Source organism: Elephas maximus, chromosome 19, assembly GCF_024166365.1.
Source record: "Elephas maximus indicus isolate mEleMax1 chromosome 19, mEleMax1 primary haplotype, whole genome shotgun sequence".
Classification (NCBI taxonomy): domain Eukaryota; kingdom Metazoa; phylum Chordata; class Mammalia; order Proboscidea; family Elephantidae; genus Elephas; species Elephas maximus.
The window spans coordinates 23,700,254-23,988,611 of record NC_064837.1 but is presented as its reverse complement, the minus strand read 5'-3'; the positions used below and the strand labels follow the sequence as shown (position 1 = coordinate 23,988,611).

At 39.4% G+C, this 288,358-nt stretch overlaps 1 protein-coding gene across 2 annotated transcripts; it reads left to right on the top strand.

The window, feature by feature from the left end:
- Positions 1–93,608: 93,608 nt before the first annotated feature.
- On the top strand, positions 93,609–278,304 carry NLK (nemo like kinase). 2 transcript variants are annotated; one of them, XM_049861463.1, is made up of 11 exons: positions 93,617–95,310; positions 197,230–197,359; positions 208,092–208,147; positions 241,095–241,201; positions 242,736–242,821; positions 247,443–247,652; positions 252,069–252,170; positions 266,003–266,089; positions 272,379–272,577; positions 273,478–273,571; positions 276,483–278,304. In XM_049861463.1, the coding sequence occupies exons 1-11, from the start codon at positions 94,853–94,855 to the stop codon at positions 276,535–276,537; spliced, it is 1,584 nt and encodes a 527-aa protein (XP_049717420.1). In that variant the 5' UTR covers positions 93,617–94,852; the 3' UTR covers positions 276,538–278,304. The 2 variants fall into 2 exon arrangements, with proteins under 2 accessions (XP_049717421.1, XP_049717420.1); XM_049861464.1 differs by lacking the exons at positions 273,478–273,571; positions 276,483–278,304 and having other exon boundaries at positions 93,609–95,310; positions 269,421–272,472.
- Positions 278,305–288,358: the final 10,054 nt, after the last annotated feature.

The window sequence follows — 288,358 nt, the reverse complement described above, 5'->3', positions numbered from 1 at the left end:
AATTGGTTTTTCGTTCCTTACAGACACTACCAAGAAGCCCATCCCAACCCTAGGGTCAAACTTCAGTTTGTGGGAAAGAAGGAGGCATGGGGCCTGGGCGGGCATGAGCCCTGCTGCTCCCCACTCAAAGGTCAGCTACTCACAGCCACACTGGCAGTGCATTGCTCGTTTCTGACATGTGTCCTCCCCCACGTCCAGCTTACAGGACCTTGCACCCTGCAGTCCCTCGCTGAATGTCTCCCACACATCAGGCACCACGTGAGGCTGCCACAGCCCTCAAAGCCCTGCTTCAGGGAGGAGGATAACACACCAACACTTACGTGTCTGAGGGACCTGGAGGGAGTCTGCAGCCTGCATTTGTAGGGTGGGTGCAAGGGGAGGGTAATTTCCTCCTGGGGTGGGAGAGAGCAATGCCTCACAGAAGAACCTTACAGAAACCCTCTGTAATAGGGAGGGATTGTTGGTTGTTGTTAGATGCTGTCGAGTAGGCCCTGCCTAATAGCAGCCCTGTGTACAACAGAACGAGACACTGCCCGGTCCTGCACCATCTTCACAATCGTTGCTATGTTTGAACTCATTGTTGCAGCCACTGTGTCAATCCATCTCATTCAGGGTTTTTCTCTTTTTCGCTCTACCTTACCAAGCATGATGTCCTTCTCCAAGAACTGGTCCCTCCTGATAACATGTCCAAAGTATGTGAGATAAAGCCTCACCATTCTCATTTCTAAGGAGCATTCTGGCTGTACTGCTTCTGAGGCAGACTTGTCCCTTCTCCTGGCAGTCCATGGTATATCCAATATTCTTCGCCAACACCATCGTTCAAAGGCATCAATTCTTCTTTGGTCTTCCTTATTCATTATCTAGCTTTCAAATGCATATGAGACCATTGAAAATACCATGGCCTGGGTCAGGCACACCTTAGTTTTCAAAGTGACGTATTTGTGTTTTTGGCACTTTAAAGAGGTCTTTTGCAACAGATTGGCTCAGTGAAGATGCTGCCATGGGCAGGGAGGAATTAATGTCCCTGTTTTATAAATGAAGTATTTTAGTCATCAGGGAGAAGGGGTAGGTTAAAGAGTTTGAGAGCCTTGATGATGCTCCAGGCAGGGTGCTGGGCTCTCTACACACACTAGCAGCTGCCATACATTGTGTACCTTCTGGGAGCCGGGAAGCTTCTAAGTCCTCATTTAATCCTCACAACATTCCTATGAGGTAGATATTATTATTATTCCCCTTTCACAAATGAGGAAACTGAGGCTTAGAGAGGTGTAGTGACTTGCCTAAGGTCACACAGCTAATAAGTGGTGGAGCCAGGATTGCAACCCAGGCAGTTGGGCTGCCGAGCCTCCTCCCTTAATTTATCATCACACTGATCCTCCCATCACCTCCTTTATCCTACAGTCCAGTGGATGAGGTATTATTGTCTTGCTCTTCATGATCAAAGACAATAAAGATCAGAGAAGTCACAGTCACACAGTGGGGAAGGGCTGGGCTTTGAGTCCAGTCCTGGCCTGCCTGATTCTAGAACTCCTCCTTGGTACTTTGCCCCAACCTGCTTTCTATGGCCCAGCACTCCTTCTGCGGCCCCACCCTGTTTGGGCAGGTCCTGGTCCTCTTTAGCATTCCCACACAAATACTGAAGACCAGGCCCCAAAAAGCAGACCCTCACTGGGTCTCGGCAAAAGCTGGGGCCTCCATTTCCACAGGCCCCTGTAGGGACTCCCACGGTCATCAAGTGTGAGCCCACTTGGTGCAGAACCGACATGTCTAGCCCCACAAGGGTGGCTGTTATTGTCAGGTCCCAAGGGTGGCCTGATGTGCCTGCTGGGATGTCTCACCATGTCCGCATTTCCATCATATTTTTAACTAAGACAATGGGAGTGCCAGGAAGTGTGTGCTTTGCAGGGTGAGCACAGCCCCACCTGTCTTGAGTACCTACTAGCGCCTTGGTACCCAGCTGGTCAGATACAGCAGGGCTCTGCCATCTCTCACCTTTCAGACTCAGAGCCCCGTCGCTTTGAGAAAGCCCAGGAAGGCTGCTGTGCTTGCTGAAAAAACACGGTCGCCAACCTAAGGGCTTGTAATGAACCAAATTATACTGAATTAATTGGATGTCGTTAGCAGTGTCAGGAAGGGGGTTGGGGAGCAGCAGCATCCACCAAGCCTGGGAAAGGGAAAGGCGGGGGCAGGACAGCCCACAATACAGAAGACTCAGCACAGCTTGTGCGGGAGAAGAATTCCTCACTGTCAGCTCTCACCAAAATAGCCAAGGCACCCACTCTCGCCTCTGACAGCACCTCTGTGCTGAAACTGGCCTCCCAGTCTGCAGCTTTGAACATTGTGCCTCCAGGTGCATGTGTCCTTGTTCACAGGAGCCTTGATGGTAAGAATGGGCCTGTACCAGGCCCTACTGCCCCACTGAGCTTCAGGATCAAATGACAAGGGAATCAGAAGGCCCTGTCTCTTGGGTGTCTGTCCTACTTTCTGCCTTGATGGGACAGGTGAATGAGGAGTCCCCAACTTGGTAATCACGTCTGGTTAAGTGTTTGCAGAAAGCAGGAGACAGAGGCTCAGAAGAGCACTCGTCATCAGCTGATTACGAACAGAGATGGTCAAGAGACAAGAGAAACTACTAGCAGGACAGGAGGTCTTAACCTGGTTCTGCCACAGATGGACTGTGCAACCCTGGATGAGTCACTCCTCTCTCTGAGGGCAGTTTCTTCAACTGAACGATAACTGTTAAAATGAACTGTTCATCTCAATCTGTGGATCTCAGACACTGGTAGGAGGCAAGAGTCTTGTAGGTATTGCTAAGGCCTAGGAGTTCCCGCATGGCTCAAATGGTTAAGTGCTCGACTACTAACTGAAAGGTTGGCAGTTCAAACCCACCGAGAGGTGCCTTAGAAGAAAGGTCTGGTAATCTGCTCCTGAAAAATCAGCCATCGACCCCTATAGAGCATGGTTCTACTCTGATACACACAGGGTTGCCATGAGTTAGAATCAACTCAACAGCAGCTGCTGGTTAGAAACCTATACACGCACCTAGGCTGTCTGTAGGTGGGGGAAAACATAGCACTCACACGCACCCATCCTTTTTTTTTATTTTTAAACGAACATGGATTCAATATCTATTAACAAAAGAAAAATTCACTTGAAAGCAGACATGGAATTCATAGACATTTTGGTCATTGTTTTCTTAAGCAAATTACACGAAAAGTGCAATAATTTTTCATGTGGGGTCTGTGGAATCATTTGAGGTCGAGGAGTCCTACTTCCTGAAGAGGTGAGCGCCCTTGATCTAGCTGTGCAAAGCCCCTTCCTGTGCCTACATTTAGTGATTCTATGGTTGCTAACATCAGGAGGGAGAAAAAAAATTAACCTGTTACTACTTTTTTTCCTGGAATGGAGGTGAATTTACCTTTAAATTTGTTTTCTTTTTCATACAAGATGGGAATATGAAGGTGGAGTCTATAAAAAGAACTGGCAGAGAAGTCAGAGTGCTGGTTTCCTCTCAGAGGCTGGAAAGGGCATGAAGGAATCTTGTGGGGTTCTGGAGATGTTCTCTCTCCTGGTCTGGTGGTGGTTACATGGTTGTGTATATACGTAAAAATTCATCGAGTTGATCACCTAAGATTTAGGCACTTTACAGTATATGTATTATATTCTTTATTGTGCATTTTTAAATTTAATTTTTTCATTTTGTTAATTGCGCTTTGGGTGAAAGTTTACGGCTCAGATTAGTTTCTCATACAAAAATTTGTACGCATAATGTTACGTGACCCTATAATGTGACAGCATACTTCCCCATTCCACTACAGATTTCTCGTGTCTATTCAACCAGCTGGAAACCCTGGTGGCGTAGTGGTTAAGTGCTATGGCTGCAAACCAAAGGGTCGGTGGTTCGAATCTGCCAGGCACTCCTTGGAAACTCTATGGGGCAGTTCTACTCTGTCCTATAGGGTCACTATGAGTTGGAATCGACTCTGCGGCACTGGGTTTGATTTTTTTTTTTTTTTTAATTCAACCAGCTCCTATCCCTTTCTGCCTTCCCATCTCACCTCCAGACAGGAGCTGCCCATTTACACTCTTGTATCAACTTGAGCTAAGAGCCATACTCTTCACATGTATCATTTTATGTCTTATAGTCTAGTCTAATCTTTGTCTGCAGAGTTGGCTTTGGGAATGGTTTTAGTTTTGGGTTAACAGAGAGTCTGGGGGTATATTATTATTTTTAGTAGATTTTTTTTGGAGCAGTTTCAGGTTTACAGAAAAATTGTGCAGAAGTAGAGAGTTCCCATATACCCCCTCCCCCTGCACAGTGTGTCTCCTCTTAGTAACATCTTACATTTGCTGGTATATTTGTTACAATTGATGAATGAATGTTGATACATTATTATTAACTGAAGTTCATAGTTTACATTAGGGTTTTCAATTTGTATTATATAGTCCCTATTGGTTTTGCCAAATGCATAATGTCATGTGTCCACCATTACAGTATCATTACAGTATTATTTTATAAGTCCCAGATGGCATTCGACTACTAACCTGAAGATTGGAGTTTCAAACCCACCCAGTAGCACCATGAAAGATGCTGGAGGTCTGCTTCCATAAAGATCACAGCCAAGAAATCCCTTTGGAGCAGTTCTACTCTTTGACACATGGAGTTGCCATGAGTCAGAATTGACTCAATGGCAATGAGTATAGTCTTGCCTTTTCCAGAATGTCATATAGTTGGAATCATACCAAAACCCATTGCTGTCAAGTCAATTCCAACTTGTAGTGACCCTGTAGAACACAGCAGAACATAGTTTCCAAAGCTATAAGTCTTAATGGACACAGACAGCTACATCTTTCTCCCATGGAGTGGCTGGTAGATTCGAACAGCCGATCTTTTAGTTAGCAGCTAAGCAGCTAACCACCTACCACTATGGTTCCTCTTTCTTTTACTTAACAGCATCCACTTAAGGTTCCTTCATTTCTTTTCACGGTTCACTTCTTTTTATCAGTCCATCGTATGGATGTACCACAGTTTGTTTATCCATTTGCCTATTAAGGGTTGTTTCCAATTTGGGGCTATTATAAATAAAGCTGCTATAAACATTCATGTGCAGGTTTTTATGTGGGTAATCTTCATCTCATGTGGGTAATAACCTAGGAGTGCGATTGCTGGGTCGTACGGTAAGCATATGTTTAGCTTTGTAAGAAACTGCCAGACTGTCTTCCATAGTGGCTGTGCCATTTGACAGTCCCACCAGCAATGAATGACAGTTTCTGTTGCTGTACATCTTCACCAGCATTTGGTGTTGTCAGTGTTTTGGCCATTCTAACGGCTTTAGTTTTTGGTTTTTAATAGAAAGGGCTGGCAATCTGCTTCTAAAAATCATCTGATGAAAACCCTATGGGTCACAACAGTCTGATCCACAACGAATCATGGGAATGGTGCAGGACCAGACAAGTGTTTCATTCTGTGGTGCGTGGGGCTGCCATGCGTAGGGAGCAATGGCAGGTGTGGTATCTCATTGTTGTTTTGATTTGCAATTCCCTAATGACATATAATGTTGAGCATTTTTCATAAGCTTATTTTCCATCTGTATATTTCCTTTGGTGATGTTTCTGTTCAGATCTTTCAATCACTTTGTAATTGGGTTGATTGTTTTCTTATTGTTGAGTTTTAAGAATTCTTTGTATATTTTGGATGCAAGCCCTTTATCCTATATGTGTTTTGCAAAGACAAGCTAGTGTGTGGCTTGTCTTTTCATTCTCTAAACGATGTCTTTCTCAGAGCAGAATTTTTAATTTTAATGAAGTCCAAATAATGCATTTTTTAAAAAGGGAGTGAGCCATCAGTTCAAATAGGTGCAAATAACAGCACCTGCAGAGAAGGGCCACATCTTTCCCCTGCCAGGTCATCAGGTAAGCGGCATACCTTGGTTTTACAAGCAGAGCCCGTTGCCATTTTCATCAAGTCAATTCGGACTCGTAGAGATGCTATAGGACAGAATAGAACTGCCCCACAGGGCTTCCAAGGCTGTAACCTTTACAGAAGAAGCCTGGTGGTGCAGTTGTTAAGCACCGGGCTGCTAAACAAAAGGTTGACAGCTTGAACCTACCAGCCACTCTGTGGAAGAAAGATGTGGCCGTCTGCTTTCGTAAACATTATAGCCTTGGAAACCCTATGGAGCAGTTCTACTCTGTCCTAATGGGTTTGGGTTTTGGCTTAATCTTTATGGAAACAGACTGCTACATCTTTCTCCCAAGAAGCAGCTGGTGGGTTCGAACTACTAACCTTTCAGTTAGCAGCCTAGAGCTTAACCACTATTCCACCAGGGCTCCTTATAAACAGAGTGGGGTCTCTTACATCCTGAAATAAGACCAGGTAATGGACCATTTCTTTATTCATTTATTAAAGAAAAACCTGGGGAGCACCTTCCATGAGCCAGGCCTCATGCAAGACCCTGGGGATACACAGAAGGTCCTTGACCTCATGCAGCCACCATTCACTACCTCTTCACTACCTCATTTGTCCACTTAACGATACGCATGGTCAAGTTCTTTTAACCTTGTCTAAATAGCTCCTGCTGCAGCCTAAGCTCATTTCCTCTTGCTACTTTCTTGCAGACGTCATCTTAAAGACTCTCTGAGGGCACACTGTGAAGCTGTAGCCAGGTGATCATTAGGGAGTAATCCTCTTCATCAGGCAAAACAATCTCCGTTCCTTTATAAACCTGCTCATTTTTCAAATCCTTGAATCAGTGTACTTTGGTTTAATGCTCACAAGGTAGTATTGCAGTTTATCTGTTCGTGTTTCTCTGACCTTGAGCTTCTTGAGAACAGGGACTTGATATATTCATCTTTGGGTTGATTGTATTTATTGAGCCCCCAAATAGGTGGGTAGCACAGTGCCTGTCACATAGTAGGTGCTCACAAAGTTTTTGCTAATTGGATGGATAAATGAGTTTATAAACCAATAGATGAGTGGAGCAATAAGTCCAGAGTGGTTAAATGACAGCCTGAGGATCACACAGCAAATAACAAGCAGGGATGGAAGTGACAGTTGCCCCCCGACTTAAGCCCACCCCTCTTCCCTTGGCAGGCAATAGTCAAACCATAAAACTTCCCATCTCTCTCTTTAAAGGGGTGGGTTTGATTTACGTCTGGTTTCAGGTAGCAAAAAGATGGGCCTTCAAATTTTTATTACCTTTTTATTATTCCTGGTGACTTGCACACAAATATCACTCAACATTAGCAATTACTTTGAAGGTGTCTGTACAAAGGTTTGGGGATGAGGTGTTTTCTAATTTGATAAGTTAGAGTGTTTTCTGCCAGGCAGGCCCAGGGGTATCATCAAGACTGGGGCTGATTCAAAAGCAAAATTGATCTTTCAAGTCTCGTTTTCATTTCCATCAGCACCCTACCAGACATCTCATCCCTGAGCCAGTAACCATCCATGTATAATTTATACATTTGATTTCAATAGATTAATCTCTGCCTCATTCGCAGGGGGGTGGAGCAGGGACAGCTCCCTCTCTTGTTTTCCACGGGGAGAGTGATCATGTATATATCTAAAGATTTCATTCTGTTTCCTCCTAAAGAATTAATTTTTTTAAACACTTTTTCCTAACTCACTCTCATAGTCACTCAGTTTTTAGGAATGGGTGCGATGGTGGGCACTTGTAAGGATTTCTGTTTAAGCAGGAGGTGGACTTGTCCCAGGCATACCAGAGAGGTGACCAATCTACCACATCCTGATGTTTAGGGATGGCCATTTGCTTTGGAGTAGAATAGGATGCAGAGAGAAGGCTGAAGCTGCCCTCACCTGGTGCCAGGGTCAGTGCCCCCTGACCTCTGACCCGAGTGTAGTTCCCTATCGCCTGAGCTCCTAAAGCCCTCTTCAAGTATCTTAAGTAGGTGTTCTGGAAGAATACCAGAAAATCACAGAGAAAGATTAGATGCTTTTTCCTAAACCCAACAAATCCCCATAATGCCAGGCTACACTCCCTGCCTCTCTTTCTCCATTTTTCTTTCTCATTGCCATCTAGGAGAATCTAATCCAATTCTGGAATCCCAAAGTTCAAGAACCACCTTGGCTGTCACTGAATCCTCTTCCCTCACCTTATACCTCAAGCCTTTTCTCAAGAGACCTGTGCTTCTCTGTGCGCTAGCAACTTCATCCCTGGAGTCAAACCAGAAGACTTTCTTAAGGAAGTTCTTCCTGGTTGGTTAGTGAGGCAGATTGGATTTTCGAAGATGGCTGCAAGAAGATCTCCCATTCTAGAGTGGGGTCTGGGGTCTTAAAAGTTAGCAAGCGGCCAGCTAAGATGCATCAATTGGTCTGAATCTGCCTGGATCAAAGGAGAATGAAGAATGCCAAGGACACAAGGTAATTATGAGCCTGAGAGACAGAAAGGGCCACATAAACCAGAGACTACATCAGCCTGAGACCAGAAGAGCTAGATGGTGCCCAGCTACAACCAATGACTGCCTAGACAGGGAACACAACACAGAACCCCTGAGGGAGCAGGAGAGCAGTGGGATGCAGACCCCAAATTCTCATAAAAAGACCAGACTTAATGGTCTGCCCAAGGCTGGAAGGACCCCAGTGGTCATGGCTCCTAGACCTTCTGTTGGCCCAGGACAGGAACCATTCCCGAAGCCAACTCTTCAGACATGGATTGGACTGAACAATGGGTTTGAGAGGGATGCTGATGAGGAGTGAGCTTCTTGGACCAGGTGGACTCATGAGACTATGTTGGCATCTCCTCCCTGGAAGGGAGATGAGAGGGTAGAGGAGGTTAGAAGCTGACAAAATGGACATGAAAAGAGAGAGTGGAGGGAGGGAGCGGGCTGTCTCATTGGGGGAGAGCAATTGGGAGTATGTAGCAAGGCGTATATGGGTTTTTGTGTGAGAGACTCACTTGATTTGTAGAATTTCACTTAAAGCACAATAAAAATTAAAAAAAAGATCTCCTATTCTACATGCTCTTCTTAAAATGTGACATTGACAATTCTCCTATCAAGAGATGTGGTCTATGTTTCCTCTACTTGAATCGAGGTGGACTTGTGATCATGGCACAAGTAATGTTATTGCTTCCTTCTGGTTCTCTTGGAATTCTCACGCTTGCAGCCCAGCGGCCATACTGTGAGGAAGCCCAGACCACACGGAGAGGCTGAGTGTAGGTGTGACAGCCACAGTCCTAGCCAAGCCCAGTTAAATAACAGAACCACAAGAGATAATAATAAAATAATTGTTGTTTTAAGCCACTAATTTTTGGGATGGTCCATTTTACTGCAATAGATAACTGGGATAGACGGAGTTGGCAGAGAAGGTGGCGACAAAAGTGAGGCTTCCTGCAGCTTTCCCACCTCCCCTGTTTAAAAGGTACTCACATTTATACAAAAATCACACTGAAATGAGTGCTTCAGTGTGCAAGACAATTGGACTTCAGATATTTGGTTCTGGCCTGAACTCATTCCTGAGCCTAGCACCTGCCACAACCATGCCTCCTAAAGCTTAGACACAGCCAAAGGAGGAACTCATCCTCCTTCCTCACATATGTGACCTAGCCCGTCACTGAATTCCATGTCTGCTGAGTCCCATGATACCACAATGTAGTTCAGCACCCCAGCTCTGGAGCTATATTGCCTGGGTTCATTCCACTCCCGGTTCTTCTACTTCTTACTTATGTAACCTCTAGCAAGTTACTCAATCTCTCCTTGGCTCAGTTTCCACATTTGCAAAATGGAGCTAATGAGAGAACCCACCACTTAGGGATGCTGTGAGGACTCAGTGAGTTAGCATGTGGAAAGGTTCATAATTTGCCTGATACAGTAGTTGGCTACTGATGCCGTTTCTGGTTTGTATATCTAAACACTGCCTGAGCCACATCCTACACATCCACAAAGAACCCCTCTCAGGGCTGTGGTGACCCCTCCTGGCAAGCGTATTCACCAGCCCTCCCAGCCCACTCCCCTCACACATCATCCCTGAGAGAACCAGGTAGGATTGTTCTGGAAGTCCCTCTACATCAAGGAGGATGGTCTTTGACAACTGGCCAGATGTGGCCCTAATAACTCATGAGCCAACTGTCTTTCCTGTTTCCCTTCATGTGGCACAAACTGCTTCACACATTAGGCCTCACCTTGAACCCTTAGATTATTTCCTCCAGTTGCGTATGTCTGGCCTGAAAGCAGCCCCATACAAGGACAGTGAGGAGAAGCAGCTGCTCATTATCTTGCCACCTCCTCTCTGTCAGGATGTGAATCACTTCTTGAGATGGGACTCTACAGCCAGCGGGTGAATTGGTGACCTCATTGTTTGGTTCACTAGGTTCCAGGCATCCCAAAATGTCAATGACCTTTTCTTTCCCTCTGATGTGTTGATGCCAGACTTCCACTGGCAGGGATCCCTCCCCCTAACCCCCAGGCCAGTTACAGAACCATTCTGGCATGTCCAAGGATTCTAAATTTTAAATGGCACTGGTTAGAGTTTACTACATGTATCTGTGGTTCTCTCTCATCAGCACACTGACCATTGATAGCAAGGCCAAATTGGCCCAAGTTGCAGAAGCAGAAAACTGGTTCTATATCACTGCCTCTTTCCTTTCTTCAACTCACCCATCCTGGGTGCACCAAGGTAGCTCTGTCATCCACATCCACCCTTTCCCTGTCCATTCCTCTTGGTGCATACTCAGTCCCTGTCCCCTTCTCTCAACTGACAGATCATTGCTCTTGTATTAGAACTTAAAAAAAAAAAAAGACATTCATTGAGTTCCTATGATGTAGTAGATCATGTGCGAAGTGGTTGGCATGTATGGCCTCATTAAATCCTCACAAAAACCCTGGGAGGTAAATGCTATTATTAACCTCATTTTATAGATGTGGAAACTGCAGCTTAGAATGGTTAGGAAATGGCCTGAATTCCACATTTGATGAATAATCGAACTAGGATTTGAATGAAGTCTGTCCAACTCCACAGCCCAATTCTTTACTACTGCACCATATTGCTACCTGTCATTCAGCCCTGCAATGCTGCCTTATTCCCTCTGCAGAGTCATCTTCACACAAGTTCTGCCCTCTCTATTGTTCCACGTTGAGGTTATTCACCACTGGCATCTACCACCACTCCAGGTAGGCACGCCTTAGCTTCTCCTACTTCATTATCTGAAGTCACTTGTGCAATCCTGACCAAGGCAGGTTATGATCTGAGGTCTTGCTTTAATATGAAGATGTCTGGGCCCCTTAGAGGACTCTCTGAAATAGTCATTGACTAGTGTTGCCAGAAACACCAAAGTTAAAGGCGTAGAGTAGCTCTACTAGTGACTGAATCCAAAACCTGACATCTTGGCACCAGGGTCTAAGCACTCAGCTTGGTCACATAAACTCAGTATGCAAGGGGTAAAAAAAAACATAAGATACTGTTTCTCAAAGTGTGTTCTGTGGAACCATTCCCTCAACAGATGCTACACCAAAAAAGAGTTCCATAGTCAAAATGTCTGAGTAACATTATATACTCCAAAATCCCTACCTAAAGATTTACAAAATTCTTTAGCAAATTGTAAGTGTGAGAAGTTTTTCAGCAAAGAGATCTTTTCCAATTATTTAACCCCGTGTTTCTCTAGTTATTTAATCCCAGAGCCCTTTTTTCCTTTTTAGGTTCCATGGAATCAATATTCTGCAGAATAGACTTTGGGAAACTCTGTTCTCATGTCTCTATCAATGCCTGAATTGGACCAGGTTCATCTGTAAATTACCAGTCTGCCAGCTATACCTACCCACTCCACAGGTAGTGCCAACAAGGCCAGCACCACGTGGCCTGGGGCTGTGAATCAGAGCTCACACTCTTGCTGGAGGGGTTCTCTGACTCTTGAGCCAGCTGCCAACCCAGCCCAGAGTTGATCTCCCTTGACTTGACCCCTTGCCTTCAGGCCCTTTCTGCCTCACGGACTCCTGGTGTCAGCCCTGTCAGAACCATCTGGGCAAACTAGATGCACGCTGCTGCCAGAGAAAGGGTGTGCCTGAGAGAGAAGAGGACAGGATTCCTAAGGCAGCACTTGAGTAGGGCCGTGTGCTGGGGGGATCGGCCTCTGTTTGAGCAGAGGCGTCCAACAGCTTGCAAGGCGAAGAAACAAACAGCTCCCAAGCACAAAACGCCTTCACAAATGTACAGTGTGTGAAAGAACCCACCTGTCTCTCTACCACCCCACCCACCCTGGTAACACCCAAAGCAGCAGCAGCAGCAGCCACCATCACCTCCGCCCCCAACAGCCAAAGTCATGTGAATGCTACCAGCCTTTGCCTGTCAGCTCCTAAGGACAAGGCCAGCATAACTGGTATGTTTTGCCTAGGACAGGAGATCAAGGAATAGTAAAGGACTGCAAGGGGCCCAGGACAGAGCCCGGTGGGGTACATGGCAAGTGAAATCAATACGACCTTCTGCTTCCTCAGGAAATCTGTTTTCTCAAGCCAAGCATCCTCTCTTTAATGGACCTGGATAAATTGCGTCTATGACTAAGGACCCTGTATCTGTAAACCAGAGCCCTGGTGGTGCAATGGCTAAAGTACTCAGATGCGAACCAAAAGGTTAGTGGTTCCAACCCACCAGGCACTCCACAGGAGAAAGATGTGGCAGTCCGCTTCTGTAAAGATTTAAAACCAAAAAACCAAGCCCACTGCCGTCGAGTCGATTCCGACTCATAGCGACCCTATAGGACAGAGTAGAACTGCCGCATAGAGTTTCCAAGGACTGCCTGGCAGATTCAAACTGCCAACCCTTTGGTTAGCAGCCATAGCACTTAACCACTATGCCACCAGGGTTTCCTGTAAAGATTTAGAGCCTTGGAAATCCTATGGTGGCAGTTCTACACTGTCCTATAGGGTCGCTATGAGTTGGAATCAACTTGACAGTTAATGGGTGATTTTTTTTTTCTTTTTGGTACATAAACCAAAACCAAGCCTACTGCTGTCGAGTTGATTCCAACTCATGGTGACTATGGGGTTTTCAATGTTGTGACCTTGCAGAAGCAGACCGCAGGGCCTTATTTCCGAGGTGCCTCTGGGTGGGTTCGAACCGCCAACCTTAACGGTGGTTTGTAGTTGAACACTTAACCACTTGCACCACCCAGGGACTCCTGTGTACATACACGCACCTAAAACAATGGTTGGCCCAAGGCTTTACTGAACGAGTTTACATGTACATGTACATGTATGGATGGGCACACACATGTATGCATATGTGTGGTGGGGTGGGGGGAGTTGAGAACACAGGAAGAAGCCACATTCAAAGTGTTCTGTTAGACAGCACTGCCTGGAAAAAATACATATTTCCCATGATCGATAGTTAACCTTGGCATTGATAATTGCTTGCCTTTCCTACCTCCACCCCACCTCCAAATAGGTCCACCCACCATGAAATTTATAGCTCCTCACTTGGAATGGTACACTTCACAGTAAGCATAGGACCAAAACATTAACTAGAGGGCAAAGCAATTAACCATTTCCCCAGGCTAAAGTTCCAGCCTCTTACTGTCTTGATAATTTACTCTGTAAAGTGGTAGGCACCTTGGCTCCAGGTTACTTTCCAAATCTATTTAAAAGTCCCTAAATTCTGTTAAGTCTCATTTCATTCTATGAACAAGACAAAAAACAAAAAAGGTCTTCAACACCTCATTATTTGGTGCTAAATGTCACCATGATACTCATTTAAAAGCCTATAATTATAATACAACTTGGTTCTTCTGCAAAGCTTCCATTTCCTGGTGTACTAGGAGACAGAATGAACATTTTTATTGTTTTAGACTGAGTCCTTGGAGCAGTGAACCAAAAATTATATCACTGGTTGCCATCACTTCTCCACTGCACCTTCCTATTTCCACAGAAATCTCAGACCTAGCCTCATGGTTCTTGTGGAAAAGTTGTGGAAAGACTGAGCTTTCAGAGAAAATAGAAGAAATGGAAATTCCAAGACTGAAAGAAGCCAAAATTATATCACAATCTGTACAGTTCTAAATCTATGACCTCATCATTTGCTCTGACCTTCCCTCCCCCAACTGCATCTCCTCCTATGTCCTATTCAGTGAATGGTTCCACCATTCACCATAGGCTCAAGTCACACACTGGGGCCATCTGAGACTTATCCATTTCCCTCACCACCACCCCCATGATCAGCCACCTAAGCTCTGTCAGTATTGTCTTTTCTTCTACAGCCCCATAGCTACTACTGTGGTTCAGACCACTGTCTTCTCTTCCCTGATTTACAACAAGCTCCGAAGTGGTGTGCTTGCTTTTGGTCTTGTTCTCTTCAATCTGTTCTTCACACTGCATCCAGAATGATCTTCCCAAAAAGCAAACAGGATCGTGTCACTGCTCTGCTTATATCCTTCAGAAATTATGTTCACAAGGATAAAATTCTAACCCCAACCTTGGTACCCAAGGCTCCTCATGTTGGCACCCAAGCACTTTCTATCTTTTCTTGACCTTCTCTCTCTCTTACCCCGTACCAAATTCCTTATGCTTCCATAACACACCATGTTCTTTCATGCCTCTGACCTTTGCACATGCTATTTCCACATTCTGGAATGATTTGCATCTTCTTTCTGCCCATAAGGCCTCTTCATTTTCCGTGTCTCAACTCATGTGTAGCCTCTTCTGGAAAACTTCCTGGGGAGGTAAGAAGTTCTCTCTGCTCCCCTAATCTCCATGATGTGCTCACACAAAAACGTGTGGTTCCTTCTATCCTAGTCTTATCCTTCTAATATGTGGCAGAAATCGATGCAGATTGCTGAGCCATAGCACCTGAGGGACTACCTACCCAGTATCTATCCATTCTCCCTTTCATCTTTTCTAGCAGAATTCCAGTTTGTTTTAATACCAACCTCCCCACACAGCACCAAGTCTCAGGGAAAGCTGACCACACCCTCCTACTCCTGGGGTGGGCCCAACTGGTCCAAGGGAAATTCCATTTCCCTCTACAGTGGTTGGCTCAAGAATGTCATGTGGTCTAATTCTGGCCAATGAGGTATGAGATTTTTTGTCTCTTAAGAAAGAGCCACAGCTGGGGTCTTAAAAGCTTGTAAGCAGCCATCTAAGATACTCCACTGGCCCCAACTCATCTGGAGCAAGGGAGAATGAAGAAAACCAAAGACACAAAGGGAAACAATAGTCCAAAGGACTAATGGATCACAACTACCAGAGCCTCCACCAGACTGAGTCTAGTACAACTAGATGGTGCCTGGCTACCACCACTGACTGCTCTGACAGGGATCACAATAAAGGGTCCTGGACAGAGGTGAAGAAAAATGTAGAACAAAATTCTAACTCACAAAAAAAGACCAGACTTACTGTTCTTATAGAGACTGGAGAAACCCCGAGAGCCCCTGGACACCCTTGTAACTCAGTATTGAAGTCACTCCTGAGGTTCAGGCTTCAGCCAAAGATTAGACAGGCCCACAAAACAAAACAAGACTAAATGGGCACACCAGCTCAGGGGCAGGGATGAGAAGGCAGGAGGGGACAGGAAAGCTGGTAACAGGGAACCCAAGATCAAGAGGGGGAGAGAGTTGACATGTTGTAGGGTTGGCAACCAATATCACAAAACAATATGAGTATTAATTGTTTAATGAGAAACTAATTTGCTCCTTACACTTTCATCTAAAGTACCATTTAAAAAAAAGAAAGAGCCACGGGAAGAGATGGCCTCTCTTCTTCCTCTACATCAGGGGTTCTTAACTTTTTTGTGTGTGTGTGCCAGGGTTCTTTCAGCAGGCAGGTGAGTTCTATAGGCCTCTTCTCATAATAATATTTTTAAATTCATAAAATAAATTGCTTTCAAATAATGTTACATAGTTATTAAAATATTAAAAACAAGTTTATGATATAATAATATATGTGATTCTTTGTCAACACGTTCAATATCACGATGTAGAGTTGGGTCTAATAACTACTGTAATTTTAAAGTAGGGTTGGGCATAAATGATATTTTACCATATCTTCACAACTGTAATGTTATATGAAAATCCATGTGATTTCTATTGGTGTCAAAGCCACAATACACTAACACTAACTGCGGTTTGTTGCCTACATTCATCATTGAAGGAAATGACAAATTTTAGCTAGAGGTTAGTGATACAATCCTTTTTCCCATTCAGGTTCGTGGACCCCACAATTTCATCCACGGACTCCAAGTAAGAACCACTGCCCTGCACTTTGTACTCTCTGGCCATGATGACTAGAACCATAGCAGCCTTCTTGCTAACAGCCTGAGGATGAACCAGTATGGAGGTTGGTAGAGCAGGGAGATGAGAAGAATCTGGGCCCTTGATGCTATTTCCAAGCCTCTAAACCAACCAACTCCAAAACCCATGGACTTTGGTTATGGAAAATAACAAAATTCTTTATTGTTTAAGCCCATTTGACCCAGGATTTCCGATACTTCAACTAGTTTTCAGGGGAAAGAGGATGTTTAACTTTGCATCATAAGCATGTTGCCAGATTGAACAAATGAGTCATCTACACTGAACTTCCAATCCAAGCAGAAACCCTGTTACAGGTTGAATTGTACCCCCAAAAATGTGTGCCAACTTGGCTAGGCCATGATTCCCAGTATTACGTGGTTGTCCACCATTTTGTGATCTGATGTGATTATCCTACGTGTTGTAAATCCTACCTCTATGATGTTAATAAGGCAGGATTAGAGGCAGTTATGTTAATGAGGAAGGACTCAATCTATGGAATTTGGTTGTATCTTGAGTCAATATCTTTTGAGATATAAAAGAGAGAATCGAGCAGAGAGGAGAGGGATTTCGTACCACCAAGCAACAAGAGCCAGGAGAATAGCACTTTCTTTGGACCTGAGGTCCCTGAGCTGAGAAGCTCCTAGACCCAGGGGAAGATTGATGATGAGGACCTTCCCCTAGACCCAACAGAGAGAGAAAGTCTTCCCCTGGAGCTGGCACCCTGAATTCAGACTTCTAGCCTCCTAAACTGTGAGAGAATAAACTTTCTGTTTTTAAAGCCATCCATTTGTGGTATTTCTGTGATAAGACAAAGCCCCTCTCCTGACTAAAAGTGATTTAAACCACCCCTGCAATATTGACAGTACAGGAGAAAGCCGATCAATCCCACAGAGAGAACATAAGCACTGATCTCTGGGGTCAGAAAGACTGAGAGACACAGCCCTACCATAGCACTGTTTTGCAAAGTATATCGGATGAGAGTGAAGACTTGCATCCAGACCCCTTCATAAAGACACTTTTCCTAACCACTGTACTTTGAGCACATCTGGGTGCAGTAACAAGAGTCCTGAATTAAAAAGCTTTCGCCCACCACTCACAGCCTGGGACTAGAACAATGTGGGACACACCAGAACAGTACTATTCAAACTATAGTTCTCAGAAAGGAACATCAAACTCGAGCATGCATCAGATACTGACTGCTGGGACCCATCCTCAGAGGTTTTGATTCAGTGGGTTGGCAATGGGCCCTAAAATATGCGTTTCCAGCCAAGGTCAGGGTTATGCTGATGCTGCTGGTCCAGGGACCACACTTTGAGAAGCACTGGTCCAGAGAATCCACAGTTGCCCAGGATTAGTCCCTCAGTCACAACCCCCTGCTGCAATCAGATACAGGTATATACGCCAATCACGCCTCTGCGCCTCTAAGACTGTAGGACTGAGCCTGTACCACACATTTGATATCAGCTACCTGAGCTGAATTCATACAAGAAAACTGAATGGACTCCTAGACTGATATACCTGATAACAGCTCTAGCCATCTGGGGACAGGACACCAGAGCTCCAAAGGCAAAAATAATCAAGCTAGCTCACTCAAGCAACCCATAGGGGTATACCAAAACAAAACAAAGCAAGCAGCTACGACACAGTAAGCAAGCATAAACTAATACAATAACTTATAGATGGCTCAGAGACAACAGTCAATATCAAGTCACATAAAGAAACGGGCCATGATCACCTCAAGAGGCTCTCAAAACAAAGAATCCAGGGATCTTTTAGATGAAAGTGCATTCCTGGAATTACCAGATGCAGAACACAGAAGTTTAATATACCAAACCCTTCAAGGCATCAGGAAGGAAATGAGGCAATACGCAGAACAAGCCAAGGAACACACAGATAAAGCAATTGAAGAAATCAGAAAGACTATTCAGGAACATAACAAAAAGTTTAATAAGCTGGAAAAATCCATAGACAGACAGCATTCAGAAATTCAGACGATTAACAATAAAATTATAGAATTAGACAACTCAATAGAAAGTCAGAGGAGCAGAATTGAGCAAGCAGAAGCTAGAATTTCTGAACTCGAAGATAAATCACTTGGCACTAATATATTTGAAGAAAAATCAGAAACCTTAAGAATCATGTAGGACTCTATCTAGAGAAATAACCTACGAGCGATTGGAGTACCAGAACAGGGAGGGATAACAGAAAATACAGAGAAAATTGTTGAGGATTTGTTGGCAGAAAACTTCCCTGATATTGCGAAAGATGAGAAGATATCTATCCAAGATGCTCATCGAACTCCACATAAGGTAGATCTTAAAAGAAAGTCACCAAGACATATTATAATCAAGCTTGCCAAAACCAAAGATAAAGAGACAATTATAAGAGCAGCAAGGGATAAAAGAAAAGTCACCTACAAGGGAGAGCCAATAAGAATAAGCTTGGACTACTCAGCAGAAACCGTGCAGGCAAGAAGGCAATGGGATGACATATTTAAAAAAAATTGAAGGAAAAAAATTGCCTGCCAAGAATCATATATCCATCAAAACTGTCTCTTAAATATGAAGGTGAAATTTCCAGATAAACACAAGTTGAGGAAATTCGTAAAAACCAAACGAAAACTACAAGAAATACTAAAGGGAGTTCTTTGGTTAGAAAATCAATAATATCAGGTATCGACCCAAGACTAGAACACTGGGCAGAGCAACCAGAAGTCAACCCAGACAGGGAAATCCAAAAAACAAAACAAAGCAAGATTAAAAGAAAAAAAAAAAGCCCAACACAGGGTAACGGCAATGTTATTATATAGAAGAAGACAGCATTAAAATAATAAAGAGGGACTAAGAAATGTAATCATACACCTTCCATATGGAGAGGAAGATACGGCGATACAAAGAAATAAAAGTTAGTTATAAATTTAGAAAAATAGGGGTAAATAATAAGGTGACCACAAAGGAGACAAACTATCCTACTCATCAAAATAAAATACAAGGGAAAAATACAGACTCAGCAGAAACAAAATCAACAACACCAAATATGAGGAAAGGACAATATATAAAGAAAATCTACTCAGCACATAAAATCAAGTGGGAAAAAGAAGCTGTCAACACACAAAAAAAGACATCAAAATGATAGCACTAAATTCATACCTGTCCATAATTACCCTGAATGTAAATGGACTAAATGCACCAATAAAGAGACAGAGAGTGGCAGAATGGATTGAAAAAAAAGATCCGTCTCTATGCTGTCTACAAGAGACACATCTCAGACTTAGAGACACAAACAAACTAAAACTCAAAGGATGGAAAAAAAGATATCAAGCAAACAACAATCAAAGAGCAGGAGTGGCAATATTAATTTCTGACAACATAGACTTTGAAGTTAAATCCATCAGAAAGGATAAGGAAGGACACTATATAATGATCAAAGGGACAATACACCAAGAAGCCACAACCATATTAAATATTTATGCACCCAATGACAGGGCTGCAAGATACACAAAACAAACTCTATCAGCATTGAAAAGTGAGCTAGACAGCTCCACAATAATAGAAGGATACTTCAACATACTTCTTTCGGTGAAGGACAAGACATCCAGAAAGAAGCTCAATAAAGACACGGAAGATCTAAATCCCACAATCAACCTACTTGACCTCATAGACATATACAGGACACTCAACCCAACAGCAACCAACTATACTTTCTTTTCTAGTACACATGGAACATTCTTTAGAATAGGCCACATATTAGGTCATAAAGCAAGCCTCTGCAGAATCCAAAACATTGAAATATTACAAAGCATCTTCTCTGACCATAAGGCCATAAAAGTGAAAATCAATAACGGCAAAAGCAGGGAAAAGAAATCAAACACTTGGAAACTGAACAATACCCTGCTCAGAAAAGACTGGATTATAGAAGACATTAAGGATGGAATAAAGAAATTCATAGAAGCCAATGCGAACGAAAACACGTCCTATCAGAACCTTTGGGACACAGCAAAAGCAGTGCTCAGAAGCCAATTTATATCAATAAATGCACACATCCAAAAGGAAGAAAGGGCCAAAATCAAAGAACTATCCCTACAACTTGAACAAATAGAAAGAGAGCAACAAAAGAAACCCACGGGCACCAGAAGAAAACAAATAATAAAAATTAGAGCTGAACTAAATGAAATAGAAAACAGAAAAACAATTAAAAGAATTAACAAGGCCAAAAGCTGGTTTTTTTGAAAACTCAACAAAATTGATAAACCATTGGCCAAACTGACAAAAGAAAAACGGGAGAGGAAGCAAATAACCCAAATAAGAAATGAGATGGGCGATATTACAACAGACCCAACTGAAATTAAAAGAATCATATCAGATTACTATGAAAAACTATATTCAAACAAATTTGAAAACCTAGAAGAAATGGATGAATTCCTAGAAACACACTACCTACCTAAACTAACACAAACAGAGGTAGAACAACTAAATAGACCCATAACAAAAGAAGAGATTGAAAAGGTAATCAAAAAACTCCCAACAAAAAAAAAGCCCTGATCCGGACGGCTTCACTGCAGAGCTCTACCAAACTCTCAGAGAAGAGTTAACACCACTACTACTAAAGGTATTTCAGAGCATAGAAAAGGATGGAATACTACCAAACTCATTCTATGAAGCCAGCATAACCCTGACACCAAAACCAGGTAAAGACACCACAAGAAAAGAAAATCATAGACCTATATCCCTCATGAATGTAGATGCAAAAATCCTCAGCAAAATTCTAGCCAATAGAATTCAACAACATATCAAAAAAATAATTCACCATGACCAAGTGGGATTCATACCAGGTATGCAGGGGTGGTTCAACATTAGAAAAACAATTAATGTAATCCACCACATAAATAAAACAAAAGACGAGAATCACATGATTTTATCAATTGATGCAGAAAAGGCATTCGACAAAGTTCAACACTCATTCATGATAAAAACTCTCAGCAAAATAGGAACAGAAGGAAAATTTCTCAACATAATAAAGGGCATTTATACAAAGCCAACAGCTAACATCACCCTACATGGAGAGAGCCTGAAAACATTCCCATTGAGATCGGGAACTAGACAAGGATGCCCTTTATCACCACTCTTATTCAACATTGTGCTGGAAGTCCTAGCCAGAGCAATTAGGCTAGATAAAGAAATAAACGGCATCCAGATTGGCAAGGAAGACGTAAAAGTATCTCTATTTGCAGATGACATGATCTTATACACAGAAAACCCTAAGGAATCCTCCAGAAAACTACTGAAACTAATAGAAGAGTTCAGCAGAGTATCAGGATACAAGATAAACATACAAAAATCAATTGGATTCCTCTACACCAACAAAAAGAACATCGAAGAGGAAATCACCAAATCAATGCCATTTACGGTAGCCCCCAAGAAGATCAAATACTTAGGAATAAATCTTACCAGAGATGTAAAAGACTTATACAAAGAAAACTACAGTACACTTCTGCAAGAAACCAAAAGAGACTTACATAAGTGGAAGAACATACCTTGCTCATGGATAGGAAGACTTAACATTATAAAAATGTCTATTCTACCAAAAGCAATCCATATGTTTAATGCAATTCCGATCCAAATCCCAAGGACATTCTTTAATGAGATGGAGAAACAAATCACCAATTTCATATGGAAGGGAAAGAGGCCCTGGATAAATAAGGCAATACTGGAAAAGAAGAACAAAGTGGGAGGCCTTACTTTACCTGATTTTAGAACCTATTATACCGCCACAGTAGTCAAAACAGCCTGGTACTGGTACAACAACAGATACATGGACCAATGAAACAGAATTGAGAATCCAGACATAAATCCATCCACATATGAGCAGCTGATATTTGACAAAGGCCCCAAAACAGTTACGTGGGGAAAAGACAGTCTTTTTAACAAATGGTGCTGGCATAACTGGATAACCATCTGCAAAAAAATGAAACAAGACCCATACCTCATTCCATGCACAAAAACTAACTCAAAATGGATCAAAGACCTAAATGTAAAATCTAAAACGATAAAGATCATGGAAGAAAAAATAGGGAAAACATTAGGAGCCCTAATACATGGCATAAACAGTGTAGAAAACATTATAAAGAACTTAGAAGAAAAACTAGATAACTGGGAGCTCCTAAAAATCAAACACTTATGCTCATCCAAAGACTTCACCAAGAGTAAAAAGACTACCTACAGACTGGGAAAAAGTTTTTAGCTATGACATTTCTGATCAGCGCCTGATCTCTAAAATCTACATGATACTGCAAAAAGACAAATAACCAATTAAAAATGGGCAAAAGATATGAATAGACACTTCACTAAAGAAGACATTCAGGTAGCTAACAGATATATGTGGAAATGTTCATGATTGTTAGCCATTAGAGAAATGCAGATCAAAACTACAATGAGATTTCATCTCGTTCCAACAAGGCTGGCATTAATCCAAAAAACACAAAATAATAAATGTTGGAGAGGCTGTGGAGAGTGGAACACTTCTACACTGCTGGTGGGAATGTCAAATGGTAGAACCACTTTGGAGATCAATTTGGCACTTTCTTAAAAAGTTAGGAATGAAACTACCATACGATCCTGCAATCTCACTCCTTGAAATATATCCTAGAGAAATAAGAGCCTTTACAGGAACAGATATATGCACACCCATGTTTATTGTAGCACTGTTTACAATAGCAAAAACATGGAAGCAACCAAGGTGCCCATCAACGGATGAATGGATAAATAAATTATGGTATATTCACACAACGGAATACTACGCATCGATAAAGAACAGTGAGGAATCTGTGAAACATTTCATAACATGGAGGAACCTGGAAGGCATTATGCTGAGTGAAATTAGTCAGTTGCAAAAGGACAAATATTATATAAGGCCACCATTATAAGAACTTGAGAAATAGTTTTAACTGAGAAGAAAACATTCTTTTGTGGTTACGAGATGGTGGAGGGAGGGAGGTGGGAGGGGGTATTCACTAATTAGATGGTAGATAGAGCTACTTTAGGTGAAGGGAAAGACAGCATACGATACAGGGGAAGTCAGCACAGTTGGACTAAACCAAAAACAGAAGCTTCCTAAATAAACTGAATGCTTCGAAGGCCAGCGTAACAGGGGCAGGGGTCTGGGGACCATGGTTTCAGGGGACATCTAAGTCAATTGGCATAATAAAATCTATTAAGAAAACTTTCTGCATCCCACTTTGAAGAGTGGCGTCTGGGCTCTTAAATGCTAGCAAGCAGCCATCGAAGATGCATCAATTGTTCTCAACCCACCTAGATCAAAGGAGAATGCAGAACACCAAGGACACAAGGTAATTATGAGCCCAAGAGACAGAAAGGGCCACATGAACCAGAGACTACATCATCCTGAGACCAGAAGAACTAGATGGTGCCCGGCTACAGCCGATGACTGCCCTGACAGGGAACACAACACAGAACCCCTGAGGGAGCAAGAGAGCAGTGGGATGCAGACCCCAAATTCTCATAAAAAGACCAGACTTAATAGTCTCTGACTGAGACTAGAAGGACCCTGGTGGTCATGGCCCCCAGACCGTCTGTTGCCCCAGGACAGGAACCATTCCCAAAGCCAACTCTTCAGACATGGATTGGACTGGACAATGGGATGGAGAGGGATGTTGGTGAGGGGTGAGCTTCTTGGATCAGGTGGACACTTGAGACTATGTTGGCATCTCCCGCCTGGAGGAGAGATGAGAGGGTAGAGGGGGTTAGAAGCTGGCGAAATGGACACGAAAAGAGAGAGTGGAGGGAGAGAGCGGGCTGTCTCATTAGGGGGAGAGTAATTGGGAGTGTGTAGCAAGGTGTATATGTGTTTTTGTGTGAGAGACTGACTTGATTTGTAAACTTTCACTTAAAGCACAATAAAAATTATTTTAAAAAAATTACAACCAAGAAAACCCTATGGAGCATTTCTGCTTTGTAACACATAATTTCACTGTGAGTCAGAATCAGCAACAACAGGTTTGGTTTTCAGTTTTTATATGTCAATAAATATTCTAAGAATGAAAAAAAAACCTTATGAGCATCCATCCAACACACAACAATTGGTCTTTCTTCACCTGGAGCAACAGAAGAAGAAGAAGAATCAGAAATAGGAGGAGCATATGGCATTTAGTTAATTTCCTCCCTGAACAACTTGCCTCCTTCTCCACGAGATCAGAACTGAATGGTGCCCAGCTACCATTACTGAACATTTTGATCAAAGATTTTACAGAAGAATCCTGATCAATGGGGAAAAGTGCAGAACAGAACTTCATATTCTCATGGGCACTAGGCTTTCTGGAGCCATGGGGGCTAGATGAACCCCTGAAACTATTGCCCTGAGATAATCTTTAAACCTTAAACCAAAAATACTCCTTTAAGTCATCTTAAAACCAAATAATAATTTAACTTAGCTAGTAAAAAAGGCCTGCCTTGAGCATTATGTTCTTTTAAGAACTATCTGTATGGGGTCAGAGTAGACAACAGCAACTCAAAAGATTAGATAAGAAGCTTAGGGGGGCATGAGTTTATATTAATAGGGGAGGAACAACTCAGAAAAGGAAGATGAGAATGGGTGTACAACTCAAAGAATGTAATCAATGTCACTAAATTGTACATGTAGAAACTATTGAATTGGTCTATGTTTGGAAACCCTTCTGGCACAGTGGTTAAGTGCTATGGCCACTAACCAAAGGGTCGGCAGTTTGAATCTGCCAGGCACTCCTTGGAAACTCTATGTGGCAGTTCTACTATGTCCTATAGGGTCTCTATGAGTCAGAATCAATATGATGGCAATGGGTTTTTTTTTGTTTGTTTTGGTGTATGTTTTTCTGTGTATATTCCCAACAACAAGGAAACAAATAAAATTTAGAAAAAAGTAGGCAACTCACAGTAGAGTCTCTCCACAAGAATAGGACCAGGGCAGGAATATCCCCTTCCTCATCAGAAGTCCAGGGCAGTGATGGGACTCTCTAAGGGGCAGCCCAGAGGCAGGTAGTGCTACAGATAGAGGGGACACTTTGGGCAATGGTGACTCTATGGGCAACAGGAGGCCTTGAGCTGGGGGAAAGGAGGGTCTTTCTAGAGTGGTGGCGATGGTGGTATGCTGGATATTCTTGATACCCTTGAGAACTCCTAGGTATGCCAGAGAGGAGAGGCCCAGACCCGCAGCTACTCAGATGGAGTTATCCAGCAGCAAGCTTCTGATCTAATGACTGATGAGACCTCATTTGTACCTCATTTGTCAAGCTTCACTGTCATTTTGCAGATGAGAAAACCCATCTCATGAGGGGAGATGACTCAGCTCAAGAGGTCTCATGATGAAGCAGAGTCAGGTACCCTGGATATGTCTCCTACTGTTTCATTCAGCCTCTGCTCGAGGCAAGTTTCTCCTTTAAATGAGCAAGGAAGCAGCAGCTCCTTGCAGAGAAACACACAGAGCCAGCTGGCGTGTCTGTAAGCCAGCATTTGTGCTTCTCCCAGACCTTTTATAGACTCTGGGGAGGAGGAGGTGTGGGGAGAAGGAAAAAGCCACATTATAGGAGAATCCAGGGTATGGGTGCTCAGGAAGCACTGTGCCCACAGCTTTTATACTGGCCAGGGTGTCTCCACCTTGGCTTATCATTCACCTGTTTTATTTGCCTCTGTCTGGCACTCTAACTAGAGTACAAATCCCTATAGGTAAGGATCATGATATACAAGAATTTTAGAGCAGAACTGGGTTCAAATATTGGTGCTACAACTTACTGGCTGTGGGCAAGTCCATTAAATGAAAAAATAAAAGGGACGCTTTTTTTATTGAATACCTTGTATCAGTTAAGATCTTTTTTGTTGTAAATGACTGAAAACCCAACTAAAACAGTCTAAGCAAAGAAGGGAATTTATTGGCTCAGCAACTGAACTATCCTGCAACAGATCTTGACTTCAGGTGTGGCTTGACCCAAAGGATCGAATGATGTCCACTAGACCCATTTTTTTTTCCTCTCTCTACACTCCACTTTCTCTGTGTTGGCTCCATTGTCACATGGGCTCCCTACTCGGGGTGGGAAGATGGCTGCACCAATTTCAGCCGTACATATGCTCAGAAGTAAAGAGAACAAATCTCTCCCCAGTAATGCCTACACAAATTCCGTGATTCACCTTGATTGGACCAATCTGGGTCACATGCTGTACCCTGAACCAATTACTGTGGTTAGGTGAATTTAGAGCACTGATTGGTCATGCTTGAGTCACGTGCTCCTTCCCCAGAGCCAGGGATGAAGCCTTGCTGGAAGCATCTGGATTGCAAAGGAAGTAACAGGTAGTTTCCCAAAGAGAAATAAATGGACAGTTACTGAAAGATGGGACAATGAATTCTGGATAGCCAAAAAGATAATAAATGTCTGCCAAGCCCTTTGTTCATTTTTTTTTTCCATTAAACTCTCACAACAATGTACCGACCTTCAGAACCTCAGTTTCTTTTTAAAACAAGAATGATGATTCCTAACAATAAGATAACATAAAACCAAAAACCAAATCCAGTGCCGTCAAGCCTATTCCGACTCATAGCGACCATATAGGACAGAGTAGAACTGCCCCATAGAGTTCCCAGGGAGTGCCTGGTGGATTCGAATCGCCAGTCCTTTGGTTAGCAGCCGTAGCACTTAACCACTACACCACCAGGGTTTCCCATAGCTACTACTTATTTAGTACTTACCATGTGCCAGGCAATGAAGCCCTGGCGGCACAATAGTTAAACACTTGGCTACTAACCAAAATGTTGGCAGATCAAACCCACCAGCCACTCTGCAGGAGAAAAGATCTGTTGATCTACTCCCGTTAAGATTTCAGCCTGGGGAACCCTATGGGACAGTTCTACTCTGCCATGTATAGTCACTATGGGTCAGAATAGACTCAGTGGCACATAACAACAACATGTACCAGTCAAGGAGCCCTGGTGGAGCGATGCTTAAGTGCTCAGCTACTAATCAGATAGTTGGCAGTTCAAACCCACCCAGCGGCTCTGGGGGACAAAGACATGGAGATGTGTTCCCATAAGATTACAGCCTAGAAGACTCTATGGGGGCAGTTCTACTCTGTCACATGGGGTCACTATGAGTTGAAATTGACTCAACTGCACCTAACAACAACACGTACTGGGCCAAGTGCTTTATTTATTCTAAATTCATTTTTTATCTATGTCATAAGGTTGTTATTGGACATAAATAAAATAAAAATTAAAAAACCATTGCCATCGAATCGATTCTGACTCATCGCAACTATATAGGACACAGTAGAACTGCCCCATGGGGTTTCCAAGGCTGTAATCTTTACAGAAGCAGATTGCTACATCTTTCTCCCTCTGAGCTGCTAGTGGGTTCAAACCACTGACCTTTTGGTCAGCAGCCAAGGTTTAACCACTGTGCCACCAGGGCTCCTGGACTTAAAATAGACGACACAAATTAAGGTCCAAGGCAGGGACCTTGTATATAATAGTTATGCATATTTAAAAGGATTTTATTTATATCAGTAACTCATCTAATACAATGTTAAGCACTTGTTGTCATTGTTGAAAACCCTGGTGGTGTAGTGGTTAAGAGCAATGGCTGTTAACCAAAAGGTCAGCAGTTAAAATCTACCAGGTGCTCCTTGGAAACTCTGTGGGGCAGTTCTACTCTGTCCTATAGGGTTGCTACGAGTTGGAATCGACTTGATGGCAACGAGTTTGTTTGTTTGTTTGTTTTTTGGTTGTTGTTGTTATCATGTGCTTTTGAGTTGATTCCAACTCATAGAGACCTTATAGGACGAGTAGAACTGCCACATAGGGGTTCCTAGGCTGTAGTCTTTGCAAAAGCAGATCACCACTAGGTCTTTTTTCCCATGGAGCCGCTGGTAGGTTCAAACTATCAAACTTTCGATTCGTAGCTGAGCGCTTAACCGTTGTACCACCAGCACTTATTTTAAAAATTGAACAAATAAATTAATGTGTGAATTATTTTTGCATTTACTTATTTATACTCTACCTAGTTGAGACAGTAATGAAGCTGGAGATGGCATGATAGAATTTTGTAAGACCAATCACTTATTCATTGCAAATATCTTTTTTCAGCAACATAAACAGTGACTGTACAGATGGACCTCACCAGATGGAATACACAGGAGTCAAATCAGCTACGTCTGTGGAAAGAGATAATGGAAAAGCTCAATATCATCAGTCAGAACAAGACTAGGGGCCAGCTATGGAACAGACTATGAATTGATCAAGTACAAGTTCAAGTTGAATTTGAAGAAAATTAAAACAAGCCCACAAAAGCCAAAGTACAACCCTGAGCATATCCCACCTGAATTTAGAGACCATCTGAAGAGTAGATTTGGTGCATTGAACACTAATGACCAAAGACCAGAAGTGTCATGGGATGACATGAAGGATATCATGCGTGAAGAAAGTAAAAGGTCATGAAAAAGACAGAAAAGGAAAAAAAAAAAACCCAAAATAATGTCAGAAGAGACTCTGAAATTTGCTCTTAAATGTACGGTAACTAAAGTGAAAGGAAGAAATGATGAATTAAAGAGCTGAAAAGAGAATTTCGAAGGGCAACTAGAGAAGACAAAGTAAAGCACTATAACGAAATGTGCAAAGCCCTGGAGTTAGAAAACCAAAAGGAAAGAACACACCCAGCATTTCTCAAGCTGAGAGAACTAAAGGAAAAAATCTAAACTTCGAGTTACAATAGTGAAGGATTCTATGGGCAAAAAATTGAATTATGCAGGAAGCATCAAAATTTGGAAGGAATACACATAGTCACTGTACCAAAAAAGAATTGGCCAACATTCAACCATTTCAGGAGGTAGCGTATGATCAAGAACAGATGGCATAGAAGGAAGAAGTCCAAGCTGCACTGAAGGCATTGGCAAAAAACAAAGCTCCAGGAATTCACAGAATACCAATTGAGATGTTTCAACAAGCAGGTGCAGCGCTGGAAGCGCTCACTCACCTGTGCCAAGAAATTTGGAAGACAGCTCCCTGGCCAACCTAGTAGGAGAGATCCATATTTGTACCCATTCCAAAGAAAGGTGATCCAACTGAATGCATACATTATCAAACAATATCATTAATATCCATGCAAGTAAAATTAGGTTGAAGATAATTCAAAAACAGTAGCAGCAGTACATGGACAGGGAACTGCCAGAATTCAAGCTGGATTCAAAAGGGGACATGGAATAAGGAATATCGTTGGTGATGTCAAATGGATTTTGGCTGAAAGCAGAGAATACCAGAAAGATGCTTACCTGTGTTTTAATGACTATGCAAAGGCATTCGAATGTGTGGATCACAATAAATTATGGATTGTATTGCAAAAAATTGGGAAATTCAGAACACTTAATTGTTCTCATGAGGAACCTGTACATAGACAAAGAGGCAGTCATTCAAACAGAATAAGGGGATGCTGCATGGTTTAAAGCCAGGAAAGGTGTGTGTCCAAGTTGTATCCTTTCACTATATTTACTCATTTTATATGCTGAGCAAATAATCTGAGAAGCTGGACTATATGAGGAAGAATGTGGCATCAGGATTGGAGGAAGGCTTATTTACAACCTGCAATATGCAGATGATACAACCTTGCTTGCTGGAAGTGAACACAACTTGAAGCACTTACTGATGAAAATCAAAGACTACAATCTTCTGTATGGATTATGCCTTAACACAAAATAAAAATCCTCACAACTGAACCAATAAGCAATACCATGATAGACAGAGAAAAGACGAAGTTGTCAAGGATTTCATTTTACTTGTATACACAACCAACACCCATGGAAGCAGCAGTCAAGAAATCAGATGACATGTTGCACTGGGCAAATCTGCTGCAAAAGTCCTCTTTAAAGTGTTCAGAACCAAAGATGTCAACTTGAGGACTAAGGTGAGTTTGACCCAAGCCATGGTATTCTCAATTGCCTCATATGCATGAGAAAGCTGGACAATGAATAAGAAAGACTGAAGAATTGGTGCCTTAATGGTGTTAAAAAAACAAAAACTGTGCCGTCGAGTCGATGATGTTAGCAAAGAATATTGAATATACCATGGACTGCCAGAAGAATGAACAAATCTGTCTTGGAGGAAGTACAGCCAGAATTCTCCTCAGAAGCAAGGATGGCAAGACTTTGTCTCACTTACTTTGGACATGTTATCAGAAGGAACCAGTCCCTGGAGAAGGACATCACGTTTGATAAAGCAAAGAGTCAGCGAAACAGAGGAAGGCCCTCAACAAAACAGATTGACACAGTGGCTGCAACAAAGGGCTCAAACATAGCAACAGTTGTGAGGATGGTGCAGGACTGAGCAGTGCTTTCTGTTGTGCATGGGGTCACTATGTGTTGAAAGGGGCCTGACTGCACCTAACAACTACAACCTAGTTCCAGAAAGGATTTGATATAACATACAGGATATACAAGCAGCAATTAAAAAAAAAAAAAATCCAAACCAACTGCCACCGAGTCAATTCTGACTCATAGTGACCCTACAGGACAGAGTGGAATGGTACCATATGGTTTTCAAGGCTGTAAATCTTTACAGAAGCAGACTGCTTCATCTTTCCCCCTCAGAGATGCTGGTAGATTTAAACTGCTGACATTTCAGTTAGCAGCCGAGTGCTTAACCACTGAGCCACCAGGATTCCTTCAACAATATAAAAACCCATTGCCATCAAGAGTTGATTCCAACTCATATTCACCCTATAGGACAGAGTAGAACCAGCCCATAGGGTTTCCAAGGAGCAGCTGGTGGATTCGAACTGCCAACCCGTTGGTTAACAGCCAAACTCTTAACCACTATGCTGCCAGGGCTCCTTCAACAATATATGGCAATATAAATAGAAAAATGGAATCAGGACCAAGGGGAAATGTAAATTAGAATAGAATAACAAGACAGGCAGAAAAATAAAATGCATTAATGGAGATCATGGAGTTAGTTTGTGGATTTGGCTTCCAGCTTCCTTGCAACCAAAGAGAAAAGGGAAACCCTATCAGTTGCATTCCCACAGTTCAAGAGTGCAAGGGAACAACTGGACTAAACCAAAGGCAAAGAAGTTTCCCGAATAAACTGAATGCTTCGAAGGCCAGTGTAGCAGGGGCAGAGGTTTGGGGACCATGGTTTCAGGGGACATCTAAGTCAATTGGCATAATAAAATCTATTAAGAAAACATTCTGCATCTCACTTTGAAGAGTGGCGTCTGGGCTCTTAAACGCTCGCAAGCGGCCATCTAAGATGCATCAATTGGTCTCAACCCACCTGAATCAAAGGAGAATGCAGAACACTAGGGAAACAAGGTAATTATGAGCCCAAGAGACAGAAAGGGCCACATGAACCAGAGACTACATCATCCTGAAACCAGAAGAACTAGATGGTGCCCGGCTACAACTGATGGCTGCCCTGACAGGGAACACAACACAGAACCCCTGAGGGAGCAGGAGAGCAGTGGGATGCAGACCCCAAATTCTCATAAAAAGACCAGACTTAATAGTCTCTGACTGAGACTAGAAGGACCCTGGTGGTCATGGCCCCCAGACCGTCTGTTGCCCCAGGACAGGAACCATTCCCAAAGCCAACTCTTCAGACATGGATTGGACTGGACAATGGGATGGAGAGGGATGCTGGTGGGGAGTGAGCTTCTTGGATCAGGTGGACACAAGAGACTATGTTGGCATTTCCTGCCTGGAGGGGAGATGAGAGGGTAGAGGGGGTTAGAAGCTGGCGAAATGGACACGAAAAGAGAGAGTGGAGGGAGAGAGCGGGCTGTCTCATTAGGGGGAGAGTAATTGGGAGTATGTAGCTAAAAAAAAAAAAAAAAGACTTTTTTTTTTTTTTTAGCAGGGTGTACATAGGTTTTTGTGTGGGAGACTGACTTAATTTGTGAACTTTCACTTAAAGCACAATAAAAATTATTTAAAAAAAAAAAAGAGTGCAAGGGAAAAATACCATTCCTCAGGGGAAAGAATTGCACTGAATTTTGAAATAAAGGAATTTTGGTTGTGGGGCAAATAGCTGAGATACTTTTGATAACGGACAATGTGCCACTCTCTGCCTTTGGTAAGAACACAGTCCCTGTGTCTCAATGCTTCCCACGGCCTAGGAAAGCACTTCCTCTTATAGAGTTCACGGTCAGAGCACAGGACAGAAGGTAAGTGGAGGCCTCGTCTCCAGGAAGAGGCTGACCCTGACAGTGACAGTCTTAGCTCTCTCCTTGAGAAGAGACCCAGGAGATGCTCTTCATGAGACCTAGAGAGGGGAAGCCAAGGGGTTCTCACCTGACATCTCCCCTGGGCAGGCTACTTCCTCTCAGTTCCAAGGCTCTGGCCTGCACCAGGAAAGTGTTAAAAGTGGTGACCCAAATCTGCAGTCCCATTTTCAGCCTGCTGAAAATTACTTTTTAATCCTGGCTTTTGAGGCTTGCCTGGGGAGCCATCTGCTGCGCCCTCCCCCACCTCGGGCACACAGGATTACTCCCACCTGCCCCGCCTAAATCACTTTTGTGGGGCCTGGTTCTGTCTCTGCCCAGCCAGATAATAATACTTGGGAGGATGACAGATTCATTTATGGGGTGGGAAAAGAGCATAGATTTTAAAACAACAAAAAAGCCAAGTCTTCCAGCCCAGATTAAGTAGAAAACAATTTGAAAGTCAGAATCCACGAAAGGGGCAGGTCTGGGATAACCAGACCTCTGGGCCTGGGTGAAGCAGTGCCATCTGTTGCAGACATCTGGGGCTGAGTAGTGTGGGTTTTTTTCCTGGGCTCCAATACTTGAGAATCAGAAGGTTTCAAAAGTGGGGTAATGCACTCATGAGTCTGGGTTGGCTCCACCCATGGAAACTGAGCAGAAATCCCTGAACTCCCACTGAAACAAGACTCCAAGATTATGCCCTAACCTCACAGTCCTCACCAGTTTATGTAGGCCACCTACTGTGTGCCTCAGTCTACACCCTCAAGGGCCTCACTAACCGGTGGAGCAGACAGATGAGTCACCAAAGAGGACCCAGAGTGATGTGTGCTGTGACGGGGCTCTGGAAAGGGGCCTGTGGGAACATCAGAGAGAAAGCACCAACCGTAAACACTGGTTGGGTAGGGAGTCGGAAAGTTGAGCAGAGTCTTAAAGAATAAGAGTTTCCTAGATAGACAAGGTGGGACAGGACAGTGGACGTGGACAAAGACCTGAGACCAGATGGTGCTTCTGAGAAAGGGTAGAGGGAATCAGGTTTCCACCTACCCCACTGGTGGGAGTATCAATTGGTTGGGTACAACCCGTAAGAAAGGCAAGCCAGCAATAATTTTTTGAAATTACAAATGTACACTACCCTTTCACCCAGCAATTCCACTTCCAAGAATTTATCCTGCATATAATTTTTTTTTTTATATACCCCCACGTGTGTAAAATGACATACTTACAAGGTTATTCAACGTAGCATTGTCTATAATAGCAAAAGATTGGGAATGACCTAAATGTTCACCAACAGGAGACTGGTAAATGATTCTAGTACATCCATCCAAAGAATACTTGGCAACTGAAAAAAGAATGAAAGAGTTCTCTATGTTCTGATATGAAATGATCTCCAAGAGGATTGTTTAGTGATAAAAAGCAAATGGATCAACCAAATGCAATGTGTGGACCTTGATTGAATTCTGATTTGAACAAAGCAGCATCTGTCTTAAAAAAAATGTTATGAGACAACCAGGGAAATCTGAATGCCGACTGGATAGTTCATGGCATCAAAGACTTAATTGTTAATTTTTTTTTAACATGATAGGTATCGTGGTTTTTGAAAGTCATTTTCTTTTCAAGATATGTGCTGAGATATTCATAGATAAGATTATATGTCTGAGATTGACTTTAAAATAATCACGGGGAGGGTCACGTGGAGTAGGGAGTGTAGATAAAACAAGGTTGGCCGTGTGTGAGCAGGTAACTGTTGAAGTGAGCTGATGGTTATGTGGGGATCACGCTATTTTCTCTACTTTTGATATGTTTGAAAACTTTTAAAAAGCAAGGCACAGGACAGTGTATTTAGTATGCTATCATTTCGATTTTTTTTTAAGTGGAAACAATATGCTTGTCTGTTTGCTTCTGGGTGTATAACAACAGATGAAAACACATGCAGCTGGTAAAATCGTTTGCTTCGAGGAAGGTGGCCTTCTTGCCGGCTGGAGAGAGGGATAGGAAGGAGGCTTTTCACTGTTTTCTTTTTTTGTACCTTTTGGATTTTGAGCCAAATAATGTATTACTTATTTTTAAAAAAACAAGTTAAAAAAAATTTTTTTTTAATGAGATTTAGAGTCCTAGGGAACACAGCTGTCTAGCTTGGATAAGTTATTTAGCTTCTACTTCTATGCATGTGTTTTCCTATCCACAGAATGAAGACAATAATATTAGTATCTGCCTCCTGGGAGTGTTGTGAGGATTAAATGAAATAATGTATTAAACGCCCTGCATGGAGGAAGCCCTCAGTGAACAACAGCTGATATCAATGGCAGGGCCAAGACTCAACCCATGGCTAGTTGATTCCACAGTCTGTGTTCTTTCTACTCCAAAGGCTAACTGCCAAATCAAGTTGGAGAGGGGCTGGTCATAGAGGAGACTGACCGTCAGGTCTGAGACCTAGGGCTAGGGGCAGAGGGGTCTTGAACATTATTGATGATGTATATGACCTAAATCATTGTCTTGGTTTCCTAGTGCTGTTATAACAGAAATACCACAAGTGGGTGGCTTTAAAGAACAGAAATTTGTTTTCTCATGGTTCAGGATGCTAGAAGTCTGAATTCAGGGGACCAGGTCTAGGGGAAGTGTCTCTTTCTGTCAGCTCTGGGGGGAGATTCTTATTCTCTTACAGCTTCTGTGGTCCCAGCCTTGCTCAGTTCCTTGGCGATTTTCACCTGGGAGAAAGGTGGCGTCTATCTTCCCCCGTTTGTACCACCTTGCCTCTGTGTCTGTACTGTTCTAATTTAACTCAGGAGTGATTAGGTTTAGAATACACGCTACACTGATATGACCTTGTTAACATAACAAAGAAAACCCTATTTCCAAACAGAATTGCAGCCACAGGCATAAACAAAACCAAACCAGTTGTCCTAGAGTCAATTCTGACTCATGGTGACCCTGTGAGTTTCAGAGTAGAACTGTGCTCCACAGGGCTTTTCAAGGCTGTGACCCCTCAGAAGCAGATCACTAGGACTGTCTTCTGAGGTGCCTCTGGATGGGTTCCAACTGCCAAGCTTTCAGTTAGTAGTCAAGTGCTTAACTGATTTCAGCACTCAGGAACCACATTCACAGATACAGGGGTTAAGATTGTACTGTGTATTTTGGGGGAACACAATTCAATCCATAACAATTATATATCCCAACCTCGCTGGCGTCAGTTTCCTCACCTGTACAATGGGAAAAATAATGCCTGCCCTAGCTATCCCTGCACCCCTGGTGGCACAGTGGTTAAGCACTTAACTGCTAACCAAACAGTCAGCAGTTCGAACCCACCAGCTGCTTCACGGGAGAAAGCTGTGGCAGTCTGCTTCCACAAAGATTACAGCCTTGGAAGCCCAATGGGGCTGTTCTACTCCGTCCTATAGGGACAGTGTGAGTTGGCATTGACTCAGTGGCAGCAGGTTTTTTGTCTAGCTACCTCTCAGGCTTGATTTGAATAGTTAATGAAAAGAGATATGTGAAATTACATCTCCTCACTCAGGCCCCAGACTATCAGGACTTCATCCAGTCTGCTTTACCCAGGCATATTCCTCGGCCCCATAGGTACATGTTTCTTGTATAAGTTTATAAATATGATCACAGGGTGTTGCAAAAGCTGACCCTGCATTAGCAAGCCAGAGCTGTCACCTTGAAGTTCCCTACACTGTCCTCCTCTCCTCTATCAAAGAAGATTACAGCACACACAGGTGGATGGGGAGTATCCCATGCCCCATAAATACATGTAGTCAATATCCATATATTTCAAGTGTTTGTCCTTGGGTGAGAGCTGCAGCTGTCTTAATGTGGCTAAATGAAGTAAGGGAAAATCAGAAAAATGTAAATGAGAGTCTTATTTTAGGCAAATCAGTCTCAGCAATGCTCATATCTGATCAAGTTTATCCTTAGGTCGATCATTAGACTAATGGATTAATGCAAAAGTTTATTTTTACCCTGTCTGCTTGCTCCTTAAGACTCCTTGAACTGCATCTTGCCTCTGTCAGACACCCCTGAAAGAAGGAGACCTCTCACAAGTCAGTGTGGGGACAGTATCCGTAACATTGGTGATGGAGCCGACCCCCACAATCACAGGGTGCAGCTTACCACAAGGTTGCCCAGCACCACACAGCCCCCACCTCTCGTCAAGTGACATGAGCCAGCCAGAGCCACATCAGACTGCAAGGGCTTTCCTTAAGGAGCCCCAGAAGGGAATGTAGAGGACATTTCTTCATGAGGAGGTCTTTGATAGTGCAGTGAGGTGGTTAAGAGCATGAGCTTTGAAGTCAAGACAGTCCTGGTTGAATCCTTGTGTTTTCACTTACTTGCTGTGCAACCCTAACTTCCATGAACCTTGGTTTCCTCATCTGTAAAGTGGTGACAATCATGATATCTACTTCACAGGGTTGTTGTGAGATCTAAATGGGAGTCCTGTATACAAAGCACTTAGTGAAGTATCTGACACAGGGTGAAAATGAGAACTACTGAAACAAACAAAAAAACAAACAAAACCAAACCCGTTGCTGTCAAGTCAGTTCTGACTCATATTGACCCTATAGGACAGAGGAGCAGTGCCCCATAGTGTTCTCAAGAAGCAGCTGGTGGATTCGAACTGCTGACCCTTTGGTTAGCAGCCTGAGCTCTTAACCACTGCACCACCGGAACCACTGAGCCCTTAATATATATACTCACCACTGTCCTAAGCTGTTTATATGTGTTAATTAATATCAGCAACAACCTCACAACATAAGTGCTATTAGCTCCATCTCTTTTTTACCAGAGTTGGAAATCACAGGCCTGAGAGGTTGAGTGAGCCTAATTGACAGAGCCAAGCTTTGAACCCATGGCTCTAGAGCCCATGTTCTTAACCCTACCCTGTATCTATTGCCAGCACACTTTTTGAACTGGCAAGGAGGGAGAATGGGGTCTCCCTGCCTGGCACACAAGCTAGATTTCTAGTGGACTCTTCTAGACTTCTGTTTCTCCAGAAGATGCAGTAATACAATGAGAAAAAGAGGGCTCCAGGGTCAGAAGGAAAGAGACAGGTAAAGGAGAAGCCTTAAGGGGCCCATTGCTTTTGCATTGCAGTATGACAAAAGAGAAGCAGCGGCATCCCATATGGGGACAGCCACCTGGGAGTCACCTTCTGATTTGGACAGGTGACCACCAAGTCAGACAGAGCCCCCAGCCCTGACATCCTGAGCCTTAAGCCTTGGCTAAGGCTCTCTCTACCCTGAATATGGGGTGAGGGTGGTGGTGGTGTAGGAGACACCCCTGGGGGTCTGCAGAGGTAGGTCATAGCACATTCCCAGAGCCTTTTCCCTTTCAAGAGTTCAGGTCACTTTGAACCAGAGCCACAATGAGACTGGAAGTGGGTGTCATCCTGGGGGAAACGGTATTTGGAAATATCCTCCTTCAGGTCCAAAAATGTCTGCTTATGGATGTAAATAAAAGTCCATATCCTTAGAAAAAGCATAATGGTAAAGACTGAAGGCTCAGAAGTCAGGCCTGTTTCAAGTTCCAGCTTCAATATTTACTAGGATCATGAACTTGGTGATCATCTTAACTTGGGGTCTCCATTTTGTCATCTGTGAAATGGTACTAATAATATCCCATAGGGTTTTGAGGATTGAATAAGAGAATATATGTACAGGGCCTAGACAGGGTCTGGCATAGAGTAAGTGGTTAATAAATTGTAACTACTTACCATCACATGCGATGGTTTTACATTTCTAAAAGACGAAAGAATACATATATTCAGTTGATTATTGTCAGTAGTGCACATACATACATGTAAACATGCATTTATACATGATATACTCAACACATACTCAGAAATTCCCTTGAATTAAAATGGGAATTTTATCCCACCCACTCTTCAGTCCAGCGAGGTGTGCAAGACAGAGATGATTATCCCCATTTTAAGAGATAGGGAATCTAGGGGACTTCACAGTATTTAAATAGCCTGCTTTAGGATTCAAGACTATTCCAGGGTCCTCCCTACACTTTTCTTAGCCTCCTAGACAATTTGTGTCCTCCTCTCCCCTTTGACAGGAAGCCCTGGTGGCGTAGTGGTTAAGTGCTACGGCTGCTAACCAAAGGGATGGCAGTTCACATCCACCAGGCACTCCTTGGAAACTCTATGGGGCAGTTCTACTCTGTCTTATAGGGTCGCTATGAGTCAGAATCGACTCAATGGCACTGGGTTCTCCTCTTTGACACACGCATACACACACACCGCACATTCTCCAATCAAGCTAGACAACTATGTATGTATTCCCCCAAGCACAGCCTGGTTATGGGAAGGAGATGCCTCAGAATAAGTGAGAGAAAAAAAGAAAGGAGAGGAGGAAAGTGGAGGAGGTACCATAGAGGGACCTGTGTTGTCTTTGTTCACCAAGTTCCTCCTCAAGGCCATGAGCCTGCAGCCCCTCTCCCTCGGAGCCTTACCTCTGCCTGAGTGGCTCTGTCCTCCCAACGGCTGAGGGGGCATCCAAAATGCCCCCACCTCTGCAGCTGGCTTTCTGTACAGGCGCCTGGCCTCCTGAGCTTCAGGAACCCTGAAGGGCCTGCCGGGGCCTCTGCCCTACCCCATTCTGGCTCCTTGGGATCCTGCCTACACTCAAGGCTGTGGTCCAGGTGAAATTCCACGAAAGAAGGAGGCCTGCGGGTCAAGCCTCAGGAAAGCTAGCCTTGGCTAGCTCCTTAAAGCACCAGCAGAGTCTTCAGTACATAATGTCATGTGCTCATCAAGGCGCCACTGATGGACTCGATTGCCTGCCTGAGAGAGTGTGTAGAAGCTGGACCCTGATATTGAAAGCAGAGGTGCAGAGGCTGGGGAGGCAGGATTGGTGTGAGGATTCTCTGAAATGGTGCATGCAAAGCGTCCAGCACCGTGCCTGGCACACGATAGGACTCCACAAACCAGAGACTGTCCTCCCTGCCCCCACGGAGATCTCCGAAGTCCCGGCTGCCGAAGCTGCATTGCAATTCGTCTCATACACTCAGGCTTCACTCCATTACACAAGGAAATTTGGCTTCATTGATAGGAAGGGGCTAATTACTACATGAGACATAATTACAAGACAGGAAATGGATTTATAGACGCTGTCAGTGGCAAAGGAAGTGGGGGAGACTGCTCTGGCTGCTGCTCTGAGCTCCTCCAGGGGGCTAAAGGCCATCCCTGGGTAAACCCGGCTTCAGGCCCTGGACTTCTAACTTTGCAGAGAAATGTGCTCCTGGAAAGACTGGCAGTACCACAGATTCTGGAAATTGAATTCCATTTTTCCTCTGAATTTGTTCTACAATTGGCGAACGGCTCCCACAGGATCCCTCAACATAATAAAAATTATACTTAAGAATGTAGTTAGTCTTAAAGAAAACATTTAAAGAGGAAAATGACAGTCTTATGATAGATCTTAAAACTAGCAAAAAGGAGGGATGCTGTGTAGGGACTATCTACTTAGTACCTAGTAGGGCACTAGTACCTGCTTCTCTTTGGGGCTAGATGAACCCTGAGAAAGAGCTGTATACCCAGATCTCCGTTTTTTCTCAATAAACCATATAGTGAAATAAAGTATCTTAATTCTTACACACAGAGAGAAATATAAAACATAAAACGTAAGTGAAATGTTCATCCTCATTGATAATTGAAGATAAATCAGTTAACTGCAGCATGTGGGAGACCCGGTTTTTCTTCCCAGCCAGTGCACCTCATGCGTAGCCACCAACCCATCTGCCTGCGGGGGTTTGCACGTTGCCATGATGCTGAACACGTTTCAGTGGAGCTTCCAGACTAAGACAGACTAGAAAGAAAGCCTGATGGTCTACTTCGGAAGACAGGCCAGTCACAATGGTCCAATTCTGTTGTACCTGGGACCACCACGAGTTGGGGACCAAAGGTCAGCAAACAACAACAATATTTTTGGAACACTTACTCTATATCAGGCCTTAAGTTTTGCCTATATTATTTGTTCACATTCACAACAATCCCATGAGAAAGGTATTGTCATCATCCCCAATTTACAGCTAAAGAAACTGAGACTTAGAAAGGTCAACCAACATGCCCAAGTTCACACAGGTAAATGCCAGAGCAAGGATTTGCCCTCAATCTGAATCCAGAGTCTCCCAAATTAGCAATGGTTTATTCTCAGAATCTAGAGAATATCCTTCCTTGGGATCCAGCATTTGACTCCTGATTGCTTATGCTGTTGTTGTTGTTAGGTGCCATCAAGTTGGTTCCAATTCATAGTGACCCTCTGTACAACAGAACGGAACAATGCCCTGTCCTGCACCATCCTCACGACCATTGTTATGCTTGAGCCCATTGTTGCAGCCACCGTGTCAATCCATCTCATTGAGGGTCTTCCTCTTTTTCGATGACCCTCTACTTTACCAAGCATGATATCCTTCTCCAGGGATTGGTCCCTCTTGATGACATGTCCAAAGTATACGAGATGAAGTCTTGCCATCCTTGCTTCAAATGAGCATTCTGGCTGTCCTTCTTCCCAGACATATTTGTTTATCTATGTTTAGGAAATCATCTAAAATATGGAGTAAGTTTAATGCACAAAGGTGTTCTTTGCAACTTAAGAGACGAAAGTGTATTAGTGCTTACCAGGTGCTATGGACGGGGGCTAGGGAGAGTTATCACTTCAGGGGTATTGAGCTTCTGTTTGGGATGATGAAAAACTTTTAGCAATAGATAGTGGTAATGGTTGCGCAACATGGTAAACGTAACTGATGTCACTGAATCGTACACTTAAAAATGGTTCAAATGGCAATTTTTTGTTATATATATCTTACTGCAGTAAAAAAAAAAATTAAAAGATTTTGGCAGAGTTGCTTATTTATAGTAGGAAAAGAATTGGAAACTCAATGATCACAAATAAGGGCATGGCTAAATAAATTATGGTACATCCATAAAATGGAATATTATTCAACCCTAAAACTAATGTTTATAGAGAGTTTATAACAACAGGAGGAAATGTTTATGGTATGTGGAGTAAAAAATAGCGGAATGCAAAATCTATAGGCGTTACAATCTCTATAGAGAAGAAATACACAAAGAAAGACAACCAGGAGGAAACATCAAAATGTTAGTTGTTTTTTGAAAGTATGATTATGACAGTAAGAAACAATTTTCTGTCTTTTGTGACAGTTCTTCATTGTTTGTATTCTTAACAGTCTTTCCCAGGCCCTGCCCATGATTGTAAGGCCTTTATGGTCAGGCCTTGCTTATCTTTCCTCACAGATGTCTGTTTCAAAGAACTACCATCATCAAAATTTATTATTCCCATAACCATAAGTTTTCACACAATGGACTTCCCTTAAGCAGAGGACAGCTGTGCCAAAGTTGCCTCCTTTGTCCGTGCTGGTGACATCATATGTAGAGTAAGGGGCGTTTTTAAGGCCAGGGAAGGGTGTGCCTAAGGGGCCAGGGCTGCCGGTGCCTAAGGGTCTCCTCCACACCTGGATTGTCACTCATTCATTTAACAAACTTTCAGCCATGCCTACTGTGAGTCAGGCATCATGCTAGGTTCTGGGAATATGCAAATAAAAAACACGCCAAAAAAGTTTCACTTGTGTTGGCCCCAGGAGCATCCCTGCTGATCTCATAAGAAATAGGAAGAAGCGGAAGCCAGAACAAATAACCGAGGCTCTGTGGCAAGTCATTGGCAGGAGAAAGAACTAGAAATAAAGACTTCCAGCACCTTGCCTTGACTTCTTTCTGGACAGAAGGAGAAGGCGAGCTGGGGGATATGAATTCTTCTCGCTAGTCTGGAATGGCATGTCTCTCGGTAATAATGATGTCATAATGATCATTTCAGCCTGTAGTTTCTGGTGCCTGCCTGTAGCAGGATGGGAAACCCTGGTCGAGTAGTGGTTAAGTGCTACGGCTGCTAACCAAAGGGTTGGCAGTTTGAATCCACCAGGCACTCCTTGGAAACTCTATGGGGCAGTTCTACTCTGTCCTATAGGGTCACTATGAGTCAGAATTGACTCAACAGCACTGGGTTTTTTTTTTTTTTTGCAGCAGGATGAGGAGGACATGATCATAAATGTCATTGGCCAGGCCTAGAGCCTAGGTACTCACAGACTGGGACAATTTATGCCCTGGTCTTCGTAACACGAATGCCCCTATGCACCCAGCATGGTTGGTCTCTCTAGAAGTGTTATGCTCCCCCTGGACTTTTAATCTGGTAGGACACTCCTCACCCCTGTGACACAGGGGCATTCATGCCAGGGTAGAGTGAGGATCAGACAGACCTGGGTTTCATCCCCTACTCCACCACTTTTCTAAGATTCAGGGAGACAGGAATGCTGTGAGGAAGAAATGGGATAATGAAGAAAAAACTTGAAGCCACTTCATCATTTGAAGAAAGCTCAGTCTGCCCTTGGAGCATAAACAGTGTGTTCCCTCATACCCCTCAGGCCAGGTTGGAGGCCTCCACGCTGCTGTCTCCAAGACTCCCTCTCAGACAAACTGACCCAAGGCTACTCAGGTGGACTGCTCACCTAAGCAGCCCACGAGAGACATTTCACCTTTTTAGCCTTTCACACCCCTTATTAAGACCTGCATTAGTGGGGAGAGGGCTACAGGCCTGGCAATGCAGTTGAGACCCCAGAGTCAGGCTGCCTGGGGTCTTTGGCCTCAGAAGGGCACTGGGTAGAGACAGGGGCAAGAGCTCAAAGACTCCCATTGATGCTGCCATGGCCCAGAATAAGATTTCCCTGTAGAGAACTGCTGGGATGCCTTCGAGAGGCTGAAGGGAGGGGAAGCAAGGCTGATGAGGAAGGAGTGGAGAGAAAAGGAAAAGTAGAAGGGCCTTCGTTGCCACTCCCATGTAAGGGCAACATTTCCTTCACAAGGTGGAGGCCCATGTAAGGGCAACGTTTCCTTCACAAGGTGGAGGTGAGGATTAAATGAGGTGGCATATGTATGAGTTTTTAAGCCGGTACCTTACATACCACTCAATTGCTCAATAAGTCATTATCCCATCTCCACATATGATATGAGAGGAGCAAAAGCCAGGGCCTACGGATCATGGAACAGACAGAAAGCTGGTTGTGGAATAGAAAGGAAAGGGAAACCGAGGAACAGTCAATGAAAGAGAAGACCTCAGACTTTTCTTTGTTCAGTACAAAAGATCTTTATTGAGTCTCTGTTACTGGGTTAGGTGCTGTGTTTACAGGGACAAGTAAAACACGGCATCTGTCCATAAGAAGTATAGTGAGGTCTAGACACATTAAAAAATCCAGTTACGTAATCTAAAAGTCACGGTCTCACCAGTTTGTGAGTATAAAATGGAGGTCCCATTAACTTAAAAAATTCTTTTTTGTGGTAAAATATATATTACAAAAAATTGCCATTGTAACCATTTTTAAGTGTATGATTCAGTGACATTAATTACATTCACTACGAAACTCTGGTGGCGTAGTGGTTAAGAGCTACAGCTTCTAACCAAAAGGTCAGCAGTTTGAATCCACCAGGCGCTCCTTGGAAACCCTATAGGGCAGTTCTACTCAGTTCTATAGGGTTGCTATGAGTCAGAATTGACTCGACCGCAATGGGGTATTTTTGTTTTTTGGTATGTTATGCAACTATCACCACTATTTCTACAAGTTTTTCATCACCGCCAACAGAAACTCAGTACCCCTTAAGCAATAACTCCCCACTCCATTCCACCACCCCCAGCATTGTTATTAGTCATCATATAATGAATTCTGATTTATGGTAACCCCATGAGTGCAGTGTAGAACTGCTCCATAGGGTTTTCAAGGCTGTGACATTTTGGAAGCAAATCTCCAGACCTGTCTTCTGAGGTGCCTCTAGGTGAGTTTGAACCATCAGCCTTCCAGCTAGTAGTTGAGGGCTTAACCTTTTGCACGATCACTAATAAACTTTTGTCTCTATGCATTTGCCTATTCTGGATATTTACATATTTATTTATATGTTATATGTTTATATATTTCATAAACCATACAAGTATTAAAAAAAAAAAACCCAAAAACCAAACCCATTGCCGTTGAGTTGATTCCGACTTATAGCGGCCCTACAGGGCAGGGTAGAACTGAGACATACAGTTTCCAAGGAGTGCCTGGTGGATTCGAACTGCCAACCTCTTGGTTAGCAGCCGTAGTACTTAACTACTATGCTTACAATATTTTTCCTTTAGGGTCTGATTTATTTCACTTAACATAATGTTTTCAAGGTTCATCTATGTCATAGCATGTATCAGAAATTGATTTCATTTTAAGGCTGAATAATATCCCATTGTAGGATATACTACATTTTGTTTATCTATTCATCTGCTGATGGGCACCTGTGTTATTTCCACCTTTTGGCTATTGTGAATAATGCTGCAATGAACATTGGTGTAAGTCTCATTAACTTTTATTGCTCACATGATAACAGCTTGGGCCCCTTCCTGATCTTAACCCCCATTACGGAAGGTATTCCTCAGTTATTATCTGGTGGAGTTCCCAAGGGAATGCTTTATATGCTCATAAAGCAATCCACGTACTTACAATCACCACACAACACCCATCATGTCCTTCCTCTCCCATCACAGGCATTCCATTCCATGCCATGTCTCTGGTAGCCCTCTGAAGGAGACTCGTAAGGGCCCCTCCTAAGATCACCAGTGTAGCTGCTGAGGGTACTATCCCCTGATGCTCTCAACATCACCACTATCCAGGACCTAGAGCCCTAGCTCTGCTTTGGGTTTTGTTCCCTGGATCCAAAAGCCATACTGCGTGAACTCAGAGTCTCATCAAGTCTCTCACTAAAAAGACCCCCAGACCTTCCATCCTTCCCCTCTGAGCCCCAGCTCCTGCAAGCAACTGCCCATCACCTAAACCGGTATGGGTATATATGGAAATAGCCAGCCAGCTAAGAGCTGCGGTTCTGGCTCAACCATATCCAACAGACAGAGCAGTATAGTGGGTGTGTGGCTGGCTTTGGGGACAGGGAGAGCTGGGTGCTAGTGCCAGCAGCCTCTCTATCTGTTAGCTGTTTGACTTGAGTATACCAAATCTTACACTATGAGCTGGTTTCCTGGTCTGTAAAATAGAGATTATAATGGTAGTTACCTCAAAGGGCAATTATAACAATTGACATAAATCATATAAACCACTATATCCCACGTTTGTCCCATCATAGGAACCAGCATGGATTCCTGTTAAACCTAGGGATTCCAGGGTTTTATCCCAGACCTAGTGAACCAGAATCTCCAGGGAGGGGCTCAGAATTTGTATGTTTAATGAGCATCCCAAGTGCTTCTTATGACCTCATGGTAAGTGCTCAATAAATGGTAGCTTTACAGGGTCATAACTTACATTATCAATATCTACAGTCAATTTAACAATGATGTCACCATTTCCTTCAAGAACAATGAGTGAGCACATGTTTTACATCAGATAATTAAAGGGCCATTCTGAGATTTTTCTTAAAGCTGCAGTCTTCCTGCAAGGTGAATTGAGGTCTCTAAATCTAGATAGAGAAAATTATCTGAAAAATTTAAATGAGAACTCTTTCTTGCTTCTACCCACCAAGGTTTCAAAAACTTTAGGGCCTGATCATATACAGGCAACCCCATCATGTCATGTACTCTGTAGCGCCTTGTATGCAGTGCTTCATCTTCAGAATTACGCTAGATTTACTTCAACACGTGTAATTTTCAAAATGTGGCAGACTCAGAAACATAACCCTTGCAAGCCTTGGGAAGTGGTCGTATATGTTCTCATTACTCAACTTATTCATCGTTTTTAAATCTTTACATCCAAATGTGACCATCATGTCTATCCTTTATAATCATGGATTTTCTGTAATCTTTTCTACAAAAACTTTAACCTCATTTCTAGAGCATTACTTCTCTTCTCATATTATCTGGTTTTCCAACTCATTAGACTAATACTTTCTCCTCAGGGTGAAGTCGCTGACATCAATGAGGTATGAACTCATCCTCATTGCCCCATACGAATTCTCTGGAGAACCATGAGTCATGACTTCTGGCTGAGAACCTTTGGTCGTTGACTTCTTGGAATGAGCTGTCTGTACGAGTTTCTTTTTGTCAAGCTAGGGTTGAGCTATAGCTGAAGGTTTTCCCTATATTCGGTAGACTGCAGGGCTTTTCCACATGAATTCTCTGATGTTCCAATTCCTTTCTGAGGTGGTCTCTGGTAGGTCTGTTGGTTTTTTATTCATGCATTTATTTTTGAGGGAAGGGATCACCAAACTACCCTACCCAACTCTGCTTTGGAGGACACTACTGGCCAAACCCCAGCAGACACAACCAAGGCAGAGCCCCCAACTTTGGCCCTTTCCCTACCAGGAATACTAGCAACATCAACTACTAACCTGTATTCTTTTAAAAGCCTTACCTACATTATCCCACTTAATCCTCAAATTAACCCTTCAAAGAGAATATTATTATAATCCCCATTTTAAATGTTTAGTTTGGAGAGGGTAAACTTGTTCAAGGTTACACAGCTAGTAAGTCGCAGACCCTGCTCTTTTGGACTGTAATGACAGTGCTTCCAATCTCTGTACTGCTGCCCCGATTCCCTCTGACTTTTCATTCAGTTCCCTGTGACCTGTGGGAGCCCCAATCTTGCCAAGGGGAAGTTGGCATCCATTAACACTTTCAGCCCAAGCTTGTCACTAAGGCCTTGCCCAGCCCAGCTGAACTTGCACCACGGAGAGGTTTTATTCTCCAGCCCCTGTATTCCTCCACAGCCATTATCTGAGGGATGAGGTCTAGTGGCGTCACTAGGGTTGGTGTCACCCAGTGCAGTAGCTCATGATATTACTCGCCCTCCACCATGGACCTCCTCCCATACCAAGTCACACAGAGTCCTTAGTACCGTTTTTTGTACTAATGTTACTTGTAAATCATAATTTCTGTATATCACACCTTCTTTTCCTTTAATTACTAGTTCATTCTCAGAAACGCTTATTGATATAGGTTCACAAACACTAATTACCACAATATTGTAGCTAAAACACCAGAAAATGTGACAAAATCAGTGGCTATAAAAAGACCAGCAGTAGCGAAATTAACAGCAGTGTGCTTGTAGCACATGGAGACGAAACCTCGTGATTCGAAGCATCGTTATAATTGGTTAATAATGACAGCCCTGACCAGAGTGCGTTAGAAGGTTCAAAAAGTAAATTAGCATAGCGTTTTAGTCTTGTAGGAATATTGATACATGTGAGCTAGGTTGACAAAAAATGTTTTTGTTGTTATAACTAACTACAGGGATCTTTTTATAGACAGTCATTTTGGTGTCATCCCCTCTGACAGTGTCACCCGGTGCAGTCTGCACCCCCTGTACTCCCACGGATGAGGTCATCGTGGAATTAAGCACTTTAAGTACCCTGCAGCTCTAAGCACTCTCCTGCCTCTCCAATGCCCTCAATACACTCCAACCCTAGTTCTGATTGTCACCAACTAAAGAGAAAAGGGTCTTTGTCTTTATACGATGGAGATAATGGAAAAGAATGTTCATGTAAACTGTGAAGCAGTGTTTCTGAATGCATGATCCACAGACCACCTGTACTAGAGTTACCTAAGGTATTTGTTACCTTCAGATCCCAGGTCCTCACCCCAGCCCTATTGAGTCAGATTCTCTGGGAGAGAGAAAGAAGGAAGTGTATGAATGCAGTCTAGTGCCCCCTTGGTGGGAAGGTAGGAAAGGAATCATGAAAGACCTGTGCATAGTGAAGTTCCAGTCAGGTAGGGTGTTATCCAAAGCAGACCGATTGGAGATGCAGGCATGCTCTTAAGCCCATTAAAGATCAAAGCAAAGATGCTGAGGTCCATCCATTTCAATGAAGAGAGCAGAGCTGAAAACAAGAGATAAAGTCAAAGGGTCAGAAACTCAAAAGACCCATTAATCAAGGGCAGGAGCAGGTAGAGTGCTGGGGTGAGCACTGAGAACAGGAATGGTTTTTTATTTGCCATGCTGGTATGGTCAATGGGTGGGTTTGCCTAGTCCAAAGGATTTTCTTCAATTGTTGCACACCCAGTAGGAATGTTGTCTTGGCCCACCACTTCTCTTACTGTCATCTTCCATTACTGTAACTCAGATTTGCTGAGATTGACAGAGCTGCCAGAGAAGCCAGCCTGGCTGTCTGGTGTGTGTAGTTAGAAATAATCTTTAGAGTGTGTTCAGCTGGCTTTTGAATATCTGTAGCTCTAATTGATGGGTGATCTTCTTGTTGTTGTATCAATTTGAAAACTACCATTTCCAGAATGCATTATTGCCTTGGCTTCTCTCTTCCAAGCCTCCCCACCTTTTTCCTCACCATCTGCTGGACCCAACGTGCCCAATCTATCACCTCCAGGAGCCACAGCCTGTGCTTTGATCCAATGGGTTCTGAGTCTTTGCCTGTTTACCCAAGACACCCTGACAAACAGCTTGAACTTAGAGAAGAACTAGGGGTCTTCATTACAGCTTCTGACATTTGTTTTATTTATTTTCCTCGGGATTTCTCAGCTTCAGCCACCTCGAGGGACAGGTACAACAAAATGACAGAAATAAAAACACTGAGCCATCTTAAACCAGCTAAATCCCGAGCCCTTGGAGAATAAGCTGACAGCAAGTGCAGCTGTCCCTCAGCTAAGGACAGGCAGTGTAAGCTCAGATGGATGATCTTGGGCCTAGGTCCAGGAGCTTAAGGATAATGAAGATGATGCTGATGATGATAATTATTGTAATAATAACTAAACATTACTGAGTGCTTTCTCTTTGCCAGACACTGTACCACACATTATGTGTAGTGTATATATGCATGTATGCTGTTGTTGTTAGTTGTCGTCAAGCCAGCCTCATGGAGTTTCTATGTACAACATAACAAAATGTTGCCCAGTCCTTCCATCGTCATGATTGTTGGCATAAAGTCCATTGTCTTGGCCATTGTGAAGTGCTTTCCATATGAAGGATCAGTAGTTGGAAAATATGGCCTTGGTGATAGAAACAAGGCCGGAAATTGAATGATAGAATTTTGCAAGACCAACGACTTCTTCATTGCAAATACCTTCTTTCACCAAGATAAACAGTGACTATACACGTGGTTCTCGTCAGATGGAACACACAGAAATCAAATTGACTACATCTGTGGAAAGAGACAATGGAAAAGCTCAGTATCATCAGCCAGAACAAGGCCGGGGCCGACTGTAGAACAGACCATCGATTGCTCATCTGCAGGTTCAAGCTGAAACTGAAGAAAATCAGAGCAAGTCCACAAGAGCCAAAATATGACCTTGAGTCTATCCCACCTGAATTTAGAGACCATCTGAAGAAGAGATTTGATGCATTGAACACTAGTAACTGAAGACCAGACAAGTTGTGAAATGACATCAAGGCCATCATACATGAAGAAAGGAAGGGGTCACTGAAAAGACAGGAAAGAAAAGACCAAGATGGATGTCAGAGGAGACTCTGATGCTTGCTCTCGAACGTTGAGCAGCTAAAGCAAAGGGAAGAATGGATGAAGTAAAAGAACTGAACAGAAGATTTCAAAGGGCAGTTCGAGAAGACAAAGGAAAGTATTATAATAAAGTGTGCAAAGAGCTGGAGATGGAAAACCAAAAGGGAAGAACACGCTTGGCGTTTCTCAAGCTGAAAGAACTGAAGGAAAAATTCAAGCCTTGAGTTGCAATAGTGAAGGATTCTATGGTGAAAATACTAAATGAAGCAGAAAGCATCCAAAGAAGATGGAAGGGATACAGAGAGTCATTATACCAAAAAGAATTAGTCAATGTTCAACCATTTCAAGAGGTGGCATATGATCAGGAAGCGATGGTACTGAAGGAAGAAGTCCAAGCTGCTCTGAAGGGACTGGCAAAAAAAACAAGGCTCCAGGAATTGATGGAATATCAATTGAGATGTTTCAACAAACAGATGCAGCACTGGAGGTGCTCACTCGTCTATGCCAAGAAATATGGAAGACAGCTTCCTGGCCAACTGATTGGAAGAGATCCATATTTATGCCTATTCCCAAGAAAAGTGATCCAACCAGATGTCAAAATTGTAGAACGATATCAGTAATAACACACACAAGTAAAATTTTGCTGAAGATCATTCAAAAACGACTGCAGCAGTAGATCAACAGGGAGCTGCCAGAAATTCAGGCTGGTTTCAGAAGAGGTCATGGAACCAGGGATATCATTGCTGAAGTCAGGTGGATCTTAGCTAAAAGCAGAGAATACTAGAAGGATGTTTACCTGTGTTTTATTGACTATGCAAAGGCATTTGACTATGTGGATCATAACAAATTATGAATAACATTGTGAAGAATGGGAATTCCAGAACACTTAATTGTGCTCATGAGGAATCTTTACATAGATCAAGAGGCAGTTGTTCGGACAGAACAAGGGGATATTGATTGGTTTAAAGTCAGGAAAGGTGTGCGTCAGGGTTGTATTCTTTCACCATACCTATTAAATCTGTATACTGAACAAATAATCCGAGAAGCTGGACTATATGAAGAAGAGCGGTGCATCAGGATTGGAGGAAGACTCATTAACAACCTGCATTATGCAGGTGACACAACCTTGCTCAGTGAAAGTGAAGAGGACTTGAAGCACTTACTAATGAAGATCAAAGACCACAGCCTTCAGTATGGATTACGCCTCAACATGAAGAAAACAAAAATCCTCACAACTGGACCAATGAGCAACATCATGATAAATGGAGAAAAGATTGAAGTTGTCAAGGATTTCATTTTACTTGGATCCACAATCAACAGCCATGGAAGCAGCAGCCAAGAAATCAAAATACACATTGCTTTGGGTAAATTTGCTGCAAAGGACCTCTTTAAAGTGTTGAAGAACAAAGATGTCACCTTGAAGACTGAGGCGCGCCTGACCCAAGCCATAGTATTTTAAGTCGCATCATATGCATGTGAAAGCTGGACAATGAATAAGGAAGACCGAAAAAGAGTTGACGGCTTTGAATTGTGGTGTTGGAGAAGAATATTCTATACACCATGGACTGCCAAAAGAACGAACAAATCTGTCTTAGAAGAGGTGCAGCCAGAATGCTCCTTAGAGGCAAGGATGGTGAGACTGTGTCTTCCATACTTTGGACATGTTGTCAGGAGGGATCAGTCCCTGGAGAAGGACATCAAGCTTGGCACAGTACAGGGTCAGTGGAAAAGAGGAAGACCCTCAACGAGGTGGATTGACACAGTGGTTGCAACAATGAGCGCAAGCATAACAAAGGTTGTATGGATGGCACAGGACTGGGCAGCGTTTCATTCTGTTGTGCCTAGGGTTGCTATGAGTTGGAACCAACTCGACATCACCTAATAACAACGTAGATATAGAGGAAACCCTGGTGGTGTAGTAGGCAAGAGCTATGGCTGCTAACCAAAAGGCTGGCAGTTGGAGTCCACCAGGTGCTCCTTGGAAACACTATGGAGCAGTTCTGCTCTGTCCTATAGGGTTGCTATGAGCCGAAATCGACTGGACAGCAGTGGGTTGTTTTTTTTTTTTAATAGATATAGATATAAAATCTCATTTAATTCTCACTACAGTCTTATAAGATATTACCCTCATTTTACAGTGGAGGAGCAAAAATAGTTTTAATAATTTGGTAAACGAGATGTAGAGCTTGGACATGAATGATTTGACCCTTACTCATTACTAAAATTTACTGTAATATGCTGGGGAGAAAGAAAAAAAAAACCCTCAATCCCTACTTTTTGAGCCTATTCTGGGGTTTGCATTCTGGTCCTTACGTTTACTAAAGGTGTGACCTTGAGAGCATTATATGGCCTCAGTTTTTCCATCTATAAAATAGAGATTTGAATGCTTCTCTCACCAGGTTGTTTCATTTGGATCCTTCCTGGGCTGGTTGTGAATTACAGGCTCATTCTGGTTACCTCAGGAAAGAGGAATTTATTGAAAAGATATATGCCATATTGGTGTATTGGTGAGAGCTCTTGGGTTGCAAGTAACAGAAACTGAACTCAAACTAGCTTAATCAAAAAAGGAGATTCTTTGACTCATATAACTCAGAAGAACAAGTGAGGTGGGGGCTAGATATGGCTTCAGGCATACCTGGATTCAGGGTCTCAAATGATGTCTCTGAGTGACTTTGTCACTCTCTCCATCTCTCAGCTTTGATTCCCTGTCAGTATTGGCCTTTTTCACTGCTGCTGCAGTTGGACTTCCTCTCTTGAGCCAGGGAAGATGATCATGAGCAGCTCCAGGCTTCCACTTTTCCAGCACCCAGATCCCAAAGATAAGAGTCAGGCTTTCCTGCCAGCTCAAACAGAAAAGCCCCCAAGAGAACTTTGACTGGCCCAGATTGGATCATGTGCTCATCCCTCATCCAATCACTGAGGCTTAGAGATAGAGTACTTTGATTAGCCCAGTTGGAGTCAGATGATCACCTCTAGCCAATCCACTGTAGCCGGAGGATGGAGTCACACTATTCAAAATGGCTCCTGGGAGCCACCCCCATGGGGAAGGAGCAAATATTGGATTGGAAAAGCAGCCTCAGGAATTAAGAAAGCTCTAGGGGCCAGCTACTCATCCTGCCTTTATATCATAAGCTGCACTGATTTTTTTTCTCATAATGACACTGAATCTCACTGTATATTCACTCTATTCTCCTCTCACTATTGACTGGTTTCCTCAGTTTATCCACTGTCATACCAGCTCACATAGGGCACCCTTCCAGCTTCTGCTGGGCTGCTAAATACATCATTCCCTTTGAGCTTTTTAATTCTCTAAAGGAAGAGCTTGATTGGCCCAGCTTATCTTTCATGCTTGCCACAGGTTACTGGCCAGTCTACTGATTGGCTGCTCTTGGGTCACATGCTCAGTCCTGATCCAATCAGCTAGAGCCAAGAATGGGTAGAGTCAAAAATAACCAGTTGTGGTGTCCCTTGAACTAAGGCTCTGGGTCAGGCAATTTCCCTTAAAAAGAATAGGGGTGGAGAGTGACTTTGTGTACCATTAAATATAAATTCCTTTCTTCTTCCCTTCCTCTCAGGGGACAACAATACCGACCTTACAGCATGATTGTGAAGATTAACTGAAAAGATGTTGGTGAAGTGATGCCTATTGCTTCTTATGTAGTCGGGACTCAAGGAATGTTAACATCCTCCCTTAAAAAAAAAAAAAAATCCTCCTTTATTTCTTAAAAAGTGTAGCAAAATGAAACCCAAGCAAAGTGGGCTTTTTATGGAGCTCTTTTTCCCATTGCCATTGAGTCAATTCTGACTCATAGCGACCCTATAGGACAGGGTAGAACTGCCGCACAGGGCTTCCAAGGAGCAGCTGGTGGATTCGAACTGCCAACCTTTAGGTTAGCAGCCAAGCTCTTAATCACTGTGCCACCAGGGCTTCTGTGGAGGGGGTTATTAATGACCAGAATGGGAGGGTGGCAAGTTTGGATGGAAGGAGCGTATGTGCCAAAGGAGCCTATAACACAGGATCTATGGCAAGGATGGTTCTTGAAGTATTTCCCCATAGACTTGGGTCTGAGTCTCAGAAAGTGAAGAGCTGGAAGCAGGAAAATATTGTTAGTCACATGGAAATCTTGGAAATGTTTTCAGAATGTTTCCAAGACTGTCCTACTTCAGGACACACAACCAAAAAGCCACGTGTGGAGAGGAAATGGGCTAAAGTAGGGAGAGATCCTCCCCATGTCAGCAGCACAGCCACATGGCAGAATGATGCTGGCACAGGATGACTTCAGGAGACCCACCCAGCACATAACCCAGACAGCAACAGGTGGCACTGGCAGCTGTAAAGCAAAGGCACAACAGGCAACTTCCTGGGCAAAACAGAGCAGACAAGTAGGACAAAGTGTGGATACCATGTTAATAAATTCAGTGCAAAGAAAATGGCATTGTAGGCAGAAACCCAAGAAGGCCAGGATTCTGCTGTGCCAACCTGGGAGTTGTTCATAAGAGGAAGAATAGCAGAATGAGAATCAAAGGACTTTGAATATCTATCTGCACAAGCATCCAATGCACATTGCAGAGGTGGAGCAGACTCTGATGGTCTACCACTCCAGACTGTGGAGGATGCTCAGGTCCATTCACTCCTCACCCTTTTTGTATCCTCTCTGTTCTCTGTCTCCTCCTGTTTTGGACCTCGGCCTCTTTCTACTGGTTCTACCTTTCTTCCTCTCATCTTCCTTCTTCTATGTACTCTCCTCCCTCCGCATGTGTGTACTGTCCCCTCCCCTCCCCTCCCCTTTCTCTTTCTGCCCCTCTTCTCTCCTCTCTTGGTCTCACCTCAACGGGTGAGGCCTGGCAGTTGACCCACCCTCTCTGTGTTTTATAAGACACTACTCAGATTGGATTAGTGCTCACCCTACTTCACTATGACCCCATATTAACCGATAACATCTTCAAAGACCCTATTTCCAAACAAGGTCACCTTTGTAGGTACGTTTGTGCCACCTCGGTGGCACAAATAGTTAGTGCACTCAGCTGCCAGCTGAAAGGTTAGAGGTTCAAGTCCACCCAGGGCTCTTCCCTGTGTTGATCACAGCCTCTACTCCTTTTTATGCTTTGCTAGCTCTGCTCCAAAAAGCTCATCACAAAGGGAGTCCTCGGACCAGCGTCTATAACTTGGATATAGACCCAAAAGATCCCTCTGCCAGCATTTCTCAACTCAATTAAGTCCTGAGTAAACACAGCCAACTGCCACCCTGCTCCTCCATGTCTGATTATCACTAAGTGTTCTCTTTAGGTGCAGTTCTTCTGCCTAGCCCAGTCACAGATCTGCTATAATGCACTGCTCTTTGGGAGCTTTAGGTTTTTTGCATTGATGTGGTTTTAATGGAACAAAACATGAGGTACCTAAACATGGCCTTGTTTGAAAATAGGATCCTTAAAGACATTATGAGTTAAGTTAACATGAGTTCGAACTAGAGTAAGGTAGATCCTAATTCACTCTGACTGGTGTCCTTACAAAAGAGAAGAAGAAACACAGAGAGACAGAGAGAAAACGGCCATGTGACAACACAATTATGCTGCAACTGCAAGCTAAGGAACACCTGGGGCTACCAGAAGCTAAGAGATAAGAAAAGATCTTCTAGAGCCTTCAGCCAGAGCATGGTCCTGCTGACACCCTCATTTCAGGCTAATAGCCTCCAGACTGTGAGACGCTAAATTTCTGTTGTTTGAAGCCACCCAATTCGTGGTACTTTGTTACGGTAGTCTTAGGGAACTAATGATGTGCTCAATATAAGTTGGACCAGAGGATATGAAACACTTGGTAATAACCACACAAATTAGTTCTATAATACCATGTTTAAGAAATCTCCAACCCCTCAAGGCCTCTCTATACCTCATTTTCCAAATCCAAACAATTACCAAATCCTGGCAATTCTACTTTTCAATGATGATTTCAACAAATATTTACTGAGCCTCCATATGTGCCAGGCACTGTTCTGGGCACGGGGGTTATGGTAGGGAGCATAACAAATAACGTACCTGCCCATATGTTCACATACACGAACAAACAAACAAATAAATAAATAAATAGGTAGTATGTCAGGTGGCTAGGTCCTATAAAGACAAATTTCAAAAGAAAAAGTGATAGCGGGTGATGGGGTGCCATTTTATACAGAACAGTCAAGGAAGAACTCTCTGATGAAGTAGCATTTGAGCAGAGACCTGAACAAAATGAGGGAGGGGTCATGCAGACATCTGGAGAATTCCAGGCAGAAGGAAGAGTAAATGTGAAAGCCCTGAAATGGAAACAAGCATGGTGTGCTGGGGTAACAGCAGTGAGGCCAGTGTGCCAGTGTGGCTTGAATTTGATGAACGTGGGGGAGAATGGTAGGGAATGAGATCTGAGAGGTGGCCAGGAACCAGATTATGTAGGGTCTTATGGACTATGGAGAGTCCCTGGGTGGTGCAAGCAATGAAGCACTTGGCTACTAACTGAAAGGTTGGCAGTTCACACTTACCCAGAGGTGCCTCAAAAGGAAGTCCTAAAATCTTCTGAAATATCAGCTGTTGAAAACCTTGCAGAGCACATGGGGTCACCATGAGTTGGAAATAATTCAATGGCAACTAGTTTGGCTTTGGTTTTGAACACTGTGGTATGAATTCTGGATTATCCTCTGGATGTGATGGGAAGCCACTGGAAGGTTTTGAGCAGAGGGGCCACATGATGTGGCTTATGTTTTAAAGGATCCCCCCGGATGCCATGTGGAGCAAGGAGGGAGTAGACAGATGAGTTCAGAGGCCATTACAATCATCCAGGTGAGAAGTGACAGCTTGTTTTAGGGTGGCAACAACACAGCGATGAGAAGTGGTCAGATTCCAAATACACTTTGAAGGTGGAGCCTACAGGATTTCCTAATTGGATGAAGGGAGTGAGAGTAAGGGAAGAGTTAAGGGTAATTCCAAATGTGGGGCAGGAATGGAGTTCTGATTCTTAACCACATCCATCCCCTCTTCACCCCCACTGCCACTTTCCTAAGTGAGGCCACCAGAGTGTCTCACCCCGTTTACTTTCACATCATAACCAGCCTCTTGCCTCCAGAATCACCCCCTTTAATAACTCCTCTCACAGCAGCCAGACCCATAAATCCGACTATGTCACCCACCTCCTTAACACTGGCAAAAAGTCCTTAAAACCCTTCCATCATCATCTACAGGATAAAGTCGAATCTCCTTAGCACGGTCCCCGAGGTCCCCCATGACCTGGCCCCTGTGCTTATATGACTTCATCTCCCATGACCCAGCCACAGACACCTGGTATTCCTGGGAGGCCACGGTACCCACACCTCTGGGATGTTCTTTCATACCTCTATGCCTTTACTCCTGCTGTTTCCTTGACCTGCAGTGACCTACACCTACTTCTGATTCCTCCTGGAAAAAATGCTTATTCATCCTTAAAGATTAAAAATCAAGTCTTTTTTCTTCCATAAAGCCTTTTCTGGAGCCCCAGGTGTAAATGACCCCTCCCTTCACAGTTCCCCATTGCCCCTTGTTTCCATCATTCCATAGCTGGGCTTGCCTAATTACACTGAACTTACTTGTTTTCCTGTCTGTCTCCTCTACCAGACTATAGCACCTTGAGGACAGAAATCATGCCTTGTTTATTTCTGGAACCCCAGTACCTTTTTTGTACCTAGCATAGCAGCCAGCGCACACAATGATGTGGTCAATAAATGTTCACTGAATGAATGAATGAACAAACGAGCGAGATGAATGAATTAACTTACAATGATTGTTGGGTAAGTTGACTTGTAAAATAAGGAAGTTAAATGCTGATGAGGTAAGAGGTATAGCCCCCTCCTCCTCAAAAAGAAAAGGAAGGAAGTCTCACAGAGTCATTGAAAGCATGGGTTTTGGAGCCATTAAAAACTAGGTTTGAATTCTGTCTGTGCCCCTTACTCTGCTGCAGCACTTAACTACTGTGTGCCTCAATTTTCAGACCTGTAAAATAGGAGTAATTATTCTTGCCGAATGGGTTGTTATGTGCATTAAGCGAGATAAGGTATACTTGAAACAAGACAGAGAAAACTGTATTATCTTAACAGCTGGCATCAGAAGTTCTATTAGGGAAAGAACTGTCTTTGCTGAGAAACTACTTTGAAAGATACTTTGAAAGGGCCTTTGGGATAGAAGGTGGAAGATGTGATGCTGAGACATCCTCAGAGGAGCAGGGAAATCCTTTTTTTTAAATAAGTTTTTCATTTCTGAATAGCTTTAGATTTACAGAAAAGTTGCAAAGATTGTCTAGGGAGTTCCTGTATACCCTTCACCCAGTTTCCCCCAGTGTTAACATCTTACATGATGTATTTGTCAAAACTGAGAATTTAACATTGGTACAGCACTACTAACTAAACTACAGATTTTATTCAGATTTCATCAGTTTTTCCACCATTCAATGATCCAATCGAGGGTGTCACATTGTATTATTTTCATAATAGAAATTACTTTCATAATTGAAAGGGAAAAATACGGAGGTCTCAGGGCAAGCCCCTGGTGGTGTGACAGTTATGCGCTTGGCTGCTAACTGAAAGGTGGTGGTTCAAACCCACGCAGCAGCTCTGTGGGAAAAAGACCTGGCAATCTGCTCCTGTAAAGATGATATCCTAGAAAACCTTACGGGGCTGATCTACACTGTCACACGGGGTCGCTGTGAGTCTAAATCAACTCAACAGCACCTAACAACGATAACCACACCCACTATAACCTTATGAATGCTGATATGAGGAGGTTTTGTTATGGAAATGAAAGACCAAACCAAAAACTAAACTCACTGCGGTTGAGTCAGTTCCAATATGTTGAATTTCATGTCTGGAATGTTCTGGTGCAAGAGGGAGGCCACATAGATGGATAAAACCCACTGTTGTCGAGTCGATTCTGACTCATAGCCACTCTGTAGGAGCCTAAAGGCAGATTTGGCCCTGGGAACATACACCCCCAGTCACAGAAATGTTAGGGAGGATTTTAGACTTTTTCAAACTGCTGAGTTGGCAGGGTGGGAGAGAAGGCATTTTTACTTATATCTTGAGGAGCAGGAAGGCCCCTGGTTGGCATCTGCCTGACATATAGTAAGTGCTCAAAATGCTCATTAGTAATATTATTAGGTGGTGGCTCAGTGGTAGAATTCTAGCCTTCCACGCAGGAGACCCAAGTTTGATTCCTGACAATTCATCTCAAGAGCCGCAGAGTTTTGCATGTTTCTACGATGCTGAACAGGTTTCAGTGAAGTTTTCAGACTAAGACAGACTAGGAAGAAAGGCCTGATGATCTACTTCTGAAAATCAGCCAATGAATACACTGGCTCACAATGTTCTGATCCACAACTGATTATGGGAATGGTGTAGACCTGGCAGTGTTTCATTCCATTGTGCATGGGGTCACCATGAGTCAGGGCCCTTACTCAATGGCAACTAACAGCAACAACAACAATGCTTACACCTTTTCTTAGGGAGTATTGCTCAGCTATCAGCACAAACTATGAAATGCTGACTCCAAAATTAGGTAGGGACTCCTGGCTCCTGGTTCAGGCTCCACCCTTCAACATCTCCCGCTGGAGACATTATACAGATCACAGTGGATTCACTACCAAGAGAACCCACTCCATGCATTGAACTGTGCTCAGGTTACTGACAATGGCAGGGTAACTCATGGGTCCCCAGGTCCCAGCAACAGAAGGGGGAATGAACAAGTGAAATGGTGGAAATAACAATAACCATGAAAAGAACCACCACACCTGTGGCTCTGAGCTCCAACAGTAAAATCCTGGGCTCCCCAACTCTTCTCTCTTGCCCTAAGGGTCTTCATCTTCTCCCCTCTGCCTCGCTCTGTCCCCACCCATACAGCCTCAGGACAGCCCTGAGGGACTCACTGGTACTCTTCACTCTTGAGAACACTCTTCTCTGCTTAAGCTGAAGACCCTGCCTGAGGAACCAAGGTCAGAGACTGAGTTCCAAGGGCAGGATGTGGAATAACTGGTCCAAAGTCAGTCATTCTCTTTTCACTGATCAGTGTTTTGAGCACCATGTAATAATAATAATTCTTTGCATTTTCAAAATGCATTGACATCCATTATTCCGCAAGGAAGGCTCCCTGGATGGCACAAAGGGTTAAGAGCTCGGCTGCTAACTGAAAGGTTGGAGGTATGAGTCTACTCAGAGGTGCCTCAGAAGAAAGGCTCAGTGGTTTACTTCTTAAAAATCAGTCATTGAAAACACTATGGAACACAGTTCCACTCTTCCACACATGGAGTCGCCATGAGTCAGAATCGACTTCATGGCAACTGATAACTGGGAGTTCCACAACGTATGTAGAGAAGCTGTGTCTCAAGAGGTTGAGGTATTGATCCATGTCATCTAGCTAATTAGGGACCTAGCACCAGCAACTGGTCTCCCCTCTTAGGACTGAGTCCCTCTGTTAGCTGCCATCACAGCTGGTTCCCCTGCAAGAGCTATCCCCCTACCTCCTCGGTGGGGGGTGCAGGGAGCTCAGATCCAGAATTTAGAGAGTTTTCCAAATGTCAACATTTTAGCCTTAACAAATTTATTTGAAAACACATTTCTTCAAAATAATTTATTCCTAGACAGTTAAAGCATGGGGGAAAGGCAGTTGTCAAAGAATAAATTGAACAGACAGGATAACAGACAGGTTAAGGGGAATAATTAAAGGCTTTTTTCTTGTTATTCAACAGCTTCTTTTTCAGCCCTGTCAATCACTGTTTATCACACTTGAACCAAAACAATGATTTTTTTTTTTTCTCTTTCTCTGAGGCCAGAAGGACCTACTGGGGAGGTAGTCACAAACACTGAGATGGCAGGCCCAGTGTGACTCCAAGCTAGAGGTAGGGCAGCTTAAGGGTGTTTTGAGAAATGTGGAAATCAGGAAGCTCACGCCAAGGGGAAGGTCCCATGTCAGGAGCTGATAATACCCCAGCAGAAGGGGCAGCAAACATTTTCCAAGCTCCTACTGTGGGCTGGCATTCTTTATTTAAACTTTATCAACAAGACTGACAGGTAAACATTCTTCACCCCATTTCACAGATGAAGACACTGAGGCTTAAAAGGTTAAAAGACATGCACAAAAAAGAAAAAGCACAAAGGTCTAATGTTAACAAAACTGCATCATGGTTCCAGGTGAACTGTCTATTTACACAACTAAGACAGATATCAGGAATCCAATAGCAGGCTGTGGTTCAGGCGAAGCCTCTGTCTTAGTGGGACCCTGGGGACTAAGGCAGAGTGATCAACCTGGCTCCAGAAAAAGGCATGAAACAGAGGAAAAGCAGCTGTTTAATCCAGTGGTCACAGGCCCAGAGAGGGGGCTCACTCATGGGGAATTAGATGCCTGAACTGGTTGGCAGCACAGTGACATTCCAGACTCCACCAGATGAGGTCCTGGGCCTTTGGATGAAACTCGGCCATAGATGCACCTAGAAAGAACTAAGTCTGACAGAGGAAGAAGATGAAGGGAGCACACAAGTCTAACATAGCTAGAAGGAGTCAGACAAGACTTCCTGGAGGAAGGGATGACTGAGTTGTGTGGTAGCCATATAAGAGAAAGTGGAGAAGAAGAATAGGGAAGAGAATACCTGGTAGAGAAGACAATGAGCAAAGGTACGCATGCCAGAAACATCATGAAACAGGCAGAAAACTATAGTCGAATGTCACTTGACTGTTAAACTTAAAGCAAGCAGTGGCCATTAATGAGGCTATAACAGACAATAGCTAACTTCTATTGAATGCTTACCACATGCCAGATACTTCTAAAGGCTTATTCTAAAGGTATTATGCACTCATTCACAGATATTTATCGAGTACTACAGGGCTGGCTACATAACTTGTGAGGGCCAGTACACCTCATGTACAGTCACCACCTGTCTGTGAGCGGTGGGTTGCGTGCTGCTATGAGGCTGCACAGTTTTCAGCGGAGCTTCCAGACTAGGAAGGCCTAGCAATCTACTTCTGAAAATCAGTCAGTGAAAACCTTACGGATCACAACCTTTTGTTCCACAACCGATCAGGGGGATGGTGCAGAACAGAGCAGAACCAGAGTCGTCACGAGTTGGGAGCTGACTCAAAAGCAGCTAACAAGAGGGGTGAAATGAAAATACAGAACCTCTTGTTCAAAACTGAAGAAAAGCTTTTTGCTTTTTCCATAGTCTCTCTTTCCACCTGATATGGTATTTTTTATTGGCTATTTAATGTCACACTCCTGTAGCATGGTTATACTTGCAGAGCAAGTGCAGACCCTCATAAACCCTGTAAGCTGGCATGACTGGAAGAGCCTAACAGAAACAATTAAAAAAAAATAAAATTAAGTGCTCAATAAATGTCAGTTCTATTCCCCAACCCCTTTTTGAGATTCTTGGGATGTGGCATTCCTAATCCCTTACCGGATTCAGGTACATTCCATCCTGACCTGGGTGGATCCCCCTCTTGGGGTACAGCGGTTTACTAGGTAAGGCTGTCCCAGGACTCCAAGATTGTCTCATACACTGCTTCTCCCTATAGCTTTACAGTGGGAAACTGCTGGGGACATCAGCACCAAGTGTGTGGACAGCTCCTTCTCCAGGACTTCCTTACTCTAACTCCATAACCTGGCCCCTGTCTTTCTCTTTGCCACGCTTTCAGCACTGGGGTCAGATTCCATAGGTTTGAGGTTTAGTAATACCAGAAGGCACCTGCTTCAAAAACAAAGCAGATTCACTGACATTAAAAAAAAATTAAAAAAAAAAAAAGCTACTCAGATAAATCTTCTGAACCTGTATCATCATCTTCAACTTCTTGGGAAACAATGCGTTGTTAACTATTGAGGCTGATTCCAACATAAATTTTATGTTTTGAAAATGGTATAATTTTTTAAAGTTTTTGAATGCACCCCTACTGGGCTGAAATTGATGTCTTTTATATTATATTCTCCCTGGCTTTGTTTTCCATGTCTTAGGAAGATGCTGTGTTGCTGCCTCAGCTCTTCAAAAATTACCAAGGGGATTAAGGACACACTTGGGGGTAGGGGTGGGGAAACTTGCTCTTCTAGTCTTATACTGAGAGTTTAGAGCTTAAATAATTCTCCTCTCTCTTTTCTTCCCCAGGGATAGGCACGGACTATGGGAGGAGGAGAACAATAACTGTTGCCACAGGAATAGTTTTTGTTTTGTATAAGGAACTGGACTGAACCACACATACATGAACAAAGAGAGTAGGTTCTTAAATTTTGATATATAAGGCTTAAATGTCAAAAGCTCTGTGTTGAGACCCAGGAGGGCGGAGCCAAGATGGCGGACTAGGCAGACGCTACCTCGGATCCCTCTTACAACAAAGACACGGAAAAACAAGTGAATCGATCACATACATAACAATCTATGAACCCTGAACAACAAACACAGATTTAGAGACGGAGAACGAACTAATACGGGGAAGCAGCGATTGGTTCCAGAGCCTGGAGCCAGCGTACCAGTCAGGTACGGCACAAGCACAGAGACCTGCTCCACCCCCCTGAACTAACCCCGGGAGGGGGACTAGCCGGTTCCACGGGCGGCGTGGGACGCAGCCGTTAGGAGAAGTCCCCGGGAGGCAGTGACTGATCTTGGAGCAGAAAGAGCAGCATCCGAGCCGGGGAACCGTCCCACAGGGATTTGGACTGCACGCAGGCGGCTTCATTAACATCTGAATAGCCTGAGCCAGAGGGAGAACTCTGATAGGGATCTGACTGCAGTTTTTTTTTAGCGGATTTTCTGGAAAAACTAGTTTCCCAGTGATGGCTCGGAGACAACAATCCATATCAAACCACTTAAAGAAGCAGACCGTGACAGCTTCTCCAACTCCCCAAACAAAAGAATCAAAATCTTTCCCAAATGAAGATACAATTTTGGAATTATCAGATACAGAATATAAAAAACTAATTTACAGAATGCTTAATGATATCACAAATGAAATTAGGATATCTGCAGAAAAAGCCAAGGAACACACTGATAAAACTGTTGAAGAACTCAAAAAGATTATTCAAGAACATACTGGAAAAATTAATAAGTTGCAAGAATCCATAGAGAGACAACATGTAGAAATCCAAAAGATTAACAATAAAATAACAGAATTAGACAACACACTAGGAAGTCAGAGGAGCAGACTCGAGCAATTAGAATGCAGACTGGGACATCTGGAGGACCAGGGAATCAACACCAACATAGCTGAAAAAAAATCAGATAAAAGAATTAAAAAAAATGAAGAAACCCTAAGAATTATGTGGGACTCTATCAAGAAGGATAACCTGCGGGTGATTGGAGTCCCAGAACAGGGAGGGGGGACAGAAAACACAGAGAAAATAGTTGAAGAACTTCTGACAGAAAACTTCCCTGACATCATGAAAGACGAAAGGATATCTATCCAAGATGCTCATCGAACCCCATTTAAGATTGATCCAAAAAGAAAAACACCAAGACATATTATCATCAAACTCACCAAAACCAAAGATAAACAGAAAATTTTAAAAGCAGCCAGGGAGAAAAGAAAGGTTTCCTTCAAGGGAGAATCAATAAGAATATGTTCTGACTACTCAGCAGAAACCATGCAGGCAAGAAGGGAATGGGACGACATATACAGAACACTGAAGGAGAAAAACTGCCAACCAAGGATCATATATCCAGCAAAACTCTCTCTGAAATATGAAGGCGAAATTAAGATATTTACAGACAAACACAAGTTTAGAGAATTTGCAAAAACCAAACCAAAGCTACAAGAAATACTAAAGGATATTGTTTGGTCAGAGAACCAATAATATCAGATATCAGCACAACACAAGGTCACAAAACAGAACGTCCTGATATCAACTCAAATAGGGAAATCACAAAAACAAACAAATTAAGATTAATTAAAAAAAAAAATACACATAACAGGGAATCATGGAAGTCAATAGGTAAAAGATCACAATAATCAAAAAGAGGGACTAAATACAGGAGGCATTGAACTGCCATATGGAGAGTGATACAAGGCGATATAGAACAATACAAGTTAGGTTTTTACTTAGAAAAATAGGGGTATATAATGAGGTAACCACAAAAAGGTATAACAACTCTATAACTCAAGACAAAAACCAAGAAAAACGTAACGACTCAACTAACATAAAGTCAAACACTATGAAAGTGAGGATCTCACAATTTACTAAGAAAAACGCCTCAGCACAAAAAAGTATGTGGAAAAATGAAATTGTCAACAACACACATAAAAAGGCATCAAAATGACAGCACTAAAAACTTATTTATCTATAATTACCCTGAATGTAAATGGACTAAATGCACCAATAAAGAGACAGAGAGTCACAGACTGGATAAAGAAACACGATCCATCTATATGCTGCCTACAAGAGACACACCTTAGACTTAGAGACACAAACAAACTAAAACTCAAAGGATGGAAAAAAGTATATCAAGCAAACAATAAGCAAAAAAGAAGAGGAGTAGCAATATTAATTTCTGACAAAATAGACTTTAGACTTAAATCCACCACAAAGGATAAAGAAGGACACTATATAATGATAAAAGGTACAATTGATCAGGAAGACATAACCATATTAAATATTTACGCACCCAATGACAGGGCTGCAAGATATATAAATCAAATTTTAACAGAACTGAAAAGCGAGATAGATACCTCCACAATTATAGTAGGAGACTTCAACACACCCCTTTCGGAGAAGGACAGGACATCCAGTAAGAAGCTCAACAGAGACACGGAAGATCTAATTACAACAATCAACCAACTTGACCTCATTGACTTATACAGAACTCTCCACCCAACTGCTGCAAAATATACTTTTTTTTCTAGCGCACATGGAACATTCTCTAGAATAGACCACATATTAGGTCATAAAAGCTCTGTGTTGTCTTCAAGCCTCCTTAAATAGGGTTCTTCAGTCTCCTCACCTGAGTTCTGCACTGACATTAGCATTCTGGTATTACGGTGTCTGGCTGAAGAGTCCCAGTTAAGACTTCCTCAGAATACTCAGCTGACACCACTTCTGGAGGGCTAAGAAAGTGAGTCAGCATTTACTGCATAACTACCACGCACTCAGCTTGGTAAAGTTCAGGATCAGCGGAAAAGAGGAAGACCCTCAATGAGGGGTTGATACAGTGGCTGCAACAATGGACTCAAGCATAACAATGATTATGAGCATGGCAAAGGACTGGGCAATGTTTCATTCTGTGGTACGTAGGGTCTGTATGAGTCAGAACCAATTCGACAGGCACCTAACAACCTAACGACAACCATGCACTCAAGTTTCTATCAGATGCTTTACACATATTTCAATGAGTCCTCACTGCAACCCTGGGAGGTAGGTGTTCTCCAGGAAAAGGGGATAATCTAATTCAGGTAACCACTACATTAGGTATCCCCTTTCATGGATGGGGAACTAAGGCTTAAAAACGGGTTATAACTTACTCAAGACTACTCAGTTTGTAAAGGGCAGATCCGAGATTCAAATCTAGGTCAGTCTTAACACAAGACTATGTTATGTAACTGTGGCTTCATGGACTCCAATAAGTGGGAAAGGTCCTTATGACATAATAGGGACTAAGTGTGAGGCAAATGGTCACTGATCTCAGGATGACTGTGGGAGGTTCAGGGACATCCCCTATATTGTAGGCCAGTGCCTCTCAAAAGTTCATCTTAGAAGCACAGGGTGGTGCTGATGTGACTGCATCAGAATTATTTGGGAGGCACATCAAGAATACATGTACCCGGGCCCCATTGCCAAAGGTTAAAATATAGTAAGTCTGGAGTAGAGTCCAGGAATCTGAATTTTTTAAGTTTTCCAGGGGATTCTGATACAAGTACAGATTTGGTAATCACTGCTTTGGGCAACATGCACAAGCCTCAGGCTTCCTTCTTCTGCCTTTAGGTACAAAACAATGATCAGGGATTCAGAGCCATGGCATGGTTCTGAAGAAGAAACCACTGTCCCATGGAAGTGATCACACAGTACATAGAGACTGACTAGGACGGTGATTCTCAATCAGAAGGAATGGTGGCATATGTCAGTCACCAGGGACACTTTCTCAAGCCCAGCACACTCACCTCCCATTAGGACTACCCAATGAGCCTAGAAATGAACTTAGTGGAGATAAAAAAAAAAATTTTTTTTTTTTTTTATAGTGGAGATAAGCGGTAGCTATTTCCTCAGGAATTAATGTTAACTGCTTCTGCATTATTACAGAGAAGCCCCCACGTTCTCCACCATATGGTATAGTTTCCAGGAGGAATTCCAGTTTATCTCAAGAGACCTTCCCATGTGTTTCCCCCCATTAGAGTTGGAGGGGATTTGCACCTGGGGCAGGGGGGTGGTTCTTTTAGGACTTTTTTAGATAGAAGGCTAGTGTACCCTCCTTTGGGTGTTTAGTTGTCTGGGACACGTTGGCTGCTGATTGCACACTGAAGGATGTCTGAGCTCAGATGGCCTTGGGTATGAAAGCACATCCATGTGCTATGTGAGTGGTGGGAACTAAGGCAGACTGTCTAAAGGGAAATGCTTCTTCTCAGTCCCAATCAATTCTTGCCATGCAGAAATGCAGGCCCCCTATTAGTGGAGTACTGATTTAAAAAAAAAAAATCAGATCAGGATTTTAAACTGTTTGCTTAAATTAAAAAAAAAAAAAATCATGAGGGCCAAATAAAATATTTCTGTAGGTCACATCTAGCCTGAGAGCCACCAGTTTGCAAACCTCTGTTAAGGACCAAACTCAGCAGAAAAGAACCCCTTCCTGAAGTTTGGTTGGCTTTGAGAGCCGACTGTTACACCTGGCTATGTCTGCCAAAGGGGTTGGTTCCCTTTTGGAAGCTGCAACTTTAAAGCACATAGTCACTCCATACCGTGTTGATTTGGCCACCTGTCTGGAGAAGGACTGGGACAGTTTGTCCCAGAGCCAGTCCTTACCAGCACCAAGCATGCTCTGATAGATTGTTCTAGAGAGTCTTCCTGACATGCTGACAGAATTAAAATTCTGCTGCTGAACACCTCTCATATCTTGCTGGTATTTGGATCCGAAGAACCAAATGGCCAAGTCAATGTCATTAGAATTCCAGCAGTAATACCGGTTCCTTTTCTCCTTGTATAAATTCCAGCCCTCCCATAAAAAGGATTACCTTCACTGTCAAGCACTATCCTCTGCAGCTGGAGTAATTTGAAGCTGGCGTTTCATTCTCCTTATCTTTCCAACCCACGTTCAAAGCGAGTTGGGAGATTTGATCATTTGTAAAGAAGGCCCCTGGGTGTCACAAATGGCTAAACGCTCGACAACTAGCTGAAAGTTTGGCAGTTCAAACCCACCCAGAAGTGCCTTGAAGACAGGCCTGGTGATCCGCTTCTGAAAGGTCACAGCCTTGAAAACTCAATGGAGCTGTTCTACCCTGCACACACGGGGTCATCTTAAGTGTGAACCAACCCTGCTCGACCACAACTAACAACAACAACGAAGAAGGTTCGACTTGCAAGTCCACCTTCCACCACCGCAAAAGTGATTATGAACTCATTTACCCTTTCTTTCACTTTCTAAAACCTTTTAGCTAGTCTTTCCTGTCATAAAGAAGTAGTGGGCGGGGGAGGGTCAGCCAACAGGGGATATTCTTTTAGCTTTGCATCTCCCACTTCCACCAGTCTTCTTCTTTCCCACTCTCTGGTGGGTGAGAACACTGGTGGATAAATGTCTTTCCTGAGAAAGAAAACCTCAACTACGTGGGTGGTTCTGAAACAAAAATAGTGGTAAGGCCTGGCTGAGGGAGAAGTATCCAAGGAAGTCTTGTGGGATCTTCCTGTCTCTTCAAAGGCAATCGGACTCAAAATTCACAGACTAAAGGCTTAGTTGCTTTGATAAGGGTCTGTGTGTCTCAAGTTCCCAACCACAGTCAGCAGCTCCCTTGAGGTATGTGATAATTCTCATAAGGAAGGAGGAGGAGGAAGAAGAATTTCAGAATCACCTGAGGAGCTTATCCAAAATATTCATGCTTGCCCACCCCACTTACCCCAACCCTCTGATCCATCAGAATTGGCAATGGTATACCGTGTCAACCATTTAGAGTTCTGATAAGCTCATTTTGAATCACTGCCCTTTCCATTTCCACAATATCCTCACCAATTCTAAATTGAGAATCACTGAAAAAAAATAAATAAATGTTTGGAGTCCCTGAGTGGTGCAAATGGTTAAGTACTTGGCTGCTAACCAAAAGGTTCACAGTTTGAACCCACCCAGAGATGCCTTGGAAGAAAGGCCTGGTGACCTGCTTCCAAAAGGTCACAGCCATGAAAACCTTATGGAGCACAATTCTACTCTGCAACAAATGGGGTCGCCATGAGTCAGAATGGACTCAACAACAACTGATTTGGTTTTTGAACTGAAAATTACCCAGCCGCTTGGGTTACTTTGAGAGTATTGTAACTACATAGTCTATAAATGACATACCCATTAAAACACACATGACTTGGACCTTAAATAAGATAATGAATGGCATTAATGATATGCATAATTGCTTAAAAGATATAGAAATGGCTCCTGTGCATAATCGAAGATACTAGCATGCTTAAAGAATATGTCAAATTGAATGGATAGGACAGTGCAGGGGAAAGGGAAAGTTGATCATTCAAGAGAACACAGACAAAACAAAGTCACTGAGACAAGGGTTGGTAGTGCCCATTTCAGATGTAGCCTCAATGATCAGACCTGGAGTATTATGGGCCATTGGCAAAATCATCTCTATCACAAAAAGGATGGGTTGGACCACCTAAGGATGATGCCAGTAAGCATCCATCAATTTAATATCCCTGATGCTGATTCCTTGCTCCTTCAAACAACCTTCTGATATCCTCTCTTACAGAGAAAGAAAGCACTGATCCTTATTTCTGGCCCCTGAGACAGTGCTCTCTCCTGGTAAATGGCTTTGATCATGATTTGGTATCCCATGAAGCTTGTTCCCAAGGTCCTGCCTGATATGGTCCAAGTTTATCTCTTCAACTTCATCTGAAACCATTAAAGCAGGTGGCATAATCTGACTTCCTTTTTCAAGGACCATTCTTACTGGAGAATAGACCCTACAGTAGAAAAAGTAGAAGCAGGGAAACGTATAGGAATGCTATTGTGATATCCTTGGTGAGAGATGATGGTGGATTGGACTATGGGGTAGACTTGGGAATGGCAAGGACAGGTTGGATTCAGGACACATTTTGAAGGTAAAGCCAAAAGACAAGATTGATTGACATATGAGAAAGAGCTGAGTCAAGGATCACTTCCAGGTTTTTGACCTAAGCGACTGGTGAATAGTGGTGCCATTTACCGAGACAGAGAACATCGGATGAAGTGCAAGCGAAAAACAAAGAACTCAGTTTAGACAATTGAGTTTGACTTGTCTATCAGACATGGGTAGTGTCTAATCACAATTTACAATTACATATTCATTTGTTTACTGCTTTATTGGCTGTTGTCTCCCCCAGGAGACAGTGAATACTATGAGGACAAGAACCAAATCTATCTTATTCACAGTGTGTCCCCAACACCTAATATAGTGCTTGGCACATAGTAGATTATCACTTAAAAATTTTTTTAATAAATAAATCAAAGTGCAAGGTCAGATCTAGATGGTCTTTCCTATATAACCAGTTCATAACTCAAATTTCAGATCAGTTCTTATACTTATTACTGCATTTCTAGTACTTTCTATCTTTTTGCAACATATGAAGATCTTGTATTCGTAATTTGATAAAGCATGAAGTGCCTCTCACTCCGTCTCCTTCCTCTCTCCTTATCTTTCCATCCATGCAACCTCTGGCACAGTGGCATAACTTAACAAAAGCCGAGAAAAATGTGAAAAAGAAAAATCTAGCATTTCTCAATAACAACAACTAATACTCATTGAGTGCTAACTATGAGCCAGGCACCGTGTTAAATGTTTTACAATACATCATCTCATCTAATGCTCACAACAAACTTATCAGCATAAAGCCTGAAGCATCGTTTTATTTTTTCAGTTTAGGGTCACATGCTTTGGAATGTGAGCTTGTCAATATGGCCAAATGGAACAGTTGAGATGAGAACATTAATTTATTTAAGTGAATATATATCAATGTCATTTTTTTTTTTAAGGTGTTGGCTTGTGCCAGCATAAATAGAGCTTTGGAGAGCTTTGCAATTGGACAAACGAGCACCTTCGACTTAAAAACAAAAAAATTCATCAGACAATAAGGATTTTTTGAGCCTTTACCTATCCCCCTTATTTTTGCAAACCTGGCATCTAGGGCCCAGGGAAATTGAGCAACTTACCAAAACGCCAATTAGTGGTCATGCTGGAACTAGAATTTGACCATAGGCTTCCAGTTCTTTGGTTTTCCCAAATCACCATGTTGCCTTGACTTACCCACAATGCCTCTTCAGAAAGAGAATCAGGCAATGAGGTCAGTTACTTACTCATTATTTTCCTTAATTGTGAAAGTAATACATACATCACAATAAAGTAAATAAAAATTATCCATCTTGTCACCACCCTGAGAGATCCATTGCTAACATTTGAGTTTTTGTCTTTCCACTGTCTTTCTCGGATTATAAAAATAAAATGAGTAAAACTCTTTGTACAAAAAATGGGATCACAGTGTGCATGTTTTTTTGTAACTTTTTTTCCTGAATAGAACGATATATACTAGTTTCCTAGTACTGCTGTAACAAATTATCACAAACTGTATGGCTTAAAACAACACATAAATTTATTCTTTCACAGTTCTGGAGGCCAGAAGTCCAAAATCAAGATGTCAGCAGGGCTGCACTCCTTCTAAAGGCTCTAGAGGAGAATTCTTCCTTGCCTTCTCCAATTTCTGGTGGCTCCAGCCATTCCTTTGGCCTGAGGCTGCAAGACTCCCGTCTCTGCCTCCATTCATCTTCACATGGCCTTCTTTGTGTTTCCTCTTCTGTTTTTGTCTGTCTGTTTTCTCCTTTTCTTATAAGGATAACCATCATTGGATTTGGAAACCCTGGTGGCATAGTGGTTAAGAGCTACAGCTGCTAACCAAAAGGTCAGCAGTTCAAATCCACCAAGCGCTTCTTGGAAACTCTATGGGGCAGTCCTATTCTGTCCTATACAGTTGCTATGCGTAGAATCGACTCGATGGCCATGGGTTTGGTTTTGGTCTTGGGACTTAGGGCCCACACTAAATCCAGGGCAATCTAATCTCAAAATCCTTACCTTAAAGGCCCTTTTTCCAAATAAGATCACATTCACAGGTTCCAGGGGTTAGGACTTGAGGATGTCTTTTTGGGAGCCACTATTCAACCCACTACACAATATGAGTATTTTTGCCAGGACATCAGGCATAATTCTCTACAACGGTATTTTTTTTTCCTGTGTTAATGGAATAATCCCCACTACCACCTTTTTTAAATGGATTCTGACTCAGAATCCATATATATATATACACATACATACACACACACAGAGAACAGAAGGAACAGAGCTCTTCTGTCTAAGGTAGGGGGTGGGAGCCTCAGCTCTGTCTGCACATTCACCCTTCTACTCTTTCCAATAGGGCCGTAGAGAGTTTGTATGAAATCCTCAGGAGCAGAGTTTAAAATCTACTCTTCTACAACGTCACTACAAGGCTGTGTATTATTCTAGTAGGAGGTTACTCCATAATTTACACAAGAAATCTCTTACTGCTGGATGTTTGTTATGTTTCAGCTTTTCATTTTTATAAAGAATGCTATAATGAACATTCATCTTTGCACATATGTCTGGCTATTTTATTATGATACCCCTAAAAGTGGAAGCTTGAGGTAAAAAGATATTTTAATGCTTTTAAGACATATTAACAAATCACCTTCCAAAAAGACTGTGAGAGCTGACAGTCCTAGCAGCAGTATTCATGATTGGCCTATTTCCGTATATTACCAACACCAAATTTTACCATTCTTTTTTATTTTGCCAATCTCATAGGGAAAATTAGGTATCTAAGCATTGTTCAAATTTGCATTTATTTGATTACTAGTAAGGTTAAATTTTATTGGCTATTCAAGTATCTCCATTTGCATTATTTGCCTTTTTTGCATACGTATTCTTTTTTGTACATGTTTTCCATAAATCTTAGACTATCAACCCTATGATACAGGTACAAATATTTTTTAGTGTTAAATTTGCCTTTATGCATTCAAATCTATCAATTTTATGCATATCTGCGCATCCAATAAATAGTTATGCATTTAAATCTATCAATCTTTTCCTTTACAGGTTCTGCCTTTTTTTTTTTTTTTTTAATTATTTAGGGTGTCTTCTTCTCTCCAAGACTATATCAAATATTTTCTTTTACTGCCATTTGTTCCTTGGTGCAAGTGTTTACACTTCCTTAGTGAGAGGTACTATAGTGTACTGGTTTAGGATGTGGGCTGTGGGGTTAGCTGGCCCTGGATTTGTGAGACCTTGATCAACTTACTTCAACTCTTTGAGCCTCAGTTTACTCATCTGAAAATAGGGGTACAATTAATAGTACCAGCCTCAAAGAATTGTCATGCTCAAATTATTTTATGCTGTGATATGCCTGGCATCATGTTTGGCACATAGTAATCAACAATAGAAGCTCTTATTGAGCTTTTACTTTTACATCTGACATTTACTTTTACATCTGACATGACGTAGAGATTTAATTTTGGGGGGGGAGGGCCCAGACCTTTAATCAGCTTGGTCCAGCATTTTCTGAATAAACCATTACTTCCTGATTTATTAGAAAATGCCACATTTATGAAATAATACATACATATAACTCTTTTTTTATAGGCTTTCTATTCTGTTTCATTGATCTGCCTGTTTTTTCTTGCACAACTAGAACACTATTTTACGTCATATAGTTTTGTAACATGTTTTACTATCTCGTAGTATAAGTCATCTCCGTGGTATTGTATTTTATATTTTCTTGGTTGTTTTAACTCAAAAATTATTGAACAATTTCAATGTGGAGCAATTTCATAAGCTTAGTGAAAAGGGTACTGGAATTAGAGGCCACAGCCCTGACATTAGGGGTGTGTGTGTGCATGTGTGTATGTGTAAGACAGAGACAGAGATTCTTCCATTTAGCTATTCAAAAACATTTAATGAGTGTCATTGTCATGCAGCCACCATATCCAGTTCTGGAAACACAGGCAAAGTAAGACCTGGACTATGTTTTCATGGAGCCATTAGTGTAGAGCCAGAGATAACCAAGTAAAACAATGATTCTTGTACTGAATGGTTGTAGAGGGTGCTATGGGAGCACAAAGGTGAGCCATCTTAATGAGGTTGGGTCATCTCAACGAGGAAGTGACAGCTGACCTGAGCCTGAGTTTTGAAGGATAAAACTGAGTTGGTAAAGCAAAAAAGGAGGTGAGGGTAGTAGCGGGTATGGCAGGAGGGCCCTCTAGGAAGAGGGAACAGAATACGCAAAGGTGTGTCAATTTGTTGAAAAGAATAACTGGTTCAACATGGCTGGACAGAATGGGTTGGGCAAGGGGGTGGGAGATGGACTGAAATGTATGCATATGCATAAAATATTGTTGTCGTTAGCTGCTGTTGAGTCTATCCACCCCCCTCGACTTATGGTGACCCCAGGCACAGTGGAATGAAACACTGCCCAGTCCCGTGCCATCCCCTTGATCAGCTGCAGATCTGACCATTGTAACCCGTAGGATATTCATTGGCTGATTTTTGAAAGTAGATCACCAAGCCTTTCTTTCTAACACATAAAATAACTTTGGGATATTTAAAGGGCAACTGCCAAAGTTCTTGCTATTCATTAATGCCCAGGTTGAATTCTAGGTGATGTACTTTCTTCTCTCTGAACCTTTTCAGTACACTCTGTTCCTGAAAGATCTTGTCAGTCTTGATCACAGAGGGAGAACCACGAGATATTACGTGACATCTCTTGTGGAAGGCAGCTTCTAAATACACGTACTTGCCAGGCACTGCTCTAGATACTGGGATTCAGCGATGAACAAAACAAAGGCCCAGTCCTCATGGAGTTTATAGTTTTAGTAGAGGAGACAGACAATGAATCAATAAACAAGTATATATGTAATTTGTTAGATGGCAATAAGGAGTGATTTGGAGATAAATTAAGGAGGGTGAGAGGGATAGTTATGTCTATTGCAGTGCTTACTACCCTGTGTTGTAATTATTGCATGCCTCCTCTCTCCCCACAGTCTGAATGCTTCTCAAGGGCAGAGATTTGGTCTTATTAATGCTTTAGTTTACTGGCAGAGTGCCTGGAATAGAGTAAGTGTTTAATGTTGGCAGTTCAGATCCACCCCACGACTCCAGGGAAGAAAGGCCTGGAGATCTACTTCCATTAAATTATAGCCACTGAAAACCCTATAGAGCACAGTTTTACTCTGAAATACAGGGGGTTGCCATGAGTAAGAATTGACTGGATGGCAATGGGTTTGGTTTTTTTGGTTTTAACAAAAATAGAGGAGCAGTATAAGTCAAACTTGGAGTGAGGCTCCCTTGTCCAAATGCAACTTGTGACTGATTAAAAGCATCACCTTGGGTAAGATACTCAGTTCTCTATGCCTCAGTTTCCTCATCTTAAAAGGAGAGATAATGATAGTAGTTTCTTCATAGAGTAGTTGGGAGGATTAAATCAGATAATACATGTAAGGCACTTAAAATAATCTCCTAGCTAATGGGGAGGAACAACTTGGAAAAGGAGGGTGAAAATGGTTGCACAACTTGAAGAGTAGAATAATCAATGTCGCTGAATTATGCATGCAGAAATTATTAAATTGATGTATGTTCTGCTGTGTATATTTTCAAAAACAAAAAATAAATTAAATAAATCATTTAAAAAAAATAGCCCTCTTGCATAGGTAGCACGGAAACCCTGGTAGCACAGTGGTTAAGAGCTACGTCTGCTAATCAAAACGTCAGCAGTTCGAATCTACCAGGTGCTCCTTGAAAACCATATGGGGCAGTTCTACCCTGTCCTGTAGGGTCGCTATGAGTCAGAATCAGCTCATGGGTTTGGTTTGGTTTTGGCATAGGTAGCACTCAATGAATGGTTATTGTTATTATTGAAAACTGGCTATAGTCTAAATACATTCTAACAACATAGACCTTAAGGCAATTAAAATAATTTATTGTTGCTTGAAAAATCTGCAAGTGCTGGGATAGATTCTCAGATGAACCATCTTCTGAATTTACACCAACATATCATTCAGCCTAAATATGGTCTGAGAAATTTACCCAGAATACGCAGGCATAAGAAGCTGACACAGCCCCTGGCTGTCCTATTGTGAATCTCAGACCCCCACTCTGCATCCAGCATCTCACCAGAGCTAAGTCTCTTTGCCTAGTTACCAGTTTTGGAAAAATGGCATTAAAAATGATCATTCAGATTTATTTGGTGATAACATGTTCTGACAGTATTTAGCCTACAGGCCATGTACATTTCCATCATCTCTCCTCAGTGAAGGAATTGCCTGGAGCTATGTCATGTGTCTAGAAATATTGCCTCCTCAATTGTCAACAAAGCAAAAGAAGAATCATTCCTTAAATTTGTCTTGGATGCTGTAGTTTACAAAACCCTCTCTTACCCATTATCATTCAATCCTCACTCGAACAATCCAAAGAGGCAAGGCAGCGTGATCATTTTCACTTAGAAGCTATGGAAAGGGAAGCTTGTAAGGTTAAACCTCAATCAGGTTGGCTGAGTTTCTTCTCACTCATCATTCTGTCTCTATGTCCCACACCAGGCTTTCCTCAAACCCTGGATTCCCCCCAAAATGGTCAGCATGCTGATGTGAGCCCTTTACTACTACTACTACTACCCAGTGGCGTCGAGCTGATTCTGACTCATAGCGAACCTATAGGACAGAGCAGGACTGCCCCATAGAGTTTCCAAGGAGCGTCTGGCAGATTTGAACTGCCGACCCTTTGGTTAGCACTTAACCACTACGCCATCAGGGTTTCTGTGAGCCCTTTATTCTGTATTCATCCATGTTTATGTATTTTTTTCAACTTGTGCAATACATTCCCATATGTAGAGCTGAAAAATTGACAATTATACTTTTTTTAGGTCAGGTCAATTTATTAGAGCAGCAAAGACCCTTTGCCCCAGTCCCTGGCAGTTCTCTGTCACTGGGACCAACACCTTCTGGTTGCAGGATGGAGGCTGAGATTCTGAAGTGATTCCAAGCAAGTCTATAGTTGCCCTATGCAACGATGGTAATAGACTGTTGCCATGGCACAAATCTAGGCATGCTGAGGTCCCCTGCAAAATATACTGTGCTAACTCACAGACCAGTAGCTTTTTAAAATGGGTGGTATGTGATAGATTAACCTAAGTTTGCTAACTTTATTTTACCAATTTAAGGATATTAAATAATCATCACAAAACAACTACTGTAGGGATAATTTTCATACCAAAATGTTAGGAAGAGATAAAATCTCAGAATAAGGGACAGGACATTTTAGCTTTCTGAAGAACTCACAAATCGTTATTGTATTTCTTGTTCTACAGAGGTCTGGTTGGAACACTTCATCAGGCATCTGCTCTGGCCTGTGGGCTGGCATTTGGAATCATTGCCAACATCAGTTTTACACTGTTTGCCCTGGTACCCTCAACTCCTGCTGTGCTCAGAGCTAGAAAATTTCAGGCCTAAGAAGACAAGACAGTAAAGTTTCTCTGTACATCTGAGATGGAGCCAAGACTTGTGAATCTATCTTTCTGGATAGACTATTAAAAGCAGGAATGTGATACAACTCGGCATCATTGGAACAGCACATTTGTTTTTATAGTGGTTGGGACATGTTAATCCTAGGAAGCCTCAGTCTGGGAAGAACTACAGAATCCACAGTCAGTAAGGAAAGCACCTGGTTAGATGTCACATGTTACTGTGACCCATGGAGAAGTTGTCATTTACCAATGAAATTTGACTTCCTATGTGACCTATATTCATCAAAGAAAGTCTATTGTGAGCATTTGGGCAGACTTTATAAATGTCATTATAGGGTCAAAAGCATATTATCAGAGGAGACAAGAGATGGAGAGAGGATAATAACATTTTTTTTGTGTCTATCATGTGTCAAACACATGTAAGCAAACTCAATCTTATTCACAATAACCTTGAAAAATAAATTAGTTACCCTTATTTTGAAAGTAAGGAAGCTGAGGCTCACAGAAGATAAAGAACTTGAGTAAGATCCCATAGCTGGAAAGTGGCAGAGGTCAAGTCTGTAAGTCCGTAAAACCAAGCTTTCTACACTAAATTACTAGATAAAACAGAACCAAGACCTAAAATTGAGTCTAACATCTTTAAGCATGATGAAATGTAAATAATTGGAACTGAAAATTCTTGCTGGTTAAAATTAGAGAGGAACTTCTTGAACTTGGTAAAGAGCATCTACAAAAAACCTACCAATAACATCATACTTAATGCTGAAAGACTGAATGTTAGAAGACTCTTTCCTAAGATTGGGAACAAGGTAAAGACATTGCAGTGATTCCAAATGCCAGCCCACAGGCCAGAGCAGATGCCTGATGAAATGTTCCAACCAGATCTCTATAGAACAAGAAATACAAGAACGATTTGTGAGTTCTTCAGAAAGCTGAAATGTTCTGTCCCTTATCCTGAGATTTTATCTCTTCCTAACATTTTGGTATGAAAAGTATCCCTACAGTAGTTACTTTGTGATGATTATTTAATATCCTTACTTGGTAAAATAAAGTTAGCAAACTTAGGTTAATCTACCATGTACCACCAATTTAAAAAAGCTACTGGTCTGTGAAATAGCAGAGTATATTTTGCAGGGGACCTCAGGATGCTTAGATTTGCACCTTGGAAACAGAGTCTATTACCATCATTGCTTAGGGCAACTGTAGACTTGCTTGGAATCCAATTCATTGGAAGGCCTAGCCAGTGGAATAAGGCAAGAAAAATGAATAAAAGACCTAAAGATTACAAAGGAAAAAGTAAAACTGTTTTGATTTACAGGGTAATAAGATTAGAGAATACTGAGGAATCTATAAAAATAAAACTACTAGAAATAATAGGTAAATTTGGCAAGGCCACAGAATACAGTCAATTAAAAAAATTGATTGTATTTCTATAGATTAGCATGAACCACTGGATAAGAAATTTTAAAAATCCCATTTACAGTATCATTTAAAATACTGAAATATTTGTTGGTAAATTTAACATAGTATATTTAAAAACTGTACTCTGAAATGCACAAAACATTGCTGGGAGAAATTAAAGAAGAACTAAATAAATGGAGAGAAATACTGTGCTCATGAGTCAGAAGACTCAATCTTGTTAAGATATCAATTCTCCTCATATTGACCTGTAGATTCAATGAAATACAAACAAAAATCTCAGAGGCTATTTTGGGAGTGGGGTGGAGTGAGTAATAAGTTGACAAGCTGATTCTAAAATCTATATGGCAATGCAAATGACCTAAAATAATGAAAACAGTTTAAAAAAAAGAACAAAGTTAGACTTAAATTATCTGATTTTGAGATATGCTGTAAAGCTATATAAATCAAGACAATGTGGTATTGGCATAAGAACAGATATATAGGTCAATGGAACTGAATACAGTGTCCAGAAACAGGCCCACACATACTTGGTCAAATGGTTTTTCAATAAAGGTGCTAAGGCAATTCAATGGAGAAAAGATAATCCTTCCAAAAATGTTGCTGAGACAAATAGGAAAAATAAATTGGAAATAGTAGGGAAAAAATGAACCCTGACCTTAGCTCATGCCATCCACAAAAATGGACGAAAAATCTAACTGTAAAAGCTAAAACTTCAAAAATGTTTAGAAGAAAATGCAAGAGAAAATTCTTCACCACTTTTGGGTAGGCAAAGGTTTCTTATACAGGACACAAAACTACCACCCATAAAAGAAAAAAAAAATTGATAATTGGACTTTATAAAAATTTAAAACTACTACTCTTCAAAAGATACTCTTTAGAAAATGAAAAGGCAAACCATAGACTGGGAGAAAATATGCACAATACATGTATCTGATAAAGGACTTGTATACAGAATACATAAAGGACATCTACACTCAATTTTAAAAGTGCCCAAAGGATTTGAGGGAAAAATTTACAAAAGAAGGTATACAAATGGCCAATGAACATACAGCTACCATCATTAGTCATTACCAGTCCCAGTGCCGTCGAGTCGATTCCGACTCATAGCGACCCTATAGGACAGAGTAGAACTGCCCCATAGAGTTTCCAAGGAGCGCCTGGCAGATTCGAACCAATTAGTCATTAGGGAGATACAAATTAAAACCACAAAGTGATACCACTACGCAGCCACTAGAATGGCTAAAATTAAGATGACTACAGTATCAAGTATTGGTGAGGATGTGGAGCAACTGGAACTCCTCATCCATTGCTGATGAGAATGTAAAATGATATAACCACTTTGGAAAATACTTTGACTGTTTCTTGTAAAGTTAAACATACACTTACATTACAACCCAGCAATCCTAGCCCTGTGTTTTTACTCAGAAATATGAAGTCATATGTCCACACAAAAACCTATAAGCGCATGTTTTTAGTGGCTTTATTCATAATCAGCAGAAACTCGAAACAATACCAATATTCATCACCTGGTGGATGGATGAACAAATTGTGATGCATCTATACAATGGAAGACTACTCAGCAATAAAAAGAAAAGATCTACTGATACAAGTAACAACATGGGTAAATCTCAAATATATCATATTGAGCCCCCCCCAAAAAAACCTTATGTGAGAGTACATACTGTATAATTCCATTTATATGAAATTCTAGAACAAGAAAAACTAATCTAGAGTGACAGGTAGCAGATAGGTGGTTTCCTGGGGTCAAGGGTGAGAGAGATTGACTAAAAGAGACAAGGATAGAAAATTTCTCTATCTTGATTGGGGTAGTGATTACATGGGTGTATATGTTTGTCAAGACCCATAGAACTTAAAACAGTTATTGGATATAAACTTCACCTCAATAACGTTGGTTTAAAAAGTAAATATATATGTATACATAGAGATATAGATATTTACTTTTATGTATGTGCATTATGGACTAAAAAATCTTATAAATTTATACTTGTGTCCTTGTACTAGCAACTTACAAAGAGGATTGCACAGATGCAGCTTCAGGTTTTTGTAAATGTGTGCTCTTTATTTGAAAACAGTGGCCTAGGTATTGCTCCAAAATATGATTTTTATGACCAGAGCACTACAATCTGAATGTACCAGCAGCAATAGATTTTGAAGGCTGAAGACAAGGATAGTTCATTGGGACAGCCCGTGGAGCGAAAAGACAGAGCCATAGGAATTCCATCCAAGGCAGTAGGGAAGTCATTATTCTTCAATCTTAGAAGAAGAATTCCTGAAAGGGCAAAAGGATAAAGGAAGAGAGGATGTCCACAGACCAGCAGCCTGAAGTTCAGAGTGGGTCACAGTAAGGCATTTTCCAACCTGGGAGAGTAAAATTAGAGAGAAACTGTGTAAAGGATGGATCCAACAATTCCACTTGTAAGCATCAGTCCTAAAGAACTATTGCTCATGTGCATAAGGAGGCATGACGAGAACATTTGTCTTTTTTGCAAATGCTAAAAAATGTAAGCAACTTAAACGTGTACCAGTTATGGAAAATAATTTAATAAACCAAGGCACATCCATTTTTATAGCAGACTCAGTCACTGCCCCACCCCACCCAACCTGGGCACTTAGCATATGTGTGTATGCCAGGAGACTTCCAACTGTATCTGCATGTCCTTAACTTAAGGCTTTCTCAGGCCACCAGAGTTCTCCCTGCCCAGGTGAGTGGCAGGCCAGAAGCACTGGGGGGTGAACGCCCCTCTGAAACAGCCCTTAACTGATGGCAGATAGGAATTGATGGATAAATACTGCAGTTCTCTTCCCCCGTAGGTAAAAGGGTACTACATTCGTGTAGTACATCAGCTCCCAGAGTTCCCCAGTGGAACTGAACTCTGGTTACCTACAGTGATGACTTGCTTGATTAAACACCCTCTATTGGCTTCCTGCCATATTGTCTCACTTCCCCACACCCTACAAATATTTTGTGGGATCATCTCTACATAAAGTACTTGCACTTGAATCCTTGTGTCAAGGTCTCCTTTTGAACTCAATATTTCAGAAGAACAAAGCAGATCAAGAAATAGCTTATTATGAAAAGATCACCAAAACACATTAAGTGATAAAAATGCATGTTTTAAATCTATGTGTAGTATAATACCATGTATTTAAAAACAAAAATATTTCTAAGTGTGTGTGTGTGTGTAAAACACATAAAATGGTCTAGTTGGGGTGCATATGTAAAAATGGCTACCTCTAAGGAGAGTGGAGTCCCTGGGTGGTGCAAATGGCTAAGGGCCGACTACCAGCCGAAAGGTTGGTGGTTCAAACCCACCCTGGGGCACGTCAGAAGACAGTCCTGGTGATCTGTTTCTGAAAGATCACACCCTTGAAAACCCTGCACATATGGGTTTACCATGGATGAGAATCAACTTGATGCCAACTAAGAACAACAACTGAGGAGAGTAGAACTAGAGAAGTGGGTTCAGGGAGATTTTTGCTTAAGTAGTAAACTTCAAGTATTTTTCAACAAGAATCTATTCATAAGTGAAAACATGGCATGGCAGAGGTGTCTGACCTCCTCTAACTTCACGAGAAGGAAGAATTGTCATCATCAGCAATAGCCCAAGACTGATTCCTGTGAGACAGAAGTCAGACATGCCTCCACCCTCCAACCTTTTTACCAATTCTGAAACCAACCCTCCCTCCCACGGCACTCTCTACTTCTCTGCTGTGTCCAGTAATTTGTTGCAATGGCTACACAGAACTCACAGACAATACTTACTATTATGGGGTTTATTAGGGAAGTAACAGGTTACAATTCAGGACCAGGTAGGACCCAGGATACAATTCTGTCAGGACACCTTCTTCCCAGCCAATGCTCTCTGGCCCTCAGTCTCTGGGCCCCTTGGTCCTTCAGCCCCTTCGCTGCTTGGGCAAGTGTTACAAAGCTGTTTAGCTCTGCCAATAAGTGCCCAGAGGCACCCCACTCTGTCTGTAAGCCTTGGCCTGAAGGTGCTCAGCTCTCTAGCTCTGTGGTCGGTAAGCCTAGCTCTAGCCACAAGTGTCTGGAGGTATCCCACTCTGCCAGCAAACCTCGTACCTGAAGGTGCTCAGCTTTCTTGCTCTATAGGCCAGAAAGCCTACTGTGCCATTTCATGTCAGTCTCCTGGGTCTTCTGCCTCTCCTACCAGTTTCCTGGTTCTGCTGCTTCTGCTGCCACCATTTCACTGCAGCTGCTCCTGTCTCTAGCTGTCTCCAGTGTTATAGCTCTCTCTCTCAGTCTCTTGAGTGTAGGAGGCTCTCAGTTCAGGGATCCCGGGTCCAATGGACATGCTCCACTCCTAGCTCTTCTTTCTTAGTTGTAGTGAGATCCCTCTCTGCTTTGGCATTGGCTCTCTTTTAGGCCTAGTGGGATCACAAAACTGACCAATCCCCTTACTAGGGTTGTACATACCTTATTTGCATGGTCCCACCCCCATAGGATTCCATGTACCTTATTTGCATTAGCAGCAAGCTGTCTAATCCCTTTGGTGGGCCACAAGTATCTTATTTGCATATTCCCACCCAATCATTGCATGGGAGTCACAAAGACTATGGTTAGAAGGGCTATATTAAGTAATTCACTGTACCACAATAAATTACTTATGTTACAAAAAATAAATTTAAAATACTTCATAACGTGATGGAAGAGCTCTGTTTACTTCAGCTTAAGAACCAACACTGGGGACTGGGGATACAGAGAAAAATAGCAACACAGTCCTGCCCTTGGGGAGCTCAGAGAATCAAAGGAGACAGACAAGTAAACATCTGCACTGCCGTGTGAAAAGTAGCATGATAGCCATAAGCGGAAGGGGTTGTGGGGAACCCAAAGGTGGGGCTCAGCCAGCCCTCTGTGGAAATAAAAGAAATCCCTCCCCCACCTCCACCTTGGAGATTTAGGTACACTTCAGCCAAATTACTAGGGTTCAATCAGAGGAGCTGAAGGTATAAAAATTAAGAATTAAGTAAATTGAATGCTTGCTACCCTGTCAGAATAAAGACTGTTTTAATAGAAGGGTAATGACCTCCCAGGAAGGCTGTCCTAGAGCAGGAATTTGTGTTTCCAGCACCCATCAGGAATTTCCAGTCCAACAGCTACATTGGCACAATGACCCTGGCTCTTCAGATCTCCCCCAACCTCCCCTTCACCTTCTCACCCCAACCCCCATCCTCTGAGACCATGCCCACCAAACAACCTTCTGCTGATAATTTAGTTCCCCATGGAGGCTTGCCTAGCAGGAGAAAATGTACTGACTTGAGGAGGCAAGTGTTACAATCTACCTGTTGGTTATATTTGTCACTGGAAGTGGCCTTGCTTCCTTTTTTTCCCCCTTCAATAATTCTTTATTAAATATCTCTTGGCACATCACCATCCTTCCTTGAGCTCTGTCCCTCTTCACCTAATTAATTTCTGGTGGTACAGTGGTTAAGAGCTCCACTGCTAACCAAAAGTTTGGCAGTTCAAATCTACCAACTGCTCCCCAGAAATCCTATAGGGCAGTTCTACTCTGTCCTATAGGGTCGCTGTGAGTTGGAATCAACTTGACAATATTGGGTATGGTATGTATGTAATTAACTCCTGCTCTTCCTCAGTTCTCAGCTTAAATGTTGCTTCCTGCACCCAAGCGATGTTTCCATTTTCTACACAGGGAAAGGGAGAAGGCAGAAGGTGACCTTGCTTCTTGCTTCTGGGCCCTTATTATGAGGTCCCTCAGCCCAGTGGTGCCAAATTTTTGCTCAACATTAGAATCGAGTGTCTTTTGCTGTACATTAGAATGCCCAGATCACACCCCATACCTACTAAATCAGAACGTGTGGAGGTGGGCACCAGGCAGTGCTATGCAGGAGCTGGCTGACACCTGGCTCCAGAGAGCCTATGGTGTGCATCTTTTCCCAACTACACCTTTGGTGATGTTATGTAGGAAGCTTGAAATCAACCATGGTGGAAGTATTTAAACCATGGAAATCAGCTGCAAATTAGGGCTTTTTCTTTCTTCCTTCCTCCCTCCTTTCTTTCTTTCATTCCTCTCCCCTTCCTCACTCCCTTCATACCTTCCTTCCTTTCTTTCCTTCTGAAAAGCTGGTTGTTTAAACATTTACCAGCACACCAGTGAAGCCATGCATCAGTAGTTTTTACAGATTTCCAGGTGATTCCAATGTGTACCCAGCTTTGGGAACCCCTGTCTTTGTCTTCATCTACACATGCTCAGCGCAACATTGGAGAACTTGGGTTCACCCGCTAATTCTAGGACTGGCTACCTAAAGCTGCAGCTCTGTGTTTCTAACCTGAGACCACTTTCTTTGGGAACCTTTGGAGAGGGCAATCTTTATTCTGTTCTGGAGGCTGAGCTCTGAAATGTGGTATGTTGAAGGTAAATAAGTGAAAGTTTTGAGTAAGGGTCGTTATTCCCTTTTGGATGAAAAGTATTTTGTTATATTTGGAGTCCAGGCTGAAAATGAATCCACAGGACATTTCCTATATGGCATTATTAAACATTCCACATTTTATTGCTATGTCTAATGTATGTGAAAGAAGGTCTTTGCAATGAAGAAGTTGTTGGTCTTGCAAAATTCTATCATTCGATCTCCGGCATTTGTTTCTATCACCAAGGCCATATTTTCCAACTACTGATCTTTCTTCTTTGTTCAGGGACTGACGGTACTAAAGGAAGAAGTCCAAGCTGCTCTGAAGGCATTGGCAAAAAACAAGGCTCCAGGAATTGATGGAATATCAATTGAGATGTTTCAACAAACAGATGCAGCACTGGAGGTGCTCACTAGTCTATGCCAAGAAATATGGAAGACAGCTTACTGGCCAACTGATTGGAAGAGATCCATATTTATGCCTATTCCCAAGAAAAGTGATCCAACCAGATGTCGAAATTGTAGAACGATATCATTAATATCACACACAAGCAAAATTTTGCTGAATATCATTCAAAAATGGCTGCAGCAGTATATCAACAGGGAGCTGCCAGAAATTCAGGCTGGTTTAAGAAGAGGACGTGGAACTAGGGATATCATTGCTGAAGTCAGATGTATCCTGGCTGAAAGCAGAGAATACCAGAAGGATGTTTACCTGTGTTTTATTGACTATGCAAAGGCATTAGACTGTGTGGATCATAACAAGTTATGGATAACATTGTGAAGAATGGGAATTCCAGAACACTTAATTGTGCTCATGAGAAATCTTTACATAGATCAAGAGGCAGTTGTTCAGACAAAACAAGGGGATACTGACTGGTTTAAAGTCAGGAAAGGCGTGTGTCAGGGTTGTATTCTTTCCATACTTATTCAATCTCTATGCTGAGCAAATAATACGAGAAGCTGGACTATATGAAGAACAGCAGGGTATCAGGATTGGAGGAAGGCTTGTTAACAACCTGTGTTATACAGATGACACAACCTTGCTTGCTGAAAGTGAAGAGGACTTGAAGCACTTACTAATGAAGATCAAAGACCACAGCCTTCAGTATGGATTGCACCTCAACATAAAGAAAACAAAAATCCTCACAACTGGACCAATGAGCAACATCACGATAAACGGAGAAAAGATTGAAGTTGTCAAGGATTTCATTTTACTTGGATCCACAATCAACAGCCATGGAAGCAGCAGTCAAGAAGTCAAAAGACTCGTTGCATTGGGCAAATCTGCTGCAAAGGACCTCTTTAAAGTTTTGAAAAGCAAAGATGTCACCTTGAAGACTTAAGTGCGCCTGACCCAAGCCATGGTATTTTCAGTCACATCATATGCATGTGAAAGCTGGACAATGAATAAGGAAGACCGAAGAAGAATTGACGCCTTTGAATTGTGGTGTTGGCGAAGAATATTGAATATACCATGGACTGCCAAAAGAACGAACAAATCTGTCTTAGAAGAGGTGCAGCCAGAATGCTCCTTAGAGGCAAGGATGGTGAGACTGTGTCTTCCATACTTTGGACATGTTGTCAGGAGGAATCAGTCCCTGGAGAAGAACATCACGCTTGGCAGAGTACAGGGTCAGCGGAAAAGAGGAAGACCCTCAACGAGGTGGATTGACACAGTGGCTGCAACAATGAGCTCAAGCATAACAAGAATTGTATGGATGGCTCAGGACTGGGCAGTGTTTCATTCTGTTGTGCATAAGGTCGCTATGAGCTGGAACCGACTTGACGGCACCTAACAACAACAAGAATGTATGTGAGTTACACTTTTTTTTGCTAAGACTTAAGAAGTCAAAATAATGAAGGATACCTACCAATGTTAATAATAATAATTTTATTATATATTTTTAAACTTTTTAAAAATTAGCTTTAAGATAAAATGTTCATCACTGATTCACCTGGGAAAGAGGAGAGTATTGGATGTTGCCTGACTCGTGTGTCCAAGGGAGTGAGTCAGGGCTAAGGTTTGATTCTGGGGCTTGGAGCTGGGGTGAGTATCCCACCTGGGGGCTGAAAGATGGAAAAGGTAAGATGAGACCAAAGTCCTCAGCTACGTGCAAAGGGAGCTCTCATGGGGCTCAAGGGCTGTGTTGTTCAGATGGGTAGAAGCCCAGATGGGGAGGAAGGCCCATGGCCTCAACAGAAGGCCTGGGCAACACATGAACATGGAGTTGTCTGGCCTCACCCTGTTCCCAGCTTGCTGCTTAGTCCCATCTCTATCTTAGTTTGCTACTGACTTTGACATTGAATTGTCCCCCAGATTGATTCTTCCACTGTCCTGTCTGGCTTCTCTTGTTAGGTCTCCTTGTAGCTGATCCTGGACGTGCCATTTGTTCTGTACCACCACCAAAGGACCTCCCAGGTTTGCAGCCCTGCTCACAGTCTTTAGGTATCAAATCTCCAGGCTTACGTTGCCACTGACAACTTTATGCCCTTTATGCTCAAGGTTGATAGAGAACTTGATGGGGCACAGGAAAATGGGTGAGGGAAAATAGGAGAAGCATTTTACAATTTATTAAGATGTAAGTACCACACCTCACACACACTCCCCCACAACTCCCCAAACAGAAGAATGCTGGAAATGGAGACACCAGGACAAAATAAGTAAACAATACCCAGAAGTGAGGAACGAAACAACCTGTACTGAACAGCTACTCTGTGTCAAGCACTTGCTAGATACTTTGTACATTGATACAGGATCTCACTTAATCTTCTCAACATCTATTTTCTGCTTCAAAATAGGTGTTACTACCCACATTTCACACACACAAAAACTTTTTTTCTTTTTACCCACATTTCACAGATGAGGAAACTGAAGCTCAAAAGTGTTAAGTCATCCAAGGTCGCACAGCTAGAAAGTTGTTTTAATTCCAAAGCCCATATATATATAAATTTTTTTTTTCATAGCCCCACATGTTTCAAATAACTGTGTTGTTGTTAGCTGTCATTGAGTTGGGGCCAACTCATGAGGACCTGATGTATAACAGAACGAAGCATTGCCTAGTCCTGCACCATCTATCTTCATGATTTTTGGTACATTGAATCTATTCTTGAAGCAACTCTTTCCAAGTCATATTTTCAGTGCTTTCCACCCTACGGGGATCATTTTCCAGCACTATATTGGACAACATTCTGTTGTGATCCATAGGGTTTTCACTGGCTAATTTTCAGAAATAAATCTCCAGGCCTTTCTTCCTAGCCTGTCTTAGCCCAAAAGCTCCACTGAAAACTGTCCACCAAGGGTGACCCTGCTGGCATTTGGAATACTGGTGGCATAGCTTCCAGCATCATAGCAATATTCAAGCCACCACAGTACAACAAACTGACTATGGGTGGTGGAAATAAATGTTACGGAGATTGAATGTCTAAGTTCTTCAGGGAGGGAGAAATCCAGAGGGGTTGCAGTGTCAGAGAAAGGGTTCATGAAAGATCTGAGGTTCCAGGAGCTGAGCCTTGAAAAGTGAGTAGAACTAGGGTAGAAGAAGAGGTAGAAGGATATACGGGGGGAGTCACAGGACGAAGCATGACTCTGAAAGAGTGTGTGTGCTGAAAGGCGGTCCTACCTGAATGCCACTGAGAGTTTGGGGTAAAAAAATGTTGAAAAGATATCATGGACCCAGTGAGGAAGGCCCTTGGCTGCCAGGCTTGGGAGTGGAAGAACTTACTGCCCATTCTTCCCTATACTCCATGGCATCACTTTCATAGCCATTCCCTCTGCTCTGTAACTAATTCTATGCCTTCCTGGGTCTGTTTCTTCATTTGCAAAATAGGATGTAGTCATGGTTTATCATGTGAGACAACATGTGTAGAACACCCAGCACTATTGAATGAGAGTTGCTCACTTTGCCGTCCTTTAATCCCTCTAGGCCTGGCCTGAGTTCTAGAAAGTCTCTGCAGACAACTCATGGAGTGAGCCAGTTCTTGGAAGGAAGGGAAGATCACCTCCCACTTCCTGCACATTATATTCCTGCTTATGCATTCTGATGTCCTGCTTGCTTTTTTAGGCTCTAAGTGCTATCTTGCTGACTCACTTCCGACTTCTCGTTCATCGTGCTCAGCTCCTGAAAATGGAACGGAATGGAAAGGGCCGGATATTGTACTGTCCGGTGATGTGTTTAAGAGGAATTGGATGGCTGTCAGACTAGCCACACGTGGATGGGATGCTGGAGACATGAACTGAACAGTGCCTAAAGTATATTTTTCATCTGACACTTAGGACACCTTGCTTTGGATTGTAATACTGATAATAACCTCCTCCCCCCCTCCCCCACTTACTGCCACTGATGAGGTGCCAGGTAGGTTCTGGGCTGTGTTCTTTCCATGCATTGTCTCTTTGAATCATCCCAACCACTGGAGAAGGCAAGGATCCTCTTTATCTTATGGATGTGGAAATTCAGACTAAGATAAGGAACTTGTTCAACGTTACACAGCGAGTAAGGGGTGGAGGAGGAATTTGAACTCGTAATCTAGATCTGTGCAGGCTAATATGGTAGTCACTAGCCACACTTGGGTAATGAGCACTTGAAATATGGCTAGTGTGACTGAGGAAACAGAATTTTTAATTGAACTGAGATGGGCTGTAAGTGCGAAATATACACCAGATATTCAAGACTTAGTACCAAAAGAAAAGAAAATTGCAAGCTATCTTATTAATTTTTTACATCTAGTACATGTTGAAATGACAGTACTTTGGATATATTGAGTTAAATAAAATCGATTATTAAAAATAATTCTACCTGTTTCTTTTTACTTTTTTAATGTGACCACTCGAACACTTAAAATTTTATATTTTGTATGTTGCTGTCATTATATGTCTACTGGACAGAGCTGATCTGATCCATGAACATTAAATGGTTACTAGACCAACAACTTCTCAATGTTTTTGACAATTTTTTTTTAGCACAACTCCCCCAAAATATGTATTTTTATTTATTTATAAATTATATACACGTGCACTACTCTATATAATGTATAGTATAAAACACTGACATTTTTAAAAGGTGAAACAAACATAAAAAGAAGTTGTACTGATTTCTTCCTGAAGCTTAATGGATCACTTTATACACCACCTGGAGTGTGTGCACACCATTTTGGAAACTCTTGCATGAGACGTAGAGCTCCTGGAGGGCAGAGACTTTGTTAATACATCATTGTACCCTCTCCATCATTGAACCTAACAGGATGCCTAGATACAGCTGGTACTTAATAAATGTCTGTGGAAGGAACAAATAACTCTTAAAGTGCAACTGTTTCCTGGTGGATTGCAATAATGTATTTATCTCACATGTATTGGGCACTTTTTATGTGATAGGTACTATGTTGTTGTTAGCTGTGGTCAAGTCGACTCTAACTCATGGTGATCTTAAGTACAACAGAGTGAAACATTGTCCAGTTTTGTGTCATCCTCACAATTGCCAGCATGTTAGAGTCCATTGTTGTGGCTATTGTGCCAACCCATCTCACTGAGGGTCTCTTACACCCTTATTGGCCCTCTACTTCACCAAACATAACTGATCTGTCCTGATAATATGCCCAAAGAAAGCAAGTTGGACGATGTTTTGTTTTGATCCATAAGATTTTCATTGGTTAATTTTCAGAAGTAGATCATCAGCCCTTTCTTCCTGCTCTCTTGGACTGGAAGCTCCACTCAAACCTGTCTACTATGGGTGACCCTGCTGGTATTTGAAATACCAGTGGCATAGCTTCCAGCATCATAGCAACATGCAAGCCACCACAGCAGGACAAACTGACAGGTGGTGGTGAGTAGCTACTGTACTAGCTGCTGAAAAGTAAACAAAGCTCAAGAAGACTCAGCCCCTTTCCACTAAGTCACCGGTTCTCAAATTTTATTGTGTGTAAAATCACCTGGGGGGCTTGTTAAACACAGACTCCTGGGCTTCATTCTAGTGTATAAGAACTTCTGATTCAGTAGGTCAGAGGTGGAATAAGAAAATTTGCATTTTTGACAAGCTTCTAGTAAACTACATTTTGAATGAGACTGATGTACAAAATGACAGGCATTCCATATATTATGGCAGGGTGGGGCTAGGGAAAGAGAATAAACACATAGTGAGTTTGTACTATTTGCCAAGCATTTAAAAATATATCACCTCATTTAATACATCAACTTGATGAAGAAAATGTTATTTTCATTTTCAGTTGAGGAAACTGATACTTAGGTTAGCCAAGTTCCCTAAGTCATAGAGCTAGTAAATGGGAGAGTTGGGATTTGTACCCCCCTTCACCTGCACTCAATAACTCATACAAATCTTGAGCAAGTGCCTTCACCTTTTTTAGGCACTGTTCTAGGAACTGGGGATATAAGATTGAGTGGATGAACCCTGTCCTGAGTAAACTCAGTCAGCAATTAGAGCACAGAGTGAGGGAGGTAGCACCATGGAGACATATAATAGAGACAAATACTCTAGAACAGGGTTGGGGAATGCTTTCCAGAAAAAAAAAAAAAAAAAGTGAAATTTACATGAAGACCGGAGGATGAGTGAAAGTTGGTTAGGGAAGTGAAGGGTGGGTTAGAAGTTCCTTGGGCTGAAGATATGCATGAAGGCTTGAAGCAAACAATCCACTTGAGGATCTGAAAGAAGTTCAGAATGTCTGAAGTGTGGAGGGTGGAGGTGGGAGATAAGGACATTGAGGTAGGTAGAAATCAGATCATTCTGGGCCATTTAGGTTTACTGACTTTATCCAAGGGTAGTGAGAAGTCACTGAAAGGTTTCAGTCAGAGGAGTGGCACCATCTGACTTGCATTTTTAAAAGATTAGTGTGTCCCTGGTGGAGAATGGAGGAAAGACAGAGTAGAACAGTGCTCCATAGGGTTTTCAATGGCTGGGTTTTCAGATGTAGATTGCCAGGCCTTTCTTCCAAGGTGCCTCTGGGTGGACTTGAACTTCCCGTCTTTTGTTGGCAGCCCAGTGCATTAGCTGTTTGCACCACTCAGGGACTCCACAGAGATGCTAGTGGCTTAAGTTCGGGTAATGATATGGTGACTGGAGAGGAGAGGTAGAAGTATGTAAGACTTGACCATGGTTTGGAAGAAGAGGAGCAGAGAGGCAAAGAAGAATCAAGGATCACCTCCAGGTTTCTGCGTGTGCAGTTTTACTATGCTTAAGGTTCCGTAAGCTTATTACACATTTTCAAAGAAAAGTAAATTTAGGTAAGTGAGGTTATATGAAAGAAAGATGTTATTTTAGTAAGATTTCATTGAACAGAACTTACTTGACTTAGAAAATAGGGGAGGAAATTACTTTGTGGTTAAGTTTATTATTCTTATTTAACTTGTATCATCGGCCCTATCATCTACTGAGAGTGGAGTTCTGAATGCTGAAGATAACGCCGCTTTTTGCCAACATCAGGATTAGCCATGGAGGACCAGCCATGAGACTATGAACTGTCAAATTTACTGAGTTTCTTTTGGGACTGTCTGGTTGAGTAACATTGTACCTTGAGTTTCTGAAGCTCAATATCCCTTTTTTCTCCACCTATTTCTCTATTTTATTTCTCTACATCTTATGCCTTAAAAAGGGTAGTAGATGGCTCATATCAATGAACCAGCAAATAATTTGGACTCCTCCTTCTTCGTATGTCCCGCCCCTTTAATCTTTAGACCACACCCCTTTCACTTGGCACCGCCCTTTGAAGAGGTTGTAGCCGATATGACAGCGAATTCTCCACAGTCCTGCCCTATAAGAGATTTGAAGGGCGGGACCCAGATGAATCTTTTTTTCTATTTGTCAAATCAGGTGTCTATCTGGCTCCAGCCCCATCCTACTTCATCTTCAACCCAAGGATTGGTTGCTGTGTTCTTTGTCTCCGGCTCATGATTGGTTCTTTCATTCCGCCCCTCTCTTACAGCTTTCGCAGGCGGGCTTAGCACGCAGCTTCCTGCTCCTGCCAAAAAAATAAAAGAAGAAAAAGAAAAGAGGAAAGAGGCGAAACAAAATGTCACGGAGATCTTTGGCTTTCAATTCGCTTTTAGCCTTGTCGGTCAGGCCAAACTTTGCCTTTTGATTGGCCTTTCTGTCTGCCCATCCCGGATCGGGGGCGGGATTTCCCCAGGAGACCCACACCTTGCTGCCACTGGCCGAACAGTGCGCCTGTCTGAAGCTCCCGGCCTAGGATTGGAGGCGGACGCGGACAGGTGGGCGTGGATTGGCTAGGGCAGCCGGTCACTGTGAGATGGGGGCGGGGCCTCGGCGGCTGGTTGCGCGTGTCCGCCGCTGGCTCCGCTCTATCCGGCTTTGCTAGGGGAGGTGAGTCCGGCCGCGGCGGTACCGGCGGCTGAGGAGGCGGCGGCTGAAGAGAAAGCGGCCGCGGGGACTGAAGCCGGGTGGGGGGGAGGGGGGGAGACGGAGCAGCCTTGAGCCCTGCGGGGGCCATCGCGCGGGGGGACCCACCCGCTCTCCCCCCCAACCCTCCTCAGCTGTAGCAGCCGGCGGCGGGGGCAGGAGTCAGCCCGCTTCCGACTGCACCCCGCCCGCCTCCCGGGGCTCCCATTCTTTGGCCCCGGGACCCTAACCTCATCCCGGGGTGGTTCCCTCTGGGCGTCCGAGTGCTGCCCACCTCTCCTCCTTCATTCCTCCCTGCACCTCCTTACCTTCACTTTGCCCCAGCTCTCTTTCTCCTCTCTGTGTCCTGCTCTGTCGCCTCCTCTCCTCACTCTGTCCCTCCTACCTCCTTCCCTGGCTCATTCTACCCAGGAAAGTTTAGTTGCCCTCCCCCGCCCCCATCAGGTCAACCTGACTAGTAAGCTAGGAGTAGGGGGAGATGTAGGAAGGCCTGAGAGTTCGAGGGGGGGGAAGCTGTTTTCCCTGAACAATTCCCCCATCTTTTTAATTTGGGGTGGTTGGAGTTTTTTTTAAATCGTGTTTTTTTGAGGAGGTGGTAGGTGTTCAGAAAAGGATGTGGGAATGGAAGGGGTAGATGAGTCAACCCTGTTACAAGATTCCAAGGGTGGTGTGTTACCTGATCCTTTTCGTGTGTGGAGTTCAGGGGGTCGGGAGGTTTGGCCTTTATTCCCACATTCAAAGTTGGAACCCCCACCAAATTAAGAATGGAGTTTTAGTACCCACTTGTGGCTGGAATCCTGGGGGGAAGGGGTCCTTTTTTCCTTTTTCTTTTCTTTTTCTTTTTTGTTTCCTTTTATTTTTTTGGCAACCCACACCCTTCCACACACACCCAAAAATTAAACACCAAGATCCTCTAACTTGTTTGGATTGACTGATGAAGACATAAAGCCAGTTTCCGCTCTATGTTTTTTGAGGTGGAGTGAGTGGTTTTCTTCATTTTTAAATGGCCAAATGACAGCTTGACCCAGTTTGCTTTCCAATCAAAGGGCATTTTTTTTGAATGTCTCTTTGTGGCACAAGAGCCAACGCAAAAATGATGGCGGCTTACAATGGCGGTACATCTGCAGCAGCAGCAGGTCACCACCACCACCATCACCACCACCTTCCACACCTCCCTCCTCCTCACCTTCACCACCACCACCACCCTCAACACCATCTTCATCCGGGGTCGGCTGCTGCTGTACACCCTGTACAGCAGCATACCTCTTCGGCAGCTGCGGCAGCCGCAGCAGCGGCCGCAGCTGCAGCCATGTTAAACCCTGGGCAACAACAGTCATATTTCCCATCACCGGCACCGGGTCAGGCTCCTGGACCAGCTGCAGCAGCCCCAGCTCAGGTACAGGCTGCCACAGCTGCTACGGTTAAGGCTCACCATCATCAGCACTCACATCATCCACAACAGCAGCTGGATATTGAGCCGGATAGACCTATTGGATATGGAGCTTTTGGTGTTGTCTGGTGAGTATCAAAAGAAAAACAACTTCGTGTGGTTTCTTCTCATGGTTGCGATTGGGCGAGTCAGCCTTCATGGTCCTCATGGTCGACCAGAGTGGAGCAAGCTTCTCAACTCATCTGTAGGAAGCCACCCTCACTTGTGTGGTGAAGAGGCCTAATGTGTTGGCTATTTAGGCTTATGCTGTTTGAGTCATGGGAAATTTTGGTGGAGCACCCACTGATGAGTAACACATATAAGTTTGCTGTCTACCGAACTTTTCTATTTAGAACCTGAGCAAGGTTCTAAATGTAGATCAGTAGACGAATGTATGAAATACTTATTCCTAGAAAGACCTTGGTCATCTTTTCTCTTGTTCCATTTAGTTTGGATCAGTTGCCCAATTGTGGCAAATGTCACAACTGACTCACAGTTATTCCTTATGATAGTCTTGTCATGAGGATATACTTTGCATAATTCCTTGTCCTTTCAGTCTTTTCACTCTTTATTTTGTGATCTTGACCCCCCAGGAGTGAGGTAGGGTTCATAGTTGAACTAGTTAGGATCATCGCTTGAGTGGTTTATTTTAAACCATAAAGCTACAGTTGGGATGCATGTAGCTTTAGCCTTTTGATAAGAATGCATTAAATATAGCATCACACATGAGTACCACAAATGAGGTCAGTAGACTGTAGCTATGCAGTGGCCCACATTCAATGTAATATGTTAGTGTCATTTAGTGTCTCTTAAGTTGCTGTTATCCCTTAGTCAGCTGCAGTTGTGTAGTAGGAAGTATACTTTTTAAATACATGAAACTACCTTCACTAGTGCTAGGATGTTTTCAGAAAATCTAAAGGCATCTTAAATGCAACATTTTGGTTTGTTTGTCCTTCCTAGGAAAATTAATAGTTTATAATAAAATGCATTTATCAGTGTAAACTCTTATTCCTATCAAAACAGAGGGAATTGTCCCCCCCCCCCCCCATGAGGTATTCCAGTGTGGATAAGATGAATTGATGTTTTTCAGTTCATTCAAAAATAAATTCTTGTGAATGTCTAGAAAAGCCCCTGTCACCACAGGAAAATGAACTCTTTGGAACTATCCCTGTAGATGTCTCCTTTCGTCATTGCTTTTGAGGCTATAATTGGTATGAGTATCATTTCTGCATTATATCTGGCTGTCCTTATTTATATTTCAAAATTTTATAATCTACTAAGGGACCTGATCTGTTTGTTTTAAACTGGCAGAGTCCAGTATTTCACTAGCTAGATCTCCAAGGAGGTTGCTGCTGCATTGCTCCTTTCTCCAAGGTGTGCGGATTCCTAGTGGGAAAGGGAGTGGAGCCGGTAATAGTGCCTGTTCAGTCGCTTTGCTCAGGGACTTGCCTTTCCTGGCTTCCTCTCTTCCCTTCCATATTCCGTCTCCAGGGGTTTCACTGTGAACTTCCATTCCTTGCCTAACCCTTGAGGATTTCAAAGCTTGGGGGGGGGGGGGAGGGCACAGGAAAAAGGTTGTTCCTTGCTTTCAACTTTTTCACAGATTTACTGACTGAGAATTTGTTTGAATTTTCTTAGATCTGGATGCCCTTTCATTTTAGTGCTTTGTTGTGCAATGCTAAGAACTAGGGTCACCGAAAGGGAAATGGGCTGCAGCATTATTGACTGAATTCAAAAGGTGTTGTTTACCTACAACTTCCATCAAAGGGTGATGTGACTTGTAGAAGTTTTTAACTGTTCAAGTTTAAGAGAAAAGGTTTTCAAAGATGGGTGTAGGTAGCGGGTACTGTGAATCACTGGTATGTGAAAACCCAAATGTGATTTCAGTCTGTTTTAGAGCTCTGTCATTGCTTGACCCCTTCTAACACGTATGGAGTTTGTACCATTTGTACCGAGTACTTGGAATGCACCGTTTATCGTACACAAATTGTTTCATGTTTCTCTTGTCTCACTTAACCACGTTTGTAACTAAGCCCCTTGAGGGTAAGAACTGTGTCTTCTAGTTCTTTTTCTCCCCAGCACAGTGCTGTGGCATCTTTGCTGCTTGATGAATGGATCTCCTAGTCTGGTCCTTCTTTGTTCTTCAATCAAGTTTTTCTAGTTAGCTGCTTTAAGTGTTTTTAATCAGCTGTTACAGGTGAAACAATTTGGCACTGAAAAAAAGGGAAGAGTTCCAGGTGTGTGTTTTAGGATGCAAACGTGTTTCTATTTTTATCGTTACATATTGATGACTTGCTGCATGAATTGCTTATTATCTTTGGAGTTTAACTGCTGTACGACCTAAGTAACGTTGTTAAAACTAGAAATTTTGAACACCAAACCAGAGCGAATTGCACTGGTATTCCGAAACCCAAGCTAAAGAGACTAGTTAGGTTTTTTTTTTACCTTTTTAACTAACTGAACCAGAATTGTTCTTTTTAATTTAGAAAGTACCTAATGAGTCTGAAACAGCTATTTTCCAAAATGATTAAAATGGAACATAATATTTTCCTAATGATACATCGTTTGATTCAAACCACCCTACCATATAATGACTTGGGTGTTACAGGATTCGCTTAGATTCGAACACATTCAGTTAATGCCTTGCTGTAGGGCCAAATTTTGCACATATTCTTCTGGCATAGGATATGAAAGGTAACTGTATCTGCCCCCGTTTCTTTTTCCGGAAGTGCACCCAGTGGTACTAATGGATGGCTAAAAAAGTGGCATGTAATGTTGAGGGATATTGTTCTCTGTGTAGACAAGGAGAGGTATTTGTAGAAGTGATGTGGCACTTTACCATTCAGATTTATCACTGAGTAAACCAGGTTTGATTTATCTTTCTGCTGAATTTAACTAGTGGAATAACTTATCAGTATCGAACAGTTGTGTAAAAATAGTGAATTACCTATTAGCTTGCTGGTAAAGATGGTGCTTTGACAGTTCAATTAAGGTTTCATTAACAACTGTCTGCTGTGTTTTATTTCAAAGTACGGGTTCCAGTTTACCTGGTAATAGGATCATGGGGTAGCCAGAGATACTATATTCATTGCCAATGATAGACTTTTGTTCATGGGTTATCAAAGCATCATATAGTATATAATTTGACCTTATCAGATGCCAAGGCTTCCAAACACCTATATGGACATTTTCATAACGCAAAAACAAAACACAAAACAATCCACGAACAGGAACGTCAGTCATTTAGTGAGGATAACATAAATCCGCCTGTTTGTAGTTAATATTTGCCAGAGGGAAGATGTGCTTAAAGATGTGACACCTTTGGAATAAGTCTTCAGGGGTTCATGAAGTGTATCCTTTTGAGGTTTGGAGGAAGTTGAGCATGTGAGAGGAAAAAATCATAGATTGGATTAGTGGCACATTTTACCACCTTGATGAACACGAGTCTGAGGAAAGGCTTCTGCTTTATAAAAGTAGTGTTTTCATTTTTAAAAACTTGTTTGATTAGTAAAAAGAACAAAGATCCTGGGATTCGCCTGGTCTGTTGCCTTTGCACTACAAGTAAAGTTGGAGAACTTTGAGTTTCATTATTCTAATACCTTCAGCAGATTACTTTTATCTAAGTCTTTCAAAACTTAGAAGCACTGTAGTAATACTTGGTTATTTACTAACTTTGTGATCTTGACAAGTTATTTAACTTCTCTGTTTCTTATCTATAAAATGGGCATAATAATCGTATTTATAAGTTGGTGTGAGGACTAAATAATCAGTACACTATGTAGTATATAGTAAGCACTCAAATGTTAGCTGTCTTTATTGTATGTATTGTTGGTAGAAAAATCAAGCTGTTGTGTTAAGGTGCATAGAAGTGGCTTCATTTATTGTCAGATTTACTAGGTGAAATCAAAGTGCAGACTGTTTTTGGAGACATGACTGTGAATACTACAGGGTGTCACCTCACCAGGGAAATGAAGAAAGGTGAATTAAAAAGGACTGGGCTGGGGAGGGGGGTGCAACACTGTCTTGTTTTCTCAATTAAAAACAAACAAGGAAAATATATATACCTGTTTGTGTGGACCTGGTGGGTGTTCTGTCTAGTCAGATCATCTGCATTGTTTTAGAAGGTATTACGGATTTATGTACTGGGAAGGAAAATATTTTTTTTTCTTTTCAGAATGTAACAAATGAAGGACAGATCCTTGTCTTCAAGGTTCAGCTTTAACGAAAATTCGTTTGACTGGTGTTTGGATGTCAAAGTGTGAATTGCTCAAGAAGGTCCCAGTGAGGTGTGGGGAAAATGTGTGCGGTTCAATGAAAAATTATGCAGTGTAAACCTTTGTGCACGGCAGAGATTGTCTAGTTTGTTCATCTTATTTATGAAAATGAGAAGCATAGTTTTTTTTCCTGTTTTTTTTTTTTTTTTGGGTCTTCTTAGTCCCCAAATAGTGAACTATAATTTGGAAAAATGAGGAATACTTTTGGAATGTTTGGAGAAAATCCTGGAGTTAGTTGGACCAGAAGGAGTAGTATACTAACGTGTATTTTTTTATTAACTGTGGTACTAGGAGTTTCTCTCTACTATCGGCCAAGATTAACAGCCACAGCTGGATTCTTTGGTGGAGTCTGCTTTGTGAAAAGAGCTTTGAAGAAGCAGAGCCTGCACCATAAAAAGGAAAGGGCTGCTCTTCTAGACATAACAAAGCATCCGTGTGAAACTAGAAATGTGGAAATCTATATTGTTATTTTTAATTACAGACGAACTTTTAGAAACTGCAGGTTCATGGTCAGTCATAAAGTAGAGAAAGCAAAGAGAGTTCATCAGAATGAAAGCGACACAGTCTAACTATACTGCTTTAGTTTCTTGAAGATTGAAACCCCATGGCCTGTGACATTGGAAGTCATTTTGTATTTAGGCTCCTGACAAGCTTATCCAAGTTATAGTAAAATAAGATAAAATAAAAATAAAACAAAACCAACAACAGGACAAAGGAAGTTTGTGTTATTCTTGGAGAGAAATTTCATGTTATACTATTGAATATCAGTGTAGAAAAAAGAAAATATTATGTATTGAAACAAGGCTTTTGAGAAAGAATTGCGTTTTCAAACAAGCTAAAATATGTTCTCGGTTTTTACCAAAGCTTAGGCTGTAGAAGTGTTGTTCCTTAATATAGAAGGCCGTCCTCTAACGGGGTGTTGGAATGTTTCATTATCTTTACAACTTGGAGCATCAGAGTTTTCACTGATTTCGTATTGTAGAACTGAGTGGCTATCCTTGGTTATTTTTTTAGATTTGTTGGTGTCCTAGCAGTTCAAGAATCAACTGTTTTATAGATTGTATATTTCTTTAGGAGTCCTGGTGGCACAGTGTTTTAAGCACTCAGCTGCTAACTGAAAGATCAGTGGTTCGAAACCACCAGTGGCTCCTTGGGAGAAAGATGTGGCAATCTGCTTCCGTAAACATTTACAACCTTGGAAACCCTATGGGGCAGTTCTACTCTGTCCTATAGGGTCACCATGAGTCGGAATTGACTTGATGGCAATAGGTTTGGTTTTGGTTTTTATTTCCTTAAAATGCTGGTTTGGTTTCTTTGATGGAAATTGTCGAGGCCAGAGAAACTTTTCTATTTGTCATTGAACTAATAAACAGAAAGAATTCACTGGGCAGAAGCCCTTTCATTATAAGATTTTATTTGGCTTTTACTTATGATTCCCTGTGCACCCATAATACTCCAGTGAATTATTTGTTGATTGGGACATCTAATGTAGATCAACAATGACTTCCTAACTAAGATGGCTAGTCCGTTTGATCCTCTTGTTGCTTGGGGGTAACACAGAGTGCCTGAGGCAACAGTTGTGATACCCTCAATGAGCACATGAGACGACATGATAGTCCTAGTCCAGCAATTCTACGTTAAGAAACGTTAGAAAAAATTCTGATGCTCTGGCGTTATGAAAAGATGACTGCTGAGATTGAACCGTAACAGTTAGTTTTATTGGTGTGAATAGAGGTAGTATGTGCAGGGATGTCTTCTGTGGATGATTGGTGCTCTTTACCTAAACCCAGTTTCACCTCTGTGTTTGGATTAGTTTGGCTAACTGAAAAATCATATCTGTTTTCAGACAGGGAAAACTTTTGATGCTTTTGGAACTCACTGGTCTGTGTGTGTGTGTGTGTATATATATATTTGACAACCTAATATGGACCGGCACTGTTATAGGCACTAAGGAGGATATTTAGTTCTATAAATAATTTTGTAAATTTCTACCAGGCTTCTAGTGTTAATCTGTACTGTGCTTGGTATAGGGATATAAACCAACCCACCGCCGTCTAGTTGATTACGACGCACAGTGACCCTATAGGGCAGAGTAGAACTGCCCCACAGAGTTTCCAAGGAGCGCCTGGTGGATTCGAACTACTGACCTTTTGATTAGCAGCCGTAGCTCTTAACCACTATCCCACCAGGGTTTATAGAGATGTTTAAATCATGATCTTGCCCTGAAGGAGTTTACAGTTAAGTAAAGTGAACAGTGTGAAAAATGATACATCCCTACTCTCAGGGAGTCCACAGCCTTGATGGAGAGTTGAAACTAAATTTGAAACCATTAAATGAAAACATAAGGGTGCATTATTTTCATTTGTTCTTAAAATACTCATTTATTGTGCGTTGACTATTTGCCGGGCACTGTGCTGGATGATGGAAACCCTGGTGCCGTAGTGGTGAAGTGCCGTGGCTGGTAACCAAAAGGTCCGCAGTTCACATTCACCAGGCGCTCCTTGGAAACTCTATGGGGGCAGTTCTATTCTGTCCTGTAGGGTCGCTGTGAGTCGGAATCGACTCGACAGCAGTGGGTTTTTGGTGCTGGATGATAGGAGGTATTGTGATCTAGTGGGACAGACATATGTAAGTGAATAATTATAATTCAGTGTCATAAATGCAGCATTAGAGATATCCCTGGATGTTATGGTGGCATAGAGGAGGGATTTCTGTGCAACATATGGATGCTTTCTAGAGGAGGTAATGCCTCAGCTGAATTTTAAGAATGAATGAGAATCAGCCGATGGGGAAAGACATTATAGGTAGAGGGGACAATATGCAAGAGACCACAAGGACTGGGGTTGCTGAAATATAATGTACAAGGCAGGAGGTGGTAGGAGGTGAGGGTAGAGAGGTAAGCCAGAGCTATCATTTGGTAAAGTTATTTCAACTTTCTGAGCCTTGATTTGCTTATTTATAACATTTAAGATTCTGTTAAAAATTGTGTTAGTATTTGCAAGGCATAGGAGACAAGTAGAGTCTGCTGGTGACCACAAGATAAGCTTCTTTCTTTAGGACTGCAGATGTTGAATGTTGTTTAAAGGAAGATGAGATAAAGGTAACCCTGTTCTGGTGTGATGATTTTTATAGAGTTTTCAAATTTGGGATCAGATTTTAAATATACAATTCATTCAAGAGACTTGTTTTCGCCTATTACTGACTTATTGCTGAGGATTATGCATGTTATATTTGTCATGCTTCAGTTGTGGAGAAGAGCCTATTTGCAAATGGGCAATGAATTTCTTCCTAAATGTAAATCTGATACTACTATTTTCCTGAATAGTACTTTGCCTTTTTTAGTGTTCTAGACTTATTTGCTTGTTTTCTGGAATATGTGAAGTGTTTTTAAATTTTTTAAATAAATTCTAATATTAAGTATTTTGTCTTTTTTTTTTTTGCAAATCATCTAAGATGATCTGGGGGGCAGTGCTTTGCATGAATTAGCAAAGGTTGATTTAAAATTATTTTTCCCTCTCAGGAGCCTCTTGAATTTTGAGTTTGGGTAGGGGATTTACTGGTTTGCAGATGGACTTCGAAGAAAATGAGCCACGACACAGCTTTATTAAGGCAGGTTAGAGCCTACAGTAGCTGGAGGCAGAGAGAGGGCTGGACTTCCAAAGCTGTCCTATAAGAGGAAGGGAAAACCTTTCCAGAAGCCCCCAGCATACCTTCAGCAGTGCTGCCCAGTAGATATATAATGAAAACCACATATGTGATTTTGAATTTTCTAGTAGCCACATTAAAAAATACAAAAAGAAACAGGTGAAATTAATTTTAGTATTATATTTTATTTAATCCAAGATCATACCATTTCATCATGTAATCATAAACCCATTAATGAGGTGTTTTACCTTATTTTTCATGCTACATCTATGAAATCTGGTATATCTTATACTTACAGCACATCTCAGCTTGGACTAGCCATATGAAACTTGGCTACTGACTACCTTACTGAGCAGCACAGTTCTAAAGTCTCATTGGGTTGTATACTGATTTCTGAACCAATCAGTGTCAGTGGAGATAGGATTACTTTTGGAGCAGTGAAGCCCACCCCTGGACCTGGAGATGGAGTCAGTTATAAGTGAGTGGGGTGAATACCAGTTCAAAATTGGAGGTCTTTCAGATGGATGGAGCCGGGAGAGTGGATGCTTGGAAGACATTCATTAGTGATGGAGATAAGGCAGTTAACTGACTTGTGCCAGATATAGAAGAACTTGACCAGGTGCATCTGTAGAGCAAACAGGAATAATGTTCTCTGTTATCCTGTCTGCCCTGATTTATTTGAGGTGTTCTCCTTTTCCTTTCTGAAGCCTTGTTTGCCTGGAGTAAAAGGTACCTGATCTTTTTGATGGTTGCTTTCCATCCCAGTTAGATCAGATAACCCCCATTTATTTCTTTCTTCTCTCGCTGTTGTGGTTTTCTTATCTACATAAAGTTCTCAGCCTTGTTTGCAATTTAAGTATAGAGCTTAGTAGTGTCAGGCAGCAAACTTCTTAAAGGGGAATGGACAACACAGAAACTTCTAGTTTATCAATTCCTTGACCTAAAATTCTTGCTCTGAGATAGGGAGAAAAGGTGAAGAGAGACATTTGAACGAATAAATAAAATTAGTCATTTGACCCAGATTGCAGCTTTTTTGTCTGCATGGATAAAAATCACCCTCCAATTTACATAAGCAGGTGATTTTTCTTACATGCTAATTTTCCTAATGTACCATGGCAGAGAGCTGCAGATTTGCAAATTGTGTAAGTAAATTGAGATAAACCAGGTGACTTTATTTTGCTGTATTATCTTACCAGTACAGAAGTACCCAAAGGGTGCAATTATCAGGTGATTGTCTCATTGCACATGTAAGTTAACAGGCAGCCTGGTGCAAAGTTTTTTTCCCCCACCATCTTCTCCACCTCCCTCACTTTTTTAATTAAAAAAAAAAAAAAGGAAACGATTGATTCCTATATTTACTTAGACAAGGCTGAGAATTTAGTAATACAAGTGTGGGGAAATTTGAGCTTCATTAAAAATAATCCAGAAACCGTAAAAGTTGGTAAGCAATGTAGGTACTGTGCCGAAAAAGGCATATGTAGACTTGGTTTGAAATTGCCCAAGAGAATTACCTGAAAACCTTTAACCGTGTTTAATTAGTTGGCTTCCTCTGTGTTCATTTTCCCAGGTTCTGCATGTTATAGTGATTGGAGTTATTGTGAAGTTAACTGGGCATGTACTGAAGCCAATGTTCAAAATAAATATTGATGCATATTGTTTTAAAAACCAAACTGATTAATTGCAACACATTTACAACATCATTTGAATAAAATTTTAGAAAGGTATAACAGTTGGCTTTAGTGGCTGCTTTTCCATTAGATTCATGAGGAAAAATGTCCATCAGTAAAGCACCTTCCTTTATTAAAACGTGCCTATATTAAACTTAGTAATTATAATGTTAATTTCTCAGATGTTATAATATCCACTTAGTGATACGTATGGAGACTAAATTGTACTCTCTATAGGTTTAATTACTTGGTTATGAATAATAATTTTAAACAAGTAAGTTAAAAGTTTTTATCCCAGTTCTTCTGTATCTTTTCCCTTCAGTTTAAAGAAAATCAGTTTAGAAGAACTTTCAGAGCGAAAGCAGTTGAAGAATGACCTAGTACAACATTTAAGTACAAAAAAAACGGTATGATTTAATAGTAAAATCGTGTACTGACAGCAGACTGCCTGGTTTTAAACTGTGGGCAAATTATTTATCCTCTTTGTGCCTCATGGTCTTCATGTGTGAAATGGGGATAGTAATAGTACATCTATTTCATAGAGTTGTTGTGAGAATTAAATGAGTCAATGTATATGTAAAGTCTTAGAACTGTGCCTGGCACTATGTAAGTGTTAGCTATCCATTATTATTACCAGTTCAAGATGTAAGTGGAAAAATACTGTACCTCCTTAAAACTTATTAATTTGGAGGAAATAACCAGCAGCTTTTGTATGGTTGTTGGCAGGTATCAGGTATGTTACTATTCACTGGAGATTTTTTTTTTCCCTGATTAACTCCAATTGTTTTTGAAAAATTCATTCAAATTCTAGAATGCTTTCCAAATGTAAAACTTCTTTTTCCACATAAAAGTTTTTTTTCTTTCTTTTTAACTACCTCCTTCTCATTATCAAAGTAATAATATGTTTACTGTAGGAGACTTGAAGAATACAGAAAAGCAGAAAGAGAAAAAAGTCACTTGTAACCTATACCTCAAAGATAATCACTGATAACATTTTGATGTATTTTTTTCCAGTCTTTTATCTAAATGTGTTTATAATATTGTGAGAATTGGAATCATGGTCATAGTGTGTATTTACAATTTGTATCCTGTTTGTTTCACTGACAAAGGCAGACTTCGACCATTTAATTCTCACAAGTTTAGAGCGTTACTTGAAAGGATATTTTAGAAACATCTATTCCAGCTGTTTCATTTTACAAACGGGAAAATTGAGACCCAGAGAAGCTAAGTGATTTGTTCAGGGTCACACAGCTGGTTGGCTAATCCAGAAGCAGCTTTGCCCTTGCTGCTTTACCAGTAATACCTGTTCAACTTAATGCCCATTCGAAGTGGAGGAAGTTTTCTTATAAAAGCAAAGCAAAACAAAAACTCCATAAATGAAATGAGGAGCAGTGCATCTGGAAAACCACAGAATATGTAGAATACCCTGTTGGTTGTTCTGTGTGTGTGCCATTGACTCTGAGGTTTCTGGTATAAGTTTAATGTCATGACTACAAGGTTTTTGGTGGAGAACAACCCAGTCTTCCCACGTTTTATGTAACTGTGTTGTGTGTCTATGTTGAGAATATTGTGGCTGCCCTTTTTTTAGTCTGAAAATTTTAAATTTCAGAAAACTTGAAAGAATTGTACAATGATATACCAGTATACCTTTCTTCTAGATTTTATCAGTTGTTAACATTCTGTGATTTTTGCTCTAAGGTTACTTTGAGACTGTTTCTACAGAACTTGCTGAGATTGAGTTTCAATTACATTTTAGTTACAATGTTAAGAAATTTATGGTCAGTGCATCAACTCATTGTTCCACGTGATAAGTTTTATAAGCTCTCCAACTAGAGAAGGAACTGGAAGTTTCCAAGCTTGTGACTGTTTTGGAATGCTATTTATTCTCTTAATACTTAAGACAAAATTCAGTGTGAATGAAATGTGTAACTGAAACATGTACCAGTCAAAACTAGGCTTCAGGCGGAATGGAAAAATTCCGTTCTGTAAAGTTTTTATTTTTTGTGATAATGTTTCTCAGGTTGGGAGTTAGGAGACGTTTTTCAAAATAAGAACCGAAGACCTGGTTTCACAATTCTGTGGCAGAGGACATGATTGAGGATATTACATTATTGAAGCTAAACTTTAAGTTTCTGTTTTTTTTTTTTTAATTACCCTAATGCAGGCACATGAGCTGATGATGATGTGATTTGTGTCACCCAATTCACTGCTCTGTATTTTTCAGTACCAAATAATTCCTTTGTTAAACTCATTTTCAGTAAATGAGCCATTGTTTCCCAAAGGGTAATCATTATTTCTATATATAGCACAAAGCCTTAAGAATTAGATTTAAAACCTAAAATATTAGGTAGTGATTAGAAATGATTGAAATTGCCACTCTGTGTATGTCAAACCACAGCTGTATATATAAAAAGGGCAGCTGCTGTGTTGGCTCCGTAGGCTACAATATGAGATATTATGCTTACTAGAGCCCGAAGTCTGACAAACCAAAACCCAAACCCAGTGCTGTCAAGTCAAATCCGACTCATAGCGACCCTATAGGACAGGGTAGAAATGCCTCATAGAGTTTCCAGGGAGCACCTGGCGGATTCGAACTGCCGACCCTTTAGTTAGCAGCCGTAACACTTAACCACTACGCCGCCAGGGTTTCCCAAAGTCTGACAGCAAGTCTTTAAAAGTCAGGTCTTTTGGTTTAGGCACTAAGAACCTGACTGTGAATATAAGAAAAATAAGAGCATATTTTTATTGACCCAACCCAGCCATTATATTACTCATTTTTGTAATGTAAATACCTAGGAAGTAGTTGGGAATTCAAATACAAGTGACTTGTGATAGGTAAGGAAATGCATAAAAAAAAAAAAAAAAACCTCTTGCCATTGAGTTCATTCTGACTCATACTGACCCTATAGGACAAGGTAGAACTTCCCCGAAGGGCTTCCAAGGCTGTAATCTTTACGGAAGCGTACTGCCACACCTTTTCTCCCGCAGAGCTGCTGGTGGGTTCAAACTGCCAACCTTTCGGTTAGCAGTCAAGCACTTAACCACTGAGCCACTGGGGCACCTTAAGGATATATACATAGGCAACAGATACTGGTTTACTTGATGTAGTGGGTATCAGCGTCTGCAAATAAATCACTGACTTCCTAAGATACCTTAACAGGAAAGCCACTGAAATAGGGGCAGTATGATGTTTAACTGGTATAGTTGCTTAAGATCTAGTTAACAACACATATCAGCTTCACTGTGTAGGTAGGTAAACTTTAAATAACTAATTTTTTATACCTTGGTTTTTTTTTTTCTTAAAGTAGATGCTTGTCCTGCACATTGTTGTAGTTGTTAGGTGCCGTTGAGTTGGTTCTGACTCATAGCGACCCTGTGTACAATAGAATGAAACACTGCCTGGTCCTGTGCCATCCTCACAATCATGGTTAAACTTAAGCCCATTGTTGTAGCCACTGTGTCATTCCATCTCATTGAGGGCCTCCGCCCCCCCCTTTTTTTTTTTGCTGACTCTCTACCAAGCATAATGTCCTTCTCCAGAGACAGATCCCTCCTGACAACATGTCAAAGTATGCAAGACATACTTTGTTCTACATGCCAGTACCCATTGCTGCTGAGTTGGTTCTGACTCATAGCAACCCTATAGGACAGAGTAGAACTGCCCCATATGGTTTCCAGGGAGCACCTGGTAGATTCGAACTGTAGACCTTCTTTTTAGCAGCTGTAACGTTTAACCATTATGCCACTAGGGTTTCCTTGTACTACATAGAAAAATCAAAATCAGCCTCTTTGTCTCTCTCAATGCTAAAGGAATCAAATGCTTAAAACACATTCTTTAGCCACTGACCTACCAAAAATTGTGAGATCATCAAAGGCTGGGGCTAAGTCTCATTTGTGTCTCCAGAGCCAAACATGGGTGGGTGCATATTAATTGTTCGTTCTTGAATTAAAGTTTCTAAAAAAAAAAAATTTTTTTTTTTAAGTTTGTATGTGATAAGCCAAACCCATTGCTTTGGAGTCAATTCATAGTGACCCTGTAGGACAGAGTAAAACTGCTCCATAGGGTTTCCAAGGCTGTAAATCTTTACTGAATGTGACCCCAATACCCTGCAGCATGTTTTCTCCTTTTTCAAAATGGACAACTGAGAGTTTAACATAACTAAGGCAACTAAGGCAATGATAAACCTGTAAGTTGTTCTTTCTCTGCATGCCTCCTTCACATACCTCTGTTAATGACTTTGTTTTGACCAAATGTTAATGACTTTGTTCTTTGTTTTAAAACTGATGCACATAACCTTTTGTTCTGTCCGGACTACCTGTGGCATACAACCCCCATGGGAAAGTTGGAGCCCTGGTATCAGATATGCATATCTTTAGCCTAATAAAGAAATGTGTGGCAGGGGACTACAGAGACACTTGTAACCCTTGTAAGATTCTATATAAGCTCTATGTAAAATTGCTTTTTGGGACTCCATGGAGACAGCCTGTGTTGCTGCTGGGTCCCAGGTGATGTGTGCATCTCCTTAATAAACTTTCACTCTTTCTGACTTGGAGTATGTTTCATTGGCTCGACTGCACTGGGGCACGGACCCTAGTCAGGTAACACTGAAGCAGACTTTCTCCCACAGAGTGGCTGGTGGATTTGAACCACCTACCTTTTGATTAGCAGCCGAGTACTTAACCACTGCGCCACCAGGGCTCCTTGTACGTGATTAAGAAAAAACCAAATGCATTGTCGTCGTGTTGATTCCAACTCATAATGACCCTATACGACAGAGTAGAACTGCCCCCATAGGGTTTCCAAGGAGGCCTGATGGATTTGAACTGCTGACCTTTTGGTTAGCAGCTGTAGTTCTTAACCACTATGCCACCAGAGTTTCCTTGTATGTGACAGTGACTCCCAAAGAAGAGAACTCTCACTGGCTCTTGCTAGTATGTATTTCAAGATCCCTACTTCCCCATGCAGTGGGAGAGTTTTTATGAAGGAGTGGTATTTAGATGATCCTATGGTAGTGGCTGTTTTTTTATGTTTTTTTTTAAAGAGCCCTAATCAAAAATATTGTACAGTAACCAACTATCCCCAGAATAGTCCTTTTTTTTTTTTTAACATAGCATTAAGAATGCTGTTTCTATAGGAAAAAATACATTCTCAACGTAGTGCATGTTCGAAAAATAGAGATCCAGTTGATAAAAACTGTCCAAATTCTCAACTGATTCATCAAAACATACTAAAGCAGTGTGTGATGCTAACAGAAAAAACCGGTGAACTTAACCTTATTCTGTTCTTTTGAACATATGAATAAATGGCAGTTTATTATGTGCTGGAAATCCTGGTGGTATAGTGGTGAAGAGCTACAACTGCTAACCAAAAGTTCGGCAGTTTGAATCTACTCCTTGGAAACCGTATGGGGCAGTTCTACTCTGTCCTATAGGGTCAACATGAGTTGAAATTGACTCGACAGCAATGGGTTTTTTTTTTTTTTTTTTAATGTGCTAGAGATTTGGCTTGTTGCAATGGTGTGATGGTATATGTTTACTATCAGGCTCTCTGGGAAAAAAATCACAGTCTAATAAGACTGGATCCTTTAAGAATTTGAAGTTCTGTTGCACATTTTTTCCCTTTTTATCAGGATTTCTCTGTTACGTTCCTAATCAGAATGTTCAGTAGTGGTAGCCAGGCACCATCTATATTCTTCTGGCCTCAAGTTAGAGGAGGCAGTGGTTCATGCAGACAGTCCAGTTCCTTCTCTGATTCTTGGGTTTCCTTCTTTCTCATTTGTTCGGGATGTATAAAGATGAATAATTGTATCTTAGATGGCCACTTGTAAGCTATTAAGACCCCAGATACTACTCACCATACTGGGAGGTAGGGCATAAATAAGAACTGTATTATGCCAGTTGACTGGATTGTTCCACAAGACCACGGCCCATGAGGTGATTGGTTATGTCTAATTAGAATCAGCATCTCTAGGCACCCCCCTTTGGTTGTTGTTATTGTTGGAAAACCATCCACAACCTAGCATTTGCCCGTTCATCCTTTTTCCCTGTGTACAGTGTGTTGACATTAGTTACATCAGTCACGCTGTGTAAACTTCAGCCATATTCAGTGCCACCTTTCTGGTTTCTGTAAACAAAGTGACTGTTACCTAAGGAGTGTTTTTCCCTCTTCCTCCCCCCTTCCAATTCCTAGTAACTACTAGTGAACATTAGTTTCTGTATGTTTACCTATTCATGTCATTTCATAAAAGTGAGAACATGCAATATTTGTTTCGTGTGTGTGTGTTTGACTTATTTCACTCAACATAATGTCCTCCAGGTTCATTCACTTTGTCAGATGTTTTGGGAATGCTGTTTTTTTTTTTTTCTTAATTGCCGAGTAGTATTCCATTGTATGTATGTACCACATTTTACTTAACCCTTGATCTGTTGATGGGCACTTAGATTGTTTCCATCTTTTTGCTATCGTGAATAGTGCTGCAATGAACTTACCAAACCAAAAAAGCCAAACCCTCGGCCATAGAGTGGGTTCTGACTCATAGTGACCCCACAGGGTTTCCAAGATTGTAAATCACCACAGAAGCAGACTACCACATCTTTCTCTCTCAGAGCTGCGGGTGGTTTCGAACTGCTGACCTTTTGGTTAGCATTCAGTTGCTTTAACCACTGTGCCAGAAGGGTTCCTTGCAGTGAACATAGGTGTGCATATGTCTGTTTGTGTCACTTGTACCATTAGATCCCTAGGGTATATACCTAGGAATGGAATTGCAGTGTTGTATGGCAGCTTTACCTCTAGTTTTTTTAGGAACCACCGGACTGTTTTCCACAATGACTGTACCATTTTGAATTCCAACCAGTAATGAATGAAGGTTCCAATTTCTCTACATCCCCTCCAACATTTTTCTTTTCTTTTTTTTTTTTAATCTTAGCCGTCCTAGTGGGAGTGAGATGGTATCTCATTGTGCTTTTGATTTGCATTTCCCTGATGGCTAATAACATTGAGCATCTTTTCATGTGTCTGTTGGCCATTTGAATATCCTCTTTGGTGAAGTGTCTGTTCATGTCCTTTGCCCAGTTTTGTTTTTTTAAATGTTCTTTTTTTCTAATTGTTCTAAAAACATACATAACAAAACATTTGCCAATGCAACAGTTTTTACACGTATTCTTCAGTGACACTGATTACATTTCTCATGTTGTACAACTATTATCACTATCCTTTCCTGAATTATTCTACCACCATTAACAGAAACTGGATGTTCCTTACCTAGTAACTCATCCTTTTACCCTCCCTCCTACCTCTGGTAACACTAGTAAGCTTTGGTTTTTGTTTGCCTATTTCATATAAGTGAGATCATACGATATTTGTCCTTTTGCAGCTGACTTCACTCAGCATAGTATTTTCAAGGTTATCCATGTTGTGGCATGGATCAGGACTTTACTGCTCTTTATGGCTGAGTAATATTCCATTGTATGTATATACCACATTTTGCTTATCCATTTACCTGTTGATGGATATTTCAGTTTTTTCCACCTTTTGGCTGCGTGAATAGTGCTTCACTGGACATTGGTGAACAGGTTTCTGTTTGCATTCCTACTTTCAATTCTTCTGGGTATATACCTGGGATTGGGGGTTGCTGGGTCATCTGGTAGTTCTATGTTTAACTTTTTGAGGAACTGCCAAATTGTTTTCCACAGTGACTGTACCATTTTGCATTCCCGTCAGTAATGGATGAGGATTCCAGTTTTGAAACTATCCCATATTGTCAGATGTTTCACAGATTACTCGTTGTTCTTTATCATTGTGTAGTATTTCATTGTGTGTATGTACCATAATTTGTTTATCCATTCATTTGTTGGTGGGCATTTAGGTTGTTTTCATCTTTTTGCTGTTGTGAATAGTGCTGCAGTGAACGTGGGTGTACACACGCCTGTTGGTGTGACGGCTCTTACTTCTCTAGGATACAATCCTAGAAGTGAGTTTGCTGGATCATATGGTATTTCTATTTCTAGCTTTTAAAGGAGGTGCCGTATTGATTTTCATAGTGGTTGTACTGTATTACATTCCTACCAGCACTGTGTAAGAGATCCAGTCTCCCTGCAACCTCTCCAACATTTATTATTTTCTTTTTTTTATTAGTGCCAGTATTGTTGGGGTGAGATGGCATCTCGTAGTTTCAATTTGCATTTCCCTAATGGCTAATGATTGTGAGCATTTCTTCATGTGTCTACAAGCTGCCCGAATGTCTGTGTTCTTTGGTGAAGTGCCTGTTCATATCCTTTGTCCATTTTTTAATTGGATTATTTGTCTTTTTGTTGTTAAGTTGTAGAAGTTTTCTATATATTTTAGATATTAAATCCTTATTGGTTATATCATTTCTAAAGATTTTTTTTCCCAGACTGTATGCTGTCTCTTTACTTATTTGATAAAACCCTTTGATGAATATAAGTATTTAATGAGGTCCCAGTTATCTGTTTTGTTTTCTGTTGCTTGTGCATTTGGTATTGTGTTTGGTAATCTATCATTGTAAAAAATTAGGTCTCAAGCTTTGCTTCTGTATTTTCCAAGAGCGGTTCATTCCTTTTGATGGTGATATAATATTCCATTATGTGGGTATATGACATTTTATTTATCCATTCAGTAGTTGATGGACATTTGTGTTGTTTGCTCTTTTTGGCTATTATTATGAACAATGCTGCTGTGAACATTTGGGTGCAAGTTTTTGTGTGTATGTTTTCATTTCTCTTGGTTATATACCTAGGAGTGGAATTGCTGCGTCATGTGGTAACTTTTTTTTTATGGTAACTGTATGCTCAACTTTTTGAGGAACTGCCAGACTCTGTGTGTGTGTGTGTGTGTGTTTATCTTGTGCTTTTGGTGTTACTTCTAAGAAGGCTTTGCCTAACCCAGAGTCATGAAGATTTACACTGATGTTTTCTTCTAAGAATTTTGTAATTTTAGCTTTTTTTTGAGTTCACTTTTGTGTATGGTATGAAATAGTCCAACTTCATTCTTTTGCATGTGGATATTCAGTTGTCCTTTGCATGTGAATATCCAGTTGTCTCATCACCATTCGTTGAAAAGATTTCTTTCTCCATTTAATGGTCTGGGTACCTTTGTCTAAAATCAATTGACTATAAATGTAAGGGTTTATTTCTAGACTCTCAATTCTGTTCCATTCATTAAAGTTAAATACTTATTACTGTAACTTTGTAATAAGTTGTGAAATAGGAAAACATGAGTCTTCCAAATTTGTTCTTTTTAAGAATGTTTTGGCTATTCTGGGTTCCTTGCATTTCCGTATGAATTTTAGGATCAGATTGTCAATTTTTGCAATGAAGCCAGATGGGATTTTGAAAGAATTGTGTTGAATCTGTATATCAATTTAAGGCCTATTGCCATCTTAACAATTGTGAGTCTTTTGATCTATGAATATAGGGTGTTTTTAATTTACTTAGGTCTCCTTTCACTTCTTTCAACAATATTTTGTCATTTTCAGAGTATAAATTTTATACTTCTTGTTAAATTAATTCCTAAGTATTGTTTTTTCTGACATTTGTAATTGGAATTGTTTTCTTGATTTCACTTTTGGATTGTTCATTTTTTTTTAGTGCATACAATTGCATTTTGTATTTTGATCTTGTGCCCTGCAACCTGCCTGAACTTTATTATTTCTGATAGTTTTTTAGTGTATTCGTTAAGATTTTCTATATATAAGATTACGTCATCTGCAAAACGAGATAGTTTTACTTCTTATTTTCCAATCTAGATGTATTTTATTTCATTATTTCTACTAATTGTTCCATCTAGAACCTCTTAAACATTTGTGAATAGAAGTGGCAAGCGCAGGAATCCTTGTTTGCTCCTGATCTTAAGAGATGTTCAGTTTTTCACCATTAAGTATGATGCGTGCAATGAGTTTTTTGTATTATGCCCTTTATTAGATTGAGAAATTTCTCCTCTGCTAATAGTTTGTTGAGTATTTTAATTATGACAGGGTGTGTAGGACATTGACTGATTTTCGGATATTGAACCAACCTTGCATTCCTGGGATAAATCCCACTTTATTATGGTGTATAATCTGCTTTATATTTTAAGTAGTTTTATTGAGACATAATTTGCATACTATATGTTCTCCCAGTTAGAGTATACAGTTCAGCGAGTTTTTGTAGATTTATTAAGTTGTGCAGCCATCACCATCATCCAGATTTAAACACTTTTATCACCACTCCCTAAACAATCTCAATTCCCTAAACAACATATTGTTTAGTTTTGCTTATTTTGGGTCTTTTTACAAATGGTAAAGATTAAATGTACTTTAAAATACTTTGAGCTCCTTATGAAAGGGTGTAAATAGAGAATGCAGTAATTTAATAAACTCTGGCTCCTTTTTCTAATTAACAAATGCAATAACTAAGATGAGTTTGTTTTATTCTTTGTCAACATTTTAATGAATCTTTGATGAATAAGCATTTTTACAGAATTTATAAACTTTAAAGTGTGGTTGTCCCATTTGTTCAAGTTGTTCAAACAAGAGGAAAAACTGAACAAGATCAAATATAAAAATGCTTTTTGAGACATACCTTTTAAATTTCTCACTAGCAAACTTCTTATGGTGCTTGTGGTGGCTTCAGAGATAATTGCATAGGTTTCATCTCTTCATTTACTTTACCAATTAAAAATAATTTTTTGTATTATAGTAAACAAATTGTATTTCTCTTTACTTAAGCCATAAATTGGCTTTTTTTTTTTTTTTAATCTGAGTTTTTGGAAGTTTCATTGTAGATTGAATAACCCCTGAATTTCAATACTCAGCACATGCCATCATTTAAAAGCTGTATCCTCATAAGTCAAACACGAAAGGACAAGTATTGTATGTTCTCACTTGTATGAAATATCTAGAAAAGACAAATGCATAGAAACAGGAGTTTATTGGTGGTTGCCAGAGGCTAAAGGAAGATGGAAATGGGGAGTTAGTTGCCTGGGGGATGCTGGGTTTCTGTTTGGGGTGATGAAAGACCCCTGGAATTAATCTGAAAACAGAGATGATTGTACAGCATGGTGAATGTAGTTGGTAACACTGGATTGCACATTTAAAAATGGCAAAGGTGGCAAAAGTTTTCTTGTATTTGTTTTACCATGATAAATTAGAAAAAAAAATTTTTTAATTCTGTTGTAGAGTAAGTAGGCTTGTAAATTTCTTGAATCCTTTCTAGAATGTAGCAAAGTGTAAATGAATAAAAATAAACAAACAATGGTACTGCCTTAAAAATAAGTTAAAAAGCTGCATCCTTGGTAAATTCTGTTAAACATGCTCTATAAGAGATGGTGGTAGGAACAGTTAAGTTTTAAATAGAGTTTCCTAATGATTCAAGTTGTTGAGAATTGGAAGCACTAGTTTTTCTAGTTTCAGTGTTTTGTTGTTGTTGTTGTTAGGTGCCATCAAGTCGGTTCTGACTCAGAGTGACCCTGTGTACAACAGAATGAAACACTGCCGAGTCCTGCGCCATCCTCACAGTCATCATTGTGCTTGAGCTCATTATTTGCAGCCACTGTGCCAATCCATATAATTTAAAGTCTTCCTATTTTTGCTGACACTCTACCTTACCAAGCATGATGTCCTCCAGGGACGGGTCCCTCCCGATAACACATCCAAAGTACATGAGATGAAGTCTCACCATTCCCATTTCTAAGGAGCATTCTGGCTTTATGTCTTAGTCATCTAGTGCTTCACTAACAGAAATACCACAAGTGGATGGCTTTAACAAAACCACCAAAACAAAACCAAACCCATTGCCGTCGAGTCCAATTTATTTTCTCACAGCCTATTAGGCTAGAAGTCCAAATTCAGGGTGTCCCCTCCAGGGGAAGGCTATCTCTCTCTGTCGGCTCTGGAGGAAGGACCTTGTCATCAATCTTACCGTGTAGTGGGAGCTTCTCCATGCAGGAACCCCAGGCCTGAAGGACGCATTCTGCTCCCAGTAGGGTTTTCTTGGTTGTATGAGGTTCCCAGCTCTCTTCTTGCTTCCCTTTCCTTTTATCTCTTGTAAGATATAAGGTAATGCAGGCCACACCCCAGGGAAACTTCCTTTACATTGGATCAGGGATGTGACCTGAGCAAGGGTGTTACAGTCCATCGACCATAATCCTCTTTAACTGCAGGCAGAGAAAATCACAAAATGGGGGGCAACCATAGAATACTGTCATGGCCTAACCAAATTGGCATATATTTTGGGGGGACATAGTTCAATCCATGACACTGTACTTGTTCTAAGACAGATTTGTTTATTCTTCTGGCAGGCTGTGGTGTATTCAGTATTCTTCACCAGCAACATAATTCAAAGGCATCAATTCGTTTTCAGTCTTTCTTATTCATTGTACAGCTTTTGGATGCATATGAGGTGATTGAAAATACCATGGCTTGGGTCAGGCACAGCTGAGCCCTCAAAGTGACATCTTTACTTTTCAATACTTTAAAGAGGTCTTTTGTAGCAGATTTGCCCAATGCAATATGCTGCGTCATTTGATTTCATGACCGCTGCTTCCATGGGTGTTGATTGTGGGTCTAAGTAAAATGAAATCCTTTACAACTTCGATCTTTTCTCCAGTTATCATGATGTTGCTTATTGGTCCCTTTGTGAGGGTTTCTGTTTTCTTATGCTGAGGTGTAATCCATAATGAAGGCTGTATAGTCTTTGATCTTCATCAGTAAGTGCTTCAAATCTTTTTTACTTTCAGCAAGCAAGGTTGTGTCATCTGCATATCACAGATTGTTAGAGTGTTCCTCCGATCCCAGTGCCTCCTGATGCCCCATTCTGGTTCATATAGTCCAGCTCTCAGATTATATTCTCAGCATACAGATTGAGTAAGTAAGATGAAAGGATATAACCCTGACTTTAAACCGCACAGTATGCTCTTATTGTGTTTGAATGACTGTCGCTTGATCTATTTACAGGTTCCTTATGAGCACAATTAAGTAGTCTCGAATTCCCATTCTTTGCAATGTTACCCATAATTTGTCATGATCTACTTTTTTTTTTTTTACACAGTTGAATTCCTTTGCATAGTCAATAAAACACAGATAAACCTGTCTCTGGTATTCTCTGCTTTAAACCAGGATCCATCTGACATCAGCAATGATATCACTGGTTCCACATCCTCCTCTGAATCTGGCTTGAATTTCTGGCAGTTGCCTGTTGATGTACTGCCGCAGCCACTTTTGAATGACCTTCAGCAAAATTTTACTTGCATGTAATATTAATGATATTGTTCCATAATTTCTGGATTTGGTTGAATCGCTTTTTTTGGAATAGGCATAAATATGGATATCTTCCAGTTGGTTGGCCAGGTAGCTGTCTTCCAAATTTCTTGGCATAGACCAGTGAGCACTTCTAGCACTACATCCATTCTTTGGAACATCTCAGTTGGTATTCTGTCAATTCCTGGAGCCTTGTTTTTCGTCTGTGCTTTCAGTGCAGCTTGGATGTCTTCTTTCAGTACCGTGGGTTCCTAATCATATGCTACCTCCTGAAATGGTTGAATGGTGATCAGTTCTTTTTGGTATAGTGACTCTATGTATTCCTTCCATCTTCTTTTGATGCTTCCTTTGTCTAATGTTTTCCCTGTAGAATCCTTCGGTATTGCAACTCGAGGCTTGAATTTTTTCTTCAGTTCTTTCAGCTTGAGAAATGCCAAGCATGTTCTTCCCTTTCGGTTTTCTAACTCCAGGTCTTTGCACAGATCATTATGGTAGTTTACTTTGTCTTCTTGAGCTGCCCTTTGAAATCTTCTCTTCATGTCTTTTGCTTCATCATTTCTTCCATTTGCTTTAGCTATTTGACGTGCGGGAGCAAGTTTCAGAGTCTTCTGACATTCACTTTGGTCTTTCTTTTCCGTCTTTTTAATGACCTCTTGCTTTCTTCATATATGGTGTCCATGATGTCATACCACAACTCATCTGGTATTCAATCATTAGTGTTCAAAACATCAGATCTATACTTGAGATGGTATCTAAATTCAGGTGGGATATACTCAAAGTTGTACTCTTGTAGAGTTGTTTTAATTTTCTTCAGCTTCAGCTTAACTTGCATACAAGCAATTCATGGTCTGTCCCACATTCGGCCCCTGGCCTTGTTCTGACTGATGATATTGAACTTCTCCATTGTCTCTTTCTACAGATATAATCTATTTGATTCCTGTGTGTTCCATTCGGCAAGGTCCACATGTATAGTCGCTGTTTATGTTACTGAAAAAAGGATATTTGCAATGAAGAAGTTGTTGATCTTGCAAAATTTTGTCATATGATCTCCAGCATCATTTCTGTCACCAAGGCTGTATTTTCCAACTAACGATCCTTCTTTCTTTCCAACTTTCACATTCCAATCACCAGTAATTATCAGTGCATCCTGATTGTATGTTCGATTGATTTTAGGTGGTATAAGTTGGTAAAAATCTTCATTTTCTTCGTCTTTCTCCTTAGTGGTTGGTGCTTAAATTTGAATAATAGTCATATTAACTGGTCTTTGTTGTAGGCGTGTGGATATTATCCTATCACTGACAGTGTTGTACTTCAGGATAGATCCTGAAATGTTCTTTTTGATGATGAAAGCAATGCCATGCCTCTTCAACTTGTCACTCCTGGCATAGCAGATCATATGATTGTCTGATTCAAAATGGCCAGTACCAGCCCATTTCAGTTTACTCATTCCTAGAATAGTGATGTTTATGTGTTCCATTTCATTTTTGATGATTTCCAATTTTCCTAGATTCATACTTCATACATTCCACATTCTGATTTTTAATGGATGTTTGCAGCAGTTTCTCCTCATTTTGAGTCGTGCCACATCAGCAGATGAAGGCCCTGAAAACTTGACTCCATCCACGTCATTTAGATCGACTCTACTTTGAGGAGGCAGCTCTTTTTCAGTTGTATTTTGAGTGCCTTCCAACCTGAGCAGACAGTGTTCTGCTGCTTTTCATAAGGCTTTCACTGGCTAATTCTTTTCACAGGTAGACTGCCAGATCCTTCTCCTAGTTGTCTTAGTCTGGAGGCTCAGCCGAAGCCTGTTTGCCTTGGGTAACCTGCTGGTATCTGAATACCGGTGGCATAGTTTCCAGCATCACAGCAACATGCGAGCCCCCGCAGTATGACAAACTAACAGACACGTGGGTTTCCTTAGAAGCTTTATTTTGTGGTTATAGAGGTAGAAGAGACATAAAGAATCATTTTGTCCAGAACCTTGTTTTCAAGCAGATTAATGCTCTGGTAATTGATGATTCCTACCTTCAGTTTTGCTATACAATGGATGTACTGGTCTTCTCAATTTATTATAAAATAAATTTTTTAGAATTATAAATTTAGTGGGGAAGGTTTGGGAAGTGATGCTCTTGAAACTGCATAAAAAAAATAAGGTACTTAAACTACCAAAAAACAAATGAAATACAATAAAACAAAAAAAGGAAGAAAAGAAACTGTAGATGGGGCAGGTTGTTGACTTTTTTCTTAAAATTCCTGCAATGGTGACTTCATAATCTTCATTTGGTGGCTTAATTCTGAAGTTTTATTGCCCTTATCATCAAAGGACTCTGTGTCTGGTAATAACTTTCTGCCCATTTCCTTTTGTTTGGTTCTCTCACTGAATGAGCTTCCTGTAACTCTTAGAAAGTCTTTGAGGATGACTGAAGATTCTTAAAGTGAATTTATGGATTTAACAAAAAATAAAAAGCTGGAATGGTACAGTATTTTAGATAAACTATTTTAAAATTTGTTAAAATGCACTGTGGTATCTTTGGATAATTAGCAAAAGCTCGATATGGAAGCCATGTGTTTTGTAGTGTAACTAACATAATAAACCATAAGATAAATACAATTAGGAAAAATTGTTAAATTAAGACAGGTTGACAACTGTTTTATTTAAGACCGTAATCAAGTCACCCCTTATCTTTTTTTCTGTTTGTTACATTGTCAGTTTGGTAACACAACTGGAACAATTTACCACCCAGTAAACACCATAAAAAAACCACATCATAGGTGAGTAATATTAATATCTGATGATGTATACTTCAGTCTTAAAGTTTAATGCGGCCTCCAAGAGGAAAAATAATTTAAAATTGATGATTTGTACATGTACACCATCTTTTCCTCAGTCTGCTCTTTTTCTCTTCTCATTTCTCAGGGTTTGGGTTTTGAAAACAATACATTTTACTGTATCTTTCTTATTGAGTTTTGTTCCCTAAAAAGTATTCACTAAGATGCTGTCCCTCTGAAGAGAGATGATTTTACAGCCTGAAACTCCTTCAATATTTTGTCTGTGCTTGTCTGTATAAGGAACCCTGGTGGCATAGTGGTTAAGAGCTTGGCTGCTAACCAAAAGGTTGGCAGTTCAAATCCACCAGCTTCTCCTTGGAAACCCTATGGGGCAGTTCTGCTCTGTCTTACAGAATTTCTATGAGTCGGAATCAACTCAACAGCAATGGGCTTTTGTTTTTTTGTCTGTATAAAGAAAGCTCCTAATTCCTTTCTCCAAAGATGATGTTTGTACAGTTAAACTTGTGAAAGTTTTAGCCCTTCATCCCCACAGTTGAGTTAATAGTGTGAAACATCTTATTTACCACTTTTTCTTCTATGATGGAGCTTTTATGAATAGGGGGTTAGCAGAAAGTAATTGTGACGAGATGAGAAACCCTGAAAAGTGACTTTGGAAGTGAAGAAATAATTAAGCTGAATGAAATGGAAAAGAGTATTGATTTACCTGTTGAAAAACTGCAAGCCTTGAGAAAACTTAAGGTAAAATAATGTTTTATGGAAAATCCTATTAAAGTAATGGGTCTGTTCTTTAACCCCTCAAATAGTTTAAATAACCATGCTTTTAGTTAAGTAGTTGGGTAAATGTCCAGATTTAAGATGTCAAGAATAATTTTCTGAACCTAAATGCAGGACTGCAACATTTTTATTAGTAACTTGGATGAAAACATAGAAGGCTTATCAAATTTGCAGACCAGTGGGAGCCAGGAAGTACGGTTAACAAACTATATGACGAATGTTCATAGAGAGTGCTACAAGAATGATGGGCAGAAACTGACAAGCAGATATGTAGTAGCGCTAAATGTAAAGATCTGAATTTAAAGTCATCTTTAAGTTAGCAGACATGTTTATTAAAAGACCTGTGTACCAGGCTCTGAGTGCTAGGGGTACACTGGGAACAAAATTAATATAGGTAGTCCCAAACTTAGGTCAGGGGCCTGTTCCTGTCAGTTCTGACATAAGTTGAATACCTTTTTTTTTTTTTATTTTTCATAGCCTGCTATAGGGCAGTGTTTTGAACAGTAAATCATAACATTGAACATCTGCATGTGAACATCTGAGAATGACAACATCAGCAAATTACCTGCTGTAACATTGTATGTAGTACGTATTACTAACGGTAAGATGTAGGGGAAAAAAAAAAGCCAGATGGCCATAAATGCGGTTCATTTTAACTCGAATACAACGTAAGTCAGGGTCTACCTGTATGATATTAAGCAGTGAAGACAGACATTAAACAGATTATTTTGAGTACACAGTCCCTTGAGATATTCTATCTAGATAGTCTATCTCTTCTATAAAATAAAGATTATAGTAATAAGGCTCTCAGGTTCTTGTGAGAATTAAATGAGATTATTGTTGTTGCTAGGTGCTGTCAAGTCACTTCTGACTCATAGTGACCCTGTGTACAGCAACAAAAAAAAAAACACCGCCCAGTCCTGCTTCATCCTCACAATCATTCTTAGGCTTGGGCCCATTGCAGCTGCTGTGTCAATCCATCTTGCCAAGGCTCTTACTCTTTTTCACTGACCATCAACTTTGCCAAGCATGATGTCCTTCATCAGGGACCGGTCCCTCCAGATAACAAGTCCAAAACACGCGAGCCTAAGTCTCGCCGTCCTTGCTTCTAAGAAGCATTCTTGCTGTACTTATTTCAAGACAGATTTGTTTGTTCTTTTGGCAGTCCAAGGTATAGTCAGTATTCTTTGCCAAGACCATAATTCAAATACCTCAGTTCTTCTTTGGTCTTCCTCATTCATTGTCCAGCTTTCCCACGGATGTGAAGTGATTGAGAATACCATGGCTTGGGTCAGGCACATTTAGTCCTCAAAGTGACATATTTGCTTTTTAACACTTTAAAGAGATGTTTTGCAGCAAATTTGCCCAGTGCAATACACTACGTCATTTGGTTTCTTGACTGTTGCTTCCATGGCCGTTGATTGTGGATCCAAGTAAAATGAAATCCTGGACAACCTCAACTTTTTTTCCACTTATCATGATTGGTCCAGTTGAGAAGATTTTTGTTTTCTGTATGTTGAAGTATAATCCATACTGAAGGCTGTAGGCTTTGATCTTCATCAGTAAGTGCTTCAAGTCCTTTTCACTTTCAGTGAGCAAGATTGTATCATCTGCATATCGCAGGTTTTTAATGAGCTGTTTTCCAATCCTGATGCTGCATTCTTCTTCATATAGTCCAGTTTCTCGGATTATTTGCTCAGCATACAGATTGAATAAGTATGGTGAAAGGATACTACCCTGACACACACCTTTCCTGACTTTAAACCACGCAATATCCCCTTGTTCTGATTGAACGACTGCCTCTTGGTCTATGTACAGGTTCAGCATGAGCACAATTAAGTGTTCTGGAAGTCCTATTCTTCTCAGTGTTATCCATAATTTGTTATGATCTACACAGTTGAATGCCTTTGCATAGTCAATAAAACACAGGTACACATCTTTCTGGTATTTTCTGCTTTCATCCAAAATGCATCTGACATTAGCAATGATATCCCTCATTCCATGTCCTCCTTTGAATCCTGCTTGAATTTCTGGCAGTTCCCTGTCGATGTACTGCTATAACTGCTTTTGGATCACCTTCAGCAAAATTTTACTTGTGTATAATATATATATATATATTTTAATAATATTAATGATATTGTTCCATAATTCCCACCTTCTGTTGGGTCACCTTTCTTTGGAATGGGCACAGATATGGATCTCTTCCTGTCAGTTGGCCAGGTAGCCATCTTCCAAATTTCTTGGCATAGATGAATGAACACTTCCAACACTGCATCCGTTTGTTGGAACATCTCACTTGGTATCCGTCAATTCCTGGAGCCTTGTTTTTCTCCAAGGCCTTCAGTGAGCTTGGACTTGTTCCTTCAGTGCCATCTTTTCTTTATCATATACTACCTTCTGAAATGGCTGAATGTTGACCAATTCTTTTTGGTACAGGGATTCTGTGTATGCCTCCTGTCTTCTTTTGATTCTTCCTGCTTCGTTCGATATTTTGTTTATAGAATCCTTTAATATTCCAACTCGAGGCTTGAATTTTTCCTTCAGTTCTTTCAGCTTGAGAAATGCCAAGCATGTTCTTCATTTTTGGTTTTCTAACTCCAGGTCTTTGCACATTTCATTATAATACTTTATTGTCTTCCTGAGCCGCCCTTTGAGATCTTCTCTTCCGTTCTTTTATGTCATCATTTCTTCCATTCATTTTAGCTGCTCTGTGTTCAAGGGCAAGTTTCAAAGGCTCTCCTGACATCCGTTTTGGTCTTTTCTTTCTTTCTAGTCTTTTTAAGGACCTCTTGCTTTCTTCTTATATGGTGTCCTTGATGTCATTCCACAACTTGTCTGGTCTTTGGTCATTAGTGTTCAATACGTTAAATCTGTTCTTGAAATGGTCTCTAAATTCAGGCCAGATATACTCAAGGTCACACTTTGGCTCTCATGGACTTGCTTTAATTTTCTTCAGCTTCAGCTTGAACTTGGATATGAACAATTGGTGGTCTGTCGCACAGTCAGCCATGTTCTGACTGATACCGAGTTTATCCGTCTGTGGAGGTCTGAGTGTATCATCGCTGTTTATATTGAAAAAAGGTGTTGACAATGAAGAAGTCATTGGTCTTTCAAATTTCTATCTTGAGATCTCTTTCTATTACCAAGACCGTATTTTCCAACTAGTTATCCTTCTTGGAGTCCTGATAGTGCAGTGATTAAGAGATTGGCTGCTAACCAAAAGGTTGGCAGTTTGAATCCACCAGCCAACCCTTGGAAATCCTACGGGGCAGTTCTGCTTTGTCCTGTAGGGTCTCTATGAGTCGAACTTGACTCGGCAGCAATGCAGTTTTTTGGTTTGGATCCTTCTTGTTTCCAGCTTTCCCATTCCAATCACCAGTAATTGTCAGTGCATCTTGATTACATGTTTGATCAATTTCAGACTGTAGAAGTTGGTAAAAAGCTTCAATTTCTTCATCTTTGGCCTTAGTGGTTGGTGCATAAATTTGGATAATAGTCGTATTAGCTGATCTTCCTAATAGGCGTATGGATCCTATCACTGACAGTGTTGTACTTCAGGATAAATCTCGAATTGCTCTTTTTGACAATGAAGGGGATGCCATTCCTCTTCAATTTGTCATTCCATGCGTAGTGGACCATTTTCAGCTCACTAATGCGTAGGATATCAATCTTTATGCATTCCATTTCATTTTTGACGACCTCTCATTTTCCTAGATTCATACTTCGTACATTCCATGTTCTGATTATTTATGGATGTTTGCAGCTGTTTCTTCTCGTTTTAAGTCAGCAGCTAAAGGTCCTGAAAGCTTTAGGCTATCTATGTCTTAGCCATTTAGCGCTGCTGTAACAGAAATACCACAAGCCATGGCTTTAACAAAGAGAAACTTATTCTCTTAAAGTCTAGGAAGCTAAAAGTCTGAATTTAGGGTGCCAGTTCCAGGGGAATGCTTACTGTCTCCATCAGCTCTGGGGGAAGGTCCTTGTCATCAATCTTCCCCTGGTCTAGGAGCTTCTCAGCACAGGCACCCAAGTCCAAAGGATGTGCTCTGCTCCTAGCACTGCTTTCTTTGTGCTATGAGTCCTCCTGTCTCTCTGCTTGCTTCTTTTTTTTTGTATCAGAAGAGATTGGCTTAAGACACAATCTAATCTTGTAGATTTAGTTCTGCCTCATTGACATAACTGCCACTAATCCCACTGTATTAACATTATAGAGGTAAGATTTACAACACATAGGAAAATCATATCAGATGACAAATGGTAGACAATCAAACAGTACTGAAAATCATGGACTAGCCAAGGTGACATACATTTTTGGGGGACACAGTTTAATCTATGACATATGTTGTTAAGGTCGACTCTATTTTCAGGAGGCAGCTCTGCCCCAGTCATATTTTGAGGGCCTTCCAACCTGCGGGGCTCATCTTCTGGCACTGTATCAGACAGTGTTCTGCTGCTGTTCGTAAGGTTTTTTACTGGCCGTTTCTTTCAGAAATAGACAGCCAGGTCCTTCTTCCTAGTCTGTCTTCGTCTGGAAGCTCCACTGAAACCTGTCCACTATGGGTGACCCTGCTGGTATTTGAAATACCATTGGCATAGCTTCCAGTATAACAGCAATAAGCATGCCCCCACAGTACAACAAACTGACAGATGAGAATGCATGTAAAATGCTTTAGTACAGTGTCTTTCCCATACTAACGCAGTGCCATCGTAACACTCAACAAATATTAGCTATTTTTATTGCTACCTATTAGCACTTACCATCTTTGTTTTATGGAGTAAAACAGGGTGATAATGGTACCTAGACTAATTGTGAAACCAAGAAAGCTTCCTTGACACAGCCCTACTTTGAAGAAGCTTGTACTTAAATCTTTCTAAACAAGTTAAGTTAAAATGTTCATACAGATATGCACAGGATGCTGACTGCGGGAAGGCACAGATGGGGTACCCAGGGGCTCAGTGTTGTATAATTCTAGGGGACACTTTACACAGTATTACGTTTCGAATGATACCTCTTATAGTTAATCAAGGCATTTCTTGGGTGGCCTGAAACTTTCATAGTAGGCCAAATTAGGGGGAGTGATACCTGAGTTAAAATTTGATGGTACAAGGGTCAGGGGATGAGGGAGAAGGAAATCTCAGGCAGAGGGAATTTCGTGTACAAAGTTATGGAGACATGAGAGATCATGGTATATTTGGGGACCTGGAATTAGTTCGTTATGGCCAGAATGTAGGATGAGTGATTGCTAAGAGGTGAAATTAAGAGGTCAGATTATAAAGGATCTGGCTTGCTGTATTAATAATACCTATAGATTTTTTTTTTTATAGATTTATCTGAATCTAGGAAGCCATCGAATGTATTAAACAGATGATTAAAATGATCAGATTTATATTTAAAAGGGGGCTCAGGCAGTACTGAGGAGAATTGTTTACAGTGGAAGCAGGCCTGGAAACTGGGAGAAGTCCGCTAAATGTGGAGCACAAACTGTTAATTACAGGTCGGCGGTGATAACTGAGTGCCTTTCCTCTTAGCCCATCACATTCTCGAGGCTCATCCCTAGACATTTAGAAACTTTTATGGCAATTTGACGTGGTTCATGGTCGTGCTGGGCCTTCAGTGTTGTCTCCCTTACCTCCAGTCAGTTTCTTTTCTCCACTGCCCACAATAGCTATTTCAAACCTCTACCACTTTCAGGTGCCTTCTCCACCCCTTTCTCACTTTCTGCAGATGCTCATCCTTTCTTTCACAGAGAAAATAAAGCCAATGGACACAGGAACTGGATGACTTCTTGTTTCACCCACAGACAAATACATGTGTCAACCTGTATCTTTCCTCCACTTTTCTATCTCTGGATTCTGTTCTCTTCTCATTTTCCCAGGGGCTTTGCCCCTGTTATCTTCTTCTCTCAGTTTTTCAACCCCTGCCTCTCTAAAGAACCTTTCCCCTTAGCCTGTAAACTTGCCTAAGGCTCACCCTAAATTCAGTCTTCATCATCTTCTACAATGTTGTCCTAACTTCCCTGTTTCCCTTCACAGCCAAGCTCCTTGTGAAAGAGTAGTCTTCAGTCACTCTCTGTTCCTTAACCTCTTATTTACCCTTGAGCCACTGTACACTCATTTCTACATACCATATAGCTTCAACTGCTCAGATAAATGACCAGTTACCTACTATTAACTACAGCTGGGTACCAAATCCAACCGGCACGTTTCAGTCTTTATGACTTATGTTGCATGTATCAATAGTTCGTTCCTTTTTTATTTTAGTTTTTATGTTTAGGTTAGTTTTCCATCTCAAATTAGGTTTTGTATATGGAATGAAATAAGGGTTTGAGGTTTTTTTGGTGATTGTTTTAATACTGACAACATGTTCTTACAGCACCTTTTGTTGAAAATACTTAGCTTTTTTTTACTGAACTGCCTTGCTCTGCTGTGGAAAATCAGTTGACTGTGTAAATATAGTCTAATTCCAGACTTTCTATTCTGTTTCATTGATCTTTTGTCTATTCATATGCTAATGTCACACTGTCTTGATTATTGTAGCTTTAGAGCAGGGCTTCTCAACCTCAGCACTGTTGACATTTTGAACCTGATAATACTTGGCTGTGGTGGGCAGTACTGCGTATTGAAGTATATTAGCAGCATCCTTGGCCTCTACCTGCTAGATGCTAACAGCATCCCGCCGACTTGTGACAACCAAAAATTTCTCCAGACAATGCCAGATGTCCCCTGGTGGGGCAAAATCACCCTCAGTTGAGAACCACAGCTTTAAAGTATTTCTTGAAATTAGGTAATGCAAGTTCTCCAACTTTCTTATTCTCATTCAGGATTGTTTTGGGTGTTCTAGAACCTTTGCATTTTCATATCATTATGGAGTTAGTTTGTTAGTTTCTACAAAAAATCTGTTGGGATTTTGATCAGGATGGTATTAATACTACAGATCAAATTGAAGAGAATTGACAACAAAATTGAATCTTCCAATCCATGAACATGATGTATCTCTTCACCTCTTTATGTCTTTAATTTTTTCCAGCAGTATTTTTGAGTTTTAAGGTCTTACACATATTTTCTTAAATTTACCCCTAAGTATTTTATATTTTTTGATATTGTTGGAAATGGTATTTTTATTTTTAATTTCATTTTTCAATGTTATTAACTAGTTGTAGGCCCTCTTGCCCTGCCCCCAACCCTATATTCAATTAAGGCAGCAGCCCCTTTGCTCTATCCTACATGAAGGCACCATGAGAAAGAACTGGCAGGATAGGTGTAGACTTGTGCGGGTCCTGGAGACCCTTAGGTTTCTAATCAACCAACCATGGTCAGCCTATAAAAGTTGCCATTGGTTTCTCCGTAAGCCCCTCAGTGGCTAGTTTGTTCCTTCTCCCACTGTGACTCTGTGGCAATGGGCTCGGGCCCACTGTGCCTCAGGTAAGAAAGGGGCTTTGGGAGTTTTATCTTTTAGCAAGGGCTTGTTCCCTTCTGGAATTTAATTCATTTATATTTCTTTGAGTTCTCAGCTTTCTTGTTTACAACCAGCCAACAAACAAAAACTGATTTTGTTGCTTATCCAAACTTTTTACTTTGTTAGGGTGGGAGGGAGAAATCTCTTGTTTTTTTCTATATCCCTACTGGCAATAGTTAACGCACTACTGGTTTTCTGTTACAATGTTTTTCTGTTTAACAGCTTTGCTAAGAACCAAAGCCAGTAAAGACCCTTTATTCCCATCATATTTCTCTGCAGGGTGCGTTTTCTCCTTTTTCATGCACCAAGAATGCAGCCATTTGGGGAATCCTGACATATTTTTTTTTTTTTTGACATACAGGCATTGTTAATCCAAACTGCTCCCTGGTAGGGCCCCAGGTTTAGTTGGCTTCCTGTCATTTCTACAGATAGCCCATCAAAAGCTAGACTCTTGTCCACCAAGGAGTGACTAGTAGCCCCAGGGAAAACTCTGCCTATAGTTTACTCACCCTTGTGAATTTGTTTTCTTGTTTCTGCCCTCTAGGAATTCCTTTACTTCCCCCTCAAGGTTAACCACATATTTGGAAAAACAAAAAAACAAAAAAGCACTTTTTTTTCCTCAATATATTTTCCAGTGTTTTTAGGTACGTTTTCCACCCTAATTTTCTTTTGTCTTATACTCAGTGTATCTTTGGAAGTTACTTCTAGTTCGTTTGTATGTGTGTGTGTGTGTTTTTTAATGTGGCAAGATATATATTATAAAGGAAAAAATAAAGTCCACATTCAGCCCTAAGTTGAAGCTAAGAATGTCCTTCCTTGACTTCAGCTGTGGAAATGCACCCTACTCTTCACTCATTTCAGATGTTGCTTCTTCTAGGTGTTCCCAGTTTACTCCCCTTCTGGCTCAACTCCCGCCCTCATTTATACCCCCAGGTAGAATTACTCTTGTACATTTGTTTCCTGCTGCTTTATACATATCTTTCTTAGAGATATCCTGTAGACATAAAGCTAGAGACTGAATTTATTTGTCTGTGTCACTAGCTGCCAGGTTGATTCTGACGTAGGGCGACCCAATGTGTGAGACAGTAGAAAGTCCGTGTGTGGTGCAAGTGGCTGATGCACTTGCTGCTAACTGAAAGGTTGAAGATTCAAGTTTACTCACAGTCACCTCAGAAGAAAGACCTGGCGATCTACTGCCTAAAAGTCCGCCATTAAAAACCCTGTGGAGTGTAGTTATACTCTTAAACACATGGGGTAGCCATGAGTCAAAGTTGCCTCAATGACAATCGGTTGTTTCTTTGTTTGTTTTTTAGCATATGATAGGCTTTACTAAAGTTTATGCACCATTCAGCTTCGTTTGTATCACCAAGGATGCATTTTCGAAACTATTGATCTTTCTTCTTTGTTTCCAACTTCTGAATTCCAATCTCCAGTAATTATCGATCTTGATTACATGATTGATCAATTTTGGACTGCAGTAGTTGGTAAAAATCTTCGGTTTCTTCGTCTTCAGCATTACAGGTTGGTGTGTAAATTTGAAATATGGCTTTGAAAATATGTCCTTGGTGATAGAAATGATGCTGGAGATTGCAGTATAGAATTTTGCAAGACCAACCACCTATTTATTGGAAATACCATTTTTCAACACCGTAAACGTTGACTGTACACGTGGACCTTGCCAGATAGAATACACAGAAATCGAATCAACTACATCTGTGCAAAGATGATGGAGAAGCTTGATATCATCAGTCAGAACAACGCCAGAGGTCGACTGCAGAACAGGCCATCAATTGCTGATATGCAAGTTCAGAATGAAGCTAAAGAAAATTAAAACAGGTCCCCCCCCCCAAAAAAAAAACCCCACTGCTGTCGGCTTGACTCCGACTCACAGCAACCCTATAGGACAGGGTAGAACTGCCCCATAGAGTTTCCAAGGAGTGCCTGGCGGGGTCAAACAGTCGACCTCTTGGTTAGTAGCTGTAGCAGTTAACCCCTATGCCACCAGGGTTTCCAAAACAGGTCCAGGAGAGCCAAAATAGAACCTTGAGTATTTTCCACCTGAATTTAGAGACCATGTCAAAAATAGATTTGCCACATTGAACACCAATGAGTGAAGACCAAGACAAGTTATGGGATGACATCAAGGACATCATGCATGAAGAAAGCAAAAGGTTCATTAAAGAGACAGGATAGAAAGAAAAGACCAAAATGGATGTCAGAAGAGACTTTGAAACTTGCTCTTGAACGTAGAATAGCTGAAGCGAATGGAAGAAATGACATCAAAGAGCTGAAAGAAGATTTCAGAGGGCAGCTCTAGAAGAAAAAGTATGATAATGAAATGTGCAAAGACTTGGAGTTAGAAAACCAAAAGGGAAAAACATGCTCAGCATTTCTCCAGCTAAAAGAATTGAAGAAAAAATTCAAGCCTTGAGTTGCAATATTGAAGGATTCTGTGGGCAAAATATTGAATGACTCAGGAAACATCAAAAGAGGATGGAAGGAATACACAGTCACTGTACCAAAAAGAATTGGTCAGTGTTCAGCAATTTTAGGAGGTAGCATATGATCAAGAACCGATGGTATTGAACAAAGAAGTCCAAGTTGCATTGAAAGCATTGGCAGAAAACAAGGCTTTAGGAATTGACGGAATACCAGCTGAGACATTTCAACAAATGGATACAGCATTGGAAGTGCTCACTCATCTATCGCAAGAAATTTGGAAGACAGCTACCAGGCTAACTGACGAAGAGATCCATGTTTGTGCCCATTCCAAAGAAAAAGTGATCCAACTGAAAGCTGAAATTATCGAACGATATCATTAATATCGCACACAAGTAAAATTTTGCTGAAGATTATTCAAATATGCTTGTAGCAGTACGTTAACAGGGAACTGTCAGAAATTCAAGTTGGATTCAGAAGAGGACATAGAATGAGAGATATCATTGCTGATGTCTGATGGATCTTGGCTGAAGGCAGAGAATACCAGAAAGATGTTTACCTGTTTTTTACTGACTATGCAAAGGCATTCAACTGTGTGGTCATAACAAATTATGGATAACATAGATAAGAATGGGAAGTCCAAAACACTTAATTGTGCTCATGAGGAACCTGTACGTAGACCAAGAGGCAGTTATTTGAACAGAACCGGGGGATACTGCATGGTTTAAAATCAGAAAAGGTGTGTGTCAGGGTTGTATCCTTTCCCCGTGCTTATGCAATCTATATGCTGAGCAAATAATCCAAGAGCGGGACTATATGAGGAAGAACATGGCATCAGGATTGGAGGAAGACTCATTAACAACCTGCAGTATACAGATGACACAGCCTTGCCTGCTGAAAGTTAAGAGGACTTGAAGCACTACTGATGAAGATCAGCGACTACAGCTTTCAGTATGGATTACACCTCAATATAAGGAAAACAAAAATCCTCACAACTGGACCAATAAGCAACATCATGATAAATGTAGAAAAGATGGAAGTCATTTTATTTGGATCCACAATCAATGCCCCTGGAAGCAGGAAATCAAACGACATATTACATTGGGCAAATCTGCTGCAAAATACCTCTTTAAAGTGTTAAAATGCAAAGATGTCACTTTGAAGGCTAAGATGCGCCTGACCCAAGCCACCATATTTTCAGTTGCCTCATTTTTTTCATATGAATGGGAAAGCTGGACACTGAATAAGGAAGACTGAAGAATTGATTCTTGGAATGATGTTGTTGCTGAAGCATGTTAAATACACCGTGGACTGCCAGAAGAACCAACAAATCTGTCTTGTTGCCCTGGTGGCACGGTGGTCAAGAGCTATGGTGAACTACGGCTGCTAAACAAAAGTTTGGCAGTTCGAATCTGCCAGGCGCTCCTTGGAAACCCTATAGGGCTGTTCTACTCTGTCTTACAGGGTCCCTGTGAGTCAGAATCAACTAGATGGCAATGGTTTTTTTTTTGTTGTTGTTGTTAAGGAAAGACCAGTCCTTAGAGAAGGACCCATGCTTGGTAAAGTACAGGGTCAGTGAAAAAGAGGAAGATCCTCAATAAGGTAGATTGACACAGTGGCTGCAACAACGGGCTCAAGCATAACAGTGATTATTAGGATGGCTCAGGACTGGGCAGTGTTTCATTCTGTTGTACATAGGGTCACATTTATCATTTGTCAGAACTGACCAGACGGCAACTAACAACAACAACAACAACAACAAAATTTGTGGAATTGAGTTCTCAAAATCTTTACAACAACTCTTGAAACTTTAAGCTTCTAGCTAGGACTGTTATAATTTAATTTGCTGTTTTCAGAAGGAGAAATAACTTTTATAGCAGTTAAAGTTTATTTTTAACATGCTGAAGTTAAAATAATTTTATTTGGTTTTTTGGGACTACATAAAATAATGGCACATTTACCATTGGTGGCATCTTAAGTTTAATGAGTTTGTGATATAATTTTACGTTGATCGTTGTGACATTGCCTGGGCTGGTCATATTTATTTAAGAAGAGATTAAAGTGTTACCAGCCTTACAATCTTTAGAGGGGCTTGGAGCAGATGGAGATTTGGATCCCAGTTCTACATCTTAGCACATTTTAAAATTATGAACTATGTAGAGTTTTCTTGGAGACAGAACTTTGTGTCTGGAACATTGGAGAAATTTTTTTTTGCCTTTGGGGCACTGTTTTTAAAATGAAAAAAGGGGTAGTTTCCCAAATGACCTTGATTAATTTGTGACCCTGTGTATGGGTAGGGGGTGGGGGAGGTTATTTCCCATTGCCTTAATTTAAATCCTTCTTTCTAAAGGAGAATTACGTAGTTATTTTGTGGCTATTGTATATTGTCCTGCAGTAAGAAAAAAAAGATCTAAAGAGCTCTGGGTGTCCACTGGAGAAGTTGATATTATAAACACAGCCCTTCTGCGTAGCATCCTTTTACAAATGTGAAGATATACAGATGGGGGAAAGAGTTAAGTAGTAGGGTGAAAAAGGAAGGTGAGAAGAATTCCTGGTAGAGAGCAAAGACAGGTTGGTGAGAAGACGTCTGGAGGAGAGATTGGAATGCCGATGGAGAAGGCACAGATCAAAGACAAAGAGGAGATGCTCACACCAGAGGTGAGGAATGGCCAGGATGGTGCTTAGAGGAGCATGTTTCTCTTGTCGTCTGATATGCCCACTCCATTTTAACATCTCTAAAATTGGGATGTTTCTTATAATCAGTCATATCCCATAGCTTAGTAAACAGTATTTGGTTTTCTTTTTTGGTACTATATAAAATAATGGCACATTTACCTTTGGTGGCATCTTAAGTTTAATGAGTTTATGATATAATTTTACATTGATCATAAGTAGTATTGGCTGTATTAGCCTGTATATTTTACATGATATTATCTGGCAGGCAAATAAATTGTTTTAAAACACCCCGAAACAGACACTCAGCATTAAACTGATTTGGACAGCTGACTCTGATGTTATCTCAATAGAAACCTCCTCTCTAAAGTGATTTATGTGAAACTAGCAACCACTTCTGTAAAAGGTTCACCACTGAACAGGCTGTATTTGCAGTTTCCAGAAATTCTGAAGCAAATGCAAGTAATCACTAGGTGAAAATCAAAGAAACCTTTTTCCATTCATGCTAGTTGAGAAGGGTCACTTTCCTTGCAGCGCATATTTATTAAGCAAGAATAACTTGTTTGCCAATGTCATGGTATTGCTTAGACATCGTTGCTACACAGTTTATCTCAGGTTCATCTCTGTTTTACCGTAACTGTCAAGCCCACATGAGATGTTGGTGGTTCGGTGGAAGAAATCTCACCTTCTGTGCAGGAGATCCAGGTTTGATGCGGGGCCAGTGCACCTCAATAGCAGCCACCAACCGTCCATCAGTGAGGGCTGTGTTGCTGTGATTTCGAATAGGGTTCAGCAGAGCTTCTGGGTTAAGACAGACTGTGAAGAAAATCCTGGTGATCTGCTTCTGAAAATCAGCCAATGAAAACCTTATGGTTCATGATTGTCGAATCCCTAGCCAATCATGGGGATGGCGCAGCACTAAGCAGCATTTTGTTCCCTTGTGCTCAGAGTTGCCTTGAGTTGGGGGTCCTACTCGACAACAACTAACAATAGCAACCTTGAGCTTGCAGACCTACTTATCTTGTTTTACATTGGGCATTTGAGTAAAAATGCCCTTTCTTAACTTTTCCTCTTATTTGGTTGTTGAAAAGCTGAGTCAAATGCGAAGCAGCCTTAGTTAAGGGATATAAAATCTTTTAGCTTACATTTTAGGTATGAACTACCTTACCCTCACTTCATCAGAACTTTCTTACCTATTTTTTTCCATTCTCCAGACTCTTATTTTCTAAATTTTATTTTGTTGCTGTTGAGAATATACACAGCAAAACATGTACCAATTCAGCAGTTTCTACGCATTCAGTTTTGTGACACTGAGTATATTCTTCGAGTTATGCAGCCATTCTTACCCTCCTTTACTGAATTGTTCCTCATTAACATAAACTCACTGCCCCCTAAGGTTCCTGTCTAGTCTTTTAAGTTTCTGTTGTCAATTTGATCCCATATAGATATTACTTAAAAGAGTATAATGCTCAAGGCAGACAGTTTTTATTAGTTAAGCTATCTTTCGATTTTAAGATAATTTCAGGAGATATTTTTGGTTTAAGGTTTAAAGATTACCTCAGGACAGTATTTCAGGAGTTCATCCACCCTCCATGGTTCCAGAAAGTCTAGAGTTGGTGAGAATTTGAAATTCTGTGCAGCATTCCCCCCTTTTGATCAGGATTCTTCTGTAGAATCTTTAATCAAAATGTCCAGTAATGGTAGCCAGGTACCATCCAGTTCTTCTGGTCTCATGGAAAAAGGGGCAGTTGTTCATGGAGACAGATAGCCACACAGTCCATATCCTCCTACTATTCCTGACTCATTCTTCCTCTGTTGTTTCAGGTGAATAGAGAACTATTGTGTCTTGGATGGCTGCTTGCACGCTTTTAAGTCCCCAAGCACTATGCAATTAACTAGGAAGTAGAACAGAAGCACTAAACACATTTCTTAGGCCGGTTAACTGGGATGTTCCATGAAACCATGTCACTAAACCTCCAAACCAAGGAACCACATTCCATGCAATGTTTGGTTGCACATAAGCATCCTCAGCAGCTACTCTTTTGGTCATTGTTGTAAATATATCTATCACACAACTTTTGGCAATTCACCTTTTTACAGGGATACAACTTATTAACAGCAGTTACAGTAATTGGTCATGCAACTCTAAAAGCAATTTTTTTTTTTTTGAATGTATAATGCTGTATATATATGTCTTAGCTACATTCCATCTGTTTTGGAATGGAGTAGGGTATAAATAAAGGTTCAAAACATCAACAAACAAAATCTATCTTTTAAAAACAAGTTTTCCCATGTAGTGAAAACAGCAGCTTGAGACAGGTAAAGTGTCCATTTTTGTTTCCCTTTTTTCATATGTATCGTAAATGAGGTGAGACGTGTGGAGGAAAGGGGAATTTCGTTTTGCTGATGTTTGGATGATTCTAGTGTTTGGGGGCTAAAAAGGATTGTAAGCTCTTTCAGGTTATTCCTAATTTAGAGATAACCAAAAACCCACTGCTCTTGAATCGATTTCTGGCTTCATAGCAGCTCTATAGGACAGAGTAGAACTGTCCTGTCAGGACTGCCCCATCCTTCTGATGTGGAACAACTGGTGGGTTTTGAACCACTGACCTTTGGGTTAGCAGCTGAGTGCTTTAACCCCTGTACTACTAGGGCTCCTTAATGTAGAGATAGACTCGACAGCAGTGGGTTGGTTTTTTTTTTTTTTTGGTTGGATTTTTAAAGAAAAAGACAATTTAAAAGTTGGGTGATTTTTAAAGTTACTATTGCTTAATTGAAATAATGTGAGAGAGCTGTATTTTTTTCTAACAGAAAAGGTGCTTTTCTCCTGGTAGGTTGCCCGACCATAGAGAAAGTAGAAAGAAGTGTACCCACATTTCTGTGCATCTGTGTGTGTTTTAAATTGAAAATTAATTATGTGAATAAAATAAAGAGAACCTATAGTTTACAAAACAGTGGAAGGAAAGAAAGTGGGGTGGAGAGGTTTGGTTATCATTATTATTTTATTCAAACACCTGCCTGCTAATCTAACCAAATTGAGCCCAAAGTGCTCCTGGACTCATCTCTCCATTGGCATATTTTGCTGTCTCTCCCTATTTCTTTTCACCTTTGAAGTAACAGTGTAGGTTGAAAGATTGAGAATTGTATTCAGTCAGCGATATAAATAAAATTATACTAATCTAATGTTGTATGTAATGTCAGCTCTTTTGTTATTTACTTTTCTTGCTGCTTTCTTTTGTTAGTACCTATGTTCTCTCCCCCCTCCCCCCCACCTGTCTTTGCTTTGCACTTCTTTTTCTTACATTAGGTGCAAATTTCCCCCATCATCCCCCTGTTTGCCTGCCCTTGGAGATGAAAGTCATTTCTGAGTATTTATTGTCTTAGAATACTTAAAACTATTTCTAATTCTGTGAGACATCTGGCACTATCAGTTAATCCAAAACACTAATCTAGAGATAAAATTAGGCTTCTTGATCAGTTTGATGCTGAAAATACTATTATATTAGCTCTTGCATTAATATGGAGGGAATTAATATGAAAATGTTTGGAAACTTCAGCTTCTTTCCAGTAATATGTTATAATTCATTCATCCTGGAGTTAATAAGCTAACTCTAGATTATTAATCTTGTATTACTATTATGGGTCATTTTCCTACAAGTTTTGAAAGAATATTAGTTCTTTTTAACAAATACAGATTCATAGAAAGTTTCAGTTTTTTTCTCGGGTATTTTATAGTTGGAATTTATGGAAAAGTTTTTATAAGGACGTTCTACCTTGAAGTATTCATTTGTATTTAAACAATGAAAAGAATAAGCAAAGAAAGTGGCATTGAATGAAGCTTATTAATACCTCTATTCAGTCAGCTAAAATTATGAAATATTGTACTAATTCAATCCAGAAAGTACTGTATATTGTCTTTTTCTCTCAGAAAGCATATGTGATTATTTTTGGTAAAGGCAGCTGAGTGAGAATTTAGATCGTTGCATATCCAATAGAAGGAAATCTAGGTATAGTTATTAGAAAAGTTCCTGAATAACATGCCTGTTTTTTAAAGCATTGAAACAAAAATGACTGTAAAATTCTCCTTTGATTATCATACAAAATAGATTGTTGTCATTTTTAATAATAATTTTGACACTTCTGGTCCTGTAGTTGGGTTATATGTTAATTTATAGTGTGTTACTCTTTAAAAAAAGAAATTATATAGGAAAAACCAAAAACCTGTAAAATCTTGGTAACAGAATTGAATAAGGGCTCCTAGCCTATGAAACTGAGGCCTTTTTTTTTTTTTTTTTTGGAGGAGGGGAGGTTATTCCAGCTGTGGCAGTAGGAAACTTTATCACTGCTGTTACCTCCTTATGCCAGGACAGCTGCAGCGTTCTCAGAGTTGGTCTCCTGATCACCAGTCTCACCCACTCTCCATTTTATTTTGCACCCATTTGCAGGGTTATTGAAGATTAAATGAGATGGTGCATGTAGAGTGCTTGATACAGTGTCAGACTCAGAGTAATCATTCAGTATTTGGTTTGGAGCATCCTCTCTACCCCATTCTTTTAATTGTTAATACAATTCGTCCAAAACACTAAAATGGCAGTTAACCAAGCAAACAAACCTGTTGCTGTCGAGTTGACTCCAACTTATAGCAACCCTATCGGATAGAGTAGAACTGCGCCATAGGGTTTCCAAGGAGCGCCTGGTGGATTCAAACTGCCAGCCTTTTAATTAGCAGCCAAACTCTTAACCACTGCGCCACCAGGGTAAAACCAACCTCAGTCTACCTTCCCAGACTTACTGGGCCAGAGGCTTCAAAGGATCTGAGAATCCCTGAGATGGTGTGTGTAATATTTTGTGTGTGTGTGTGACTTTTTAAAGAAAAGGATCCATTAGCTTTCATCAGATTCTGAAAGTGATCCCTGACCTTCGTCACACCCAAAAAGCTTAGAACCATGGCAGTCTAAAAGAGGTGATTTATTTAAAGTTAAATTTATCCTTGAGCTTGGCTAGGAAGAATTATGATTATTGTTGGAACATAGCACACTTTTGAATGAAGGCTAAGTTCATGTTTCTGCTGGGATGGGGAACCTTGATGAGTGTAGCATTTACAGGCACTTTATATCTTTGAGAAGGAGCCCTGGTAGTGCAGTGGTGAAACACTCAGCTGTTAAACTGGAGAGTCGGCTGTTTGAACCCAACAGCTACTGTGCAGGAGAAAGATGTGGCAGTCTGCTTCCTTAAAGATGACAGCCTCGGAAGCCCTAAGGGGCAGTTCCACTCTGTCCCGTAGGGACGCTATGAGTCAGAGTTGACTCGACGGCAAAAGGTTTTTAGTTCTTTGACTTGTTTGCAGTATGTCGTGGACCAGGTTGGCATATAAGCTTAGGACATAGTTCTGTGATATATTTTGGAAGTTCATTGACAGCAGAAAGCTAGACACCCAAAATGTTAGAACTAGTTGCTTCTAAAAGGTTTTTCTGGTGTGTGCTTTTTATTCAAGGAGCTCGGTTTCTTGAGGTAATCAGTTTTGCTTTTAGACCTGGGTTTTTAAAGAAAAAGTGATAATGGTTATACCTTCTTGGGGAGGTAGTTCTAATACAACATCAAATGATTTTTTAAAATTAGAATGTCTGCATCCCCCAAAACAAAAACAAAACAACAAACCGAAAAGAAGAACTCGAAATCTTTTCCAGGGCAGAGCAAAATCAAATCAAGCTTACCTTTGAGCTTTACCCTGATCTTTAACTGGTGTGTCTGTGGTTAACCCTTCACGTGGGTCGATGATGTGTGAGAGCAAAGGTAATCAGGTTTTATGTCGATCTGAAAGTTACCCATTATCAGGTTTGCATTTGATGTTGACATCTCTAAGCAAATTCTATGTCCCGAAGCAAATCGCCCTTTAGGAGCATGTGTTGGGAATGCTTTTATACTTCTCATCACTGAAAGCTTGTTAATTGCACAAGGGGAAGCCTTTTCCCTCCTGAAATTCCATGCTGTTTTAAAAGTAACTCTTTAAATAGAAATATTGCATCTGCAACATATTAAGACTGGCTTCTTCTGACAGGTCCAGACCAATTTTTTTTTTTTTAACTTTATTGGCTATATAAAAGAAAGAAAGAAAGAAAAAAAACTGCCTGTGTAGCACATAAAATTCATTTGAATTACCTGAATTTTAAGAAAATATTTGGCAAAATGTGTTTTTATAAATCCTAGGTGCCTAATTATGAGGTTCTGCTAATACCTTTCTCCAATTTTATCACTTCCTTTTGTCTGCAACCAGGATCCCTTCCCTTGTGAATAGGACGCTGGGGAAAAGGGTAGGTGGGGTTAAAAGGGAAGCACAATCCCTTGTGTTTCCTGCATCTCTTCTTATTGCTCGATCAGCCTGGATTGTGAGCTGAAATTGAAGAGCAGAATTTAATGTTGACCTCTAAAGTTGATGGTCAAAAAGGGTTTATTTGTCTTCACTAAAGCCTGTCGATTTTTGAATTGGATGGAGTGCTTTGCCTGTAAAAGCTTTGAAATGTAAACATTGAGGAAATAACATTTTATAATGACTAAGTAACATAACATATGCAGGTGCACATCTTAGAATTTTCTCATTTACCCTAAAACCTATACTAAATTATCATTTAGGAAGGAATTTTTAGCTATTAGAATGGGATAGACTGTGTGGTTTAATACCACAGTTTCTACTGTGGTCCTTCCTAAAAGCATTTTTGGTTGATCATAAAAACACGGTACGTAGAGGATTGTCTTTTGGGAATAATAGTCATGTGGTTTAGAAATAAGCAGAGGAAAAGGACACCCTTACGTTGTTACATTAAATCTGCCTTTTTCCCACGCTGTCATTACTGTAGCACCTCCTCTGCTGCTTGGCAGGTAGAACATAGTCTTGGGTTAAGTCTTCCACTTGTTTTCAGAATTATGTGTGTGCACCAGTGAAAAGCCTTGATTTCTGAGTCTAGTTTTATTTGTTTACTTGAATTACTACATTGAAAGTTTCCGTCCCCTTCGTGGTGTCAGTCTCCTTTGTGTATGTTACAGTCCTAACAGGACCTTGTAGGCGATTGATCAATATTCATTGAATTAATATATTAACATTTATCATTCTAATTTAGATAACACAAGAATTTGTATATGGAGATTGTGGTTACTTTTTAGCCAGATATATGCTTTTGGAATAAAGAAGAATATGATTTTAAGTGATATTGACAGGAGGTTAGCAGAAAGGAAAAGGTTGCTGTACTAGATTATTACATAAATTTAAAATATAGAGTCTAAGCCTTTGTAGTGATTGTTAACCAGGGTGTGCATCATATGTCTGCCTCCCAGCCCAGACCTGCTAAATCCAAATCTCCGGAGATAGAGACATCCATTTTCAAACAGCTTTATCAGTGGTTCTGATATGTGTTACTATTTGCAGGTACATTTTGTGATAGTTTTGTAGCAATTAATCATTACTCTATGTGACATGGATTTTAACATATTTGAAGTTTTGAACAAAATGTCCACAAGTCATGAGTACATTCATTGTTTAAAATCTCAATGGCCATTCAGTAGATGTTAAGTTCTTTCACCTTTCTCTTAGAAGTGGGATTTTCATGCTAGTATCAAATAACCCTGAAAATGCTTTGCGTGAACATCAGGTAACATACAGATATGAAGAGAATAGACAGATGTAGCCACAGAGGGGAGGTTTAAGAAGTGTTGAGTAGTCTCCATACTTTCCTCCTAGATAGAGAGCTTTCCTGAGAGCTAACCCTAGCACAATGCCTAAAAAAAAAATGTGGAAGGAATGAACCATATGATACAGTTGGTTAGGACCATGTAGATCATCCATTAGATCCAGTATTTGAGAAGACTGAAGGCCCAGTGGGGTTAGGTGTAGTGGGTTTAGCACAGGGCTTGGAACAGATTTGTTTCAGTCTGAACCCCTGCTGAGAATTTACGTTTCTAATAAGTTCCCAGGGATGCTAGTGCTGTTGGTTTGGGACCAATTCTGAGAACCACTAGTAGAGCAGTCATTCTCAAAATTTATTATATGTAAGAATTACCTGATGATCTTGTTAAAAATGTAGATTCTGATTTAGTATATCTGAGGTAGAAATGCAAGTTCTTAGCAGGGGTTTGAACTCAAATGAACTGATTCAAAGCCCTGGTTTAGCATTGGACACAGAGGTAGCAATCTGGCTTCTCATTTGAGATCTGCACTTGGCGGTTGTGTGACTGTGAGCACCTTCTTTAAACTCCTCTCTGCCCTTCCCCCCAGTATTGTTTCTCATCTGTGAAGTAAAGGTGGAAGAACGTACCTTACATGGTTGTCATAGGGTTAAATGAGATTCAGTATGTGAAAAGCTTTAACACGGTAGGTAGTCAGGGAACGTTGCACCACACACACCTATTGATAGCCTCTTCACTGGCTTATAAGGGTGAAGTAGGTTTCTTGAATTAGAAGATACTGTTTTGTTAAGTGTCTAACCTAGAATCTGAAAGTCAGTGAGTGATAGAGCCAGGAATAGAAAGAACTCAGCCTCCTAACTGCCAGTCCAAAAAAGAGTCAATGATGAAGGTTAAGACTTCTGAATTGTCTGGGCTGTAACTTGTTAACAGGCTATAAGTTTTGTACCATTGCTTTTTGTATTTTTTATAATATTGTGCATGCTGCACAAATCAATTTCAGTGCATTAAAATTCAGTATATGATTAATCAGAAAAAGGGTTGCTAGGAAAATTGACTTATGTGAACAGCCCAAGATTTTTAATTTATCTGATTGTGGAAGAATAATCACTTTTTTTTTAATGCCTTTTTCCTCCCACTGACACTATTCTGTTAGCAGGTTTTTCTGACAGATATTCATGGAGTAAATAAAGTTTATCCCTACCCACAAAAAGGAAGTTTCTAATACATTTATTTCCCCAAAAGGCATTTTTCACATCATTCACAAATAAATAACTAAATTTAGACTAAAGTAGAAAGTCAGCGAAAACAAGGGAAACCTCAGTGAGGTTGATTGACACAGTAGCGGCAACAGTGGACTCAAACTTGAAGTTGATGGAGGACCTGGCATTGTTCTGTTTGCCATGAGTTCCCCATGAGTTGTTGACTCAACAGCAACTAACAATAACAACAGACTTAGAAAAGAGGGGAAAGTATATATTTCTATTTATTAGGCTTATTCTAAAAAATAACTAGAGTGTGTTTTATAACATTATGGCTCAAAATGCACTAACTTGAAATGTGTTTTTATAACATATAGGATGCAGAGCCAGGTGTCTACCTGGGTACTGTCTTGCCTTAAGAATGACTGCATCTTTCTTGTGGGGTAGGCATTAATTGGTTAACTGAGGTAGTTTACTTGGTATTCATAGCAAATATCTCTTCTGAGGTTCTATAAATACTGGAATTGTCATTTTTCTTCACTAAACATGTAATGGTTTCTAAAAGTCACTATAACCTTTTAACCCCCACATGTCTGTGAGTTTGTCATACTGTGGGAACTTGCATGTTGCTGTGATGCTGGAAGCTATGCCACCGGTATTCAGATACCAACATAAACATTGATATCACCCACGGTGGACAGGTTTCAGCTGAGCTTCCAGACTAAGACAGACTAGGAAGGACTTGGCAGTCTACTTCTGAAAGGAATTAGCCAGTGAAAACCTTATGAATAGCAGTGGAACACTGTCTGATATAGTGCCAGAAGATGAGCGCCCCAGGTTGGAAGGCACTCAAAAGACAACTGGGGAAGAGCTGCCTCCTCAAAGTAGAGTTGACCTTAATGATGTGGATGGAGTCAAACTTTAGGGACCTTCATTTGCTGATGTGGCACTATTCAAAATGAGAAGAAACAGCTGCAAATATCCATTAATAATTGGAACGTGGAGTGTATGAAGTATGAATCTAGGAAAATTGGAAATCATCAAAAATGAAATGGAACACATGAACATTGATATGCTGGGCATTACTGAGATGAGATGGACTAATACTGGCTGTTTTGAATCGAACAATAATACGATCTACTATGCTGGGAATGACAACTTGAAGAGGAGTGGCGTTGCATTCATCATCACAAAGAACATTGCAGGATCTATCCTAAAGTACAACACCGTCAGTGAAAGGATAATATCCATATGCCTACAAGGAAGACCAGTTAATATGACATTATTCAAATTTACACACCAACCACTAAGGCCAAAGATGAAGAAATTGAAAATTTTTACCAACTTCTGCAGTCTGAAATTGATCAAACATGCAGTCAGGATGCATTGATAATTACTGGTGATTGGAATTCGAAAGTTGGAAACAAAGAAGAAGGTTTGGTAGTTGGAAGTATGACCTTGGTGATAGAAACAATGCCAGAGATTGCATGATAGAATTTTGCAAGACCAACAACTTCTTCATTGCAAATACCTTTATCACCAATGTAGACAGTGAATATAGGTGTGGATTTTGCCGGATAGAATACACAGGAGTCAAACCAACTACCTCTGTGGAAAGACAATGGAAAAGCTCAATATCATCAGTCAGAACAAGGCCAGAGCCCAACTGTGGAACAGACCATCAATTGCTCATGTGCAAGTTCAAGTTGAAGCTGAAGAAAATTAGAACAAGTCCACGAGAGCCAAAGCATGACATTGAGTATATCCCACCTGAAGTTAGAGACCATCTCAAGAATACATTTGACACTTTGAACGCTAATGACCAAAGACCAGACAAGTTGTGGAATGACATTAAGGACATCATACGTGAAGAAAGCAAGAGGTCATTAACAAGACAATAGAAAAGACCAAAATGGATGTCAGAAGATTCTGAAACTTGCTTTTGAACATTGAGTAGCTAGAGCAAAAGGGAAAAATGATGAAGTAAAAGAACTGAACAGAAGATTTCAAAGGGTGGCTCAAGAAGACAAGGTAAAGTATTATAATCCCATGTGAAAGAGCTGGAGATAGAAAACGAAAAGGAAATAACACAAAGCATTTCTCAAGCTGAAAGAACTGAAGAAAAAATTCAAGCCTCGAGTTGCAATATTGAAGGATTCTATGGGCAAAATATTGAATGACGCAGGAAACATCAAAAGAGGTTGGAGGGAATGCTCAGAATCACTATACCAAAAATAATTGAATGGCATTCGACCATTTTAGGAGGTAGAGTATGGTCAAGAACTAATGGTATTGAAGGAAGAAGTCCAAGCTGTGCTAAAAACATGGGCAAAAAACAAGGCTCCAGAAATTGACGGAATAGCACTTGAGATGTTTCAACAAATGAATGCAGCACTGGAAGCGCTCACTCATCTATGCCAAGAAATTTGGGAGATAGCTACCTGGCCATCCGACTGGAAGAGATCCATATTTATGCCTATACCCAAGAAAGGTGATCTAATAGAATGTGGAAATTATCAAACAGTATCATTAGCATCACACACAAGTAAAATTTTACTGAAGATCATTCAAAAGAGGCTGTAGCAGGGAACTACCAGAAATGCAGGCCAGATTCAGGAGAGGACATGGAACCAGGCATATCATTGCTGATGTCATATGGATCCTAGCTGGAAGCAGAGAATTCCAGGAAGATATTTACCTGTGTTTTACTGACAATGCAAAGGCATTCAACTGTGTGGATCGTAACAAATTATGAGTAACATGGCGAAGAATGGGAATTCAAGAACACTTAATTGTGCTCATAAGGAACCTGTATATAGATCAAGAGGCAGTTGTTCGAACTGAACAAGAGGATACTATGTGGTTTAAAATCAGGAAAGGTGTGCATCAGGGTTGTATCCTTTCACCGTATCTATTCAATCTGTGTGCTGAGCAAATAATCCAAGAAGCTGGAGTGTATGAAGAAGAATGGGGCATCGGGATTGGAGGAAGATTTATTAACATCCTGTCCTATGCAGATGACACAACCTTGCTGAAAGTGAAGAGGACTTGAAGTACTTACTGATGAAGATCAAAGACTACAGCCTTCAGTATGGATTATATCTCAACATAAAACAAAAATCCTCATAGCTGGGCCAATAAGCAACATCATGATAAATGGAGAAAAGACTGAGGTTCTCAAAGATTTCATTTTACTTGGATCCACAATCAACACTCATGGAAGCAGCAGCCAAGAAATCAAAACACGCATTGCATTGGGCAAATCTGCTGCAAAAGACCTCTTTAAAGTGTTGAAAAGCAAAGATGTCACCTTGAAGATTAAGGTGCACCTGACCCAAACCATGGTATTTTCAGTCACATCCTATACATGTGAAAGCTGGACAGTGAATAAGGAGGACCGAAGAATTGACACCTTTGAATTGTGGTGTTGGAGAAGAATATTGAGTATACCATGGACTGCCAGAAGAAGGAACAGATCTGTCGTGGAAGAATGCTCCTTAGAAGCAAGGATAGCGGGACTATGTCTTACATACTTTGGACGTGTTATCAGGAGGGATCAGTCCCTGGAGAAGGACATCATGCTAGGTAAAGTACAGGGTCAGTGAAAAAGAGGAAGACCATCAATGAGATGGATTGACACAGTGGCTGCAACAATGGGCTCAAGCATAACAACAATTGCGATCATGGCGCAGGACCGGGCAGTGTTTAGTTCTGTAGTACGTAGGGTCACTATGAGTCAGAACTGACTGGATGACACTTAACAAAAACAAAAACATAACATGTTAAAAATCATTTTTTAAAGTAAGTACAATATTTACATGGTTTAAAATTCCAAAGATAACAGAGGGTTTGCAAAGTTTTCTTCTCTTATCTGCTTCCCCAGTCACCCAGTTACCCTTCTTAGAGGGAAAAAGAAAAGAAAAAAAAAAAAGTTGCTAGTTTCCTTTAAGGGTCCTTACTGGAAATTGTACATAACAATTCCATTTCTATTTCATTGGCCAAAATTGAACCACATGGCCACAAGAGACAGAAAATACAGCCTTCTGGCTGAATGCCTTGCTGAAATTGCACTTCTGTTCCTGAGGGAAAGGGGGATAACTGCTATTGAATGGTAACTAGAAGTCTTTCCCTAAGATTGTTCCAAAGTTTGATTACACTGTTGAAGAAGGAATAGTATGAGAGTTCCCATTTTTCTGTTCCTTCTTCAACAGTGTAATCAAACTTTGTAATTTTCCCTAATCTGTTAAAAGAAAAATGGTATGTTGGTGTAGGTTTTTTTTTTTTTTTTTGAAGGGAGGTTACCTTTATTAAGATAATAGTTCACATACCATACAATCACCCGTTTAGATTGTACAATTCAGTGGTTTTAGTATATTCAGAAGAGTTATGCTACCATCACCACAAATTTATGACATTTTCATCAACCTAAAATGAAACCCTGTAGCCTTTAGCCATCATCCCCCAACGGCCTATCCGCCTCAGCCCTACACAACTACTAATCTACTTTCTGTCTCTAGGGACTTGCTTATCTGCTATTTCTTATAAATGGAATCATACAATATGTGTTCTTTTGTGACTTTCACCTAGTGTAACGTTTTCAAGGTTCATCAGTGCTATAGCATGTATCTGTTACTTCATTTTTATGGCCACATAACATTCCATTGTATGGGTATACCACATTTTGTTTATCCATTTATTAGTTGATGGACATTGGGTTGTTCCCACTTTTTGGCTATTATGAATAAATACTTCTGTGTACAGCTTCATGTACAAGTTTTAGGGGGCACTTACGTTTTCATTTCTTGTGGGTATATGCTTAGGAGTGGAATTGCTGGATCATTTGGTAATTGTATGCTTAAGTTTTTGAGGAACTGATGGACCGTTTTCCAAAGTGGCTGCACCATTTTATCTTCCCACCAGCAGCATATGAGGGTTCCTGTTTCTCCACATCCTTGACAACACTTGTTATTACCAGACCTTTTTTATAATAGCCATTCTAGTATGTATGAAGTAGTATCTCATTGTGGTTTTGATTTTCATTTCCCTGATGGCTAGTGATGCTGAGTATCTTTTCATGTGATTTAACTTTGTATTGTGGAAAGATTTTAACAAATACAATATGAGATAGAATAACAAACTGCTGACCCATATATCTACAACTTAGTTTCAACAGTTTATCAACTCATGGTCAATCTTGTTTCATCTATGGCCCCCTACCCTACTTGTATTACTTTGAAGCAAATCTTAGACTTCAAATCATTTCTGTAAATGTTTCAGAATGTAACATAAGAATTCTTTTTTAAAAACATGATTACAGTACCACCAGAACACCTCAAACTAAGAATAATTTCTTAGTATCAAATATTTAGTCATGTTCAAATTTCCATAGTTTTTTTCTCTCTTTTACAGTTTACTTGTTTGAATCAGGATCCAAATTGTAGTTTGTTGATACGTCTCTTTAGGTTCCTTCTCCATATCTCTCCCATTTTTCCCCCTTTGAATTTAATTTTGAGGAATCCAGGTTGTTTTCTTTTAGAGTTTACCACAGCCTGGATTTTACGGGTTTGATCCCTATGGTGTAGCATGTTATTCTGCCTTCTCTTTTGATTGGTGGTTGGATCTAAAAGTTTGGCCACATTCATATTTGAATTTCTCTTTCTTACTATTTTGGTGGAGCAGGATGACTGCTTCATTAGGAAAGGGTGTGTACTCAGTCAGGAGGCACGTAATATTGTGTCGTCTCTCCTTTTGTGATATTAGCAGACATTGATAATTAATGCCTAGATCCATTAATTCATTAAGGCTTATAAAATGATGATATTCTAATTCTGTATTTATTTATCATTTATTAGCTGAAATACTAATATAAAGTGAAACGTCATCTTCTCTTTAATTACCTGGTAGTAAGTACAGTTTGCATAGAAAAGGCAGGATAAAAGCATGATTTGCTCCCTTAATTTATCTGTTTTCAGAACAATGAATTGATTCACTAGCATACTCCAGCAGTGACCCATTAATATTATTGATTTATGAATTTAAACATATTTGATATTTTCATTTTAGTTATTGAAATGAATGTGCAAATTATACTATCTTTGGCAAGTGGGCTCCTGAGTCCTTTCGACATAACACTAGTAATCTAGTAGTCTGGGTATAACAAAATGTTCCAGGCTCATCCTGTACATTTCCTGCCCCAGATCTAGAAAAGCCATCTCATCAAGGACTCCTGAGTACTACAGGCACTTACATACCGCTTTTGGGTTGGCCATTGTTTCTAGGCTTTTCCACTGGAGGGATCTTTTGAATATAAAATGACATCAGGAGTTTATACTGATACTTCGAATTTACATTAATTATTTAAACTGTGATCTTAACACTTCTATCTCCTTTCTCACATATGGAGAGTCCTGGTTTTCAGTGGCACCAGGAATGATAGAACGTCACATAAATGGTCATCTGTTTCATCTCAAAGCACATACAAAGCACTCAGAATCAGAGTGCAAACACCAACAAATGTGATTAACAAAACAGATTAAGGTTATTTAAATAGCTTTATTAAAGTATAATTGAATACAAAAAACACATATTTAAAATGTACAATTTGATAAGTTTAATAGATGTATATATACTTTCGTGAAACCACATCAGTCAAGATACTGAACATATTCATCATAAAAAAATTGCTGAGCCCCTTTGTAATCTTTCCCTCCATGCCCTATCCCCATTTCCAGGCTTCTTTGTTACTCTAGATTAGTTTGCATTTTCTAGAATTTTATATAAATAGAATCATATAAAATGAACTCTTTATCTGGTATCTTTCACTCAGCATAATTATTTTGAGATTCATCCATGTTGTTGCTTTAATCAATACCTCATTCCTTTTTACTGCTGAGTTTTAATCTTTTCTACCACCCATCTGTCAGTTTGTCATACTGTGGTGGCTTGCATGTTGCTGTGATGCTGGAAGCTATGCCACTGGTATTTAAATGCCAGCAGGGTCATCCATGGTGGGCAGGTTTCAGCAGATCTTCCAGACTAAGACAGACTAGGAAGAAAGGCCTGGCAATTTACTTCTGAAAATTAGCTGATGAAAATTCTCTGGCTCAGAACAGAATATTGTCTGACACAGTGCTAATAGATAAGCCCCCTAGGTTGGAAGGCACTCAGAATACACGGTGGCCACAAAAATGGCCTTAAGCATACCAACGAACATGAAGGAGGAACAAAACTGGGCAAAATTTTGTCCTGTTGCGCACAGAGTTGCTATGAGTCAGAGCAGACTTGACAGCAACTGACAACAAGTAGTCTCGCGTAGGATGTGTCATAGTTTTGTTCATCCGTTCACCTATTAATGGGCTTTTGGATTATTTCTAGTTACAAATAAAACTGCTACGGACATTCACATATAAGTCTTTGTGTGAAATAGGCTTTCATTTATCTTCAGTAAATACCTAGGAGTGGAATGGCAAGATGATATAGTAGATGGATGCACAAGTTTTTAAGAAACTAGCAAACCGTTTTTCAAAGCGGTTTTACCGTTTTTCCATTCCCACCAACAGTGTGTGAGTTCTAGTTCGTTCGTATCCTCACTGCTGCTTGATTTGGTCAGTCTTTCTCGTTTTAGACATTTTAATCGGCATGTGGTGCTATCTTACTTTGATTTTAATTTACATTTTGCTAATGATTAATGACACTGGGCATCTTCTCAAGTGCTTATTTGTCATCCCCATGTCTCCATTGGTGAGGTATCCTGTTCAAATCTGCCTATTTTTAAAAATTGTGTTTTCTTTTTATTGGGCTTTGAGGGTTTTTTATTCTGTATACGAATCCTTTGTCAAAGATAAGAGTTGCAAATAATTTCTCCCAGTCAGTGGCTTGTCTTTGTACTCTCTTTAACAGTGTGTTTTGAAGAGCAGAAGTTCTTATTTTTTTTGAAGTCCAGTTTGTTTTTTTGTGTGTGTTTTATGGGTCATGTATTCTTTATGATTCCATTTTATCTCTCTTGCTGGGTTTTTAGCTGTAATTGTTGACTGTGTTATTTTTGGGCTCATAGTATATATCTTTAACTCATCCCAAGTACCTTCAGTTGATATTATACTACTTTATGTATAGTATACATCCATTTCCCCCCTTCCAGCCTTTGTGCTATTTTACTTCTACATGTGTTATGTTATGGATTGAATTGTGTTCCCAAAAAATATATGTTGTAATCCTAACTCCTATTCCTGTGGTTATAATAGCATTTGGGAATGTGTTTTCTTTGTTACTTTAATGGGGCAATATTAGTGTATCAGTCTTCTTTGAAATATAAAAAGAGCGGAGTGAGCAAGCTACCAACCAAGCAAGCACAAGTGGGGGAAGATAGATGCCATGCCACATGAGGTCTCCAAGGAACCAAGAAACAAGCTAGAAGGAGACAAGGACCTTTCTCTGGAGCCAACACCCTAAATTCAAACTTCTAGCCTCCTAAACTGTGAGGAAATAAATTTCAGTTTATTAAAGTCGCCCACTTGTGGCATTTCTCTTATAGCAGCACTAGGTAACTATGACAGTTATAAAAATTCTATACAACATTATTTTGCTTTAAATAGTTGATTGTTTTCTAAAGGAAATTTAAATAATATGTAACAGCCTTTATATATACTTGTTCCTGTGCTGTTAATTCCCTTGTGTAGATTCAAGTTTTTATCTAGTATCATTTTTCTTCTGCTTAGAGGACTTTAACATTTCTAACAGTGCAAGTGTGCTGGTGATGAATTATTTCAGGTTTTATGTGTGAAAAATTTTCTATTTCATCTTCAGTTTTGAAAGTTACTTTCTGGGTATGGAATTCTGGGGTGAGAGTTTTTTTCCTTTAAGCACTTTAAAGATACTGCTCTATGGCCTTAGATTGCATTGCTTTCAATGAGAAATATGCTTTGTTCCTCTGTATGTAATAAGTCTTTTTTCTCTGACTGCTTTTGAGATTGTCTCTTTATCAGTGGTTTTAAGCAATTTGATTTTGATGTGTCTTGGTATAATTTTCGTCATGTCTCTTCTGCTTGGGGTTCATTCAGTCCAAATTCTTGTAGTACTCTCTAAAATGGAACTCCAGTGAGACTTTCTGATCTGGGGCCATTTCCTCCACTTGGAGGTGTCCTAGAAGGCATATTGCAGATTTTGTGGCATGTAATCCAAGCAAAACTGATCATACTGGGCAGTGCCCCTTCTTTGCCATCCTTTTTAGTTATGCACTTGTTTAGTTATGCACTTGCTACGTACCTTCTGAAACAAAAAGGCTTTGTCATGCTGGCATCTGATTTTTTTCTTTTGACAACCAGCTTGTCTTCTATCTCCAGAATTTTATTTTATCTTCTTTTGAAATGCTGCCAGGTGGGCACTCCTTCTTGAACAAGAAAGACCTGGAAATCATTATAACTAACTATATACAAGTTTTTCTCAAATGTGCTGTCAAAGGGCACAGCCTCTTTGCATTGGTAAAATGGAACACCTGCACGGCAGCATTTTCTTTCCATTTCAAATGATAAGAAGTAATATTTTCTTCTGCCCGGACTGACATTTTTTTGGTCTCCTGCTTCCAGACTTAATGCGTTAAGATTGGTGTCTTGTTCAGAGTTTTAAAAAAAAAAAATGAAAGGGAGAGAAAGCAGGGTAAGGAGGGCTAGTCAACCTGTTTGCTTGTGTATCAGAAAGAATTTAGATCATTGAAATGTAACAATGTATTAGCAGTTTTGGAGAACTTGTGGATTCCCATGCTTCTTTACAACAAAAACAGATGTAGAGATCTAGAACATTTTTTCAGTATGTGTTAATTTTTCCATTTTGGTGGTGTTTCTCTTTGGAGGAAGCTATAGTCTGAGAGGGACATTTCCTGTTCTCATTAACTACAGAAATATTTTGGAACAATATTTTAGGATATCTCTGTCCCCAATTAAGACTATTCCATCATCAAACTTCTAAACTGTGTTTTATAAAACATCTTGTTTTCTAGCCAGGTTTACATTAGTAAACCCCTCCTGTAGAACAGAAACTTATTATGTAATAAGCAGTGGCTAGCCAATGCTGAAACAAAACGGACTATGTCCTGCCTTCATAGAAGCAGTCATGAAACTAAATGGTTTATTTTTGTTATATTTTAAGGTTTTCCTAAACCAGGTTTCTGAGAAATGCTTTCTCCCAATTTATGAATAATCACTGGGCCGGGGAGAGGAATATTGAAAGAAGGGGACGTATATTAATGAAACAAAGGGCTTGCTTGCTTTGAAAATTCTTGTGACCAGATGCTAAAAAAATATACAATGGGCTTCTTAAATATAGTTCTGGCTCTGAAATACATACATACTTAATGAAACCAAAATTGAGTGCTCCTAAAGTAGGCTGATCTATATATAATAGCGTTTCCAAAAGTAGAGCTTTTGTGGGCGGTCCCCATTAGCTCTCCCTCCATGTCCTCACTATATCTTCCCCTTAACTTTCTCCACAGGAATACCAAGAAGAACAATTTATAATAAAAAGGATAATTCTGTGAAATGTTATTGTAGTCAAAAGGGGTCCTTGTTGAAAGGTACGAGGGAAAGCTTTGTAATTGTAATTGTAAAACTTCAAAGTCAGAGTGACAGCTTGGTATAGTAAAAAGAACACATACTGTAGAGTTTAACAGACTTGAATCCAATCCCAGTTCTGCAACTTACCCTGTCTGACCGAGGGCTAGTTTGCTGACTTCTCTGTACATCAGCCTTCCCATTTGAAAAATGAAGGTAACAATCCTTCCCATGAAAATTGCACATCAAAGACCCTCCCTGCTCGTTTGTTTCATTTGTTCACCTAATTTATTGGTGTTGTACTAGTCTCATGAATAATGCTTTCTTCTAATGTTAATAATTGACGAACCTTGTGTCAGGCCTTATTCAGCTGTCAGACTGCCTAAGTCTGGATATGGTTGGTCTGCATTATAACACATTAGACTTTTATCATGACATCTCTAAAAAGAGAATGACAAGAAGGATTGCAAAAAATAGCTGTTGCTTAATATCAAGGGTGGCAGAAACAAACTGTAATGTTTTTAACAGAATATGATTGATTCACAAATTTCGCCAATAGCACTTACATTCTCATCAAATGATAGTAACTTCTGAACAAGTAAAATGATTTGTTTTTGTTCATGTCAGGTGAAATTAAGCTGTCTGAAGTGGTTATAATTTTTCAGAACTTCTTAGGATTTACTATATAGAAAATGGTTAGGTTCTTTCTTAAGATTTCTGAGAAAAAATGTCCTCCAAAACACCCAAATACTGTGAAAGTTAATGTCAGATTGTTTCTGTCATAGGAACCTAAAACCAAGAACACATTTCAATAAAGCTGTCTTTCTCTTTTGTACTTTTGAAATGACAGTCACGGATATATTTGTAAGTAGCTCATTATTAATCCAGTGATAGCCACTTGCTTTTTGCTGACTGAGTCCAAGGCTTGCATACCAGAAAGGGAAGTCGTATTGGGAAAGATGAGGGGACTTCTTGACCAAGAAGCTACTGATTTGCGTAAGGTCAGTCATCAAAAGATTAAATATTGGAAAAGGATTATTTTCTTTCTTTCTTTCTTTTTTAATTGTACTTTAGATGAGGGTTTACAGAACAAACTAGCTTCTCATTAAACAGTTAGTACATAACACTGTTTTATGACATTGGTTAACAACCCTGTAACATGCCAGCACTCTCCCTTACTCGATCTTGGGTTCCCTATTACCAGCTTTCATGTCCTGTCCTGCCTTCTAGTCCTTGCCCCTGGGCTGGTGTGCCTCTTTAAAAAAAAAAAAACTTTTTTTTGTTTTGTTTTGTTTTATTTTATGGGCCTGTCTGATCTTTGACTAAAGGGTGAACCTTAGGAGTGACTTCATTACTGAGCTAAAAGGGTGTCCAGGGGCCCTACTCTTGGGGTTTCTCCAGTCTCTGGCCAGTAAATCTGGTCAGAAAAGGATTAAACAGAGCCATCTCCTAAGAGTTTGCTTAAGGGGCAAATTACAATGTTTGTAATCTGTGGCGAGAGGGAAAGGGTAGACAAAAGCTAATATTTTTATACGGGTAAAATCAGCAAAAAAAAAAAAAAAAATTTTTTTTTTTTAAATCAGCATCAAGATGGCTGTAAGAGTTGGGACTCCCAGGTTACGAAAGCTCAACTCAAAAAAAAAAAAAACAAACAAGATTTGTTGGCTCACATAAGTAGACTTGAGATGAACATAAGCAGAACTAACTAACCTTAGATATATGTGAATTGTGAGATTTGAATATTATTAGGACTCTTATCTCCATCCTCTAGCATTCTATGCAAATACCCTTTATCTTCTTCAGTTGTTTTCTCCACAAAGCAGAGGAACCAGCTCTCAGCCCACATCATTCCAGCTTCTTTAACCACAGAGGAAAGGGGGCCCTCCTTCATCTCCAATTTTTAAAATTCTTAAGGGGTCATTTTAAGTGGTGGGGGATGTGCTCTTCTTATCAAAATAAGCTGGGAAGGCACCAGTAATAGCCACTTTAATTGGCTGTTATTTGCTGTAAATGCTAGAAAAAGATCGTCTTCATGGAAGAAGAGATTGTGAATTATGTTTGGTGCTGTCAAATGTTACATTATACTACTGTTGCTGCCTCCCTATTCTAGTCCTTCTCTTCTACCTCATCTCCTCCCCTAGGCAGTGCAGTACCCCTCTCTAACTGGGAGGAGAGTCAACTTGGACAGTGGCCTGGACCTTAGGGAAGAGTTTGCTGAAATTCTACAGGCAGTGCATCAGATTCATTTTATTCATAATTGAGTAATAGCATCTACATATGATGGGATTATATTACTTTTTTTTTTTTTAATTTTCAGACTGTAACACATAGTTGTAGAAGAAAAGCTATCTTTTTAAAAGACGTATTTCTCTATTCAAGTCTCACTTCTGAAGACAAGGATCCTACTGCTCAGGATTGTAGTGGAATCATACATTCTAATATTCAGGGACTTTATTATAAAGCAAAGTGGCAGTAAAATTCGCTTCTTAATCATGATTCCAAATTTCTGCAATTAAAATAAATATAGTTGAGGTGGTTATTGTTGTTAGGTGCTGTCGAGTCAGTTCCAACTCATAATGATGCTTTGTACAACAGAACAAAACACTGCCCAGTCCTGCCCCATCCTCGTGATCATTGTTATGCCGGAGCCCATTGTTGCAGCCACTGTGTCAGTCCATCTTGTTGACATTCTTCCTCTTTTTCGCTGACCTTTACCTTAGCAAGCATGATGCCCTTCTCCAAGGACTGGTCGCTCCTGATAACATATCCGAAGTACTCCAGACGAAGTCTCACCATCCTCGTTTCCAAGGAGCGCTCTTGCTGTGCTTCTTCCAAGACAGACTTGTTGGTTCTTCTGGAAGTGTTCTTCCTCAACATCATAATTCAAAGGCATCACTTCTTCATTGTCCTTATTCATTCTCCAGGTTTCACCTGCCTATGAAGTGATTGAAAATACATGGCTTGGGCCAGGTGTACCTTAGTCCTCAAAGTGCTGTCTTTGCTTTTCAACATTTTAAAGAGGTCTTTTGCAGCAGATTTGCCCAGTGCAATATGTCACTTCATTTCTTGACTTCTGCTTCCATGGGCATTGATTGTGAATCCAAGTAAAATGAAATCCTCGACAACTTCAGTCTTTTCTCTGTTTATCATCATGATGTTGTTTATTGGTCCAGTTTTGAGGATTTGTGTTTTCTTTATGTTGAGGTATAATCCATACTAAAGCCTATAGTCTTTGATCTTCATCAGTAAGTGCTTCAAATCCCCTTCACTTTCAGCAAGCAAGGTTGTGTCATCTGCATATCACAGGTTGTTAATAAGTTTTCTTCCAGTCCTGATGCCCTGTTATTCATATAGTCCGGCTTCTCAGATTATTTGCTCAGCATACAAATTAATAAGTACCGTGAAAGGATATAACCCTGACACACACCTTTCCTGATTTTAAACCACACAGTATCCGCTTGTTCTGTTTGAACGACTGCCTCTGGGTCTATGCACAGGTTCCACATGAGCACAATTTAAGTGTTCTGGAATTCCCATTCTTTGCAGTGTTACCCGTAATTTGTTATGATTCAGGTAGTCAAATGCCTTTGCATAGTCAGTAAAACACGGGTAAACATCTTTTGGCCAAGGTGGTTATTACATTAGGCATATCCCTCCGCCCCAGGATTCCAGGTGACCCTTGCTCTGGTGTAACTTTCAGTGTATTCAGTTTACAAAGGAAAATCTGTATCAATCCTTAAAGTTAGACTTAAAAAATTAGATCAGCAGTACAGCCAGATGGCATTCGGACACTGACTGCAAGTATATTCTAGGATTTTTCAAAAATAGCTGGCTCAAGGAGAAGAGCCATCTTTTGCCCAAGTATGTCCCTGTCCTTTTCCTTTACTTGTATGTTCTAACTGTTGAACTTATTTTAAAATCATAAAACCAGAATGGAGAATTTAATGGTTTGGAAATTTCCCATGCATTTCTCTATCCATGTCTCACTTCCTGATGCAGGGACTCACTGCTGAAGAATGAAGTGTAATTGTACATTCATGATTATTCCTTATTTATTAAATAGTGGCATTCAAGAAATTGTCAGCACAGGCATTCTTTTGTAGGTCAAAAATATACCTCTTTTTAAAAAGTTGAAAAAGCATGGTAGCTACTTAACTGATTTTAGAAGAATCTAAATAAATAGCATCCTGGACTTCATACTGACTCACTAAAAATACAGAATAATTTTTGAAGATGACAAAATGATCCCGCTATGTAAAATTATAATTTTACCCATGAGGAAAAAGTACAATATATTTAATTTTAGCCGATTTTACCATAATTAACCCTGGAAAATGTAGGCTGACCAAAACAACATTATTGTGACTGACTCTGCTGGTGTAGACTCCAGTTTTTGAAAATGAACTGTTGTATTTTTTAAATCCTCCTACAGTATAGCTTCAGATCTGTAGACCTAAGAGGATGTAGTAATCAAGGGAGTATTGAAGGAAGAGAAACTGCCTCTTAACCATTTGCATTGGGATTTAGAAAGTTACAGGATCTTTAATATTGGAATCTTGTCACCTGGGCACCAAAAGAGAAACTTTCTATGGACCGCCTCTATCCTTTCTCACTCCTTCCTCTGCTTGTCAACAGCAGGCAGAAGAGAAAAGAGAGGGAAGGAGTATTGAAGCATCTTCATTTTCCTCAATAAAGAAATGAGGCCCTAAAAAAATACACTTTTGCCAACCACTGGTGGTAGGGAAACAGTTTAAGAAATTCCTTACTATTGGTAGGCGAAGAATCATTTCCTTTTCTGTTAGAAAATAAGAGGTGCATTCTTCTCCCAGTGGTCGCCTTGCAGAATACATAAATAAGACCCTGTGGGGTCTAAACAGTGATTGGACGGCGCCTTTCCTTTTCATGCTTTGTTTTGTCTGGCTGTGTCGTGTGTGTTGCAGCACCGCATGCCCATCACCATAGTCTCCAGCTCGGCTTAATAATGGGGATTTTTAGTCTTCCATCTAATGGAACTTGGAGCCAACAGCTTGTATTTCAGTTTGGTTTAGGATGTAACTTAAAAATGGGACACCAAGGTTCAGGGTCCATATTACAAGTTATTTTTGTTGTGTAATTTCTAAAGTAACTGCACAAAGAAAAAAAAGAATCTCCGAAGCAAAATATTTACTTGATTATGGAGGTTTTTTTTAATCATATTAATGTTGTTTAGGAAACCCTGGGGGCATAGTGGTTAAGAGCTATGGCTGCTAACCAAAAGGTTGGCAGTTCGAATCCCCCAGACACTCCTTGGAAACCCTGTGGGGCAGATCTGCACTGTCCTGTAGGGTTGCTATGAGTCATAAGCGGCCTGATGGCAGTGGGTTTGTTTTTTTTGGTTTTAATGTTACTTATGGAGCCCTGGTTGGCACAGTGGTTAAAGAGCCTGGCTGCTAACCAGAAGGTTGGCAGTTTGATTCTGCCAGCCACTCCTTGGAGCCCTGCGGGGCAGTTTTACTCTGTCCTGTTGGGTTGCTATGAGTTGGAATTGACTCAACAGCAATGGGTTTGGTTTTTGGTTTAATGTTATTTATAATTAGCCATGCTCCTAAATGTAATTGTTCCCTTTATTAAGGTTTAATAAATGGGTTTCATTTCGTGTGTATGTATGCGTGTGTTTATTTAACTTGGTTTCTTTAATTTGGCGTTAAGCAAGTAAAACATATCTCCTCTCCACAGTTAGATACATTTTGTATAGATTATTTACCCCCTTCTTTGCATTAAGATATGCTGATATGTATATTTTTCCCACACTGAAAAAAATAAAAGATACACTGAGTTGCAGGACAAATTCGCTAGACCTGGTTGTGCTTATTAGGTGAAACTCAAGTTGATTTAAGTTACATAAATGAACTATCTTTACTTGATTTGATTATCTGAACCTAGTTGGACTGGGAAATACTATTTTAAAGAGGCATGATAAATTACCTACCTTTTATAACTGGTAGTATATTGCTCTTTGCTGTTTGAGATTACCTGTAGTTGGGGGAGCATTAGGCATCTCACCTGGTACTGATAACGGTTATGCTAACTGGTGTGTATACATTTTTACTGTCTTTGGGTAAGATAACTCTTTAAATTTTAGCAACTACGAAACCAGTGAGGATATATCACTTTTTCAGCTGTGATTCCTGCCTTTGTTAGTCTCACTGACAGATTGAATTTCCGTTTTTGTCGTATTGAATGTTCGGCGGGCTTAAATTCAGAAAACCAGAAACCAAACCCATTGCCTTGGAGTTGATTCCAATTCATAGCAACCCTATAGGACAGAGAAGAATTGCCCCATAACATTTCTAAGGCGCGGCCGGTGGATTCGAACTGCCAGCCTTCTGGTTAGCAGCTGAGCTCTTAACCAGTGCTCCACCAGGGCTCCAAATTCTGAAGGATCTACTAAAGTGAATGCTTACAAAGTACACCATACTAGCTGACAAAGCTCTGTTTTTTGGCACTTTGTGTTTGCCAGTTTAGTTTTTTAGGGTGTTGACTGATTTTAAATAGAATAATTTTTCTTAGAACTACAAATGGCCTGATCTAACACCCTGCCATTTTCTGATAAGGAACTGAGGCCCAGATAATAGAAACTTAAAAAACGTAGACCAGAGCCTTCTGTTACTCCTTATCTACCACAGGGCAAACTGTAAGTAAATTATTAAAATAATTCAATTTGTAGGTCAGTGCTGTTGCAATGAAATTGTTGCTCGCCTGTTCTAATGATCAGATCTTTTGTGATAACACTGAGTAAAGTCCAACGGTTCTTTTCTTTCATTAATCATCATAAGAATTACAGGGTAAGCAGAAAATATTAGCTTCGTATACCCAAGGTGGGGTAAAAATGGGCAGGAATGATGATCTAATAGTAGGAATTTGGCTGTTATATGGTAGTTATTTCTCACTTGTTCGTACCATAACTCCCACAAATACAAAGTCAACATTTTTTGTGAAAGGTACCAACATAGCATGCAGGAAAGGGGAGGAAACCCAACATTGAGTACATGTTTATATATCGGTAAGGACAGATATACTAAAGGTCACATCATATTTAAATGGATGGATATTTTATTATTTAACCAATCACTTATTGTTGGACATACCACAGGTTCCCCCCCCCCCCAATTATTTTTCACTATTATGGAAAGCTTGCCAGTACTATTCTTACTTGTCTTATTATGTCTGTAGTACACATAGAACTGCTAGGTCAAAAGGTCCACTCTTTTTTTAATTGTGCTTTAGATGAAAGTTTACAGCTCAAGTTAATTTCTCATACAAAAATTGATATACATGTTATTATGTGATCCTAGTTGCTATTCCTGTAATGTGACAGCACACTCCTCCGCTCCACCCCGGATTTCCCGTGTCCATTCAACTAGCTCCTGTCCCTTTCGGCTATTTCATCTCACCTCTGGACAGGAACCGTTCATTTAGTCTCATGTATCTACTTGAACTAAGAAGCACGCTCTTCACAAGTATCATTTTATGTCTCACAGTCCAGTCTAAACTTTGTCTAAAAAATTGACTTCAGGAATGGTTTTAGTTCTGAGTTAACAGAGAGTCGGGGGTCCATGTCTTCTGTGGTTCCTCCAGTCTCAGACCATTAATTCTGGTCTTTTTGCTAGAATTTGAGTTCTGTACCCCACTTTTCTCCTGCTTTATCAGGGACTCTCTGTTGTGTTCCCTGTCAGAGTGGTCATTGGTGGTAGCTGGGTACCATCTGGTTCTTCCGGTCTCAGGCTGATGGAGTCTCTGGTTTATGTGGCCATTTCTGTCTCTCGGGCTCATGTTTTCCTTGTGTCTTTGGTGTTCTTCGTTCTCCTTTGCTCCAGGTAGGTTGGGACCAATTGTTGGCATCTTAGCCAGGTGCTAACTTTAAGACTCCAGATGCCACTCATCAAAGTGGGATGCAGAACATTTTCTAAATAAACTTTGTTACGGCAATTGACCTAGATATCCCCAGGAACCATGGTCCCCAGACCCCTGCCCCTGCCACACTGTCACTCAAAGTGTTTGGTTGTGTTTAGGAAACTTCTTAGCTTTTGGTTTAGTCCAGTTGTGCTGACTTCCCCTGTATTGTGTGTTGTCCCTCCCTTCACCTAAGAGAATTCTTGTCTACTATCTAGTCAGTCAATACCCGCCTCCCTCCTCACCCACGTAACCATCAACGAATGTTTTCTTCTGTGTTTAAACCTTTTGTTAAGATCTTATAATAGTGGTCTCATACAATATTTGTCCTTTTGCAGCTGACTAATTTCACTCAGCATCATGCCTTTCAGATTCATCCATGTTATGAGATGTCTCATGGATTCATAATTGTTCTTTATTGTTGCGTAGTATTCCATTGTGTGAATGTACCACAATTTGTTTATCCATTCGTCCGTCGATGGGCACCTAGGTTGTTTCCATCTTTTTGCTATTGTAAGCAGTGCTGCAATGAACATGGGTAAGGTCTGCTCATATTTTTAAGCATTTAGATATACAATACCAAATTGCTCTCCAGAAATATTGTACTAATTAGCACCTTTCTTTAGTAGTGTAGTTTTTGCCAAGCTTATTGGAGAAAAATAATAGCCCATGGTTTTAAACTCATTTATTAGTGAGGTGGAGCACCGTTTCCTTTGTTTTCTGATTTTTTGTTCTTTTTTTAAATTAAGATTTTGTTTATGTACAGTAGAATTCACCCTTTTTAAGTGTGCAATCTGATGAATTTTGTTAATTATACAATCGTGCACCCACCACTACAGTCAAGACAGAACTGTTTCTATTCCTTTAATGTTGGTCCCCTTCCCTCCCTTGTAACCGCAGGCAACTATCGATCTATTTTCTGTCACTAATAGTTTTATCTTTTCTAGTGTTTCAAATAAGTGGAATCATTTAGAACATAGTCTTTTGTGTTTGACTCCTTTCACTTAGCATAATTTTGAGATATGTCTTTATTGTGTGTATTAATATTTCTTTGTATTACTGAGTCACATTCAGATAAATGTGAAATAGGTATTTTCCCAGGTGGTGGTGGCTTGCCACCTTTTCTCAACAGTGTCTTTGGAAGACCAAAATTTTTAATCTTGATGAAGTCAATTTCATTTTTTTAAAAAAATAGTTTGTGTTTTTTGTGTCCTAAGAAGTCTTTCCCTAACCCTAAATCACAAAGATTTTTCTCATGATTTTTTCTGAAAGTTTAATAGTTTTGAATCTTACATTTAGGTCTGTGATCAATTTTGAGTTAATTTTGTGTATAGTGTGAGGTAAAGGTTACAGTTCATTTTTCTCTGCATGAATATCCCATTATTCTAGCACCATTGTTTGAAAAAGCCTGTCATTCCCCCTATTGAATTACCTTGGCCCCTTTGTTGAAAATCAATTGACAATGTAAGTGCAGGTCTGTTTCTGAACTCTTTGTTTCATTGATCTATATGACCGTCGTGCCAATACCATACCATTTTGATTTCTGTAGCTTTATGGTAAGTTTTTTAATCAGGTAGTATGAGACTGTCACTTTTGTTTTTCAAAAAACTTTTTGCCTGTTCTTGGTCCTTTGCCTTTCTATATAAATTTTAAAATCAGTTTGTTGATAACCTTCAAAAAGCTTATGAGATTTTTTTTCTTTTTATATTTTTATTGTGCTTTAAGTGAAAGTTTACAAATCAAGTCAGTCTCACATACAAAACCTTATATACACCTTGCTGTATACTCCTAGTTGCTCTCCCCCTAATGAGACAGCACATTCCTTCTCTCTACCCTTGTTTCTGTGTCCATTCAGCCAGTTTCTTTCCCCCTTGGCCTTCACATCTCCTCTCATGTGTCTACTTGATCCAAGAAGCCGACTCCTCACCAGTGTCATTTTCTGTTTTATAATCCGTCCAATCCCTGTCTGAAGATCTGGCTTCGGGAATGGTTCCTGTCCTGGGGCAACAGAAAGTCTGGGGACCATGGCCTCCTGGGTCCCCTTAGTCTCAGTCAGACCATTAGGTCTGGTCTTTTTACAAGAATTTGGGGTCTGCATCCCACTGCTCAAAAAAGCCTGTGAGATTTTGATTGGAATTGATTGAATCCAAAGATCAATTTTGGGAGGTTTGTCATTTGAACAATATTAAGACTTTGAACTCCTGAACATGGTATTGTTATCGTTAGTTGCCATCAGGTTGATTCCGACTCATAGTGACCCCGCGTGTGTAGAGTAGAACTGCTCTATAGGGATTTCAAGGCTGTGATCTTTCGAAAGATCGTCAGGCCTGTCTTTCAAGGCGCCTCGGGGTAGATTTGAACCACCAACCTTTCACCTAGTAGTTGATTGCTTAACCATTTGCACCACACAGGGACTCCTGAACATGGCATATTTCTCTTCATTTAGGTTGTCTTTAATTTCCTTTATAATGTTTTGTAGTTGTCAGTGTTCAGGTCTTACACATCTTACATCAGATTTATCCCTAAGTATTTTTTATGCTGTTTTATTGTACGTGGGGTTGTTTTTTAAAATTTTTTCTTCTAACTTTCATTACTAGTGTATAGAGATACAATTGAATTTTGTAGGCCGACCTCATATCCTGCAGCTTCACTAAATTCATGTTTTCTTGTAGGTTCATTAGGGTTTGCTGCACCATGATCATATCATCTGTAAATGAAGACAGTTTTACTTCCTTTCCCATCTGTGTGCGTCTTATTTTTCCCTCTTGTACTGGCCGTGTGCCTCCAGTATTGTAAAATAGAAGAGGGAAAGTCTTCGCCTTGTTCCTGATCTTAATTAGAAAATTAATTGAGCCATTTATCGTCGAGTATAGTTTTAAATTGTCAGTTTTAGTCATGTTGAAGAAGTTTTCTGGTACAGTTTGCTGAGAACTTCTTTTTAACCATGAAAGGGTGTTATTGAGTTTTGTGGAATGCTTTTTCGGCATCCGTTCAAATGATTTTGTGCTTTTCCTCTTTTATTTTCATATGATGAATTACATTGATTTGCAGAAGTTAAACCAACCTTGCATTCGCAGGTTAAACCCTATTTGATTGTGATAAATCCTTCTTTTAATATACTGTTGTATTCAATTTGCTAACATTTTATTAAGGATTTTTGCAACTATGTTTTATTTCCTTGAGGGGTATTGGTCTGTAATTCTCTTTTCTTGTGATGTCTTTGTCGGTTTTGGTATTAGGACAATATTGACCTCAAAAAAAAAAAAAAAGAAAGAAAGAAAATGAATTTACTATTGTTCCCTGCTCCTTGCTTTCTGAGTTTGTGTAGAATTCTTTTTATTTGTTCCTTAAACATTTGATAAAATATACCAATGAAGCCTTCTGTGTCTTGAATTTTCTTTGAAGGAAGGCTTTTAATTATGAATTCAGTTTCTTTAATTCATATAGAGCTATTCAGGTTATCTCTTTCTTCTTGGGTCAGATTTGGTTATTTGTGTCTTTTCAGGTTTTTTTTTTCTCGTTTTATCTAAGTTGCTAAATTTGTTAACATAAAGTTTTCATAACATTCCCTTATAATACTTTTAATATCTGTGCACTCTGGTAAGTTGTAGTCTCTTTTTTCTCCTTTGATCAGTGTTGCTAGAAACTTATCGATTTTATGTGTCTTTTCAAAGAACTAGCTTTTGGTTTCATTGATTTTTGTCTACTGTTTTTCTTTCATTGATTTCTGCTCTGTTTATTTTGAGTTTCATTTGCTGTTCTCTTTTTAGCTTCTTAAGGTAAGAACTCAGGTTGAATTTGGTTAAATTTCCCTTTAAGACACTGCTCCAGCTGTACCCCAAAATATTTTCAAATTTCTGTTATTTCTGCATTGACCCACTGATTATTTACAAGTACCTTGTTTACTTTCCAAATATTTGTTTTTCTACTGAATTTCTGGGTACTGATGTTATTGTTAACAGATTTCTGATTCAAGTGCGTTTTAGTCAGAGAACATGCTCTGTATAATTTCAGTCTTTTTGAATGCACTGAGATTTGTTTTATGACCCAAGATATGGTCTATACTGGGAAACCTAGCATGTGCTCTTGTAAAGAATATCAGGTGAAGGAGGTTGGTTGATAGTGGTGTTCAGATCTTCTGTGTCTTTGCTGATGTTTTGTTTAGCTGTTCTGTCAATTACTAAGAGGTGTTAACATCACAGCTATAATTGTAGAATTGTCTGCTTTTCTCTTTAATTCAGTCACTTTTTGCTTCATTTATTTTGAAGCTCTCTTATTGACACCTGCACATTTATGATTGTTATGTCTTCCTGATGAATTGACCCTTTTATCTATATGAAATGTCTTTCCTTATATAACTTTTGTCTTGATATTTACTTTATCTAATATTAATAAAGCCACTTCAGCTTTCTTATGGTTACTGTTATATCCTTTTCCGTTCATTTGCTTATAGCCTATCTGTGTCTATGTTTAAAGTCTGCTCTTGTAGACAGTGTATAGCTGAATATTGCTTCTTTACCATTCCAACAGTCTCTACCTTTGAATGGGAGTTTTTTACTTCATTAATACTTAATGTAATTAATTACAAAGTCAGGCTTCAGTATTTTGTTTTTTACTTTTGTTTTTCTGTTGGTCTCTTCTGCTGGTACCCACCCCCCCCCCCCCCGCTTCCTCTTTACCTGCCCCCTTCACTCTTGTACTTTTTTATAAAGAATTTGATTTTAGTTTTTCTGTTGACTTTTGGACATACTTCTTTGCATTAGGATTTTAGTATTTGCTCTAGGGATAGCAGTATATATCTGTAACTTTTCATAATACGCTTACAATTAATAAAGGACTTACTGGCACGGTGGTTAAGAGCTTCAGCTGTTAACCAAAAGGTTGGCAGTTCGAATCCATCAGCTGCTCCTTGGAAACCCTATGAGGCAGTTCTACTCCATCCTGTAGGGTTGCTATGAGTCGGAATCGACTTGACAGCAATGGATTTTTTTTTTTAACTTCTCATGAAATATTGAAATCTTGGAACCATGTAGCCCCTAAACCTCCTATTCCTTTATGTGATAGTTATTATATATAGTGCATTGTGAACCCCACAAGGCAGTGTTATAAGTTTTTTCTTTAAACTTTCTTTATGGTTTATAAAGGAAGTAAGAAAAAGTTCATTTTTTGCATTAATCAGATATTTTTTGTTTCTGATATTCTTCATTTTTTTTTTCCTGAGGACCTGAGGTTTTAATCTAGTATCAATTCCCTTCAGCCTAAAGAACTTCCTTTAGCATTTCTTGTATTGCAAGTTTGCTGGCAGTAAGTTTTCTTTAGTTCTTTTGTTTGTTTTGTTTTGGCCTGTAAATATCTTTATTGTATCTTTATTCTCATAAGAATGTTTTCACGGGATATAGAAGTATGAGTTGTCATTTTTTCTTTCAGCACTTTAAAAGATTTATTCCACTGTCTTCTGGCATCCATGGTTGCTGAGGAGAAGTAGGTCATTAATCCCTTCATTGGTCTCCTGTATGTAGTATGTTGTTTTTCTCTTACTGCACTGAAGATTTGCTCTATCAGCAATTTGGCTATGATGGCTTTCATCAAATTTGGCAAAGTTTTAACCATTATTTCTTGACATATTTTTTCTACTCCATTTTTTCTCTCAGTTCTTCCTGGTATTCCAGTTGCATTTATGTTGAACTGTTTGACCTAGTTAAATAGGTTCCGAGACTCTTCTTTTTTGTTGTTGTTGATAGTGTTCTTTTCTTTCTGTTCTTCACTTTGGATAATTTCAATTTTTATCTTCATATTCACTTACTCTTTCGTCTGCCTTCTCCTATTAACGGTTAAGTTCATCACTGAATTTTTTATTTCAGAAATTGAACTTTTCAGCTCTAGAATTTCCTTTGGCTTTGTTTTAATTTTTCTGCTGAGATTTCTTGTTTTTCTGATGAGGTTTTCATCCATTGAAAGCATGTTTTACTTTTTTGAGGATCATTTTAATAGCCACTTGAAATTTTCGTCTTTTCCTTTAAATATGTGGTACTTGACTGGCTTTATTTTTTCTTGAGCACATGTTGCGTTTTCTTGCCTCTTCTAATGTCAGGTAATTTTGGGTTTTATCTTATATATTTTAAACGTTGGGTTGTGGAGATTTTGTTATTTTTCTGCAATGAGCGTTGTTTCCTTTATTTTAGCAGGTGATGTTCTTGGCTGGGCTTGAACAGAAAACCATTTCTTGGGAAGCAACTCCAGTCTCAGTTTAGATCTTTTGTTCTTAGTTGAGCTGCTTTTAGTCTTTATTTTATTATGTATCCACACATATATGTTAAAGGGTCAGTCAGAGACGTGGGTAGAGATAGACAGAGTTTGTGAATTCCTTCTCTGCCTCCTCCCTTTCCAGGATCCCCCTCAACCCCTCCTGTGTTTATGGCTTCACTTTTCTGAGTTCACATTTTCCCCCAGTGCAGAAAAACTGCAGTTTTTACATGAGTGCCCTGCCGCCACTGTGCACTGCACAAACTGCACTTAACCCCAAGCTAAAAGTCACAGAGATAGGAGTTTAGTTGTATAACTTCCAGTTTTACTCCTCCAAGACAGTGTGTCCTTCCCAACATCGGCTTTTCTGCTGCTGTTTAGTCTCCAGTATCTTCAGGTGCTTGTTGTCACTGTGTGTGTTGAGTCGATTTTGACTGAGAGCGACCCTATAGGCTAGAGTAGAACTGCCCCATAGGGTTTCCAAGGCTGCAAAACCTATAGGGTCACTATGAGTCAGAATCAACTCGGCGGCACTGGGTTTTTTGGTTTGGTAATCTTTATGGAAGCAAACTGCCAAATCTTTCTCCTGAAGAGCAGCTGGTGGATTTGAACCACTGACCTTTCACTTAGCAGCTGGGCACTTAACCATTACATCATCAGTGTTCCCTACTTGCTTAATAGTGCATCCTATTTTGAGTTCCTTCCTTCTTCAGGTCTTTGCATTTGTATTATTCCAGGTTATAAAAACAATGACCTAAAGGTCAATTTAAACGAAGACTTTATGTAAATTGGGGGAAAAAATGACTTTTTTGAAAAGTTAATTTTCAGTTAGGAAGGACGTGGATGTAGCTATTAAGGGCAATATGAGGGGTCTTTGTGATGGACATGTTCTGTATGACACTGAGCGTGTCATTGTCAGTATTTTGGTTGTGATATTGTACTATAGTTTTGCAAGATGGTACCATTGGGGAAAACTGGGGAAAGGGTACATGGGATCCCTGTATATTATTTCTTCAACTGTGTGTGAATCTACATTTATTTCAAAATAAAAAGTTTAATTTACAGAAATTAGTTTGGTCATGTGTCTTTACGATCCCTCTAAAAGTCATTTCTCTGTTTGCCAGGCTAATGAGAACTGCTCTAAGATGTAAACAGAATTTTTTTTTTTTCCCAAATTGAATTTAGTGGATCTGCTGTCATCAAGATGGAAAAGCTTATCATATTAACTAATCTTTTTTTTTTTTTTTTAATGTACTCTGGAGGTCTGTTGATAGTAATTACCTTGAGCAAACTTTTGAGGATATTGTTCACTTAAATAGGAAAAACTTTTTTCCTTCAGCTAATGGATATTTGGAAACCTGGGTGGCGTAGTGGTTAAGTGCTACAGCTGCTAACCAAAGGGTCGGCAGTTCGAATCCACCAGGCGCTCCTTGGAAACTCTATGGGGCAGTTCTACTCTGTCCTATAGGGTCGCTATGAGTCGGAATCGACTCGACGGCACTGGGTTTGGTTTCGGTTAATGGATATTTGGAATATTCTGATGTTTGAAGGATGTGATGAGGTTACAAAATAAATTTAGCAAGTTTGGAAAGCCTGATGAGTAAAAGTTCACTTACTGTTAAAGTCTGAATTGCAGTTTCTCTTTGTCGCTTTTTACAGGATAGAAGTTTCTTTAAGGACAGTTTTGTCTTTTTTCTCTGTATCATGTAGCACCTGGGGATGACTAGCTCATAGTTAGGTGCCCAGTAAAAGTGTGTAGAAAGAATGAATGGTTTGCAGGTGGCTCTTATGTCAGTCTGTCTGTCATAAAGAAAAGCACAGCATTCGTATTGTGGGGTGCAACTCTGAAATCTCTAACAACCTTTTGGTAGTAGTATCCTTTTCTAGACAGTCCTTCCCCCTCTCGCTTAGGGAGAAAGATGGCAAGAAAAGTTCAAGAATGGTAAAACGGAGGGAAGCTCTATTTGTTATATGTGATTCCTGCTTTGTTTCTTGCAACTTTATATATAGTGTTATAAATATTGTCTGAAAGTGACAAGGATGTGTTCTGTAGGTTGTTCGCTGGAAGTAGAGCAGAAATTTAATAATCTAGCAATCATTGTGATGTATCCTGTGCCTTTTTACCATGGGTTAAAATCTGTTTGCACTCACTTTCCTAAAATTATACTTTACCCTTTTGTCTGATCTGCAGTGTGATTGAAAATTGTTTGTATTCAGCCTATTTAAGAACAGCTGCTTCAGATAATCACTAAATATTTAAAGTCTTAAAGGTCCAATTAAGGGAGCTTTTTGTGTGTGTGTTTATTTACATACAAGATAATAGATTTGGAAATATGCTTAGATTTAAATTTTTATCTGGTTTTCACAGTGGTGGGAAAGTAATATGTCAGTAATAAACTTTTTAAAAATTATTTTATTATGGTAAAATATATATAGCATAAAATTCACCTCTTTAACCTTTTTTGGGGGGGTTGGGTTTTGGTAACCATTTTTAAGCATAGAATTTAGTAGCATTAATCGTATTCACAATGCTGTGTATGACTGTCATCACTATTTGTTTCCAAAACTTTTCATTACATCAAACAGAAACTCTGTACCTGTAAGCTATAACACTCCATGTCCCCTTCCCCCAGCCCCTGGTAACCACTACCTACTTTCTGTCTCTGTGCGTTTGTCTATTTTAGATATGTCATGTATGTGGGATCATACATATTTTTTCTTCTCTGGCTTATTTCACTTTAAATAATGTTTTCCAGGTTTACTCGTCTTGTAGCATGTATCAGGACGTAATTTATTTTTATGGCTGAATAATTTTCTGTTGTATGTATACACCGCAGTTTATCCATTCACCTGTTCGTGGACATCTGCGTTGTTTCTACGTTTTAGCTACTGTGAATAACCTGCTGTGAACATTGGTGTACAAGTATCTGTTTGAGTCCCTGCTTTCAGTTCTTTGGAGTATATACCAGGGAGTGGAATTGATGGGTCATATGGTAACTCTATGTTTAACTTCTGGGGAAACTATCAAACTCTTTTCCACAATGGCTGCACAGTTTTATTTCCACCAGCAGTAGACAAGGGTTTCAGTCTCTCCATGTTCTCACCAACAGTTGGTATTTTCCGTTTTTTCTGATAATAGCTATCCTAGTGGGTATGAAGTATCTCACTGTGGGTTTGATTTGCATTTCACAACTACAGCGTCAACAATGACTGATGATATTGAGCACCTGTTCATGTGCTTATTGGCCATTTCTTCCTTGGAGAAATGTTTATTCAGGCCCTTTTCCTGTGTCTTGACTGGGTTGTCTTTTGCCGTTGAGTTGCAGGAGCGCTTTACGTATTCAGGATTTTAAACTCTTATCAGATATATGATTTCCAAATATTTCCTACCATTCTGTAGGTTGTCTTTTCACTTTGTTGATAAATGCCCTTTGATGCACAATTTTTTTTTTAATTATTATTTTGATGAAGTCCAGTGTATCCAATTTTTCTCTTGTTTGTGTTCTTGGTGTCACGTCTAAGGATCTTTGGCAAATACAACACCCTGAATATTTACCCCGATATTTTCGTCTAAGAGTTTTATGTTTTTTATACAAATATTTAGGTTATTGATCCATTTTGAGTTACTTTTTATATATGGTATGAGGTAGGGGTCCAGCTTAATTCTTCTGCATGTGGACATCCAGTTGTCCCAAGGACATTTGTTGAAGAGACTATTCTTTCTCCATTGAATGGACTTGACAGCCTCGTAAAATCAATTGGCCATAGATGTGTGGGTTATTCCTGGATTCTCAGTTATGTTCCATTGACCTATGTGTCTGTTCTTACACTAGCACCACACTGTTTTGGTTACTGTAGCTTCAATGATGAACTTTTAAACCAAGTTCTGAAGAAATATTTTTGAAAACAGGCAAAAATCCAATATCTTCTTAAGTTTAGCAGGTGTTCTCTCCTAGCTAATAAATATTGCTTAAGATCTAACTGAGTTTTGTAATTTGAAAATGTAAAAGAGAGTGCCAGTTTAGACTCAAGTTCCAAGGGAAGTCATTTTAAGTTTGATAAAGTCTTTCAGGAACTTACTCTGACTACTTTACCTGCTAATTTTACCCACAAATTTATCATTTGTTGTATAAGCTCAGTCCATTTCTGTTATTGGTTGTAGTTTATTTAATAAACGAAACATTTCAGAGCTCCTTTTCTACTTAAAAGAGACTCCCTGTTGACCCTTTGTCTGCTGAGGAATATGTTTTCTGCCTGATACTGTTATATTATTCACCTAAACTACTATATTTTCTAAAAACAGAGCAGGGATATGGTCTTGGAATGGAAGTATAAAAGCTGCTTTTCTAGCCACTCTCTCAGTTAGACCGTGGCAGTTTCTTATTCTCTAATTTGCTTCTCTTGGGGATTTGTGGCCTGATAACAAATTGCTATATATAAACAATCATTTAGACTCTTGTCAAAGTGGGTCCAGTCAATGGAAGATGGGGGCTTAGGTTTTAGTTATCTTTATTGGATGCTGTAAAGGAGTAGTTTTCAGGCAGACTTTTTTTTAGCAGGCAAACTTGGTATTTCTTATCCTCATTGATGGTTAGCTTTCATTCTTCCTGAGGTGAAAGTGACAACAAGCAGAACAAGGCTCTCAAGGGGAGAGTTAGAGATCAGGGTCCACATGGAAGTAACTTGCACTTATTTGGTAGGAGTTGTCAATATTAGTATTAAAGAGAGTCTGGACCTTTTTACATGGGACACTGTAGGGTTCAGGAAAGCAAAAAGAAACTACTGAGGATTAAACTGATGCTGTCCTAGTTCTAAATTCATCTTACGGTTTTCTTATGTCCACCTTCTCTCAACCCCCAGTATTAAAACTTTTGTACGTACCATTGAATCCAGCTTTTGTTCCACTAGACTTAGTAGCTCTCCATTCTTTAGGTGGTTTTCTATTGGGTGTCAGTTCCTCCCTAAAATAAGGGGCGGCAGACCATTTTCCTGTGTTCAACTACACGCTGCATGACTGTCTCTGATTGCTCGCTTGAACCTTCACCTGGTTCAAGGTTTCTCTCATAGTTGAAATGAAAGAGAAGTACCTCCTTTCACCCAACATTGTCTTTAAATTCACATCCCAAAGGAGGATTGAGAATCTTACTAACATGTAATGTACACCTGAAATTCTAGCTTTGGTAGAACAGCTGGCTTCTCTAACTTGGCGAATGAGCTGTGGCTGAAGCAGAGGCATCCTAGCTGTACCTACCTCTGTTTACCTGTGATTTTATAGTTTGTAATTATGTGAATCTATATATTTTTAAATTAGTAATATAAAAATTTTAAATTATTGTTTGATGAAAAGGCTGGCATTCTCTAGTTCTAAACCTGGAATGGTGCTTTCATCTCTTTCCCTCCAGTAACTGACTTTTCAAATGGAGGGAAATAATCCCTTCTGCTTCAAAGAGCTGCAGGTATCATTTGCTGGTAAAAATGGATTTGGGAAAAAATGTCTCAGTCATTAGAAAAATATACCCTTGCCGGGTATTTAGGCAGCCAGATCCTCCTCCACCCTTCTTAAGTGAGCCATAAAGAGGACCTGGTGATTCACCCGGAGGCCACGGAAGAAAGCCCTTGTTATCTCTTGCTAGCAGCTTTGAGTCCACCCTCATTTCCCCAGGTGGAACAGGAGGAGGCATTGTTAGCTAATTATGATCACCCAGCTCTTTCAGAGCCGGTCTGCTTCCTGCCTCACGCCAGCAGGCTTCAGTACCAAGAGCCAAGGCTAGAATGCTGTGTCAGAATAGCAACATGTTTAAAAAAAACAAAACAAAACAATTATTGTTTGGAATGTTTTATACTCCTATTGGGGGTGATTTGTTTAATTTCCTCTATGGCTCTATTTATAGTAATTTAAAATTCAGAAGTAAATTACAGTATTTGCTTGTATATTATTTCTACATATGTTTTCCAAAACTTATATCTATAGCATCTGTATTATGACTGGACAATCTAGCGTGAAATACATAAAATAATGATTTGCGCACCACACTGTTCATTTTTTTTTTTTAAAAAAAACATACCCCAAACAAGAGTCATTTTTTTTTTTAGAGTTTGTAGACTATTTCTGCATATTCAACTGAATTCTAATATAATGTCCTGTATTTACATTAACAAAAGTATGTTCCTATACATTACCATTTAAAATTCATTTTCAGTTCACATATAATGAAAATACTTCAGGTATTTATCACAGAACTTCCTTTGTAGAATTGAGATATGCCTTATACACTTTGCTGCTTATATGCCAGCAGTTGTATTCCTGGTAAAACAACAGGAAAACATAGGAAACAAAAACTGATAAAGGCAAGAGCTATATTATAAAAAAAAAAATTTTTTTTTGTATATACCATAGCACTTCAGTAGGCCTAGACCGAGGATGGGGAAGACGCTATCCTAGGCACAGGGAGAATGTCTGACTACCAGGATTTCAGTTCACATAAGCCAAAAACTAATTTCCCTCAGTAATATGATAAGGTACATTTTTGAGAGAATGAAAGAGAAATAATAGGCATATGCCCTTTATTTTAAATGTACAAATCTGAATACATACAGTTTCTCAGTAAATACTTCCAGCATAAATTTTACAAACAGCAACCTCAGATTATGGCATAAAATAACATTAGAAATGAGTAACAAAGGCACAGATTTCAACCCAATGCGAGAGAAAAAAAGGAAATACATACTGCAAAAAACCTGTACTGCTTTAAAGACATGAAAACCCTCATCATCAGTTATCCAAAGCATAGGGCTGCCAAAATTAAATTTGAATTTTGTTCAACTCTGTATGCCTATTTCAACAAGGAAAAATATGTGTGTATACAATCAATTAATTACTTACAGAAGGATCTAAGAACAGCGTGATAGACAAAATTAAGATAACTACTGAAATGAATAACTTTTTATACAAATTTAGAAATTAGACTACAAAAATTTATAAACACTCCCAACCCAGTGCTGTCGAGTCAATTCCGACTCCCGGCGACCCTATAGGATACAGTAGAGCTACCCCATAGAGTTTCCAAGGAGCGCCTGGCGAATTTAAACTGCTGACCCTTTGGTTAGCAGCCGTAGCACTTAACCACCACGCTAATACTTCAAGTAAACCAGTTGCAATAAAAAAGAAAATTTGATGGAGTCACTGGTGAATGTTTTTTAACATGTAATACCTCTGTCATATAAATAGCTACCAAACATTTAAGTCAGTTGAAGGATATAAAAACTCTACATAAAAAAAGAATATAGGTAGACTGCATAATAAGATATAGTCAACATTTAAGGAAAAAATTTACCATAACAAAATGACAGTGAGGAATTTTGGTTCAGTTAAGAAAAACTACCGTTCTATTACTAGGAGCAATAGTAAAATCACTTCGACCGATGTCCCTTGGCCTAGGATGGGGGAGACACTATTCTAGGCTCGGGAGAATACAAAGATGTATGTATAGCAGAGAGCCCTTGCTCTCAAGGTTTTTTAATCTAGTAATTTTAAAAAGAAAATTGGTGAAAATTATGATATCCCTGAAATATTTGATGACATTTTATAAAAATTAACACTCATTCCTGATAACCCTATAAAGGATGAAGAAAATAGAAAGATTTTCTTTATGCATTTGTGACTAAAATCAACATTAGCTCCAAAGGTAAAATAGAGGCATCTTCCATAAAAAGCGAAATAAAACAGTGCTATCTGTTGCCAAATATCAGCCAATATATAAATGTATTAAAAACTGATCAAGGTAGAGATAGATGCAAGAAGGAAATTAAACTATCTCAATGTAAATGATAGCATTTATATGCCTAGAAAATCTAAGGAATTCAACAGTACAAAAATTGGCTTTAGAAAAGTTGTAAATTTTAAGGTAACGAATGTTACTTTATTTTAACAATGGATTATATAACAAACAATAAATACAGACCTATTTACAATGATCACCATTTAGTACTTTTAAATTAACTGTGAGTGTGTGTAATAAAACTCTAATGGCCAACACAAAAGAAATTTGAATAAATGGAGAGTTGTACCCTGGCTAATGGGAAGGCCAAATGTATTAAAGCTCCCATGCTAACTAGTATTAATTACTAGATTTAATATTGAAGCAAGTAAGATCCCTACATAATATTTTAAAGCTTTGTCACCAGCAGCAGCAGCAGTATCATCACCTGGGAGATTGTTATAAATGCAGAATCTGAATCTCCACCCCAGAGAAAGAATCAGTCTATGTTTTAAGTTTTAAGATTTCCGGGTGATTCTGTGTATACATGGGAGTCCGTGGATGGTGTAGTTAGTGCATTCGGCTGCTGACCTGAAGGTTGGAGGTTTGAGTTTACCCAGAGATGCCTCAGAAGAAGGGCCTGTGATCTACTTCAGAAAAATCAGCTGTTAAAAACCCAAAGGAGCACAGTTCTTCTCTGACATACTGGGCTCACTATAAGTTGAAGTAAGATGAACAGCAACTGCCTTTGGTCTGTGTACATTAAAATAAAGAATTACTATATTTAAAGGGATAGTTCTTTAATCTGATTAATAATTAGAGTCAGCTAGGGGCTTTTGAAAATAGGCCCTACTACAGACTTAATAATACTTTGTCTACTCAAGCTGCCTCTTGAAATCTTCAGTTCAGCTCTTTTGCTTCATCATTTCTTCCATTTGCTTTAGCTGCTCTGCGTTCAAGAGCAAGTTTCAGGGTCTCTTCTGACATCCATTTTGGTCTTTTCTTTCCTGTCTTTTTAATGACCTTTTGCTTTCTTCATGTATGATGTCCTTGATGCCATTCCACAACTTGTCTGGTCTTCAGTCATAGTGTTCAATGTGTCAAATCTGTTCTTGAGGTGGTCTCTGAATTCAAGTGCGATATACTTAATGCCATATTCTGGCTGTCATAGACTTCCTCCAGTTTTCTTCAGCTTCAACTTGAACTTGCATATGAGCAATTGATGGTCTGTTCTGCAGTCGGCCCCTGGCTTTGTTCTGGCTGATGATACCGAGCTTCATCATCTTTTTGCACAGATGTAGTCAATTTGATTCCTGTGTATTTCATGTGGTGAGGTCCATCTGTATAGTTGCCATTTATGTTTTTGAAAACAGGTATTTGCAATGAATAAGTCATTGGTCTTGCAAAATTCTATCATGTGATCTCCGATGTTGTATCTTTCACCAAGGCTGTATTTTCCAGTCCTGATCCTTCTTTGTTTCCAACTTTCACATTCCAATCACCAGTAATTATCAATGCACTTTGGTGGCATGTTTGATCAATTTCAGACTGCAGAAGTTGGTAAAAATCTTTAGTTTCCTCATCTTTGGGCTTAGTGGTTGGTGTGTAAATTTGAATAATAGTTGTATTAACTGGTCTTCCTTCTAGGTGTATGAATATTATCCTATCACTGACAGCTTTGTACTTCAGGATAGATCTTGAACTGTTCTTTTTGACAATGACTGTGACACCATTCTTCTTCAATTTGTCATTCCTGGCATAGGAGACCATGTGATTGTCCGATTCAAAACGACAATACCAATCCATTTCAGCTCACCAATGCCTAGGATATCAATTTTTATGTGGTCCGTTTATTTCTGACAACTTCCCAGTTTTCCTAGATTCATACTTCATGCATTCCGTGTTCCAATTATTAATGGATGCTTGCAGCCGTTTCTTCTCATTTTGAGTCATACCACATCAGCAGATGCCGGTTCTAAAAGCTTGACTCCATCCATGTGATTAAGGTCAACTCTACTTTGACAAGGGAGGCAGCTCTTCCCCAGTTGTATTTTGAGTGCCTTCCAACCTGAAGGAATCATCTTCCAGCACTATATCAGACAGTGCTCCACTGCTATTCATAGGGTTTCCAGTGGCCAGTTTTTTCAGAAGTAGACTGCCAGGTCCTTCTTCCTAGCCTGTCTTAGTCTAGAATTTCCACTGAAACCTGTCCATCATGAGTGACCCTGCTGATATTGGCTAGCTGCCGGCATCACGGGAACACACAAGTCACCATAGTGCGATGGTATGGAGTTAGAAAACCAAAAGGGAAGAACATGCTCAGCATTTCTCAAACTGAAAGAACCGAAGAAAAGATTCACGCCTCGAGTTGCAATATTGAAGGATTCTCGGGAGAAAATATTGAACGATGCCAGAAGCATCAGAAGAAGCTGGAAGGAATACACAAAATCAACTGTACCGCTAAGAATTGGTCAGCATTCAACCATTTCAGGAGGTAGCATGTGATCAAGAACTGATGGTACTGAAGGATGAAGTCCAAGCTGCACTGAAGGGGATGATGAAAAACAAGGCTCCAGGAATTGACAGAATACCAATTGAGATGTTTTAGCAAACAGGTGCAATGCTAGAGATGCTCACTTGTCTGTGCCAAGAAATTTGGAAGACAGTTTCTTGACCAACCAACTGGAAGAGGTCCATATTTGTGCTCATTCAAAAGAAAGGTGATCGGACAGAATGTGGAAATTATCGAACAAATATTAATATCACATGCAAGTATAATTTTGCTAAAGATGTTTCAAAAGTGGTTACAGCAGTACATCAACGGAGAACTGCCAGAAATTCAAGATAGATTCAGAAGAGGACATGAAACAAGGTATATTATTGCTGATGTCGGATGGATCTTGGCTGAAAGATGTTTACCTGTGTTTTATTGATTATGCGAAGACATTCAACTGTGTGGATCATAACAAATTAAGGATAACATTGAGAAGAATGAGGATTCCAGAGCACTTCATTGTGCTTATGTAGAACCTGTACACAGACTAAGAGGCAGTCATTTGAACAGAACAAGGGGATGCCGAATGGTTTAAAGTCAGGAAACCTGTGGATCAAGGTTGTATCCTTCCACCATACTTATTTGATCTGTATGTTAAGTAAATAATCCAAGGAGCTGGACCGTGTGAAGAAGAATGCAACGTCAGGATTGGAGGAAGCCTCATTAACAACCTGCAATATGCAAATGACACAACCTTGGTTGCTGAAAGTGAAGAGGACTTGAACCCCTTACTGATGAAGATTGAAGACTACAGCCTTCACTATGATTTATACCCAACATAAGGAAAACAAAAATCCTCACAACTAGACAAATAAGCAACATCATGATAGATGGAGAAAATTTTAAAGTTGTCAAGGATTTCATTTTACTTGAATCCACAGTCAATACCCATGGTAATAACGGTCAACACATCAAATGACATATTGCATTGGGCAAATCTGCTGTAAAAGACCTCTTTAAATTGCTAAGAAACAAATATGTCACTTTGAGTACTAAGGTGCACCTGGCCCAAGCCGTGGTGATTCCAGTCACTTCATATGCATGTGAAAGCTGGGCAGTGAATAAGAAAGACTGGAGAAGAATTGATGCCTTTGAATTATGGTGTTGGCAAAGAATATTGAATATACCATGGACTGCCAGAAAAACAAACAAACCTGTCTTGGAAGAAGTACAGCCAGAATGCTCCTTAGAAGCAAGGATGGGGAGAGTTCTTCCATACCTTGGACATGTTATCAGGAAGGACCAGACCCTGGAGAAGGACATCATGCTTGGTAAAGTAGAGGATCAGCAAAAAAGAGGAAGACCCTCAAAGAGGTGGATTGACACAGTGGCTGCATAATGGGCTCAAGCATAACAATGATTGTGAGGATGGCACAGGACCGGGTACTGTTTCATCCTGTTGTACATCAGGTTGCTGTGAGTTGGAACCAACTCAACGGCACCTAACGACAACAACAAACTTAATGAAATAGTTGTTTAGGCTTTGGTGTGTTTCTTTTATTAGGCTTCCCATTGATTCTGATATACTGAATTTGGTAATGGCTGCTTTAAAGAACTTGGTAAAAATGGCAGTAAAGCCCTTATGAAAAAGTGGTACAGGTGCAAGACATATAAAGTGATGATAATTATCAAAATAGTATTGGTGTAAAAAAAAAAAAAAAACCAGTAAACCATAGAACAAAATTGGATTTTCAAAAATTGTCCCGTGGTTTATCTTATTAGACCAAAACCAAACCCAGTGCCAGAGTCAATTCTGACTCATAGCGACCCATCATGAGAGAGGAGAACTGCCCCACAGGGTTTCCAGGCTGTAAATCTTTAGGGAAGCCAGTTACCACAGCTTTTTCTCAAACAGCTGGTGGATTGGAACTGCTGACCTTTAGGTTGGCTAGCAGCCACCAGGGCTTCTGTCTTGTTATAAATTAGGTGAAATAATAAGTGCCAGTGGGAAAGCTGATTAATAGTAAGAAAAGTAAATGTAGGCCAATACCTCATTGCATGCATTGTAGGAATTTCCAAAGGAATTAAACAAACCCTAATATTAAAATAAAAGAAAAATCGGAAAGAGAGAAAGAAATGAAAAAAATTTCTGTCCTTCTTCGAAAAAGTGATTAATATGTGACCTATGTGGGTAAGTGGAAGAGCCATATAGAATTTCAAGTTTGGAAACTACAAAATAGAAATAGGGTGTGAAATAAATAAATAGTTGGTATTCTGTAGTGGAGGAGTACTCTGTATTCTTATTTTAACAGTTTTACTGAGGCATAACTTACATTCCTTAAAATTCACCTATCATAAGTATGTGATTCAGTAATTTTTAGTAAATTTATAGTGTTGTGCAACCATCACCGCAACCCAAGTTTAGAACATTTTCATTATTCCAAAAAGTTGACTGTTTACAAACCATCCCCCACCCTCATCAGCCCCAGTCAACCACTGAAATGCTTTCTCTCTGTCTGTAGATATTCTTTCCAAAATTTTTATATTAATCATGTTATACATTATGTGGTCTTTTGAATCTGACATCTTTCACTTAGCATAATGTTTTTGAGGTTTATCCATGTGTTAGTATCAGTAATTTGTTCCTTTTTCTTCCCTTGTATGGCTATACTGCATTTTGTTTATGGATTTACCAGTTAATGGGGCTATTTATTATGACTAGTTCGGGGCTATTATGAATAATGCTACTGTGACTAATTACATTTATGTCTTAGCGTAGACATATATTTTCATTTCTCTAGTGTAGGTACCTAAGAGCAGAGTTGCTCGGTTGGTATGGTAAGCTTATGCTTAACTTTCTGAGAAACTGCCAAACTGTTTTCCAAAGTGGCTGTACCATTTTACATTTCTACCAACAATGTATATGAGTCCCAGTTTTGATTGGAATTGCGCTTAATCTGTAGGTCAGTATGTGGAGAATTGCCACCTTAAAGATACTGACTTCCAGTGCAGTGAATGTGGAATTTTCTCTTTTTTTTTTTTATTTAGAGCTTTCTTGTATCTCAGCAATTATTTATAGTTTTCAGTGTACACGTCTTGCACTTTCTTTGTTAAATTTATTCCCTAAGTATTTTATCGTTTTCGATTCTCTTGGGAATGGAATTGTTTTCTTAATTTCATTTTCAGATTGTAGCTAGTATGTAGAAATATTTTTTTTAATATACCCATCTTGTATCCTGCATCCTTGGTAAACTCGTTTATTAGTTCCAGTAAAGTTTTTGTGGATTTCTTAGGTTTTTCTACATACAGAATCATGTCATCTGCAAATAAAGACAATTTTATATCTTCCTTTCTAATTTGAATGGCTTTAATTCCTCTTTTTTTTTTTTGGACTGGCTAGAAACTCTGGTAAAATTTGAATAAACATGGCAGAGCATGCATCTTTGCCTTCTTCCTGATCTTAGGGAGTAGCATTCAGTCTTTCATTTTGAAGCATGATGTTAGCGCTTTGTTTTTCATAGATGCGTTTTATCAGGCTGAAGATGTTTCCTTCTATTCCTAGTTTGTTGATTGTTTTCGTCATGACTGGCTGTTAGATTTTATCAATTACTTTTTTTGTGTGTGTGGCTATTGAGATGTCCCTGTGGATTTTGTTCTTTACTGATGATGATATAGTACATTAATTTGTTTCCAGATCTTAAACCTATCTCGCATTCTTGGAATAAATCCCACTTGGTCAAGCTAGATCATCCTTTTTATATTTTGCTGGATACTGTTGCTATTACTACAATAGCTTCATGGTTGAGAATCAGCATGAAGCCAGTTCCCAGAAGGGAGAGATTAATCATATCGCTGCTTTCCTACTTTTCCACTTCTGATACCAGCCACCCACATACACAGCATCTTACTCTAGCCGTCTGGGGTAAGATTAGACCTTACAAGTTATGAAGACACCATCCTTGGATTTGTTAATTTGCTGCAACAACTCATGAAAGATACTGTACTTACGACTTCTGGTTTTATTATAGTAAAAGGGTATAACTCAGGATCATCTTAAGGAAGAGATGCACAGGAGAGATGTGGAAAGGTGTCTCAGAGAGGGCATGTCACTCTCCCTTTGCCAAACGGGAAGCTCTCCAGGTTTTTATTGACCAGTCCTACGTGTTAGGCTAAACCTTGCCTCCTGAGGCTAGTTGATATTAGCCTCCCAGGTAAATCTTTTCTGTTCTGGCCAGCCCCTACTTGCTAGCACAAGTCCTCCAGTGTGGCCTGGAAGGCACCCCAGTTATTCCAAGGGTTATTTCTCTGGAGCTGAGGAGAAAGGCCACCTAACTTAGGATAAAACTAGATCCTTTACCCTACAACTGCTCATTGTTGAGAATTTTTGCATCTGTGTTCATGAGGGATATTGATCTGTAATTTCCTTTTCTAGTGATGTTATCGTCTGACTTTGGCATCTTAGAATGAGTTGGGAAGTGGTCCTTTTTCTGTTTTCTGGAAGGGTTTGTTAAAGACTGGTAATTATTTCTTCTTTACAAGTTTGATATAATTTACTACTGAAGCCATCTGGGCCTAAGCTATGTTTTGTTTTGAGGGAATATTTTAAATTTCTGATTCAGTTTGTTTATTAAAGGATCATTCAGATTTTCTGTTTCTTCTTGGGTCATTTTCTGTAGTTTGTATATCTCTAGGAATTTGTCCACTTCATCTGAGTTTTCTGATTTGTTGGTACAAAGTTGTTCATAATCCCTTTATAATCCTTTTAATTTCCGTATGGTTAGTAGTGATGTTCCCTTTTTCATTCCTGATTTTGGTAATTTGTATCTTCTTTTTTTCTTGGTCTAGCTAAAAATTTTATCATTTTGTTTGTCTTTTCAAAGAACCTATTTTGTGTTTCATTGCTTAATTTGGGTTTTTTTTTGTTGTTGTTTTATTGATTTCCATTTTGATCTTGATTATTTCCTTCCTTTTGTTTGCTTTAGTTTAATTTTCTCTTTTTCTAGTTTCTTTAGGCAGAAGCATTTGTATTATTGAGAAGTTTGTTTTCCTCTAAGCACTGCTTTAACTACATCCGATACATTTCAATGTATTTTGTTTTTATTTTCATTCAGTTCAAAGTATTTTCTAATTTTCCTTTGGATTTCTTTGACCCATGGGTTATTTAGAAGTGTATTATTTAATTTCCTAATATTTAGGGGGAAACCCTGGTGGTGTAGTGGTTAAGTGCTATGGCTGCTAACCAAAGGGTTGGCAGTTCAGATCTGCCAGGCACTTCTTGGAAACTCTATGGGGCAGCTCTATTCTGTCCTATAGGGCTGCTATGAGTCGGAATCGACTCGACGGCACTGGGCTTGTCTTGGGTAATCTTTAGGGATTTCCAGATTTTCTGTTGTTTGTAATTTAAGTCTGTTATGGGCAGAAAAACATACTTGACTGATGTAAAAAAAAAAAAAAAAAAAACCCCGTTGCCATCGAGTCTATTCAGACTCATAGTGTCCCTGGTGTTGTCAGTATTTTTTAATGAGACTTTTTTTTGACCTAGCATTTGGTCTTCCTAGAGAATGTTCCATGTGTGTTTAAAAAGAATGTTTATTTTGCCTTTGTTCAGTTGTTCTAAAAATGTCAGTTAGATCAAGTAGTTGATAAGGTTCAAAGTTTGAATATTCTTGCTTATTTTCTGTTTAGTTGTTCTATTTTCGAGAGTAGGATATTAAAATCTTCAAATATAGTTGTTGAATTGTCTTTCTCTTTTAATTTCCATCAAATTTTGCTTCATGTATTTTGGGGCTCTGTTTTTAGGTATGTATACATTTAAAATTGTTGTATTCCTGAGGATTTACTCTTCTATCATTATGAAATGCCTCACATTGTCTCTAGTAATAGTTCTTGTTTTAAAATCTGTTTTGTTATATTGATATAGCTTCTCCAGCTTTCTAATAGTCACTGTTTGTATGGTATCTTTTTCCACCCTTTTACTTCAACCTGTTTTTTCTTTTTGAATCTGAAGTGTGTCTTTTGTAGGCAGTGTGTAGTTGAATCGTTTTTTTTTAAAACTTAAATAATCTCTGCCTTTTGATTGAAGAGTTTAGTTCATTCATACTTAATGTAACTGTTGACGATTGAATTTACATTTCCCATTATGTCTCATGTTTCTTGTGTGCCTACATTTTTTTTATTGCCTTCTTTTGTGTTAAATATTTTTTAGTTTACTGTTTTAACTCTCTTTTGATTTTTTTAAACTTTTTTTTTTGCATTTTTTAAGTTATTGTCTTATTTATTACTCTAAGGATTACAATGTACATCTTAATTTATCACAATCCATTTCAGATTAATACTGAAATAGTTTGTGATAAATTAATACTAACTTAATTCTGGTAAAATACACTAACTTTGTTTTGATGTAGCTTCATTCCTTCCCCTCTTGGTACTATTGTCATATATATTATATCTATATTTTATATAAGGAGCCCTGGTGGCACAGCAGTTAAAACACTTCAAACCCACCAGCCACTTAACAGGAGAATGATATGGCAATCTGCTTTTGTAAAGATTACAGCTTTGGAAACCCTAAGGGGCAGTTCTGCTGTATCCTATGGGATCATCTAGTGCTTTTTCTTTCTTTCTGTGGATTTGAATTATCTTCTAGAGTCATTTCTTTTACACTAAAGGAATTCTTATAGTGTTTCCTGTAAGGCAGGTCTGTTGTGAACAAGTTTTGTTAGTCTTTCCTTATCTTGGCATATTTTCATTTTGGCTTCTGTTTTGTTCTGTGGGGGGGGCTATATAGAATTTTTGTTTTATAGGCACCCCCACCCAAGTGCTATGAATAAGTCATCCCACTGCCTCCTGACCTCCATTATTTCTGTTGAGAAGTCATTTATTAATCATACTGTTTTGCTGCTTTCAAGAGTTTCTCTGCCTTTGATCTGTTTGATTATTAAGTGTCTAGGTGTGGATCTCTGCTCATCCTACTTGGGGTTTTTTGAGCTCGTTGGATCTGTAAATTAATGTTGTTTATCAGATTCTGGAAGTTTTCAGCCATTATTTCTTTGTTAATTTTTTCTGCCTGTTTCTCTTATTTCCTTCTAGGACTCCCATTATATGTGTGTTGGTACACTCAGTGTTGTCACATAGATCTCTGGAACTCTTCGTTTTTCTCTTTTTTTGAGATTGTATAACTGTTGTTGATCTTTTTTCAAGTTTCCCAATCTTTCTTCTGCAATCTCAAATTTGCTATTGGGCTAATCTAGTGAGTTTTTTATTTCTGTTATTGTGCTTTTCAGCATTAGAATTTGGTTTGGTTCTTTTTTATAGTTCCTATTTCTGTATAGAGAGTCCCCATTTGTTGAGTCTTTGTATTTTTATTCTTTACACATGGTTTCCTTTAATTCTTTGAACGTATTTATAATAGTTGCTTTTAAAGTCTTTGTTTAATGAATCCAACATCTGAGCCCACTCAGAAATAGCTTTTAATTGACTGCCTTTTTTCCTGAGTATATGTCACATTTTCCTGTTTCTTTAAAATCTTGTAATTTTTTATTAAAAACTGGACATATTAAAGTCATATATAGTGGCAACTTCATCTCTGACTCCCCCCTGTCCTTAAGGGCTGTCATTGTTGCTGTTATAATATTTGATTATTTTTTAGTAACTTGTCTGCATTTAATGTGCAGAATATTTCTGCTTCTTGGTGAGTGGGATTCAAGTCACTGCTTGTTTTTTATTGTTATTTTAATTTTTAACCTGGCCTTATGTCTACATAGCTTAGGAGTCACTCAGTGATTGGTCAGAAGTTGTGCTGAAACAATTCCAACCAGTAAGACTTCTACCCTCTGCTGATCAATCTATGTGTGGCTTGAGGAGCTTATTCAGTTTTCAAGTGTACCCGCTTTTACTTTTCATCTGGCCTTCTCAGTTCTCTCTCTCACATGTGGGCAGCCTCCCAGTCAGCCAGGGATATGTGGAGAGTTTATCTAGCCCCTTTACGGCTGTGTCATTTCTAGGAACTCATTAAATTTTTGGATTTCTGTTAGTCTGACCCTTTCCCCAACTGGGACAGAAACCTCAAGCAAGCAGAACTGCAGGTTTTCCTGGTTCTTTTCTTTCCAGTTTGATGCTTTTGCTGGCAGTGCCACTGGGTATGGGTATGGGTTTTTCACACTCTGCTTCAAATCATTTCCCTCCAACAGTGAAGCTGCTAGTTTTCGTGGCCAGCCCCGCCCAAGAACTACTGCATGGACTGTGCTGGAGGTGGAACTGGGAGCGCGCCCCCAGGCAATAATGCCACAGACTTCCACTGTTCTTACCCAAAGTTCATCAATTTTCTGTAAACACTTTTAAACTTGTAGTTTGACTTTGGTCATTTTCTGCAGCCCTAAAATGGTTACTTTTGACAGTTTTGTCCAGTTTTATAGTTGTTTTGGGGGGAGAGGATTTGCTGACCTCTTCAGTTTGCCACAGCTGGAAGTCTTCCTCCTGTTTTTATAATATTTTTGGTTTTGGTTATTTTTAAAAGACTAATTAAAAAGCTGAAGCACATCTATATATTGTAGCTGCTTCAGCATTTTGCTTCACAATGGAGGAAGTTAGGAGATGTGAGTAGTGATTAGATTAGGGATGGGACTGTTGTCTTTAATTCTGCTGACAGCACTCTCTCCTGTGGAATGCTTCTTAATAGCATATTCTTGTGTAATGATGAAGAAACGTTTATTTTTTTAAGCCAGCAAATTCCTTTGGAATTCTACCAAAACATGAAAAATATAGTGCACTCCTCTTTACAGAATGAACCAGTGGCACAGGGAAAGAAATTACAAAATCTCTTGAGCTATTATAGCAATATATCCCTATGAAAAATAATGGCAAGTATCTTCTTTAAAAAGTATACATTATACACATTTCAAGCTAAAATGATTTTTTTATGCTAGAAAATAACCTAAGCAGGTTTCCTTTTTAAAAATCTTTTTAATTATATAATAACACATATAGAAATGTACACAAAATAAAATGTCCAACTCAGTGATTTATCACAAAGTACACACCTGTGTAACCACCATCCAGGTGAGCAGTAGGCTATTGCCAGTAGAAGTCCCCTATTCTCCCTCCCAACATTGTTATTATTGTTAGGTGCTCTCAAGTTCATTTCAACTCATAGCAACCCTATAGGACAGAGTAGAACCATAGGGTTTCCAAGGAGAAGCTTGTGGATTTGAACTGCTCACTTTTTGGTTAGCAGCCAAACTCTTAACACTGTATTACCAGGGCTCCCTCCCAGCTTTAACCTCCTGCTTTTTTTAGCACCAAATATAACCACTGTTCTAACTTTTATGATAACTACTTCCTTTCTTAATAGTTTTTATCTCCTAGGTGTACATCCCTGAACTTTTAAAGAGCTTAGCTTTTCTTGTATTTGGGTTGTTTCCAATTTAGGGGTGTTACAAATATGTATAAAAGACTAGGAGTCAAATTGCTGGGTCGTAGAGTATATATCTTCAGTTTAGTTGGTAATGTCAACTGTTTTCCAAAGTGATTGTACCTGTTTACACTCCTATCAGCGGTCTATAAGAATTGCCATTGCACCATATCTTCACAAAATATTTGGTGTTGTCAGACGTCTAAAAATATCAACCATTCTGGTAATTATGTAGTACTTACTGTCTCATTGTGGTTTTAATTTTTATTTCTCAAATGACGAATGAGGTTAAGCTCCTTTTCACATTTTTAGTGGCTATTTGGATTATCCTCTTTCTTAAAGTACCTATTCAAGCACTTTTGAAAAATCAATTTCTAGGAGTTCTGTATATATCCAGATAAGTACCCTTTGTTTCTTGTATGTGTTGCATGTTGCGACTTGTGTTTTTACTCTCTTAACAATGCACAGATATGAAAAAAAGTTACTAATTTTAAAGTAGTCAAATATTCCAGTATTTTCAATTATGATTAGTGCTTTTTGTATCCTATTTAAGAAATCTTTCTTAAGATCATGAGATATTCTGCTATATGTTGTCTTCTAAAAGTGGTTTTGCTTTTCACGCTTATATCTACAATCCACCTGGGATTTATTTTTTTTGTATGGCGTGGAGTAGAAGTCAAGGTTCATTTTGTTTTTCCGTATGCATATTGAGTTGTTCCAGTACTTTACATTAAAAACTATCATATTTGTCAAGGTCCTATCAAGGAAGAAGAAACCACACCAGTTATTTAAACAGAGTTAGTATGGGAAAAAATGTTAATTGGGTATAACATTGTCAACTAACTAAAAAGACAAGAACACTAAGTTATCATAGAAGTAGCAACTGCCATCCCTGGGAATGAGGGAATAGAGGAAGAGGTTGGGATTATTAAATCTTAGAACCCTGTTCAGTGGAAATTCAGATCTCAAAGGAGAGGGCATTGTCTTAACTGGTGCTGGTATCTGGGGTGAGAGGTTAGGGATGCAGTGGGGCTCGTTCTGCCAGTGCCCAGAAGACTGTAAACTAGATTCAACTACACAAAGAAGGCACTACTGCTGCTGGGAGTGAAGAATTGTTGCTAAGGTGACACAGGAACAAGAAACAGACAAGAAGCCCACAGGAAGGAGCAAGTCCCTTCTTCCTCCTCCAGCGTTGCAGTCTCCCTCTAGTTTCCGCTATTAACAGAGCCTAATTAGGAGCCACCTGGCAAAACCAAAAAGTGGTTTGCAGTTCTGGCCCAACCATCATAGAGTAGCATATAGATAGGTGGGTTGGAAGCTGAGAGCACCAATAGTTTTATAGCTGAGAGCCAGTGGTTTTATAACTGAAGGCACTGGTGAAAAATAAGGCTCCAGGAATTAATGGAATACCAATTGAGATGTTTCAACAAATGCATCCAGTGCTGAAGGTGCCAACTAGTCTGTGTCAAACAGTCGGAAGATACCTTCTTGATCAACCAACTAGAAGAGATCCGTATTTGTGCCCATTCCAAAGAAAGGTGATCCAACAGAATGTGGAAATTATCAAACAAATATCATTAATATCACATGCAAGTAAAATTTTGCTGAAGATAACTCAAAAACAGTAGCAGCAGTACATTGACAGGGATTCAAGCTGGATTCCGAAGACAAAGTGTAACAGGGATTATCATTGTTGATGTCACTTGCATCTTGGCTGAAAGTAGAGAATACCAGAGAGAAGTTTACTTGGGTTTTATTGACTGTGCAAAGACATTGAACTGTATAGATCATAACAAATTATGGATAACACTGAGAAGAATGGGACTTCCAGAACATTTAATTGTGCTCATGTGGAACCTGTACATAGACCAAGAGGCAGTCCTTCAAACAGAACAGGTTTAAAACTGCATGGTTTAAAATCAGTAAAGATGTGTCAGGGCTGTATCCTTTCACCATACTTAGTCTATGCTGAGCAAATAATCTGAGAAGCTGGACTGTATGAAGAAGAACAGAGCATCAGGATTGGTGAAACACTCATTAACAACCTGCGATATGCGGTTGACACAACCTCGTTTGCTGAAAAGTGAAGAGGACTTGAAGCACTTACTGATGAAGATCCAAGACTGTACAGCCTTCTGTATGGATTACACCTGAACATAAAGAAGAGAAAAATCCTCACAATTGGACCAGTAAGCAACATCGTGATAAACAGAGAAAATATTGAAGTTGTCAAGGATTTCATTTTGCTTGGAATGGCAATCAGTGCCTGTGGAAGCAGCAGCCAAGAAATCAGACAACGTATTGCATTGGGCAAATATGTTGCAAAAGACCTCTTCAAGGTGTTAAAAAGCAAAGATGTCACTTTGAGGACTAAGGTGCTCCTGACTCAAGCTATGATATTTTCGGTAGCCTCATATGCATGTGCAAGCTGGACAGTGAACAAGGAAGACTGAAGAAGAATTGATGCCTTTGAATTATGGTGTTGGGGAAGCGTATTGCATATACCAGGGACTGCCAGAAGAACGAACAAGTCTAAGTCTATCTTGGAAGAAATACAGCCAGAGTGCTCCTCGGAAGTGAGGATAACAAGACTTTGTCTCACAGACTTTGGACATGTTATCAGGAGAAACAGTCCCTAGAGAAGGACATCCAGCTTGGTAAGGCAGAGGATCAGCTAAAAAGAGGAAGACCCTCAGTGAGTTGGATTGGCACAGTGGCTGCAACAATGGGCTCAAACATAGCAACGATTGTGAGGATGGCGAAGGACTGGACAGTGTTTTGTTATGTTGTACATAGGGTCGCTGTGAATTGAAATCAACTGTTGTTAGGTGTTGTCCAGTCAGAACAACTAGATGGCACTTAACAACAGCAACATCTGGTACAGTAAGTTTCCCCACCTAGTTCTGGTGGTGGGTGCGTTTGGGTTAAGAGCTCAGCTGCTAACCAGAAGGCTGACAGTTTGAATCTACCAGCCATTCCTTGGAAACCCTATGGGGCAATTCTGCTCTGTCCTACAGGGTAGCTGTGAGTCAAAATCAACTCAGTGGCAGTGGGTTTTGTTTTATGGTTTTTTTTTTTTTTTTTTTTTGGTTCGTCTTAGCTGTTCTTGGCACATTTGCATTTTCATGTAACTTTTAGCACTAGTTTGACTAGTTCCACAAAAAGAAAACATTTTGAGGTTTTGATTGGAGCTACACTGAATCAATTTGGGAGAACTGATTTTTTTTTTTTTTATAGTATTGAGTCTTCCAATCCATGAATATGGTATGTTCCATTTATTTAAGTCTTTCATTCCTCTCCGTAATGTTTTTTAGTCTTTTTACATAGAGGTCTTACACAGCTTTTGCTAGTTTTAACCGTAAATATTGGATATTTTTTACATTATCTTAAGTAGTATCTTTTATAAGTTTCAACTTTTTAATTGTGAAGATTTTTCAAACAAACATCATTTACATTTTTGTAATGAGACTTTATTATACCTACCACCCAGATTTAATCCGTAGGGAGATTTACTTCATTTGTTTCATCTACCCTTTGTTACTGTTATTATTTTCTTAAAACAAAGTATCTTAAAGCTCAGATCTCATGTCATTTCACTTATATAGACTTAAATATTTATCCCTTAAAAAAATGGACATTTTATTTATAACCATAATATTAAGCCATATTCAAATTAGCCCTTTAACCTCAAAAATGTCTTTTTACTCTTGGTATATTCAGTTTGCTTTTAATTAGCATATTGGAACCTATATTTTATATAGCATATTTATGAAAATATTAGCTTAACCACTAAAATATTAAATAATAAAATATTCCCTATGGCAGTTAAGAACAATTAATTTTTTTCTTATGATGTGAACTTTCTGTTTCTAAATTCATTAAGATTTGTGACATCCTCAAAGCCACACTGTTACAAACCTACTGTGTGAATAAAACTGTCCTTTTCTTTGATTTGGTGTTTCTGACTTTAGAAACCTAATGTGTGACAGAAATTGCCATTCTTTAGTTTTTTTACATCTTCTATTCCTGTGTTTCTTTTAGTGGGCACATAACTGTGAGGGAGTGATCAGTGGGATTAAAAGCAAGTGCATTTTTTTGACACAGTTTTAGTTTTTGTTACCTTTTGTGACCTCTTCTTGCCCAGACTAAGTTCTTCAAATGTAAAGGGGAGATGCAATTATGAATTATTTTCCTTTGTAGCATCACACAGAGTCCTTTCCTTCATTGCAGCTGATTTTCTTCCCCATGCAGTATTCATAGGTCTGTTTCTAGAAGAGTGTGGCTAGTGGGCCATAAGAACTTCTAGACTTGGCAGACTGGACTGTGTCTTGTTTATCCTCTAACATGAGAAAATTCCCATTGAAAAAATATTATAGCAACTTTCCTGCAATTGGATTAACCTACACACAGAGATATTTGACGGAAAGGAAGAGTCTCTTATCTCCCCTGTATCTGCAGGAAGGATGGAGCTAATTAATTTGTGGTCTAAAGAACCATCCAATAATTCCCAAGATGGCAGAAATTAGCATAAAGTGAATTTCGATCAATATTTTAACTTACCCAGTGATTATTGGTGGAGGGTAAGGTTGGGGGGGGGGTCTTAAAAGTTAGGTCTCACTAGTAAATAAATATGACAGCCTGATATTGCCTGTTCCTCCCTCCTCCCTTATTATCACCCCTGGGTATCTCACTACAGATTAGAATGACCCAGTGTTGTCACATCTACTGGTATCTTTGTGCACAGACCGGAGGGTATATTCTCATTTTTGAAAAAAGTATGTTTATTTAAACACAGAGTTAGATGATAAGTTCATATTTAAATACAGGCGTTTTGCTTCTTCTGATCAATAGTGTTACATTGAGAGGATATGAGAAAAGAACTATTTTACTACTTTGGTTTAGCTGTTGTATAAAGCCTTTTTTTCTTGTAGTATCAGATTAACAAATTTGAGGATCATTTTGTAAGTATCTTGAAAAAAATAGGAAAAGAATATCTTCCCAGTGTAAGCGCTAACTCAGCAAATACCAAGTTTAGATCAAAATAAATTGCAAACATAAAAAAAAAAAAAATTTAACCGATGGAACAAATTTTATAAATATGAAAGATGAAAATCCTCTTTTATTTATGGTTTTGGAGTAAGAAGACAAGGTTTAGAAGGTTCGTTCACCTAAATGGAGTTGTATACTAATTTTTGAAATATATTTTATAAGTTTAATGTGTTTTTATAAGTTTCCTAGATGTATTTGTTGTGAAAAATTTTGCTGCATAGTGTGCTATTGTTTTCTCAAACAGTAGTCAATAAAAATAACTTTTAAGGAAATGCATTTTAAAGCAATTGTGAAGGCAACCTAAACATTTAGCGTCTCCTTAGGAGAGTCTATGGCTCAGATGTATACTGTGTTGGTACAGTTGACATAGTAATTGTAGTATGTATAGCAAAATGTAGAGGAGTGTTGATTGCAATTTACATGAATAGAATTAAAAGAACCTTTCTTAAACCAAGTTAAAGCATTCACATTATAAATTGTATATTTACTTTAAGTAGTTAAAAGCCTTTATCAGAAATACGAACTTTAAAAACTACTAAAACATGCCATGGGAGAAAAGATTCTTCACATGAAAATGAAAGAGGAGTATATAATGTCTTGGGGAGTCATGCTGACTAGTTATACTAATTTCAGATGTTTTAATGTGACATTCTAGCACCTGGGAAGTATCCCCAGTAGTAAATTTCACTCTTGTTTCATTCCAGCTCTTCTGCTTGTCAGTAGGTGATTTAAACAGATTTGTGGCAATCGTCACAGTTCCCTGGGATTAAAAAAACCATGCAAAATAACCACGCCAAATCTAAAAAGCTTCCTGTTTTTGGTATCATACTCTTGACTGACTCTGTACGCCTCTGAAGAAAGGCTTGTGGATCCTTCTGGCTTTTTAAAAAACAGTTGAACTTGTGTTCTAAGTGCAGAGAAGGGTTGATGCGCTCCAGGCAGATGTGAGAAAGGATTCTTTCTCACAGCCCTTAAAACTTTCACATGGTGTTTTCAGAATCACACATTAATTTTAAATTTAGGAAGTAAACACCTGTTAGTATAATTTGTGTGTTTAAGAAGGTAATCAGATGAAATGATAGATGCACTGTTTTATTTAAGGAACCTAGTATTTAGCAGAGAAAGTAACTGACCAGCAAGTGAATTATAGGTGGAAGGATGGCTCCTTTTTTCTGAAATGAGGAAAATTGCCCTCAGTGTTGTTCATTATCTCTACAGCTGGAGCTTCATGAACAAGTGCGGTTGGAATAACCAGGGTATTGCAGGAGCAGAGAGACTAAGCACAGTAAGCCTTTCAGTAACAAAGAAAATAAAAGCATTTCTGTGTAACATGCTTCCACACTTATCTGTGTTCGGTGGTACTGTTTGTGCTGAACTAAAGCATCTGCTGCCCCAAGTTAAGAGAGAACAAACTCAACATGGCGTGAAATTACTGAACTGCCATTCACATTCATTAGAGTTATATTGTTACCAGCCACAGGCATGACTGGCTTTTGCATGAATAATAAAATAAAACTCGGCTTTGTGAATTTTACCTTAAAACATTACAAGGCACAGTGCTAACCTTGAGCCTTTGTCAAGTATTTCCAGGAGTGGGTTTATTTTAGAGCAGCTTTCCTCAACACAGTAGGGTCAAGACCAGTAAGTAAGAATTCAGAAGTAGGGAAGAAATACTGTTGTGTGATGTCTTTGGAGAGGGCATTGTGTTCAGTCAGTATACACATCTTTTAAACTAATATTTATTGTATTTACAGTTGTTAGAGATATAAAAATTATTAAAGTATCATTTGACCACCATCATAGTAATAATTGATTTGGGCAAAAATTTGTCAATCAAAAATCATCATAATTTCAAAATATCTTCCCCCCCCCCAAAAAAAACCCGTTGCTGTCAGGTCAGTTCTGACTCACAGCGACCCTATAGGACAGAGTAACTGCTCCGATAGGGTTTCCAAGGAGCCGCTGGTGGATTTGAACTGCTCACCTTGATACTTATCACACCTACTTCTCACTGATCACCTATCTTGTTACCTGACAATCAGTAAAAAACCTACCATCCGACTATTTTGCACATTAACAACGTCACATACCCTTACACCTTCACTGGGCACATCTCTCCAGGGTGGTAAGGAGGGTGTACTTAACCCCAGCCTGGAACTGGCTCAGGCTCCTCCCGGCTCATGCCTCCCATCCCTACTCCCAGCTGTCTCCTGGCGCACCCCACCCTCTGCTCAGCCCAAGCTGGGACACTGGCCAGCAGCCCACAGCGTGGATTCAGATTCTGGCAAGCAGAGCAAGGGCTAGCCCGTGACTGCTGCAGGTACAGAGGGACTGCAGCTGCCCAGCTGGGAGAGCTGGGGCCAGGAAGGAGGGGAGGCTGGGGTAGGAAATTGTATTTCGCATAATGCTGATTTTTGCATAGCGTAGTCTTTGGAACCTAACCATGTCAATAAGTGAGGAGTAGATGTAGTTACAAAGAGAAAAAATACTAACTTTACGGGGAGAAATGGGCCGACACCTTATCCACTTGATCAAAGTTAATATCACCAGGAATGGGACAAGTTGACATTATATGCCACCTAATAAAATAAAATAAAATAATTTTTTTTTATAATAAAATCGCATTGAGGAGACAACATCACTTCTATAGTATGAGAAAACACTAGACAAGCCCAAATTGAGGGGAATCCTACAAAACAACTGGCCTATACTATTTAAAAATGGCAATGTCATAAAAGACAAAGAAATGCTAAGTAACTATTCCAGAATAAAAAAGACTAAAGAGATAAAACAACTGAATGCATTCTGTGATCCGGAATTTTCGTTTCTTGTCATTTCACTGATGTGAAGAAGTAGGATATTTAAATGGGGGGGGGGGGATCTTTTTAATTAGTGGTCTGAATATAATATACTCAGTTTCCTTCCTATTTTGCTTTCCTCATTTATATGGATTTCAAGCAGTATGGTAGGTTTTGGTTGGTGGTTTTTAAGCAAGTCAAGAATGTTAGGTCTCCTGCCTATTGAATTACATTTCAAGCTGTTGAGAACTTGAAAATGATCATGCTTGTCTTACCAGCTTTTCAGTAAATGGAAGAAAGTAGAGTACTGAAGCTGTTTAAAAATAAAAGAATGCATCATTTAAAAGTTTCATGAAAAAATAATAAAGTTTCTTGTGCACTTATAAAATGAAGTAGTGATCACTAAGATGAATTCATAAGGAAGTCATGGTATTCAGAAAGAAGTTTGGTGTGGTTTTTAGATAGGTAGATAATAAAAAACCCATAGCCGTAGTCAATTCTGACTCGTAGCAACCCTATAGGACAAAGTAGAACTGCCCCATAGAGTTCCCAAGGAGCGCCTCATGGATTTGAACTGCTGACCTTTTGGTTAGCAGCTGTAGCACTTAACCACTACGCCACCAGAGTTTCCAGGTAGATAATGGGAATGCTTTATTTTCATGAAGGCGATTTCATGTGTGTCTGATTTTTTTTGTGGACAAGATGAAGAAATAAACAGTGATTTTAGTTAATTGAATGAATGATTAATTGAGTAACCATACCCAAGATGAACGATTGGATTCCAGTTCATAGATGGTTTCTGGTGCTGTATCTGATGCAGAGAGCTATTCTTGGTTTTCTTTTCAAGCTGTATGAAATCATTGACAACGCATAGATTGAATTTATAAATGACACAAATCTGATAGGGATAGCCAAAGCACTGGATGACTGAAACAGGAACTGAAAGATAATGGTAGGCAGGAATTTATCAAAATAAATCTGTCAGGAATAAAATCTACAAGGACAACCAGTGTTAGTAAAAGGGGGAAAAAAAAAAAAAGCTTTAGGTTAATTCATGGAGAATCAATTTGCCAAATGACCAACTGGCCATATTTACCAAATGTATTATCTGTTTCATTTAATTTTGATTTAATAATTTAGTAAGGAAAATGAAAACCACACTAGTATTCCAAACATAGGGAGATTTACTACAGGGAATTGGTTGTATATGTGTTAGAAGACTGAACAAGAGAAACGGGACACTGAGCTATTAAACAGATACATTTTTTTACTACAGGAAGCAGATGCCACACCAAGAGCTGGAAAACAGAAGGAAAGAGCCTGTCATAACTTAGGTGCTAGAGGGATTCCTGTGGAGCTGGTAGTTAAATGTCTGAGGAGGAGACATCTTTCAGGGCTAGTGATACTGAAGTACATATTACTAAAAGGTGTTCATTTACAGAGACCAAAATATTTAAATTGAACTCTTTTTTTAACTAAATGTGATATCCTTAGAATGAACATCTCTTCAATCTTGAACATGGTTCTGAAAGAGAATAAAATTAATTTGACCTTGATCATGTTACTTAATATTCTGTGCTTCCGCTCCCCCTCCCCCCCCCCCCCCCGCCTTTAAAATGGCTTTACTATCAGTAGCTTTCCTGCCTTAGGTGTAGTGCTAAGTGAGTTCTCAGAAAGGGTAAGTGTTTATAGAAATTTAGACGGGATTAAAAAAAAGAGTGTGGCAGATAAATTGGGCTAAAGTTCTCTTTGACTGTTGGTGCGTGCTGCTTTTTTATCTTTCTCACTGACACCTTAAGCATTATTAAATGCTTTTTAATATAGAATGTTTTAAAATAAAGGTATTTGTCATGATCTGAAACTTTGAAGAACAAATTCTGGAATTGATTTCTCTGTCTTTTTTTTCCACCCCTCTCCTCCCAAAAACTGCTTCTTTAGGTCAGTAACAGATCCAAGAGATGGAAAGAGAGTAGCACTCAAAAAGATGCCCAACGTCTTCCAGAATCTGGTCTCTTGCAAAAGGGTCTTCCGGGAATTGAAGATGTTGTGTTTTTTTAAACATGACAATGTAAGTGAAATTGATGTTTGGGGAAAACCGCTTCCTAAACCTACTTAATTAGTAATGGGCAGGAAAGGGTTAAAAAGAGCACATGCAAGTAAAATTTGGAAATCAGCTACAGTTCTTTGCCAAACTATAAAAAGCAGTAAACACTCCAGTGAGGTTATAGGAGAATGCCTAGGGTTTCATTTCATATGTTCTGATCGAAAGGCGTGTGCACACACGTGCGTGCACACACACACACGTATGTTTTCTTTCAGTACTTTGCCTCCCTTTTATATATACTCTTTATGTCTTTATGACTGTCTTAAATTTTCACTATTGCAGTCAGTGGTTTTCAACCGTAGTAGCCTATTAAAATCATCAGGGAGCCCATACTATCAAAATTTACTGGGAGGTTTGAAAATTAAGCTATGAATTGTTCAAGGCCTAACCTCCAAATTAGGAAACATTGAACCTATTAATTTTCAGATTGACTTCTGAATTGTCGTGTGCACTCTCCGTTTGTCAGTCTGAATGCCTTTTTTAATTCTAAGAGTGTAAGCTATTAAATATTTTTAAAGCCCTTAAAAAAGGAGCATATATTTGTAGGGAAAATATATTAGAAAGAAACCACAACCAAGGTTTTTGGACACCTGAGGCAAATTAGACCCTTTTTATGATTGAAAAATGAGCAAGTTTAAGTGAATTCTAAGATTTATTGATTGACAGGTAAATATTGGTGCAAAGCAAATGTTACTATTTACCTGAGAAACAATATTAATATGCAGTATAATATATAGTGTGCGTGGTTTAAGTGGAAATAATTGGCTCCTGATTTAGCCTTATTTTTATCTTTTAATACTTTTAATCAGAGGTTATGTTACAGATGTGACAAAACACTTTCTCCCCACTGCCACCCCCCGCCCCCAACGAAAGAAAAAGTACAACCCTTAAGGTAATATAGACTCTCTTATTTTTGTCTGTGTTTAGAGATGTCAGGGCTCTTGGGGACCAGACTCATTGTGGTTGAGTCTAGGTTCTCTACAGCTAGTCCTGAATTAAAAGTTTGATACATGTTATTTTCCCATGTGTTGTTTTTACATAATTTTCAATTTCATGTGAAAAGAAAAACGATCTCAAATTCCGCATATAATCGTACTGAACCTATGCTATCTTAATTGCCGAAATAAAAACTTTTTCAGAATAATAACTATTTCTTGTGAGTCTGACTGCTTTTTTGCCAAAGTTTAGGTCTTGCTTTGAGAGAGAACTTATAAAAGTTTGAAGTATTTGGTAAAACTAGGAATATTAAACTTCTAGCATGGTTCACTTGAAGCTTTTTGGTTTGACATATATCATTTTACTGATTTGTTGTTGTTGTTACCCCTCTTGAAATCTTTTTCCTAAACTTTAAAAAAAGGTATTGCTGTCCATTAGTCAGTTGGAACTACCTAGCAATGTAAGTGTCTGTTTGTTTTAATAGCTTTCAAAATACCATTCATGCTGCTATTTTATGACTGGTTCTTCAGATTTGGGGGAGTGATTTAGAATGATGTCTAATGCTTGCTTATTTATTTCTCAAGTTTTTCTGAGTACCACCCTAATATTAAAGAGTGCAAATCTTACATACCTAGTCAGAGACTCAAGTAAATGTATCCGTGGTGAAGAAATATTTCAAAGGTGGCTGCAGGAATTCACTTACCAAGAGTTTCAATTGTGTATTATGTTCAATCTTGTCTTCTTATGTAAAGGAGGGGTGGTATAATAGGCTGCTGTTCATCTCTGTTGGTATCTTTGCTCATGGCTCATTCCTATGGAGTAACTAATTAAGTTACAAAAGACAGTGTCAAAGTGAATAGTATAAGAAAAGAAACAAACTGAATTCTTGAAAATTACACCAATTAAAACACAGCAACCACTGTTTGGAACTCGTGAGCTCTATCGTAAGAGAGTGTCTGTGACCTCTTTGGGAGTGTTCAAATGTTCAAAAGTGAAGCAGCTAGTTGGAGCTGAGGTGACATGGCACCATTATTATAATCATAATGAATTTCTGCTGTGTTTTGAGATCTGTCTCCAAAAGCATCTCAGGGCCAGCGTACCTGGTATGTGTGGAATGCCCATCTAAGCGGAAACTGGTATTCAACGCAGTTAAGGCAACAGATGTTATTTAATTATGTCCTGTGTACAGAGCACAGTGAAGGTTTTGTGAAGCATAGGAAAAAGTTTAAAACATGATTCTTTTTGAGGAAAAAAACAAAAACCAAACCCGTGGCCGTTGAGTCAGTTCTGACTCATAGCGACCCTATAGAATGGAGTACAACTGCCCCATAGGGTTTCCAAGGAACAGCTGGTGGATTCCAACGCTGACCATTTGGTTAGCAGCCGAGCTCTTTATCCACTGCACCACCTGTATGTTAATTCATTTAATCCTTAAAAGTCTTGTCAGATAGGGCTTGGTATACCTACTTTACAGAGGAGAAAACTGAGGCTTGGAATAAGTTAACTTGCTTGAGGTCAAGGTGGAAGGAGTTTGAGCTTAAATCTGTCCAGCTACAGAGCCCGTATTCATTAATTAAATAAACATTTATTGTACACATCCTATATGCCTGAACTCTACCAGCTTCTAGGAGTTTCCACCCTCAAGGAGTTTAAATGATTTTAGTGATATGATAAATACTGTGATAAAGGTGCCTTGGGAGGCCTGCCTGCATGGCTAAACATGACTACAGGACAGCCTCTTTTATAGAAAAGTACTAGAAGCATATCGGAATCACCAGAGGAGCCTTAAAAACGCAGGTTCATGAGTCTCACCACAGACCTGCTAAATATAATCACTGGGGTTGAGGCCAAGTTATCGGTATTTTTAAAAGATTCTCAGGTAAATGCTGGCAGCCAAATTGTAGACTTAAAAGGTCAAAGACACTTCAAATATGGAGAAGGTAAAACTTAAGATGAACCTTTTGAGAGTAAGACTTGAATGAATAGGAGAAGTAAGGACTGCCATGGTGAAAATGGCATTTTGAAAGATTAATCTGGCCATTGTAAGAAGGTTGGATTTTAGTTTGGAAGGCTTTTATACGTCAGAGAATAGCTACAAGGCCCTGCTAGTAGCTACTACATCATCTTAAAAGATAGATTCACCTTGGTACAGTAACTTAAGGAAGCAGAAATGGGTTTAACTCTCTAAAGATTGAGATCTTTTAGGCTTCTCACCAGTGCCTAGAGTCTGCTCTACTTTAAAGTCTTGCATATTGCTGTCTCCACCTCACCCATCTATACACGTGTGTATATGTGCCCATACACACGTAATTGGTACATGATCAACATGGGAAAGTGATGTTTGAGTGTTTTCATCAGATTCTTTGAGAATTTAATAAAAGTTATGAACCCTGTCTTGGAAAAATGCACAGACACAATTTTTTCGTCATTTTAGGCTTTCACTAATCTCCTAAAGGCCATTCAGAACCCCCTTAGGGTCCATGGTTTCTTGCTTATGAGACCCAGCAGTAGAGGCCTTGGGCATTTTCTTGTCCTTAGCCAATAGCACTAAGCACACAATGCGTAGTCAGTGTATTTGAAGAGTGAACTATTGAGTAAATGAATGAAAGTGACAGAAAAAAGAAATCCTAGAGTCTCCATGATCTCCCTTTTGGGATTACTTTTTCCAGTCTTTTAGCTCTCGTATGCTGTAGAGAGGGCTGGAATGAGACAAGGTAGAGGTAATGGAGGCAAAGAAGAATTATTCATTTTCCTTTGTGTAGTCTGACCTAACTCAAACAAGTCCTCTTATGGTTCCTAAGTTGTTGTTCAGTGCCATCAGGTCGATTTCAACCTCTAAAGTGACCGTATGTACAACAGAATGAAACACTGCCCAGTCCTGCGCCATCCTCACGATCATTGCAATGTTTGAGCCTATTGTTGAGCCAGTGTGTCAGTCCATCTGATTGAGTCTTCATCTTTTTTGCTGACCCACTACCAAGCATGATGTCCTTCTCCAGGGACTGGTCCCTCCTGATAACATGTCCAAAGTATGTGAGATGAAGTCTCACCATGCTTGCTTCTAAGGAGCATTCTGGCTGTACTTCTTCCAAGACAGATTTGTTCATTCTTCTGGCAGCCCATGGTATATTCAGTATCCTCCCCCTACACTGTAATTCAAAGGCATGAATTCTTCTTCGGTCTTCCTTATTCATTTTCCAGCTTCTGCATGCATAGTACCCATACCCATTGCTTTCGAGTCAACTCTGACTCATAGCGACCCTAGAGGACAGAGTAGAACTGCCCTATAGGAGCACCTGGTGGATTTGAACTGCTGACCTTTTGGTTAGCAGCTGTAGCACTTAACCACTACACCACCAGGGTTTCCGCATGTATAATAGGTGATTGAAAATACCGTGGCTTGGGTCAGGTGCACCTTAGTCCTTAAAGTGACATCTTTGCTGTTCAACTCTTTAAAGAGGTCTTTTGCGGCAGATTTGCCCAATGCAATATGTCATTTCATTTCTTGACTGCTGCTTCCATGGGCATTGATTGTGGATCCAAGTAAAATGAAATCCTTGACAACTTCAATCTTTTCTCCATTTATCATGATGTTGCTTATTGGTCCAGTTGAGAGAATTTTTGTTTTGTTTATGTTGATGCATAATCCATACTGAAGGCTGTAGTCTTTGATCTTTATCAGTAAGTGCTTCAAGTCCTCTTCACTTTCAGCAAGCAAGGTTGTGTCACCTGCATACCTCAGGTTGTTAATGAGTCTTCCTCCAATCCTGATGCTGTGTTCTTCTTCATATAGTCCAGATCCTCAAATTATTTGCTTGGCATACAGATCGAATAAATATGGTGAAAGGAGGAAATCTTGATGCACATATTTCCTGACTTTAAACCATGCAGTATCCCCTTGTTTTGTTTGGTAGACTGCCTCTTGGTATGTGTACAGGTTTCACATGAGCACAATTAAGTGTTCTGGAATTCCCGTTCTTCACAGTGTTATCTGGAATTTTGTTATGATCCACACAGTCAAATGCAATTCATAAGTAGGATAAAAAATCATACCAATTTGGCACGAATAGTACCCTTTTCTGAATGCAGACATGCTTTTGAGCTGCAGACATCAGTAATACTAACAATTCTGCTATGCATTGTGAAAAGTCAAAGGATACTATAGAGGCAGGTTGCTTTCCAGTGGATTTGTTGTTGTTTGGTGTGTCCCTAAAGTTTGTGGTACTGGGCAGATTCTTGATGCATTTAAAATAATAGCCTGTCATGTTCATGAACTGGAAGACTCAATGCTGTTAATATGCCTGTTATGAGCTATATATTCAATGCAATCCCAATCAAAATCCCAGCATGGTTTTGTATGTATGTGTGCATGGAACTGACAAACTTATTCTAAAATTTATATTAAAATCCAAAAGATACAAACTAGCCAAGACAATCTTCAGGAAGCTGTACAGACTTGGAAATTCACATTATCAGATATCAAATTATATAAAGCTCCAGTAACCAAGGCAGCACAAGGATAGGCAGATAGATTAATGAAATAGAATAGTCTATAAACTGACATGCACATACATATTCACCTGATTTATAAGAGAGGCACTAGTGCAATTCAGTGAGGAATGGATGGCCATTTCAGTTAACAGTTCTGAGTCTATGAGGTATTCATAAAAAAACCAAACCAGACTCAGTGCTGTCGAGTTGATTCCAACTCATAGCGACCCTATCGGTATTAGGTATTCATACGGACAAAAAATGTGCCTCAACCCCTACCTCACACTATATACGTAAATAAATTAAAAACAGATCATTAGCCCTAAATGCGAAAAGTAAAATAGTAAAACTTCTAGAATAAAACATAGGAAAATATTTTTTAACTTTGAGATAAGCAAAGACTTTTATTTTAATTGTGCTTTAAGTGAAAGTTTACAATTCAAGTCAGTTTCTCATGCAAAAACTGATACACACATTGTTATGTGACCCTAGTAGCTCTCCCTATAATGTGACAGCACACTCCTCCTCTCTACCCTGTATTTCCCATGTCCATTCAACCAGCTCCTGTCTCCCTCTGCCTTCTCATCTCACCTCTTGACAGGAGCTGCCCACTTAGTCTCATGTGTCTACTTGAGCTAAGAAGCACACTCCTCACCAGTATCATTTTATGCTTTATAGTCCAGTCTAGTCTTTGTCTGAAGAGTTGGCTTCGGGAATGGTTTTAGTTTTGGGCTAACAGAGAGTCTGCGGGTTCATGTTCTTTGGGGTCCCTCAAGCAAGGACTCTTTAAGAGGACAAGTTAAACATTAATCATTCTAAAAAATGATTGTTGAATTGGACACCATTAATATTAAGAGCTGTTCATCAAACTTACTGTTAAGAGAATGAAAAGAGACCTCAGACATACTTCCAGCAAAAGACTTGTTTTCAGAATATATTATGTGATAGAACAAATTTTAAAATAAGTATTTGACGTTTGAGGAAGACAATTAGATGCAAGCAGTGTTTTTAGTGGGTGTTTTTCAGACGATAAGTTCTGTATTTAAACATCATAGTCCTATTAAGAGCTTCTGCAAATAAAAATTTTCCACCCATCAGTAAAAGACTTAAGAATTTTTCAAAAGAGGATAACCAAATGGCTGAGAAGCATATTTTAAAAAGTGCACTAAGTCATTAGTTGTCAGAGAAATATAAACTAGAATGAGATACCACTATATGCCCACCAGAATGGCTGAAATTAAAAAGACTGACAATACCAAATGTTGGCAAGAATATGGAGCAACTGAAATTCTTATCATTGCTGACTGGAGCGTAAATTTGTAAAACCACTTAGGAAAACAGGCAATTTCCACTAAAGCTAAATATATACCTACCCTAGGACAACGTACTTCTACTCTTTGGAATACGCTCAGAAGAAATGAATGCATATATGCACTGAAAGTTGAACAAGAATATTCCTAGCAGATTTATTCATAATATCTAGGAAGTGGCAACAACCTAATGTGTGCCGGCATTACTCTGGTGAAATACATTGTGATATATTCTAGTCATATGATACAGCACATCATACCATACATATTGAGCATCAGTGAAAAGGATGAACCACTGATCCACACAGCATTGTGGGTGAATCTCTCAGGAATAACAGTAAATAAAAGAAGCCGTGTGGAAAAGGCTCCACACTTTATGATTCAAGTTGTATAAAGTTTAAGGACAGGCAAAACGAATCTGTGGTCATAGAAGTGAGAATAGTGGTAAACTCTGAACAAGTAAAAATTCATCAAATTTTACATTTTGGATTTGTTTACCATATTACAACTCTATTTAAAAAAAAAAAAAGTAACATAGTCTCTTCCTTAAAGAACTTAGAATCTATTGGCAGTGAGAGAATGTTGCAGGGGGAGGTTCCCTAGTTCCTTTGTTTAAAATGGGACTTAACAGTTGTTGGGTGTTGTCAACTTGATTCTGACTCATAGTGACCCCTAGTGACAGAGCAGAACTGCCCCATAGAGTTTTCTAGGCTATAATCTTTATAGGAGCAGGTTGCTAGGTCTTTCTCCTGCAGAACCGCTGTGTGGGTCCTAGCCACAAACTTTTCAGTTAGTAGTAGCCAAGCGCTTATCCATTGTGCCACCAGGACTCTTTTGGGTCTTAACTCGATTCCTTGTGCCTTATTCCTGTCTTTGAATCCTTGGTTCTTGGCAGAGTAGAAACTCAGTAAATGTGTGTTGTATGAGTGAAGAGTTGAATTTCTTGTTATATTTGCAACTGAGATTATTCACAGCAGTAAATTGTCTTTTTTAATTAAGGGCTAACTGAAACTAAGCCATTTGCTAATAATGTAACCAGTGTATAGTAAATCTTAACATCCTGGTTGTTAAAATCTTAAAAAAGAGCTACCATAATGAGCTTTGGGGTTTTTTTTTGCGGGGGGGGGGGGGTTCTGTTCATCATGTTGTTCAACTCTCATCACATAATTTGTTATGACCCACACAGTTGAATACGGTTTCCACATTTTCCATTCATGATGACCTTTTGTCCAGTTCTTAAAAGATTTGAAAAATGTGCTGAGACACTGGTAATAACTGTCATTTAAGGATGTGGCTTTAGATCATTTTTTAATTAGACAATTCTGCTTAATTTTTTTAAAGATCCTTTGAAGAGCTGGTGATATTTTGGGATACTCTGACTCTTTAGACATCTTTACAAGTGCCCTCCTGTTTATACCTTAGGCTAATCTCTCACACTTTATTCCCACAAATAATAGTGGGTTATACAGGAACTCAGACTACTCAAGTGGAGAGTCAGACATGAAGTCTGGAGTTTGAAACCGCTGCTGTTCCTTCTCACATTCCCATTTACATCACTCTAAGACTCCTGGATCATTCCTGAATACTTCTGTCACCTGGAAACACTGTAGAACACCATCTTCCAGTAGATATTTGCGGTGGAAAGAGTAAGAGAATAAAACAACAGGCATTTAAAAAATTCCGGGCAGAATTTTAAATATTGTACCTTTGAAGCTAACAATCACAGCTAAATGCAAATTCCTAACCCTGTTTTGTATGGCTTTTCTACAAAAAAGCCTCATCAAATATGGCGTAAGAAACCTCATTCTTCTTTATCAAGGTTTAAAATGTATGGTTGTCACTTTCCTTTGGATAACCTCTAATTATAGCAGATAGATTTGAAGTGTAAAATAGCTTTGTCTAATGGACACTGTCACTCACTGCATTCTGTTTTCCCCCAAGACAGGATGTATGTTGTTCAGATACAGAGTTTAAAGTCCAAAAGATGTCAAGTAAAATACTAATTTCTAACTGTCTCCTTCAAGCATCAGATATTCATGTTAAAAATTGTTCTGTCACATAATGAGAAATAAATATATGTGGATTCATGATACTGGCTAATTGTATAGCTTAAAAATAGAGAAATAATGTATCTTTCATATGATAAAAATTATTCTTTGGAAAGGCTGGAAAATCTGTTATTTTCCATTTATACTAAAATTGTAAGTATAAACAGTTTAATTCCAAAGATACATATTTCTTATAAAACATCTGAATTATTTTACAATCTCTGTTTTAATGTAGGTAAAGTCTCTTTAATTATAGAAGATTTTAGTTTAATTTAAAATTTTAAAATGAATGCTTGACTGAAAAAGAATAACTTTTAAAAATGAACTAGGTTTCTTAAACTAACAAACTTGAAAATTATAAGACAATTGGAAATTTGAACCCTGGATATTTGGTGATGTTAAAAATACATTAAAATTTTAGATTTGATAATTGTATTTTTATTAACATTTTTATCTTCTAAAAATACTGAAATATGTATGGATGAAATGATAAATCAGGTTGCTTCAGAATTACATAGGTGAAGAGTTATAGATGAAACAGAGTGGCCATCTGTGGATAGTTGTCAAAGCCACTTATTGAATACATGGGCATTCTTTATACCAGTCTGTCCACTGTTGTACGTTTGAAATTTTCCGTTACCAAAAAAAAAAAAAATCTTAAAAAGATGTGAGTAGCCAGGAGATACTAAGCTAAAGATCAGAAAACCTGAACTTGTACCACATGGTTTATTTCCTGTTGTAATTTCCTCCATGTCCCTTGAGCCTAGTATTTATCATTAGCAAGATAGGTTCAAATTCTTAGGCTTGACATAATAGATGGGACTTAAAAAAGAGTAGCTGGACAGCTGGTAAGGGGAGTAGGCCTGTTTGTTAGGTTTCAGTGGCAGAAGCTGCAATGATAGTATGCTGCTTTTATAAAGGACTGAATTTCAGGTGCCGTAAGGTCTTTTTTACTACCCTAGTGACTTCTTTTTTTGCCCTTGGAATAAAATTCAAACCGTTTAACATAATTTAAAAAGATTTTTGTGTGATACACCTGCTGTCTTCCTCTCCTGTTTTATCCCAGGCAGTTTTGCTCACATCCACTATATTCCACAAATGCTGGTTTTCGTGTTTCTAGAGTCTGTCTGGTTCTTTCTTGCCTCTATACATTTATATTGCCTACTCACTGGAAACCCTTGTAGTGGCTAAGATTTGGCTGCTAATCAAAAAGATTGGCAGTTCGAATCCACCAGGCGCTCCTTGGAAACCCTATGGGGCAGTTCTACTCTGTCTTGTAGGGTCGCTATGAGTCAGAATCGACTCAGTGGCAGTGGCTTTGGTTTTTTGTTGTTGTTCTTACTCGTTGCTTGACCAATTCGTATTCAGCCTTCAAGTCTTTTTTTTTTTTAAAGAAAGCTTTTTCTCCCCATCCCTCTTTGCTGTTTCCCTTCATGATAATACATAGTATAATTATATATTTGTGTAACTATTTGCTTGGTGCCTGCCTCTCCCCTAGGCATGAGACTAGCAATGTGTTTTGTTCCTCAGTATAACCATAGGGCCTACCACAATGCCTGCCAGATAGAAAGCACTTTGTAAACATTCATTGAACAGAAGAATAAATGAAGGAATGGTAGATACGGCTTCTCATTCTCTTATGGCAACACTGATTGTTATAAATAGTGCATTTCTTTCCAGTTCTCTCCTGTGAATGTGGTATAATCCAGTTGCCTCTCTCGTTTTGGTTTAGGTAGAATTGTCTTAATGCTTAGTGCTGTGAGTTTCTTGATGGATAAGTTAGTTAATTTCAGTGGACAGTTGTAACTAAGCTTTAAAACATTAAAGAGGTAGCAGTACTGTATTTATGATGTTAAATTTTGTTTCCTTTTTAGTTCCCTAAATTTGACTTTTTTTTTCTCCTTTTCTCAGGTACTCTCTGCCCTTGACATACTCCAGCCTCCACACATTGACTATTTTGAAGAAATGTATCCTAACCAGGGAATGTGAAAGAAGGGAACAGTTTTTTTTTTTTTTAATTAATTTGCTCTTCTAGCACCTTTGGGGTTTATACCTTGAAGTATATTAAATATCAGCTTTGCAGAAGTGCTTGAATATTTGGAACCAGGTAACTTTGAAATCCCAAACATTCTGGCAGAGCTTAGTGTTTTCAGTATGTCCTTTTGTGGTAATACCACAAAACAGACCTTCTGAACAGTTATCTTATTTAATCCCCACACAGCCTTATGAGATAGGTTATTAGCATCACCATTTTGCAAATGAAACCAGTGAGGCAGCTGTGTTGTAGTGGAATCCAATAAAGTGCCTGTCAGTCAAGAGGATAATACTGCTCTTCCTTCTACCATTTGGGGTAAGATGCAAATTAACAAGCTAATAATGTAAGCTAAATGTTCTCAGTCCCTTGGACTCTGGTGGTAATGGTGATGATAATAGCCATTACTTAAATAGTTTCTATGATATGCCAGACACAGTTTTAAGTTTTTTACACGTAGGACTTTATTTAATCCCTATTAAAAAAAAGAAAGACTCTGGAAAAGGTATTGTAATTATTCCCATTTTACGAAAGAAGAAATGGAGGGACAAAAGGTAGAAACTTGCCCAAGGTCACAGAGCCAATAAGTGTTGGGATTGAGGCTCAATTCCAGGCAGCTGACTGCATAGTCTTGCTCTCAACCACTGCCTATAAGATTTTCTCAAGATAGAGGCTTTAACATTCTCCTGTTACTACTGTTAATGTCTAAAAATAGTATGTTAGGTACTATGGATAATAATGAACTGTAAAACAATACCTGGTATAGCTCCTGGGACTATGCATGAAAAACACTGGGACACAGGTTAACCTATCTGATATTTCCAGGAAAAGTGTCACTATTTACCATTCTGCATTTAAACTTTAAGTGAAAGATAGGGAATCCTAAATCATTTAATTTGATGAGCTCATGATAGTGCAATTTATTCGTTGTAGGCTTTTAATTAATGTTTTAGGCCTGTGTCTCAGAATGGAAGCCATTATAATAGTGTGATACTTTCACTGATTTAGTAGTGAGATAAATTAAAATCTCATTCTTACATGGGTGGTAGGTAATTCCATACTTGAGTATCATCTTCATTATTTTTTTTTAGAAACTAGCAACAGTTAAGAGCTTCCGTAAGGGAACGAGAAAGGCTAGGCTGGCTAGGGAATTGAGAGACCTTATACAGTGATGTAATTGTCACTGGCCGACACAGTTGGGATGTTTTGATCTGATAAACCAAAAGCTCTTAAATGCTATAATTCTTGGTGATCCTTTAATTGACAGATCCTTGTGGGAACTAAACCTTTTGTGTAGTAAAGGGTTAACTCAGCAGATTTAGGTGCTGAAATCCTGCACATTCCAAAGAAAGGAGTGGTCTATGACTAGTTCCTGGCTAATAAGATTGTCTTTGTATACCTGAGAACTTGGGCCAGGTCAGATAGTTTGTGCTAATAATGCGATTTATGATGAACACTTGTTTTTTTGTTCACCTATAGCCCTGAGCCACACTGTATCAATTTAACTTCTTGGGTGAAATTGACATACTAGCTACTAAGTAGCTAAAGTCAGTCACGTGGACATTCCATACCCACGTGACTGGCCCCTAATGAAAACCCCGGACACCAAGGCTCATGTGACCTTCCCTGGTTTGTAGCATTTGCACGTGTTGTGTCACACATTGCTGCTGGAAGAGTTAGTGCTTCATCGTGACTCCAATGGGAGAGGAGAACTGGAAGCTCATGCCTGGTTTTCCTGGATTCTACCCTATGCACCTTTTTTTCCTTTGCTGGTTTTGCTGTCCTTTCACTGTGATAAACTATAACCAAGAATATAATATCTTTTCTGGATCCTGTTGAGTCCTTCTAGTGAATCCTCAAACCTGAGGGTTGTTTTGGGGAACCCTGGCACACTTTTAACCAAAAAAGTGCAAAATTAATATGAGGGTAGAAGAACTTTAAAAGTTCTTCGCTCAACTATGGGTCAGTAAGGCGTCTAGGTGGTACAAATAGTTGGCATTTCACTGCTAACCTAAAGGTTGGCAGTAGACCCACCCAGCGGTACTGCAGAAGAAGGGCCTGCCAGGTGATCTGCTTCTCTTAAGATTACAGCCAAGAAAACCCTATGGAACATTTCTACTCTGTAACACATGGGTCGCCATGAGTCAGAATCGACTCAACAGGAACTAACAACAGTATGGGTCAGTAATGGCAACTTAAGAGAAGGCACCAGTGAGTCCATTTCATAGATTTCTTGAAAGTTAACCTGTCTTCTCACAGAAGAAAAGGAGGGATCTGTTGGCAGTGGGGCAGTACTTGTTTCTTTCAACAGAAGCACCTTCGTCCATCTGGTCAGCAACTTTTAGCTGGTGGAAAGGGAATCCACATACTAGAGGGCATTCCTGTGAGTATGTAGTACTACTTCTGTCTCTTTGGAAATAAAGTAGGTGACATCAGACCTTGAAATCAGAAGAAATCCCATTTATTAAGTAAGAATTTCACTGTATTATAGGTTGTGTTGGGGATCCCAAAACTAACCTTATTTAATGGCTCACTAAAAGGACACACAATTCAGAAAAGCAGTTGTACTCATGGCTACAGATTATTACAATGAAAGGATACAGATTAAAATAAATAAAGCAAAGAGGTGCTTGGGGAAACCAGGCATGAGCTTCCAGTTGTCCTCTCCAAGTGGAGTCAAATCAACAGCACTTCATTCTCCCAGCAAAATAAGTAACAACACCTGCAAATCTTGCCAACCAGAGAAGCTCACCCAGGCCTTGGAGTGTAGAGTTTTTATTGGAGGCCAGTCTCATAGGCATGGACTGTCTGTGTGATTGACCTTAGCTACTCAGTAGCTAGTACGTAGATCCCCCAGGAGGTAAAACAGATGCAGTGTGGCCCAGGGCCCCAGTGAGCAAAATGATGTGTTCATCATATATCATGTTGTTAGCATAAACCATCTGGAGTGTACCAAGGTCTCAGGGATACAAAGATACTCTTTTCAGGCAGGATATCTTAAGGGCTTACAGGTTAGAGGCCATTCTGAAAACCTTTGGAATGTGCAAGAACAGCCCAGGCTACTGAGTAAACCCTTTACTACACGTGGGCCATCTATGGGGAGAAAATGTTTTCATGTAAGATAAGTTGGTGAATAGGTATATTAAGTAAATACCAAGTCTGTTTAGGGTTTCTTCAGTATGAGTCCGACTTAATGGCAACAGGTTTGGTTTGGAAACCCTGGTGGTGTCTGGTTAAGTGCTACAGCTGCTAAACAAAAGGTCAGCAGTTCAGATCAACCAGGCGCTCCTTGGAAACTCTATAGGGCAGTTCTGCTGTGCCCTGTAGGGTCGCTGTGAGTTGGAATTGACCCGACGGCACTGGGTTTGGTTTTTGGGTTTCTTCACTAAACACTTGGCTGATGCATTGTGTTCATTTTGTGCTTTATTTTACAGGTCGAGGAAGAATTGTTTGTATCAGGCGTATTATGTACTTGGGTTTGTCATTACTTTCTTTTTTATAATTTATTTTATTCTTCTTGAGAATATATGCAGCAGAACATACAGCAACAGTTTCTGCATGTACAGTTCAGTGACACTGGTAACATTCTTCAAATTGAGCAGCTTTTCTCAACCTCCTTTACCAAGTTGTTCCTCTCCCATTAACATAAACTCGCCCCCCCAGAGGTCCTATCTAACCTTTCAAATCGCTGTTGTCAGTTTATCCCATATGGATAGATCTTAAAAGAGAACATGCTCAAGGCAGATATTCTTTACTAGTTAAGATAAACTGTTTAGTGTTAAGAAGATTTCAGGGGATATTTTTGGCTTAAGATTTGAGTATTATTTCAGGACAATAGTTTCAGGGGCTCGTCCTTCTCCATGGCTCTAGAAAGCCTGGATTCTGTGGGAATTGGAAATTCTGTTCTGCATATTCCCCCTTTTGATCAGGATTCTTTTGTAGAATCTTTGATCAAAATATTCAGTAATGGTAGCCAGGCACCATCCCTAGTTCTTCTGGCCTCATGGCAAAGGGGGCAGTTGTTCGTGGAGGCAGTTAGCCACACATTGCATATCCTCCTCCTATTCCTGACTTCTTTTTCCTGGGTAGGGTTTGTCATTACTTTTAAAACCCTGTGCATTGCTGTAACCAAGGAGTTCTCAGCCACTTATTATTATTGGCCATAATTAATTCTGAGTCTCAGAGGTCCTTAATTCATTGTTATTTCAAATACTTGCAAAGCAGAGGAAAAGTTACCATAGTTATATTATAGGTGGTATAATAGCTGTTAGTAGCCTATTTCAGCCGGTTTCATTAACCAGCAGAATTTTTCTATGAAATACCCCTTCCAAAAATTGTTCATGAGTGTTTAGGTAATGAACCTTTGCAATAAAATACTTGTAGGACTCTCTGGTACGTCATTTACTTAAGTGTTTAATTTTTATATTTCATCTCGTCATATTTAAAGTTAAAAAATTGACACCTGTTATTTTCACAATAAGCTGGCTACAGATGGAAAAATCTTTCAGACATAAACTTCAGTATTCATGTGTTTTCTGTTCCGTGATTTTTAGCTATATGTCAAATGATACACAGGAAGTTTTCTAGTGATGGTGCCGTCTGAAAAAACTGACCTCTTGTAACATAAAAAAGAAATTATACCTGTAACTGCCACAGAGTTCTAAACACTTTTTAGGATGATATGATTTAGCTTGAAGTACAAGATGCTAACAATTTATGTTATAGAACAGCTATTAAATGGAAATGTAAGAAATGCTGTAGTTACATGTATGCTCTGCCTTTGATGATTCTTTTAATATCCTAAATAGGAAGTTTGCTTTTAATACAAATAAATCTGTTGTAGCCAAAGCAGAAAAATAATTTTTTCTTCAGTTTCCATCTCTGAAAAATAAGAATGTTTATTACTTAAAGCACAAAATATTTAAGATTAATGGGATTGCAAATTACTGCATGGATTTAACATAATATATTGTCTGTGTGTTTCAGCAGCTCCCTCTGTAGGACATAGAAAACATGGCACACACCACACATGGTTTCAGAGAATGGTTTTTGTTTGTTTAATTGGAGGATTGTTGTATCTTTGCAGGCTTTAGAGTGGATAACATTTAAAGTTTTAATTATGTGATGATGGAATTGTACTTTTAAGAAAAACTGCTTTCAGGCCTTAGGGGCCAAGGATGCTCGGTTGTTTTAGGTAAATTCTGAGTATATTGCTGTCATCCAGTGGATGTTTTTATATTTCAGTGATCAAGGGGTCAGTTCATAGAGTCAAAAAAATATGTTCATCAGATTATTTAAATTGTAAGAGGAAAGAAACAATGCTAAGTATCCCTATAGTATGTACAGTACCATATCATTACTCTTTTTTCCTAAGGCTGTAAAATTGGGATCTTAGAGTGCATGATTAAGTTTTAATGGACATTTACATCAGAAGGTCTCTTTAAACCTAATTGAATAAAAAAAAAAATTTTTTTTTTATTGAATAGCTAGTATTATTTTAGAAAATCTGACGTGTATGAGCATTTTGATGTAATCAAGTGTACAATAAAAGTATCAGCATATAGTACCATGCAGTTAATCTTATGTATCTCTCAGGAGAGACTGTAGTGCCTACCAGAAATTTACCTTGGGTTTTGAAAGTGGAAAAAAAAAAAAAAAGATTATCTAGATTATAGTTAATGTTTGTCAATCTGCCTACAGGATGCAACAGATTTAAGACAAATCAGATATGGAAGGAACAATAAATTCTACCATGACCTCTGTATCATCTAGCTTTTGTGTTTTCACATTCTTAATCTGATATATCAATCTAGAAAGTATATTCATTAATAATTTTAAGACAGCTTTATGTACTTTTCTGAGCTTAAGTTTTAGCATGTTTAGATATCTCATTTTTCAGGTTGCACTTTTGAGTTTCTGTTTGAAACTCTATATGAAAAGAGTTCGGCAGTTAATTACTTTGAGCCTACTGAAATTTAATCCAAGAGAAGCCAGTTCTAATTGTTTGAATGGAAAACAATACTTGTTAGGCCTCAGTCGTGATTCTGGACTTTGCAAAATACACCTTAACAGGTCCCTTAGCAGAAACCGCTGGTTGCCTGCTGGATTGGAAATTAATCTTAGCATTTTATGGAGAAGAATAGTGGTAGAGCTAATCCTCTGTGTAGAAGCAGTTACAGTCTAAACACAGTGGGAATGAGAAGTCTGATGGAGTGACCATGTGTCCCCATTCGCCAGGACAGTCCTGAGTTTTATCTGACATCTGGTATAATTATTAATAAGTGCTTCCTTTGACTCTCAGACATGTCCCTGTTTGGATGATAGATTTGGCTTGTGCAGCCAATATTTAAACAGGAATCTCTGTCACAAAGGCATTGAGATAACCTATATGTCAGTTTGTGCCTATTAGAATCTTTGATAGGCCGTAATGTAGTTTCTGACATCTGCAGATGCAGAATTTAATTAACAGTATTTATACACTATATTTTATATCAACGTTTTATCATTTAAATAAACAATACAGAGTGCATGATTTCCTGGCGCTGTGCAACAGCTGTGTAACCCTCAAGGGATCCAAGGAGGCAGTGGAGATTTAAGAGCAAACAAAAAGGAATGTGTATATGATTCCTATGGAATGCAGCCTTTCTGTAACAATAGCATTAGAAAGAACTAGAAGACTATGTACTGGGAGCTTTGAAGATTCCCAAATTGTAAGAACTTCCTCCTCTTATAATTTTGTTCCCAGAACCAGGGATTTTTGTCTTTTGCTCACTGTTGTATTCCCAGCACCTAGGCCCATGCCTCATGTACATTGTTGTGTGCTGTTGAGTCAATTCCAACTATCGTGACTCTATAGGACAGAGTAGAACTGCCCCACATGGTTTCCAAGGCTGTAAATCTTTACAGAAGCTAGGTGCCACATCTTTCTCCCTCAGAGCGGCTGGTGTTTTCAAACCACTGAACTTTTGGTTGGCAGCTGAGCTATTAACTACTGTGTCACGAGGGCTTTTTGGCAAAATAGTCCAGGAGTAACTAAATTCCTGACCTGTTTACTGCTTAGTCAATGTCTGGTTAGCCTTATTTATTCATTCAACCAAACACACAGCATTACTGTGTGTATGACATTGTACTGATTTCTGCAGTGAATACAAAGATGAATTGTTCTTACATTACTAACAATGCACAAACAGCAAAGAGAAACTAGATAACTGGGAGCTGCTCAATATCAAACACTTATGCTCATCCAAAGACTTCACCAAAAGAATAAAAAGATGACCTATAGACTGGAAAAGAAATTTTGGCTAGGACAAATCTGATCAGTGTCTAAGCTCTAAAAGCTACAAGATACTGTAAAACCTCAACAACAAAAAGACAAATAACCCAATTAAAAAATGGCTAGAGGGCATGAACAGCCACTTCACCAAAAAGACATTCAGCAGGAGGAAATGCTCACGATCATTAGCCATTAGAGAAATGCAAATCAAAACTACAATGAGATACCATCTCACCCCAACAAGACTGGCATTAATCCAAAAAACACAAAATAATAAATGTTGGAGAGGTTGTGGAGAGACTGGAGCACTTACACACTGCTGGTGGGAATGTAAAATGGTACAACCACTTTGGAAATTGATTTGGCGTTTCCTTAAAAAGCTACAAGTAGAACTACCATACGATCCAGCAATCCATAGAGAAATAAGAATATATACTAGAGAAATAAGAGCCCTCACAAGAATAGATATATGCACACCCTTGTTCATTGCAGCGCTATTTACAATAGCAAAAAGATGGAAACAGCCCAGGTGCCCATCAGCAGGTGAATTGATAAACAAATGATGGTATATTCACACAATGAAATACTACACAACGATAAGGAACTATGAATCCATGAAACGTCTCATAACATGGAGGAATCTGGAAGGCATTATGCTGAGTGAAATTAGTAACGAAAGGACAGATATTGTATGAGAGCACTATTATAAGAACTTAACAAAAGGTTTAAACACAGAAGAAAGCATTCTTTGATGGTTACCAGGGTGCAGAGGGAGGGCGAGGGGTATTTACTAACTAGACAGGTAAGAATTGTTTTAGGTAAAGGGAAGGTCAGCACACAATACAGGGGAAGTCAGCACAACTGGACTAAATGAAAACCTAAGAAGTTTCCTGGATATAACCAAACACTTCAAGGGACAGAGTAGCAGGGGCGGGGTTCTGGGGACCATGGTTTCAGGGGACATCTAGGTCAACTGGCATTACAAAGTATATTAAGAAAACGTTCTGCATCCCACTGTGGTGGGTGGTGTTTGGGGTCTTATACGCTAGCAAGCAGCCGTCAAAGATGCATCAATTAGTCTCAACCCACCTGGAGCAAAGGAGAATGAAGAATACCAAAGACACAAGGAAAATATGAGCCCAAGAGACAGAAAGGGCCATATAAACCAGAGACTCCATCAGCCTGAGAACAGAAGAACTAGATGGTGCCTGGCTGCCACCAATGACTGCCCTAACAGAGAAAACAACAGAGATTCCCTGATGGAGCAGAAAAGTGGGATGCAGAACTCAAATTCTAGTAAAAAGACCAGACTTAATGGTCTGACTGAGACTGGAGGGGCCCCAGAGGACGTGGTCGCCAAACTCTGTTAGCCTAAAGCTAAAACCATTCCCGAAGTCACCTCTTCAGACAGATTAGACTGGACTGTAAGATATGAAATGATACTCGTGAGGAGTGTGCTTCATAGCTCAAGTAGACACATGAGACTATGTGGGCAGCTCCTGTCTGGAGGTGAGATGAGAAGGCAGAGGGGGACAGGAGCTGGTTGAATGGACATGGGCAATACAGGTGGAGAGGAGTGTGCTGTCACATTGTAGGGAGAGCAACTAGAGTCACAACAATGTGTATAAGATTTTGTATGAGAAACTGACTAGAACAGTAAACTTCCACTTAAAGCACAATTAAAAATAAAATGATTTTTTTTTTTTTTTTTTAATGTGCCAGGTAATGTTTTAAACACCTTATTCTTGTCTCCCTTATACAAATGAAGAAACTAACTCAGGGAGGTAAATAATGTGTCCAAAGTCACTTAACTAGAAATGACTGAGCTGAGATTTGAACCCAGTCTGTCTAGCCCAGTGGGCCAGGAGTGCCCTTAACCCACTATGCTCTGCTGCCTCTTTCTCTCAGAGTAAATGTGTGGGGAGATACCCGTTGTCATTGCCATCAAGTTGATTTCGACTCATAGAAGCCCTAGATGTATAGAAATAAATATCATATAAGGTAGAACATGCCCAAAAGAATAAGTGAGAAGGGGCTTTAAAAGAAGGAGAAGATTACTTTAGGCGAACAAACAATGAAGAGATTGTGTGGAGAAAAAGACATTTCAGATAAGCCTTAAAGGATGAGAAGGATTTGGGCATGTGGCATTGAGGACATTCCAGGTGGTGGGTGTAAGTATCAAGAACATCTTTCAGGACTGGTGAATCATCCAGTTAGCTAGAGTCTAGCATATATGAATGATGAGCAGTTATGCTGGTTGGGGCATTGGTCTTTATTCACGAGGCATTTGGAGCCCAGTGAAAGATTTTTGTGGCAAGAAATGACAAAATCAGAAATGTACTTTTTAAAAATTAACAAGGACCTGACGCTGGCAGCTGAGAGGCAGTGAAGGTTTCAAAGACTTGTGAAAGGAGAACAGAAAGATACTTGGCAAAGGATTGGATCTGGGCAGAAAGCCACAAAGACAATGATTGTGTTTCCAGTACACACTTTAAAAGGTGGAAGGAGAAAGTGATACCAACGATATATATAGAGAGAAAGGAAACCTTAGTGGTGTAGTGGTTAAGTGCTATGGCTGCTAACCAAAAAGTTGGCAGTGCAAATCTGCCAGGCGCTCCTTGGAAACTCTATGGGGCAGTTCTGCTCTGTCCTCTTGGGTCGCTATGAGTCGGAATCGACTCAACGGCAGTGGGTAGATATATATATATACATATATATATGAAGAGGGAATAGTCACAGTCCCCCTCAAAAGTATTCAGACTCATGGACTCCAAGGAGGAAGGTTTTAAGAAAAAGAATAAAGGAGCATTGGGGTAATGGGCAATGTTCTGCGCTTATAGGAATCTTGTCCATTTTATTCCCTGCTGTATCAGTCCCAAGCTTTTAATACAGTCTCTGGCACATAACAGATTCTCAGTGATTATTTGATGAATAAAAGGGTGGATGGATAGATGAAGCAACAAAAGAATTGTGAATGAGGACTGAAAAATCTCCCACTTTTGAATTTTAAAGTAATTGGTGACTTTGAATGTTTTTGGGAGTATTGGTTTCTTCAAAAGTGAGTCTACAACAGTTTAAGAAGTTTTTCTTGAGGAAAGTCTTATTTATCTTTGCATTTCCGAAATCCTCTAGCATTTGCTTTACAAATCATAGGTATTGAATAAATATTTTCTGAATGAATGAGTGTGAAAGTGGAAATAGCAAGTGGAAACTGGACCTTCAAGAAGTTTGGTTCTTAAAGAACGATTGAATAAAGAACATGTTTTTTTATTTTGTTTTTAAGATAAATAGGTTGGTTGGTTGGTTTTATTAGGATAGGAAACACCTTTAAATGGACCACCATTTTATTTTGTCTCTTCTCAACTATCATCAAAAGAACTCAGTAATAGAGTTCTCTGATGTATCTTTCCTAGATTGTTCCTCCTTTTGATTTTCGTCCTCTGTGTATTTTGAATCCTCTCTGCCCTTCAGAACTCTTCCTTTTAATAACTTTGTTTAAAATCTCCAACCAAAAATGAACTACACTGGTGATGGGTAGCATTGGGTGGGTAAGGAAGCATCCGTAGCCTGGCATGTTGAGAAGCTTGCCCTCCCTTCAGGATGCTGTTGTGGCTGTTTATACCACTGATGGCAATCCACTCTTGGGTTTTAAGGACATCATTCATGCTGTGTTTTACAACAGACCAGAGAGAAATAAATTGCTGTCAAATTCTGTTGGGCACAAGGACATTTGAAACCAGATTGTTTGGACATACAAGTAAGTTTTTCAGACCTGTTAGTGGAAGGGCCAGTAGGTCTAATTTGACAACTAGTCATCTTTTGGAGAAAATGTTAAGATTAGTTGTATTGGTGTAAGAAAAGTGATACCCTTTATATGACTGATACATGTATCCTTTACCTTCTGAATGGGTTAAGAGATGATTAAAGAATCCACCCCTTTGCTTCATGAATCAAAAAATTGGAGGAGTAATATGTTTTTAATCTAGGCAGAGGCTTCTCTTTCGAACATCTTTCTTATATGCAGAAGAATAGTGACTTCCAGTCGTTTCATTTGGCTTCTATTCCTTTCTTCCTAAACCTAGGTTTATGTGTATATCTGTTTCCTTTGGAGGGTTTTGATGATGGAAGATTAGGAATCACCAGACGCCTAACAGCTGCATTTCGTAGACAAAGAGCTTGGCCTTTGCCTTCTCCAGGGCACTTTGGGAAGTAGAGAGCGAAAGTTTGAAATAACATCATTTTATCTAGGATGCTCTTCCTGTTTTATTACATACGTTTAATAAACACAGTAGTCTCAGTGACAAGGATTCCACCAGCAGAGCCTTCTGGGCTACAGCTTTCCAGCTTTTTTTTCTCTTATGGAATTGATTTTCTTTAGTCAGTTTTAAATTGCAATTGAGGTAATTTTAATATTTGACAGACTATGCAACAAATGAGTTACTTTTAAAAAAATTTGCATTTGCCTGGGAAAGAGATTGTTGTATTGCAACAGTGTGACCGTTTATTCCATTGATTTCTATAGAGAAGCACAGACATGCTTCAGAAAAGGTCAGTGATTCTAATTGAAGCACACAGTGATTTTTTTTTCTTAGTCGCAAAGGTGCCTGTGCTTTTTGTTGCAAAGAAGATGATGAGATTGAGGGCTGACCATTTATTACAAGAGAAAGCAATTCTCTGTGTGATACACGGCTGTTTTTCTTTCACACGGAAACCATTGTTTGAAATCAACAATATCCATAAACCAGATTTTCATTATCCATGCTATTTAATGCCCCCATTTTTATTTCAGATCAGGCAGTTACATATCTGAAATCTAGGCTAAAATGTCCTTGCTCTGTGGAACTTCCTCCTTTCAAACAGGGTGGTAGAATTTCAGAATTAGGTCTTACAGTGTATTTAAGCATGATTTAAATAACATCTTAAGACTTTCCATATTAGAGAATCATGGCTTGAGGGGCCAGACTTGGGTGTCTGCGTTCTACAATTTATTAGACCACAAATGTACTGTGTCCCTTTGGAAAAGTCACCTGATTCTCATAATTGTTCTACCATGTATCACAAAGATAAGAGTCTAAAAAATGGTAGATCTGTGACCAAAATGGGGCCTACTTGGTAAATATTTCATATTATAAGACTTCTTTTTTGTAATTTGGTTTCTGTTCAATATGAAATTAAAAAAAAAAAAAAAGTTTCCATTATCTAAAGCCAATACAGATGGTTTAGGGATTAGAAATAAGTTTTCAAAGCTTTTTGTTCATATCTATTCTGTAGGAAATAAGTTGATATGACAGATTCTCCATTTTCTTCTCCCGGCCCAATAAAACCAGTTAAATACCTTTATTTTGGTATTGGAAAGCTTTTAACATATCATTAATGGTTTTCTGTAGGACACCAGCTCATTGCCCTTGGAACATTAAATGTGCTGTCAGACTTCAGTGTGGTTGAACAGGCAGGGCAGCCTGCTATAGTTGTGGACCGTAGATGGTGAACGTTTAACTTAATTGGTAATTTTCTACATAAAATATCCCAAATTTTCACATAAACACATCTTCTATTGTCCAGAATGGTTAGTCTTCTATTAAGGTACTTATTTGGGAGCCCTGGTGGCGTAGTGGTTAAAAGCTACAGCTGCTAACCAAAAGGTTGGCAATTTGAATCCACCAGGCACTCCTTGGGAACCATATGGGGTAGTTCTGCTTGTTCTATAGAGTCGCTATTAGTTGGAATCGACTCAGTGGCAACGGGTTTGATTTTTTTTTTTAATACGATATATTTGCACACCTTATTAGTAGTAATAAGCGTTTATTCCTAATCGTTCATAAATTTCTCCAGTTCTTATTGACTCTGAATGTTGTATAATAGATCAGTTTTATTTTTATCCTTCTTTCTGAGGGATGGGAAAAATCTGACTTCTCCCATACACGTTCTGAGTATTGGAGCTAAAATAACATCAGTCACTAAAATCAGACCCCTTTTCCATTCCTTCTGCCCGCTATACTCACCATCCTTTAGTTGTGCTACCTGACCATAGTTGTCTTGAGCCTAGTGACTTCCTGTCACATTATGAACCAGGAACAAGACCCTCATCCTGTGTTTTGTTTTTTAAATCCTTATTGGTTCAGTGTCTACCTAGCCAGCACTCTTGTGAGCTTGAGGTAAAAGAAAGAATATATTGTAGTGGTAAAGAACATGTAGTCTGGAACCAGACTGTCTAGATTTGAACTCCAGCTTTGCATCTTATTACCTGTGTGATCTTAGGCAACTTACTTAACCTTTCAGCCTCAATTTCCTGATTAATAAAGTGAGAAAATAATGATACCTCATAGAGTTATTATGAGGATTAAATTGGCGTATATATAAATACATGCATACTTAGGACAGAATCTGGCACTTGGTGCTATAAAACTAGTTAGCGAAGGCCTTTATAGATGAGATGGAACTTGAAGTAGAAACTCTTAGGAACTTTCTGATGCAAAGTTAAAGCATGTTCACCCCACTACCAACAGATGACATTAGCAAGTACTCATCACAAACAAATGGACTGTCATAACAGCCTATCAGAACCAAACCTAACCTGTTTACAGAGAGGATTCTTTTTTTAAAGTAAATTAACTAAGGAAGAATGGGTTATTAACCTTGGTCTGTCATATTCCCTTGCCTTGCCTCCTCCTCTTCTCAGAAGATATATTTAGTTTACAGTTTGCTAGCACCTCCAAGCCTTCTATTCAGACTGCATCCATATTTAAAAAAAAAAAAAAAAAAATTCCTGTTGCCGTCCAGTCGATTCTGACTCAGCAACCCTTTAGGACAGAGTAGAACTGCCTCAGAGTTTCCAAGGAGCAGCTGGTGGATTCAAACTGCCAACCTTTTGGTTAGCAGCCGAGCTGTTAACTACTGTGCCACCAGAGCTCCGGATGGTTCTTATTGGTTTTTCCATTGCCTTTATTGTTGCTTGTTGCCATGGAATCAATTCTGACTCATGGCGACCTCATGTGTGCAGAGTAAAACTGCTCCATGAGGTTTTCAGGGCTGTGACCTTTCAGAAGCAGATCACCAGGCCTGTCTTTTCAGGCACCTCTGGGTGGGTTCGAACCGCCAACCTTTCAGTTAGTAGTTGAGCACTTACCCACTTGTGCCACCCAGGGACTGTTCCATTGCCTTTACCAAACCTTATTAATTATAAAGATAGGAAGTAATTTACTCCTTCATCTTGAGATCCCAAGAACCATTCCCTTCCTATGGCCTGTAGTAGTCAGCTGCCTTTTTTTTTCCTCCGTTTAAAAAAAAAAAAAAAAAAATTTTTTTTTTTTTTTTTAAAGCCTTTCCTGCTGCACAGAGGTTATCTACCTAGGCTTTGTTTTATAGCCCTAGGCTTTGCTGTATTAGCAATCCTGGGGTGGTTTTAAAAGAACTGTTTAAAGTTCCAACTCAATTAGAATTTTTTTTCCATCTGCTTTGAAGAGTCACTATAGCTAGGGCAAATTGTTCATGCCAGCTCTTTGAAACACCTGTGTTCCAGGTGAAGCCAAAAAAAAAAAAAAAATCTAAAGCTTGAATCTAGTCTTCTCACCTCTCCATTAAAAAATATCTCTCTGAAATGCCCCAGCTGGTGGGAATGAAATGCTAACAGACCTCTCAACTATTAAAGAATAATATTGAATAACAACAAAGCCACACCTAATTTGAGCTTTTGAAAAGCCTCATAACCCTATTACCATTCTCCTGAATTGCTTAACCTTCTGGTTAACCTTCTGATTATTAGCCTCTTGACATACTTAACTCAGATGTAAGAGTTTTAGAGGAGCTTCTGGGACTGCATTTATTTGATCTTTTTGCCATATTCCACTGTTCTGGCTTTATATTTTTAAGGTTGGTAGACACCAGGAGGCATGTGTTACATGAAGACCCAGAGGTTTCAGAAGCAACTAAATATATCAGACCTGCCTTAATTGGAGGATATGGGGAAGCAGTGGGGCTTTTAGCCACTTCATGGACCAGCTGAGTCTCCTGCTACCAACTCAATTTATTTGAGAACAGTACCTCAGGGAACTTAATAAAACTTGTGCATGCTAGCACAAGTCCGTGTTTTAGTGAGAATACAATTTATTTATGTACTGTTGTTTTCTGTACATAATATATGCATAAGATCATTATTAAATATTAATCAAGAGCACTTCATTATACAGTTGGCGATGGGTTTAATAGTTAGGTGTTTAATTGATAGTCTTTTTCTCTTACTGACACATCACTTAGAGGTGACAAGAGAACTCTGGTAGAAAATAGGATCAGGTCAAAGTGGTATTTTTCCTAAGGAGGAAATATGATTTGCATGAGCTAAGCAAAGTTTATTTTTTGTTTTTGTTTTTGAACATATGCTGGTTTCTGGAATAGTAATTAGTTATGGGATACCAATATGGTAGCTAATCTTTGCCATCCTGAGCTCAAGAGGGAGAAAATCTTCAGGTTACTAGAAGCCCTTTACCAAAAGCAGAAGTCCCCTGTGTGGAGGTTCCAGAAGTCTCACAGAGATCAGCACTTTTAATTGTTCCCTTGAGTTTCCATTCTGTCCAAAACCAACCCTAGCTCTCTCAAAAACAGTGCCTTGTAGAAAACTTTTCCTAGTTGAAGAAAAGGTTTTTTGTCCCCGTGAATGAAATTTGAGCGAATGTAACCATCACGATACTGTTTTTGGTGCTCAAAAAAAAACTCAAGACCCTACTAGTAAGACAGGAATAAAAATTTTCTCTTCGTCTTTGACAGTGATGTCCTTTTGAGATTGCTTGGTCTTTCCTTTTAAGATCACAGTTGCTTAAGGGAGTTTTTTTTATTGGTTGCCTGATTTTTGTTCCTTTTTTATATTCACATCCCCCTCCCCCATAAAAAATGGAGGGGAAAATGTTGAGAAGAACTCAGATCAGCCATACATTTTGGTAACGCAGAATTTTCCTATTGGGTAGTCCCGATCCCTCCTCCCCCACTTACTATCCATTTGATCTTGGAAGTTATTTGATATTCCTTCCGGAGCCTCCGTTTTCTGGACTATAAAATTAGAGATAATATCTTTGGAAAGCTATTGAAAAGAATAAATGAATTAATGTATGTCAGACATTTACCACAATACCTGGCATGTTGATGTTTAATAAACTCAGCACCCTTCCTCTTTGCCTTGATGATGATGATGATGAAGATAGTAGTAGCAGGAGCTACTACTCATTCTTGTTCCCTGTGATTCCTGTGATTCCCATACATTACCTAAATCCTGGCATTAACCCTGTGAAGTAATTACTGAGTCTATTTTATAAATGCAGAAACAAACCCAGAGAATATTTAACTTGCCTATTATGCGTTTTAGTGGCTCCAAGGGAGAAAGATGTGGCAGTCAGCTTCTATAGAGAGTTATAGCCTCGGAAACCCTATGGGGTCGCTGTGAGTCGGAATCACTTGATGCCAGTGGGTTTTTTTGTTACCCTAGGAAATGGCAGAGTTGGGATTCTGACCCTGATCTTTTTTATTCCAGAGCCTACACCACTCTGCCTCCCACTGCCTAAATCCATTTAACTCATTTAAAAAACCAGCTTTCTGACCTTCTCCCTTCTAATGTAGAATCATTTTGTCCTTACCTTTTTCTGTGGTTTTATAGCTCTGAAGTTGACTTAATCTTTTGTAGGATGGAGTACACAGATCAAGAACATACACTGTACCTCTGTCACATCCTAGCTGTGTCTTTGGCTAGTTCTTCTCTAAGCCTCTTCAGTCATTTGGTAAAGAGGAATCATAGTAGGACCTAGTTCTTAGAGTAATTAGGAGTAGATGACGCAAAATAAATTTAAAGCTGGATGCCTAATACACAGAAAACTTAAAATAAGTATCACTTTTTTTTTTTTAATTCTTTGTTTCAGTCAAGCTTCTGTGTCTGTGTACATTAGAACCTTTTTTCTTGTCCCTTCTATTTGATTTTCACGTATCAGTCTCAGTCTTTTTCTAACCTCTTGACTGTTGGCTTGCTTTCATCAGTCTTTTCTCTCTGCCTTTTCTTTGAGTTAGCATGCTCTGTACACCCACTTGGTACCCCGTCAGTATTTATTGATGGTAATGATGATGGTTAAACAAAGACACTGTTGGCACCAGTCCTGCAGCCTCTGAGACTGCTTGAATAATCATGACTTCCTAAAAACAGAAAAGGACTCAATCATCTTACACATAATTGAAGGTCAGAATTTGATGTCAGCATTTGTTTCTGTGGTGATTGTGTAGCTTTTTCTGCAGAATTACCTTTGACAGTTGGGGCAGTCAGGCTTTCTGGCATGAGGTTGGCTATCATGGTATTCTTAAATTACTTCCTGAAATAGAAGCAGCATCACAGAGGTGGGTTAAACAAATATATTAATCATAATACAGATTTGTTTTAATTGGAGTAAGAGGTCAGGGGAGGCTTACAATTGAGATGTAGTTGGCTGCTAGGCTCTAGATTAGTTCCCTGGTCTTGCCCATGAGCATCTTTGCAACAGAGAAAATTATACAAACCTGTTTAGTGCTAAGCTCTCTTTTCTCTGGTATCTTTTTTTTTTTTAATCTCTCATTTTTTTTTTTTTTTTGTATCTTTAATGTTTTCCCAATTCTTTTTCTTGATCCTCTGAAAATTCCTTATTTCTTGCATCTTCCTGCTTTGAACTCTGTCTTCCGTGAAAACCTTGTCTCCCTCAGCAACCTTCATGGAAGTCTATTAGAATATCCTGCTTATTATATTTTGGGCACTACACTGATGACTGAGCTGTAGACACTGCATATATTATTCTAAAGAATGTCATGTGGTTAAGATTGAATTTATAACCCCATAATAGTGAGATGCTTCTGTTATTTTCATATTCAAATTTTTAAATAAAAGAAGGAAAGAGGTAAAAAAAAAAAAAAAAATTAAAAACCCTCCTTGTTCAAAGAAAAAGATTGTAATAAAAAAAATTAATATCCCATCTCTGGCAGATTTCACTTAGTAGAAGGTAGACATTATTATTATTATTTTTTTTTTTTAACCATATATAATGATTCCCAGGCTTTTTGCAACTTTGACCTCTCACCAAAGGCCTTTCTTATAATTCTAGCAATCTCTGGTTTGGACATAATTTTTTTTTTTTTTCATTTTCTATCAAGGCCATTAGCCCAGCCTTCTCTGTCCCTCGCAAAAAATCAGCTGGGGGTCCCTATTAATTAAGTATACATACTTTTTTGAGAGTACTTAAGAATTGATTAGGGGAACACTTAAAAACTTAACTATATATATTTTTTAAGTTTCCCTTATACATTTAAAAAAGTAATAGGGACTATGAAGCTGTTCAAGAAGCACAACAGATAATAAGCATATATGATTCATGTTGTTGTTATATGTCTTTTATTCGATTCCAACTCATGACCCTATCAGACAGAGTAGAACTGCCCTGTAGGGTTTCCTATGTTGTAATCTTTACGGGAGCAGATCTCCAGATCTTTTCTCCCTCAGATCAGCCAATGAGTTCGAACCGCCAACCCTGTGGTTAGCAGCCGAGTGCTTAACCATTGCCCATTGCCGTCGAATCGATTCAGACTCATAGCAACCTTGTAGGACTGAGTAGAACTGTCCCATAGGGTTTCCAAGGAGCACTACCTTTTGGTTAACAGCCAAACTCTTAACCACTGCACCACCAAGGCCCTGTATGATTCACAGGTGCAGGGGAAATGTTTATTGAATTGTCAGAATTAGTTTTGTATTTGACTGAAGGAGAGTGGAAGGAATAAGACTCCAATCAAGTGAATACTGGCGGTGTAGAAAGACAGAGGCAAGGAGAGTGTGAGGTGGAAAAATATACCTCTTAAAAATCTTTTTTAAACTTTTGTGTTATTTTTTAGTTTTTGGCAAAATGGTGTATCATTATGTGGCCTGTCAGCCTGACATTCTTTCACCCCCATTTTAAGAGACCTGTTACATGGGAATAGTCACAAGTTGTTATCAGGATTAAGTGAGATGATCTATGTAAAGTGGCACGTAGTAGGCTTAAAAATACTTTTCAGTAAACTGAGAATAATCCCTCATCAAACTGTGGGATTGTCTCTTATTTGAAATTATGGCCTACCTGTGACAGAACTAAGACTTAACGTTCAGGTGCTAGAAGAAATGAATACAGTGCTGTGAATCAATGTTAGTTGCTTTTATTTTTACTATTTCTCGTGTGGTTTAAAAGGGTGAACCATTTTAGGAAGCCAAACATGAGTATGTAAGTATTTTTAGAAAGAATAGATATATTGCCAATTAGTGTATGCATCTACTTTAGAAATTCAGTAGGAGCTGAAGAAATCCTTTTTGATGGTTACTGACATGTTTAAAAGGTTTAAGTCTCTAGTTATTGGAATTTAGTAATTCTAATAATTTTGAGATTTTTCTCTTTTAGAAGAATGTTATCTTGTCTGTCCTGCTTTGTTCTCTTATTCCTGTTGGCTTCTACAATGGCAAGTTTGGCATATTCAATTCCAAAGCAGCGCCTAAGGGGCTTTAAACGACTAACAGCCATAACATTGTTGTAATCTTTGAGTGAATCTGTTGGAATTGCTTGTTTAACTGTCTGTCTCCCTCGTTAGGTTGTAAACTCAGTGAGGGCAGCAGCTGTCTTGTATACCATTGCATTTCCAGTGCCTAGAATGGTGTTTGGCACAGGCTGCTGTTCAAAATAATTTGTTGAAGCATGAACGAGAGTAACTTCCCATTTGAAAACATGACAAGAGAGGGATTCTAAAAGCTACATCGTGTTAACGCGGTGTTATGTTTCTGATTTTTGCTTGAAACCTGGTTATTGCAACAGGCAAGGAATGGCAGTCTGATGAATTTCATGTTCCCTTTCAGTAGTAAACCAAGCGAGGCAGCAATTTCATGGAAAGGGTCAGACTTCAGAATTATTATAACCTAGGTTTGCATCCAAGTTCTGTGTTAAGCAGCTGAACCTCACCCAGCCCTAAATAGGAATAGCTACAAATAAGGTATGAGGATTAAATGAGGCGAAATACAAAGTGGCACAGAAAAACCAGTTGCCGTCAAGTTGATTCCTACTGACGGCAACCCCAGGTGCTGGAGTAGAACTGCTTTCCGTAAGGTTCTCAAGGCTGGTAACTTTCAAAAGCAGGTCATCAGACCTTTCTTCCAAAGCTCCTCTGGCTGGGTTTGAACCACCAACCTTTCGGTTAGTCGTCAAAGCGCTTAACTATTTGCACCACCCAGGGACTCCTGAAGTGGCACATAGTGGGCTCAAAAAAAAAAGTTAGCCTTTTCTCCTCCTCATAGCCCATAACTAATACAGCTTTTGTGCATTTTAAAGTAATCTGCAAACTGCGATGATGTTTGTTTAGGAAATGGGAATAGTCAAGGTCCTGTTGGAAGCAGCTTGGTGGGTTGGAGGGAGCGCCAGACTAGGAGTCAGGAAACCAAAGCTAGTCCTGGCTTTTTACTAAGAATGTGACCTTGGTTAAGTCACATAATCTCTCTGAGCCTAATGTTGTGTTTCTGTTAAATGACATTCTGCAGTGACTAATGATATTTCAGAAAGCAGCAAAAAGGACCGTTTTCTGCCCATTAGAAAGAAGCTCCTGAAATGTTACTATTTAAAAAAAATTAAAAAAAATTTTTTTTTTGTAAGTTAGCTCTTTAAAACAACACAGAGACGGTGTTGTTTCTTTTGGGAAACCAAGACTTCAGTCACCATGCCCCTTATGCATTTATAATTGTTCATTTGCATCATTCGTTTTTTTGAAGCACATCAGTACATTTTCAAATCCATATTTCATGGAGCTACTTAACTAATTGCTGCAATCAGCAGCAATTTATTTTATAGCAGTGCTGTTGAAATCACTCTGAGGTTGACATACCATGCACAGTGTGTTTTTAACGATCGTGTTTTTAATGACAAGTTTCAGTAGGGGAAAATGGTTAATTTGCTAATAGTCTCCTGAAAGCCCTAACTTTGGTTCTATATTTTATCTGCGCCCAATGGTAACTTAAAAGGCCATGGCAAAGTCATTGACCCAGTGGGTGCACCAGCTGTTGGAGAGGCTGTCCCATTTAGAAGGACCTGGAGAGGGAAAGAGCACCCCATTTTTACTCAGGTTTGGAGACCCTCATTAAACTACTCAGAAACAATGATCAGATAGCTCCTGCTCAAGTTAATGGCACCTCTGAGTCCCTGTCAAGAGAGCTTTATTTAATGCGCAACAGACCTGGAGTGGTGCAGGTGCCTTTTCAGGCCCTGATTTAATTTAAGCTGCTTTAGTTGGCATGGCAACTAGTCGAGACATCTGGGAGACATTACGCTGGGGATTGAGACTTCAGAGCATTTGCTCTAGAGCAAAGCAGAAAACTTATCGTAAACTGGTGTGTGTTGCTTCCAAATTTTTGCAGCCATATTGTTCAAACTCAGGAATTGTATTTTCCAAAGAAAGTTTTAAAAGGTTGGCCTGGTTGTTGGCTTGTTTCCCGTAAAAGGGGAATTGCTTCATTATTGAAGTGAAAAAGGTACTACCCCTAAGATTTTACTTTGCTAAAGCTTGACAAAAACTTATTCTCTACAAAGTGGCTGTTTCAGTCACTTTGTTAAAATCCTGCATTTTAAGTTTCTGATCTTTTGTGTTTAAAAGATATTAAGGGGAGCGGAAAGCATCTCTGCACAAAGGTAAGATTTAACAGATGTATGCCGGCCACAGAAAATGGGAAAGGTGGGCATGAGCTCTGTGTGTTTGCACTGGGCTTTCAATTAAGTTAGAGTTTACTAACCTTCCTCCTTTTTTAACCCAGCCTGTCATTTTCTCAAGAAGCACAGATTCAGAAGTAGCACTCTGTTAAACTCGTTATAATTGAAGGTTGAATGAAAGATTTTTTAAGTTCACAGAGCCTGAGGACAGTAACTTCGTCATCTAGTCATTTGTGTTTTGCAGAAGGAATACCTGCTGGTTTATATTTTGTGAGATTGTGTGCATGTTTACATGGCCTTAGTATGGGAAGAATTGACTTACTGTTTGAAATCATGCTCTGTATTCATTTTGAAAGTCTTACTTTATAAATCAGATTTTCAGTATTTTGATATGTGGTAATACTTTGCTCAGTGTGTTAGGTTGAACCATATGAAATTTTTATTTTTGTTGGTCAGAAATGCTCCACTGTTCAGTTCAAATGGTTCAGCCCAATAGCTTTCCAATGAACAGCACCCAAATCTGGAAACGTGTGTTTCATAATGTTAATTGAAATGTCAAATTACACCCACTCTCCAAGGACCAGGTCATTTTGTGAAAATGGATGATGACCACATCAGGTCACAAAATGGAGGATGACTACATCATTACATAACCGCCAAATTATATCATTACACATTTGCCAAACCACTGGGAATCATGACCCAGCCAAGCTGACACAGAACCGTAACCATCACAGCGAGCGTTACTGTCCCCTCGCACCTCACTATTCGTTACTGCCAGATGTATATCATTAATGCACAAAATAGTCAGATGGTAGATTTTTTACTGTTGTGGTAAATGTGAGATGTCAGATACCGAGATAGTTGATAAGTGAGGAGTAGGTGTGTTTTTCTGAAATAAGCAATTGATAATAAAGTATCTGGTCAGAACACTACTCATTCCAGCCAGCCAAAGGTTTCCTTCTTTGAAAATGTAGTCACTATTAGAAGAAAGTATGTGACATTTCACGTTTATTCTTTGCTTTTGTTTTTGGGTTTTTTTTTTTTTTTTTTCGTAAATTTGTTCTTATAATGAGCCAAAGCAATATTTTCCAAGTGCCAGCACTGTGAATTCAACCTAATAACTTGAAAATGAAGATGTTTTCTCTCTGCCTCTTGTATGCATACCACCTGTCACTAACAGTGAAGATTCTGGCGCCAGAACTTGACTTCCAGTTTTGTAAATTGTGAGGCAAGAACTTTTCACATCCTGGCAGAGGCAAAAAAAAAAAAATAGTCAATAAACTCAGCAGGCATGACTGACATCCCGTATAGATAAGTGCTTTGTACTCTGTCTTTAGAACTTTTTTATTCCTGAGTAAAACCTCAGGTTAACAACACTTGATGGCAGTTGTGAAGTTTTTTTTCATTTTTGTTTTTAATCTTTGTTTTATTTTTGTTTCCTGCATAATGTTCCTTTGTTTTTACCCCTTGAGATTTGTGGACTTACTACAACTAAAGAAACGGACTTCTGATTAAGGTTTAATGGTACAAATAGCTGTTTTGGTTTTGCTTTATTTTTATTTTTTTGTGGCTGTGTTTTTTCTTTCTCTTTTGGCTCCTAACTAAGAGGTCAGCAGTTCAAATCCGCCAGGCGCTCCTTGGAAACTCTACCGGGCAGTTCTGCTCTGTCCTATAGGGTTGCTATGATTTGGAATCGACTCGACAGCAGTGGGTTTGGTTTTATTTGGGGTTATCCTGTGATGAAGATTTCCTAGTGGGGAAAAAAAATTTAGTGTATACAAGAGGGCTGAATATCCTTGATATGTGAAGAGCTCTTAAAAATAGATATTTTCAACCTAGTAGTAAATTGAGCAAAGGACAGGAATAATTTTCTGTGTCTCTCTGTCTGTCTCATACATGTATGTGTGGCCAGTAAACATACAAACAATTTTCAACCTGAAAACAAAGCTGATTGAACAAATAATCTTGACAGCAGACCAGGAAAGATGGAAATCTAAGCTGGGAGTAATGTGAATCCAGAGACAGTTTGATTCTTGCTACAGAACATCAGAAAGGCTCAGGAATTGGAATCATCAGGTACCTCAGAAAGTAGGTAGGTGGGCGTAAATGTAGGATTAGTTGGAAACCTGTATGAGAAGTAGTGAGATACCCAAATCTTCTTCCCATGCAGAAGACTAAAAGTTTATTCCCTGGAGCCAGTGTGCTGAGCTGAACTATGGTATCTCTGACCCCTTCCCCCATTCACAGAACCCTGACAGACTGGCCCATGCCTTCCAAGACAGAAGATTAGAGGACTGTTGTCTGGAAAAATGGATTAACCCGAGAGAGAATCTATGCAAAATTTAAACTCCTTCTTCAAGCAGCATTTCCAGATCACCTCCGTGAAGCTCTAAGCACTTCCACAGAGTACATTCTAGTGAAACAGTAATAACCTAAACATCCAGCAACAGGAGCTTGCTTAAATCATAACATATTACATAAAATATTTGTATAAAATAGTTTCTATTTAACTACTTTAAATAATGTACAAGAATATATAGTACTATGGAAAGATGTTCACAAGTCATTTTAAATTTTAAAAAAGTAATACAATATGATCCTACTTTTGTATTTTAAAAAATTGTTTTTTTTGAATGCATAGAAAAAAAGTTTAGAAGGAGCTGTGCCAGATTGTTAACAATGGTTATTTGTGGGATTGTGAATGGTTTTACTTTTCTTCCTTTTATTGATTTCAACTAAATTGCTTACAGTGGTTGATGATAGGTTGCTTTTATAATAAAAAAATAAATAAAACTTATTAAAAATAGATAAGGATCATGAAGAGAGAGATTACAAAAGGAGACTACAACATGTTCAGTGAACTTGGGAAATTTGTTCAGCTCACTATTAATAATTAGCATTTATTTATACTTAACTATGTGCTAAACACTTGCTAAAGACATTATATTCCTTCTCATTTACTCATCACATTAGCCCTATGACGAAGAGGTGGTATTTATTTTTACAAATGAGAAACCTGTGGCTCAGAAAAATTAAATAAGGCTCAAGGTAGCATAGCCCTTAAGTGGCCAAGCTAAGATTTAAACTCAAATCTGCTTCTGAGCCTATACATTATTTTTTATTGTTCCTATATATATTTTAAAAATGTACCAAAGCCTTAAATACATTCATATTAATTGACAACCATAATTCCACTTGAAGGAATCTATCATTAGGAAATAATCAGGTTCACATAAAGATATACGTATAGGTTGTTTATCTTAGGATTATCTAAGATAGTTTAAAAAAAAAAAAAAAACTTACACACCTACCATAGCCTCCACCAGACTAAGTCCAGCACAACTAGATGGTGCCCAGCTACCACCACTGAGTGCTCTGACAGGGATCACAATAGAGGGTTCTGGACAGAGCTGGAGGAAAATGTAGAACAAAATTCTAACTCACAAAAATAGAGTAGACTTGAACTGGTCTGACAGAGGCTGGAGAAGCACTGAGAGTATGGCCCCCCAGACACCCTTTTAACTCAGTACTGAAGTCACTCCTGAGGTTCACCCTTCAGCCAAAGATTAGACAGGCCCAAAGGCAAGGGCAAGAAGGCAGGAGGGGACAGGAAAGCTGATAATGGTGAACCCAAGGTCAAGAAGGGGAGGGTGTTGACATGTCAAGGGGTTGGCAACCAATGTCACAAAACAATATGTGTATTGTTTAATGGGAAGCCCTGGTCGTGTATTGGTTAAGACCTATGGCTGCTAACAGAACAGTCGGCAGTTCAAATTCAACAGGTGCACCGTGAAAACTTAATGGGGCAGTTCTGCTCTTTCCCATAGGGTCGCTATGAGTCGGAATCAACTCGACAGCAGTGGATTTGGTTTGGTTTTTAATTTGTTCTGTAAACCTTCATCTAAAATACAATAATAAAAAGAACATATTTCCAGAAATGATGGATCAGTTAAATGAAATATAGGAGTACTTCTGTACATTGGAATGGAAACCCTGGTGGCATAGTGGTTAAGTGCTCTGGCTGCTAACCAAAGGGTTGGCAGTTTGAATCTGCCAGGCGCTCCTTGGAAACTCTATGGGGGAGTTCTACTCTGTCCTATACAGTCACTATGAGTTGGAATCGACTTCACGGAAACGGGTTTGGTTTATACATTAGAATGCTATCAATCATAAAAATCCTGTTTTATTAGTATATTCAGTAACATGGGGAAATGCTTTTATTTTTATTAAATTAAGAGAAAAGCCATGTGTATATCAGAGTATCAATTTTGTTTTTAAACGGTGGTGCAGTGGTTAAGAACTCAGCTGCGAACCAGGAGATGAGCAGTTCGAATCTACCAGCCACTCCTTGGAAACCCTGTGGGGCAGTTCTCCTCTGTCCTGTAGGGTCACTATGGGTCGGAATCAACTCGACGGCAGCATGTTTGGTTTTTTTGGTTTTATATGTTTACATACCCAACATTTTCATCAAAATGTTACCGTTTTGTTCAAAGAGATAGGATTCTGGGTAACTTTTATATTTTGCTTTTTTGTATTTCCCCTAGTTTTCTGCAACGAAGTTTTTTTTTCTAATGATTACGGAAATTTTCAAAAATACACAAAAGTGTTTTTATAGTGTGACATACAGTTTATATGTGTGTGTATATATATGTATATATATCTCATATACTCAATAACCAGCTTCAACAATTAATCATTTTGCCAGTCTTGTTTTCTCTGTCCTTTTTTATTGAGGGGAAGGAAGAGAAAGGCCTGCAGTATTTTTTAAATATATCCCAGACATCATTATTCCAACTGTAAATACTTAAATATGTATCGCTAACTGATAAGGACCTTAAAAGAAATAACCATCGTGCCATTATCACAACTAATAAAATTAAGTAATTTCTTAATATCTATCCCTGATTATCTCAAAGATGTCTTTTTTAGTTAGGTTTGTTTGAATCAGGGTCTAAACAGAGTCCTCACGTTGCTTTGGTTATTATATTGCTTGAGTCTCTTTTATCCCAAACATTCTTGCTTCCTTTCTCTCTCTGCTCACTCCCTCACTCCCTTACTTTTTTTTGGCCATTGATTTGTCAGAGAAATTTGTCCTGAGAAATGATTCACAGCCTGGCTGATTGCTTCTTCATGGTGTCTCTTACATTATTTTCTTACCTCCCATATTTCTAGTAAACTGGTAATTAGAGCTAGAGGATTGATTATATTCAAGTTAAATTTTTTAGGCATGGATGCTTTCTGTGCGGTGGTGTGCATATTACAGGGTGCATGATATCTGGTTTTCCTGCATTTAGTGATGCTAGGATTGAGTGATGCATTTAGGTGGTATCAGTCTAACCCTTTTCTAGTGGTTTTAGCTGCCATCGAGACTTGATGTCTTCCTCCGTGATTTCATAAGGCTTGAAAACCAGTGATGTTTTTTCCCTCCTAATTCTTTTTTTTTTTTTTTCCTGCATTATTGCCTGGGATTCCATAAAGAACACCATGAATATTTTGTGTATTTTCTTCTAGTTTTTAAAAATATTACTAAAAAAGAGAAAAGAAAATCCAAAATTATGCAGGGCCATTGAAAAAGTTTTAGATGTGGTCAGATCCAAGTTTCACTACTATGTAACCTTAGGTAGGTTACTTGCCCTCTCTTAGCCTCAGTTTCCTCATCTATAAATTGGAATATCACCACCTCCCTTATAGGGTGACTGTGAAAATTGGATGAGGTGGTATACTTAAAGTAGTAGAATACACGGTACCTAATCCACTACTTACCTGTCCGTTCATGATACTCTAGTGGCTCATTTGTTGCTGTGATGCTGGAAGCTATGCCACTGATATTTCAAATGTTAGCAGGGCGACCCATGGTGGACAGGTTTCAGCAGACCTTCCAGACTAAGACAGACTGGCAAGAAGGACCTGGCAGTCTACTTCTGACAAAACTGTCCAGTGAAAACCTTTTGAATAGCAGCAGAACATTGTCTAATGTAGTGCCGGAAGATGAGCCCTCAGGTTAGAAGGCACTCAAAATATGACTGGGGAAGAGCTGCCTCTTAAAAGTAGAGTCAACTTTGATGATGTGTACAGAGTAAAGCTTTTAGGACCTTCATTTGCTGATGTGGCACAACTCAAAATCATAAAAAAACAGCTGCAAATGTCACTAGTAATTGGAACGTGTAATGTACAAAGTGTGAAACTAGGAAGATTGGAAGTCATCAAAGATGAATATCCTAAGCATGAGTGAGTGGAAATGAACTGGTATCGGCCATTTTGAATCAGACAATCATATGGTCTGCTATGCCAGGAATGACAAATTGAAGAGGGATGGCATTGTATTCATTGTCAAAAAGAATATTTCAAGATCTATTCTGAAGTACAACTCAAATTTACTCACCAACCACTAATGCCAAAGATGAAGAAATTGAAGATTTTTTACCAACTTCTGCGGTCTGAAATTGATCAAACAGGCAATCAAGATGCATTGACTGGAATGCGAAAGCTGGAAACAAAGAAGGATCAGTAATTGGAAAATACAGCCTCAGAGATAGAAACGATGCCAGAGATCAAATGATAGAATTATGCAAGACCAAGACTTAAATATTATACTCACCGTAAATACCTTTTTTCAACAACATAAATGGTGACTGTACACATGGGCCTTGCCAGATGGAATACAGAGGCATCAGATTAACTACATCTGTGGAAAGAGATGATAGAGAAGCTTGATATCATCAGTGAGAACAACGCCAGCTGCTGACTGTGGAACAGGCCATTATTTGTTCATATGCAAGTTCAGTTGAAGCTGAAAGAAAATTTAAACAAGTCCTTGAGGGCCAAAGTACAACCTTTAGTATATCCCACCTGAATTTAGAGACCAACTCAATAATAGATTTGACACATTGTACACTAAATGACCGAAGACCAGACGAGATATGGGATGACATCAAGGACATCATACATGAAGAAAGCAAAAGGTCATTAAAAAGACCAAACCCCAAAAACCAAACCTGCTGCTGTTGAGCTGATTCCAACTCATAGCAACCCTATAGAGCAGAGTAGAACTGCCCCCATAGAGTTCCAAGGAAAGCCTGGCGGATTCGAACTGCTGACCTTATTGGTTAGCAGCCATAGCACTTAACCACTACGCCACCAGGGTTTCCATTAAAAAGACAGGAAAGGAAAAAAAAGACCAGAATGGATGTTAGACTCAAACTTACTTTTAAACGTAGAGTAGCAAAAGCCAGTGGAAGAACTGATGAAGTAAAAAAGCTGAATGAAGATTTCAAAGGGTGGCTCGAGAAGGTGAAGTATTATAATGAAATGTGCAAAGACCTGGAGATAGAAAACCGAAAGGGAAGACCACGTTGGCATTTCTCAAGCTGAAAGAACTAACGAAAAAATTCAAGCCTCGAATTGCAATTTTGAAGGACCCTATGGGCAAAATACTGGACATCTCAGGAACATCAAGATCAGATGGTACGAAAAAGAATTGATCGATATTCAGCCATTTCAGGAGGTAGCATATGATCAAGAACCAATGGTATTGAAGAAGTCCAAGCTGCAGTGAAGGCATTGGTGAAAAACAAGGCTTCAAGGATTGACGGAATACTGATTGAGATGTTTCAACAAACGGATACAGTGCTGGAAATGCTCACGTGTCTATGCCAAGAAATTTGGAAGACAGCTACCTGGCCAACTGACTGGAAGAGGTCCACATTTTTGCCATTCCAGGGAAAGGTGATCCACCAAAAATGTGGAAATTATTGTTCTATACCATTAATACCACATGAAAGTAAAATTTTGCTGAAGATCATTCAAAAGCAGTTGCAGCAGTATATTAACAGGGAACTTCCAGAAATGCAAGCCGGATTCAGAAGAGGATGTGGAGTAAGGGATGTCATTGCTGATGTCAGATAGATCTTGGCTGAAAGCAGAGAATACCTGGAAGATGTTTACCTGTGTTTTATTGACTGCGCAAAGGCATTCAACTGTGTGGATCATAACAAATTATGGAAGACATTGCGAAGTACGGGAATTCCAGAACACTTAATTGTGCTCCTACGTAACGTGTATATAGATCAAGAGAGTTGTTTGAACAGAACAAGGGGATACTGCCTGGTTTAAAATGCAGAAAGGTGTGTGTCAGGGTTGTATCCCTTCACCATACTTGCTCAATCTAAGCAAATAATCTGAGGAGCTGGACTATGTGAAGAACACGGTATCAGGATTAGAGGAAGACTCTGTTTATCATCATGTTGCTTAGAGGTCCAGTTGAAAGGATTTGTGTTTTCTTTATGTTGAGGTGCAATCCATATTGAAGGCTGTAGTATTTGATCTTCATCGGTAAGTGCTTCAAGTCATTATAAACAGAGAAGAGATAAATGATTGATTGGTGTTGGCGAAGAATATTGAACATACCCTGGACTGTCAGAAGAACCAAAAAATCTGTCCTGGAAGTACAGCCAGCATGCTCCTTGGAAAGGAGGGTAGCAAGACTTCATCTTAACTACCTTGGACATGTTATCAGGAGAGACTAGTCTTTGGAGAAGGACATCATGCTTGATAGAGGGTAGAAAAGAGGAAGACCCTCAACTAGATAGACACAGGGGCTGCAACAGTGGGCTCAAACATAGCAAGGATTGTGAGGATGGTGTAGGACCAGGCAGCGTTTTGTTCTTTTGTACATAGGGTTGCTATGAGTCGGAACCAACTTGATGGCACCTAGCAACAACGGTACCTGATAGTAGGTGCTCGGTATGTATTAGCTCATTCATTCAACAGATGTTTATAGGGAATCTACTGTTTTTGAGTGAATTTCGACTCATAGCTAACCCATTTGACAGAGTAGAGCTGCCCCATAAGTTGTTCTTGGGTGTAATCTTAATGGAAGCAGAGTGCCAGGTCTTTCTCCTGGGGAGCTGCTGGGTGGGTTCGAAGTTCCAGCCTTTTGGTTAGCAGCTGAATGCTTAACCCTCTGCACCACCAGGGTTCCTTAGGGGGTTTGCTATGTGCAGGCATTGTTCTGAGAATTTGGAATGCACTTGCAAACAAAATAGACAAAAACCCTTGACTTCAAGGAGCAGGGCTGGGGAGACAGACATAATAAGTAAATGTTGTAGGATAAATACTAAGGGAAAAAGATAAAATAGACCTGTTACAGGTTGGCATTTAGCAGTTGATGGGGGCGTACAGGATACAGTATTTGAATGGTCAAGGTAGGCAACATTGGGAAGATAAGATTTGAGCAAAAAACTACAAAGGGAGGTGAAACAACTGGATATCTGGTGAAGCTCTAGGCAGAAGGAGCAGCTAGAGCAATGGCACCTAAGAGTGGAGTTTGTTTAGCATCAGAGACTAGCAAGAAGCCAGAAGTGAGCAAGGAAAAAAGTGGTAGGGGAAGTGGTAATAAAGCCAGATCTTTACCACCCTGGAAGGACTTGGGCTTTATATGAAATGGGAAGTCCCTGTAGAAAAGTGGTATAATCAGGCTTTCTCATTATAAAAGCCCGTTCTGTGAAATGCATCCAAAAAATAAGAGGAATGTATAGATGGGTAGATTTGTGGGTAAAGCAGATATGGCCATATGTTAAGTATAGAATCTAGGTGGTGAGTATATGGTTGGTCCCTGCTTAATTCTTTGAATTAGGGAGTACAGCCCCACAAGATGTCCTTATCTTCTTTCAGAACTAGCTATGGGACAGGTCTAGGGATCTCCTAAAGGCTATACTTAAAATCATAAGATTCAACTAAACTTACTGAGTTTTTAACTACTGGCAGGCAAGACATGAATCTGTCCCATTATTGATATAGAAAAAGAAGATTCCTTACTGTCTGTAGCACTTGTGTGCTTCACAAGAGTTCTAAACTCATATCCATGGCTTCCGAGGCCCCAACCTCTGATCATCTTCCATATGTTGACTGAGCAAAACCCTGAGGATACAGGAGAGTACAAAGCACCAAAAACCAACCAAACCCATTGCCACCGAGTTGTTTCTGACTCAGCAACTGTATAGAACAGTGTAGAACAGCCCCATAGAGTTTCCAAGGAGTGCCTGGTAGATTCGAACTGCTGACCTTTTGGTTAGGACCCATAGCACTTAACCACTATGCCACCAGGGTTTCTGTACAAAGCATAGGACGTTTGAAATTTGGTAAAGGCTATATCATAAGTGGAGCCCTGGTGGAGCAGTGGTTAAGAGCTTGGCTGCTAACTAAAATGTTGGCCGTTCAAATCCTCTAGCTGCTTCTTGGAAACCCTATGGGGCAGTTCTATTCTGTCCTATAGGGTTGCTATGAGTTGGGATCAACATGATGGCACTGGGTGCGATTTTTGGTTTATATCATAAATGTGTGAAAAGTTAACTAATAAAGGAATTGTTGAGCTTGTAGAAAGACTTGGATATGAGCTAACCATTTCACACTTTTCTAGGAGTATCATACTTTGTAAAGGAATGTAAGCCACAGTTGACGGGCACATCGTCATTTTTTTCCATTTTAGAAATGTTTCAAACCTCCAGATTAGGTACCATGGTGGCTTAGGGTGAGACCACCAGCCCCCTTTTATTTGTGTTCAAAGAACACTCCAATAACATGTCTGAGTAGACTTTGAGATGCTGTTTGTGCCTCACACTTCCTGTTTTAAAGTGTTTACCCTTGTTTTTCACATTTATAATGCTGATTACAGGGAAGTTGTATGCTTGTTTACTTCAACTAACTGTTAAACATGTAAATTGTTTAATTTTGGGACTGTTATATCTTGTGAGGACTGGAATTCTCACCTCTGTGGAGCCTCCTGGAAGCTTTCTTTCCCTAAACTTTTCAGCCTTGAGAGTGAAAGTTATTTTTTAGACCTGGAGACTACTTTGAGGGGATTGGGCACTGAATTCTCTGAACTGTCCTTAACTTAAAACTTTAAGATACGTTGTCACAGAATTGATGCAGAGTGACCTACATAAAATTATCGTCTCTCCTCAACCACTCAGCTCAGATCATGTCAAAGTTTTTCTTTATCAGATTTTACGAGGTAAGATCTTTTTATGAAGAAAAAGGCAGTGTCTGTGTGTAAATAAATTGTTTTGCTTTTCATTTAGACTTTAACTAATCTGACCTTCCATGGTTTTCTTCTTTGCCTAAGTCTTTTATCTTTTGGCTAAGGTATATTTGGTAATTGCCATATTTGATGTTAAGGGTGTCTTTTAAGGGTTGCCAAATGGCTCTTATTTATTTGGTGATAATAAAGAAAAAAAAAATAAAGAAGGCCCCGTCTAATTCAGTAGGCAGTAGAGTAGATTAATAATTTAGGGAGGTAGGGGAGTAAATAGCAGGGATGGTTTGTCACAAAGATTCTACTGTAGTCCTCCACAGAGTAGGAACATGTGGCATCAGATGACTAAATTGAAAAGTAGCTATGTCTCCTGTAGCTGACATCCACCCTCTAAGCCAGCAGTAGGTGGGCCTTGTCAGAGTGTTGCCTGGTATATCCAAGTTCAACTCTAGAGAAACAAAATGACCTTTAAAACCAAAGCAGATAGAGGAGACTGAAAGAGCCAGCTAAATGTCTGGCACATTAAAGAGCACTGACTTGATTGAGAAGTGATTTGGGCTGATGTTGGCACCTCTTCTGGCCATCAGTTGTGTCCTTCAGAATTTTGCTGTTACAGATGGAGAATTGTTAAAGCTGAAACAGCTTTAATACCTAGTAAAATATTTTTTCCCATGGAATTCATAGAATTAGGACATTCTTTATGAATATTGAAAACCATCTTCAAAAAGGATTGAAATACATAAGCAAAACTATTGAAAACCATCTTCAAAAAGGATTGAAATACATAAGCAAAACTAGAATGTTCACCTCTGATAGACATGTTGATATCCTGAGGTGGTGGTAGAAGGAATATATTAACTCCTTTACTCATGAGAAAGTTGTGATTTGCTGCTTTTTATTCAAAGAAGAGGACTCAACCTTGAGGCAGTGACTTTTATCTAGGAGTGCTGAAGCCACCAGTTTTTTAAAATGTCAAAGATATTTAAAGAGTGATTAATTATCCTCCTGATTCTCAGTGGTGGAAAATACAACTGCCAAACCTGGGCAAGCTCCTGAATTTTGTCATATCAATGAGAAAACTCTTGAGAAAAGTTCTCTTTGGTTGATAGGAACTATTTTGTTGGAGCAGGCTTAAAGTCATGAGTCGAAGAGTATTCCGTAGAGTGCTCCTTGTAGTCACATTGATGAGCAATCCAAGGTTATTGGTAGGGTCAGTCTTAACTCCAGTGCCTGAGAAGCTTATCTATGTTAAAACAAAATACTCTTTTGAATTACAGACATTATCTCTAGAGTATGCAAATTTGTGATGACATTTTATTTTACTGTAGCAAAATCATAGTTTTTTGAGATGAGACTAAGTCAAGCTTTTAATAATAATACTCATAATGTTCATTATGTAGTTATTTAGGGAACAACGTTAAATCCTCTACTCTGTTTCCTTCTAAGATTTTTCCTGAATCATTGCTTAAGTAGAAGGAATTAAATACCTGCAATTAAATGTTTGTTATTTCAGGTTTGAAATATCTCCATTCAGCTGGCATTTTGCATCGAGACATTAAGCCAGGGAATCTCCTTGTGAACAGCAATTGCGTTCTAAAGGTAGCTTTTTGGTTTATTCAACTATCTGAAAAAAATTAGAATGTCAAGGCAGGTTTTAAAAATATGTTTTTGTGAAACAAAAACGTGAAATGTATTTCCATTACTTTGTACAAAATTAACCCAATTTTCTCTCGTGTTGTAAGGGAAAAAAATCACAAAGTTTAGTAAAGCAAAAGAAAGTTTTATTTGGCATGTATTCGAAAAGACAAAAGTGCGAAGCGGACAGGCATGCTGCCAGAGCTAATGTCTGCCCGAATCCAAGGAAATATTACCGAGTAAGCAAGAATGGGAAAACGGACAAGCATGGTACCACAGCCATGTCTGTCCGAGTCCAAGGAAATTACAGAATAGACAAAAGTGAGAAAACAGAAGGCATGCTGCCACAGCCATGTCTGCCCCAGTCCAAGGAAGGTTACGGAGTCATCAGTATATACTAACATTACAAATGGGCCAAACCATTGAAAGCTTCACCTTTTCACAGATTGGCTAGAAACTGCCATCCTACATTTTGAATTGTCTTTCTTAACAATTATTGGTACAGGTTTCAGTAACGACAGTCAGGAGGGTCTTCACTGGTTCAACAAATTTCTATTCACTAAATGTTAATAGAAAAAGATAGGAGTGGAAAGTCTTGTGTTCTGGCTTATGTGAGAGGTTCCCTAAAAGATATTTTCCAAGATTATTATATCTATTGTCTTTATACCTCAGGGCCCAGTTGATGTCTCCTTGTGAGTCCAGCTCCAGCAGGGTCATATTCTGTATGCTCAAGGACAGGGAATAAAGATTCCAATATTTCCTAAAGCACTAGCAATATCACTAATCATGGCCACAGTAACTGTTGTAGTGTTGGCTAATGGTTTCTTCATGATAGTTTGTGTATGTTTTGGAAACAGTGAAATTGGAATTACAATGTGACTAAAAAGAAGAAAAGAGAAGGTGACTTTCTTAGAGTGTTCCTTTATTAAAAGGAGTATATATATCAGAAGAAATATTGGAAGACCAGTAAGCTCCTACTTAGGTGAGAATAAAATATGGCTTTTAGGAAGATAGCATTTTTATACAAGTAACATTTCTTTTTGCTATTTTACTGAGGTAGCAAAGTAGGGAAGCAGAAACATACTTAAAAGTGAAAATGCTAAGCCTGAAAAGGGTGTAGGCACATATCAAATGTATCTCCACAAAACAGAGGAGCCAGTCCTCAGCTATCCCTTTGCATGAGAATTGATTACAGGATTAATTATAACTAGTAACCTCGAAATCTCAAGTTATCAATTTCAACCTTACTACCATCCTCTCCTTGTCTTTTCGTAGAAGGGCTTACAGATAGCAAAATCCACATATGTGCATTTCCCTACCTCTTTCTAATAGAGAAATATATGAGCAAAAAAAAAAAAAACCCACACCCATTGCCATTGAGTCAATTCCAACTAATAGTGACCCTATTAGAGTAGAACTGCCCCATAGGGTTTCCAAGGCCGTAAATCTTTACAGAAGCAGACTGCCACACCTTTTTCCTGGTGGGTTCCAACTGTCGACCTTTAAGTTAGCAGCCGAGTGCTTAACCACTGCACCACCAAGGTTCCTCGTATATGAGCAGAACCCGTAAAATAATGAGAGGTTCAACATGTTTTCCCCCATCATAGAAATTAGAGATAAAGGACCATCCTAGTGCATGTCACCTCTGTATAACCTAATATAAATTCCACTTATTTCATGAATGGCTACAATATGATGTTTCTGTCTGTAGTAAATATTCTTAACATTTCAACTATCTATTTGAAAAGGAAAGAACTATTTTTTAAAATGTTGCCTACTTTAAAGGTAATTAAGACTGCCATTATTATTTAACTTGTTGGCAATTAAACCAAGCATTAAAGTCAAGTGTATAAATGAATTTCATTTTTTGTTTTAAATGCTTTCTTTGAACTGTGGGCCAGTTCTCTGTTAAAGCTGTGGATTGTACTGCTTATAAGAGAAAATTCTCCGTTCATCATGCCCTTGAAGAGCCTCATGTCTGTCTTTAACTCTATAAAGATAATAACCTGTTTTCATATTTTCCTGAAAACGATGATACAGTACTTCCAGCTTCTGTTTCCACAGGGAAGTTTGTTGTCCCCAAGGTCCACTAAAGTAACCATTTGCTCTGTAAATCGTTGGGTTCATCCCCCTGCCACTTTTTCATTTTGTAAAGAGAACTTGCAACCTACCCCCAATAACTCAAAATTCTTCTTTAATTTAAAAATTGTAAAACTTTTAGTCAGTTATTTTTTACCCTATTCATACCAAATCAATCTTATGACAACTTAAGCCAATTTCTTGTTGTTTTGGGTTTTGATTGAAAATTTTCACAAAGAATTTTGTGTAGAACCGGTCACGCTCGATGCCAACTGCCTGAAGTCTATGTGGTATTCTTGCAACCTCGGGCTATAGGAATGGGTAACTAAAGGAAAATGTCATTTATTAACAAACAACGCACAGATCAGAACAAACTGAAATTTTGCTCTGCTCCTTTGACTTGTTTTAGAGGACTACATTATTAAAAAGCCGAGTAGAGAGCCAGGCTACAGACACTTATCTTTCTTCTTTAATGTGCAAATCCATCAAAATAATTATGACAAACATTTCTTTAATATTAGTATTCTTTCATATTACAAGTATATTTTGTTTCCTGTTAAGCACAAGGTGGATAATTTTCCTGGAAAGCTCAATATCTTTTTAGTTATCTGATCGTATAAGCTTTCTTTGGATTTAGCTTTTCTTCCAGGTAAGTTGCCAAAAATGGTCCCAGACCAGACTTACGTATTTAAGAAGGGACTTGCTTTATAACAAAGACTTTTGTTGTTGGATGTTGGTTGTTTTGTTTTTTTTTTTTTAAATATATATATATATATATATGTAAGTACAAGAAAAAGACAGGAAGATGAGTTTTTCTTTGGTTTTGTCTTACTTTGTTTTGTTTAAAAAAAAAAAAAGATATCCTAAAAAGTAATGGCCAAGTAGTATGATTATGTGTTATTTAAACATCAGCCTTTGGGAAGATGTGATAAATAATTTATACTTTTTTTTTTTTTTTTTGGTATACTTCCTGTGTGTGGTCCATAAATTTTTCCTTTATTTTTAAGTTTTAAAGATGTTTGTTTCCATTGATTCATTGTCACATACACACATGAACTCATTTGGTGTTACTGGGCATATTAGAAGAAATCCTGGTGGCATAGTGGTTAAGTGCTACAGCTGCTAACCAAAAGGTCAGCAATTCGAATCTGCCAGGCGCTCCATGGAAACTCTGTGGGGCAGTTCTATTCTGTCCTATAGGGTTGCAACTCAACAGCAAAGGGTTTGGGTTTTTTGGCTTTGGGCATATTAGATTCAAAACAGAAAGAGGAGATTGTCAAAAATTAGGGGAACTTTTTGTTTCTTTTTTAAAGTAGTGGTTTCCAAACTTTTTAAAAGCTGTCTTCCAACAAAATCTTATGCTAGGACCTCAACTTAGAAAACAGATTTAAAAAAAAGTGGTATTTCATCACTTGTAATAATATTGATTGGAAAAGAGAACGCTAGGGCATTTGTAACTAAAATTTGAAATCCGGTTAGATGGCCTTGACTGTCTTATCTCATCCTCAGTGTTCCCAGTGTTTCTGTTTTGTTTTGGTTGCCCGGTATCAAGAAAATCTTAATTCCTTGAGATAAGCAGTAGTTGATTGGTAGTATAGTAGGTCACCTTGCAACCTCTATTCAGTTAAACAGTCTTTTTACTGCTACGTACCAGAGTCTAACATTCTGTCTGAAACAGAACAGGCACTCAATTAAATATTTACAGCATGAAGAAATGAATGAACTAGTAGCATTGGTATTCTACCGTGTGCCACAATTTGACATGTAGCACACTGGAGTGTGAATTAGTATTTTAAACAGATAATACACATGTGAAGTTTGAATAAAGTGTAGAACCCCTGCAGTACCTCCTCAGAACTAGATTCAGCAGGACTCAATTTGAAACCCACGGCTTTAAAGACATCTTACTACAAATATTCCATAAATGTGGTGGGTATAGCCTCTGCTCAGGAGGCCTTCAAGATACATTGCTTTTACCTTATCTTCTCTATAAGCTAGCCTTGGAAACAGATAGCTTGGGTGTTTCTACATTAAACCTGGAAATATGCATCCAGTTATTTTGTTTTTGGTTTAGTTTCCAATTGAAAACAGGTTAAAGATTAGAAGAATATTTTTAAGATACAATTTGGAAGAGGAGCCCTGGTGGTGCGATGGTTAAAGCTCTCAGCTGCTAACCAAAAGGTCAGCATTTCAAACCCACCAGCTGCTTTGCTGGATGAAGACGTGGCAGTCTGCTTCTGTAGAGGTTTGCAGCCGTAAAAACCCGATGTGGCAGGTCTACTCTGCTCGACGCGACGGCAGTGGTTTTGGTTTTTTTGGAAGTGTGGAGACTTTTCTTCTCTCCTTGCCTCTAAATAAGATCAGATTGTATATTGACACCCATAATCATCATTGAAAACTTGTCAAAGCTCAGAGGTCTGTCAGGGTTTTGGGGGGGTTTTGTTTTGTACCCTTGCATTTGTAATTGTATTTGTTTGACAATATTTCAATAATCTTTTCTATTTAGATTTGTGATTTTGGATTGGCCAGAGTGGAAGAGTTAGATGAATCTCGTCACATGACTCAGGAAGTTGTTACTCAGTATTACCGGGCTCCGGAAATCCTGATGGGCAGCCGTCATTACAGCAATGCTATTGACATCTGGTCTGTCGGCTGTATTTTTGCAGAACTACTAGGACGAAGAATATTGTTTCAGGCACAGAGTCCCATTCAGCAGGTATGATTTCACTTTAGGTTTTAGTAGCTTTCAATTCTGTTACAGATTTGAAGGAAAAAGCCATCTCGCACCCATGTTTTAGGCTTATTCATTGTACTGTCTAACTTTTAGCAAATTCAAGTTCACTTAAAATTCAGAATGTTATGAAGTTGAAGATTACAAAGAGATTCATTTTGTAATTTACAAGCACATTAGAGAGAATGTTGACTTTATTACGTGCACTGATGCATGGCAGCAGACCCTGCCGTAACAGCTTGCACAGGTATAATCTTCAGTTGTTAGAGGGCCCGTGTTCTGTCTGACTGAGTGGCTTTGACTTGCAAATGTGTTTGGTGACTTAATGTACTTACACTTTGTGCTTAGAATATAAATTTTGAGTGTTTATTTTTTAAAATTTGAACATATAGGAAAGATTTCTAAGCTTTATTATTGAGCTAAAATTTTTAAATATGACAGAGAACATCAGAAGCTGATTAAAATATAGCTTAAGGAAAGTGTCCATGATACTTTGTCTGCCTTTATAGCTAATTCATTTATATATATATATGAATAGTTCATAAATTTAACAGTGTCGCTTACATGAGAATAATGTAATGACAATGAGCTCAGACTGTGGAATCACCTTGGTAGGCTCAAATCCTAGCTCTGCCACTTACTAAGCTGTTAATCTTGGGTAGGTTATTTCTCTGTTCCTCAGTGTATCTGGGTCTCCAACAGTACTGAGGATTATTGTGCAGGTTAAATGAAGTAGTAAAACTGAAAAGAAAGCCTGGTACTCAATAAATGCCAGCAGTTACGATGGTGGTGGTGTGCCAAGTGGGTGCTAGAGATATAGCAATAAGTAAGTCAAAGTTAGTTTCTTCCTTTGTGAAACTTTTACATGAGGTAGAAAATAAACATATATACAAATAAACATAATCCCAGCTAATGATAAATTCTACCAAAAAAAATTAAACCAAGTTAAGGATAGAGAATAATGGTGGAAAAAACCTAAAATCAAACCTGTTGCTTTCAAGTCAATTCTGACTCATAGCAACCCTATAGGACAGAGTATAACTGACCCACACAGTTTCCAAGGAGCAGCTGGTGGATTCAAACTGCCTACCTTTTCATTAGCAGCTGTAGCCCTTAACCAGTATGCCACCAGGGTTTCCTGATGGTGGAGCAGAGCAGTGCTAAAGGATTCTCTGAGGAGATAACATCTGAGGAGTGATCCAAGTGAAATGAGGGAGTAACCAAGATGCTGGGGAAAAGTGTTCAAATAGAGGGACAACCAGCATAAAGCCTCTGAGGCAGGGACAAGCTTATAGCACGTTTGAAGAATGGCAAGGCCATGTGGCAGAGGAGCATGATCAAGAAAGAGCGTTTAGGAGGTGAAGTCAGAGGGAGGGTCAGAGGCTTGACCATGTTTGACTTGATAAGGACTTTGGATTTGATTCTAAGTGTGATGGAAAGCTTTATGAAGGTTTTGAGGGGGAGGCGTGGGGGCAGTGTTTGACCTCCTCCAACCCCACAAGGGAGAAGGAGAACCAAAATCAACAGCTCAAGGCTCACACAAGGCAGAGGCCAGGCAAGCCTCCTCTCTCCACCATCTTTACAAATTCTGACACCAACTATCCCTCCCACAGCACTGTCTACTAGGTTCAATAATTCATTGCAATGGCCGCATAGAGCTCACAAACCGTGCTTACAATTATGGGGTTTATTAGGGAAGTAACAGTTACAGTTCAGGCTCAGAAACACTCAAGATACAGTTCTTCCATCAGGACAGCCTCTCCGTGGCCCTTGGCCTTTGCCCAGAATCACTCAGCTTTCTCTCTCCATAGGCTGGGAAGCCCACCTCACCATCTCCTGCTGCCAGGTCTCTTCTTAAATCCTTGGTGGTGGTGGCCTCCTCCTCTCTGCCCTGGAATTGGCTCTTTTAAGGCAAAACTGACTAATCTCCTTGGTGGGCCACAATTACCTTATCACACAGTCCTGCCCAGTCACCTCAGTAGAAGCTACAAGACCATAGCTAGAAAGGCCACACACAAAAGTAATTAATCACACAGCAGGAGTGTTATGATTTGATAGATGTTTTTAAAGGGTCATACTGACTACAGTGTATCTTCGTAAATAGTCCACGCACTTGACCAGAAATGGAATCATTTCTTTCATGCTTTTTCTACAAATTATTAACTAATATGTTAGAAACTATATATGCTATGATCAATATTTAAATTTATTTCTCTGCTATGCATTGAGCATTTTGTTCTGTTATATGTAAAGTTTCTATAAATTGGAACCAACTCAATGACACCTAACAACAGTGCATATTCAAGGAGTCCCTGGGTGGCGCTAACCAACAGGTTGGAGGTTTGAATACAGTTATACTCAGATGCACATGTGGTCAGAATGAGTCGCCATGAATCAGAATCAACTCTACAGCAACTGATTTTTTTTTTTTTAAGTTTACATCTTAAAAATTGCTCCTGGTGATAGAAAATTATCAGATGCACATAATATATAATCTAAAGTTGTATACTGTTGATAACATTCACTTTAATAGTCAGCTTCTTTAAAACTTTAAAATTATTCCTTTATAAAAAATCTTACTTCAGCAAATGTTTAGAGCAATCAAGTTGCAATATGCATAAAGCCCTTGAACCTGAACCTGTTGCCATCGAGTTGATTCCAACTCATAGCGACGTTATAGGGCAGAGTAGAACTGCCCCACAGAGTTACCAAGGAGCTCGTGGTGGGTTTGAACTGCCAACCTTTTGGTTAGTAGCTCTAGCTCTTAACCACTACTGCACCAGTGTTTCCATAAACCCTTACTCCTACTGAAAGCCTCTTTTTACCAACTGTTAGTAATACATCTGAAACCAATCTGAGCAACTATAGTATATTGTATATTTCTGTGTGCGTATGCTATAAACGTAGAACATATATACACACTGTGTTCTAAATGTAGAAAATAGGGTTCAGCTGACTTTTAATTATCTGTAAGACTATCACATCTGGTCATCAGCTCCCAAAAAATGAATGTCAGTACTACGTTAACATACAGAAGAGCTGAAGTAAAAATTCAGGAATTGTTCAAGTCCTGTATATATTGGACAAGGACCTCAGATTGCTGCTGAAAAGAATGTATAGAGCAAAGTGTCAGCAGCTGACACGGGATTCAGATATCTAATTTTCTCTAGAAATACGTAGATCTTGAGTTTGCCAGTCTGCTGTTGCCACTGAAGGAGAGCCCATAGCTATCTATTGTTAATGTATTTTGGTGTGAGAAATCAAGATCTAGAATAGAAAGAGCCTAGCTTCTCAACGGAAATAATAATTTCCTGTAGCATTTTCTCTGTATCTTTGAGAAATACATACCTAGGTACTGTAGAACCAGCAAACTTTGTTAAAATGTTTCTCATCCACGGATTTGTCCCATTTTAGGAAACTTTCTGAATGTTTCCACTCGTTCGCATAGCCAGCCATCTCCTTCTACCTTTAGTATGGTTGGTAGAGGTCCGAAAGTGTCACCTACACACTTTTCCCTTAAAGGTTTGAATAGAGTTCTTTACTTCTGTGGAAAGCAAACTTCTCAAGTATCCACATTATCTTGGATGGCAGTGATGCTGATGGCTACCTCATGGTTTAGATAAGTCTAAAAAATAGTGCTGTATATTCAGCAACCCCAGAACCAGGAAAAGTAGTCTCTAGTTCTCAGAATGAAATGTTATTGCTAATTGGGTTATAAAGTTAGAACATTGTAGCCATACAGTAAATTGTTAAGGGTAGTTTGCCACCTACAAAGACTTGTTTGTGAGAAGACAAGTTTGTGGTTTCTTTTATTGTGCCCAGCTAGCTAAATGTGGCCTTAGGCACTATCATAGCTCTCTGAGCATCAGTTTTCTGCCAGGGAGATTTCTAGCATGACTAGAATGTAAAAGGTGTGTCGGCCCAAACATTGAGATTTTAGCTTTCTTCTCAGGTGCGAATGTTCTGAGTTTTTATTAAATCACAGCTGCCTGATTTGTGGATCAGCTCCTTGATGAACTTAAATCCATTCGAAGCATCAGAATCCATTTGTTAACTGTTTGAAAAGAGCAGTCATTGGCCATCAATGGAAGAGCAGCTCAACTCCAAGGATTGTGCTATGAGGCTGTGATATCAAGACACAAGGCTGGCAGATGCAGACTCCTAAATTACTCTAGCATGCTAAAACTTATTTTTTATAATTCTATCAAATGGATTTCTTTCTTTTTGTTTTTTAAATAAGCCAGCCAGGAAGTGAAATAGAGGCTCCTATCAGTTAATCTGGAACTTGCTCTAGGGCTTTTTGACCAAATTTGGTCTTTGTGTCTAAGGCTGTGATTTAAGAGTAATGAAAGCTGGTTTCCATGAGATTACTATCCATCTGCATTTCATGTTTCCTTATAGTTGGATTTGATCACGGATCTGTTGGGCACACCATCACTGGAAGCAATGAGGACGGCTTGTGAAGGCGCTAAGGCACACATACTCAGGGGTCCTCATAAACAGGTAAGGGGAGAGAGGGTGTCTGTATCCAGTAACCATCTGGGCAGGATTTCCCTTCACATAGCATAATATATTGAGAATTCTTAAACAAAGCTATTACTCATGGGTTGTTGTGGGGCTCTTGTTTTGTTTTTAATGTCATGACCATAAGTAAGAAATGTTAAATATTTGTCAAACCAACTAAAATATGGTCCATCCCAACGCCACAGGAGAAAGCACATATTTCTGTAGCACTTTGCTAATAAATGACTCCTGGCTTTGTGTCTTTTTTGTTTTATCGATTTACATGGGGAAACTTCATGGGGTGGAGCTTTGCAGTCAGTGCCATAATCTAGTACATGTCTATCAAGGACGTCCTTTCTATATACTGAGCCCGAATACCTGGTATCTCTTATTCCAGCAAGCAATATGAAGCTCTTGCTATCGCACTCTTGCCACTAACACAGAATCAGGTGTGCATGTCGTTAGAAAAGGAAGTACAAAGAGAGATTGCCAGATTTGCGCTGATCAGTATTACTTGCAACCAGCCAAGTCATTGCTGAGAAAGACAGATGGTTTTTATCTCCACCCTGTTGATTTAGCAACATTTTTTGCAAACACTTTCCCATTCTCCTATGGACAAAACAGCTTCATGATGTAAAGAGTGAGTAAAGGGTATTCTTTTCTTAGAACAAACTGAAACAAAGAGCGGATAAGACGAACAGGAAGACCTGGCAACTGATTTTCCTGGACTTCCTTGGTTCCTTCTAAATTGGGCATTTAGATGATCTGATTGATGGTACCAAATGACAAACCGAGTTTGACATTCCTTGTCACCAATTACCAGCCAGACATTTGTGCAAAGCCTTGCCTTCCCCTTCCCTTGCAGTTCCTTCTCTGCAATTCTAGTGTGACTCCAGAGCTCCTATTTTCACAGGCATAAAGGGCAATGAGGTAAAATGTGTTATCTTCTAAAACCACCAAAGCTAGTAAATGGAGGTGTGGATCCTTGTATTTTAAATAGCTCCCTGACAGTTACATCCTTCTGGTGCGTGTAGTTTAGAAATATAAATTGATTTGAGGCCCTGACACCCTTAGAAAAGCACAGGAAGTCTTAACCTAAGGGAAGGTTCTCTATGGTAGAAGGAACTAGCAAGATCTATTATGTTCTATCTGTTGGCCAGCATCAGGAACACTGAACTAATTTATCAGTACCCCATGTTAAGTGTGTCCTTGGAAGTAGCAAAATAATTTTCCTTTTTAAAATCGTTAGGTCCGTAAATCTTCCCTAGCTAAAGGTAGCCGATAACTAAAAGTGATAAAGCTCAGATGCTCTGGTGCCACCTTTCTGTCTCTAGAGGAACTTTAACTATTGCTGATGGTTGCCAGCTAATTAATTCTTTGTGTCAAAGGGTTGCTGAACAGCAGCCGAAAGAGCAAGACTTCCTGAGGAGTTTCCTGCCTGCTGTGTAGAACAGCTCACAAATGTAACTCACTGCACCAATAGTCACTGCGCGTGCTCTTGAGCATTCTTGGCAAGTGAGTCTTTTTCTACCAGAAATTTAAAAATGTGTTAGTTGTGAAAACCTAGGGCTTTCAATTAAGTAAAAAACAGTATATATCATATTACTTTCTAAAACAAAGAGGGATAGAAAGGGAAATTCAGAGCTCCATTTTTATTTAGTTAAATAGGTTAAGATGTCTATCAGAATCCTTTCTTCCACATTTGTACATGAGTTTGCCTGATGAATTGGCTTCTTAACAGCAATGCCTCTTAAAGTTTAACATTTTGCTGATTATCATAAAGTATGGTGATTGCCTTAGAGGAGCACCACAGTAAAAGTTAGGGGTAGCCCTGGCTAGCCTTGGTATCCAAATGTTTTCATTTTAAAGAGAAGAGTAGTATGATAAAAACTAGTTAGAAATCAAAACCCATTGCCGTCAAGTCGATTCTGACTCACAGTGACCCTACAGGACAAAGTAGAACTGCCCCATAGGTTTTCCAAGGCTGTAAATCTTTACGGAAGCAGACTACCACATCTTTTTCAGGCACAGTGGCTGGTGGGTTTGAACCGCCAGCCTTGCGGTTAGTAGCCGGGTGCTTAACCACTGCACCACCAGGGCTCCTCGAAAACTAGTTAGGAGAACGTTTTTGCTCAAAGCCAGATACTTTAGTGTAGACGTTAAAGGCCACCTTATGTTTAGTCTGCTTTTAACCAGTGCTGGAGGTGGCCCCCTTAGGTTTTCATGGTCTTTAAACACTAACCCAGGGAAGTTTGTATAGAGAGTAAATTACATCTACCATATATAAATGAATGTAAATGAACTTGGCATATTGGTTGGTTCTCCCTCCCTACTCTCTTCCCACCTCCCCATGGGAATTCAGTTTTTGGTCTGCATTTGCTAATTGATCTTCATACCATTAGTGCTCTCAACAGTAGTCAACAGGCCCTTAAAGCTCTTTACTTTAGACAGATTCTGCCTTTTCCCCTCCCACTCACTATCCCATGATGCATGTCCCATATGCCACTTGTTAGCCTGTAACAGTTGCTCAAGACTATCTACATTCATATTTTAACTGTTTAGACTTAAGATTGAAAAATACACATAAGTATTTGTAGTATATAACCACCTGGAATTTTTTTCAACTTTAAAAGATTAATATAACCCCCAGAAAGAGAGAGAGTGAGTGAGTGTGAGAGTGTGTGTGTGTGTGTGTGTGTGTGTGTGCGCGCAGTTCTGTACATCATGACTATTCTGTGAAAGGCATAGTACTTAGCACTCCCCACGGGGTATATACTCAATTTATGTTTCTCTGGACTGTAGTGATTATTAGTGCAGGCCTTTGTATCAGTCTGAGGCTCTCTACATTGTAGAGCATATTGGATAATGTCCTAGGAGTTGTGCAGTAGAGTTCTCAGACTGCTCAAGAATGAATCCTGGCCCTACCAATAACTCAGTATGTGACCTTAGGCAAATTATTTAGCCCCTGTGTACCTCAGCTCATTCATTTGTAGCACAGGGATAAAAATGGTAACCACCTCGTTAGATCGTTACAATGATTAAGAGGTAGTGCATGCTAAGAGCATATAATAGTGCCTGGCACACACTAAACACTTAATAAATGTTAACCATTGTCTATGATGATGATAATGATTATCATTATTATTAATGATTGGTTAATTGATTTTTATGTCAGCTATGTCATTTTTTTTTTTTCTATATCATATACCACCTGCTCTTGGTTCTAGGATATCTTTTATTCATTTCCTCTGATAAAATATCCCTTTAAAATATGTTAATATTTCTGTATCATATACCATCTGCTCTTGGTTCTAGGATATCTTTTATTCATTTCCTCTGATAAAATACCCCTTTAAAATATGTTAAAGTTATCATTCTAAAATAGTAGATACAGCTTAAAACAAGAAAACAATACATACATAAGTGGGGTTTATCCCAGGAATGCAAGAATGGTTCACCAACAGAACATCTAAATATATTTTAACGTTTTAAATAAAATAATGATTATCTCAATTGATGCAAAAAACATGTTTGAGAAGGGTCAGTCCCCCTGTATTCTGTCACATGATAAATGTTCTTTACAAAAACCTATAGAAAAACTTAGTATGAAAAGGATTTAAGCTTATGAGCAAGGCAGAAGGAGATGTATATATAGCACAATACTACAGGTATGACGTTGCTTAACAGCCATGATACATTCTGTGAAATAGGACATTATATGATTTGGACGTTGTGTGAACACCATATTATATACAGGAGAGAGGCATGCAGGATGGTTACTGGGCAGGCCTGGGACCACTGCACCGAGGGATGGCGCGAAAACTTTGGCTCTGTGGCCACTGTCCTGAGAGCCCAGCTCACAGTTGCACCCCACCAGCTCCCTTCCCTTACTTGCTCCCCCACCTGCCCTGTTGTTGTTGTTGTTAGGTGCCATCCAGTCGGTTCCAACTCGTACCGACCCCATGCACAACAGAACGAAACACAGCCTGGTCCTGCACCATCCTTACAATTGTTTCTATGCTTGAATCTATTGTTGCAGCCACTGTGTCAATCCATCTCATTGAGGGTCTTACTCTTTTTCACTGACCCTCTACTTTACCAAACATGATGTCCTCCTCTAGGGACTGATCCCTCCTGATAACATGTCCATTGTATGTGAGACATAGTCTCGCCATCCTTGCATCTAAGGAGCATTCTTGTTGTACTTCTTCTAAGACAGATTTGTTCATTCTTTTGGCAGTCCATGGTATATTCAATATTCTTCACCAACACCACAATTCAAAGGCATCAATTTTTCTTCAGTCTTCCTTATTCATTGTCCAGCTTTCCCATGCATATGAGGCGATTGAAAACACCATGGCTTGGGTCAGGCACCCCTCAGTCCTCAAGGTGACGTCTTTGCTTTTCAACACTTTAAAGAGGTCTTTTGCAGCTGATTTTCCCAATGCAGTGCGTCTTTTGATTTCTTGACTGCTGCTTCCATGAGTGTTGATTGTGGATCCAAGTAAAATGAAATCTTTGACAACCTCAGTCTTTTCTCCGTTTATCATGATGTTGCTGATTGATCCAGTTGTGAGGATTTTTGTTTTCTTCATGTTGAGGTGTGATCCATACTGAAGGCTATGGTCTTTGATCTTCATTGGTAAGTGCTTCAAGTCATCTTCACTTTTAGCAAGCAAGGTTATGTCATCTGCATAACACAGGTTGTTAATGAGCCTTCCTCCAATCCTGATGTCCTGTTCTTCATATAGTCCAGCTTCTCAGATTATTTGCTCAGCATACAGATTGAATGGGTATGGTGAAAGGATACAACCCTGACACACACCTTTCCTGACTTTAAACCACTCAGTATCCCCTTGTTCTGTTCAACGACTACCTCTTGATCCATGTACAGATCCCTCATGAGCACAATTAAGTATTCTGAAATTCCCATTCTCTGCAACATTATCTGTAATTTGTTATGACCCACACAGTTGAATGCCTTAGCATAGTCGGTAAAGCACAGGTAAACATCTTTCTGCTATTCTCTGCTTTCAGCCAGGATCCATCTGACATCAGTGGTATCTTTGGTTCCATGTCCTCTTCTAAATCTGGCTTGAATTTCTGGCAGTTCCCTGTTGATATACTGCTGCAGCTGCTTTTAATTGATCTCCAGCAAAATTTGCTTGCATGTGATATTAATGGTATTGTCCGATAATTCCTGCATTCGGTTTGATTACCTTTCTTGGGAATAGGCATAAATATGGATCTCTTCCAGTCGGTTGGCCAAGGAGCTGTCTTTCAAATTTCTTGGCATAAACGAGTGAGCACTTCCAGCACTGCATCCATTTGTTGAGACATCTCAATTGGTGTTTTGTCAATTCCTGGAGCCTTGTTTTCCACCCATGCTTTCAGTGCAGCTTGGACTTTTTCCTTCAGTACTCTTGGTTCCTGATCATATGTTACCTCCTCAAATGGTTGAACATCAACCAGTTCTTTTTGGAATAGTGATTCTGTGTGTGTATTCCTTCCATCTTCTTTTGATGCTTCCTGTGTCGTTTAATATTTCGCCTGTAGAAACCTTCAGTATTGCTTGAATTTTTTCTTCAGTTCTTTCAGTTTGAGAAATGGCGAGCATGTTCTTCCCTTTTGGTTTTCTATCTCCAGGTCTTTGTGCATGTCATAATAATACTTTATTTTGTCTTCTGGAGCCACCCTTTGAAATCTTCTCTTCAACTCTTTTACTTCATTTTTTTCCCTTTCACTTTAGCTACTTGACATTCAAGAGCAAGTTTCAGAACCTCTTCTGCCATCCATTTAGGTCTTTTCTTTCTCTTCTTTTTAATGACCTCTTGCTTTCTTCATGTATGATGTCCTTGATGTCATTCTACAACTCGCCTGGTCTTCAGTCATTAGTGTTCAACGCATCAAGCCTGTTCTTGAGATTTTCTCTAAATTCAGGTAGGATGTATTCCAGGTCATACCATGGCTCTCGTGGACTTGTTTTAGTTTTCTTCATTTTCAACTTGAACTTGCATGTGACTAACTGATGGTCTGATCCGCAATTGGCCCCTGGCCTTGTTCTAACTGATGACATTGAGCTTTTCCATTGTCTTTTTCCACAGATGTAGTCAGTTTGATTCCTGTGTATTCCATCTGGAGAGGTCCATGTGTATAGTCACTGTTTATGTTGGTGAAAAAAGGTATTTGCAATGAAGAAGTCATTGGTCTTGGAAAATTCAATCATGCGATCACTGGCAACACTTCTGTCACCAAGGCTGTGTTTTCAACTACTTGATCCTTTGTTTCCAACTTGCCCCTGCCAATCACTAGTAATTATCAGTGCATCCGGATTGCATGTTCAGTCAATTTCAGACTGCAAAAGTTGGTAAAAATTTTCAGTGTCTTCATCTTTGGCCTTAGTGGTTGGTGCATAAATTTAAATAATAGTACGATTAACTGGTCTTCCTTGTAGGTGTATGGATGTTATCCTGTCACGGACAGTGTTGTACTTCAGGATAGATATTGAAATGTTCTTTTTGACGATGAATGCAACGCCATTCTTCTTCAAGAAGTTGTCGTTCCCGGCATAGTAGACTATATGATTGCCCCAGTCAGAATGACCAATACCTGTCCATTTCAGCTCACTAATGCCTAGGATATTGATCTTTGTATTCCATTTCATTTTTTGATGATTTCCAATTTTCCTGGATTCATACTTCATACATTACATGTTCCGATTATTAATGGATGTTTGCAGCTGTTTCTTCTCATTTTCAATCATGGCACATTAGTAAATGAAGGTTGCAAAGATTCCATCCACATCATTAAGGTCGATTCTACTTTGAGGAGACAGCTCTTCCGCAGTCGTATTTTGAGTGCCTTCTATGCTGAGGGGCTCATCTTCCAGCACTGTATCAGATAGTGTCCTGCTGCTATTCATAAGGTTTTCACTGGCTAATTCTTTTCAGAAATAGGCTGCCAGATCCTTTTTCCTAATCTGTCTTAGTCTGGAAGCTCAGCTGAAACCTGTCTGCCATGGGTGACCCTGCTGGTATTTGAATATCGGTAGTATAGCTTCCAGCATCACAGGAACACACAAGGCCCCAAGTATGACAAGCTGACAGATGAGTGGGAGCCACCTGCCCTAATGGGCTTTAAACTCTTCCATCCCTGCCCACGCCTCCTCTGTGCCCACCCCAGCACTCGCCATCCCAGTATGAGCCACGGTTTTGGGCTGGGCATGACTCACAGGGCTTCCTAGCCAAGTGGGGCAGCAACCTAGCAGGGCGTCCTCCTCAGGGACTTCAGTGGAGTCTGCCTGCCAGGACCGCCTACCCCTGTCACCCCAGGGCCTGGGCTAACAGGACCAGAGAGCTAGTGAGAGACAGATAGGATCTATAGTACTTAGCCTGCCACATCCTGTTTTCTGATGGGAATTTCTGAACTCTGTTAAACCTTATTGGACCAAGGAGGAATATGCTGTCGGACTTTGTTCCAACAGACATTATGCAGCACATACCTGTATTTACACAAAATAAAAATACATGCACACAGAAAGAGCCTTTAACTTTTAGGAAAGACTCTCAGAAGTCCTGAGCGAAGCTGCTTAGGCAAACTGGAGGTCTTCACGGGGCAAGCTACATATTACTATATTTATTCTAAATTATTTAGTATAAGAATGTTAGATTAACTGTATTTAAAGTCATGAGGAATACTTCTATAGGCTTTTTAGTTGGGCTATTAAAAAAGAAAAACTAAGCTTCTTTCATGTAGCTCCCATTTAAGCAGCTACACAGAGTTAGATGGAAATAATCATTCTCTATTAAAAACAATTATTAGGAGTTTGCAATGCATGAGGTATTATCCTAAGCACTTCTTATGCATTAGCTTGTTAAATCTTTACAGCACCACCGTGACGTCTCATTATTGTTCCTTTTTATAGATGGGAGGTGGGGGATTAAAGAGGTTAAATAATATGTTGAAGATTATAAGCCTGGTCTCAACTCCAAAGTCTATGTTCATAGTCAGTATTCTACTCTGCCTGGCACCTACACTTTCATGGGTTGTTGTTTTTAATTTATTTTTATATTTTCAAGTAATATGTGAGTACATGTAAAATTAAAATTTTACAGATAGAGTTAAAGTTGTTCTCGATTACCATAGTCTCCATTCCCAGTCTGTTGACCATCTCTTTCCAGACATATTTTTGTCTGCATTTATTTACATATATTCGTACAAACAGAAAGATGTAATATTTATTTGTTGGGACTTTTTAGAAATACTCATGTCCGTATACAGAAGGAGAACCTAGTTTGCTCGGTTCTTAAAGTCCCAGATTACTGCCTCAAATTAACTTCTTTTTGTTGGTTGCTTAGTACACATAGTTCCAAGTGGCATGTTAGCACTGTTTCCGGTGAAACTCAGGTCAAACTGGCTTAAGCCAAAAAGGGGACTTACTGGCTCATACGTCTGAGAAGTCTTCAGCTACAGCTACTGTCAGGCCCTGCTGGATCCAGGTACGCAAATGATGTTCTGTGCCAGGAACCTGACTCTCCTCTTCTCTGCTTTCCTGTGCGGCAGCTTCATTTTCAGGCAGGCTTTCTCCATGTGTTGTTGAAGATGGAACCTGTAGTGCAAGCCTACATTCTACTAGCATAGTAATCCTTCTGGAAAGAACTTTCCCAAATAGCTGCAGAAGCAAAATATTTGGAAGGCTTCTGATTCATTTGAAATGTTTGGTTATAAATGATTTTAAAAAGAAAATAAACTCTTGCATACAGCAGTTTAAAGAAATAAGAGTCCATTTTTTTCATCATATCAAGAAGTCCGGAGGTGTAGGCGGTCTGGAGCTGGCATAGCAGCTCAGTTATGTCATCAAGGATCCAGGATTTTTCTTTTTTCTGCTCTGCCATCTTTAGAATGTTGACCTCATACCTTCTTCCTTATCACTTCTTGAACACAGAATGGCTGTTGCTTGTCCAGAAATCATATCCACATTCAAAGCAAGAAAATGGGGGGAAAACAGACCTTAGTAATGTTCATTGCTTTTATCCAGCAGAAGCTTTCTCAGAAGCCTCCCTAGCAAACGTCTGTTCATATGTCATTGTCCAGAAATGTGTCGTATGTGGCCTCCTAGCTGTAAGACAGGCTAAACACATTTAGTATTTAGCTTTTCTAACTTTGGGAGAAGAGGGTTGGGAGGATGTGTTGGGTGAGGTCTGTTTTAGACCATGTGCCCATCCTGGAGCCAGTCACAGTGCTCGATGGAATTTGACCAGCCAGGCCTGGGTCAGGTACCCAACGTAGCGTAAGGAGATTGGAATCCAGCCTGGCCGAGCCACTTGGTTTGAGAGTAAGATGAGGGCGACTCCCTAAAAGGGGTTACTGGGCAGTCAAAAACACTGCATGGTATTTTGTATTCACTGTCTCTTTTCCACAACTCAGAGCCTTGCACCAAGAGGTGATTAGTTGTCACAGCCCAAATACTTTTGGGGTTGTTGAGGCACTGACCTGACAGGATTTGCAAGTCTGTTATCAACTCTTAGTCCTTTTGTTCATATGTTATGTGGTTTAGGTCTTCATTTTTCTTCATGTTGTACGCACCTAATTGTGTCAGAAATAGAGATATAATACTTTCACTGGAGCGAAAATTGTTCTGTCTCCTGATAGGAACCATAACATATGTTTAATAGAATGAAAGTATGTTAGAGAGTTCACTTGGTTCAAACTTCCTATTTTATAGGTGATTCTGAGTACTTACTCAAGTGCGCTATGCATTTTGAATTCTCAGTTAACTTTGCTGTGATGAGCACAGCTTCTTTGCTGCCAGTTAAGATGAAAAGTACCATGACACTTGCACAGCCTAGCAGACTCTCCTGTGGTCTCCAGCACTCTGCAGTTGGCTTAGGATGACTCTAATATATCATTTAAGGCTTCTCACCCAAGCCCAGAAGCTCATCCTTGCTTCAGTTCACTGACACTTATCATAGGTGTTAACAGAGTACTCTTTATAACCCTTCTGTCCTCGTGGCTCTACACTGGCACCCATTCACTTCTGCGTTGCTGAGTGACTTACAGGTTTGCAGAACAAACAGAAAATGGACTGGTACATTTTAAAGAGGAAAAGCAACATGTGTGAATGTTGGAGGAATTGGCAAAAACTTATTTCCGAATGGAATATTTAGGACCTATTTCCAACCTTTTTTTTCCTGTTATGCAAATTTATTCTGTTGCACATCATGAAAAATACAACTTCTTGTCTATTCCTGGTATCCTGTGCCCAGACCAGTTTCAATGATAAAGGCTGGTGAATTAGAGGGGAAGAGAATGGAATTAGAGAAGCAGCATCTCAAATACATCTTTCCTGTAGAGCCAGTGCTGACAACTAAATTATTAATGGTTATCTTTCTGGACAGGTATTGGCATGAATGAATTGACTCTTTTAACATGCGTATAAATGCAGAAAAAGAGAAAGCATATGACTGTTCTAGGCTGAAATGAAACCTAGCCTTTTAATTTTTAATTGTGGTAAAAATATATATTATAAAACATTTGCTCTTTCAACATATTTTACATGTACAGTTCAGTGATGTTAATTACTTTCAGCATAGCAAACATCACCACTATCTAGCCTTATGTTTAGTGCACTTATTGCGGTGCACTTTTGTAACAAAAGATGAAATTTGGAAAAAGAAAAATAAGCGTTTAAAGTCTCAGGTGACCTTGACATCTACTCATTTGATTTTCACCCCCACCACCACCACCACCACCGTATCCAGTTGTCCTCAAGTCTTACAAATTTTATATTTTGCCTCCTAATTCATTCTCTCTCTCCATTTAGTAGCCTATAGAGCTACTTGTTTACATGTCTTTCTTGCTTGCTAAACATCACCTAACCCAGGGCCTGGCATTATCAATGATGTTGGCAGGCAAAGAAGTCTATTGGTGCAGTTTTATACATGAGAAAACCAGGACTCAAGTGACTTACCCAAGTGTAGTAATCGCAACGTTAGAATTAGAACTCAAGTCTCCTAATGCTCATTCCAATATTCTCTTCCGTAAGCTATGATATACCTCTACCATAAAAATAAAATAAAGGGTAGATTCACCAGAGTGGAAAGGAAAGAATCGCTTATGGGGAGACATTTTAGTCAGTAAGAATTGGCTAGTTTGGCTGCCACCCTGCCCAAGCCAGTGAAAAAGAGAACAGCAATTCACGATCAAACCAAGAACATCAAATTATCTCACTTCACACAGTGAAAAAATTCTAGAGGAAAATGTATGTAAATTAAGTTGTAATAAATTAAAACCTCTTCCTCATCACTCTGTACTCCCTTACTCTTATCTTGATAATACAGGTAGTTTCAGGGCTACTAAATTTGAGATGAGAAATACTTCTCTATCAGTGAAAACTTAAATGCGTCAAAGAGTAATAAGTTGGTTAGCAAATATTTGAATGCCACCTATGTATGGGTTCTGTGCACTTAATGCTTTTTATCTGTGGTAATCCTATTGAGTCTTGTGCAATTTTAGAACTGAAGTAGTCTTCTGAGATTATCTAGTACAACTTCCTCATTTTGTACTTAAGGATAGTGAGGTCCAGAGATACTGATATGTCCAATTAGTTAGTGGCAGGACAGAACTAGAACTGCAATCTAAACTTATCTCTGTTACTCCTTGATCCTGAAGAAAACTGCATGGTGAATAATTGCCTCTTGACAATTCTGAGTGTCTTGTCAGCATTGTTTTTGTTGGTCTTTCCTACGTGGCTTTTGTTGGAAGGAGGCAGATACGTAAAAACTTGGTGTTAGTGGTTGTCATAGCAAGTTAGCAAGACTGAGGCTGTGACCAAGATACAAGTAAATGTTTTGCTTGTAGTGTCTGCGTCTCGTGTTCCCTGGTGTTGTAGAAGCCTGATGAGCATGAGGCCTGCTTATGTCGCTGTTTACGGTACTCCTTTCTGGCCTCCAAGAGTTCAAATGTCAGTGGCTTTTCTTTCTGCAATATTTTGATTTTTCTTAGACCAACAACTCAAAGTATAAGACAAAAAACAGGAAATATGTAAGAGTTTCCAAGGGTTGCTTCCAGTTTACTTCAGAATTAATAATATAATAGTGTTTGTTCAAATAGTCCACTTCTACCCTGAAACCCGTGCACATATTGCCTCTCTGTCACACACACACACACGCACACACCTCTTCCCTCCTATTAATAGACTATAGTGATGTAGTAACAATATGTAAATTCCCTGACTCTAAAATGTTGTGAAGAGCATTGCCTGCAGAAGAGAGCAGACCAGGTAAAGACGATCTCACCATGTTCACATGCATTTTGAAAACTCTCCTTGTGCATTTTCTCACAAACCTAGAATTGTAGTATAATCATAATGAAGCAATTTGATCATCATATGAACCGGGAGTCCCAGGGAGCTATGAAATGCTGCTCTGCTCTGAGATTATTACCTAAAAGTTCAAAGTTTTATCAGAAATCCCTGAGAAGCCGAGGGCATATGAAGTCCTTTGATTTAATAGAAAGGGATCAGATCCAGATAAAATGTGTGCAGCTCTGTGCATCTTCCACTTTCCAGAGCATGGTGAAGGTCAATACCCCTGACGTTAGGTTATTTTCTTTAAACCCAGGCTTTGTCTTTGTTGTTATTTGAGCTGATTTTTTTCGTAGACTTTGACCTAGCAAACTTATCTGGCCACAGAAAGATTTTAAGTAGAAGTCAGTTATAAAAGCCACTGAGTAAACCACATACCCCACTAAGGGATTGGTTTCTTTTAAAAAATGGAATGTCATGAAAATCAAACCAGAAATAATTTGGCCATACATGTAGAACTTTCCAAGATTCAGGTAAAACCTTACTACCAAAGGTCGTATTAAGCCATTAGAAGAAAGGGGGTGTCCAAACGTTTTTTCATCACCTTCCTTAATTCTTCTTTTCCTATATTGTTATTAGTTGCCCTTGAGTCTGTTCTGACCCATGGTGACCCATGTGTGCAGAGTAGAACTGCTCCATAGGGTTTTCAAGGCTGTAACCTTTCAGAAGCAGATCACTAGGCCTGTCTTCCCAGGCACCTCTGTGTGGGTATAAACCACTTTTGACTAGTAGTCAGCACTTAACCAAGGGACTCCTTTTCCAATATTAGAAGTAAAGAGTATAGTTGTTTGAGAGAGCAATGATGCCATCCACCTGCTATATCCCCTGACTCTTCAAGCAGTGAAATAGAAGCTTTATAAGCTCTATGGCTTCTCAGGTCATCAAAGCCATCTCCCTGCCCCAGTTCAGGGCCTTAGATATGGTCATGTAGATGTGCCTGCCAATTGTTCAGTGAGAAATCAATGCTAAAGGCAATTCAGATGAAACCAGCAAAAAGCAGTAGCACACTTTCTCAAAAGATTTGATAAATTCTTGAGTATCCTATACCTGTGTGCTTCTCTCAAATTAGTATTTTGGCAACATTATGGTCATGTTACTGTAAGACAGTTCACATACTTACTTTACAGATGGCCAGGGTCTTTTTTCTCCTACCCCTAGGCATGTTTCCCTTCTTGCCAAAAGTATTTAAGGTATAAGCCTAACAGGAGCACTGTTTTTACAGGATTAGTTTTCGTTTTTCCTAGGCTCTTTTGTGCTCTGGCCTCCAGTGGGTAATCATGCAGTCTAAGATATGTTACTGGAAGTCAGTGACAATTGTTGCTTTTGAAGATTGGTTAGCAAGGGGAAAACTAGTTCCCTGTGCACATTCTTCCTCTGAGGCGGGTACTTATCTTGTCATAAATTGGCTGTATTACCTATCTACTTACACAAAGACTCAAATATTTGACATTCTTTTTTTTTCCCACAGCCATCTCTTCCTGTACTTTATACCCTGTCTAGCCAGGCTACACATGAAGCTGTTCATCTCCTTTGCAGGATGTTGGTCTTTGATCCAGTAAGTAGTGTTTGTTTATTATTTTTTAATGAATTAAAGATACATGTGTTCTAAGAGAAACATCATGGTTTTGATTAGATGAGTAATGTAAATAATGACTTTTCAAAAAATAAACCTCAACCCCTAGCTTCATGTGTCTCATGCTCACTCATCACTCAGACATTTGATGATTAACATGTGAGAGTCTAGCTGAAGAGAAATAAGGAACTGTACCATTCTTCTTATTTATCTGGAGATTCATAAAAGGAGTTTGACACCAAGTTAAATCAGTGGAAAAAACAAGTTTAAGATTATTTGAAAAAATCTGCCCATTATATCCCATAAGGAAATGTTCTGTCTTTGGGTTGTTGAGATGGTAGCTTTTCCAAATACCATTTCTGGACTTGTTACTCTCCTGGGATATTCTACAAATTGCACTATACGTTCAGCTCTTCATTTATTAATTTATTGATAGAATATTTATTATTCACATCTGTGCCAGTAACTATTATCAAAGGGAGACTTAAAAATGGAAGCATGTAGACAAGGAAAGAAAATTTCACATGCCGTGATACAAGGAAGTCAGAATTCAAAAGGACTGGCACACCAAATACAAAACACGACAGGTATTTAAAGGGAAAAAGAACCCGCAAAATTATTGAAGAGAGAAAGTCTACATTGGTCTGTTCACGATGAGAAGACAGCAGCTTTTCTCACACGGTTATCAAATTCACAAAGGTAGTAAGTATCTTTAGATCTCAGAATAAAGACTAACCACCAGAGGGTGATAAGATTAAAGGGCTCTGGTTCTTTTATTATAATAATATTAGAAAGGATGAGGTGTAATAAATAATCAGTTTATAAAGATTTAATGAGTTATTTCCTTGAAATAGTAAAGAGATGAAACAAATCTCTAGGGCCTTTAATTTATCTCATAAAATATATTGTAAATGTCACCAAGTGACAATTGTATTTAAACCTAGAAATTATTTCTTTCTAATTTATTGACAGTTATGTCAATCTGTGTACCTGATTGAAACATGAATATGTTTCTTTTAACCTGAAAAGTACATGGTATAATTACATTAATACGTTTCACTTATTTATAAATATCCTAGGAACACTGGGTTTTTAATATATAAACAGGACAGTTTTCATGATAATATTGGACTAATCATATATTTGGAGAATATCAAACATTTCTAATTATTTTTAGTACCCCTCCTTTTATAAGGTCGAGGAATAAAGCTTTTTGTTATACAGTAGCCATCCAGGAAACTCAACTGTGGTTGAATTATTCTGAATTTAGGCAAGGCAAAATCAAAAAGTGTTGTCAGAGGAGGTAAAGTATGAATATGAGGTATGAGTATAAGGCAATCAAGGTATGAGTATGAATATAAGTCAGAAGTATCTAAAGACAGCAGATAATTACAGGCAGTATTTTTTAAAATAGTAAGTTATTGGTTGCCATCAAGTCAATTCCAACTCATGGCAACCCCATGTGTTACAGAATAGAACCACCCCATAGAGTTTTCTTGGCTGTTGTCTTAAAGGGAAGCAGATTACCAGGTCTTTTCTTCCAGAGTACCACAGGGTGGGTTCAAACTGCAAACCTTTAGCTTAGCACTCAAGGACAAACCATTAACATCACCTATGGACCTTAATACATTTTATTGCTTCTTTCATACTCTAGCACAATCAGAAAAGTTTTACTTTTAGACATAATTATTCGCTTTTTTCCACTGACAAAAACACGTCAGTTGCCTTTGATACACATTTTCCTACCGTTAACACACATTCTTTAACATTCTCTAAAAAAAACACTTCATGTAAAACTTGCGTATCTTTTTAAAACTGTTTATTGATGGCTAATGAAGAGCTTACATATATCAAAATTATGTGGTCCAGGTAGCCAAAGAATGTTTATTAACTCAGATTAATATTACCCATTGCCGTTGAATTGATTCTGATTAATAGCGAATCCTATAGGACAGAGTAGAACTGTCCCACAGGGTTTCCAAGGAGCAGCCGGTGGATTCGTACTGCCAACCTTTTGGTGAGCAGCCAAGCTCTTAACCACTGTACCACCAGGGCTCCCAAATTAATATTAGTAAGGTCTTAATGTTACCTGAAAATCAGGAAATAAAAATTTACGTTGATACATTAAGTCCTTATGATTTATGTATAGCATTATAAAATCTAATTTTTTTTAGAAGCGCACTGCCTAATACCATTCATCTAATTTAGTTGAACACATAATTTTGCAATTTTATAATCTTAGACAAAATATTAGCTTATCTGACCAATAAAACTCATAGGAAAGAAATTGAAAATAATTAGGCTTTTTGTGAGAAAACAAATAAAAAACATGTATAAGCTAGAATATTGCGCTAGCGTTATTTTTGCAAGGCAGTAAAATATGGAAGAAGACAGATTTTTTTTTTAATTCACAACTGTAGTCATGTACCACATAATGTGTTTGGACAACGCCCAGCCACATAAATGTCCATGGTCCCATAAGGTTATACAGGCAGTCCCTGGATTATAAACGAGTTCCATTCCTAAATCTGTCTTTAAGTCAAATTTGTATGTAAGTCGAAACAGGTGCAGTTCACATCTAACATCAGTTACTCAAATGTTTGTCTTAGCATATGGTGTACCTTCCTATGCATAAAAAACATGAAAGAAACATAGATACACTAAAACATCTAACATAATAATACAACAATAATAATAATTTGATGCGCATCACAAAGTAGTGCCCATTTGTTATTACAAACTACTGTATGTACCTCAAATTTTTAATGTAATAGACTTTACTGGGATTGGTTCATAACTACGGGTCGTATGTAAGTTGGATGTTCATAACCTGTAAGTTGGATGTATACAACGATGTTTACACAACTTCCAAACCACATAACATCCTACTTAACAGAACGTATCGTGAACGTTGATTCATGACTGTATTAAATCAGACTATAAGTAATCCCCGACTTACAACATATTCGAGTTATGATGAACAGCACTTACAACCATCGTTTTTTGTTTTTTATATCCTATCGTTAGTAAATGTACTACATCCAGTGTTGCAATGCGTAATTTGTCGATGTTATCATTCTTATGCCAGCCCCCAAAGACAAATAAAGATCAGATTTATAAAGATTTATAAAGATACTGATAATAAAAGACAGCAGTGAAACTAAAAAATGAGATATTTGACTTACATTAGAACTGACAAATGAGTCATTGGAACGTAAGTCGAGTACTACCTGTAATTCATCCAAAGAATCATCTTGCATAGGAATATCACATGGCCTCTTTTTCTTATATAGTTATATGTTTTTGTTGTTAGGTGCCATCAAGTCACTGCCAACTCTTAGTGACCCCATGTGACAGAGCAGAACTGCCCCGTAGAGTTTTTTTGGCCATTATCTTTATGGAAGCAGATCACCAAGTCTGTCCCGCAGAGCCACTAGGTGGGTTCAAACTGCCAACCTTTTGGTTACCAGTTGAGCACTTTACCGTTTGTACCACCAGGGCTCCTTATGTAATAAGAGATACTAAAACTTTTTTTTATTTGTGCTTTAGGTGAAAGTTTACAGAGCAAATTGGTTTCTCATTAAACGATACACAAATTGTTTTGTGACATTGATTACCAACCCCGCGGTGTGTCAGCACTCTCCTCTTCTTGACCTTGGGTTCCCCACCTCCATTCATCCAGTTTTCCTGTCCCTTCCTGCTTTCTCGTCTTGGTTTTTGGACTGGTGTGCCCATTTAGTCTTGTATACATTGTTGAGCTATGTGTGTTATCGTTTGTTTTATAGGCCTGTCTAATCTTTGGCTGAAGGGTGAGCTTCATTACTGAGTTAGAAGGGTGTCCGGGGGCCATACTGTCAGGGTTTCTCCAGTCTCTGTCAGACCAGTAAGTCTGGTCTTTTTTTGTGAGCTAGAATTTTGTTCTACATTTTACCCCCGCTCTGTCTGGGACCCTCTATCATGATCCCTGTCAAGGCAGTCAGAGATGGTATCCAGGCACCATCTAGTTGTGCTGGACTCCGTCTGGTAGAGGCTGTGGCAGTTGTGGTCCAGTGGTCCTTTGGACTAACCTTGCCTGTTTCTTTGTTTTTGTTCATTCTCCTTTGCTCCAGATGGGCTAGAAAACCAAACCCGTTGCTGTCGAGTCAATTGCAACCATAGTGACCCTATAAGACCGAGTAGAACTGCCCCATAGGGTTTCCAAGGAGTGGCTGGTGGATTCAAACTGCCAACCTCTTGGTTAGCAACCATAGCTCTTAACCACTATGCCTTCAGGGGTCCTAAAATTTTTAATTGTTTAAGGAACCATTGATTTGTTTAGAGAAATAAAAGAAAGCTGACCATTGCAGCCAGGAATTTGGTATACTTTTTGTTCAAAAGCTTCTCTTAAGTAAAACACTTTAGTGGAACTCATATTGGTGTACACACAAAATACAAACACAGACCAGGCTATATTAATGGTTAGGAAAACACCAAAAACTTTCCAACCCTGCATTCTCAAATTTTCAGGAAATATCAGAATCCTCGGAGCCCTGGTGGTGTAGTGATTAAGAGTTCGGTTGCTAACCAAAAGGTCGGCAGTTTGAATCCACCAGTGGCTCCTTGGAAATCCTATGGGGCAGTTCTGCTCTCTCCTATAGGGTCACTGTGAGTCGGAATCAATTTGACAGCAACAGGTTTGTTAGAATTCTCAAATAAACAAAGAAAGCTACCCGGGAACCCATTTCTAGCTGCAGGTGGCAGCTGACAGGGACCCAATCTCTGTCATCTGCCACTTGACAGAAATGGTCAGATGATAAAATTAAAACCCAGATTCCATCATTGGCTGCCACCAATGTGGACACAGTCAGGCATGCTCAGTTGGAAACAGAAGTAGATCAGCAAGAATCAGATTTACTGTGCAAAAACCAGAGCACTCAATCACAGTACGTGAGACTGACCCACGGAACTAAGGGGAAGGCAGCTGAGAGGACCAGAGGGGCCCAGGGCTGGGTGGGGAGGACTGTCAGCCTACTCAGATTTTCTTGGCTCCTACGGTAGAACTTGATCCCAGGGGAACCTCCAGAAATGGCAGTCCAAGGAAGACTCAGGCTTATTTAAAAAAAGGAAAGAAAAAGTTTACTGGCCAGGAGTGTGCAAGGAAGTCAAACTCCAGAAAGGCTACGTCACCAAATACAAACCACGCAGGTATTAAAAGAAAAAAAACAAGGTTATCAAGTCTGTTTCTGGTGAATAAACAGCAGCTTTCTTTTGTGAATAAAGTTCACTACATGCCTTTTAACGTCGGCATAGCAAAAATCAGAGATAAAATGGTTTTTTAGGGGATCCAGGCTTATGGAAAATATTTAACATTTTATTCTTTGAGGGATCAGAACCAGTCAGGATGACCCAGTTATTTTTAGCTTATTTAAGAGTACAAAGAGGTCGTGTGTGTGTGTGTGTGTGTGTGTGTGTGTGTGTGTGTGTGGTGTGTAATGTGAAATGCATGATGTTGGAAGTAAGGCAAGTGTCAGTTTTTGTTCTCTCTACAATTGAGTCCCTCTTTACATCCTTTAAAAGCTACTTTCTCTCAGCCCACTGAGCTAAAAAGGGGGGCACTTTTCAAATTTTTTTAAATGAAATAATGAGTTCAAAAAATATTTATGGTTTATGAAACCTGAAACTAGTACATCAGGTATTCTGATCCAAAGTGCCAGGAAACCACAGGCATGGACTAGACTCCATGATATTCAGACTGAGCTGGGTATCAGTAAATGGCATTCAGACCACTACATGCTGTCTTGCTCACTCCACCAGCTTCTAGATATGCTTTGGCCTTATGTTTGGTATTCTAAAAGAAGAAAAGTCTCAAGGAGCTTTTTAAAATTGCCACCATAATCTCTTCTAAATGCTGGGACATATTTAGAAAATACAGGCTGTTACTTAGAATGTAAACTTACCCCTTCAAAGCACTGCATTTTTAAATGTCATGATGTTTGTCTTTTTTTCCTCTGTATACATCCATTTCAAGGTAGGAACTTTTCAGATTTTTAGCGGGAAAGCACTTCTCGGTGCTTTATGGTGGTAGATGGTAACGGGTTTGCCGTCCTAAGTCAGGTGCTCCCTCTGCTGTTATGTTATCCACCTCTAAATTCAGTTATCCCTCTCTACATAGGATGTGCTGTAAATTACATATGAGCTGTGGAAAGCAGTTACTGTGTCTTGTGAAAGATCCTGTGTGGACAGTCATGTTTATCTGTAATGTTGATGTGCTGGTCTCTAAATTTGATTTCAGTCCAAAAGAATATCCGCTAAGGATGCCTTAGCCCACCCCTACCTAGATGAAGGGCGACTACGATATCACACATGTATGTGTAAATGTTGCTTTTCCACCTCTACTGGAAGAGTTTATACCAGTGACTTTGAGCCCGTCACCAATCCCAAATTTGATGACACTTTTGAGAAGAACCTCAGTTCTGTTCGACAGGTGAAAGGTGAGTATCTCTATTGGTCTTTGGCCAGGCAGGATGACTAGTAGCATATTCCATTATTTGGTCCTGAAGGCCTGAGATCTGGATGGTGACCAAAGTTCCTGTATATATTTAATTTATAACCTTGTATGTAGCTGTTTGTCCAGGGCATATATGCGAAAACTGTAAGCGTTATAAAAATGCTGATTTAATATTATATCCAGGTGAAAGTCAGGCAGAGGAATGTATATTCTTGTTTTCAAAGATGACTTATTTAGTGAGTGTGAATCAAAATATATTTAATGTGTATTCATTCAATATGATATCACTGAATGAAATATATTGGAATTCTTTTTTATATAACATGCAAAGTTTAAAAAAGGATGAAGATTCACTAAAAGGAATCATTTCTTGGATAATGATAAGAGAAAGAAACTTCTGGCAGTTTGCCATTATAAAATGTCCTGATGTAATCTCATATTGGGGTGGAATGGGGGTTACTGACAGCCAAAATTCTGAATGCATCTACTCTAAGATATCTTAGAAGAGATCCCCAAAGAAACCAGTCCAGAGCTGTGTACTTAAACACCACCTGAGGTTTTTAAGTGATTTTTTAAAAAAGACAGTAATCACTCATTGTGCCAATCCTGAGGAGTCACCCTCAAATTTATCAACCATTCTACCCTTCTTACTGACGGGCTTCCAATCAGTGTTATGCCACCTTTGAGGGGTTTTTTTCCCTGTGCTTGGCAACAGCTGTCATTTTGGTTTCAGGAAAGTTCACCTGAATTCTGCCTGATAGATGACTTGTGTGTTTAACGAAACCAGCAGGAAATGCTGTTTATGCTGGCTAGAGTTAGTGGAATCCACTGCTTCCAGGCCTACAGATGGACAAGGATTACATGATGTTTGTTTTCTCCACAGAAATTATTCACCAGTTCATTCTGGAACAGCAGAAAGGAAACAGAGTGCCTCTCTGCATCAACCCTCAGTCTGCTGCTTTTAAGAGCTTTATTAGGTAACTACATGAATGTGGCTCTAACACTGCTGGTAGAATTAAAAGGACGCCGTTTTGATTTTGCTGTTCAGCATATTTCCGTTTTTATTCAGAGTAGATAGCACAGATAAAAGGTCCAACAGAAAATTTCCGTTATGAGCTTTGGCTTTAGTCAAAAGCATACACCCACTCCTCACTTGTTGACATGGTTAGGTTCCAAAGACAGGTCGTTAATGCGAAAACCTGCCTTGTACAAAAATGGAGGCTTTTTTTTTTTTGTCTCTCTTTTCATACCATCCATTTGTCTGATTTTTTTTATTTAGAAAATGTAGACATAATAACAGCTAAGATTTACTCACGTGCTCCTCACCGTGATTATTCCTCTGCGGAGAAGGAGGCTTGGAGGAGACCAAGCTGGATAAAGCCAGGCTATGTGACTGACTAGAAGGTCCACTTCACCTTCTTCCTGTGCTGAGTCAGGGCTTCACTTTTACCCCTGCAAGCCCTGCATTCAGGATCCAGGAGCCTGCCCTGCCCTCTGGGCCTGGCGAGTCACCAAGGCTCAAGGCTTCCTGCAAGAGCCCTGGGAGCCTGGCTCCACACCTGGCCCCACCAAGAGGGAGGCTTCAGGCCCACTTCCGCTCACTTTGGGATGTCATTAAATTTGCAGACATTTCTTCAAACCCTCTCTGATGCCTCTTTCTTTCCTCCCCACCCCACAGCAGTTTTGAGCTGCAGGACCTCAGGCAGCATAGGAACTGGGAACCTAGAGCAGGCTTCTGCTGGCTCGGTGCTGCCTACCTGCGGGGAGGCTGTGGCCTAGGAGTAGGCCAGCCCTGCCCCCCACAGCAGCTGGATGTAGCGCCCCCACCAGCAGGAGGGAGTGAAGAGCATGGGGCAGCAGGGTCCAGCTTCCCAGAGGCCACCTCAAGGGAGGGGATGCTCTGCAGCCATTGCCGCCACCCCCACTGCTTCATTAATAATCGGATAGTTGAATTTTTACCGTTGTTTACGTGTGAAATGTCGGATAAGGAGAGAGTGGATAAGTTAGGAGTAGGTGTATTAAAAATCTAAGCATCAGTATACACTGTCTAGAGAACACGCCAGTTCACTGCGGGTGCTGAGGTAGATGTTTTTCCCAGGCGACCACTGTGCTGTCTGATGTGTACCTGGGAACCCTCCCGCACCAGGATATAGCAGCCACCTGCCCTGGAGTTAGGTCATCTCGGGTCCTACCGCATCCCTGCCCCTATACTAATAACTGCAAGCAAGAAAATCATTTCCTTACAGGTGGACTGCTGGTGTGGCCTATTCAGAGGCAAAACAACAGGTTTATTGGTTAAAGAACTGTTAACCTACTTTGGATCCTGGTCTTTGTTCTCTCCTTTTCTTGATCTCTTTTCTCCTAATTCCTATAGCAATCAGGGTCCAGTTAGCAGAAAGAAGCCACACCAGTAATATGAACAGGGAAAATTTAATAGCAAGAATTATTCACTAGGAAAAAGTGATTAACTACTAAAAGGGATAAAAAGGATCCTGAAGTTCCTGAAGTAACAATTGCAGAGAGCAGCTACTCTCTTTATGCTGGGGAGAGTGAGCAAGGAATTAGTTAAGAACTTAGAAGTCCCCCCAACCCAACCAGGGTTGCCACAGGAACACACAGCCTGAGGGTGGTGAAGAAACTTGCCAAAGGTGTGGAACTGGTCCTTTGAAGAGGCCCTGCTGGATTGCAGAGAAACTTGCCAAAGGGTATGTCGATAAAGCCGGGGGCAAAAAGCACAACCTAACCAGCAAAGGAAGCTTTTTCCTAATGCTAGGCTTTGCAGTGCCCTTCCAGCGCCCTCTATTGACAAAAGGTAGCATCACACCAGGTGGCAAAGGCGAAATGTGTACAGGGGGTCTGGCTCTGGTATCACAAAATAGGGCAAAGAAAGGTGAATTTGAATCTGTGAAGCAATGAATTGATAACGGACACATTCTTCCCCTTTTCTTCTCAGCCTGTCCTTTTTCCCTCTTCTTCACCCCTTCCCCTCACTTCCCTTTTAATATCCTTGATTGAATATATTGAACCAAAGTCAAGATTTTTTGTTTAGAATTTTTAAATCAGGTGGCTTTCATTTTTGTTGTGTATTTTTCTGTATAAAAAAATTAAGTTGCGTTTTTACTTCCCTGTGGTTATAAATTGTTTTACTGTTTTCCTCTCAGAGCCAGTTACTCAGGCATTGGGTGCTTTAGCACCTCTCAGGTGCAAATCATTCCTTATCCCGGGCCCTGGGGAAGCAAAGCAGTTCCACACACACACCCCTCAGGAGTTATAATCTAGTTAGCAACATTAGACAGACACATGGGAGGTGGGGTAGCAACTGATAATATATTTGTTCTACTCAAAATTTGATAGAAGACTCTTAGGAGGCTTGTTCTAAATAGGTCACCAATTAAAGTCACTGTCTTTTGAGAGGCTATATTTAAATGGATAATTCTGCATCCCTTAAGGTTATTTTCCTGATTGTTTGTAGATGATATTATTTCTAATAGCTACCATTTACTCTATGTAGTAGTAGACACTGTACAAATCACTTTATATACATTATCTCATGTATTCCGTGCAATATCCTGTGAGGTAGGCAGCATTGTCCCTTTTCAAATGAGGAAATTTGAGGTTAAAGAACTTGCTCAGTGTCACACAACTACTAAATGACAAGTGGTTTCCAAGCCCGTGTATTAGCCGCTGTACCATATTGCCTCACTGTAGATACGGATCCTGCACTAATGATTTGGAACGAGTTTCACTTTAGAGACGCTAAATGAAAATCCAGGAATCGTGATAACTTTACCGTTTTTTTAAAGGAAGAGAAGAAAACAAGCAGTAGTGAATTGCCCTTTGGCGCATTGTGGCGTTCCACCTAATTTCATCGTGTCCTTTTTCTCCTAGTTCCACTGTTGCTCAGCCGTCTGAGATGCCCCCATCTCCTCTGGTGTGGGAGTGACGGTGGAAGATAATGTACTACTGAAGATGTAATGTAGCTTTCCACTGGAGTCTGGGATTTGCAATTCTGGAGGTTAATCATGCTTGTACTGTAATTTTACTAATGAAGTTTTAAATTAACAACCACTACTTGTATGATATGAATAATATTTAGAAATGTTACTAGACTTTTAATCTTGTAAAGTGGTTGTGCTTTTAGAAACATATTTTACCCAGAGTTGCACATGTTTTATGAATTCAGTGCAGCTGTTATGGCTCACCTCAGAACAGAAGAGAATTGAACCAAATTTGGGAGTTTGGGGTTTTGTGTTTTTCTTTTTTTTTTAATGAAGTGAGGTTGTTCACACACACACACACACAGGACAGTCATACGTTTTGATATTTGAGCCATTCCTGAAGATCTGGGGTATTCTAAAACTAAAGAATCTAGAGACTTTGCCTGCGACCAATCATGGAGCCACGTGAGCTGATCGTGGCTGCACCTTGGGGGTAGGGGGTAGGGGCATGCCACCTAATGATCAAGCCCTATAATTAGCTTCATTAGAGCCGTGACGGTGATGTGTGCTGTCTAAAATCAAATGTTGTGGGTAGAGAGAATGAGTTTGTGACTAGGAGAGACTAAACTTTTTTTTTTCCTTACCCAGTATAAATATATATATATATATTTAATCTATTTTTATTAGAAGTTTTTCTGCTCTTTCTTACATAAAAGAACCCCAAGGCATGCATCTTTCATGTGTGTAAATAATTCATTTCTGGGCTAATTTCAAAAAGAATCCTAACATTGCTGTATAGAGAGAGAACTAGCTTGCACATTTTAGGTCTGTGAAATTTTGTGAGACTTTTCCTGCACTGGACAGTTAAAAAAAAAAAAAAAAATTTGAAAAAAAAAAAAGACAAAAACAAATTAAAAAAAAAATTAAAGTCACAAAAAGAAAAAAAAAGGCACATAGGGAAATATGTCAAATGTGTTTGTGTCCTTAGGCAAAGCTGTGGGAGTCTTGAAATGTCACAGTAGTAAATAACTTATTACTTTTTGACAAATTTCTTTTTTCTGTTGAAACACTGAATTCTTCTGTGCATATGTATATATGAATACAAATTGAAGGCCTCTACCTCCTGGAGTTATACAACTTGGCTTGTTTACCTCCACATGCTGATGATGGTTATTTTTTTTTTTTTTTTAAGTTCAGTGTGGAGACTTGAAACTTGAATGTCCCTTCCAACTTTTATATTAAAAAAAAAAAAAAGACAAGAAAATTGAAGATCGTTTTTCACCTGTACAAGGAATACTAATGGATCGTCTTAAAATTGGTCTAGGAAAAAACCTTGGTGTGTGTTATGGACAATTAACTGTTAAAGTTATTGTAAGTTATCTGTATTTAGCAGAGATTTTCATCTTGAGTGATCTGAGCTGAATTTGAAGACTATTAATAAGTTATGTTTGGAAGTTTTAACTTCAATGAAGTAATTATTTGCTGTGAAAGAAACAAACATTGAATTACTAAACAAAGATGGTGCAATATCTTTGTTTTTTTTTTATGAGGCTCCTGAGAATCAACCCAACTGAAGCATTTCAATTCACTTGAATGAGAAACGTGTTTAGTATCAAAAGAGCCCAAGAAGACACTGGTGTGAAAGGTACAATCTCAGAGGTTGGTCAATTACCATGGCACACTTACTGGTCACTTTGTACAATGTAGATTTGAAGTACAGTGGTGAAAACATTAAATGTGACATTTGAAAAAAAATGTGTCATCTATGTTATTTCAATTCCTTTCCTTTGTTTCCTCTTCAGTACAGCTTGTTTCCTGACTTGGCAATGTTTTGAGACATTTCCCTATTTATATTTCCATTTTGATATTTGAGGAACTAAGTTTTACGTATTTTTTAAAAATCTCTGCAGAAACCTTAGATTGCCAGAAAACAGGTTAAAAACTTAGTTAACTGATGTCAAAGACAGTATGATTTGTATATACAATTTAGAAGTCTTTCTAGACCTCAGCTTCTCTCATCCAGTCAGTCGTCTTTTTTTTTTTTTTTCTTTAAGCAAAGAATCCCATTTTCAAAAATGTAGAATTTCTAAAGCTAGTGTGGACAAGCCAGGACTGTAATCAGCTATAATTTGTTTGCAGTTTAATTGCAGTATGAAGTATGTAATAATACATTAAGAACCCAGAAAACGGAGACAACCTCTTGTAGTGGCTCATATGGTTTGAAATGAATTTTTATTTTGTTTTTCCTTTATAGTATGTCATTTAAAATGTTACTTTTATGTTAAGATAAAACTATATTGAAGAACAGAATGCAAAGTTTGCATCAGTTTTGAAATTAAGACAGCTTATTTCCTACTGTGCTCTCAGATCTCTGGGGGTGTTAATTAACTCTCCGGAAAAGATGAGTGTTTATCCCATGCCGAGCCATGTGTTAAACTCTTCAGGAACATCACCATGTCCTCTGGAAGCTGCCCTTTACTAGTAAAGCCTGAACAGCGTGGCAGTAAGTGGGCACTTTAGAGTCTGCTTTGCAGTATTCTACTCGCTACTTCTCCTTCCTTAACCCTTTGGTGACCCAGTTATTTTCTGCTTTGAGTGTTTGTTGATACAAAGTCTTTTCACTAATGGAAGCGTGCTGACTGAATCATTGAGTGTGTCTGAATTTTTGGTAGATATTAGGGATTTTGATCTTGTTGCCCCCTCCCACAAGCCAACGCAAAGTGTTGAGTGGTACATATGAAGTACCACTAGTTATACCCAAGTCCCCACCGGAATCTACTGGCACATATGTGTAACAAATAAAAATTTTCAAAATTTCTATTTTTCCTACCGAAAATTCAGACACCTCATATAACTCCCTGTAAAAACAGTAATTTACAGTGCACGTCCATTTCTTTGGTTTCAAACAGTCCTAAAGGCCTCTGCTGAGAATATTTAATGCAGTCGTACAGCAGCTTCCCAGGCTGAAGAAGTTCATGGTCGCTGTACTGCTGGGCACAAAAGGGTTAAATAGTCTTTCCTTGGCCTCTGTGTTACCAATCTTTTTTTCCCTTTTTCTCAGGCCACAACTCTCTCCCTCATGGGAATGTAATCCTCAAATCTTCGTGTTTTTCATTTCTGGCTTCTCTTCATACTCAAACTAATGGTTCTTAATCTTCATTACACATTAGAATGGCCTGAAGGACTTTTAGGACTCCCAGTGCTGGATTAGAATCTCTGGAGAAAGGATTAGACATATATATATATATTTTTTTTTTTTTTTAAGTTCTCTAGTTGATTCCAATATGCAGTCAAGATTGAGATCCACTGCCATCTTAGGCTACCTCATCTACCCCCATGGCCGCAATGACCATAAGAGAATGACCCGCATCTCTCATCTTTATGCCCAGATTTCTTTACTAGGTGCCAACTGGAAATTTCTACTTGGGTATCTCATAGGAACCTCAAACATGTCAATAATGAAATAATTTTCTTCCCCCACAACTTTACTGTTACTATTTCTTAATCATTTTTCTCAGTTCCTCCTTCTGGCTCTTTTCTTTTCCCCTTCCTGATCTAGCCCAGACTAGCAAATGGTTGAGGCTTAACTGGCCAAGTCATCCTTAGGATTTTATGCAGAATTATGGAAGAGAAGGGAGGTATGAATATGGTGGAAGGGGGTGGGGGGCTCGAGCAGAGTTGCGAGCTGGCCCAAGCTGTAGCTCCCTCTCTGTTCACATTGGCACCTGGTACCAAGGTGGTGCTCTTGGAAACACAATACCAGGTTTTTCTTTTTTTGGTGGGTGAGATGGAAGACAATGACTCAGATTAGAGTACTCCATCTACTCCCCAACCCTCAATCCTGGGCCTCAGCTTCACCATCCACCCAGTTACATAAGCCAGAAAGAGAGTCCTCCACACTCCCACCTTAACTCCAAAATTCACGTATATTTTGCATTCTCTTCTTTAATATATTTTTATTTTAATATAAAGCTAATGTTTTAAATGACATACTGTAAAGGAAAAACAGAATTAAAATTCCTCGATTAATGAGCTAGATGCTATTGAGTCTTATTTTTTGTTTTGGGAATTGTAGCTGAATCGAAGACACTGATTTTACTTATTGGATTGGACATCCAGTTTCTCCTATTTTAATATAAAATATTTTGAGAATCAAGCACGTAAGTGGCAACTTTTATTTCCCTACACTTTTCTTAAGAGTTTTATCAGCGTGTGAACAATGCCCAGACACTTGGGAAAAAGCGGTAAATTCCAATGTTTTTCAGGTTACTGTTCGTAGCATGCTTTGGGAAGTGGGCCTTCTTGCTAAGAGGTCAGTGTTTATGTCATGTAGCAGACTTAAGAAGTCTTTGATCCGGTGGTCACTCTCCTGTCTCAGAGAAACCAAAGCGTTCTGAGTAAACAAAGATTGATTTATTTTGGTACTACTACTAAGTTTTCATCATTCTCACAAGCAACTGTGTTTATCCAGTTCTTAATTACAGCAGTTTTATCATTTACTTTCTTTTTTGTAAAGAAACAGTTTTACCTTAGAGTTGTTAAGAGTGTTTATCCTTCAAAAGAAAAATCTCTTATATACGAGGATCTGGCAAGCCATTTTTTCAAAACTTTATTTTTTTGAATTGGTAATACATAAATGTGAATGTATTACCAATTCAAAATGTAAACCGTTTCCAGTTTTGTGGATCATTCCAGAAATACTCTACGTAATCAAGCTTGTGCTTTTTTATGTGAATGATAGAATACATGTACACTGTCCTGCATCTTGCTTTTTTCCTTTCATATATATAGATTGTTCCACACAAGTACACAGAGAGCCATCTGATTGCTTTAATTTGAACCCCTTTTTTATTATTAAAATGAACAATAAATATAACTTGAGTGTATTCCCCCTTATCCATGTTTTTGCACTTTGCCATGAAATTTTTTCTGTAAAGACAAATAATTTAAGGTTGAACCAACTAACCAGTTTCCCCCAGGTAAGCCAATGCTCATATGTGTAATAGTACAGATATTTTAAAATTTCCTGTCTTGGTGCAAATTTTCTTAAAATACAGTATTCAGACCACTTTTTAAAAAAAAAAAAAAAAAGGAAACTAACCATTTTTTCACTGAAAAAATCATTTAAGTACACACACTTTTGCGAGGTCCAGATATGGCCCTATCTACTCATTTGTGTATATTTTTCCATTTCATACTGCCTGCCAAAACGCATATCTTGTTGGATAGTTTCAATTATTTTATCACCCAAGGACTTTAAGAATTAACATGTCTTCACATACATATACCTATGGCAAAATAAAGAGTAATAAAATGACCAAATCATCAGTATCCATGCTTTCATCTAACTGTCAAGAATCAGGTTAAGCTGTTGCAGCCAGTTATGTTCATATATCTTTTTCAATACAGTAAAAAGTATCATTTGAACTTTTATCTCTAGCAGTATGGAAGACTAGATAGCCTGAAAACTCTTATTACTGAACACCTAGAAATTCCTGATAAAATATAATAAATATTCTCTTAAATAGCTGAGCTGAATAAAGAAATGGCATTCCTTAGGGACCGAAAAACAAAGAGCCAAGTGAAAAGAAATGAAGCCATTGATTATTTCAAACCACTTGCTGAGCTCTTAGCCACTGCACCACTAAAAACCCAATGCACCACTATGACTCCAAAAATAATAGTAGGTAACTAATTAAAAAAATAATAATAATAATAGCTAATATTAATTGTGTGCCAGACTAAGGGCTCAAGCTGCTAATCAAAAAGTCGGCAGTTTGAATCCACCAGCCACTACTTGGAAACACTATGGGTCAGTTCTACTCTGTTCTATAGGGTCTCTAAGAGTCAATTGACTCGATGGCATTGGGTTTAGTTTTTGTTGTTTTTTTTATGTGCCAGGCATTCCTCTAAATGCTTTACAAATATTAACTTTACAACGATCCTATAATGTGGGTATTATTATTAGCTACATCTTCCAGATGAAGAAACTGAGGCTTAAAGAAGTAACCTGGAACTTGGGCTTGTAACAGCCACATGGCACATAAAAAATCTACCTGGAAGCTTCTAACAGTTTGACCTCAAGATGGGGAAAAAAGCCTCCCACAAGAATTCTTTTTTTTCTTCTTCCTTCCACAAGAATTCTTAACCACAAGTTTCCCTTTGCATGCCATTAGAGTTCAGATTTACATTACCATCAAGACCTGGGAAACTCAAGCCAAGATATTAAAGTAGCCGTCAGTTGGGAGTGCCCTGGTGTGCCTGGCAGAAGCAGACATAAATGCCTTTTCTGCTGATGCAGCCTCACGTTGGGCCTCACGGGATTCCGATAAATGGAGCCCACTCAAATGATGAGGTCACAATCCAAAATTACGAAACACAAGGAAATAAGCCGCTATACATAAGGAACAATTAGAAACTAAGTACTTCAGAATTTAGAGGTATTGGATGCAGAATATAAAAGGATTGTGCTTCAAATACTAAGATATCAAAAAGCCAACCAAGGAATAAAAGTCTGAAATACGATGAGGCAAAATTTTAAAATAAAACATCTACAAATGGACAAAAAAAAAAAGTAATGGAAATTAAAAACAGAATGGCTGAGTTAAACAGCAGATTGTACACAGCTGAAGAAAACAAGTAAATTGAAACTTGAGAAGAAATGACCCCATATACAGCAGAAATACACAGAAACATGGCAAACATAAAAAATGTTAAGAGATATGCAAGAGAGCAAGAAAGGGCTTATCTGTATTAAAGTTGGAGTTCCAGACAATAACGGGTGGGAAAGAGGCAATATTAAATAATAGAATTTCCTAGATTTGATCATAGTTAGGAATCAGATTTAGGAGGCACAACAAATCATAAGCAGGATAGGTAACAGATTATGGAGAAACTACAGAATAACAGAGATCTTGAATGCAAAGAAAAAAACAGATTAAAAAGAACAAATTGAAACTTCTCAAACAGCAACAATGGAAGCCAGAGACAAGAGAATGATATAGTCGAAGTTTTGAGAGGAAATAACTGTTAATTGTAAACTCCTTTTAAGTGCAAAGACATATTTTAAAGATAGTTTCAGAAAACAAAGTTTACTATCAAAGGATTCTCACCATAGGCAATTGTAAAGGATGTACTTCAAGAAGAAGATAAATAAGAGCTAAAAGAAGATCTCCAAATGCAAGAAAGAAAGGTGAATAAAGAAGTTGGTGAACATGTGGGGGAAACTAGGCAGACACTATATAAAACAATAATAATATCTAGTGGGGTGGGGCAGAGTAAAATACAATACATGGGCATTCTTTAAGCTGGGATACACATACCCCTAGAGGTACATACTCTCCAGAAGGCAAGGGTTTTTAAGGAGGTCAAATTCAATGTTTCCTTCTATCTCCATTCTCCTTTCCTTCAGGGTTTTCCTTCCCTGCCTTTCCCTTCACAATCACCATTTTCTCACTTTACAAAAGAAAAGCATACTTCTTACACATCTTGAATATTACTATGGCATGGTGATCCTGGGTGTTAAAGAAATCTCCTGGGTTTGCAAGTAAAGGGACAATTTGAAACATCCCACCATTGGGAGCGAGAACCCCTTGGAAGTAATGCAGAGAGCATTAGGAAAAAATATTGACACTGGGGATACCTGTTTCACCAGGCAACAAATTCATGGCACAGCTCTGCCTATCTTAGAATTAGACTTTAGAATTGAGATGTCCTTTAGGGAGACATGAATAAAGGGAAGCCAGCCTTTTTTCCAGTAGAAGGAGATCTGTTTTGACTGGTTTGCCAGTGAGGACTTTCCAGGTATGTTCCGTGGTAGACATTTCCCATAATTAGAATTAGCCTGAATTTGCAGCCACAAAGTCCGGACAAAAATATATTTAAAGCAAAAGATAATATTTTAAAAATTATTTTAAAAAATTATAACGGCAATATGAAATTAACCATATTTCTATTTTACCAAACTTTTCTAATTTTATCAGGTTAAACAAGAGACCTTTAAACAAGAGTAACAAATTTGATTAAGTCATTTAAATGACTGGGTAATAAATTCTTTTGCAAGTCAGATGGTTTCCTGTCCTTTGCTTTCAACAAAATTAGAGGATGACCTCATCAAGTTGCTAGATGATTTTTCATTAAAAATATTTTTTATGGCCAATCACTGTTATTTTTGGCCTACAGCTCTGAAGGAGTTCAAAGATTGCAGTGGCAGTAGTGTAACAAAACCCATTCCCATTTAAGTATTTATGTCCACAAACAAGTTCTCTCAGCATTTACATCTGTAAAATAAAAGTAGGAAAAGAATTGGTAGTAGATGGAACGTATCTCATTCTAAGAATACTATTTCCCATATACACATAAACTAACTGAGAAAAAAAGAGCAACTCCATTTATCTTAAAAGAAATGCAGACTCAATAAAAATTTGACTTTTTATTGCTGGGGAGTTATTTTTCAAAATGTATATTTTTTGATCAGTTATACACTAGTGATAATTGTAACGAAAACAATACAGAGAATTTAACACCTTAGAGCCTTAGGATCACAAGAAACTTAAATTCCAATTACATTATTTTTGTTGCAGAAAGTGTGACAGAGTCTTCATAAAAGCATAAAATACATTACAATAGGCTAAGGTGATATAAAGGAACAGAAATGTGAGCTCAAGAAGAAAAGCAACAATATAAGAGTTCCGGTTATTGAAAAGGTTACATGTGTTTCAAAAATAAATGATGAAGGATATAAATCACTACGGTATTCAGGAACCACTGGATAAATTTGTGGTAAAAGTATTTAGATGTCAATTTAAAAACATGGTAGGGAGTTAGTTTGTAAACCTTTTAGAGGCTATGAACAAAGGCATTTGAGTACTACTGAAGCAAACAACTGGACAATAATATGTAAGACAGAAGGGGTGATTGGAGGTCAAGCATTGTAAGGTCCTATTGGTTGGGAGGTAAATAGCAGTAGTAATCAAGACTTTAAGTTAAACATGTATCTGAAATTTTAAGAATAACAAATAATAGAACTAGAGTATATAACATCCCATCCAGGCAATGGAAAAGGGGGGAATTTTTTAAACATTCAGTCTAAAAGAAGCAAGTGGGAATCTTTTAAAAAGAATACTGTTGTTAGTTGCCATCACGTCAGCCTCGGACTCAGGGAGACTTCATGTAAACAGAACAAAACTGCCCAGTCCTGCACAGGTCAAATGTGGCCCACCACCTGTTCTTGTAAAGTATTACTGGAACACAACCACATTCATTCATTTATGTATTGTCTATAGCTGCTTTCACACGACCAATGGCTGAGTTGAGTAGTTGCTACAGAGAATATTCGGCCCCCAAAGCTCAAAATATTTACCATATGGCTTTTTACAGAAAAAGTTTGCCAACCCACCCTCTAGTATATAATGTTGGTAGGTGCCATTGAGTTGGTTCCAACTCATAGCGACCCTATGTACAATAGAACAAAGTACTGCCTGGTCCTGCACCATCCTCACAATTGTTGCTATGTTCAAGACTATGGTGCAGCTACTGTGCCAATCCATCTTGTTGAGGGTCTTCCTCTCTTTTGCTGACCCTTTGCTTTATCAAGCATGATGTCCTTCTCCAGGTACTGGTCCCTCCTGATAACATGTCCAAAGTACATGAGACAAAGTCTCAACCATCCTTGCTTCTAAGGAGCATTCTGGCTGTATTTTTTCCAAGACAGATTTGTCCATGCTTTTGGCAGTCCATTGAATATTCTTTGCCAACACCGTAATTCAAAAGCATCAATTGTTCAGTCTGCCTTATTCATTGTCCAGCTTTCTCGTACACATGAGGCAATTGAAAATACCATGGCTTGAGACAGGTGTCCCTTAGTCCTCTTAAGTGACACCTTTGCTTTTTAACACATTAGAGAGGTCTTTTGCAGAAGATTTGCCCAATACAATATGTCATTTGATTTCTTGACTGCTGCTTCCATGGGTGTTGTGTTGATTGTGGATCCAAGTAAAATGAAATCCTTGACAGTTTCAGTCTTTTCTCTGTTTATTATGCTGTTGCTTCTTGGTCCAGTTGTGATGATTTTTGTTTTCTTTATGTTGAGGTATAACCCATGTTAAGGCTGTGTTGTCTTTGATCTTCCTCAGTAAGTGCTTCAAGTCCTCTTTGCTGTCAGCAAGCAAGGTTGTGTCATCTGCGTATTGCAGGTTGTTAATGAGTCTTCCTCCAATCCTGATGCCGCTTTCTTCGTATAGTCCAGATTCTCGGATTATTTGCTCAGCATACAGATAGAATAGGTATGGCGAAAGGATACAACCCTGACACACACCTTTCCTGATTTTAAACCGCAAAGTATCCCCTTGTTCTGTTTGAACAACTGCCTCTTGTTCTATGTACAGGTTCCACAAGAACACAATTAAGTGTTCTGGAATTCCTATTCTTCATAATGTTATCCATAATTTGTTACGATGCACACAGCTGAATGCCTTTGCATAGTCAATAAAACACAGGTAAACATCTTTCTGATACTCTCCTTTCAGTCAAGATCTGACATCAGCAATGATGTTCCTTGTTCCACATCCTCTTCCTAATCCAGCTTGAATTTCTGGCAGTTCCTTGTCAATGTACTGCTACAACAGTTTTTAATTATCTTCAGCAAAATTTTACTTCCATGTGGTATTAATGATATTGTTCGATAATTTCTGCATTCAGTTGGATCACCTTTATGTTAACTGTTCCATTAAATGGGCCCCATACTTCCACCACCATTTGTATTTGAGACATCTATCTTGAAAAAGCCTGACCCTGATACCTCTAGCTTTTCCTTTTCTAACTGTCAAACTTTTGGAAGCACACGATCTAATATACAAATTCCAGTATCTGCTTCCATCCCCTCCCCTACTGCGGTCCTCCTGGACGCTTCCTGAAACACTAGCTTAATCCTAAACTGTCTTGTTCAAGAACTCTCAGTATCTCCCTATTACCCTGATATCAAGTCCGTCAGCTTCTTAGCTTCCCAGGCCTATAATCTGACTCCTTAAGTCACTTACTCCTAACAAGCAGGGCTGGGACTAGGGTGAGAGATTGAGGCACTCGCATTGGGCACAAAACTTAAATAAGCACCAAGAAACTTAGTAATCAAAGACTATTTTGACGCGGTGGTTTAAAAAAATCAAAACTAATGCAAAAAGATCCATGATGAACAAAATATCCGAAACCTAAACAAAGCCTTTTCTTTCAGGATTAACCCCCTACCCGCTCTGCCCCTCCAGCCAGGTTTGAAGTTTCTTTGACATGAAGAGGTGGTCCATCAAGACAGCCCAACCTCAGTGAAACTGATAAATCATTCTGAATCTTCCGACACAGCCCCCTGCTGTGGCCACGCATAACAGAAAGAAACGCTGCCTGGTCCTGCACCAGTCCATGATAAGTTTCGGATCAGACTGTCGTGAATCCGTATGGTTTTCATTGGCTGATTTTCGAAAGTAGATTACCAGGCATTTCTTCTAGTCTGTCTTAGTCTGGAAGCTCCGCTGAAACTTGTTCAGCATCATAACAACAGGCAAGCTTCTACTGACATGTGATGGCTGCACTTGAGCTGCATGGGCCAGGAATCAAACCTGGGTCTACAGCATGGGAGGTGAGAATTCTACCACTGACCAACCAATGCCCCTAACATAGCTTTTGTTAATGAAGATATAATGTTTTGGCTTTGAGATGTGAAGCCATCTGCTGATTCTAGAGCTTTCCAGGTCTTTTTCTATTAGCATCAGAACCTTTTGAAACTTGACATACCTACATTTCGACATTGGTTTGCTGTACTGGCACCCAGAGTTCCCT

What these genes read in the sequence shown, in the direction of transcription:
- NLK (XM_049861463.1), top strand. Translation starts at nt 94,853, where the DNA reads ATGTCTCTTTGTGGCACAAGAGCCAACGCAAAAATGATGGCGGCTTAC. An exon ending in ATTGACTATTTTGAAGAAAT is followed by an intron (nt 208,148 to 241,094) that starts GTATCCTAACCA and finishes TAAAACTTTAAG; the next exon opens with ATACGTTGTCACAGAATTGA. An exon ending in CACAGAGTCCCATTCAGCAG is followed by an intron (nt 247,653 to 252,068) that starts GTATGATTTCAC and finishes GTTTCCTTATAG; the next exon opens with TTGGATTTGATCACGGATCT.